At 41.0% G+C, this 288,358-nt stretch overlaps 7 protein-coding genes across 12 annotated transcripts; 4 read left to right on the top strand and 3 right to left on the bottom strand.

Annotated features, from left to right (window-relative positions):
* Positions 1 to 46,417: 46,417 nt before the first annotated feature.
* On the bottom strand, positions 46,418 to 57,214 carry frk (fyn-related Src family tyrosine kinase). Its single transcript, XM_056363485.1, has 8 exons — positions 56,548 to 57,214; positions 53,331 to 53,452; positions 51,687 to 51,850; positions 51,374 to 51,542; positions 50,829 to 50,987; positions 49,040 to 49,221; positions 48,590 to 48,755; positions 46,418 to 48,502 (listed from the first exon to the last, which is right to left on the bottom strand). The coding sequence occupies exons 1-8, from the start codon at positions 56,940 to 56,942 to the stop codon at positions 48,294 to 48,296; spliced, it is 1,566 nt and encodes a 521-aa protein (XP_056219460.1). The 5' UTR covers positions 56,943 to 57,214; the 3' UTR covers positions 46,418 to 48,293.
* A 2,231-nt stretch (positions 57,215 to 59,445) lies between these two features.
* nt5dc1 (5'-nucleotidase domain containing 1) lies at positions 59,446 to 116,819 on the top strand. The gene is made up of 12 exons (XM_056405511.1): positions 59,446 to 59,837; positions 61,636 to 61,727; positions 62,085 to 62,156; positions 62,324 to 62,433; positions 62,526 to 62,605; positions 62,699 to 62,780; positions 91,278 to 91,452; positions 95,280 to 95,377; positions 103,016 to 103,137; positions 109,262 to 109,435; positions 112,370 to 112,538; positions 114,516 to 116,819. Exons 1-12 carry the CDS (start codon positions 59,745 to 59,747, stop codon positions 114,626 to 114,628), a joined length of 1,380 nt encoding a protein of 459 aa, XP_056261486.1. The 5' UTR covers positions 59,446 to 59,744; the 3' UTR covers positions 114,629 to 116,819.
* On the bottom strand, positions 62,861 to 68,801 carry col10a1b (collagen, type X, alpha 1b). Its single transcript, XM_056405510.1, has 3 exons — positions 68,676 to 68,801; positions 68,093 to 68,225; positions 62,861 to 65,335 (listed from the first exon to the last, which is right to left on the bottom strand). Exons 2-3 carry the CDS (start codon positions 68,208 to 68,210, stop codon positions 63,480 to 63,482), a joined length of 1,974 nt encoding a protein of 657 aa, XP_056261485.1. The 5' UTR covers positions 68,211 to 68,225; positions 68,676 to 68,801; the 3' UTR covers positions 62,861 to 63,479.
* A 3,431-nt stretch (positions 116,820 to 120,250) lies between the features above and the next one.
* dse (dermatan sulfate epimerase) lies at positions 120,251 to 145,699 on the top strand. 3 transcript variants are annotated; one of them, XM_056363224.1, is made up of 6 exons: positions 120,251 to 120,676; positions 123,017 to 123,506; positions 130,569 to 130,822; positions 138,342 to 138,581; positions 141,061 to 141,268; positions 142,200 to 145,699. In XM_056363224.1, the coding sequence occupies exons 2-6, from the start codon at positions 123,061 to 123,063 to the stop codon at positions 143,944 to 143,946; spliced, it is 2,895 nt and encodes a 964-aa protein (XP_056219199.1). In that variant the 5' UTR covers positions 120,251 to 120,676; positions 123,017 to 123,060; the 3' UTR covers positions 143,947 to 145,699. The 3 variants fall into 3 exon arrangements, with proteins under 3 accessions (XP_056219199.1, XP_056219200.1, XP_056219201.1); XM_056363225.1 differs by lacking the exon at positions 120,251 to 120,676 and having other exon boundaries at positions 123,082 to 123,506; positions 130,517 to 130,822; XM_056363226.1 differs by lacking the exons at positions 120,251 to 120,676; positions 123,017 to 123,506; positions 130,569 to 130,822 and adding an exon at positions 132,794 to 133,110.
* Positions 145,700 to 147,678: 1,979 nt separating this feature from the next.
* On the top strand, positions 147,679 to 151,332 carry ndufaf4 (NADH:ubiquinone oxidoreductase complex assembly factor 4). 4 transcript variants are annotated; one of them, XM_056404533.1, is made up of 3 exons: positions 147,679 to 147,870; positions 148,054 to 148,155; positions 149,415 to 151,332. In XM_056404533.1, the coding sequence occupies exons 1-3, from the start codon at positions 147,735 to 147,737 to the stop codon at positions 149,720 to 149,722; spliced, it is 546 nt and encodes a 181-aa protein (XP_056260508.1). In that variant the 5' UTR covers positions 147,679 to 147,734; the 3' UTR covers positions 149,723 to 151,332. The 4 variants fall into 4 exon arrangements, with proteins under 4 accessions (XP_056260508.1, XP_056260506.1, XP_056260509.1 ...); XM_056404531.1 differs by having other exon boundaries at positions 147,680 to 147,870; positions 148,054 to 148,166; positions 149,417 to 151,332; XM_056404534.1 differs by having other exon boundaries at positions 147,682 to 147,870; positions 148,057 to 148,155.
* A 1,265-nt stretch (positions 151,333 to 152,597) lies between these two features.
* Positions 152,598 to 161,625, top strand: gpr63 (G protein-coupled receptor 63). Its single transcript, XM_056363530.1, has 2 exons — positions 152,598 to 153,131; positions 157,456 to 161,625. The coding sequence occupies exon 2, from the start codon at positions 157,568 to 157,570 to the stop codon at positions 158,798 to 158,800; it is 1,233 nt and encodes a 410-aa protein (XP_056219505.1). The 5' UTR covers positions 152,598 to 153,131; positions 157,456 to 157,567; the 3' UTR covers positions 158,801 to 161,625.
* Positions 161,626 to 180,751: 19,126 nt separating this feature from the next.
* ufl1 (UFM1-specific ligase 1) lies at positions 180,752 to 189,376 on the bottom strand. Its single transcript, XM_056363486.1, has 19 exons — positions 189,182 to 189,376; positions 188,806 to 188,951; positions 188,614 to 188,642; positions 188,374 to 188,471; positions 187,285 to 187,399; positions 187,070 to 187,200; positions 186,399 to 186,457; positions 186,153 to 186,299; positions 185,403 to 185,578; positions 185,138 to 185,317; positions 184,899 to 185,025; positions 184,600 to 184,722; positions 184,246 to 184,366; positions 183,987 to 184,153; positions 183,287 to 183,417; positions 183,011 to 183,091; positions 182,836 to 182,921; positions 182,550 to 182,730; positions 180,752 to 181,220 (listed from the first exon to the last, which is right to left on the bottom strand). The coding sequence occupies exons 1-19, from the start codon at positions 189,256 to 189,258 to the stop codon at positions 181,002 to 181,004; spliced, it is 2,394 nt and encodes a 797-aa protein (XP_056219461.1). The 5' UTR covers positions 189,259 to 189,376; the 3' UTR covers positions 180,752 to 181,001.
* Between the last annotated feature and the right edge of the window lie 98,982 nt (positions 189,377 to 288,358).

The raw sequence follows: 288,358 nt of genomic DNA, 5'->3' as shown, positions 1-288,358 counted from the left end.
GACCTTTGAACTTTTGACATTCACTTGAGTCCAACTGAACGTTTGTACAAAATTTGAAGAAACTCCCTCAAGGCGCTACGGAATTACCACATTCACAACACCAAAACCAGGTTTTGTGAGGTCACCGTGACCTTGACCTTTGACCTTTTAGCCACCAAAATTGAATCAGTTCATCCTTGAGTCCTACTGAACATTTTTACCAAAATTTAAAGAGTTTCCATCAAGGCGTCACTGAGATATTGGCTCGGGCTGTCGACGGCACGGAGACATAAAAATATCCAAAAGACGACGTTAAAAATATTCACAAATAATTCAGAAATAGTTGAAGTCTCATTTACTAAATTCTTGTAGGAGTTATTGTCGTTTACCTTATTGTCATCTTCTTTAATAACTTTTAAAGGACAGTTAAAAACTCTTTTATCTATCAAGATTATTTACCAAGAATCTTGTCTTTTTTACTTTCTACTCTATATCTCATTTGTCTATTTGATGTTTTATTGCTTTTACCGTGTAATATTTTACTGTAATGTGCTCGTATTTTAAAGCAAGTGTTGTTTCAGGATGCAGCGCTACCTGTGCACCGTCAGTGTGAAGCAACAGCAGTGAGCTCTGTTCGACAGCCAACTGATCTCAGGAGCTGCAGACAGAGCAAGTGCTTCAGAAGAGGAGGAAACTGAGGAATCACAACATTGTTTCCCGTTGCTCTTCACAGTCGGTGTGCGATTAGTGACATTCAGGGGTGATGTGAGGATGAAATATTGCTTAGCTCGTGAAAATGTGGGCGTTAAACAAAGAGGTGGCTCTGAAGGCAGGAAAGGAAATAAACCTCGGGGACCGGTGGCTCGCCGCAGAGCCAGCCTCTCTGTCTGTCCTGCTGCTGTGCAAACTCCAGCGGCTGCAGGAAGAGATGGATCCGCACGGCCGCGGTCTCCGAGGAAGCCCTCATTGCCATGGAGCTCAGCCTCTCTGAGACACCTGATCTGAATCCAATCACGACAGCCGTCTGTGTGTGCTCTCTGCGAACACCAGCCGCCCAGGAGACCGGCTGCTGCTGGCCTCTCTGTCGACATGAATCTAATGCAGATCCATCTCGGCCCTCCGCCGCCAGCCCCCTCCCACGGCTGAACGACACACGAGATGCTATTTTTCAGCAGCAGCTGGATTAAGGTGACCATCAACAACGCTGCAGGGATAGCTAACCCAGCTCTCACCAACAGTAACCCAATCCAAGCTAAGAGCACTTCTACACTTCAGTAATTAACACATGATTATCTCATTTGTTTAAAGTTTCCTGTGTTTTTATTCAAAGTGTTGATCCATGAGAAGATATAATTGTTATTTTAAGAACCAAAAACCATCTCAGTGTCGTTTTACAGCTCCTCTTTCGAGCTGGAGCTCTAGCAACAACAGGTCGGCCAATCAGAAGCCGCGGAGCCTTACAAGAGCCCCCACAGAACATACCCTGTGAATGATACACTGGATGAAGCAGCTGATGCCAATCTGCTAATGCTAATGCTAATGCTAATGCAAGCATAACACTGGTCGGTGCATAAAATGCTAGCAAGCTAACGCCTAAAAACCTGTGCATTTATTGACCGTTTCTAATGAAGAAACACAAACTGCAGCTAGCTTTGCCACGCTAGCTCCAAGACGACAAGGGGTTAGCATTTCAGTCCTTTAACCAAAAAGTAAACACATTAAAGCAACATAGCAAGTTGATAATAATCATGCTTTTCATATTGATGTTAAATGGAGCAGAGTAATTAAACATATGATTATTACTTTATTATCAATAAACTAAAACTTTTTTTTGTGATTGGTAAAGACCTGATATTTTTATGTTTTATTTGCATCATTATTTAAAAAAGAAGCTTGTCCTTTACGGTGATCTTCGATTCACGTTGAGATCTTTGTCCTTTTAGAACAAACTGTAACTGAAAAGCACAAACTTCAGTAGATGCTCCAAACTGTGCTCTTCCTGTCGGTGATGTAGACGATAACTCTAAATACAACAGGACTCATTTTTTCCCTGCAGCTGTTTATTTATCCGTACACCGTCTGCAGGTCTGTGCATGGCATGTTAAACCTTTGTGCACGGGGGGACGGCGGGGCTTTTTGTAATCTCTCTGTGCGATGTGTCGTCACCGTGAATGCGCCGTTATTGCCTCTATTAAGGAGATGAATGAAGAAAGGAAATGGGCCTGAGGGAAACTTATTGGGCCTCAGTTGTTCATATCTCTGTCAGAGGCCAGATGAGATGCACCGAATGAAAAACCCAGCTCCAATATTTCTCTTTGATCTGCGAAAGCCTGGGGTGCGATCACATTCCTGCAATTGAGAGATTAATATGTCCGTCGTCATTATCATTAACCGTGTGAGAGGGATTGAGCGAGCTGGCTGTGGGCTTTGGTTCATCTTCTCCTGCACGTTATGTTGAGATTATTTTTTCTTTCTTTCTTCAAGATGATAAAACAAACAGAGCGTGAGTCCGACTTCATGTGAACAGCAGGGGAATTATAAACACTGATGACAAAGTTTGCAAAGATGACAGTAAATACCATTTGTCTTGGTAGCTGCAGGTAAAAAATGGAGTGCAGCTGAGAGGCGATGAGGCTCAGCCGAACACACAAACACACAAACATCTCCTCCCGGATCATAAGGACTTTGTGCCGAACCATTTTTCAAGCTGAAGATCATAAAGCTTTATTTTAAACCGCGAATATGAAGAAACCTGATCATTATAAAGCACTGTGTCTGTTTCTCTGCGCACTATAATATTTAAGTGGCTCAGGATGATTAATGCAGCCCTCAGCTTCCTGCCTTCTCATACACTGTAAAAAAAATCTAAATTTTACGGAAAATAACTCCCAAGTTTTCTAACAGTCATTTTCAGTTTTTTTAAATTGTGTAAAAAAGTTTGTAAAATTACAGAAATCATCTGTGAATTAACAGCCAAACTTTTATATTACGCGTTATGCCAATAATAATGAATTACATTTATTTCCCATTTCTGGATTATTTATACAGTATTTTTTCTGCTTTCTTAAATTACATACAAATCTATGTAAAATGATTTGTAAAATGAGTAATTATCTGTAATTCAAAATGGAGCTTGTTATTATAAAGGTTAACGTCCACACTAAGACTTTAAAGATCTTCTCTGTAATTTCAGGGTAAATCTTATTAGTTTTACATTTATGTGACTTCGACATTCAAACTTTGTAATTCTGGATGCAAATGTCAAAAACTTTCTTTCATCACATCAAACATTCAAACTTCAAACAAAAAAAGTTTGAAGTACTGGAATGTATCCCAGCATGCACTGGGAGGAAAGCAGGAAAATGGTTTATCACACAACAAGCTCAAGCTCAGGGAACCTTGTTCAATAAAGTAGATCTTCGGTCCGCAAACACTAATACTGCACCGTGTGTGTGTGTGTGTGTGTGTGTGTGTGTGTGTGTGTGTGTGTCTCAAGTGGCAAACTGCCGTGACGTCACCCACTGGTTCGTCTTAATGGACGTCGCCATCTTGGTTTTTTTGATGTTAACACAAATACTGCAAGTTGAAGTTTTACACAGTATTTTTTACTTTGTCTTCCAAAACAAAAGGTTTACTTTACAATATTAAGCATGTGTAAATATTTAATTGATTGACACTTAATTTTATTATTAGGAAAAAGTTCTCTGAAGAAACTTTAATGGCGTCACAACTTGAGTGGATTCACTTTATTAAAGGAGTTTGATCATAATAAATTAGGAGAAATCTGTAAAATAACAGTTTTTATCTGTAGAAATATTAATGAAACTTTCCCTCAATTTATTGTTTTTACACTTTATTTGAATTAGGATATTTATAGATATTTTACTTTAATTTTATGGGGGTTTTTTACGATTCTTTTTTACAGTGTACCAGATTGGAGGGGGAAAAGAAAAAAATCATCTTTCTGAATCCAGACGCTGCAGTGATGGATTACTCCTCTGTGTGAATGCAAGTTGGCGCGCATTAACATTTGTTCTACATTTCCATAAATGCAATCACACCGCAAAACCACAGACGCTCGCGCCGGTGTCCAGGTTTTGCCGGAGTCAGCGTGTCTGCCCGTCTCGCACCACGTCACGTTCTGGTGCCTTTCACACTCCGTCTCCAGGAAAGTCTGTGATAATCTGATGGTGGTTTTACAGTAGCAAAGCACGGCGGCCGCCACCGTCTTCTCAGTGGACAAAACCATCAGTCACAACGTGAATTTTCTACCTGGGGCTAAAGTAGTAGTACAGAGAGGAGAGTTGGGAAGTTCAGTTGTTACTCCAGCAAACAAGACGCAACATAAGAGTCAAAACTACACTTTGAATATAAGTTTAGGTCAAATATGTGAGTTCTTCTAAACATCAGAGTGAAGGACCAAGAAGCAAAACACACGTTGGACTGGAGGACGACTTTAATGTTGCACAGGGGCAGATTAGGGCTTAAATTGCTCGTAGTAGATATCTTCCGCTACGTGGCCTTGTTGGACGAAGGGGAAAAACATTGATTCGTATTAATGCTCGGAGGAAATGCAGCCAGGAGAGCTCCTCGTCGAGGTCGGCAGTTTGCCTCGCAGCTGCGCCGCAGACTCGAGTGTCATTCAAGTGATGCCGAGGGAAACGCCCAGACAGGCAGAGGCTCGAGGCGATTCCTACAAAGAGCGTTTCACTATAATAAGAACACATCACTGTCACACGTTGACTCAGGAGATACGGCTCTTATTAAAACAGTGTCAGTCCTATGACACCGTTTTTACCATCAGGGTAAAGTGATATCTTTCTAGTATCAGTAAACTACTGTGAACTGATATAAATGAGATTTCTTGAATGTAACAATTATCTTCCCTGCACGGGCCTAGACATATATCATGATGGTGTTTAGAGGTAACTGTCCTGCTTTGGATTATTAAAACCTCTATTACCTGCTTCGCTGTGGGCTACAGGGGGGCTGAGCAGCCATCTGTGGCCTGCCCGGTCTGCTCCCCGTTTTCTGCTGCTAATCTGGACCGAGGCAGCGACGGAGAGGGGGATTAGTAAACAGGAGACGGAGGAGCGAGCCGCTAATATTCAACAGTGCGAGCGGCCGCCTGTAGTGCAGAGTCTGCTTTTTGAGGCCTACTGACATTATCAAATGGATTGACATTTCAAATATTTGCAGAGCTCAGCGGGTCCAAATGTGGTATAAGTGAACCATGGACCTCCTCCAGCAAGCCATGCATGGCCATTTCATTACAAGTGCAGAAATGAGATCCAACAGCCTCTGCTTCCCAGACCTTTCCAGTGCACACAATGCAATCTGAAGAGCAGGTGCTTTCCTTCAAACAGGCCATTGCCTCGCACCGACTGTAATAGCTTAAGTGCAAGAGATGCATTTTGAAACATTGGGTGTGTGAGTGATTCATTTAGATGAGAGTGCTGGAGCAGTGTGTGCGCTGCCCTAACACCTGTTGGAGGTAATCAACACAACCTTCGACAGTAAAGCCTGTGGTGTGTTTCCACCTGGAAACTAAAATAAAAAAAAGCTGCTGTCAGAACCACCTTAGAAAACACTCTGCTGTGAAACTAATCTTGCCAAAACAGATTAAGCACCATGAGCGAATATGCCCCAGTTCACCCGCATGAAAAGACGTCATGTCACGGCAGAAATATTAAAAGAAAAGCTCGAAATCCTGATAAGAGCGAGACAACTGTCTCGACTAAGAGGAGAAGAGCGCCGCTGATTGAGGCATCGAGAATCAAACTGGTTTTGTTCTAAAGTTAGCTCAATGCTGCGTCTGTTGTCAGACAGTGTGAGAGTAAAGTGATGCTTGCGGCTGCAGCTGCTGTCACTTCCACGAGTCTTACCCGCTGTTTTCACTCTGTGATTTCACGTTTTAATTTGTCTCCGAGGCTCCAGGATGAGATCATTGAACAGACCGTGCGGTAACACGTTTTTATGTTTTTATCTTCGCTCAGTTTCTTACTTTTTACAGGTTGAAAAAGATTCGTTTACAGGAAGAAGAGTGAACTGCTGCTACGTCACCTGACAACCAGCTACTGTGATGAAAAGGTAATGAGAAAGAAAACTCACCTGTGGGTAACCCACAAAAAATATGTGTCTGCTTAAGACTCAGGCTACCTGCAGCTATTAGAACTGATTTAAAGTTCTTTTATCTGTTTGTAAAGCTTTGAATGAGCTCGCTCCTCCCTGCATCACCGTTTCTCTTTCATTTTATTTTCCACCCAGATCCCTCAAGCCCCTCTGAACGGGACAGACAGCCTCAGACCAGCCGTCATCTAAACGCTGCATGAAGACAATCTGACAATCTGACTTTCATGGTTGGACCCGTGCAGGACTCCGTTGGTGGCTGTCGTCGTTTGTCCTCTTCAGATGAGCCACACGGGGGAAAAAATGCAACCAAAGCTCCCAAGAGTTGGGAGATAGAAGACTCATGTTTGACGTCCATGAGAACCAAGCCGCAGGTCAAAACCAACCTAAAGCCGCCCCTCATCATTTAACAAATCTGCAGACTAATTAGTCGTCCCTGGACATACAATATGTAATAATGTCCTCTGTCTGCAGCTCTGCCATTTCACCTTCCAGGGCAGCGCCATGAGAAGGTCAAAGCTGTGTGGTAATTGGAGTGGGAGACTATACATCCACTCAGAGGAGGGTTTCAGTACAGATGAAACTGTCCTCGGGCTCATTAACATCACTTAATTTCACATTCTCCTCTCAGTTTCTCCAAAACCTTTAACAAATCCTCTGAGGCTGAAGTGACGCTGCAGCGGCGGGACGGCTCAGAGTTCTGGTGACGTTAATGACATCTCTGTCAGGGAAGTTATTTTGTCTCTCGCTTGAAGCTGCGAGTTCAGGGCGTTCGGTTGACTGGTCAGAAGCGGGTCATGTGTTTCCTCTTCCTGTCCAGGAGAGTTGAAATCTCTGGGAGGAGGCTCACAAACTGTCCCGGCGATTTTCCACAGGACAACCATCTCACCTCGCCATGCATCACTAAATCACCACTCGCTGTCTCTTCAGTGAAGTCACCACGTGCACAGCCCTTCGTCATGTTTTGCATTGCATTATTTAGATGCAAGTGAATCCTGATGTATGATGCAGTGAAAACTGACAGAGTCTTTCTCTTCACAAGAGACCAGTAAACCTCTTCTCTTTGCCTCGCATGCTCGGAGTGCCATACATGCACACACCTGCAAGGCTTTTTCCATCAGCAAAGGCCAGAAGCTCATTCAGAATGTCCTCAGCTCACAGGTGACGGATCAGAGAGTATCGAGATGGTTAGAGGAAGAAACATCAGAGAGACTCAGCATGACGTCATCAGAACGGTTAGCATCTTTTATTTGTTTGTGTTGTTTGTTAGCTTGTAACTGGCAGTGGCTGACCCAGTGTTAGCGGTTGTGCTAATGCTAACTCTCTGTCTCTGTCCCCACCAGTTGACAGGATTGGTTCCTGAGGTTTGTGACGTATGAAACCCTGAATCTGTGTTTATGAGACTGTGATTGGTTCACTTCAATTCAAGGTGGAAACACTCCGTCATGATGTTGATGATTATTTCACTCATCATATGTCTGGTATTATATAAAAACATGTTCAATTCTTGATTTTCATCAGAGGGGGTCTTAAAAAAGTTGATTAGTGCAGCTTTAAATAAAGGTGCTAATTCCATAACTTATTAAACATTAGTTTAGCAGTGTTTGAAGATGTGTGGGAACAGTGTAGGGCTTTTCCCTTTTTTAAATTCTGTACAGTAATCAAGGCGCTGATGACAAAGCAGTTTGTCTCTGCACACGGATCAGACACATTGCAGCGCTGCGTGCTGATTTAATTTCCCATTGATTTGAGTTAAGAGAGGCTCTTTTGCACAGACGTGAGAGGTTTTCATCTTTTGCGGTTGTGGCCTTGCAGTTGATTTAATGCCCCCCCCCCCCCCCCCCCCCCCCCCCCATGGACTACAAGACTGGAGAGGAGAGAAACAGAGAGAAAGTGTGTGTGAGTGAAATAGCACTCTAGTCATCAGGACAGTGACTCACACTCACATTATTACACCATGTTCCAATGAATAAATCAAGACGTAGCCAGGTCCAAAAACAATGGAGTGCAGAGAAATCCCCCTGTATTAGTCCTTCACATCAGCCTTTATGTTCTGCTGCTGCTCGCCGAGAAGGAGTTTTACACAATTAATGTGATAATGTGAAATTAAACACCTTTACTCCGGGTGCTCGTCTTTGACTAATGCATGAATTGGCATTTTGGTGCTGAATGAGACCCGGAGGTGTAATGGCTCAGACGGGGTTGATGACAGAGATTAGTCTTAACAGCGGGCAGGCATGGTCAGATCAGTCCCGTTCAAGGAGAAGCTCGCCGTTAAACGCCGCCTCTGGTTTTCAAATGTCCTGCATTGTACATTTAAATGCTCCTAATGAGAATCCTTAAAGAGTGAGAGACGGTGTTATCTCCTCCCTCAGAGGCGCTGCCGTCTCATTGTTCTCGACGCCCAGCGCGTGAGAGAGAAATCCATCACATCTGTTGCCCCCCGGGCTACGGTATACAATTAAAATACTTCAAGACTCCGCATGTGATGTATTCAGGGAGTAAATGAGCCATGTACATTAACACCTGAAAACAATTACAGCCAATATTCAGAGAGTTGTGATTTCTGCGCAATGGCAAGGTGGGGCCCCTGAAATTCACCCTGGAGCCCTTTTCCTTTTATTAATTCTGTCTTTTTATTTTGCTACTTTTGGGTTTTATGAAACGTGATTAATATATCACAGAAGGCTGCAATCTGGAAGGAAGCCAGTCTGCTACTCATGCTGCTGTTCATCATCATGTGTGTTCATTTTTCTCTCAAGTGGAGCACACAGGGAGAAGATGACATTAACAACATAAGACAGAAACAGATTTTCATCCGTCTTACTTTGGTACATTGTCTGACAAGTATTTATTATTGTTTTTACGTATCAGTACTTTTACTCGTTTACAATTTTCCAGTACTCTTTCAATCTGTGATGGTCATACTGCTAAAGCTGTGCTGTAATTTCATACTACATGTTAACTGTATGCAGCATTGACACAATGACTCACTTAACTACTTGTGTCCTTCTCGCGCTGTATTGCCGCCTGGGTTCTGGGAGTCGAACCCGTAACTTTTCTGGCCACAAAAATAGATAAAGTTGACGGGACAAACTGCAGGAAAAAGCCAGGACCATTAAATGAAATTGTTTTGTCAAACTAAAGTAAGATCATTTCCTTTGCTCCTCATAGACAAAGCCCTTCAACAACTACCAGAAACAGACAGAATTCAGCCCTTGAACCTTACACTGATCTCTGTCACCTGTGGATACCTCATGAGCGCGGTGGCAACAGTCCTTGCGGCGGTAATCGCAAAGGTCCAGCAGGCAGCCTTTCATTAGCTGACTTAGCAGCCAGTCGGACAGGAAGCTGGCAGATTAGTCGGTTGATCCAGGGGTAAGCGATGAGGCGACCGGAGAAAAAGTAGGAGAGTGTCTCCTCCTGTGATTAAAGACCAGAGCCCCTGACATGCATGATAGCCCCGCGACTCCTGAGACCCCGGCCAAGGGGAGATAAAGTGATGGCTCTCCTTCTTCCTCTCTGCCACATCCTCGGCTGCAGCTGTAATTCACCGGCCTCTGGTGAAACCTTTTTAACAACTTCCCTGTAGCCTCTGCACCGCTCACAGGGCTGGAGAGGTGGGCAGGAGGCAATATGAAGAGCGAAAAAGAGAAACAAAAGAAGAGGAGGTTTTGCATTAATTCCAGCGGATAGACCTGCAGAGGAGAAAATGTAGATGCAAAGATCTCCACAGACAATAATCAGCTCTGCTTAGAGGATGATTTAGTATCAGATACACTTAACACATAGAAGTGCAAAAGGTTTACGTTCACAGATCTGTTACACCAGGGGGCTTACTGTGCATGTAGTAACACCTCAGTCATACCTGTCAAGGCATGTCATTAACTCAGATGCAGTCCAGGAAATTAATTGCACTGTAAATGTTGATCAACACAAACGGCCATTGTCTCCGGGAGGTCGTAACTAAGCCATTCATCATCCGTTCCCTTATCACCGAGTCCAGTAATCATCGGTTATGCAGCTGGTCTGCAGCTGCATCCCTTCAGCTCGCTATATATCATACAGGATGTATATAATGGTTAAAAGTGTGTGATATGTAAGTACTGTGGTAGGATATATATACTACTAATTTCAATTGCTAGATAAATTTTGGAGGAGACACAATTGCTGGCCTAGTTGTCTTCACTGCACACCCTCCTCTGCTTCCTGAGCACAAATGTGCAAACGTGTATAATTTGCACAAGGTTAGAAAGTAGGATTATGAGCATTGCATAAGGAATGATATTTCTCTAAATGAGAATATAAATACATTTTCCAACCTGATCTACTCTGATATTTTCTACCATGCTTGACAATTTTTTTACTCAGGTCCCTGTAGAATCCAGAGCTGGGGAAGTCAGACGCACAAAATTAACTCCTCTTCCATTCTTCTGTACAGTGTCATTTTCCCTGTCATTACTTTTATCTTGTGCCAGAATGCCAGGTCAGCGAATCTTGAGGGTCTAAGTTTAATTTAGTTTAACTTTGGCTGCAAAAAGCTGGTGGAAAATCAGGGCACACTGTGTGGAGCTCTGACACTGGCAGCTACTTAGGAGAGCACAGCCCCATTCTCCATCGAAAGTAATGGCCTTGCCGTGCGCAGTGTGGCACTTGCACACTTGCTGTGAAAGCAAGGGGGAGGCCAAAAGCTTAGATATTAAAGTGCATCCTCTTTCCTGCTGCTTTTGCATCAGAGCTGGATTGTCTGTCAAAGTAATCATTTTAAAATATGACTTGATCAGAAGTATTGTCCTGTGAACTGCTGTGTCAACCAAATACTGTCAGCTTCATTTCAGTGGGATTTCACACAGAAACACTGTAATGTAATGATGCCTTTGCTCAGAGTGTGAATTATACAGACGATGACTTATTATACAATTATTTATGCTCCTGAATTCAATTATTTATACTCCTGAGTGGAAACAAATGGGGTTTCTATTATAGAAGCTAATATCAGATAAAAACTAAACCACGACAGCCCCAAAAAGACTATTAAAATGACATAATAATTTCTATGATGTCACACACATCTGTACAACGACTAATTCTCCATCACTGCTCATGACTGAGCACCAGTAACCAACAGTAGATCATGTATGATATTTTATAATGGTAATGAAATGACGAGCTAACACTAGAAATGAAAGGGTGCCTCGTCAGCTAGCTAACATTAGTTAGCTAAACTGTAACTTAAGGTAAGGTCAGAGAGCTAGTTTCTAACTTTAGCCTTAAGTTACAGTTTAGCTAACTGAGTGCGGCAGGCAGACGAGACATCAATGAATTAAGAAATGGTACGGTCCACTTTATATAAAGGTTTCAACCACCCAAACTTTTGTTTCTTTCCTCTTCTTGGGGGGGTCCAAGTTTTAATCAGGGGGGTCAGACCCCTCCAATCCCCCCATAATTCTAACCCTGCCTGTGCTTTGTAGCTATCGGCCCAAAGTATTTGTGTGTGTTTGTGACACTTGAAGCTGTCAGGAAGACAGAGTTTAGTGCACAGGAGAACAAAGTATACAGACATTTAAATGCATAAAAAAGAACTTAGCTCTTGTAAAAAAAATAAATTAAAAAAAAGGCATTTGAAAGCTCCCTGCAGTCGATGCATGAGCCAGCTGCGCCTTGGCGGAATACTTATGGTGGTAATCTCGCTGGCATCCAAGCTGAGATGATGGAATAATGCATTATACTTTGGAGGGGAAGAGAGAGGAATAGACAGGTCTGCATACGCTGACAAGTAGAATGTATGAAGAGGCACATTAAAGGAGAGTGAGAGTGGAATACAGAGGAAGCCCAAGCTTAAGTATCAGTTCACACTCTTCCCATGGTGCACCAAGGCCCATAATTCCCCAGGAAATCAAGGCCAGAGGAAGCCTGAAAATGGATCACATCCCTGTTGTTTGCTCATTAGACAAGAGGGAAATTCAGCACAATGTTAACAACCGCATCACCTTGCTCCTGTGTTTTTTTTAAGACTTGTTTATGCAGCAGACATTTATTTTGGGGAGGATGATCCATCACGGGCTGCAGTTAATAAAATTACAGCTCACACTGGCTCGTACATCCCCTTGATTCATCACCTGCTGCCGGCAGCTTCCTGCCACACCCTATCAGTCTTGGCTGCTGAAAACCTCCCGTCTGAGAGACTTTGGGGAAATCAAAGGCAAAAGAAAATAAAAAATAAAACAGCAATGGGATTTTGATTAGCAAAACACTTTGTGGTGGCAACGCTTGCCTCTGATGTGTGACAGTTGTAAATGAGCGCCCACCTCCTGGCGATGGGGCGGATGCATGGAGTGACTGACTGGTAGGCAGTTCGCTGCCACCGTGGGACTTGGGTGAAAGTGGGTGAGGAGCAGTGAGCAGAGAGAGGCAGCTGCTGCAGCCTGGGGGTGACCTACAGGAGGGAATAGCACATCTGTAACAGCTGACAGGCCAATAAGGGCCTGACGTCCCATTATTATCAGCAGCAGGAGGATGCATCGCAGTAGGACGTCTGCACAGAATCACACCCAGGCTGCTCTGAGTTTCGTCTGCCTTGACTAGCGGGGCGACTGCCATACATCTGGCAATAATTTCACCTACTGCCTCTCTCCAAGCCTCCTTTTATCCCCCTAATAAATATACTACGAACATTATCATATATGGGCTGTTTTATTTGTCTGTGAAATCAGGAGTAAAGACCAGTAATTAGCAACAAAATACAGCAGAATAAAACTGCTATTAATTTCTGACCCCAGCCGTGATTTATAGAATGCTTTGATAATAATGGGCAGGGACATGGGAGGTTTTAAGTACTATAATGACAACAAGCGGCAATTGTTATGAGCAATAATGGCGGTAATTGTCTCATATGAAAATGAGACGTGTAAATCAAGAACACACAACAAAATGATGGAGAGGAGGGAGATCATTCAGCTTCACTCAACCTAACACATCAGCACACCAGTGATCAGTGACTGTTTTTCTGTGTAAAGTTGGAAAACTGAACCTGATACACATTTTACATACGCCCCCTAAATGTCTCACATGCAAATTGTCAGCAAGCTCCAAAAAGAATCATTTTATATAATTCATACATTTCAACATTTCAATGCAGAAACAAAGTTTTTGGGAAGTTTTGTAGTCATAATACAAAATATGTGACTCACTCAAATCTGAGGTATTTAGCATTTTTGCTGTAAAGGAACATTTCATATTTCCTCCTCTGTTCAAACGCTAACAGCATGGGCTCTCCACAAGACCTGTGGAGGCTGTGAGAAAGAAAATACAGTGGATTATCACAAAAGTCACAATGCAATTTACAGGAAAACAGTATATCAAAAAAAGAACAAAGACAACAAAACTCAGACTAACTTTGTCAGGGTTTGAGAGGTAAGTTGGACCCAAATGCAGCCAACACAAGGGAGACGGTGCAGGCAGGTTTATTTAACCAAAAATCCAGACATGAACAGACGTGAACAAACCCTGAACTAAACAGACGAACCAACACAGACAAAGGGGAGCACAAGGACTATATAGACAAGGGAGGCAATGGTGATTGAACACAGGTGAAACACATTAGGGCGGGGCAGACAATCACCACAGACAAAGGACAAAGACAGGAAGCAAAAACACTGACACACATGGAAACCAATTACAAAATAAAACAGGAAGTGCAAAAGTCCAAAACAAAACTAACAAAAAGTGTCTGCCATAGCAAACCATGACAAACTTCAGTTTTTAAACTGAATTCTGGATTCTCACATTTGAACAAGTTAAAGAAATTTGTAGTTTTTCATATTCTCTTTTTCTCAGCCTGCATGAACCAAATTATTCAGCAGATCAAAAACATTAAATAAACTCCAGACTCCACCAGTGGCTTCATTACAGTCGCTAGCTGCGCGATGTGCTATGATTTCAGTTTGCATGCCGGGTGCCGTAAATCCACCATAAAGTGCAGTTCCTCTTCTTCTTCTTCTTCTTCTTCTTCTTCTCATTTTCTTTTTTGACGGTTGGCAAACAGCTTTACCTCCACCTTCAGGAGCATGAGCGCCGTTAACTCGCGTTCACGTTCATTATTCTACTTGAGGAAATACTTTAACACTTGGTTTTTAACTGTGAAAAAGTAAATAAAAACTGTTTAAATGTTTTTGTATAATGAAACTAAAGTTTATACTTTTTGTTATTTAGCTGCTAGCAAAAAAACTAAACAAAAAACATAAGATTACCTACTTGCTGTCAAATTTAGCATTTAGCATAGCACACAATTTACTGTTCTGTAATGTACAGACTTACAGAACATATTTGTAGGCTATGGTTCACATATTAGCAGTAGAAGTAGTAACCTGTATTGTTGTGATTGCACCAGATCTAAACAAGTAAAAACAACAGGTCAAACGTCTGCGGTGTTTCTACTGCAGCGTTCTCCGATGCAGAGAGCGCCACTATCATCATCCTGAGTTATTAGAGAAGTGTGTTTAAGAGGAGGTGAATGAAGAAGGGATGAGAAGCCCGGCAGCTCTATTTACAGTCTCATTACTGGGAGCGGGTCTCTGTTACGCTCTGGAAATGGCTCCCAGCGTCCCCACACTCACTGTGCACTGAGGCGCGGCGGAGCAGCCGACTGCCAGCGCCGGGACGTGTTGACGCAGACGAATGGAAAACGCTTTGTTCACTCGGTGTGTGAAGTTCTGTTGCCACACAACCGGAGAAAGAGAGGGAGTTTATGTGAGGGAAAAGGGGGTGGGGGGGCTTACAAAGCAAAGCCAAGGCTTGCCAGGTTGTTTCCTGTACTGTTAATGATCAGTAACAGTATTATGCTGCTGAAAGAAAAGAAAAGAAAAGAAGAGAGGAGGAGGAGGAGGAGAGGAGTGAGACAGCCACCACAAATCAATATGAGAAAAGCAGATGAATAGATTTCCAGTTCAAACACTCCCACATTAGCTCTGCTAATGACCTGGAGGGCTGCAAGCCGAGGTGTCGGACATGGGAACGCACTCACAGGGAAGGTGCTATGATCAAATCATAGCCCAGATGTCCTCCTCTCTCACTCCGCTCACATTCTTCAGAAACATTTTAAACGGCCATTAATCTCCATCTCCATGCCTGACACTCCAGCTCTTCTTCACCCTCAACACCCCCCCACCCCCACCCCCACCCCCCGCTTACAGCAATAACTGCCTTTGTTTTACAGGGAGGACGATTTGGTTTAATTCTCTGCATAAAGATTAAAGAAAACAAACATTCCTCTGAGGGAGCTACGCCTCACCATCCACCCCTACGTCCCGCTGTGGTGTAGGAATGTCACACTTCTTGCTTTGGAATAAAACATTGCCAGTCGGCTATTTAATCAAGGCAGCAACTAATTAAATGCATCAGGTAATGCAAATGACCTTTTTGTGTGCACAGAAGAGCCATTGTTAACTGATATGACTTAAACCAGACTAGTATTTAATCCCAATGGTCCAGTCCCTGTAATAAAATCTTGTTATAAATGCACAGCACTAAGATCCAGCAGTAGAGAGATCGGTCCATTGTCTGAGGCCATGTGGTAGTTATAATACGTAACTTCTCCTCATTAAAATCTCTAACAATGACTAGACCTACGTTCTATATTCTGTTGAGTTATGTTCTCACACTTTCCCACGATTCCATCTCCAGTCATCTGGATCTTAAATTATAAGAGAAAAAGAAATCCCTGGGAAGTGCATCCCAGCTGGGTTCATGGCTTTGGAAACACTTCAGTTGTCGTCTGCGCCGCTTGCGGCACGTTTTCTGTATTTGGTGTTTGCCTGTTTGCGTGTGTGTTGTGCGTTAATACCACTGTAGTTGTAGACTGCTCCCTGCGCACTGTAGCTTTCATAAAAACAGAATGGAGTCGGAGAAAAGATGAAGAAGAAGAAAACTACAGCGGACAGCCTCTCACCTGAGATTCTTCACTGTAACTTTCTTCTTCCACCTTTTTTTTGTTCCCTGGTCTCCCTCCTCTGATCCTCTCCTGTCAGTGGCTGTGCTCCTGGCCAGCTCCTCTCAGCTCCACTCCCCTGCCTGGTTATCAGCTCTCTGCTCTCCAGACCTGCCAATTGTTCACAACAAGCAGAGAGCAAGGAGCTCAGGAAGTGTGTGAACTAGGAAACTAAATTATCTAGAGTCTGTACTCTCAGCACAAAGCATATTATTAATGATGAGGAAAGCACACAAGCTCAAGAGAAGAAGGGTTTTTTTTTCTTAATAATTACTTTTTATCACACCTTTCATAATTCATCTGAGCAGTTTGAGTTTTTAGTTCGACTTGTAAAAGACTTTATATTTTCAGTCTCCAGATGTGCTCGTCATCATCAAAAGAGCGGATATGATTAATTGTACAAACAGACAAGGAAACTGTTGACTTCATACTTTTATACATTTGAAATGATTAATGTGTGAAGAAGTGTCTGTTGTAATAAAATCAAATATATTTATTGTGTGGAGGATATTATGTAAATGTTCTTAGCCTCAAACTTTCAAACTTCAGCCAACTTAAAACATTTATCCGGTCGTCAACTCGCTATTATGAATTCCTGCTTCATCGAATCAATTGCATACTGCCATAGTATTATTGTTTATTACCATTTAGATTTTACTGTCATAATTTCATCCATCGTTTCTAGTGGTCATGGTGACGGTGACATTATACCCTTCAAAGTTACTGTGGAGATTTTGGGATCACTGTGACATCCAGCAGCAGCGAAGCCAGAGATATTGTGATACTCATAACTGTGTGGCACAAAGATAACGGAAATCTATAATTCTGAGATAAGCCAGAAAGAGGGGAGTCCTCGGTTCTGTCCTCTCTTGAGTAATATAAAAACAACGCTTAGACCTCTGAGGTCCGTTCAGTTTAGACTTCAGGAAACCTGCAGTGGCAGAGGAGTGAATATTTAATTTCATTCATACATTCAATCAGTTCATGCATCTTTCAAATGGCCTGTCTGTCCAAGTCCAAGAGAAACAGGAGCAGCCAGATGCTCCATAACAATCACCACACTGCCCAGTTATTGCAGCTGCTGCTCCATATATATTCATCACATTAAAAATCAGCTCTGGTCCTATAGTTTGAATGTTTTAAGATCAAACCTGGGAGCAGAGAAGTATAGAAACACAGTACATGCTTTAATTCATTACAGTGATTTTCTGCTAAAGTTTGCCACAGGAATGAATCAGTTAGCATTTTATCACTTCTGGTTCCCTCGATCGTCCCAAAGTCTCTGGGTTTTTTAAATGTGTTTTTGGTTAGATGACTGAAATAAGGTCTGTACGCAAGCTCAAGACATTTTCATGTTTTATTCTACGATATAAAATACATCATTAAATACCCAAGTCCTGATTTCTTTAAGCTTTTACGTCTCTTAAAAAAGACCGGGTAACATTAGCTTTATTTTATTTAAGCTTCAAAAAGATGATAATCCTGCTGAACAAAACCTGTCAGTATCACAAACTTTTGTTGGTAACAGTTTATTTTCTGCAGAAATCCAAACATGAGAAAAGCAGACATGTTCACTGTGAGATACAGTGGAGCGCTTCAATAGATTCACTCACCTTTCACCATCTCACTATTGTTGTTAAAAACTTAATATCCACCTGAAATGCTTTTATTTATAAACCTTTTATTAATTTAGTTCCTGTTTTACTTTGAAATGATTTACCTTGTGAGTCCGTGTTCATCTTACTTCCTGTCTTTGTTCCATTCCCCTCCTTACTGATTGTATAATGTGTTTCACCTGTGTTCTCTAACCTTTGCCTCCCTTGTGGATTTTCTTGAGTTAGGATTTCTGTTCACGGACTTTGTTTTGCTTCAGCTGCTTGGATTTCTTTCACCTGTTCAGTAAGTCTTTTGTGTTGAGTTTAAATGAACCAGTTTATTGTTACTCTGTTCTAGTTGTCTGCGTTTGGGTCCAGTGAACCTCATAACTTTGTGTGTGTGTGTGTGTGTGTGTGTGTGTGTGTGTGTGTTGACATCAAGAGAAAAATTAATTGAAAAACTTTAATACCTTAAAACTTATTGCAGTAAATACGCCACGGTTCTAAACGAGAACAAGCTGATGGTAATTATGGTGAATGATGAAGATCAGCAGCAAATTAACCTTGGTTCTTTTATAGTAAGGTGTTGTGATAGATGCTCATCTCTATCATTATATTTACCTCTGATGGCAGTGGCTGGACTTCACTCAAACTCCTTATGCAGAGGGGGAAAAAAGCAGTTAAATTACAAGCCATGAAAGAGTCTCTAAAATCCCATGAGACCTTGTACGTGGTTGGGATGATCATTCCACAACATTAACGTCTTGTTTGTTATTGTAACTTCATTGGAATTTCATTTACTTATTTTGGCAGATGCATTCATCCAAGGTGACTTACAAGTGAGGCAACTTGGAGTTTTGTCACTCAAGGGTTACTTCCTGTATCCAGTAGGTGGCGCTATGGCTATGACATCATATTAGCATGGAAATGCCTCCAGTGTTGGACTGACATAAAATGTGTGAAGTTTCGGGCAGCACCACCACAGCCGTGCCATTCAAGGAAAAATCACAATTTTCACAATGAAGCATCATCAAGGTCTTAAGTGTTTTGTGACCCAGTTTGAAGTGAGTGTGGCCAACCTGCTAGTTCAAAATCAAATACCTCCTGTTGCCATAAGGTGGCGCTATGATTATAACTGAATTGTGGCATTGGAACATTGGTGCTAGAGATCATGAACCAAAACAGCATTTTTCCTTTATATCAAATGGAGATTAGAACATGGAGATGTCTAGTTAAGTCTGGTTTAAATAAATATTTCAAACCTTAATTTCCCACCTTTTTACTTTTAAAAATAGTAATCATGTTTGACATTATGCAAAACTAACTTGATAATACACAAGTAACTCTAATCATGGAGCTAAAACTTTTAATATTCAAAGGTTAGCATGTCACATTTCTGGCAAGCAAAGGTTTACTATTGATTTAGCACACCTGTACACAGTGTGACATTTACTATTTATGCAGAACACAATCATTGCTTGCCAAGAAGCAATCCCTCGAGCATTATTAAATTGGCCCTGGGTAGCATGGCATATTTATTCCCTCACAGGTTGTGAAGGCTGTCACAGGTAGGGTTATTTAGGTTATGATTTAAAGGCGTTCCAGGCTCCTTGCCACTGACGGCACCGAACGTGTGAAAAGCCCCCACCGCTGAAGCAAAAGCACATGGAAACAAAGGATCAAAAACAGGTGAACATCCTGCTCTATTTGGCGAGGATGAACACCGGTGCTCTAGCACCCTTGACCTTTTTGTTGACACCTTCTAATTTGGCCTGAAAGGTAATTGGGTGGATGATGGATGCCTTGCTCTTTTATTATGTTGATTCCGCCACTGGATCTCAAACTGTCAAGATTTCTTTTTACAACGCTCTATCATGGGCACTTTGAGTAGCAAGAGTCTTTTATTAATGGCTTTAATTGATGCCTGGGAGAAGCTGCCGAAGTCATATTGTTGTAGACATTTCTCTGCACGGCATGTGATAGTTATCTCTGAAATGTGCCCGCACAGAGCCGTTAAAAGGTAGATATTCATCACTCCCAGAAGCTTTCATTGTTTTACAACGTAGAGTAGAAGTAGATTTAATGTGTCTTTTTCCTGTCTGATCAGCAGTGGGATTGAAGGGACAGAGCGAAAATCTGAAGGAAAAGCACAAGTGAGGGGATGGACAGTGTAGGTTCACAGTTCACACGAGCGAGCTCAAAGTTCAGTTCACACAGATTAAAATGAACTAGCTCACATTCATTAGGAGTTCTTCCTACCCATCCATCCCCAGCCCCCCAATCACTGCCACAGGAACTTCGTTGATAAAACAAAGTTCATCTTCTGATGTTTTTGGAGGTTGGCAAACAGCTTTTTGGTGCATTACCGCCACCCTCTGGTGCAGGATTGTCGTCACTGCTACGTAGTCTCGTATACTACTACAGACCCACAGACAGATTACTTTTAAAAGCCAAGAAAAGCCAATGTTTCATATGTATATGCTGCGAATTTAGTCTTAAAAGTCCTTCAAATGTTCATACGAACTGGCTTTAGCAGTACCAGCAGCTGCGTTGTTTGGATTGCCAGCACTGGCCACCTGACCATAGATTTGCCGGGTGCAATAGATCCTCAGGTGCTGCTGTAAAACACAGTTTTTCTCCTGATGTTTTTTGGCAGTTTTTTGGCAAACAGCTTTTATATTACTATCATTGCATGCTGGACTTTTTCCTCTGCTCTTGGTGGGAATTGATCTGTAAATAATACTATAATGAAAAGGTCTAGACCTGCTGTATTTGACATCACTTCTGTTGTGAATTGGCGCTTATACAAATAAAAAATCAACTTGACTTGACTTTTTGGTACAATGATGCGTTCATGCGATGCGGAACGGCGCTCATTTAGCGCTCAACTGAGTGAGGGAAGAGGAAGTGAAGGACTAGTGATGAAGGCCACCAAGACCCATGACGGCTCTGAAGGAGTTCCAGGCTTCGGAGGCTCAGACTTTGCGTACAATAACATTTGGTTGTCAGTTTTATGGGAGAGTGACAAACAAAAACCAAACTAAAACTGAGCTTCTTGAGCTTCTTGACAATCGGACCAAACCCAGTATTTTTGGTGAAAAGCCAAACATTGCACATCACCACAGACAATGAGCATAAGCATTAAGCCTGAAGTTACACAGGAATAGCTTCAAAACAATAATATTAATGTCCTGGAGTAGTCAAATCCAGATCTCAATACAACTGAGAATTTGTGGCTGGACTTGAACAGTTCACTCACTACCCTCAAGCAGCCTGACAGAGGAAACGTGCAATAAAGCTGTTAGAGACCTTTTAGTATCACTTTGTAGAGATCTGTTTTCATTTGAAATGTTCTTTTTCTGTTGATCAGTGTCATAAAGCGATATTGAATCAACTTTGATTCACTGGTGTATGACAGTAACACACATGAAAACCTTCAGGGTGGGTTGAATTAGTTTTCATAGGCACTGAAGACGTCTGTTTTTAAGCCACTTTCCTTCGATGCAAGAAATAGAATAAAAAACGGATCAATGAGAGATTTCATTTGCTAACAGCACATCTTCAGTCCACTATAATCCTGCTCATAACAGAAAAGCTGCATTCAATTTCCCATACTGAGAATGGGCTGGCTGTGCAGCCCTGAGACTCAGTAACAGATGACAGTGTCCAGTTTCCAGTAGTGTGGAAAATGAAGGCTGCCTGGTGGAAGTGAGAGAAATCTGCTGGCTGTCCCCAGAGCACGCTGAACCCGGCCGGGAGGGCGGTGCCACTGTGGCGTCGGATAGCCACCGCCGCATTAGCATAGCAACAGGTTCCTCTCCGGGTCTGGCTTTTCTGTCTGTCTCCTCTGTGTCTGTCAGTCTGCGTCCGTCCTCTGGGACAGCAGGTCAAGGCCTACCGCCAAGGTCGGACATGAGAAGATGGAGTTGACAGACATGACTCCACCGGTGGGGTGGAAGATTTTTTTGTTTTTTTTTCTCCCGCATGTTTCTGAAATGTCACCAAGACGCATGGTCCTGCCAGCTTCTGTGATTGAGAGCAGAACCCATCTCTGCCTTTCTGTGTAAATAAGCTGAATTCATTTATTACCCAGTCTGACTTATGTATCATTTCAAAGATGGACAGCCCAGTGACCCCCTGCATAAACTCTCCAAAGAGGAGGGAGGGCAGTGTCACTGCAGGGGAGGGGGGAGCACTGTCCAAGGTCAAACACTGTCTTCCATCTTGTCTGGCAGAGTTCAGGCGCATTATTTCTTTCTACCCTAATAGGTCTGGAATGGCTCAAGTGTCCTTCTTGCATGGTGGGCTCAAAGACTCACATATGAGTGGGGGTGGGGGTGGGGTGGGGGGGGGGTGTAATAGGTGGCTGTTTAGTGTAAGTACTTCTCCCACTCTGACATTTAATTCATCACGACATATGGATTAAATGGAGCAGGCAGATAGAAGGGATTGATCATAGATTGATTATTTTGCCCAGAAGCCCAATAGAAATGTTTGTATATCCTTCTTCCCAGTTGTAATTGTAAATATTACAATATATTTCCTGTTTTAAAGCTTGGAAAAATCTTCTGAAATACAATTTCAGACACTCCTAAAAGTGGAACATACCATTTCTTTATTTTAACCTTAATGTTAGCATTGTAGGTAAATGTAAGTAGCAGTAGCTAACCATCTAGCATGTTTAATACACTTTACTTTCTTAGCTTCAGAGTTCCTGAATCAGACTGGGTCAAGTATCTACAGATGAAAATCTAATGTTAGCTGGTTTCTAACTTTAGCCTTAAGTTACAGTTTAGCTAACTGATGTTAGCTTGTTTCTAACTTTAGCCTTAAGTTACAGTTTAGCTAACTGATGTTAGCTAGTTTCTAACTTTAGCCTTAAGTTATAGTTTAGCTAACTAATATTAGCTAGCTTCTAACTTTAGCCTTAAGTTACAGTTTAGCTAACTGATGTTAGCTTGTTTCTAACTTTAGCCTTAAGTTATAGTTTAGCTAACTGATGTTAGCTTGTTTCTAACTTTAGCCTTAAGTTACAGTTTAGCTAACTGATGTTAGCTTGTTTCTAACTTTAGCCTTAAGTTATAGTTTAGCTAATTAATGTTAGCTAGCTGATGGTGTGCCCTTTCATTTCCATTATTAGCTTGTCATTTCATTATGAATATAAAAGTCATGTATTATGTGAGCATGAGCAGTGAGACATTAGAGGATTAGTTTTTGTAGAGATGCTTTATTATTTCACTTTTATACTCTTTTGTGTATCTGTGGTGGTTAAGTTAGTCTTTAACCTTTTTGACATGATCTTCTATAATACACACACCTTTTGTTTTCACTCAGGCATTCAGGAGTTTTATGCTACTTTGTACTTCCACTCCACATTTCAGTGGGAGATATTGTATTTTCTACTCTACACTACATTTATTTGACAGCTTTCGTTAATCAATCAAGATACTGTAAGGACTGTGACACTTAAGTTCACTGACGCACTATACTGGGGTCGCCCATGAGAGAAAGATGACCCCCTCTGATTGTAAGTGTATAATTCGCACTCTGTCCTGATCCACCACAACCAGATGCAAAACAACCAGGAAGAGCCACGATATCACTGCAAAGAGACAAAACGACCACAAAGAGATGAAGAATCACTAGAGGCTCTTAAAGTCGCAGGGGTCTTCCTCTTATGTCCAGGGCACCATTGTCTCGTGATGTGTCCACGAGATGAATTGTGCATGAAGAATACTCATTGTTGCATACAATGAGGCTGCTTAGTCATGTCTGGACTGTTCCATAATTAGGCGACAATGAACCGGATGGGAACATACCAGTGAATATATCCTCCACGCATCTGCCGCCACCACTTGCCTGGCCCCGGCAGCTCCTCCCCACTGGTCCCAGCGTGTCAATCAAAGCCAGATATGAAGTCTGAGAACCCTGCTTTCCGTAGACTTACAAACCGGCCCTGTCCCCCAGATGCCTAATTACAGCGGTTTCCGTTAACATATGGCTCTGTCAGGATGGATTTTTCCCCACGTCTGTTCTCCACATGTGTGAGTGGAGAACAGTGTTTCTCTGCCAGGTCAGAGACCCACGTTGCATCTGTATGCAAGTTTAAACCAGACTTTTCCCCACACTGAGGAGAAACTCTCTCTCCCAGACGAGTCTCCGCACTGGAAGGTGAAAGCAAGGTCAGCTGACATGTAAAAGCAACACTTTCTCCTCCAAATTATGTTCATCTGCCATTTTGCAGTTCTGCATACATTTAGCAGCAAACACATAAAAATGGGACAAGGTATCAGTGTATACTGACCAAGGTTGGCTAGAGAGTGATTTCATTCACAATCTTAAAGTCGACAGCAACATCACTAAATGCTAAATGCTAACATCAGCATGCTAACATGTTCAGAGTAGCAATGTTCAAGGTACCATGTCGGGTTTGTGTGAGTTACAGTTATGTTTTCAAAAGTGGATTGGGATACATAGTCAATTCACATTCAGCCACTAGTTTCTCGCTCTTCTGCTGTTTGATAGTTGGTGATGGTAACACGGCAATGAACGTAGCAGCTAGGCAGTAAAGACGAACACTGCAAGCTAGTCAACATGGATGTAAACAATGCACAATATACTGTGTTTTGGTGTGTGATTCAGATATATTTTGTTCAACATGATTTTCCCACATAAAAAGTAAAATAAACTTTGGAATCAAATCTACACTTGCTTCCTGATTGAGAAATCTGGATCAGGCCTTGAGCCCCGCCCACCACCTGTTTGCTCCAGGTGGACAGGTGAAAGAGCAGAGAGTATCAAGATGGTTAGAGGAGGGAAACATCAGAGAGACTCAGCCACATTTTGAGCCTCAGTCAGACCCAGACTCAGAGGAAGAGTCTGTTGAGACCAGAACCAGAGACTAGCAGATGGTTAGCGTAGTTAGCATCTTTTATTGTATATGTTGTTTTTTAGCTTGTAGCTGGCAGTGGCTGACACAGTGTTAGCGGTTGTGCTAATGCTAACTCTCTGTCTCCTTGTACTGACAAAGGTTTCAGGTATATTTAGCCCCGCCCCCCTGCGTCCCCACAAGGTGACAGGATTGGTTCCTTAGGTTTGTGACTGTCATTGGTTCATTACAGTTCAAGATTGGAAATACGTGGAGTCGACTTCGCTCATGTCTTGTATTATATAAAAACCATCATTTGGATTTTTATAAGGTTAAATACTTGATTTTCATTAGAGGGGAGTCTTTAAATGCAAAGTGTTGGATCTTTGGAAAATAGCTCCGCCCACCTCCAGTTGTCCTGCTCGTGCCCTCTGCAGCTTCTTTGTTTTAATTGTGCTGCACTGACTTTTTCTCACTTGTTACACTACCTTGCATCAGGTTCGCAACTGTGATTAGAAATAGATCCAGGCTCATCACATGTGCACTACATGTTGGCGAGCATGTGACCCCCGCATTAGCTGAACTAACGATGTTCAGTTCGGTGAGAGCACCACCTGAAACTGGAGAGTGACAGCTTGACAAAATCTGTAGAAGATACATGTGAAAAGTAAAAAAGGAGACCATGTCCTCAGTTTGGGAAGGAATAAATTTAATATTTCTTATACTTGACCCCCCCCCCCCCCCCAAAAAAAATAAAGTAGAAGTGGAAGGCAGGATTAAGGACAAAAAACAAAGAATTAGCACATACACAAATAAAATTCAGGGACAGAAGGCTGCATGTGATTTAATTTTTAATTTTCCAGACAGCATCGTGACAGACGTACTAGTTTTTTTTCACGTCTCAGTTTAAGATTCAATGGCACACTTCACTTTCCGCACTGTCAATTCAGCCCGATAATATCTTTAAAAAAAAAAAAAAAAAAAACTGAGTTAACACCTCAATGTGCTTTCACTCTGCCAGCAGTTTTTGAATGGCTAAAATATTCCGCTGGCATTTACATCAGAATATGAAGAAGTGAAGTCAGCACGCCTTATCGACTCCTCAGGCCTGTGCCAAATGGACCATCAGTTGTAGTGGCAGCAGCCCAGTGCTCTCGGACACTCCAGCCTGTTCTCTGTCCACACACACACACACACACACACACACACACACTTCCTGCTAAAGATATTGCACACTTCAGCTGGCTGACTAATGAGAGAGCACTTTGACTAGCTTGGCCAGAAGAGACGTGCAGAGCTTGAGACGGGAGGAGATCTGATGTTTGAGGGTTTCTGCAGAGGCGGACCAGGCAAAAAGAAGCAGCCTGTGAATATGTGGCCCCGACCTGATACACCACCAAAAACACACAATCTGTTGATTTTTATATTTTGTTTTCGGCTAATATGTAAAACGATGAAACTAATTTTCCAAGGTTTTTCTACGGTGGCCCTGAGAGCTCAACGCACTGCAACTTATAGAAAACACAAACAACTTCAGAAAACATCTTCAAGTGCTGCAAATACTCGCACCTCGATGGAAGTGTTTCCAGAGGGTCGGGACAAACGACTTATTTGGTCATCCAGGTTGGAGGAGAAAAACTGTTAAATTTGGCCTTCTCTTAATAAACTATAACTATACTAACTATAAAATTATAACAATATCAAATTGATCAAATTCACTTTAAAAGTTCAGTGTGATCTGCATGGCTCTCCGATTTGCTGAGCTTTATCACGTTTATATAGGTTTATATCTCTCTCTCTCTCCTCTCTCACTCTCTCTCTCTCTCTCTCTCTCTCTCTCTCTCTCTCTCTCTCAGATGAGCACACTTCTACAGCACCGAAATCTTTTTAACGTTTAGGTCCCTTTACCTCCGTCTCTCCTTAGACGACTGAGACGCCGTCTCCTCCCCCCCGCTCCCCTCTGCTGGTGGCGTTAATGGCAGCTTGTCTGCTGCCACTTGGACACTCTCATCCCTCAGACAATCAACACTTGACCAGATGGACATTAGGAGTGGCCGCCGCGTCGCTACCACAGATTGGATAAAATAATAGACCACGGCAAAGGGTTGTTGTCACCTTGGTTTCATTTGTATTCAGATGCCGTCGCTGTTTTTAAACAAAAATAAATAAATATATATATATATACACATTTGTGATTTAGCTTCCTGTGAGGAACGCAGCTCGGTGACATCTTGTGCGGCTTGTGATCATCAGTCTCACTGATGTGTAAAGAAAAGACAAAGGTGGAAGGAATCCACTTCCACTTGAAGTAAATAAGACTACCTTGTGGGCAATTTGCATTCCACTCCTCCAGTAATGAATCATACCCCGAAAGATCCTTTATTTATTTATTTTTTATTGTCAATAGCCTTTGAGGTATTACTATAGGGTGTGAGAATGTTATTTATTCCTGTGGTATTGTCAGTGTCTCTCCCCTCCACCGATCTCAGGCTGAATGGCTCTTGTAAGAAAAGCTTTTTCAGGCAGAACAAAGCAGGGCATTAATCATTCAGAAACAGCTTGCCGCCGTCCTCGGGGGATCCGACGGGGCTCAATGCAAAATCTGTTAAAAGAAATAGTTTTGGAGACCCCCCCCACCCCCACCCCCACCCCCACCCCCACAAAGGTCAAGTAGATGGATTAAGTGATAAAAGTCTGATGAGATAGAAGTCAACTACACAAAAGCAATATACCTGAGGTGGAGGCCTCGTCTCCTCGCGACCTTTTCCGGAGTCCCTCAAGGAGGACAGACAGGCGCCCAAACGAGCACAATCCAGTGTGACCTTAACCAAAGTGTTCTGCTGCTCTGAGCTTATCAGTGGCAAACTAGATCATCTCATAGGTTGGCTGATAAGACTTTTGATGCTGCGAGAGCGGGTTGAAAGTATCTTCGAATAACAATCTCCTTCAGTGAAGGGAGGCGAGAGGCTGCAGGTGAGGAGGAGGAGAGGAGGAGGAGGAGGAGGAGGAACAGGAACACTGTGGCCTCTCACCGCTCAGATCAAGAGTTTCTTAAAGAAGCTTCCTCCGTCATGAGTGCTGCTTCAAGTGCGTCAGGTTCACAATTAGCTGTTCTTTCATTGGTCGAACCAGTTTTTTTGGCTCAATTCAACAAGTCGAGGCAGATTCTCCGTGAAAATGCATTCATCACGGCAGCTCACGAGATGACCTGCCCTGCACGGTTCCCTGCCTTTCATCCAGTGCATGCTGGGAAATGGCTCTGTAAAGATGCTACATAATCTATACCGCCGATATCACCTGTGAATTTCTCAGTTTGTGTCTCCTTCTGTAGCGGAAGACTGATTTGAATTCTGCACAACTCTCTCTCATTTTCTTTTTTGTGTGTGCGTGTATGACCGTGCACGAGTGTGTGTGCGTGGACGAGTGTGTGTGCGTGGACGAGTGTGTGTTCTCTCCCTCAGCGTTTCCCGCGTCCCACTCTTGTCTGCTAATGAATACCGGTGGAACGAGGAGCTCTAATGGAATTACACTTTAATGATGTTTGCTGTTTTTTACGACAGTAATTAATTAGATCAGTGTAATCTCCTTCTCCCCAAAAAATCTTCCTACACGAAAACCATAAGCAGTGAACGGCATCCCGCCGCCCTCCAGCACATCGTAAACAGCAGTAATGGCGCTCTCCCTGGACGCAGCTCTCTCCCTAAATGAGGAGCAGAGCAGACAGGGAGGCAGAGCATCTCAACCGCTGATGATGTTCACACACCAATTACTCGATGTCTACACGTGCATTTTAATTCCAGCTCTCCACCCTGAGCTCCACACTCAGCCTGCCGAATGCATCCCAAAGCATCGCCTGAGCTCCAGCACCGCACGCTAATCCGCATTCAGACGATTCCTCGTCAAGCTTTAACTGTAGCTACATGTTGTGTATCGTTGACTTCCATAACCCTTTTTATTAACGACAGTCTGATTTATGAAAGAATGCACGGAGCGTAAAGGGAAAGGAAGAAGTGTCTCAGGGTGTGAAATCAGTTTTAGTTTTAAGTGGCCAAAAATTCTCAATGACACGGAGTTGATCATATTTTAAGGCAAAGGAGTGAAAATCATTTCATCAACTATGAATTAAATGAAGATGTTGGAGGATGTTTGTGGCTCCAGATGTGTGGGAAGAGAGAGATATTCTGGGAATTACATTTTGAAAATGAAGCTTTCTGACAATGATGATTTTTCCACAACCGTTATTTTGTGAGTAATAAATCATTTTTTAAATTGTTTTTATACAATTTCTTTAATGTATTAATTTCCTCTTCACTCAGGGTGAATTAAAAAAATTAATTGCTCACTAAAAGACTCGTTTTAAAGCTCTGTGGACTGAATGCTGTCAAACAACTAACAACAACATTTCCCTCAGAAATGTAGATGTACATAAATTAAAAATACATTAAAATAAAGCATACATTTGTGTTTTAGTGAGTGTACTTGAGTTGAATTGTCCCTGTGGGTTAACACCAGGTAGGAGGATTGTGAGGCCTCTGGATATTTACTGTAAACATGGTGCTAATATAGAAAAGCACTTGTACTGTTTGGATGAAGATGACAATGACATACTTTGGCTTCTCACAGGGAACCTCCTTTCACATCTTATTTTTTTTTATCTGCTTGCATAGTTTGTTTGTTTTTAAAAAAAAATCTCTTCCAAGATAAATCAGACTTGCCGTGAACAGTCAGCTCATCAGATAGCACAGAATAAACCTGATAAAGCGATCGACGTAGCATCTTCCTGGCACTGAGACAGATAGCGACTGCAGCCGTTCGTACGCCGCGAATATATATGCATACTGATTCACGGTCTCCTGTTTTCAATTTGCATTTACAATGCAGCCGTCGAGTAGATGGTCACCCAGGAAAGTGAAATATCTGCCCCCGCGCTCACGCAATTGACATTGCGAGCACGGCGCCAAGGCAAGTGGAAACAAACACTGCAAAACGAGTCGGTCACATGGTACGAACGACCTTGCTTTATGACTTAAGTGCTTCCCACCTTCTCCTGTCTGATCTGCCACTTCCATCTATCAATCTAATGAAGTGGCAAAGGGCCAGGTTAATCAAGCGCAATTACTTTTGCTCTCATTTATGAGTGACAGTGATGCAGCACTGTCCCAGCTGCAGCAGGTTTACTGGGCGAGCTTCAGTTTCAAGATGTTGGACGTTACAGCAGACGGAGACATTTGACGGGATTTATCTGATTAGCAGAGGCTTTTCTCTGACTGTACTGCACCAAAATATATTTGAAGGGATTGTTTTTCCTATTATCTAGCTCCCTAAAGTCATTCATCTGCCATCCGTCATCTGCTGCAAACAGCTGTCACGCACTGAAACCACAAGACGAAGACTCAAAGGTTCGACTCCAGACACAGGCGAGGGGTTTCCGCTAATAATAAAGGTCTTCACTGGGAAAGTTTGGGATACAGGAGGTCAATACAACCGAGGCAAACAAATCCAAAGGAGTGAAAAACTAAACTCAGATCATACACAAAAAAAACCAAACATCTAAACTAGGAAAATAAAGCGAGTGCGCTCGACCCCGAGGCGAAGACGAACTGGCAACAGGGAGAGGGAGAACACCAGCAGAGGGGGAACGATCATCTTTTCAAATGTCGTACAAAACATCTTACAGAAAAGCAGAAAAAGCGAATGATGTAACAGCAGCATTATTCCAGAGGTAGGTCATTTGCAGGTCATAACGGTGCTCAAGTCTAGTCCCAAGTCAAGGGTCACATCTTAAATTTAGTTTATCAAATTGTGTTTTCAAATAAGTTTTATAAATGTGAATATCTTCATATCCAAACGTCTGTTCTGTTTGTTCGTCTGCACCTGAACGCACCTCATGCAACACAAGGCTGATGTTGGACTGATTCGTAGATCATCTGTTGCCAGACAAAGACAGTTGATCCACTTCACACTTTCTTTTAATAGGATACGTTTTGTTCTGTTTTTTTTTTAAATGTTTTTTTCTTGGTTAAAGTTAAAAAGCTAAAGTTTCTCAGTCATCCAGGTCCAAGTCACGACACTCATCTCATGGTGAGTCGCCTGACTTCAGGGGAAAACAGAATGCAAAGCTGATTTTTGAAGTATTTTAAATCCAGAATTGTTTATATCCATGAATAACCAGCTTGTTGTCCTGAGCACACCGCGGTACATCTCGGCTTGTTACCGCCGCCGTGTAGATCAGTGGAATAGTTTGTAGTCGACTCATGCAAGCGCTCAAGATAAACAAAGTAAGGAGCCATTAGAGCTCTGAAACTCCACTGGGAACCTATAATTTAACGACAGTAAACATTTTGAAACTCAACAACTTGTGATTCTCTTTTAAATCACATAATCTTTTTTTTCACACTTCAGAGTGTGACGTTATTAAGGCCGGTATCACCGAAGCATCTGCTAGTAGAGACTCAGTCCCACGGCTTTATTCCATCTTTGACAGCTGGACTTTAAAATTCCTCCCTCGGTTTTCTGTTCCTCTAACTCCCTTTGAATCGGCTGACACCCAACACTTCCGCTGATGTCTTTATCCTACTTCCACCTCTTCACCCGTCCTCTCTCTTTTGTTCTCCTCCCATTGTCCCCCGGACGATACGGCCTCATTAGTTACCTGGTGACCCTCCTAATTTGCAACTGGCTGCTACAGTCTGCAAGCAGGAGAGCACCCTGAGGGCCCCCCCCCCCCCATCAGCTGGCCAGATCATTAGTGAGAGACTCCTGCCTTCCCGCCTGTACACATCAAAACATCTGTCCTTGAGCAAGGCGAGACAAGGGGAACATAAGGCTGGATAAATATTGCATTGCACTATAAGGGGCTACCTTGAAACAGAAACACACTGTAAGCGCCGGTGGCAGTAACCAGATGTTACTACATCTTAAAAGCTGCACTTCAAACACAAGGAAGTGATGATTATTTGATTTGTTTGTGTTACTATCCACTACAGTGTGATGTCAAGTGATCTGGGAGGTTTTTTTTTCTTTTCAGGTTATTTCTTCAGTGTCTGTTGCCGTGGTGGTTTTCACCCCCCCCCCCCCCCCCCAGAAATCACCTGTCAATCAAACTGAACCTTCAGGACTGTTTATGTGCTTTTATTGCCGTAGTTCGAGCTTTTGTAAGTGTCACCTATCCGCCTCCTCCACACTGTTCCGGCCGGAAACGTAAAAACCATCAGTCCAGTTTTTTGACTTTAACTTTTTCCCCGAAAGAGCAGACGGGAGATTTATACTGGACGTTTTCCACACAGGGGCCTCTACCTGGGTCTCACAGATGCAGGTGTATTCACCCAAAGAGGGAGGCCGGCAGGAGTCAAAGGACCAACGTGCCACAAAACCACATGTTTTAATCCAAGTGACAAAACCATCTGACGGCTGAAGCAATTATGATGCGGATTTTAACTCAGAATCAGGTTTATTGCAATAGGTTTTCACACACAAGGAATAAAAAATATGTACAGTATATATAAAGAAAGATAAAGCAAAGCAGTGCTGCAGTCAGTTGGCTTGAATATAAATAGAAAAAGTAATTTAGTCCTATTTTATCTGAGTCTCTTAAGCAGAGTGACAGACGGCACTTCTACTCAAAAAAAACTATCAAATTTTTCATTTATTATACATTTAACTACTATTTCATTCATATATTTCACTGTGTTTGTGAAACCTGAGAACTTTGGTGAACTCATATGAAGAATTGAAACTTAAAAACAAAAATTAGAAGAATTTAATGAATCAGACTTTTAAGCTTCAGGGGCCAAATTATCTCTTTACGCAGTTCTCAGACGAATAAGTCCCTCATTAAAGATGCAGCTGAGGTTTTTCTGGCAAATTTCGGTACAAAACGCTCGAGCATCGAGTTATATTCAAGTACCCTTTTTAAAAAAAGGTGAATCTATGAAGACGTGTAAAAGAAATAGAGAGGATGCCCTCAGACCTCAGAGAGTGAAAATAAACTTGTAAAGGGTTTTAACTGCAGCCAATTAGTCATTCAGGAAGTGTCAGCGAGGTCTCCGAGTGGCAGATTCATCAGGCTGCAGAGGTTAGAAAACTATTTCTTCCAAAGCCATTAGCATCAACCTATGGACTCAGGGTTCCTCCCACGCGCTACATATTTCTGATAATTAGTATTAATGAACTGACCCACGGACCCACCACCAACATTTCACTTATACACCACTTTATATCTGAGTTTTTTTTTTTTGTTGTTGTTGAAGAAAAAATCGAGTTAAAGGTCCGTCGCTGTTGATTCCAATTAAGTCGAGTTTGTGGCTCCATCTTTCATTCCCACCTTCCCAGTTGTTGTTGGGGTTGCATTACGACACTCGGCTCATTAAGCAGTAACTGTGATGTGGGTGATTTTATGCCCCTGCATGGTTAGTTGTCATTGAAAAGTGTGAGTCCGACCACAGAGACAGAAGTTGGTGGCGATGTCTTCATTACAGCGTCTCTGGTTCCCTCTGCGCCTCATTTCTGGATGAGGTCAGAAATTATTTCATGCTTATTTTGGCTAAGCCCGCCCCGTTCCCACAATTATTTGAAATACATCAAGTTAAGCCTCTTCCAATAGGCGACAACAACAACAGCAGCAACAGCAACAACAACAACAACAAAAAAAAGCCCCTGTTGAAATGTTTAAGCGGTTGTAACAAAAATAAATGAAGTTCATTAAAAATGGAAAGTGTGCAGAGGATTAGCGAGGTAAAGCCGCTCGGCGTCTCTATGAAAAACCCCCGCTGCTCAGGATCAACACACAAAATGGTGTTAATGCTGTTAATTGCCCCCAAGTCTCTGTCCCACAGTGTGGCTCTCAGCTGCCTCTCAGCTCTCTGACTAATCTGCACATGGTGTTAATCAATGCCACTACGATTTCCATAACAAGGCAAAGTGCTCTGCAACTATGTTTGCAAAGAGGATTTCACATTCCCTCCATTTCTTCTTTCACTGGCTGGAGGCTGCTGCCGCTGCTGATGCGTATTTGCTGTGGCTTTAGAGAAAGCAGTTGTTCAATCTTGTCAGTAGGAAAGTAAATTAAATCCAGTGAATGTTGTTTTGGGGACCACAGTTGGTGGAAATAAACTTTTCCAAGTGAGAAATGGGCCTGTAATTCACTTTGGTTGTTGGACGATCTTTGTCTTTTATTTATTTAAAAAACAAAAAGCTACTTTATATTATGGGAAATGTTCTTGTTTCTGTCTTAGTTAAAGTCAGATGATCTGTGCATCTGATACAGGGAAGTTAGCCTAAGTTTGCACCTATAGTTTAACACATCCCAGGGAAACAGCGGTTCTCGAAGTCGCCCTTTGGGGGGGTCGAACTAATTAGACGCATAATATTGTACAAAATTAACACACACTCGTATTACAACAAACTACAGAAACATAAATGTAAACATACGTGACGATGATGGACAAAACTAACTTTTATTCCCCTTCACGTGTTCTTTCTGAAGCAAACTGTACAGATGTTAGCTACAGCTAACTAGCGATGTACGCACCAGGAGCTAATGTTCAGTTATTTCCTCCAGTTTTCATTTGTCATCACAAGATGAACACAAGCTTTCTTTAAAGGCTGAAACATTTTTAAATCACATGACAAGTTTTTTGCCTGAGTTTGTTCTGCCCGGGCTGAACTACACGATTCCCATCTTTGAGAACACGTTAGCTAACAGGTTAGCCGTCATTGCACTCGGGTGTTGCTGGTAAAGAAATAGCACCGAAGCTAATTGCTCCCTAAAAACCACGACATCTCATTTACACAGTTTCTAAAACCAGCTGTTCATCCCTTCCTTTCAGTCATCCAACGTGAGACACACTTCTTCACAGGGTGATGTCTTGTTTTCACATGAACAGCAGTCTTCACGGGCGGGAAATTTACTCGCGCATCTTTAATGAAAATAGTGCTTTCACAAACCGCCGAGCGAACGGCTTCGGCGGTTTGTGCTCGACTGCTTTAAGTAACGTCGCTCCTCTAAAACATCGATTCAAATCTGATTCTTCTGCTGGGGAGATTGGAGGAAGATGAAGAGACTGTGGAAGAAATCAAAGCTCTCGGTACACTATGAGCATATGAAATTTTTTATCTCAATCTTGTAATAGTGAAATTAAAGATGCAAGAGCAAAATACTTCCAAGAGCTCATCGACTTCCACCAACACAGTCCTAGATTCTGATTTAATACCATTGACCGATTAGTCGATCCTGGTTCTCCTGGTGACTCTGCTCCCTTTTTATCATCCGCCCACTTCTGTGCCTGACTTCTCTTCAACCGGAGACGCCACGTGTTTTTAAAGGTTCAGTAAACAAGATTTTAAACAATAATCGAGCAGCAAAAAGCTATTTTCTATGTAAAGATGTGCAGGAGTAATGGTGTCCTGAGGCTACTAACAGTGGGCTTCTTCAGCGTATTACAAGAGCACATTCATTTCTAACAGCACAATCAATATCAGAAGAGAAACTCATAGTTTTACTTCCTCATTTTGGTATTGAAATGATAAACCAACCATTTCACCTTCTATTACGTTGACAAGAGCATGTGGAGCGCCCGCTGTGAAGCACGATTTAAGGTTGGAAGTCTGTTTCCTGAGAGAAGATGAATGTGAATGTCACGACAAATCCAATAGAAACGAGGGCCGGAGGTTTTTCTGTGATTCAGCCTTACGGAGGAGAAAAAGTTCACTCGAAAGCAAACAAAACATCTGGATGGATGTGAAGAGATCGGTCATGAAGGCTCTCACCTGTCCGCCTGAAAGAAGCCCAGGGGGAGGCGGGTGTGAAGCTGCGAATATTCACCGTCAAACTGGCTGCAGTCTGGTTATAAATCTTAATAACAAGGTTTGGTATTTACATGGAGCAAGCTGTCGTCAGCAGAGTCTCAATAAAGTTAAAGTGGATTACAATGGCGCCTCGGAGGCGCCTTCTTCCTCACAGCTTCAAGGATCCCTCAGAAAACAGAGCTCTCTGCGATCTATCGCAGGAACGATTGTGGGTCGGCACTGGAGTAGATTCACCGGGACCTCGGTGAAACCTCGTCCTGCAGGTCCCTCTGTCTAAGGCCGTTACATACGCTGACTACCGTTAGTCAACCATAGGCTACTGTACGTTCACAAGTTTCATTGTAGATGCCAGATCTTTTTCCACTTCCTGAAAAAGGTTGATATGAGGATGAAAGTCATGTGAACTAATACCCCCCCCCCCCCCCCCCCAGCATAATTAGTAGAATAGCACACGGCATTGTATTTGATTTCTAATGACTAGGATCTTGTAAAATGGTGTCTAATAGTGTTTTAAGATCTTCTAATTGGTTTCTAATTAGAACATAATTTGGTGTAATAGTGTCTAAGGAGTTTATTTTGCATCTAATTCGGAATTATATGTGTTTTCTAATTACAGCGTCATTTAGGTGTGTGGTGTCTAATTAGGGTTTAACTGTGTTTTTGTTTTATTTCTAGTTTTGATACAGAAATGTACTGAAGGAGCTCGAACGTTGTTTTACAGCTGTGTAGTTATTGGAGGACATGTTGTTTCACTGCTGGCAGTTCAGTCTACGAGGATAAAAACGACACTGGAGAAATCTGTTTTTAAAACTTGTTGAGTTTTGTTTTGGCATTTACATTTCCATGCATGTTAAATGAGAAACCAGGCGTGAAGGACCGTTTCTCTTCTGGCGAAAACAACACGAAAACGGCGACTTCTGTCTGTGCTGGAGACGAAGTTCTGAGACGTACTGTATGTAGATCTGTGTCCGGGTGTAAGAGAGAAATCCTCAGTAAGCTTAAAGTCTGTTGGTTTGCCGCGGCTCGGTGCCGTGAGCCAGAGGAGGACAGATGTGCTCGTCACCGTATTATCAAGCCGAAGAAAAAGGCACGACGAGGCCGCTCGTCTTGAAAGGAAGCCGCCGCAATATCCCAAAAGTCAAATGATTCATCCGATGCGGCCCGAACCATTTGTCTGTGTCAGAGTTTATGCGATGCTTCCAAACACTTTGCCCCTACACCCCCCCCCACCCCACCCCACAACTTCCCTGTCTCCCCTCCTTGAAAGCCAGATCAATCAAGCTTCCCCATGCAGGAAAGTGCTGAAATAAAGAGACAATGAAGTGGAATGAGCGAAAGCAGGATTGATAGCATTAAGAGGATTTGGGACAGCTGGGGAGGAATGTTCTGGGCTGCAGTTTTTTGGAGTTGGGAGTAGCACACTCCAGTCCACACTGCTGAATAGGAGGTATGCAGATAAATGGAGTCAAAGCAATGTAATCATATATTCAGGCCCTGGGAAGCAGTCGCTGGCGCTGGTCTGATGGATGATTGCCTATCTTCATTTCTAGGAGCTAGAAAGACAAAAGGTCTGCTGCATAACATAATCGATCTTTTTTTTTTTTCTTCTTCTTCTCTCTCTACTTTCAGGGCGAGACGGCGGCGCTGAATACAGATTGAATGAATGTTTCTTTTTTTAAATCACGCTCGGGGTGAAGATTACTCGAACTGAGTTGTTCAATCTGTCCGTATGCAGACAGAGAAACATTAGACGGGACGTTGCCATAAACAAGCTTTCATCTCGCCGACGCCGCGTTATATCTCACTCCGGATCCCAACAAGTAATAAAGCTACAGGATTTGATTTGATTTTAATCTTTGATCGGGTCAGCCTGCGTCCCTGCAGCACATGCATGATGCAAAAACAAATCCCTGCTACTCATGATAAACAGGTTGCTGCTGCCAGTTTATTAATGTTACATCAAAGCAGGAACGGATGATGTGAAGCAGCGGCGGGTTCTATCTGACCTTTTACACCTCGTGGCCCTCGTCCGACCCCAAAACAAAATGGAGGCCAAGTAATACCTTCTCACAGCACTTCCTGCCGATAACCAGCTTCCATTTTTGATACTCCAGTGTTTTCAATCAGACTGAGGGAGCAAACACGGATAAGAAATGGTCCAACCAGCATAAAACTTCCTGTTATTGTCTTATCGCAGTCACAGGCCTTAATATGAGAAGAAGAAATAAAAACAATGAAAGGAATTTTTCAACATTTTTTTTTAAATTTTATTTCTTCTTCTTTTTTTTTTTTGACCTTGACCTTTGACCTTTGACCACCAACTAATCAGTTCATCCTGGAGTCCTAGTGAGTTCCATCCAGGCGTTACTGAGAGATCGGATGGACAACCTGAAAACATAATAAGAAAACTAGAGGGGGAAAAAAAAGAAAAGAGATCATATACATTCACTGAAAGTTTATATTATATCATTAAACTACTTACATATTATTATTTATCTCTATCTCTTTGTGTAATACTATATATGTGTATATTAGTAAAGAATAGCAACAACAAAAAGCTGTCAGTTGCTTTGTCCTGCTTTAGTAGTGTTTGCCGTTATGTAAAAAATAAACTGTATATTCTTGTTTTTATTTTTTATGGTCTTTTATAGTTTATAGTTTTTATAGTTTTTTGATATGTTTGCCGGATGCTGGCCCGCTTGCGACACCTCTTGCACCCACAGGTTGGGAGCCGCTGCCGGTGACAGGTTCTGCTCGTTCAGGCAGAAGAAGAGAGAGGAGAGGACGTCCAGGCTGGAGGGCGAGCCCCCTCTTTTTATTCTAAGTCACAAAGAGCTGCGGCACATTAGAAAATCCGAGTGCTTTCTTGGCCCGCTTCGTCAACGGTCATGGCAGTCCTTGAACGCCGTTTGATAGACTTGGGCATCTGGACCAATGTCAAAGAGTACTTGGCAAAGCAGATCGTTTATTGTCCAGAGGTGAAAAGGGACATTTCTGGCTGTTGTTCAGGCATTTAATTTCTAGGAGAAACACAAGCATCTGTTGTCAAGTTCATTTTTCAAAGTGGTGGAAGCTGATTAGCACTTTATAGAGAGCGAGAGCAGTCAGAGCTCCACGGGGATGCAGGGGATGCTCTGTCAGGCTTTGAGATTTAGGCCAAGATTTGTTTCAGTAATGTTAATAATTACTTTGAAGCTGATCAGAAAGCTGAGAGAAATCCGCCTTTGAAGTAGAAGGTGGGTAAGAAACAGAAGCGTTCGCACCGATTTCTCCACTTAGTGCACGATCTGGGTTTTCTGACTAAACAAAGCTCAGCCAACGTCTGCCTCCTTCCCCGGCGCTCATCGACTTTTATCTGCGGGACTTTTGCCTTTGATCTCAGACAGTCAGCAGCAGACTGCTCCTCAACGTGAGCCTCTGACAAAATGGGCGAAAGCATATGGTAACGCAGTGGGATTCTGGGTAATTTAGCCCCCTTTTTCCGCAGCGATCGCTCTGCATGAGAATGAAGCGCTGACAGAAGAGGTGAGGAGACCGGGATGAACTCAAACTGTTACTCAAACATGGCCGCCGCTGACGAACGCCGCGGCCCCCTTCCGACAAGACCCAGACCCGAGCCCTGCATCACTGTGGACATCTGTGAACACGAGGCAGGCCTGGCATCGGCCCGTGCTAATCAAGTCAATATGTAGCTACCACTTTCTATCTGAGAAAGTTATGTATCCTGAAGATACGAGGCTGGACGGCTTACAGCCCGGCATGGCGGACGGGCAGGTGTAAGGCACATCGACAAACCGTGGATTGCACACGGTGATCCGGGACTGACGGCTGCTGGTTCATGCAGGCAGGTGTCATGGAGGAGGAGGATGGGTCCTGACGGCAAGGCCCTGAATTTTAAATGTGTGCAGCTGATGAAACAGATGAAACTTCCCACGTCCAAACGGTTAAAGCAGCAGTTTGAATTTCAGATAAAAAAGAAAAAGTGACGGCCCTATTAGAAATTACAATCCTCTACTGCTCATTAGTGTTTTAACAGCGATAACACTAAGCAGAGACAAGAATTACGACCTCCCCGGAGACGCGGAGACTCTCCACACACCCTGCCTGTGGATGTTCGGTGGCCTGTAAATGGAGCAGGTGGTCACTGTCACACACTGAGGCAACAGCTTGACTCGGCTCTCAGTGCTGGGCAAGTGTCACCAGGTCTGGACAACAAAACAAAAACAAACCAAAATCACTTCCCCAATGTCACTGGCCTCGTTTAACCGGAGTGTCATCAGGAGACATTCCCACCGAGATGAATCCTATTTTCAAATTATGGATAAAACTTTAATGACACTGGGCATTAAACGGGCTAATATAATTCCAATTAAAATGCATAGATTCTGATCTTTAATTGAGGACGTGAGTGAAAAGAACGGATGCTCTAAATGTTTAAATAGAGAGGGATTGTGGGGGGGGTTAGGAAATCTGAAAAAAATAAAATGAGACGTTAGGCTTATTACTTCTGTACCTACATTCATCAATCAGAGCATGAATCTTTAAAGCTTTGCTTTATATTCCAGCGCACAGAGGAAGTGGGTGCTACGGAGCTCAGAAGTTAAACTCAAGTTCTCTTTTTCTTTGCGACTCTATATGTTTTAACATTTTAGAAATAATTATGGTGCTTTTTTAAAATTTTTTATTTCAACCTTATGCCCAACCTATCCCAGGATGCATTGCGCATCAAAGAGTCCGAGGATTCCAGTGGTAAATGCGAGTTTTGGGTTTCAACTCAGTTCATGTTGACGTGTTGTCGAGGTTGCTAGGCAACGGGAGCAGCGCTTTGAGACGCAACGGTAAGGGCGCGCACAGCTGATGACGCGAATGTAAGCCCAGACCCTGAACTGGGGGGGACGCGGTGGAAGCGGAAGTGTTGGCAGATAAATAGACTTGAGAGGCCGATGATGAAAGGCAATGATGGGCAGGTGCATGTATCTGAGGCTCAGGTGACTGTGGCGGGAATCCACAGAGCTTTTAACAGCTGCCTGGCGAGTTCACAGGAACAAAACAATGAAGTAAAAAAGGCTGAGGAGATGTTGGAGGTAAAATCTCATTTGATCCGTTGTTAATATAAAACAGCTTTAAGTTGGATTTTAAATGCAGGACTTTTGAGTTTATTAAAGGATCAGAGTAGTTGAAACACTGACTGTGCCATTAGCCTGACATGAAATACCGTGTGTCCTCTGTTTGAAGCCCAGACGTCAGAACAGATACTGAGCAGTCTTCATTTCTGCCGTTTGATCCCACCAGGCCCCATGTGTTTCCTGGTTTAACAGAATCATGCTTCAGCCAGTTATCCACCCCTACAGAGAGCAGATAATTAAATACGGGGCTACTAATGTCAGGTCGGGGCTACTGTGGCTTTGCTTCTGTCAGAGAGGAGCCCACTCCCCCTTTTTTCCTCACCCTCATCTCGCAGCGACCGCAGAGAGGCATTTATCGCCGCTGCCAGTCGATGCGGGATGAAGACGTGACGGACCAGGCCCGGAACGAAGGGGGCTCAGGACTCCAGGTACGGAGGGTCATCCATCTCGGAGAAGATGCTCCCACACTGCCCCTCTTCCCTGGGCCATTAGAGTTTGAGAGATCAATGCGAGGCAGCCGGGGGGGGGGAGGGGGTCCATCCATCATGTCACCCACACAGCGGCGAGCTCCAACCCCAACGGAGCTGGCTTCCTGAACCTCACCCCAACCCCACACCACAAATATAATTACACTCAGTGTTTCACTGTTTCAGCCTCCTTACTCTAAACCGACCCCGAGGACATCCTCATCTCTCAGCCGGCGGGTTCCGCTCGCGTTCACAGGTTGTTTCCACGAGGACACACAAAGGAGAAGAGCCGAGTGCCTGAAATGTTTTGGATGTAACAAGCTGTTGACCTTAAAAAGCTCTTTGTCTGATGTGCCCTTCATATCAAAACCAACCGTCATGTTCCAAATCTTTTTTATTTTGAATTGATTTTAAGTGGATGTCATTGTACTTTTTATTTCACTTACTTTTTCCTGTTACTTTTAGTTAATAATTTCAACATCTGTATCAGTTCTGGACTAATTTAACTAGTAGTGTTTATTATTTATCATTAACTCTTATAAATAAAATATCCTTCTAATCTATCTATGAGGCTGTGGCTGTAATTGTTCCTGTATGTGGCCAAATGTGTGCACACCTGGCCAGATGTTAAAAATGTTTCTAAAGACTCATATTAACCAAAAAAAAAACAAAAAAACATGGGAAAGCTGAACAGTCCGATCAGTCTGATTAGTGATCCAGTTAATTAGTTTTGAACATTTCCAGGCTTCAACCAGAACTGCTGTGGCAGCGAGAGAGAGAGAGAGAGAGAGAGAGAGGGAGGGAGGGTGAGAGAGGGAGGGAGGGAGGGAGAGCTGCAGCTAATGAAGAGAGAGATGGAGGAGGTGGAGGAGGACAGCAGCCAACATGATGCTGTGAGTCAGAGCAGAAGTAACAGGTGATGAGACTGACGGCACATAGATAGAGCTGTGTATATATTTCATTGTCATTAAACACCATTCAACCCTTTTAATCGCGGCTTTCAACCAAATGTTTACACTTTGTTCGGTTGCTACAAGTTTCACACGTTCAGACGCTGGAGTGAGTTGTTGGAAAATCACTGCTTCAACAGCTTCGTCACCTTTTGATTGACTGTTGTTTCCAAGGAAACACTGCATCTGCACATCTGTCAGCTATAGGTCTACACCGTCAGCAGGAGGGCAGGAAGGACTGTGAAGCATTGGCAGGTTATTTTCATTATTATTATATTTATTACGTTTATTAATCTCCACTATATTTTCTTTTCTTTTTCTTATGATTTTAACTTCTTTATAACTTTTCTTGTTTTTGGTCTCATCTACTCGTCTGTCCATTATATCCTGTCTACCTGTTTTTGTCACGTTACGTCACCAATAAAACAAATGAAATAAATAAAAAAAGAAGTGGATCTTAACTCCAGTACACTTCCATTGTCTCTCTCAGAGCTTCTCGGTTACGCACGGCTCCATAATGCTGACGCACAAAATGTAAATCGCAGTTTTGATTTAGACAATATATTCAACACTGCCCCCGAACACACTCTGCATTCTCCCTGTATTCTGGGATTTAGTCGCAGTCAATCATACATCACTGCCTGCAGACGCCAGGAGGAGAAGCACATCCAGAGTCCTGACATGTCTCTGTGAACAAGGGCATTAACTCTGTGCTCATAAATATGTTGGCTGCAAAAAAGGAATTACCCATCCCATTCTAGGCAGCGTCGAAATCCCCTTTTCTCTATGCAAACAAGAGCAATTCATTTGAATAATTCTCACTAAACCTGTCTCATCCACTTGTTTTCCCTTTGAGAGGCAATCACCCGTTGTCTGCTTGTAATTTATGACCACGGGCAAATCTGCTGTGGTTTTTACGGGGTTGCATTAGAACACACTGTTGTTATTGTGAAGTATTACTGTAAATGGGGAAAAATACACTTTTTAATGGAAAAAGACAGGTGCTTTCCAAGGTGGGATCCTCGGCTCTTTGTGCATCTGAGACACTTAGAAGGAAGATGGATTTTTTTTTTTTTGCTGCACCGCTACTTATTCATTATCCAAATTATGCAAATAGTTTATCTGTGTGAAATGTTTTTAAAAGGCCTGTGAGCAGTTTAGTGCGGCCTCTCCGCTGAATTAAGATGCATCAGGACTCGTGTTTGTTGGACTGCGGCTTTCTGAACAACTTGATTATCAACTTGCGAGCTAACATTGCTGCTACAGCGGTTAGCTCTGCAACGCAATAAGGCCGACAGCGACGACGACGTCTTGTGACATGTTTGTGTAAGAGCCAGAGCAAACTGAATTATTATTGAGCAGTTTTATTTTGAAAGGAACTTTTTCCATGCAGGTTCTTGGACACAGTCAGAGAGGAATTCAACATTTATAGCAATTGGTTGCAGCTGCAAGGATTCTGCTGGGAGAAGTATTCGGCTTCATCTTCTCAGACAAACTAGCAGCAGCAAATATTATTTTTCATCTTTGAGACCTAATTTCATCATCCAAAGGGATATATATATATAATAAAATATATATGCTTCAGACAACAGAGCCAGCAGTGAATTGCCAAAGGGCTCACAGAGATAAGATTGTTCTCCCAGGATGACGGCACATATTGACCGGCCAGTCATCTCAGGGGAGCTGGAGCCCACGTCTCCAAAAACACTGCAGGAAATTTCCCAACAGGCTTTATTTGGATAAACTGACAAGACTAAGTCTAAGTGGAGTGTTTGTTGTTGTTCACTTTCTTTGCACATACAACACCTCCACAGAACATGTATCCATGCACCGCTGTCATGGCGGACATTGCTGATCTCCACATTCCATTGTTCATTTGTTGTGATTATAGCCTTTAAATGGACTCCCTCCTTGTCACATTGTTTTTATGCCTCGCTATTTCCTCCCACAGTCCAAACATGCATACAACATGCCTTACTATAGGATGATGTCATGTTTTGGAGGGGTGGCGGGGTTGTTGCTGGGTTGTTGCACCCTACAGTCCCTACTTGTTGAGACCAAACCTACGCCCCCTGGTAATACTTTAAAGAAGTGCTGCATTAAATGTAGACATTGTGTAATGTAATAGTAAAGCTGAAGGTGCTAAGATATAAAATATTTTTGCTGACACAAAATATTAATGGGTTTCCTCCTCAGGGTGTCTGGGCTCAGCCTCAGAGAGTGGGTGAGGAGCTCTAGAGTCTCTGTTGCTATGCGTTGAGAGGCGCCGGTTCGGGGCATCTGGGTAGGATCCCTCCTGGGCGCCTTCCTTTGGAGGTTTTCCAGCCATGTCTGACTGGTAGGAGACCCTGTGGCCGACCCAGCTCTCATTGGAGGGATTACACATCCCTTCTGGCCTGGGAGCGTCTCGGGATCCTCCAGGAGGAGCTGGAAAACGTCGCTGGGGAGAGGAACATCTGGAATACCCTGCTTATAAAAATGGATGGATTGAAAATATCAATGTATCTTATTGGTGTAGGTTAGCTCCAGTGTCACTATGAGCTCATTTCAGTTTTCAGGCCACTTCTTTAAATTGTGGCTTTTATTTTTTCGACACAAGCTCTGACTCGACGTATTTAAACATTTCACTTGACAAGAGCTTTGGAGCTTCATTATCATCTATTTCTATCAAAAGGTCAAACCAGAGAACCTTCAAACACTTGCACTAACTCCAACTCCGCTGCCGGAGCACATGTTAAAGTTTGTGAATGCACAAGTGGGAGCTAATACCAAGACTATGTTCTATCTCTTTAACTGGACAAAGCTGTCAACCTTTCACATTTAATACTGACTCGAAAAAGCCTAATTTGGCTTAAATAATGAAACTTCTTACTTCCTTTAACAGGAGCTATGTACAGTAAGTATTTCCTATTGCCACATTGCTGATGTTAGCATTAATGCTAACCAGCTAGCCCCTGTCCAGTCGGTTTGTGTGTGTGTTGTTTTTTATTTCTAAATTCTTATAGTTTAATGATTTTAAATGGAGTTATTTAGAGAATGTTTTATTATTATCCTACACTGTGATTTTGATATAGTTGTCAGTCACACCTGAAAATCAGTGAAGAAACTGAAGACCAGCCAACAAGTTTGTTGTTTCTTTTATTCCTTCAGAATAAAACCACCCCTCTTTCTTTAAATATGTTCATCCTGAGTCTGGCGCTCTGTGGGCGCTTCCTAGTGGAATTCAACTCATGTGCCTGAAGGGAATTCTCTACATTTTCTGTGCAGTAAAGGTAATTTAATACCTCAATAATAATAATAACTCATAGCACCTGTTTAAAAATGTCTAAATGAAGGTTATCAACCAAAATATTCATGAGAAATATCCCCTGGGCCAGAGTTTCCTGCCACCAACAGTCAGACAGACACAGAGGAAAAAACACATCAGAGGAATTTTAATTCTAAAATACTAAAAATAACCATTTACCATTTACAGTGGTATAAAAGGTTGAAGGATAAACTGTCAATGACTCCTGGTTTTAGTTCCCTGAGAGACTCGAGGCTTCAGTGTCAGTGGGAGAGTGTCGGCGCCACCGTGTGGCCAAACTGGGAAATGACATCTAGACTGACAAACGTGACGGTGACACTGATGCAGATACTGTTTATCATGTTTTAAAAGACGTTTTAATAAACTGGATAGAAGCTTATGTGAATTTTCAAATTGTGACAACTGTTAAATGTTGTACATTTTATGTTGTTGATTCGAAATGTAAAAATGCTCTAAGCTGCATTGAAATTTGGTGTATTTCCTTTAAAAGATACTTAATGAAAATTGCTCATTAAAACCTTTTAATTATTCTTTTTTGAGGAAAAAGAAACACAGTCTGAGGAAGAGCAACAGATTAGGAATCCCTCCTCCAGGAAGGACAAACATAGACGTCATATATACACAGAAAAGACATATGTGAAAAGAAGAGAAGAAGAGGAAACCTCCAAAAAAAACAAAACTCAGGGACATAATTTGTACAGACGGGAGGTGGCGAGACAGTTGCAGACAACACGTGATGTGAAAACAGGAATAAACAAGAGACGGAAACAAACACTGGAGAAGCTCTCGAGCACCAACAGGACTCGAGTCAATACTGAAGGGTCGGAGCGAGAGGTTGTTTTTCCAAGTTATCAACATAACTGTCAGCAGGACAACCTGGATGTGAATTACTGAGGCCTTGAGCTTCATAAAACAGAGTGACATCAGTGCACTGGAGGGAAAACAGAAGGTGTGGGGTCACCAGGGCAACGCATCGAAAGCTAAGGTATAAATTTTAGATGTCTCACCATCATAGGACCAAGTCCTGCAGCCTACTGACTTTTATTAAACATATTTAAATGGATTTACTTGCTTTTATATATTACCATTCTTAATCACATCTAATATACTCTCCATAATTCCCTTGTTGCCGTCTGATTGGTGTTTACATTGACGTACCGAATTCATAGAACCGCAGTTCAAATGAAACAACACAACCAAGATCGTACTAAATATAATTCATTTAATTATCTTACGAATAAAAGGATAATTACAATAAAATACAGTATGATTACCTATAAACACTGGCATGGTTATAATGTACAATTAACAGGAGCTTGTTCAAGATACTAAAAACATCAGAGGAAGAGAGATAATCCAGCTGATTTGACATCTTCGGTAAACGTGTCCGAGCGTCTGATTAAATGTGCCGTGTGGTAGTTACTGAGGAAAGTCACATTGTTCAGGGCTGCAAGCAACTCTTGGTAAGCCAATAAAACCATGTGGCCCTGTCAGTATCAAGAAGAAATACACTCAAAATAACTTGTGCGACAATTTAACAGAGCACAGTGTTAAACAACCATCAACATACAGGATGTCAAACATAATACAACAACGTTTAACGGGTAAAATCTGAAGCACATCCTCGTATCTCCATCCAAAATCAGAACTAGATTAGATTGTGCAACTTTCCCTGTTTATTTTTGCAGTACATTAGCATTAGGCTACACAGTGGTAAACGTGCAGCTAACCGACAGCAAGACTTCGAGTGCTGCTCCCCAACCCTGACCGGAGAAAACACGACAACCTACAACTTCAGCTCCGGCTGCTACACTTTATATTTGAGTCTTCTTGTGAAAGTTAAAGTTCTCAAACCATAAAAAAAAAAAATTGGGGGGATTTTTTGGATGGAATTAAATGGGTGTATTTTGGATTTTTAAAGTCATCTTTGATATTCCTCAAATCAATATTTCATATTAAAAATGGAAAAAACAAACAAAAAAACCAACAACTTTTAGCAAATTTTCTTGATTTTATGGCCTGAAACTTTTTGATTTACTCATTGGTCTCTTCCTTTCCAGCCACAATGTGCAGGTTTTTCTAAAACAAGAATACACCACCTGTCCAGCACCAAACGGCACAAACAGCTAATGACTCGCTGGCGAATAAAGTGGAACGTTTAGCAGCTAAAGAGTCAGATCGTTTTCCTCAGGGGAGAGTAGAGACCAAAACAAAAGCTAAAAGGACACAAACTCTACTCAAGATGAATGCCAATGTTGCTCAGACAAAAAAAACAAAAAACAAAAACAAACAATATATTCAGCTTCAAATAATTGGCAAAATGTTAATATCATTTAATGTAAATTTGACACCTGTGGGACTCCGTACAAACCTGACCATGTTCTTTTGTTTTCATCTCTGTTGTAGCACCTGCTACGGTGGCCTGAAGAGAAAAGCTCGAATGGCGTGGACCCGACTCTCGAGTGATGTCATGTTTTATGTAAGAAAAAGAGTAGCAGTTTGTAAATGAGGAGATAATCTGTTGGGGCTAAAGACGGTAAGATCTCCTCAGATAGTTACAGTACGTATGCGATCAGGAATGAGCTCAGTCTTTCCACTCACTCTGCAGACTGAGCCAGTGGGCGAACATTACTCAGATCCTCCGGTGAAAGCTCGGCAGTGGAAACAATGTGCCCTACGCTCGAGTGCGAGAAGAACCGGTTCCTCAGGATGGACACAGCAGCTTTTCATCTGCGCTGAAAAGACGCCTCTTCCAGTCGAGTGAGTTTTTTTTTTTTCTTTTGAAGCGTTAGGCTGAACACATGTACAGCCTGTCTGGAAAGTGCATTCAGTTGTCAAGCGAAGAGACACCAGGAGTGTCGCAAACAGCTGTGTGTCAGTCACAGTCACAGTTTTCTACCATGTGCATGTCAAAACATTTTAGATCCTTCATTTGGCTGAGTGGATTTTTTTAAAATTACATTTGAATCTCCTGCTTCATTAAAAAAATATCAGCTTAGTTCGTGTTTGTATTGAAGTGAGTTTGATTTTGATTCAGAGTGTGTTTTTTTTTTTGTTTGTTTTTGTTTTTTTGGAGTGTTGCTAATAACGGCTGGCGTCGTCATACGAGGTCACGTCCAGGTCGAAGAAGTCCTCCAGCTTCCACTGCAGGGTCTCGAACGTGGGCCGGTCCTGTTCGTTCCCCTTCCAGCAGTCCATCATGATGTCATACATGACTTTGGGGCAGTTGGGGGGGCACTGCATCCTGTAGCCCTGGGGGACCCTCTGGACCACCTGGTAGTTGGTCATGGCTGCAACAATCAGAGAGGGACATGATCACAGACCTGCCAGGACTCATTTTCTAAATGATGTACGACAAAGCTGATAAAAGGTGATACCTGGGTAAGGCATCTGACCATATGTCATGATCTCATACAGCAAAATCCCAAAGGACCAAACATCAGATTTTATAGTGAACTTGTTGTCGTGGATGGCCTCTGGAGCGGTCCACTTCACGGGAAACTTTGATCCTTCTTTGGCTTCGTACACATTCTCATTCTCTTTCTAGGAACAAAACAAGACACAAAAATAAATAAGATACTGATTTTTACCGTAAAGCTGAGAGTAAAGATGTGCACCGTCACAGCATGGCAGGACAAAGTTTCATTTACCAAAATATTTCTTTAGTCTACTCTCTAGATTTGGGCGATATCCAAAATGTAATATCTAAATACTACATACTCGGAGATTAGAGACATTGGAACCAGGGTGACGCCAACATCCGGGTCGGTCAACAAACATACGTCATCCCCGCAATGCGCTTTAGCACTTTAGAAGTCAGAACCCACCATGAAGACTCTGGCGAGGCCAAAGTCAGCAACCTTGCAGATGTTGTTCTCGCCCACCAGGACGTTCCTGGCTGCCAGGTCTCTGTGGATGTAGTTCTGCAGCTCCAGGAAGGCCATGCCTGACGCCACCTGGGCGGCCATTTCAATCTGGTCAGAGAAACGCAGCGTGGCCCCCTTGTCCTCTGTAACCAAGGCAGAGATCCACATGATGAGTCACAGCCACAGGATTCAAGTACGATGTTTAGCAAAGAAGGAAGAAGGAAGTGGCACAAAGACGTTTTCTTTTGACATATACGACTTGTACTGCAAAGATTTATTTAAAAAGGTCCCATATTTTCCTCTTGTCCTCTGTTTAATTTGAAGAAGAAGAAGAAGAGAAGAAGAAGAAGAAGAAGAAGAAGATATATTTGTGGTTTTAAGAACCAAAAACCAGCGCAATTTACATCTCCTCTCTCAGGCTCCTCCTCAGCGACTGTTGATTTCTGTGGACTAATATGTAGCTGGAGCTGATCAATGTCAATGGCATGAGTTAGTGAAACTGTAAAATTGAACTCCGAGCTGTTGCATGCTGGGTTTTATATCATTTCCACGCAGGAGAAGATGGTTTCTCTGTGTCATTTTGAGGTTTATAAAGATTTAAACAAAGCAGACATTATGATCTCATGTCATAGCAGGAATACCACGAATGGAATCAACACCATCAATAATGGCCGCATTATTCCAGTGACACAGAACCTGTACCCTGAAACTGACGCAGCTAAAGAGGAATGCAGCCGTCATTATAGTAAATTAATTACAGCTGTGACAGTGACAAGTCTAATGTCAGCTGTGAAGAAAGCCTATGGAAAAGGACTTTGTCTGGAAAAAACAATTAAGCGATAAAGTAACACGAGCTTGTGGACGGTGAAACAGTGGTCAGAGTCTTCCACCCAAGTTCTTTAGTATCATCATTTTGAACTTATTCTTCAGCCCAGTTTGATTTGTCAAATTCCCATGTCTGAGTCTGAGAAAAAAGCTCATCCTGTTTGTCTGCAAAGCTAAAATTAGCTGAAGCTGCCTAACACACCTTCACTTACCAGTTAAAGTCCATCCAAAAATGTCCATCCTTCCCTGTCATTCTATACCGCTGCAACTATTTATTACTTTCATTGGTGGCTGATCTGCTGATTATTTTCTCAATGAATTGAGAAACACAAACATAAGATGACTCAGTGCTAACTGGCTGTTAATAAAACCAAGTGAAATCATTCTCTTCCTCAGAATAATCTCAACATGTCACACGACGCCGGCTCGATGCCAAGAGATAAAACTAAGGGAACATTAGTGCATGTCCTTATCTTTTTACATCAGAGCAGAACGAGCCAATCCTGGACTCCTTGCAGCCACCAGGAAGCTCTCAGTCGGGCTAATTACCAGAAGTCTGGAAAACAAGACTGTGGAGCCTCACCTTTTTAATGATTCGGCGTTATTTAAAATGTATCCCTCGAGCACTCTGTCCAGTATTAACATCTTTTTAAAGATAAAAATCAGTTTTCTAAAGACAGCTGGATGAGACTACATAAAAAAATAAAGGTTTATAATGTGAAATATGTGTGGATGTGGATGAAGTTTAGGTTTAGGATCTGCTTCTCTTTCCCTGGTATAAATGTCTGAGCCGCAGCCGGACCCTTTGCTACAGGTGGGCAGACTTTCAAAGAGCCGCAGCAGCTGTAGCACTGGACTCTGGTCCCGTCATAGAGTATCCGTCGCTCGCAATCAACACGTATAGATGAAAACAAGGCCGTCTTACTCTGGAGGTACTCCAGTAGGCTGCCGTTCTTCATCAGCTCTGTGATGATGTAGATGGGGTCCTCCATGGTGCAGACGGCGTACAGCTGGATGAGCTTGGCGTGCCGCAGCCTCTTCATCATCTGAGCCTCTCTCAGGAAGTCCTCAGGATCCATGGTACCTGGGAAAGGTGTTGAGATCAGCGTCACCTTTGCCAATACACAGCATTCGCTCACCCACCTGTCACTCAAAGAGGCCACGCCCTCAATTATACACAACTTTAGTCCCAAATAAAATGTAAACAGGTGAGTTATATAAACAGGTGTCATGAAGGAGGAAATTAGCTCTAGAGACCAAAACAGTTTTTGGTACCAGGCTGTAAACATGTTTATTTATTATTTAACATGGGAGTCTGTGGGGACTGACTCACTGTTGGAGCCAGACTCTAGTGGCCGGTCTGCAGGTTCGTCAGGCAACAGTGCTAACCACTGCACCACCGTGCCGTCACTTTTCGTTTGCAGCTTTTCAGAATGCTACTATGCAAATAAAAATGATAATTTGCTGTACCGGGTTTGAGGGTCTTCACTGCGACTGCTGTGGTTTCGTTCCACAGGCCCTCGAACACTTCGCCAAACTGACCGGCTCCCAGCTTCCTCAGCAGTTTGATGGAGTTGCGGTCAATCTCCCATTGGTCCACAGTGTTGTAGGACAGACCGTGAGTCTGTGGGGCCTCGCTCTACAAGGGCAGGAAGAGTCACTGTTTACGCAGATGACAATTTGCCATTATACTCTATAAATAATAGCAACAACGCAATAATAGAATTTAGAAAAATAAACAGCATGTGCTCCAGTTCGTGTTGTAGCTTATCGTGCGTTTTACCTTTTTGCATGGTTCACCCAGACGCACACACAGGCCGTCAGCCTGTTTGGAGTAATGCTCCACTAACTCCCTCAGTGTCAGAAAGGATCTCGACCTGGACACAAAGTAGTGACCGTTGTCCAGTTTTTTCAGCTTGTAATGCTTCACCCTCCCACTGTCCAGCACTGAAAGACAAGTCAGCATCCAGTCATTTACTCAAGACTCAACAACTACACAAGTAAGGTGAGACTGAACCGACACATCTCACTTCTTAAAGACACATTTTTATAAAAACAGCTTTTATTGTGTGATATCTGCTTGGTTTTCATTTATATTTCACTTTTATCTGTTTGGATGTTTTATATTTGACTCATGTGAAGCACTGTCCTTTCACCTGTTTGATTGGTTGATGTAATATTCATATAAATTATGTTTTTGTCTCTCAAAATTTTACAGTTTAAATTCTTGTAATATTATGACTTTATTCTCAAAATTTCAGATTAATTTTTTTCCCCTCATTGTGGCCCTAATAGTCCATATAAATTAGTATTAAGAAGTATTGTTTTCCAATTTTGTGTTGTGATAGAACAACTGTTTAACTGATTAAAATCAGTGAAATAATCTGAGTCTACTGGCTGTGAAATTAAGTAGATTATCAACTAGCTTTAATGAATGGGCATGGAAAGAATTCAGTTGTAATGGAAAGAGCAAGGCCAGTGAAAAGACAGATTAGAGCAGCGAGAGATAAAGTTATCGCACAGGTTTTATTTGAGCAGAGACTATTTATTTAACTTGATGACCTTCAAACCATCAATCATCTGGACTGAGGAACAAATGAGTCACTGAACACGGCTTGTGGATGAAGTGTGAGTTTTGTGGCGGCAGAATGCCGACCAGCACGTCTTCACATGAGAAACATATATAAGATGTTAGTCAGCTAATGTGCTATTAAAAGGTTGTGTACGAGGATTTCGTATCAAAGATATTGATGGTGTGGAATAATACAATTGTACAACTCACATTTGCGTGTGATGTGATTGTTTTTAGGAAAGTTTTTCTCAGACCTTTTCTGGGTAAATATTTAACTACAAGAAAAAAAAAAAAAGTTCTGTTTTTGTTTAGCTCTGTTTTTAGCTGTAGGGCTATCGGTAAAAATTAGCTAACAAGCTAACACTAAAGCATTTGTGGTGACTTTTCCCAAACTGTGGACAATAGTCACAGTGAATGTAGCAGAACAGTATCACACTCAACGACTTGGTTGTTTATGATGTAAAGAAAACACTGCATTTTCTGAAGCATTCTTTTACATTATATCCTGCACGCTCTCCTGAGGTGAGGCACCCCCCCGAAACTATTATGAAATATCTCATCTGTAGCATGCATTATAGGAGGAATACCCCCCCCACCTCACCCCACCTCACCCAGTCCCACTTAGTTATGTAGCTTACAAAGCTTGCTAACGTTAGCCACCGTAAGCTACTACACCCAAGTTTTTCAGCTAAATTAAACAAGTGTGTGTTTTATTGCTTACTTACTTTGAAGATTTTGTCATTTCATACTTCAACAGTGACATAATCCTTCTTTAATGTTTTTAATAAAAAGTGGTGAATATTTGGTTTCAGTGGGGACTTTGTGTTGCTAATGTAGCTTCTTGTCTTGGCTCACCCGAGAGGGAGAGCTCTCCTTTCTGACTTTCACAGTTTCTGACGAGGAAGGCTCCATGTTCGTTCCCTTCAGCCAGCAACATCTTCTCCGCATCCTGCCTTTTGGTCTCCGGAAAATACCATCTACCAATCAGAGCAAGCAAAGAAGCGAAAGGTGGTCAAACACATTTCAGCCATTTCTGAAAACCAATAATAATATTATAAGTCCAGCCCAAATATGACGACATACAATATTATGCATTTTATAATACATAATTATATTATTGTGTTTTATATTTCAGGTGTTTTTTAATTTTTTTTAATAATATAATTATATTATTGGATTTTATGTTTCAGGAAAAGCAATGCTGCCACTAAACAGCAGTTCAAAGTGTAATGTACAGTCAGCAAAGCAGTGAACTGATGGTCAGACTCAGCAGCAGGGCAGACTGTAAAACTGCAAAAAATAAAGATTTTTATTTATTTATTTTTTAAATCTTGTGAAAAATTTGGTGGAAAACATGGCGATATTCAATATTATACAATATTGGGCAATAAGATTCACTGTGTTCATTGGTGATTTGACTAATTTCAAATAGTCTTACTAACACCAACTACACCGTATGATTTTTACTCAATGAAAAGTTTTTAAAATCTAGTGCTAAAGGAAGATTCAGGTGATATAAATCCACTGAAAACCTCAAACTGACTATGAATATGTCTTACTAACAGATATTGTGTTCCTCTGTGCCACTGAGCTCGACTGTTGTCCACAAACTATTAAAAAGACAACATGAAGGAATTCAGGATGTATTCACAACATAAAATGAGTCCGTATAGATCATCAGTACAGAACTCTTACTTACGTGTCACTAAGGGAAACGTAACAATGACAACACAAAATATCTAGGCGTTAATATTTCTCCCAGACTGTCAGAGCTGTTCGACCTCAATTACTCCCCTTTGCTAAAAAAAGAAAAAGAAAAAGAAGACGACTTCAAACGCTTGACTGCGCTCCTACTCACCCTCAGTGAGCTAATCTCTACAGCTGAAATGAAAACTACCTCAGATTAATTATTTGTTTTCACTGCTTCCCACCACGACGATCGACAAACAGCTCAAAGCGCCCGACTCATTAACAACTCGACTTTACTGCAAAAACTAAATCTAACTTTAAAACATTACAAAAATGGAAAATCACAAGGAGGCCTCGAAGCGACAAACATTCTCCACTACTTCTTGGAAAATCAACAACATTTATTTAATCCACAATAACCCATAGCTCAAATAAGAACAAATTCATTGTTGCAGACCTTCCCTTCCTACTGTAATCAATCAAGACACTGAATTACTGTAAGAACAAGACAATCTCCTCAACTCTGAGACGCACAAATTACTGCTTGTGTTGGTTTCTCATGAAGTCTGTTGACAATAAGAAATAAGGCCAGCATTATCCTTTAGGGCCTTTATTATTTACTTCTATTAAGGATGAACGAGTAATCAAAATATTATCAAAAATCGCAATATGACTGTTTGGTACATACTGCAGCAAAAAAAAGAAAAAAAGAAATCACATTATCATCACTTGAAAATTAAATTCAAAAATGACCATTGCCGCTATAATCATGACTCGTATTGCAATATCTGTCAAAATCAGATTTTTTTTATTGCATATTGTTCACCCTAACTTGGTCTTACATGATGCATTACACTAAACTATGTCATGCCCGGGCAGGTAAATCACTCAGAGAAACCAAACCCTGCAAGGCTGGATGGTGGGTCCAGGTGGGCGGGGCTTAGGGCTTGGCTGAGAGCAGTGACTGATTTGTTGTGACATCACAACATTCCAGAAGTCCTGACGGCTTGTTTTGAGGCTCAGTTTCTGAATACAGGTCTTTGTGGACTGATACTTTCACAGTATTAATAAAGAACCTAGACCTGATCTATAATCACACTACACATGGACAGAGACCTTTAGACTATATGGGACCTTTCACACAAAAATGGAAATATGATGCACTGATGTATGCTATTGGGAAACCCTTATTACAGCGCTGAAAGGTGTAAGGCTTTAATGTAACATGAGTCTGATCCTCAGATATGTTTCTGATAAACAGCATGATTCTACAAAAAAAAGTCAGTGTGTTACAGAAAGAATTCCTCTCGACGTCATCTCATATCATATCCATCAAGTCTGTGACTCAGTGAAACTATGACCGCAAATGACACCTGGACGGATCAAGGGAATAAAAACTATTCACACTTGTAAACAAAACAGGAATAACTGGAGTAAAGCCGAGCAGAAACAGGTTTCACTGGAGATGTTAAGTAGGCCGAGAGTGCACCATCACTTTTCTGTGATGCTAACGTTTTACAACAGATCAGCTGAACACACACTTTTTATTTGTTGAAAACATTGTCTACAAAGGTAATATTATGCTTTCCAGTTATACTGGGTCATCTGAACATGTCAAGGCCTTTCACAGAATACTCAATTGGCTTCCTGCTGCTAAATTGAGCTTTGTTGCAAAACCAGTTTCAGTCTCTGCTCACAAACATGAAGCCACGCTAAATAGTAGTTAAAAGAAATGCCAGGAAACCGAGGCCTTTAGTGCACTATGTATGATCTTGTGTTTTCTGAGCCCTGCCTTCCTGGGAATTATTAACCTGTGAGGACAGACTTCCTGGTCGCAGAATAATTAACTTGTTTACTCAAGACTGGAAACATTTTTCAGCCCTAAAAGACACAAAAACAAGCTACAACCTGCTATCAGATTTTATATTCATGTCATGTCAACTGATTTATCCTTTTATTGGTTTTTAAAGCTCTTGATGGTTTTCCTCCAACTTATTTATCAAATTTAGTATTCTATTATTTGAATCAGTCTGTCAGTATTGTCTCCAGTGTTTCCTCAGTGCAAATATGTGCGATTGATGATAGTTTCTTCATTTCCTGTTATTACTGTCTTATTTTTCTTTTTTATTGTTTTTAATTATTACATGGTCATTTATTGTTCTCTGTGTGTGTGTGTGTGTGTGTGTGTGTGAGTGAGGTTTTTATTGCTTATTCTGCAAAGCACTTTGTATGACATTGTTTGTATGAAAAGTGCTATACAAATAAAGTCTGATTGATTGATTGATTGATTGATTGATTGATTGAAACAATGACTTTAGTTGGAAAACAAACTCACAGGATTCTGTATTATCAAGTTAATATGATCATAAGCAGCAATACTTACGGTTCTGCATCAATACTCTCCACAGGTGCAACATAGTTGGCGGGGATGTATCCTTGTTTGGAGGCTGAGACCCCGCTGAGGGCTTTGGCGAACCACCAATCCCCAGCACTCTTGTCCAGAGCCTCCAAAGTGTCCCCGGCGTTGAAGCTCAGGTCCTCCTCGGTGCGGGCGGAGTAATCATACAGGGCGATGTAATAGTCCACGGGTTGCACCGGCGTCCGCGGTAAAGGTCTCTTAATAGCAGAGTCCACTTCTGTGTTTTCAGCGATCGGGTTTTCAATCACCGTGTCGGTTTTCTTCCCTCTGAAGCTGGTCTCACCTGCAGGTTGACCCGGCTTTTTAAAACACGCCAGAAACCTCTGCCAACACGCAGAAAAACTATTCTGGATCTCCATGGCGCGGTTCGTCAATCACAGCAGCTCATTCCGAGTCAGGGAATAAAAGTCAGGAAACAGTGTAGGAATATCCCTTCTCCTCACTCATGGTCCACGCTCCATGAAATAAAAACTCATTTTAATAATCCCAGAGTCAGACTGGCAGCGGTCATTGGCCTCAGACGTGCACACACACACAAACACACACAGACACACACACCCGGCAAATAAGACACACAGTGCGGGAAGTGACTGCAGATAAAATGTCAAGTTTCCTGGTCAGAGAACCGGGTCTGGAGTTCACGGTTCAAGAGCCACTGTGCCAATCACCTGCACCTGCGGAGGAATGGGGAGCGGCTCACGTCACCTTCATCCAGGTGACGCCGTGTGCCCTCTGGCGGCCATATTGGAGGACAGCACCAAAACTACCTCACTGTAGATACAGACCACAGACTGTATAATAAAATGATGAGTAACGGCTCCTGGACTTTACGCACCTCACCTCCAGCACTTATGGGCGGCTGCAACAGTTTACAGTCATCCTGTGTGATAAAGCATTTTTTCACCTCAGCCAAAGGAAGTGGACTAATCTAATTATTATTGTTTATTTATTATTATTATTAATAAATAATTGAAATTTAACACAACCGATTCTAAAAGACCCAAGCTCTCCCCCAGTGTCTGCTCCTCCCGGCTTGCCTCGTCAGCTGATCAGTCATTGCTGACCAGGCGTGCCAATCAAACGCCCCCCAAAATACCTGTTTTTAAGGCCTATTATCTAATTAATTCGATGATTATTTTCAGATGGACCAACCGGGACACTGAACGAAAGGTGTGGATTTAGCCAAAGACACCATAATGAGTTCTGAGAAAAAAAATAATTGACTGAGTATTTCAATAGAGAAGTTGGCGTTTTTTGAGTGGGTGTGTATCGGAGCCAGCGGTTTTTGGAGTCCCTCGGTGGTATTGCACTCAAAGTCACTTCCGCATTTTCTTCACTTCTCAGCCCAACAGGTTACGTCCATTTTTATATACAATCTATGGTTTTGACACCGGACTGTTCTCAGAGTCTGGCATGGGCCAACTGCGACCTTCCTGTTTTTTGTCTTCCGTATTTAAAGCAAAGTTGGCGCCTTTTGGCCAAATTGCCCGTATGTGCGCAGACCATTAAAGCAGACAGATGTGCGCACCTCTGGTTTTTCCCCCCACGCCTCGTTCCCTGTTCGTCCGATTTCCGAAACTGTCACAGGTACAGAAAGTTTCTGCGTTTGTTTGTTCCCTAGTTTACTTTTGTTCTGCTGTTATTCAGATTATTCTGGCAAAGACTCGGCCGGGTCTGGGCCCAGAGATCCGGCTGAGGTGCAGTCCGCCTGGTATCGGAGTCCAACAACCCACAACAAGGCCGGAAGCACGCCGCACGTGCCGGACGGCCATTACACCTACTGTTCTGGCGGTGGGCCTGAACGGCGTTTGTTAATTTCCTGCTATTTTCCCCACGCCAGCTCTTCACTTAGATACAGGATGGAATCAGATTAGATAACATGCTGGTTTATTAAAAGACACGTTTACACACAGAGTGAACCAGCATGAAGTCCTCAAGCAGCAGCAGCAAAAATCAATAAACTGCAGCTGTAACTAAAGGTAAACTGCAAGTATAAGTCCAACAGCAGCTCTGCACTATGTTCAAGTTACTAATAAATGATAATCACAATGTTCATAAACATACAGTTCATTAATTTGAAAGCAATAAATGAAAGGCTTAAATGTCACATATGTTACTCCTGGGGCCAAGTTAAGTCTGAATTATTTGTCCTAAAGATAGAAATCAGAGAAAATCCATACAACTATATTACTTTGAGCCATAAATTACCTGACACATTTCTTTGGCCTTGTTGTGGATCCATGTCTGCTCAGTTAGCACATATTATTACGGTCTGGATTTAAATGTAGATTTGCCATCTAAACATTAAATCCGTAAATCTTTTTATGTGGCAGTAGTGGAAATTAGTCATTGCCAACATCTGTTGTGTTCAGAATGATGGAGACAGAAAACAATTACATTCAAAATATGATGCATGATTTTTTTTTTTTGGGCAACTTTCATGTTTTTCCCCAAATGATGTACAAATGTCTTGATACAGTAAACAGTATATGATATAAAATAATAATATCAACTTAAATTGGGATTAAGCTTAGAATGTTTACAGTGTCTTCCTCCACCCCTGGTACAGACCAAGTAACATTGACGTTTTACGATCTATTTCACATGATTTTAATATAAACCACTGTAAAAGTGTGAAATGTGGGATCTTTAATATTCCATTAGTATGTCATGTAAAAACATTGAGCAGAGGTACATTTTTTATAATGACTTTCCACTTTTTACACAACAGGTGAGGAACAGGGGGTTAATAGGGGCCAGCCCTGCGAATCTGAATGCGCTTTCCTGAATTCATTCTGCGCGTCTTCACCGTGCGTTACGGTTTTTCGTTTCACACCCGGAAGCACTGCACGCTCTCCCGCACTTTGGCTGCCGCCTCTCTACCGCCTTCTTCTGGCACACGGGAGTTTAGCTTGTGGCTCCGCTGCTTTAACTTATTGACGTTAACTGTTCACTGATAATCGATTGCGGGTTTAGGAAAAACGAACTCGGAGGTTGTTTGTTTTTTTTCTCTTTTCGCGGCACTGTATGTGAGCGGAGGACTGAGTGACGCGTCCACAGAGCGCAGTCCCCATCTGCGGCGTCAATTCAGTGACATTGACTCATCGCTGGTGTTGTGCACAAGTTCATGTGTGTGCACCAACGCGGTGGCCTCAGCGACAATGAGCGAATACTTCAGCCTGTCAGACTGCGATGTTATCGGCTTCGACTTGGACCACACGCTCTGCCGCTACCATCTGAAGGAGACCTCCAGGGTGAGTGTGTGCGTGTGTGTGTGTGTGTGTGCGCAGCGCGGGGCAGGCAGCTAGCTCCAATACATAACCGTACGGTGGCCGTGACGCTTCGATCAGCAAAACATCTGGATTAAAAATAGCTCGGAGCTGTCAATAACCCCTCCACGGTCACTTGTCAGTTCAGCCCCGCCGTTATGAAACATATTGTGGCTGATGATGCTCATGAGTTTTGGTTGAAGGTACATGTGTGTGTGTGTGTGTGTGTGTGTGTGTGTGTGTGTGTGTGTGTGTGCAGGATGATGCTCCTGATGCTGCAGTCACTCTGCGTGACTCACAGGTTGAACGTCGGCGGTGATGCTCATACATGTCTTTAAATCCTCTGAGGCCTGTTGGCAGCCAGCAGCTCCTCGTATCATCTTGCGTTTTCTATAATTAGGACAGTCGCAGCGCGCGCACAGGGATGGACTGTGACACTGGGTGACAAATAAATAAATCACTGCTAATCATTACGGTCTGTTTTGATCAGACATGCTCTCTCTTGTCCCATCATGTCACATGTATGTCCACTCATCCTGTCAGTGCAGTAGCATAGGATAGTGAACCCCAAATGCATGACCCAGTAAGGGAATTCTTAGTTTACTAATACTGATATCGTTTTTGATTAATTGATTGTTTTTTAGATGCAGTCACCTAAAGATTTCTCTTAAAATTCAATGTATGTTAAGGGCCAACACATATTCCGAAATCTTGGCATATGGTTTGATAGTAATCTCAGTTTGAGCTTCTACAATCATGTTTTTACCATCTTAGAGATATTTCTAAAATATGATCTTTTTTTTAAGCTTTTATAGACACAGAGACTATTTTACATGCCTTCATTTCATCACATTACTGCAACAGTCTCTTTTACTTGTGTCAATCAGAAATCTATTGATTGTCTCCAGACTGTACAGAACTCTGCTGCCACATCTTCCCTGATTTATCCTCCTTACACTGGCTCCCAGTATGTTTCAGAATAGATTTTAAGATATTATTGATTACTTTTACAGCTCTCCGTTGGCCTTTCTCCTGGTTACATCTCTGACCTATCAGTTCAATATGCACCAGTGCGCACCCTGAGATCCTCAGGTGAAGGTCTTCTCTGGAACGATCTGCCTGAGGAAATCAGGTCGGCTGAGTCTGTGACCTCTTTAAAGATTCCTCTTAAAACTTTATCGGAGAGCTTTTCCTAGTTTTAATTCTACATTAATTATTTTTATTTCTCTTAAAATTAGCTCGTTATTGGTTTTTATATTCCCAATTGTTTTAATTGTTCTATCTGTTTCTTCTCTTTGAAATCTATCAGATTTGATTTTTTGCTGTCCTTGACAAGCACTTTGTAATGTAGTTTTTGAAAAGTGCTCTATAGATAAAGATTATTATTATTATTATCATCATTCCTAAATGAATATTATTTGTGATTAATAATAACTAGATAAAGAAACAGATAAAGTTATCAACTAGCTGGTGAACATAGTGGAGTTTTTAGCAGCTAAGCTAACAAAAACAGAGCTATTATTGGAGTAAATTTTGGACATTTTCCTAAATTAATTCTAATTGCTCCATGTGTAAAAAAAAAAAGAAAGAAGGAAACTGTTTACTAATACATTTGCCATAACAATTGTTGTTGTGTTTTAACCTAAAGGGGTAAAAAGTAAGGCAACTTTAAAGATACACTCCAAGTATAATAGTATAACAACCAAATTCCCACATTTCCTTGCTGATGCGTTGAAACTCAACCAGTCTGGTGAGTGATGTTATTTCCTCTTTGTGTTTGCAGCTCATCTATGAGAGCTTTGCCAGGTACCTGGTGGAGCATAAAGGCTATGACAAGGACCTCCTGAACCTGACCCCGGCTACCTGGGATTTCTGGTGAGTCAGCAGCAGCAGTTTCCCACAGTATAAAGGGGAACAATGACACACAGGTGTAATGAATACCGGTTTCTCTTACAGGGATGTTAGGGATATATTAATGTAATACCTGTGGCTATGTTTCTTAAAGAGAGGTGAAACGTTATCCCTTGAGGTTTGGGTTTTAATCAGATTTAATGTTTTAAATTTAAAGATGTAAAAACTTTTTTTTATGGTGACCATGATACATACTAAAGCAGGACATTATACAGTGTTAAAACAAACCAACTACGTAACGAGTACACGGTTTCTAACCCACCTAAAATCTTTCAGTTCTGTTGTTTCTTATCACATATACACTCTGGATTTTGTGTCTAGTTTTAAAGGACTAGTGGTGGATCTGGAGGATGGAAACCTCGTGAAGCTTGCTGAAGACGGAACTGTCTTGCGGTACGCTCTGCTCTTCCTGCATGAAATCCATTTTGATCTGCCTCCCAGGACACACATCTTCACTCTCTTTGTACAGCTTGTCATTGCTTTCACAGACCTTTTTAATGTGGGATGATAATCAATAAGTATTATTCTATTCTATTTCTTGCTTTTTTTTTTTTTTATAGAGCGACACATGGAACCAATGACCTCAGCGCAGAAGAGATCATCAAACATTATGGTCCCAAAAGGGAGTGGAAGCACTTCAGCAGCCTCAATACCTCCTTCACAAGATCTGGTGTGATGTCTATACCCATCTTTAATAACTGTAGCTGTATGCTTTCACTAGATTCCTAACTGATACTGATACTTTTATTTTGGTCTTTGCAGCAAATTACTATTACTATGACAACTACTTTGATCTACCCGGGGCTCTTCTCTGTGGACGAGTTGTGGATATGTTGCATAAGGTAATATTTGAGTGTGGCTTCATATTAATGGTTGATATTTTCATGTGGAAAAACATATTAAAAATTGTAACTTTTTAACGTTTGTGTGAACAGCGAGGAAATGAGGTGAATTCGGACTTTTGGAAAGACATGGTTGCGGCCATTGATCACAATTACAACACATCTGCATTCAAAGGTAAGCTTTTGCTCATTTCTGATGACTTCTTGTCGAGGACCGGTTCTGTAAGGAATGACAATACACACAAGACACAGAGATTATTTTTCTTTTTCAGTCTAGAACTTTTATTCTGTGTTTTGGTCAGCAAGTGGTACATAACTTAACACATCCAATGGGACATAGTTGTTTGGAAAAAAAAATGCAGTTTGAATTTCTCATTCTGTGTTTTTTTTTTTTTTTTGCTGGTCACAGTGCTTGTGAGAATGTGCTGATCTCTGATAACATATAGTACAACAGTTTTGTGTGTCTTTTGTATGTATATTACAGGAAAATTCTTAAACAACAGACATTAATAAAAACGAACACAAGTACAAGACGTGCTGTAAATGTTACAGGCAGTTGTAGAGCACCACTTAAAACATTTCCGATATGGTTTCATGTTTCTTAAAATTGCCAATGCACACACAAGATGAACTGGGGAGCGGGATCAATTTGAACCATGTGTTTTTACATTTTAGTCAGCATTAATACCTCTGTTTGTCAAATCATTTGTTAGCAAAACCTTTTCAAGATTTGAATGAGGCAGTTAAACTTGCAAAATTTACAACCATACTTTTTCCTTAATTTACCATCTCAATTTGGAATTTTGTAAACTGATCTATTTCTCTGAGTAGTTCAATGATTGTAAGGTTTTGAGGTTTATTTGGATTTGTGAAATCACGTTGAGGCAATCAAGAACCCAGAGAAAGCGCAGTGAACATTATCTGCGGCAAATATACCATTACTCTCCTCATCAGGGACCTGGATATAGACTCTGTCACCGGGATGCAGCATAAGAACAGTACTGCCTGACATCTGATCCAGGAAGCCCTTGTTGTACTCATCATAGGTGAAAACAACTGGCTCTTCGTTTTTGTAGAGGGCCACCAATGCATTAGCACCATTGACATGGATATGATAGCTGAAATAGTAGAGGCCTGGGATCTGGCAGGTGAACACACCACTGTGGGGGTCATAATGGTTCTCCCCATTGTACAGAACCTGAGCGAACTGAATAGGAGTAGCAGATGGGGGGTAGGCGGTGGTCAGCACAGCACTGAAGGCAGACATGGGGGCCTTCATCATCTCATGAGACATCACAACCTCGTGGGACTTGATTGGCATGCTCTTCTCATGGTGGTAGACCACCTCTCCTGGTGGGCCAGGTGGACCGGGAGGACCGGCAGGGCCTGGAAGACCATCGTGACCTCTGGCACCTGGAATTCCAGGTGCACCCTGAGGACCACTAACGCCCTTAGCTGTTAAGCCAGCTGGACCAGGTGCGCCTGGCATACCTGGGTGGCCCTTAGGTCCAGGGGCACCGGATTGACCGGGTGCTCCAGCTGGTCCCATGGGTCCTGGTCTTCCATTCTCACCACTTTTTCCTGGTGCTCCTGGGCCACCTGTGTGTCCTTTTAGTCCTGGGGCGCCATTTGAACCTGGGATTCCTGGGGCACCGGTGTGGCCTTGAGAACCCTTTGGACCCTGAGGACCATTGTGACCTGGAATTCCTGAAGGACCTACTGCCCCAGGGACACCTGGTTTTCCAGTGAAACCCTGAGCTCCCTGGTCACCCTTGGTTCCCCTTGGGCCTGGTGCACCAACCATACCAATGTCGCCTTTGGGTCCTGTTGGGCCTCCCTCACCCTGGAATCCTCTTGCACCCTGTGGACCAGCTGGGCCAATAGGACCAGGAGCGCCTGGCTGACCAGTATAACCAGTTGGACCTGGCTCTCCCTTTTGACCAGTGGTTCCTGGAGTACCAGGGGATCCTCTGCTGCCTGGTATTCCAGGCTCTCCTGTTTTGCCAACACCTGGCATGCCAGGGGAGCCTGGCTGACCAGATGGACCCTGTGGACCTTTAGCCCCCATAGGTCCAGGCATACCTGGTGTACCATTCTGGCCTGGTTTTCCTGTTGCTCCTACGCCTGGAGCCCCAGTGTGACCCTTTGGCCCTGTCATACCCATTGGCCCAGAAGCACCATCCCTTCCTGGCATGCCAGACTTGCCAGGTTCTCCAGGATAGCCAGTGGCACCAGGTTTACCAACTCCAGGTTTACCTGGCATACCAGATGGACCCATTGGTCCGACTGCGCCTGGTGCTCCTTGAACCCCAGGAACCCCAATACCTCTCTCTCCTTTGGAGCCAGGAAGACCAGGAATACCAGGATGTCCCTTCAGGCCAGGCTCTCCTCTTGGTCCCATTGCTCCAGGAATGCCAGATGGTCCAGGTTTTCCAACAGAAGAGAATCCTGCAGGTCCAGGTGTTCCAGGTGTGCCAGGTGCACCTCTGGGACCCATTGGTCCAGTTGAGCCAGGTGCACCTCTATCACCAGGGATGCCAGGGGTACCTGGTTTTCCAGGGCCACCTGGGCCACCAGGTTTACCTGCTTGAGAGTAGCCAGCAGGTCCAGGAGGTCCTGGTGGTCCTTGTGGTCCAGTATGTCCTACGCCACTCTTTCCAGGAGGTCCAGGTGGTCCCATTGGTCCTGGTTCACCTGGAGGCCCTTGAGCACCTTGCTCACCTGCAACAACTAAGGGAATACAGAAATACAGATACATGTGATACAATTATTTCGGTAATATGATGCACAGGTTGTAATGTGACAGGTATCTTTGTTAGATCAATAACTGTCTGTTTTACTGAATCATGAGCTTTGATGTAAAAAGGGTACTGCACAGCATCCCACATGATGTTGTAGGATATTAACGATACACATACAAGCATACAACAATTGATGCAGACATTAAGATATGCTTAGTTCTCCCCAAGGAAATGAGGAAGGAAATGATCAAGAAATGGCTTCATCTTGAAGCATTTCTCTGCACATTCTCTGACTCTCGTGCCTTTGAAATGCACTTCATAGGATGCCTCCATGGTCCTTGAATAACCCAGAGTCTGGTACTCTACTCTGTAAGACAACAAACTGCCTCAAAGCACCCCTCCCTATGATTGTGGGGATGGGTTGTGAGGACAGCACTCCCTTTTTTCCCCAGTTTAGTCTTAACAGCACCACTGGTCTGAGGTGATGCTCTCACCAAGCTTACGTCTACTGACATGGGACCTAGTACACCAGCTTCTGTACATTTCAGTTCAATTTGCCCGCACTATGCTGCACCCTTTAATTTCCTGCACTGCCCATGGCCATGAATGTATAGCTAGTGGTCTGAGAGTTTTCAACAACACCTTGATGCATTTCCTGCCACATAGCATAGAGTTTATGGGCAAGGTCAAATGAATGTATGGGTTTGCACTAAACTGGCATATAAACTCAAGGTATTGCTCACTAGTCTATATTTATCACTAAAGTGATACATAGGATAAACAAACATTTTTAAGACTTACAGGAACTTTTTATTTAATTTTATTTGATTTATTTGTTAATATAAATTAGCATACATTTTGCAAGTTAGCCTAAGGCTAATTACTATAGCACAAATTATATTAAACTTGTCTTTAATTTCTGTTCAGTCTTTGAGAATATATTTTAAAGCCGATTCATGTATAAATTGGTCGCTATAATAAGAATGTAGGCAGGACTTTGGTATTGCAATAAAAAAATGTAATAAAAAAAACTCAAAATTAATCTACCAGGGCTTTAACATTAAAAAGACATATAGAATAGAGTTTAGGAACTATTCTTATCTTTGAACAGTGCACAAACAGCATCTGTGTCAAAGTTGCTATCACATTCCTTCATGCGCCATAATTCTGGATGCGTCATTGATCCGTCAAAGCAACAAATCCGGTAGTGTTGGCCTCTCTTTTGAAATGGTGTTTAGAGATGAAAATTCTTTGTCAAAGGCTGTCATTTTCAAACCACATAAGGCAGTGCCCGAAACCCCACAGGGGAATTTTGTGCCAGAACTGGACCTAGTGGCAGCCAGGAACACCACAAACTGGAGGTGAGGATGGTGGCCACAGGAACTGACCCAGGAGCTGAACCATATGTGACCTTCAAAGTACTATTGCACTCATATTTAGTATATTACATAATATCCATTCAGTTTGGTTGTTTGTGAGTCTTTTTTTTTTCGTAATCCTTCTGTTGTTTGTATTTTGGAAAAATTAGCTTCATTATCTCGCCGGCAGAGTGATTTACTGCTTGAACTTGACAGAGTGTTTCTCTCCAGTCTGTGTTGTTTTTTTAAATGCTTATTGTGTGGTGTGATTTTAATACCACAAGGCAGTTTGTTAGGGCGTGCCTGCAACGTGGTAACAACATCTGTTTTGGAGATCTGACAGATTTTAGCTCTCATTGTCAACTTTCTCCTCTATTTTTATATTTTTATGCGGAGGCTCACAGTCGAACCACATCAGAACCCCTTCAAAAACAAAACTGGAGAAATAAATTCTCAACTGTTGAATCAAAATTGGAATCATCGTTAAATTATGGTTTTAGTTCTGAAACGGTCTCATACATCACCCTGGCAGTTACACCGTCACCACTGCTTTGGGTTTTTCTTTTATTACACATGCAAAAGTAGTATTTATTTAGAGCACAAGTGCTCTTTTACTGCTATACCCCACCTCACAGTTATATACAGATCTACGCATTCACAGCAGTTCACAACACCTCAACCCACAGCCCTGTGCTCTCAGCCAATGAGACGCAGCACTGGACCTGGTGGGGTGAGCACCTTGATGACAGTTAATGAAGGAGGGTGTTGCCAGGCTGCGGAGTGTTGATGATAATGATGATGAGGATGATGACTTGAATTTGCAGTTAATTAAGAAATTTGCTGTTGATGAAAAAGGCTGCTGTATTTATGAGATTCACATTTTCAGATTAGTAATTTCAAATTATGGGAGTAATTTGATTTGACCGAATTACAGTTTAGAGTCATGCAATTGTAGGTTCTAACTCTATATTTCATGCATAGACTTGATTTAAACATCTTTGAGTGGGAGCCTGCACGAGTTATAGTTAAGTCTGTAAACATATATCCAATAAATTCCCGCAGACGTGTAATTTTGAAGTGTTTTCTGATGCAGTTTCACTTGTTTAGGTTTGTTTTAACTTTTAAGCAGAAACTGATGGATTATGGAGCCGAGGAGCTCTGAATGCAGCCTGCAGTGATATGAACTGAACAATGGGCTTCACAGGTGTTTAAATATTATACTAAAAATATATAGATGCAGGAATTTTGTTGTGAGCCTGCTTATTTAACCCAGTTGAATCGGAACCATCTTTATTTATAATAATTGCAGCATTGCTCTTTTTAGGATTAAGAATTGTCACTAGTTTTTACACAAACAGCTCTTGTGTGAAAAGTCATATGCGACTCACCATGACTCTTGACGGGGTAGTGTGCCTTGGCTACTTTTGGCACGTGGTAGTACCTATCAGGGGTCGCCTCAGCCAAAGCTAGGAGGACGAGGAGAACGCTGGTTACCCTCAGGTCCATCTTGTGAAGCCAAACCTGCAAAGACAAAAATTTGTTTATGAGAAGAAGAAGAAGAAGAAGAAAAAGAAGTAGTGTTGCTCTTTGTCTCTAATGACATTCAACAAGCAAAGGACCATGCATGATGCATCTGAGTGGCACAGTGCACATGTTGCTGCACTTGTCTCACACTCATCATGCATCAAGTTAATTGAGGAGTTTAGCTGCAAGATAAATGTCAAAATCTTTCATTTCTAATTTAAAAAATGATCCCTAACATCTCTGTCAACAGATTATTTTTTCATGCTCCAAAGTTCTCACAAAAGTGAAAGATTCTGTCCCAGTGTGAATGCAGCACTAGCACATGGCTCATTACACTTGTTACAGCAGCAACCGGCAGCCGACCCACCTCTCAGTGAGAGCCAGGCTGCAGCTGGGATTTCCCCACTACACTAACCTGAAATCAGGAAGAAAAAAAAGGCAACTTACCGTGATGGTTTACGCTCCAAAGAAACAGTCAGGGGGGGTCGGGAGGCTGCTGTCCCAATACCTTGCTGTTATATCCTTTAGTTTGTGGAGCCTGTCTGTCTGAGTGGCAGCTGCTGCTTCCCAGGGCACTGGGCTCAAGGTATTTATACTGAGCCACTCTTCCAGCATCGTGTAGGATCTACCTCGCGTGGAAGGCCCCTCCCTGCTCTGATGTCATCTTTAATGATGGGTGCCATGTCCTCAGGAGGCATGTCACTTCAGGGTGATGCCCCCCCCTTTCTTCATGTGGTTCTCTCTGTCTGCAGCAGTGAGGGGGATTCCTGTCAGATCCCTATTTTCATAAGTTCATTTCTCGATTCATCTCATTTGTTTGACCTGTAGTTCATTCTGTGGCAGATCTTAAAACTGACATTTATTCCATTTTACATCTGACACCTTAAACACTGTTTGCACTTTTTCGACAAACAGCCTGGTGTTTCTTTTTTTGAACATTTTTAGCTGCTCAAACATAGGTGTTTTTTCTTTTTTTTTTCAGTCTAAAGACATGAAGTAATTGACTAAGAGAGTGTTTTTCTGGAAAAGTAAAGACTGTGTGAGACTGACAATATTTTTCTCCGGTCTGAAGACAGTGAGGTTGTGGTAGAGGTCATGCACCAAATGGCTGTTTTCACTAAGTTTTGGTTAAATCTGAAACGACACACAGCTTTTAATAGATGCTGGAAAGTTGTAGCGTCTTTTTTAAAATCTCCAAATTCTGGGTTTGAAAGATGTTGTTCACAAATATAAATCCATTTCTAAACCTGCAACCGGCTTGATTATTTGTCTAGAGATTTAAATTCCACCTCATGATGATGTCTGCATGTTGTCTTTGATGAACTGGCATGTGGTTACCTGCACTGACCCACAGTTGCAGCTTTAAGCCAGCAGGAGGCAGAAGTGAGGTTTCAAGCCGCTTCACACTGCGAGGAGCCTCTGGTCTGCAGCTCACACTCACACAGTGGCAGCAGTAGAGGAGCTCGGAGCACAGATATAGATGTATTGATATAGGTCAGAGCTGAACAGTTAATCGAAATTGCAATACGGCCAAGTTCAATTTTCAGGAGGAGCTTAAATGAGACATTGTGGTGCTACAGAGATAACCCCCCATCTATTTGTTTCTGTGACAGCGAATTGCAAAAATTGCCATTCCCACTGTAATCGTGCCTCATATTGCAATCGTTCTGCTGTAATATAGTTCTACTTGAGGAGTGAGTGAATAAATACCATCCTCTGATCCAGCGTTTTACGAATCTCCAGCAGGTGTTTTTTTTTTATACATTAAAATAGTTAATAAAGGTGTTAAAAAAAAGCCTGAAACAATAGAATCTAATAGGGAAATGATTCTGTGCTCCGAATTCTGATGCCCAAATTAGAGTAGGTCTTTGAGACTCATATATTAATATCTGCTGTGTGGAAAAAAATATTTTTCTTTTTCTACATAAACCTATGTAATGGTACAACACTGTTAAACTAAACTGTGTTACAAAATGCCTAATAATGATGCATACAGTTATCTACTATTGGCTTCTACGATGACCTTACCAATTCATTACTGGTCTGTAATTCATGGTGAAGAAAACAAACGTATCAAAAACGGTTAAAAATTAAACCTGAAAGACAAAGTAAAATGAAAAATGCATTTTTCAAAGTTTTCTTTTTTTTTTTTTTTTGTATCTTTTATATCAAAATTTTTCTCTTCTCTATAAAACATAAAAATATTTTTGATGGCTCATGTTGAACTCATAAACTCAGCCACATGTGATTTTGGGTGCTAGCTAACCGCACATATCACATAAAACTGAACTTGTTGGCTAGTGAGGGCAGCTAGCAAAACAGCACCATAGTAGGAAGTGAATGTTTCACTGAGACTTTAAATAAACTATGTTTTAAAATGTTTTAAAACAAAATTATGAAATAATTACAAACAGATAAAAAATGTGTAAACACTCCTTCCATTGTTTTTCTTCTCGAATTAAGGTGGAAAAGATTGGGAACCACTGAGTTAGACATTTTGGGTAACATCTTTATTTGCTTTCTTGAAAACAGTTAAATGAGAATATTGACACCACTCTCATGTCTGGACACTAAATATGAACCTACAAGCAGCCAGTTAGCTTAGCTTAGCTTAGCTTAGCTTAGCTTAGCAGAAGGTCGGGGGAAACGGCCGGTCTGACTTGTCACAAAATCCACCTTACAGGATCTTTAAAGTTGATTGATTAATTGACATGTTACATATTGTTTGTTTAATTCAAAACACAAGTGTTAAAAATGACATGTTGTAGTTCTGTGGGAGTTTATGCGTCAGACTGTTTCTTGGCCGTCCCGAATCTCAAGTTATTGTATGAAGTTTGATATTCAATTCACAGTGAATGTCTTTATATGTTGCTGTATATTTACTGTTTTCAGATGCTCAGACCGAACAGCAACGCAAGCAAAAATACATGAAATATGGAACAATCACAGCTACTTCCAGGATAGCTCATAGATTTAAAAAAAAAAAAGCTAAATTAACATGATATTCTTGCTGTAATACCCACAAATCTCAGTGTTTTATTTTATTTTGAGTCTCTTTAAACAAGAGAAAAAAATTCTACCAATTCAATGAGGATACCTTACATTTGTTTCAAAATAAGATGAGACTTCATTGATCTCCAGAAAGGAAATTCACAAAGAAAATACAAGAAGAGAAGAAAATAAAAAGTTATTTTGATGGTTGAACGTGATATAAATTTTGTTTGCATAGCAACAAGGATTAAACATTGTGATCTTCATCAACCTTAAATCTACAGTCTTGATTGGTGCAGCCACTGTGTAATAGATCTGTGGTTTTTGGGAAAGCCTTCCCTTCCCTCTGCCCATATCATTTAAACTGCCAACGTCGCAGCAGCCGCAGATGAGCCGTGGGCATCTTTTGGTAAACTCTTTGAATTAAATGACAGAGTAGTGTGGGGGGTGGAGTCGACATTTAACAACTTTCTAAGCTGCAGATATGCCATTGCATCTCACCATGAAAGTGGCTGTGACCGCAGTGAGGCATGGCTGCCTTCATTTCATTTAGATCGTTTTTCTTTTTTTTTACTTTTTCCTTTTTTTTTTTATCCGGTGTGTCAGAATTAATGCCTCCTGAACTAAATCTGGCCATTGTGAGGTTTAATGTAAACGGCTACTTAGATTCAATCGCTGCTTCTCGGTAGGTTTGTGCTGTGTACGGCAAAAAGGCAATCACAGTGCATAAACATGTAATTAGGAGGGGAGATGAACTATATGGAATGCAACACTGACAAGAGTATGATATGGACTCGTCCTCGTTCCCTCTTCGTCCCGAGGGGCAGGGTGGGTGGTATTTCTGGGAAGGGTCTGCTGTAACCATTGTTTTGCCCCTCCCAACATCTTAACGTGCTACTGCTGCACTTTCAGACGTGACTTAATGCTCCTTCAGTGGCTTTAATTACCTCTGGTGATGACGGCTTGTCCCCCAAAATGCTCAGCCTCTGTTTTCCACATTATCTTGATAAACCTATAAAACACAAAGTCACATCTGATTTTTGCAGCTTTGCATATTGTATTTGTGATTTGTAGTCATATGGTGTTTATCTAAACTTAACTGCTTTTCTACATTTTCAACTTGTTAATTAATGATTCAGTTTATTTTTCAGACCCAGGCTGGTTATAGATTGATGTTAATTGTAAACTACTGCCTTTTTGAATTGTTCTGAAGATTTCCAATTAAATGATTGTGTTATTAGACAATACAAGAACTTTGCCTAAATACAAATCAGTTTAAAAATTCTGTTTAAAAAGTATTTAAATTGGTAAATATATATTTAAAAAAAATAAACAAAGCTATGGATATGAACAGACACTCCATGTCAGTTTTTACCATTTGGCAGTTTTCAATGCATTTCAGTCAAAAAAGTGTTGTGGTTTGGTAAATAGCCCTGTCTCTGTTTTACATAGTATTGTATTGGTAACATACAGGCCAGTAGACCCACATATGCTAAAAAAAAGGGGCAACTTTTAACTGTCATCTAACATATAATTAAAAAACACATAATTCTTCACCACTGCTTTGTTTCTAGAAGGGATGTACAATATAGATGTTTTATCCGTATTTATTTGTATATTTCCGTTGTTGGACAGTCCTGTCTCCGTTTGGCTCCAGAGATTTGAGGATGCCATGGTGTCTGAGAGAGAGAGAGAGGAGAAAATAATTGCAGGTTGATGTACCTAAGCAAGCAGGGAAGAGTGGAAAGCAGCAGCTAAAGATAGAGTGTTTGAGATGGGAAGTGACGGTGGCTCAGATTTAACGTTTTAATAAACCAAATGTGCCACTAAGAGGCACTTAGAGCTTTATGAATGGAAGGACTGAAGCTTGACCTCCTGGCTGTGTGTTGGCTGCAATTACAGGGACCCAAACACAAAAATCATGGTTGGAAGTTTGACCAACCTGAGGCCGACTGTAATTCAGAATAGCAACCAAAAGCCCTCACTGCATCCATCTGGATTTTCTTTTTCTTTTTTCAGCTCGACAAGATCTCGCCCAAGTCATTATAAAATTATGGAAAGGCTGGTCTCATGAGAAAAAGAATTAAAGCCAGAGACGCTGAATTTTTCGGGTTACCAAATCAGATTTTGCCCTCATTTTAGGATTTATTTTAGGAGCAGGTAATGGGTTACTTTAAAGCCAATTATCTAAATCAAAGCTGAGTAAGTGCTATAATGACCAGTACTTTTCATTTTTACTGCACCTCCCACACCAGCTCATAATCATCCGCTTTTACAGGTGTGGTATCGCAATCTGTCAATTCCAGCATCTCAAGAAAATCCTTAATGCTTCTACAGAATCACACATCTTAGTCTTTGATACGTTACGATATGTTGCACATATTACCAGCCTGCCTGGGGTTGAATCTACGGAGGCTCAAAACGTACAAATGGCAGTAAGAGATTATTAGACGAGTCAAAAATATAACTGATAACATCAATAAATAAGACTTAAATAATTAAAATGGAGAATAAAAACAAACACAAAACTTTGCTTTTCTGTTGAACTCCAATAATTTGGATAAAAAAGAAAAGTTTAGCTTCACTAGTTGATTTTACCTGATAAGCAAGTGAAACCTTTGCAACAGTAGCTTAAAAATTTTAGCCTGAAAGCTAATGATACCAAAGTTAGCAAGCTAACACTACTTAAAGTTTAGTATATTTGTCATTACAAGAAAGGAGACATTAACAAACACACCTACAAAAGGTCAATGATATGGATACAAACACACATTTCCATTGTGGTCTTTGATGAAGACAGTATTTAAAGAGACATGCGTTCAAAGGACCAGTGTGTAGGATTTAGCGGCATCTAGCTGTGAGCTTGCAGAATGCAACCAACTAATACCCCCCCCACCCCTCCTTTTCCAAGTGTGTAGGAGAACGTACGTGGCCTTCAGGTAACATAAAACACCCGCTGTAGATATGAAAATGGTTCTTAGATTCAGGTGATGATACACTAATGAAAGCATCATATTCCACTTCCACAAAAGACTTTGTATATAGTCTCTGTTTAGATGTGTATTGCCTTGTAGGTGTGATTTCAACTTGAAGTAAATAGGACTTGCATGTGTGGCAGGGGCAGCCTTTTAAACGTTTCACATTTTTGACTGTTAATTATAGTGCCACCATTGGGCCGATTGGGATCATATTTTTTGTGAAGCATTTGCACATCATTTCTAATTATGGTGCCAACTTTCGCGTCTCTGGCTCGTTCCAGCTCACTTCAAATTGACAAAACACTTGTATACCAAATTTAGTGTATTTAAAGTCAAAATTCTAAAAGTTCTATTCATTTTACTCTTTTCACGTTAAGCTAATTAGCAAAAAAAAAATCCATTATAGCGAACTTGTTCAGTCCAGGAGGCTTTTTTGTAGAGCACATTGAGCTGGACTTGTGTGTCAAATTCCAAGCCAATCAGACCAACGTTGTGAGGGGTGTGGCCTCTCCGAAATTGGCCTTAACTACACCGCCATCATGTGGCGGATTGAGCTCATATTTCTTGGGAAGCTGATTTTCAGTCATTGTGTCAAGTTTAAATGTTTATAGCTCCTTCCAGCTCAATCTGGCAGAAAAATAATAAACCTGAGCAAAAACAACAGGGTTCTACTCCTACGGGGTAAAGATAAGGCTTTTTGTCGACTCTGCAAGAAGCAGCTCCCTTACTCTACAACTCCAACAAGATATATTTCTTCTGTGATACTCGTGAAGTGACATGTTTGCCAACTGAAGGGTCACTGAGCGCTACATGGTGTTGGTCCACCCAGGCGTCGGAAACAAGTCTGTGTTACAATGTGTGTCTACAAGCTTTATGTATAAGATTCCGCATCATCTGTAAACCCCATCAAGCTTTTACCATCTGCTCCTTTGGTTTCGGCACCGGGAACTTATCCAATGTACAGGATTTCACTATCCCTTCATTGTGCATGTCCCTGCTCACATTCGTTCCCCTGGTCCTCCAGTGTCACTGGGACGCAGACTCGGGCCTGTTGCTGACTGACTGAGGAGCTGGTGTTAGTGGTGAGAAAAAAGGGTGTTGGAGGCCAAACCCAACATCTTAAACAGCTACAACACTATTATGTTGATGTTTTTCTGGAAGGAGCGCCGGTGTTTACAAAATTACGCAGAGCTCAAAATAATTATGGTGGACAAAGACAAAAATGGAACGAACGACACTGACAGCTCCTGCAGACATCCGAGGCAAACATGTTTAAACGTCATCTGTACACTTTTTATTCGTTTTGAGAGACTATGGAAACTTTAAAATGAGGGACACTGAAGATGAAAACTGTGATGGATTGAATCTCTGGTTGAGGAGCGGAGCCACGCCCACCCCCACCACAGGGTCCTTGATTCTGTCAACTGAATGCAAGGTCATTTGCCGTGTTCAGGGTTAAGTCGTGACCTTTTACAGTTTTCTAAAAAACCTGTTAGCCAGAAAGGTTGATCTTCTTTTCTTTTTTCTTTTTCCTCAGAGAGGGTTTAAGTGTTGGTTCTGCTGTGTGGTTTTTTGGTTTTTTGTTTTTTTTATGACAGACTGATGAAACACCAGTGAAATCACTACATTCAGAAGCAGGTAGACACTTTGATTGATTGACAGTGTGGGGAACCAATGAGAGCAGTCTCGATTCTTTGAACAGTGAAATAGACGAATGTGTGACGAACTGTCAAACAGACGCACCTACTCGTGTTCTGCCGGTTTCATTGACATTAATGGTCTTTGGTCTTTGTTCCATTCCTGGGGGTTTACCAGCTCAGACGTCAGATCAGACTCTATTCAGGCTCAGCTGCTTCCCTTGTTGTAGTTTTATATCTTGAAATTTAGTGTTTGGATTTGACCAGGCCTGTGTAGGCAACCAGGTTTTTTTTTTTTTTGACTTGACCTGAATTTTTAGATCTGAATTGAGCTTATTGAAATGGAGCAACTTTTTGATATAAGGCACAGAACAAAAAAAAAGTTATTGAAATTGAGTTTTGAGAATTTAATTAAAATTCAAACTATAAATAAATTCAGGAAGATGGTTTTCATCAGTTATTAAACAGCATCATTTCTTTCTTGTTCGAATGCAAGGTCTGAGGCAGTGGTTCTCAAAATGTGGTCTGTGGTCTAATTTGTGTCTGTTTAGCGTCCTTGATGTTAAAAAGTCTTGGTCAGATTTTTGGCGATATAAATAAAATTGACTTTATCTGACGTTTATTATTGTGGCAGCAAGAAATCCCTTTGATACAGGACTGAACCTTCTCATGCTCTTCACCTGTTGGCTGTTTATATTTTATTAACATACTATGAATGAACTCCTGGCACATGGACACGTCCTTTTAAGAGGTCTTTATGGTATTTTGAACCTGGTGCTTATCAGCCCCGGTGGCCTGTGTCCTAAATATACTGGAGAATGTGTGGATTTCCCTCGCCAGGCTGCTCTCCTGGCTCAGGTCTGTTGTTGTTTTTGTCGGTTTCCATTTTATTTTAGGTGTTGGGCTGGGAAAGGATCCCTGAGAACCATTCTTAGTGCGGCAGTGGGAGGAATGCGTAAGGAAGTTAAGAGGCCCTTAGCTCTTTTTTTTTTTTTTTCCCCCTCCAAAGAAACCCAGCATCACTCAGTCGAAATGAATAAGGAGCAAGTCACGAATAGCATTTATCTCACAAGCAGTATAAATATCTTTGTTTTGATTCCTACCACAGTTGATGAATAGATAGCACAAATGGATATGAATTTGGACGTAGTAAAAGCTATTATACCCATTAGTTGAGGCTTAAATAAGACTTAATATGCACTCCATGAGTAAATCTGAATAGAGCAAATTTGGCTAAATAGTGTTTTTCAATTTTATTTAGGATTCTGCGTCACAGCAAAGCCAACATCTGGATTTAGTGGCTAAGTGTAAGATTTTTATCTTTTTCTTTTATCTGCATTGTTGTGAAATATTTCAAATAGCTCCGCACGCCGTCTGCTGCAAAAAAAACAAACATCAAAGTATGAGTTGTTTACGGGGGTGCATGAGAAAGAACACAGTGAGGGTGTGGAAGAAGGATACAAAGCTCAGGCGCCGCAATCTTTCAGCTGTGCTAAGACATGTAAACACCGTCTGAAGGTTCCTGCTCTTCCCAAAATGGGGGCTTCATGTTCCCAAAAGTTACTGCCGGACAGTTTTATGGCCTTGAATGTTGGTGTAATTTACGGGGTATTGTGTTTAAATCCACCACTTCTTAACAAATATCAATCAGACAAGAATAGATGGATAAAGAAAAAAAAAGACTTGGTGAAATACACAAAGACACTTTTTAAAATGTAGAGTACAGACAAAAGCTAAAGACTAAAAGGTTCAATATGCTTCCAGTGAACTAGGTCGTATGAGGTGTTTTCTTTTGCGACCGTGTCTGATTATACTTCTTTTGAATGGTCACATTTCAAGGCGGAGCAAAGAGGAGTCTGCCTTCATTTCCTCCTCCTCTCTCCATCGCACTTCCTGTGTGATCTCTCTCCCAGAACTCTACGTCTTTAGCGTGTCTTTGTAGTCTTAATGAATTTTACAGATGGCGATAAGGTCAAACACTTTGAGGCTCTTTTCGGAAGCGTTCACGGTTTTGCACTCGTGTTGTTGGTTAGTTGAAAAGTGAAGGGAATAGTTGGTTAAAGGAAGTAAAAAAAAAAAAAAAAGAGAGCCAGAGAGAGGAGGCATACATGCTCACTCACGCCGACACCTGGCGTGCAAGGGGATGCACTCACAACGTGGACGGGCTTTCTGAGGTGAATGAAATCGTCTCCAAAACCTTCAGTAGAGTCACATTTTGGTGAACTTTGACATGTGGATTCATGTTGCTGAGTAATTGTAAGCTGTCCTGACAGCGCCGAGCTTGGACGAAAAGTAGGGTGGGAAACTCCACAATGCAGGAAGTCCTATTTGCTCTGGCGAAGACCCCGAAAACAGAGCGGGAAAACTCTTATCACATGATGTCAGAGTCAAGTCCATTTTTATTACGCCTCCGCACCGGTGACAGCCAGAGTCGGATATTGTTTCCCGTCTGTCCGTCCCATTCTCGTGGACACGATATCTCATAACTTCTTCAAATTGGGCACAAACATTCACTTGGACTCAAGGATGAACCGATTAGAATTTGGTGGTCAAAGGTCAAAGGTCAAGGTCACGGTGACCTCACAAAATGCGGTGTTGGCCTTGTGAACGCAATATCTCCGTAACTCCTTTAGGCAATTTCTCCAAATTTCACACAGCAATTCTCACAAAATCTCACACAAATTGTTCATGTTTTATATGTCTGGAAAAAGAGGGATGTAACCTGAAACTAATCTGAGTGGCGGAAGTATACAACCACTGGGGGTAATTCTAGCTTTTATTGTGCCAAACCACAACAGGGGTCACCTCAAGACGCTTTTCAAATAGAGCAGGTCGAGACCGTACTCTTTAAAATATCATTTACGGAGACTCAACAATTCCCACTGTTAGCAAACACTTGGCGACAGTGGCAAGAAAAAAACGTCCTTTTTAAGAGGCAAAAACCTGGAGCTGAACCAGACTGAGGGTGAGCGGCCATGTGCCTCGACCGGTTGGGCTGAGAGAGGCAGAGAGTGAGAGAGAGAGAGAGAGAGCGGCGGGAAGGACCACCATGCAATGATAATGATAATAGTGACAGTAGCAGCAACCATTATAATGATGACTATAATACTACTACTACTCCTAATAATTATTATCATAATACATTTAGCAGCAGGTGTTGAGCAGGATCATGGGGTGATGGAGGGTTTGCAGTTGCAGATCCAGACTCTACAGCTCCGGAGGCAGGAAACTCTTTTCCCCATACACAATCATTGGAGAAGGAGTGGCTGTAAAAAAACGTGTCACAATCCACATGATTTATCATAACGATTTTTATCATCACATTTTGCTCCATTGCCTTCAATAACATGCAGAGAGTTTTCGTTTGATCCCATTCGTATGTGCAGGGAGGCAACAGGAAGTCAGCTGGCTCGGCCGTAGGAAGTCTCATTGTCATAGCTGGTTTGACTGGAGAAGGACTCTACTGCCAAAGCAGTTACACCTCTCTGCAATTAAACTGCAACAGCAAATAAGTTTAGCAAGGAAACTTAATTACAACCTGATTACATTTTCTATAAACGTAATGAGGATAAGTCTTAATGAAGTCTTTAAAACTTTCATCAGTCGCCGTGAAGGTCATTCATCTGCCTCTGATTATAATTATTCCTGCATCAGTTGGTGAATAGCTGGTCAATGCCATGGAGGATTTAAATCAGTCCTATGCATCATACAGGGGGGGCTGCACGCAAAACCATAATAACCACTGGTTAAGTGACCTTGGCCACCGCTCCTCTACGATATCATTACTGGGAGGACATTAAAGACACTCTCTCTGAGACACTCTTTTAAGACAGCAGAGTAAAAAGACATTTATTGGGCCACTGGCTTTGCGTAAGTGGACACACATTTGCTGTGAAACATGCTTGAAGGAAAAAGACTAAGTAGCTGCTGCTGAGAGTGACGGGGAGTCGTAAACAAAATCTATGAGGCCATTTTATTAGCAATACACACGTGTGACTCAGCTGTCACCGTTGGAAGTCGGTGAAGGAAAGGTGGAGCTACTGAAGAAAAGTAATGCCTAATTTGCTCAGTAAAGTAGGGGGCAGTCGTGGCGAAGGGACATGTGCGCTGGTTTTATGGTAATCCAGCAAATCCAAAATAAGACAGCTTTAAAAGTCAGTAGTTTCATTTCAAACATGGTATTAAGCTGCAAAAAATACCAAAATGCTCTCATCAAATCCACCACGTCTCCAACCGCTCGTTCACCTCAGCATCCATGGCTAAATTGAATGCTGAATTTGTTTAGCTCCCCTCAGAGTAATTGTTCTGAGCTTCATACGTCTGATAGGCTCGGCATGGCTTTCTTTCTGGATGCAGCCAAGCACCACTTTGACCAAAAAGAAGTGGTTGTAGTTTGATTCTTCTCCTACATAGTAAAAATCCCTTTGCAACATTTTCCCCCAAAATCCCTTGTCTTATAGGTTACTAGCTTTTCTAAAGACAACTTAGGACCCAGCTGTCTGCTCCGTTTTACACCCTGACAGTCTATTATTGTAATCAGTTGCAGTATTTTTAACTGGAAATCTCCATGGTGATACTAGGTTTGTCACGGTGGATGTTTTTTTCTATACATCAAACACACCGTTTGGTTAAATGACCTTGTCAAAAAGTGAGCATGTACATGTGCCAACTGTGTGTTGACATAGCAATTGTATCCATGTTTTTACAGCTTCATAAAGATTTAAGTTAGATGATGAAGTCATCCATGCCACAAGTCTTGAGCCTAAATTAGTCTGGAAAGTGGCAACTTGAGTTAATTTGATGTCTTTGTTTGCATTTAAAACGGGTCCCCACTACTGCTTTTGGAAATGATGAACTTTTTCTTTATGAGCAACATCTATAGAGGGTTGAGGCCAGATGTATTTAAGGACAATTAAAGGGTCAGTTCACTCAAACTACACAAATGGGCACGAAAATAGTACCTCTTTAAAGGTTCCTCTTTTTTTACACTTTTCTAGTGTTTTATTTGAAGTGTTGATCCATAAGAAGATATAAAAACCATCTCAGTGTAGTTTTACATCTCCTCTCTCAGGCTTCTCTCTGGAGCTATAGTAACAACAGGTCGGTAAGCCAATCAGAAGAGAGGAGGCTCTGAGCCTCTCTTCTGATAGCTGACTGTTTTCTGAGTGATCCAATAAAAATATAGCAGATTTCAGGTAAAAACACTCAGAGAAACAAAATCCTGCAAGGTTTGGATGGAGGGTCCAGGTGGACGGGGCTTAGTGACTGCTTTGTTATGACATCACAAAGTTCCAGAAGTCCTGACGGCTGGTTTTAAGGCTCAGTTTCTGAATACAGGCTGTGTGCATTTCTCTGTGGACTGAGGCTTTGATACTTTCACAGTATTAATATAGAAGCTAGACCTGCTTTATAATCAAAGGACACGTGGCATCTACCTTCATTCTATATGGGACCTTTAAGCATAGGCTCCGGTTAGCATTGTTAGCACAGCTGGCGTCTCGCTCGAAGACTAATCTGAGGCTAATTCATTTGCTGGCTAATTAACTAGCTAACAAGCCAGGTATGGTACTTGGAGATAGTAGAGAAAATGATTTAGAATATCTGCCCTAAGTGTTAACTGAATATGAGGCTATGCAGTCGCCATATTAACATTTGCAGGCTGCATTCAGGGCTAAAGTCGGTATTATTTTCTTTCAAAAGAAATTCAATTTACCTTGTATTAAGGCAGGGACATGAATCATAGCTATATGTTAGCAGACTAAACTAAAGCTGTCTGAAAGGCTAGATATCACCAGAGGTAGGTGTAAATATATATTTCTATTTTGGATGAAGGATCAGTCCTTTAAGCCTTTACACGAAAGAGAGAGAGCGAGAGAGAGAGATGTCAAACAACAGCAGTGAAGTTAACATCAGGTCAGCTTTGCACGCCATTCGTCTTTGTTATGAATGGTGCGACACGATAGAGTTAGATGTTTGTCTGTTTACATTTTGCTGCTCCCAGTGTGTTCAGGAAAGGCAACATTTACCTTCACCCCTCCTGTCTCTGTCTCCGTCTCTGAGGACACAACTACATGTAAACACCACACAATCCACAACTGAGATTTAAATGGCAGTTCTCCTCCTGTTGGAATCAGCCTCGGCCTATTTTCATGTCTAAAACGATCATCACTCTCTCACAGCATTGTAACAAATGTGTACATACAGATTGTTCCACAGCAAGACGTCACACATCAGGGTGGGGATGCACACTGTTATGTCTGACTTGCTAAATGATGTTATAGCGATGCCCGTGCTTTGATCTGGCCCGTTCGCTTTCAGATAAGCTAAATTTGTGTTTTGCGTGCAACAATAACAGTCGAGGCATTTTCTGTACAGTGTCAAACAAACAACTCACTAATGAACTGGTAGGTGGGCTCCGATCGGGAACCGTGCAGTAACACTTGGAGTCTGACAGAAGCTGCTAACACCAAAGACCTGTGCTTGTGTTCTGAGAAGACAAAGGTTTCAGTCGGTTTAATAAGCCCGTAACAGCTCGCCTCACTGTTATTGTGGCTGTGGACAACACAGCAAATTTGTGAGGTGGTTGCCATGTTGAGCTACAACGATGTTTTTTTTTATGTTGCCATGTTGAGCTACAACATGGCAACATAAAAAAAAACATCGTATTGTACTGTAAAGATGCACTTCAGGCCAACACTGCTGTGTATATAAAGACCTCATCTTCTGGCTGGGCCTACTAAAGACTCAGTCACAACAGCATTTATAGGAGTGAAATTTCAGACCAAAATCAGTTGATTTCAGCTAGAACTGCCACAATTAGCATCTGGGCCCTTTCGTTCACCCAGCGCAAAGCGGCACAAAGTGCAACGCTCGTGTCTTGGCTAGTTGTCTCGTCTGGTCTAAGTTAACGAGGCAGTGTTTCGCTGTTATTTTAAGTGCGCATTCTGACATAAATGTACTGCATTCCACAATGTGCTGCTGTTCCAGAGCGTAGTGCCGTTACACATGACCGTTCCACTGGGTTTACTTTCATTAAATCGCCTGAAAACGACACCGCGCCAGACTATTACCACACACACCTCTTGATACGTCAGACTGGTCAGTTATAACTGAGGGTACAAAGGCATGCGTCAGTATTTCGCACCCGGGCCAGTTCGCTCGTGTGCTTTCACTTCGCTCACAATTCGATCAGTTTTCCTCTGCAGTTGTGAGATGGCAGTCTGATTGGTTTATTGCGTGTTATGCCAAAAACTCACCCATAATTAATGAAGCAATGAAGCAAGTGTTGCTTCATCAAGTGTAACCCCTTTTGACCCTTTGACTCGTCTGGAGGTGCGACAGTTTTTTCCGCCATAAACTTGCAATCCATGCACTTAGATCGTTGCACTGAGAGTTCAACTTTGACTTTGACAACTGGTGCCATTGATCAATTGTATTTAGTTTTGACGTAGTTTGATCCTGTAGAATCCGAAACAGTGGAAGCTAAAATGTCCGCCGTGTCCTACCATCCCATTTGATATACCCGTGCTGTGCCGCAGAAAGAGATGGTTTGTAATCAGTCTTGAGATGACTAAAATCTAGCAAAAACCTTGTTTGAAATTTTCCTCACGAACAAATACAGTTACAAAAGTAAAACTCCAAGTGCAGCACGTGAGAGCGCTCCCTCTTCTTCGTCACACGTCCTACAGTGACCTCAGTCTGCAGCAATAAGCTACGTCACACTGACAGACGTGGTCACGGTGGCTATGAGATGTCTGTATACTGCACATCTGGACTGGATATGGACGTGTCTGTTGGGTTGTGTTGCACAGAGAATCAGAAAGCAGCTCTGAAAGCTAAATGAGACAGAGAAGAAAAAGATGAGAAGGGCAAAATGAAAAAGTAAGATTATATACTTATGAGTTAAGGCAACAAAACTGAGTGTCGGGAAACAGATTTAAAATTCCTTCCCACATTAATTGTCTCCTAAGAGTCCTGTGTGAAGATGACTCCCAGCATGCTCCTGGTGGCCCGATGCTAAGCTGTTGTTTATGGAGATTGCACCTTGAGATGGGAGGATCATTCAACTCTGCGAGTGCCATAAAACCCCTATGATTAAAACAAACCTGGCTGGACTTGCTCAGGGTTTTACACGTTTTGCTTTCTGTGCTTTTCTTTATTGCTCCTCTGAGAGTCAGCAGGATTCAGCCAAGAATGAAAAGCTTAAATATATTTAATTTGAAGGGCAATTTTACCTGTGTGTTTAAATTTAACTTTTGTTTAAAATGCACCGAAATATTTGTCTGTGTGTTTTGGAAACTTCTGCACCTATTAAAGCAGCTATTAAGCTCCAGACGTGAGTATAAAACGTGATGTGAGTTATTTCACCCCGTGGGGGGAATTCAAGATAAGATCGTCCCGAGATTAAACCTTGAAGTTTGAATCTTCACAGTTTTCTTAAGATAGCTCTGGCTAAATATAGCTCTGGTTTGGTATAATGACAGATTGCAGTGTTCTTCACTTTTGCTCTGAGGGGAGAATGACTGTGCAACTGGCGTCACTGTCCCCCACAGTGATCTGCACACTGGTGTCCAAAAGCCACCACATCTTTTCTTTTTCTTTTTTTTCAGCTGCCATTGTTCCTTGTGTCGCCTTTTCTCTCTGCTTCAGCAACATCTCTTCACAAAGAAGGGGAATCTGTGAGATAGGAATCCTTTAGAGAAAATTTCCCTGCACTTCTAAGTATCATGGTTGTCAAGATGAGACCACCCACCCAACCCCCTTGCAGCACAGCAGCTCAAAGTGAGACCACAAGGGGATATTTCAGTGCATTGGTTGAAGGTATATTGAACTGCAGCCTGGTTCCAGACCTCTGACACATTGATTCTTATAGATTCAAACAGGCTTGGTGCTGTGCTCAATGACAGCTGTTTCCTACTGTTGCAGAGACAACTGAGCCAATTAGAGCGCTGGGATTTAAAAAATCGATTTGTTTTTATTTTACTTTTTTTATTCACTAAATGTAGGTGCACTTGTTTCTTTTCAGCTCATTATGTTAAGTGCAATAAAAACTAAAGACGTCAACCCCAAAAGTCAGAGAGTCAGGATAAAACAGTAGGTTTTCTTGGGAAGCAAGTCCTGAAAGCACTAGCAGCTTCTCCTGCTGGTACAACCACAAAAAGCAACAGACAGCTTGTTAACCCACACTGGCTTTATTTGTCTCTTTTATTTGTGTTAAATCCAGAGGATTTGACGGAAAGACGATGTGGGCATTGAGGTTTTGGAGTTCCTGCAAGGTTCTGCTGGGAAAGCTAAACCGTAGTGATGGGAGAAACAAACCTTCATGAGGAACTGGAACACTGTGAAACAGTTTGAAGGGTTTGATACGATCAATATCTGCTGGTCAAATCCTTAGTATATCATCTGCATGTTTGGATTTCATGAGGCAATGATCAAACAGTCTTACTGCTTTTACTTTTAATATGTTCAACAAAGCTTTTAATGGATCAGTCTAAAGCCCCTCTTTCATTCAAAACCAGCACATCACCTCTCCGAGAAGAGGTGTGACTTTGTCCTATATGTTTATGAACTTACCACCAGTTTCAGTTATTTGAACCTTGTTTCCGAGAAATCATCTTTTATCTGTCATGATATTACAATACCCACAAGCCTCAGTTGCCATTGCCATTGTAGAAGAAGCCAGTCGCAGACACAAATCAGAATGGTGGCGAATTCAAAACGTTTCGTCATCGCAGATGTTAACAAAACAAAACTGGACTTGCACTTTTGGTGTGTGTTTAACACAGTTGTTCAAATTTTGAACTGATGATTTTCCCGGTAGAGTTTCATGCCAGTATCTTTTGATGAATGAATGGGACTTAACTCCTCCCCCCGACTCCATAACAAATGAATGGACAAAATGGGAATTCAGTTTTATTTCCAGCTAGACATTCGTTACTTCCTTGCTGCAAATCTTACATATTACATATTATACATAGCTGCATATGACAGATATGATACATATACGTCTGTAGATGTCAGACCCCTTTTTTAAAAGGGTTTTATTGAGTTGTTTTGCATTTTTGTTGTCATGGGTAACATTTCAAGATTCTCCTCCTCTGTCACTGACCAAAGACAAAAAAAAAAAAAAAAAAATGTGTGTGCACCATGAGGGACATGATGCAGCAATTTGCGGCCGCGCTGCTAAAAATGGAAAGTCCACAGACAAAATGGCCCGGCCAGTGTCTTCCACGTGGTTCCATCAGGTGCTGGGAAACATCATTTGTCTGGATGCCTTTTTTTTAAGAGAAAACACTTGAGATTATAGCTCTCCTTTAGAGATCCACTCCGTGTGTCTCATATATGAAGAGCTTGATGCTCGTTAAGTATAATGAGAAAATGGATATAAGCATCTTTTTTTCATATTTGTTATGATAGCCTTTATCTTCACTGCTGCTTAACTGGGCAATAAAGAAAACGAATGTGCCTCTGGATTCTGCCCTCTCATCATTTTTGGTGTGGCTGTTTGTGAAACACTCCCGTGCTCAGCCCTAATTTGCACTGCAACTGTTGATTTGTGTATCCTGTCAGGACGCTTTGATGTGTGAGAGAGATTGAGCTGCTGCTGGTCGCGGTTCCCTCTCTGATGCTGGGCAACTCTCCAGCCGTCCAGGCCCGGCGCCCAGAACTGTGCGGCATGGTGCCCAGCCACAGGCCTGCGGGGCCTCGGGGCACTTGAGTCCTACATTCACAGCCAGATCCTGCAGAGGCACGTTTCACTCCACCGCGCGCACACACGCTGTAGTAAACTGGCACTGGTGACGGCCCAGGCAGCGTTTTAAATATGCTTTTCTCTTTGGTACTTGTGGATTGATCACATGTTGCTCTGTCCCAAATTGCACCGCAGTATCAATCTGGACTCTCTACTTGCAGCCCAATGCCACACAGGGGGCTAAAGAGATAACAGATGATGGGGCAGCATTTATACAAATAGGAAGTCGCCTTTGGGAGGTGTCACTGAGGCCTTGTCAGGGCTGGACTCACCCAAACCTAACAAACTGAAGCTGTTTATAAGAAGTCAAACACGGTTAACGTCTGGTCGATGGCACAAGCAAGCATTTTCTCATAGATGTTGGGCAATTATGCAGGAAAAAATAAATCATAGAGGAGGCACAGCTACTGATATCTATCAATATCAGATCAGGGTTCACTACATGTTGCCATGCAAGTAGTAATTGGTTCAAGAGAATCTGAATTCAGGCACATAGAAAACCAAAGACAGACCCTGACATTACTTTATGTCTAGCTGCTGTCTCACTAGATCCTGTTACTCTAGTTCAATCTCACATCAAATCTTTGTGAAAAAGTGACACCTGTTACTGTGGTTTTCTTCCCATATTCCAAAATAACTGCTATTACTAATTTGAGCAATTTTAATTTTTAATGAAATATAAAGGAGCTATTTGTAAGTTTTGCTACATAACTACATGCGAGTTCAACATCAAACTTCATTCATTTCCTCACCAGCAGCTGTCTCCAGAGGTGGAAACAAACAGCAATGTTAACTCTTGTCTCTATCACGTCAATTCTTCTGCTGAGGTTAGCATGCTAACCAGCTAGCCCTGGTCTGTCTTAGTGACTTTCCATATAGTGGCTTACTTTCACCTCCAGTCTGCCCTGAAGAAGTAGCGCTGCTCAGAGGACGTGTTATAACCTCTCGTCTTTTAAACCCAACGATCGCCAAAGCTCTTGGCGATCGACACTTGCGCCAAGCAAGAGAACATGTTGTATGGCAGAGAAAACTTACAAAATAGCCCCTTTAACAATGGTAAATTTGTTAGCTCTGACAACACTACAGTTCTGTTGAAGTTTTTCCAGCCTGGCAGCAGCAAATTACATGTTATTGTAGCTGTTTGCCCTTTTACAGTCAAGCTTCAAAAGAACTAAAGTGTGCAGTTTGTTCAATCACCCTGCCAGACCTGATTTTTATTTAAGCTGGAGTATTCATGAAATACCCTGCAATTGCAATACTCACCTACTCTTGTACCAATGAGGGTAACAGCACAAAGTCTTACCTCAAAGGTACTCATGGTGCACCTCACATGAAGAGTGATGTTAGCAAGAAAAGAAAAAAAAGAGCTTGTCTGAGATTGTCGGTTTTGGAAAGTTGCCAAAATTTTTCAGACCAAGTATGTGTCATGCCAAAATATGTTCCCACTACTGTATCTCATCTAGCTGCAACCTTCACTACAAGCCAGGCCAAAGACTTTTGTTGTTTCCTGATGTGTCATCTCAGTTTTGGCTGTCAACTACTCAAAATAAATGCATGTGCTCCCCAAAATAAATAAAAGAAAATGGACTTTTATTTAAACAGTAACTTGAAAAAACTTTGTATTTAGTTTGATGATCATCAAGACACAAAAGTAGTATTATAAAGTAGAAATCCAGATGAAGGGAGATTGATTTTTGAAGATGTTTTTTCGTCACTTATCACAAACAGGAAACGGCAACACCTGCATTGAAATGTCACAGCCTTTGTAGTTTGGTGGGACCACTGATTCCTTCATTCTTCATGCTTTCCTTGACAGTGTTTTTAATGCATTACAACATGAATAGAGCCATTCCCTGGCCCTGGTGTCAGGTGTGTTTGGGTGGTAAATTTCAGATCCTGGTGGAATAGAACAGCTCCTGTTGTTTTGGACAGGAGACGGTATTTGATCGTTAGAACACAAGGGATGACGGCGAGGTCAGTTGTTTTTCCTCTCGCACACAGAACTGCGACATGGGATTTTGCTGGCGGGGGGGAGCTCTCTTAACCTCCCTCAGATGACCTCCCTGGCTGTGGGTAATGAGGCAGGATAGGCTTTATGCTGCCCGGGTCCCAGAGGAGGAACTACCCCTCAAACTGAGGGCCAAACATTGGTCAACATGACCCGATCCTTCTGTTTAACTGAAGGTGAAATGGTCTGTGGACACAATTAAAACTTCAGAAGAAATTAGTTTCAAGTCAGGCCCCGATGTTTACATCTGGGACAATTTCAAATGTATGAATTTTGGTCTCTTGGTTGGGATCAAAGTCTCAGTTGTTTGTGTTTGTCGTCATCTTCTGGTTAGAACCCTCCACTGCCTCCTGAGAACCTACAAGAGCTTTCTCCTTCCTCAAGCTAGTCCCGTGTTCCCCCACCAGGGGGCAGCATGTCCTCACTTTTCAAACTCATGCTGCAGGATTTTCATGAGCTGCTTGAATCTGCCATCCACACTTCAGGCTCATGCACAAGCTCTTATGTGGCTGTTTAGAAGAAGACAAGAGTCTTTTTTTGTCAAAGGAGGTAAGAGCATTGTGTTCAAAAACACAATCCCCAACCCCTCTGATCACAGACACTGTGCCTCTCTGGCTGTGGTAACACTCCAGGCCTGCTCCTTTGCATCAGGATCAAGAGCCCACTAAGAAAGACCGAGAGCTTAAAACAGACGTGCCATAAGATCCAATCCCACTAATGGACCGTTGGTACAGACATTTTGTTCCAAATGACGTTGGGTTCCAGTCGTTTAATTTCATTTCTACAAATGTTTATCAAGGTGGCAACTTGGAGAAACACTGTTTGTTTAAGATGATTTAAAAGATTAAAGAGAAATATGTTTTGAACCGTCTCGACAGGCTTTGAAAGGCGAAGAAGTCCTCGGCTGATTTTGAATACATTTTCAGATCAGCTTTCCCTTCACATTGTGACTCACTTGAAGCTTGACGAACCCTCTGCCGAGCTGCAGTCATGATGACTGCGGTGAAAGAAATAAGATTTAATTATGATATTAAGTATTATATGATTTTATTATATATTTATTATATAATTTTAATGTTGTGGATTCATGCCATGTCAACTGAATGGTGAGACTTCCCATTCCTATGACTTGGGCATGTTGCTTAGACTAGAATACTGACCGATATCTTCAACATGGAATGACATATATACTGTTTGTTTATATATATACTTACATATATATATATATATACACACACACACGTACATTGTATTAGTTCACGGACAGCAGGCTCTGATGTTTTGCCTTATTGCAGTGGGGCGTAAGGCCACGTCAAACAGACCATAGACCCAGTCCATCGCTGCAGAGACGGTGCCGAAACAAAGTGCCTCGGCAAAAAAACATTGGAGTTTTGGACAAGACAAAGATGACCGGTGCAAAGTGATGGGATGCAATGTGACGTTATCTGGCATGATGTGTTCAAGAGCATGTTCCTGGTAAATTGCTTTGTGACATCAGAGTTGTGTTTCTACTGTTTGCCTCTGCTTCGGTCGCGACAAAAGATGGAAGATATTCGACCGCGAGAACTTCCCAGAGCTCGGGGCTTTGGTACTGATTCACGGATCGGTAGCAACAGTACAAGTGTGTTGTAATTTTTGGTTTAAACTTTCCTAATGTGGGATAATATGAACACCGCAGCTTCGATGGGTCCGGAAAATCAGAACTGTGTCGTGTATGAGGCAAAGAAAAGGGAGGGGACAGTTTGGGCCACGGTCCGAGGAAAGTCAAGGGCCCAGTGATGCTCCTGTGAGGCCGGCGCTCTCCGCCAGAATAAACACCTAAGCTCATGAATACACACCACTCATCCGCACCCTGACCTGTTTTTCTAAGCCCTCTTTTCTCTCGCCACTTCTCACTTGATTGGTTGCCTCATTCAGCTCGAGAGCAAATACCATGTGTCAGGTCGCCTCGTTTTTTTTCTGTTTTGATAAGGTTGCACATGTCTCAGGGTTGAATCCACATTTTTTTTTTATCTTGCGGTTTACATCATTAGATCGTAACATTTAGGTGTAAGCAAGTGCTTTTCTGTGTAAGGGGTAGAAAAAGACTTCAAGATATTATTTTTGTCACATTTCCTCTCAGTACCGAGAGAATTTCCACCTTTCTGTGACCTAGGATTCACATATGGATGAACCATTATACACTGCCAATCAGCATGAACCGCCTATGTTTCTATTCCCTTATAGGTTATGTTTTATTCAAGAGTTATTTACATTCAGCTGAGAACAAAAGTTCAATAGTTGCATTCTGTTAATGGACTGGGATTGCGTAACAGCGTCGAGCCATCAGAGCGCTGCCATATTTAGCTCTGCGCGGTGCGTTGACAGGATGCAGTGAAGGGCAGCTGGAGGGCTTCAAAGTCAGGAGAGCCCATTGATGGTCCCCTCAGAAGTGGGGAACACGACCCCGGAGGGGTCCCCTCTGCTGCTGTGAATACAAATGTGGAGAATTAAGCAGAACACAACAAAAACATAAAACGTGTTTTGTTAAGGGGACAGTTCATGAACACATGCGTTGGGGAAGCTCGTTTAGCTGGTTTGTGGGTTTGTTACTGTGAAGGCCAAAGCATATGATCGTATGTATATGTACATGTCGGAGGATAATAGTTCCTGGTTGTGTGACTGTGTTCACGTGTCTCTGTGCAGAGGATGCGGGGACCTACTTTCCCAGCGTGAAGAGGGACCCGGGCCGGTACCTGCAGCCCTGCTCCGACTCCGTCAAGACCTGGCTGCACAGCATGAAGAACGCCGGGAAGGTCCTGCTCCTCATCACCAGCTCTCACAGCGACTACTGCAGGCTCATCTGTGAACACATCCTGGGGTAAGACTGCCCACACTGGGACCACAGACTGCCCCCCCCCTCCCTTTATAAGACCAGGCCCCAGTCTGCAGTGCTTACCTTGCCTTAACGGCCCCCCACAGGATTTATTACCTGAAGGTCCGCTCAGCCCGAGCTGCCACTTTCTGCTTCTCCCTCCACTCACAACATTCCTCACAGCTCTCGCATGCCATCAGTCATTCCTCCAGTCCTCGGTGGCTCACACACCCGCCTGGATTCACCATCATCATCACACATATGCTATACACATATACACATACAACCAAGAGACAGATGTAGAGACTAGCTAGTAAATATAATGGAGCACTTAGCAGTTACAGAGACAAATATTCTTGAAGCGGGAGAGTGAATGTTGAACTTGAATTAGTCAGGTGGCAGCAGAAAACTAAACTCATGGGTTTGCTAACAACAAGCTAACCATAACAACTTAATGAGGTGAGAATATGTCATGTTGTATATGTTTGCAGAGTGTTCTGCTGCCAACATGTTTCTCGAAAAGCAACGGATGCAGGTTTAAATGTCCGGAGGGAAGAGAAGCAACAACCGGCAGGTCTGCCGATTAAATACACGAGTCCACCTGCTCACAGTCAGCTGTTTGTTATCACTCAGCACTTCATTTTATAGCGGTAGGTGTGCAGCACGAGGGATTATTCTCTTAATGGGCTTTTTTTGGTTTAAGGCAGGCTTTGTGTGTTCATGGCCTCCCTCTGTTCACAGTGAACTCTGTGGTGGAGGCTTATTTTTGTTGCCTAAGTCTCGTTACACACTCGATCGAGCAGCAAGAAGGCCTTGAAAAAACACGATGTCCGTGCGGCTGCTGGGACTGAACAAACAAAAGCCTCCGTGGTTCTTGTGTGAGGTGTTGTGATCTTACTCTGCAGTCGCACGGCGAGGTGGTCTGCCTTTTGAGCTCTTCGACTGTTCTCCAAAATGCAGGTCGAGTTAAGGCCGTCTCACTCTGGTTGCCAGCTTCACGTGGCCTCTGCATCCACCCCACCCCTCTCGGTTTCCTGTTAAGCAGAGAGCAGCCTGATCATTCCTGTTGTTCCTCAACATTTTCCCTTGCTCTCCTGCTGTTTAACTGGCTGCCCCCCTCCCTTCTCGTGTCCATGACCTCCAACGCCGCAGCGTGCATCATCTCCCAAGGAGAGCAGCTAGAGCCCCAGCTGTGTATGAATGATCGTGTGTGTGCTCAAAATCATATCCAAATCAGCGCTTCACAAGGTCAGAGGATGCAGATTGTGATAACTAGAGGAAATTCGCTTCAGCTTTATCTTGCCAGACGTGGTTTGCGGAGATGTCCTTCCTGTTTTATCTCCACTCAGAGTGTACCCACCTCTCTCTCTCTCTCTCTATCTCTCTCTCTCTCTCTCTCTGTCTCTCTCTCTCTCTCTCTCTCTCTCTCTCTCTCTCTCTGTCTGTGTCGTGTCACTGTTGAGAAAGCACTTTTATTGTGAAAGACAGCCACTCTTGTTTCCCCACACTCTTCCAGAGAAAAACCCTCGCTCGCCCACAGCCTGGCTGCGGGCCAGTGACGGTCATCTGTGAGAAGTAGCACAACAAGGCCAGAGCTGTCTGACAGGAGAGCGCTGACCTCCACCCAACACACTGGCCTCCGACCAGATCAAGGCATTCACAGCTGGAGTGCCGCGCGGTTTCCCGGTTTGTTCGTTGTCGACCAGACAGAGCCGGAGGAGCTTCGACTGCGTGATTCAAGATATCTCCAAACACAGTTTTACATGTGAAAATCAGGAATGGGAGTCGAGAACCAGTTCCGAACGGTCCGAAAGCTGTAATCAGTTTCCGATTCACAGGTTCTGCTTGCTTCCACTGAGCGCCTAGGTAGATATCATCACTCACGCAACACCTTCAAACTAAATCCTTATTTCACAAGTTTTTGGCCAAACAACAAGCTGCAAATACAAACATCTAATACCATTTATCACCATTTACCAACATTTATCACATTATTAAGTTGTTATGGCTGGCTTGTTGCTCGCAAAGAGTTGCCTGTTTACACAATATTCACTCTCCTCCGCTCTCTCTCTCTCCAATGTGTGACTCTTTAGCTGATGCTCCACTTATTTCTAAATCTGTCAGCCTGTGTCTCGGCTCTGGACAGCTACGGAGCTTCTTGGTGGATAATCTTAACTCCTGGTCCACTTAGTCACTTTTTCTGTAACGAGCTATCTTAAAATTAGAAAACTACTTAGCTTTTAGCTGTAGTTAGTAGCTGGTAAAGCGGTGGTACGGTAAGTTATTACTAAGTGAGACACCCATTGCCTGATTTTTAAATATTTTAAAACTGCATTAATTGTTTGGTTTTTTTTTTTGCATCTTATGGGACACAGAACAACCTGTAGATACAGCATCCAGCATATGAGTTTTTGAAGTTGTAAACAATTGCCTGTTTACATATCATAGCAGACACCTGACAAACGCACGTCGTGTTGTCTGTGTGGTCTCTCCTGAGAAACAGCATCCAGCTGCTCTTCAGCTGCTAAATGTTCCACAAAGGTTCATCAGCTAGTCTCTGACTTTGTCTGACTGTCGCTTGGTCCCGGGACAGCTACTGGATTCGTGAGCGCCTGATCAGAAGAAAACCAAAACACCGAGATAAACGAGGCTAAAAAATGCTCCACAGTCAAATGCAGGGTTGGTGATAATAAGTGATCTGATATATTGTTAATACAAAAAAGATTTGCCCAGAATAATTGAAGCATTGCATTGTGGGACCTTATATACGCAGATGTCTGCCTTTCTAAATATCCAGTCTAGAAGGCAACCAGGATGCACCTGACCTGAGTGTAGATTGATGGGGAAGAATAGTACTTTAATCAATTTGAAATAAGATCTACAACACAATAAAACGTGCAAAAAGTAGAGGTGGTCTGAATATGAAGCCTTTTACATAAACACAGTGCGGTTTACGTCCTCCGTCGAGGCGAAACGTCTCTTGTCTACTGAGGTTGTCAGTTGTCAGCTGCTGCTGGAGGTCAGTGCCGCCCTGACGCCTCTTCCTGTGGATCCCCGGAGACTCTCCTGATGCTGCTGGACACTGTGTCTTCAGGCTTTCAGTCATTTGACAGAAGCACAGCACCCACGCAGCGAGTTGTTCTGCTTCCTGTTGTGATGCAGTGAAGGGTGAATGGAGGTCCCTGGTTGTTTAGGGGGTTTTAAGGCACTGGTCGTATAAAAGCATCGACCCTGAGGTTGGAGGCCGGTGGGAAAGTTGTTGCATCGCGTCCCCTCTCTCTCCCTCTCCTTGTTTCCTGTTGTTTACTTAGTGTCAGATCTCTTACATGAGCTTTTAAACAGTCGTAAATAAACCGTTGCATCAGTCTTTATCATAACTGCTGAGAGTGCACGCACGTGTTCATACATCAAACTGAGTAGTTTACATGCTTCCCAGTAAGACGTCCTTCCTGTTTGGTCAGGCTTCTGTTCGCCTCTCACTTTATATGGAAGATTGTGCAGAGGTGCCTCTTATATATGTACTGTACTTAAACATATTCTATACCGTAGGGCTTCTTGGATACTTCCTGCTCTCGTCTCACTTGTTCTCATAACTGCAGCCCAGTGGGAGTGTACACAGTATATTACCCTCTCAGAGTGTTTACTTTTTTCAGACTAAGTACTCCCTGCGCAGCGCTGTATGTGTACACTGTTTATTGCACCATGCTTTCCATCATCTGTACACACTGTTTAGCTTCTCTGAGCTATTTGTGCTTGTGTTAGTCAGTGTACTTGGATGCTGTCCAGGCATTGTCCTGTCGCAGAGGTTAACGTTGTTTCTCTGGCTGTTGCAGGAAGGATTTCGAGGAGCTGTTTGACGTCATCATCACAAACGCCCTGAAGCCCGGTTTCTTCTCGTTGGTGCCCCAACAGAGGCCCTTCAGGACCCTGGGTGAGTATTTTAAAACAACAACAAATAATAACAAATGGCCATCACTATTTCCCATGCAGACATCTTTATTGTGTTCATAGTGAGGAAAACATTTGAGGAGCAGGAACCATAGACTTAAACTATTAATATATGATCAAAGTTGTTCCTGATTTATTTTCTGTCAATTATAAATCAGATATCTGCAAGTGTCAGCAAACAGGAATGAAAAAAAAAGTATTTTTATAAGCCTGAGGTTTTGACTTGAACAGTTAGGACTCTATTTTATTTAAGCATCAACACAAATCACAACATCAGACATCTTTTACGTTCTACTACGAGAAGCGTAAATACATTTTCGGTTCATTATGAAACCGTGGTGGATGAATTTAGTCCTGACGATGTGGTGGATTTACCAGGTGGTAAGAAAGAAGGTGTGTTTATGTTCCTCCACGACGCATGGCAATGTTACGCAACACACAATATGCCACAAAGGATGCTCTGACCTTCTGAGCGTTTCCATGTCCCACCTGACTTTTCCAAACATTTAAAGCACATTTTTGTTTGTGTTTGCACACGGTGAACCTGCTTATATAGGCGCATATTGCTGTCTTGATAATTTGCCCTTAAAATAACTGAAATGATGATCTGATGATCTTATATTGTGGACGATCTCGCTTTGGAATATGATGCGCACTATACTCACATACATCACCTCAATAATAAATAACAGCACTGTTCAAACTGTCCACTGCAAAAAAGTGTGACGCCATGTATATGAATCGCAACTTCCAGTCCGGACTTTCACAATAAAACCGGAGCGGAAACAGGATGCAAGTTGTCTTCGAGATTGGACGTTGGACCAGTGTGACACGTGGATGATTCACTCATGAGTCGTTTTTATGTAACTGTGAGAGATACCAGCCAGTTTGGAGTCTTCACACTTATTATCTAACTTTGTTAAAAATCCCAACCCAATCTGCTTCACTGAACATTCTTTTTGTTTGTCCATTTTTTGGTTTGTTTGTGTTTGTTGTTGTTATTTTTGCGTGCACAGCAACAGCAGGGCCAGCCCTATAAACACAAATGACTGTGACTGACTGACTGACTGACTGATAGAGTTGAGGGAGATCAGGTTACACTGTTGGGTCAGCCGAATGTTACACTTCTCACTCCCAGAGAAAATCAAATATACAATCTGTATGTCCATGTGCAGCATCATATCCTAAAATTTGGGCAAATAAAATCTGTAAAACTATGTGCATGACTAGATAGCACTTAAGGTAAGTAATATAATGTGTTTGTTTTTTTTGGGGGGGGGTGAACTGACCCTTTGATGGAGTAGTGCTTTTTTATCTTTAATATCCTTTGTATTATTTCCAGATGTCGTAGGGAATCAGAGCTCAGATCAGATGTTAAATCAAAATCTGTATCATCTGTCAGCGTTTCATTGGCTCAGATCCTGGCCAATCAACAGTCCAGTTACCTTCGTGGGCCCCCCTCTCCCCTCCCCCCTCCCCCTCCCTCTCCCTCATTAGCCCAGGCATCTGATCCTGCAGGCTCATGTTAAAGGTGTGCACTGACAGAAAGGGGCAGCCCCGCTGGAGCGCTCCCCTCATCTGGATTGTCTTCCTGCCAGCAGTAACACAGGGGATGCATTATGTGTGAAGACAGGATGATCTACTCTCTAAAATATTCTCCCCTCTCTCTCTCTCTCTCTCTCTCTCACTCTCACTCTTCTCTTCTCCCTTGCTCTTCCTGAGTTTTGCCACGTTGGCAGAAAAAAAAAAAAAAAAAAGCATCAGGGATCTGCTCTTCCCCTGGCCTCCACACAGACTGGCCACTCCTTTTCTTACTTGGACACATCACTTGATATTCTGCATGCTTAAAATTCTCTCTTTTTTATTTATTAGCCAGTAAAGTTTTTGTAGGAGAATTTGACACAGGAAGTTTATGACTTTAGGACTGATGGTTAAACGCTTTCCAAGCACGAACAGCTCAGTGTCGGGATGAATTTGTAGGGAGTTTATACAGCTGATTATCAGCTCTTAAATTACTTAGAAGAACTTCCACTTCTTGTATTGACTGAATCGTTTTCAGTGAGTACTTCACGTGATCTGTCCATGTTCACGTGGGCTTCCTCCCACAGTCCACAGACACGCAGGTAACTCTAAATTATCTGTAGGTGTGCATTGTGCCAGCCTCATGCTCAATGCTGGGATGGACTCCAGCTCCCAATAAACGCTTCTTCTTTGTTTTATTTGAAGTGTTGATCCATAAGAAGATATATTTGTGGTTTTAAGAACCAAAAACCATCTCAGTGTAGTTTCACATCTCCTCTCTCAGGCTTCTCTCTGGAGCTCTAGTAACAACAGGTCGGTGAGCCAATCAGAAGAGAGGAGGCTCTGAGCCTCTCTTCTGATTGGCTGACTGTTTTCAGAGTGATCCAATAAAAAATATGGCAGAGTTCAGGTAAAAACACTCAGAGAAACCAAATCCTGCAAGGTTTGAACGGTGGGTCCAGGTGGGCGGGGCTTGGTGACTGTTTTGTTGTGACATCACAAAGTTCCAGAAGTTTTTATTTACAGAAACAACTTGTTTATGTTCGTCACACTGCAGCCAAATATTTAGAATACGCATCTGGCAGGTCATCAGCAGTGCATCTGTAGCGAGCCCCCTCCATATCGAACATGTTAACACCGAGTACATGCAGGGCTCGTCAGTGTGAGTGTGAGTCGTAGTGAAGCTCCTGTGGTGCGTTATTAAGACATATGTCATATCTGAATCACTGTGGGTTCAGATTCCGTGTTGCTTAACAATGCTTTCTTGGCTAATGTCAACAGTCACACTTCAGCTACCGTCGCCATCTCCATAGTGCTATTCATTCAACCACAAATAAAGCCACAGTCCAAGCGAATAGCCATATCCACAGCCACAGCTTCGACCAGCGCGCAGCAGCTGTGCTCACAGCCAGAAGCTGCGCAAACTGTCAGAGCTCAGCTGAGGAATGAGCAAAAGAAAAAAAAAATCATCTTCTCTCCTTTCTTTGAAGTGCATTATGGCAGTGTTATAAGTGCAGAAGCAAAGTAAGGGGTTCTGGCACAACTTCACCGACTTCCAAGGAGCACTGAGAAAGGAAAAAGTCTGAAGACATTAAAACTCCAGCGACAGTTGCAGTAAACTTTATTAGACCGAAACGTTTCAGCTTGTGGCCTTCAAACAATCACATCACAAGTAACATTTAAATAAGTAGAAATACACATACATATCAGCCTGTGGGGCTTCTTCAAAGATGGTCATGTGGTTTCAGGCCAATCGCCGACATGGTTGCCACCATGTTTAGTTCGTAGCCTGGAGAAGTGAAAGTTGAATTTATTATGAGGCAATATCCAAAATTTAACATCTCGATACAGTCCAGCACAAATAGGAATAAACACCCCCACTGTATTTTAAGTCTCAGGAATAAGCGATGCTGCCATGAAACTGCAGTTTAGCAGCAGTTTTATTTGTCACATGCCAAAGTACAATGTAGAGTAAGCAACAAACTTCTGATATTCTTCTGATATGAAAAATATCGCATACGACGGGAAATTCCACAATACTTGGTATTATTGAATATCGGCTCAAGCTGAGAGAACGTATATATGTGAGGAAGATGAAAAGAGAGCAGTAGTATTTCAACAAACTGTCGAATGTCGTCATCATCTTCATCATCATCTTCATCATCTTCATCATCACCACCTTCTTTTATTTCTGTGAAAATGCCACAGGACATCTTCAAAGCTGCCGCTGGTCTCCGCTGCACATTTCCAGACCACATACCTCTCATTCCTCTCTCTCTCTCAAAGTCCACTGTCCTCACAGCTGTTACCGCCACTGTGTGTGTGTGTGTGTGTGTGTGTGTGTGTGTGTGTGTGTGTGTGCGTGCGTGCGTGCGTGTGTGTGTGTGTGTGTGCGTGTGTGTGTGCACGTGTGCGTGCGTACACTCCTACATGTGCAGGTGCTCATCACTTGTTCTTTCACTCTCTCCTGTCACAATATTTGTAGCATATTTAACCTCAGTTTGAACCTGCGGCGCCCCGTGCTCTGCAGAACGCCGTGGTTCTGTCTGTGAGGGTGAGGCTCTTCTTTCATGCTGCTGCTGCTGCTCTTAAATACCAGTCAGTCAACTTAAAGACCACCGCCTGTCCAGAGGACCAATTACCTACTTCCAGGAAAGTGGTCTGTTGATTCCTATATAACGGCAAAAGACAGCATCAGACCACATGTTAGTCATTTCTTTAGTGTAATTGTTTTTAAATGCGTGCATAAATTTGACTTTATTCCTATTTCTCTGGTGTTTTTTCAAGTTTGACTCATTTAAGAATGTGGTTTGTCAATATTGGTCAGATTTTCAATCATTATTTAAAATAAAAGTCTCTGCTTGGAGGGAGTCCTGGCAAGTTTATACAGCACCATTCAGACACAAGGCAAGTGCTTCACAGAGGAGTGGAAATACATTGAAAGTAGAACATTAAGATGACAGTAAAATGGCATTTAAAAACAATAAAAAAAATTTGAATGAATAAAAATAAATGTTTAATAATTTATCTTTACATTTAAGAATTGTACTGATTTTTTTTTAACCCCTAAGTCACAATCCAACTCCAAAAATGCTGGATACTACATTACCCACAATGCAACTGAATAGCATCTCTTCATTAGACTCTCCATGCTTAGTGAACCTCCACGCCACCAGTTCGTCACATACGTAGGCTTTCTGTTCAAAAATCTGTACTCTCGCAACCCTGATGACATCACTCTGACATCACTATGACATCACCGCGGTTCTTTTCTCCACCACATGCCACAGAAGAGAAGATGTAGATAGATACCTTATTTATCCCCTAGGGGAAAATTCATGTGTCCATTAGCTCATTGTTGATCATAATAAAAACAGTTCATAATAAATAAACAATAATAATTAAATTAGTCCAATGTAGCTGCTTTCTCAGTGAGTATTTACCATAACAAGTAAACTAATCTTCTAGTGTGAAATCAACGTAATGGCCCTTTAAAATGCAGCATTTCTTCAACAACAAAAAGAGAAAGGAAAAAAAAGGAAGGATTTAAATCATTTTAAATGTAATGAAACACACTTTGGAAAATGAAAAACATCAGGACTACTGTTTCGGAAGTGACGCATCAGCACTCCCCATTGCAATTATTGTAATTAGAGACAGTGAAATCTCTACAGCAATTACACATGTCTACGTGTTCTCTGACAGGCCCTTTGAAATACGCTGTAGTTCCTGCTGAAAGAAGCGCCGCACCACAAACCAGACCCGCTCCAGTCCACATAATAAAGACCACCTGCAGCATGTTTGTGTCAGTCTCATATATAACTCAGTCACGTTCCTGTGTGTCAGCACTTCACGCTAGAAAAAAAAAATGCAGCCAATAAATAACCACAAACCGTTAGGACAGAGTGTTTCAGCGTTTGGGGAAATTACCGAAAAATACAAACGCAGCCCACTAATTATCTGATTAGAGTTAAATGTCTGTTTCAAACGTTTCCTCGAAAACTTTAAACTGCACCACTCAGCTCTGACTGAATTCAGTCCTGCGTGGGAAAGCAGCTTCTCCGTGTGATTGATGAATGAACTCCACTCCAAATCTCTCTCCGCAGCTCCTCATGTGCAGTACACCATCTTTAGAAAGCACGCCGCGCTCCTGATTGATTCTGCACGTTGTGATCAAGCCACGAAATCACTATGCACGAATATATTATTGTTATTTTATGTGCAGAAGTTAGAGTTGGAAGCTGCACTGATCAGTGTTTTTACATGAAGAATTGGTGAAACTATGTTGTTGATCTCATGCACTGGTTTGTCAGGTCATTGTTTTGGTTTTACGCCCCATAACTTTACTATTTGCTTCTTGTGTCAACCTCGTTCCTGGTCATAGAAAGAAGCTGTTTCTCAGTGAAAAAAGTTGTGATGAACCCACTGCGCATTACCTCCCCAGCACCAAACAGCTGACAGGCACAGTTAAAGAGCAGCTGGGAAACATAGTGGAGCATTTAGCAGCTAAAGAGCCGGATATTTGGTGAAGACCAAAACAGAGCTTAAAGGAAAGTGGATATTTGACTTTCATTCATCAGATACAGAGACAACACTACTTACTTAATGGTGGTAATATGTCAGTGCTGTGTTTACAGTTTATCATGTCCACTTTCGCCATGTTAGCATGCTAACATGCTAACTTACGATAGCAACCATGGTAAAAAAAATTACTTGCTCAAATCAGCATTTTACATTATTTACATTTTGCTTGTGAGCATGTTAGCATACTGATGTTAGCATTTAGCTTTAGAGCACAGCTGCTCATTCACCACACACCATATATAATGAACAAGTACTCTAAATTGCAATTTTTTGGACACCTACTTTTATTATAACTTACTATGATAAGTTTGTGTCATCACCGTCGACTGTTGGCCATTTTTTAACAAACTGGCGCATTGCATTGTGGGTTTATTAGCAGAAAGTAGTGTGCATTTACACTCTGAGAATAGAGATACTCAAAACATATTAAACAGAGAGTGATTTCAGACACACTTGCTCTTGTTTAATCATCTTTTCACTTTGTAATTTTGCATCTTTGAGTAGTTTAAATCATTTTGAACCAGGCTTTTTTATACAACACCACTGTTGTACTACTGTATATTCCCCAAAGTCAGCAACATTAGTGTTTGTACAGTAACAGTGAAACCAGAGGTTGGACTCTTCTGAACTCATTTCACTGAATCACATTTTCTTCTACACAATCATAAAACATGTAGCTAACAAGTGGAAAATCCTGAGTCATTATTCATGAGCCGGGTGAGCTCACTGTGACTTGGGTGTTTTGCATGGCTGAACGCACGGCTCCGACATTCTTGGAGGGTAAATGTGAGGTTTTGGAAGCACTCCTGAACTTCCACGTGGTGTTGTAGAGCGCTTGGACTGAGACAAAGGGGGACATGGCTGGGTCTGAAGGGGGCGAGTCACCACTGCTCTGCTTTCACTCACAGCCTGGTTTTCCCCTCCACTGCTGAGCTGAGGTAATGGCTGCTGGAAGAGGGTTAGTGCCCCAAATCAGAAAGCTTATCTTTCCCTTTTTAATTATATAGATATGTTGAATATATACATTTATTTGAACTGTAAACAACAGGTTTAGTTTCTTGGAAAAATAAAATAGAGTTTAGTTTAGTGTGCTTTTCTACTCTTCAAGTCTATTTCCTTCCCTTTTACGTCCAAAACCAACGCGATGTTGTGTGAATGCAGCCAAAATGAAGGTGACCTACACTCAATACTGTACCTGAACGCATCCTGTGTGGACACAAATGGATCAAAATGGAGCAAAATCAGAGAAAAATAATGTTTTGTGTCAGTATTTTTCTGTATTGTGTTGCTCATCTCACAACCCTCCCTGCAGGAGAGTCCTAACCTGTAGCTACTGAAGCAGTCTCTCTGTCCATATGATCCACACTCTGCCTCTGCTGCTCTGCTTCCCTGTGAGCCTGCGGCTGAGAGCTGTGCTGAGGTTCGTTGCTGGCTGACTGGTCATGTAGCAGCTGGCTGTTTGGCCAAACTGTGCAGACTGATTTTTTTAAAAAAATATTTTTTTTCTCTCCTCCAGTGAACGACGTGGAGGAGAGAGAGGGGCTCCCTTCGCTGGACAAACCCGGCTGGTATTCCCAGGGCAACTGGCCGCACCTCCACGAGCTGCTCAAGACCATGACGGGAAAACCAGAGCCCAAGGTAAGGCCGGCCAGATCGTATATTACAGGAGCGGGCAGTCTGAACTCTCTGGCTGAAGGACATCTCCGGCTCGCTTTGAGGTTTAACCTCAACTCCGGCTTTGGCAGAGGCTGAAAGAGATGAGGGCTTCATAATAAATCAGCTCAGGGAGATTCACACTGGTGTGATGGAGAGGAGGAACGTGGCCCTTGGCATGACTGTGGACAAGGCTCCTGTGTGCCAGCATGCTGTTTGTACTGCAGCCAACTCCTCATACCAGCTTCTTATGCACAATGCAGCCTATTCTTTTTATTGTGATGTCTCGGGGCAGACAAAAAAAAAAAAGCAAAGGCCCAACAACTCAAAGCAAAGTTGGCTTTTTGTTTCAGGTAATGTCGACAGAAATGCAATATTCTGATTTGAAGATTTAATACTTGATCACTAGAACTCCTTTGACAATCGCTGCTTTCAGCTGAAGCAGAAAAAAAAAAATGTCACAGTGAGCGGAGCTGAAGAAAACGCTGATTCATCTGAGCCTTCAACGGTCGAAACATTAGCCAGCAACAAGAAAACCTACATCAGACAGTCCAGTGAAAGCTCCTTGGCCTGTGGCTCTTTGTTGAGGAGCGGAAGCTGCAGTAGCTGTCCCGCACTGTTGGGAGCCTCATCTGAAGGGATTTTATTAAATGGGGCAGTGGTCCTGAGCACGCTCATAAGGGCTGTGTGAAAAATTCACTATGAGGTTCAGGAACCCCTGATATAAACCACCTGTCAGACAAATACAAGAATATTATAATTTCATTCGACAGCCTTCAATATAAAAGCAGCTTCTGATTTGTAACACATTTTTTACTCCCGACCACAGCCATCTCCTTAACCCCAAACGATGACATCATGTCTGACTTACAAGCTTAAGGTTAGGGCACGGTTTAACCACAATTAATTACAGCGGTTTTTTTTTTCCACAGTTAGTGATAGTAGTGAGATGACAGGAAACCAGGGAAAGACACAGGCAATAACGGTCGCCAGAAACCTGCAGTGAGGTATCCACAGGTCAGCTACATTTAATAATATTAATAATACTAATAATACATTTTATTTTATGCGTAGGCAATCGTACACAGCTGATAAAACTGTGTCAAGCTTGTGTGTATTGTGGTGTCTCACAGTGCCATATAATAAAATGACAAATCAGATCAGGCACATGCAGAGTCCACCCAACGATACTCGTCATCACCCACACCCACAGCTCCCTCCCCCTCCCTCCCTCCCTCCCTCCCTCCCTCCCTCCCCCCCTCCCCTCTCCTCAATGCCCCCTCTGTTCCATGTCCACGTGGAGAAAGCTCTCGAGGAATTCAGTGTCAACCTGCACTTATAGCTGCTTTAAACACGCCTCCGGGGTGACCCGAGGCGCTCTGTGTTTTCACTTCTCTCCACTTTCAGCCGATAAGACTTAATGCAAGCGGACTGAATGGAGGCATTCAGGGAAGATTACAATTCCTGGTGAACACACAGCGCTGAAACTGTTGGCGTTGCGGCCGGGCTGACGGGACACCATCATACAGACTCAGTATGGCTAGCTGTGATCATTAACGCTGCCTGTGCTGGTTTTTATCAGCAACAGAGGAGATTGGATTCAGTTGATGACCGGAGCCATCACAAAACAAATGAAGCTTCGTTTAGAAATTTCTTAATAGTTTCCAACCGATGTTGAGCTTTCACAGTGAGTCACAGCCATTTTGAAAAACAGCTTGATTTGCTGACGTGAAGTAGATTGGACAATGTATAACAGAGTTACAACAACTTCCTGTTGTGACATTCATCGCGCTGCCAAGAACACGCCGTTGACACAACCCTGATAAAGCTTTGCAATTTAGCATTGCAAAGGTCTTAAGATTGTACTGACCTTTTGGAGTCGATCCGGGGAATCTTTAGGAGGAGTTCGTCAAGATAAACTAGTCTGGATCTTTCCAGTCCAAGCGTTATCTCATGTCTTCTCTTTTTAAATTCTGATTCCTTCCTTCCTTACGTCCTGATTTTCATAAAACTAGTATGGAGATGTGTCATATTCGCCGTGGCCTCAACTGAACTGCTCTGAAGATGCGTATTGAATTCATTTTCACAACTTCAGAGGAATATGACATTTTAAAACTGAGAGAACTGCTGTGTTGTTGCCCCCCCCTTCCTGGCCTCCCAGTCCCACACAGTGTGCTGTACAATGGGCTCATTAAGGCGCCTTTGCATGCCTGCAGCACCGTGTACCTGGGCTTAGCTTGGCTTCGACTGCTCCTCTGAGTGATGAGTCGATAAGAGATGGGTGTCCACGGGCCCACCAGCACATGTCGCCATAAAGCTGCAGCAATAAGTGTTGTATCAGCACTGACACCTGAACGCTCTATATATTGTTCCCCTCTTTGGCTCGGAAGACGTTGGACTGTCTTCGCCATCCACCGTCATTTCACTAAGGCTCTGTTCACACCAACATTAGCAAAAAACGCTCGCCACTCATTTATTTTTCTGAGACATCTGTGTTGTCACAGTGTAGGTTCTGATACAAAGGGCTCCTGTGAAGAAACTCAGGGTTAGTTGGCAAAAGTGAAGTTTAACCTGGCTCAACTTTTGCCGCGATGGAGTTGACATCATCTGGCAACACGCTAAACTGGCCAATAAAATATGCGCGGGTGTACATTTCTGCTAGATTACTTGGTAACATGAACACCCTGTTTCTACTGTTTACTGTGCGATCGTTGTCGTCAAGGATAAAATGATTTCCCGCCATGATATGTGTAACTTTCTGAAGTTGTAAAACCTTTGATTAGTATAATAGAGCTGAGGATGGGCTGTTGATTCTGAGCGGGATCGGTAGTAGTACAACGCGTTTAAAGTCGTCAAGTTAAAACGAAAAGAAATCGCTTAATGCAACTTGATGCGAAGTCAGGTCACAAGTCTTCCCAAGTCATTCAGGTCTCAGGATACAGACCATTAAAATGTCCTTTCAGTGCATACACAGACCAATCAACCTGCGATGCTTTCGTCCTACAGCAGTCGGGTGCAAGTCAAATCTCAAGTCCTCATTTTTGGGACGACCAAAACGTTTCATTTCTGCAGCTCTGATCCTGACTCACAGAAAACTATCATCACTTGACTTAATATTAATGCACATCAAAACTGGAAACTTGGAAAGAACTAGAGTGATCTTTACCCAAGATATTCTACTGTGTTTCAAGAACAATCTTGGGAGCAGTAAAACTATACTACCGGTCAAAGGTTTTAGAGCTCCTTCATTTTTCCAGTTGTTACTGAAATTTCAGCAGCTCCAGTTCAGTGAGTAACCTTGAATGGTGCAAAGGTAAGAGGTGACTTTTATAGGAAACAATTCCAGCTTTCCTGCAGCAGTGGAGGTTAAACGAAGCCTTGAAAGTCAACGCAAACAAATTGCTACAGGTGAGAAAAAGACAAGTAACACAGGAAGACAGACTGTTTGGTCAGAGCTTCATCACACAGAAACATAATGAGCTAAAAGCATCAGACCAATGTGATTATAGAAAGAATGCCACAGGTGTGTTCAGCTGCTGTAGGTTCAAATTAGTTAAACAAAAAGATTCCATGATTCCTTTTTTTAAATTGCTTATTTATTCTATGCTTTAATTCCAGATTACAAAACTTTTGACTTTTAGTGAACGTTTGTAGATTAAATACAGAGACCACTTCTACATGCATTATTTATGGGTTGGTTTCGAGCATTAAACGTATTTACTTTTGGATTTACAGTGAACAAAAATACAAATGCATCCCATTTTTCATGAGTTGAAATTAAAGATCTAATCGAATTTTTCTAACCACAAAAAAAAGTCATCTTTGTCTCATGGATCGTGGTGGTGTGACCACCATTCGCCTCATGCAGCGCAACATATCAGGCTGTTGATTGTTGGACGGCTCCTCTTCAGTGGCTGTGTGAAGTGGCTGGATATTAGCAGCAAGTGGAACATGTTCACGCAGATCCCAAATTACGCTCAATGGGTGACGTGCCGGGCGAGACGGCCTGTGGACAAACTCTAGTCCAGGTCAATGGGCCTCGGGATCTCATCAAGGTGTATCTGTGTTAACGAGTGTGTGCATCTTTTGTGTTTGTAGAAAAAAGTCTTAGATCTTTTATTCCAACTTGTGAAAAATGGGAGTTAAGACATTGTTCAGTATATTTGAATCCATTCAGTAAATGACCGTGAATCTTTACTCTTTGTCTGCGTTGCCCGGTCCCGTCCTGGAGCTTCGGGGCTGCTCGGGAAAGTTCTTGGCCGATACCAGTATGAGCTGCGCTGTGGCACGGTACATGTTGCTCAGGTTTAAGGATGAAATACAACAACTTAAAAGGAGCATTTAAAACCACTGAAGAGTGTCACGTCGTGCTCCGAGGTAGCAGACAGGGGAGGGGTCCTCTCAGCTGATTTAACCGTAGCCTGCAGCCTAGTTCACTTCAAGGTGCGTTTGACTCACGCAGCGCTCCGTCTGGTTCAGGCTAATGTAACTGTATCCATCCACAATGAGTCTCTTTTATGATACGTTGCCTCTGTGCTGGAATCTGCGGCCTCTGTAAATATTTATCACAGTGATCCCGGGACTCTGGCAGCAGCAGCTCGAGAGGTGCGCAGGGTTTTTTTTTGGGGGGGGGGTACGAGGGCCAGATGTGGCCAGTTCCGGGAAACTCCTGGTGGAAATGTGATCCCCCCCCAGCCCCCGCCCACCCACCCACCCTCGCTCCCCCTCATCCCCCCCATAACCCCCCACCCCTCCTCCCCTCCGCCCGGCCCGCTGCGGCCCCGATTAGCTCGACTGTTTGTTTACATGTGGTACAGTCGGCCTGAGAGGCTCAGCTCTGTGAGGGGGAGGGACTTACAGGCAGCTACTGGAATGTCTTACATCCTCTTTATGGCGTTGTAACTCCTGTAGAGAGATTTGATTTAGTTAACACACACACACACACACACACACACACATCCAAACAGAAATATTCGTCTTCCCTGTGTGTGATGTCTTTGCAGGATTTACATGATGCAGCTGCCATAAAACTTGATCTGAAAGATTTCAGACGATGATAAAGAGCAGGATTTTCATTTGGATGATTCTCACACACACAAATTATTTAGCCGAAAAGGAAAAGTTCTTCAGGTCTTCATATTTCATTCGGAGTGAATGTTTTTTTTGTTTCGTGGGAAAAGAAAAGTCAGAATAATTGGAAGTTTTCAGCCTCGAGCTACAACCTGATCTCCTTTTACCAACTTCATAAACTTTTACTCCAGTGGAGTGTGAGGCATCAAAACAAAAAAAAAAATAATATAGTTTTTAATAGTTGAGTTGTGCAAAAATGTTAAAACTTAAAGCACTCAGTTCATGTTATTGAACTCTGAGTCTGTGTTACCATGTCGTGATAATGCAAAAAAAACAAAAACTAAAATCAATTTAAACTTGGTGTCATTCTCTGTGATGGATGATGTAACAAGACGAGATGAGAATCTGCTTCTGTACTTGCTGAGCCAACGTGGACGCACACCACCCGGGAAGTCACATACTAAATATATATATATACAGTATGTATGTTTGTATTTCATGTATGTCCATCAGTTGTAGAAACAGGTCTGAAAATCAAATAAAAAATTGGCCTCTGGAGATGTTTTCCTCTGAACCGGCCTCTGCTCTTTCACTTCTGTATCCTGTTGTGACTGTGAAAGGTTTTTTTCCTGTGTTCAGGGTGTCAGCAGACTTCTGTCTTTTCGTTTTTAATCTCCAGCCATCTCCACCCCTCCTCCTCCTCCTCCTCCTCTTCCTCCTCACTCCATTTCCTCTCCCATCTGAAGGGAGCTGGATCTGAAGCTGTGAGCTGGTGTGTTCCTGCACTTCAGTGTTGGAATGCGTCTCAGTGAAGCCTGCCTCGACTTGCTTTTCTTTCCAGAGGCGGAGGACACAAAAGAGATGTGATGGTCAAAGGGGATGTAATGTGTTTTGCAGACTCATCGTGTCTGGTCTGGCTCACCCAGGGGGAGGGGGGAGGGGGATATGCGTTGAAACATTTACGTTGCGGTTGGCAATAAAAAAAGTTTTTTTTAAAAAGCTTTTCTTTTTCTGTCCTCTTGTCGTCTTCGCCCTGCAGGTGGTGTATTTTGGAGACAGCATGAGGTCGGACATGTTCCCCGCCAGCAGCTTCGGGAAGTGGGAAACGGTGATGATAGTGGAGGAGATGGAGGGGGAGGGGATCCCGAAGAGCGACGCGGCAATGTCTAATGAGGCCCAAGTGGAGCCTCTGGAGAAAAAGGGAAAGTTTGAGGTAAGTTCACTGAAGCAGCTGTTTCCGTTTAGCGGCCGGTTCCCCCACCCAGCACAATCCTCGCTCCCCAGCCCCCAACCCCACCCCCACCTCTGTGAGCCTCTTCCTTCTGAGCCACTGCCACCATTTCCGTACACACCTACAAGCTTCTTTTGCATCATCAAGTGTGTGTTTGTATGTGTATATTAGCTCCCAGAGAGGATTGTGGGTAAGTTTTTTAAAGTCACTGGTGATGTAGACCTTAAAGCGCATGTCCGTTCATTTTACACATCAAAGTCTGTTCCACATAATTCAGATTGAAAACAGCTGTAAAAAGTCTTTGATGTGAAATGTGATAAATGTCTAAAAGGAGTTTTCCAAGCTATATTAGCTGCTACTAACATAACACACCTCAATCTCTGACTGAGTTGCATTGTGGGTAATGGAGGTGAAGGAACAAGAATGCGTGGAATAAAAAAAGATGATAAGATCACTTTTGATCATTGCTCTTAATCTGTCCGCTGTGAGCGATCGGCTGTGATTGGTGACCGGCTAAATCTGGCTCAGATATCCGATGAGATTCTGTGCCGCACTGTGGTTCACGTCACGCACACACAACATACCGTCGACGTAGCTCGCAATTTGTAATACCTGTAAAGGCCAAAGGAAGTCGTGGAGGAACAACCACGAAAACACTGGGAGCAATAAACTTAATCAGACACTTAAAACACCATCAATCAACTCCAATAACAAGAAGCCAGCAAAGGCAAAGCAGCTAAAACTCAAGCCACACCTCCGACCTCATCTGTGTGTCTGCAGCTCACACACGTGTGCCTGGAGTTGTAACGAAAAAAAATAGTTTTGTTTACACTCCTTTAGAGCAAGAGAGACATTCATCTAGTTATGTAATGGTTAATAATCAGTGTTTTATTGTGAACACATGAAACGTTTGTGTCACGGTCAGTTAGAGATCTGAGAGAGAAAATCTGAATCGGCTAAAAGCGAAATCAACCCAGAAAATTGGAATCGGTGCATCTCTAACATTAACCAGCAGGACGCTGAAATCCTGACAGTCAGAAAGCCATGAGTCGTCTTTTGGCAAGAAACACGAAACCAAAAGCTGCCGTTTAGATTGTGTAACAGATAGAAAAAACGGCCTCATACACCCCGAGCCCTCTGATCCCACTCACTGAATACTGTGCAGGTACCAGAGCTGAGTCCAAACAGTAATGACCTGCAGAAGTCCAACTGATCCAGATCCAGAACTAATGAAAAACTCTGCATCGAAGGATCATTATGATTCCAGTTTATCACAAAGTGGTTTTCATTGTCGTCGCCCCAGGGCACAAATTTACTAATGGGCCTCCCCGCCCCAAAAACTACTGTCGTCTGTGCAACGTGTGTGTCTACACTTTCACCCCAGAGTTCCCATTAGGTCCAGAGCACAAATATTCCTGTTGGTTTGTGGTGTTTCCAGCGCTCGACTGCTGTTTTAACACTGTTTTGATCAAGCTTAAAATATCTGTTGTCAGGCAAAGAGAGTTCAAATGTGCTTATTATTTTTCTAATTGCGATCTTGCAGCGCACTGTGTATAGACTTTATGTAAATTAGTAGATAAACAGTATTACTGACACAGATGAAATCTCGATGGTGATGAGAAAGATTAAAGCCTTTAAAGACTTCCTCTGTGGTTTATCTATTTGTCAGTATTATCTTTGATACTCAATCTGGTGGTGCATGGCAGTAACACTGCAGCTGTCTGATTCTCATGCAGGCGCTCCACACTGCAGACAGTGTTCTGTTTAGTTACACAGAAAAAAGTAATGTGCTTTGCCTGAAGGGATGTTTTGTGTTGTACTCATAGTCCAACCTTTTCCCAATGAAAATCTCAGAAATAGTGGCGACCCCATAACAATACAGAGGCCAAAGCGATTGGTTAACGATGCGAGATTCAGGACTGAACTGAAAGCAGGGGAAGCTCAATTTCCTTCTTTTTGATTTCACCATCTGTCTCTTGACTCTCTCCTTTTAACTCTTCCTGTTGCTCACCAGTTATCCATTTTGATTCTCCAGTTTTTGCCGTGGATGTCATCTATTAGGGCGCAATCCGACTGAGAGAGTAAACAAGTATAAAAACAGGTCAAAGGAGTTTTTCAGACGAATTTCCACTGAGGTGGAAAATAAAGTCAATCAATCAATCAATCAATCAATCAATCAATCAATCAATCAATCAATCAATCAATCAAATCTTTTTTAAGTGGGCATTTTTTAAAGTGGGTAAAACACATCACTCAGCTTCTTGTCAAATAACCCCAACTATCACTTTCAGGGTTGTCGAGTATCTTCTGTGATGAGTTGCGTCGCTGTTTCTCTGCTAATTCAGGTCAGAGGTTTGTGTTTCACCCTGTTGCCTTTTCCCCATCTTCAAAAAATACCTCAGGCAACTTTCTGGGTTCTGGTTCTTTTTCACGTTTATTTAGATATTGATATATTTATATATTTGGTGCATATCTCCACAACGACAAGATAACATGATTTTTTTTTTTTTTTTTACCTCGTCTCTATATTGTGCAACAGTTTGTGAAGACATTAGCTGATACTGTGCAAAGCACGAGTATTTTTGAGGCTTGTGAGGTTTGTATCTTATCACATCCTCCCTTCACATCCTGTTGTCACAGCCATTGCTGCTATCAGCTCTTTCTGCCTTTTAGATGTATTCATGTTGTATGAGGGATTATGAATATGCCGGCAGGGGATTTCTAAGAAATAATGATTCATTCCGTTTCTGAAAATAACCCTCAAAGCTGCTTGGGTCGAAGCCAGTTTGAAGTCTCCCAATATTCCCCGTGCTCATGGTGGAATTCCCACTTCCTTTAATCATGTCTGCACTTGCAGTTGAGTGAATCTCTGAATCTTGACGCACAGTTTGGTTTGTGTGTCGATTGTCCCAACAGGAGCAGGGCATGAAGTCACCCTCCGCCGTGTCCAACCAGTGGGGCTCTTACTTTGTCGACGTACATAGAAGCGGAGGAGGGGACGAGGAGAGCCAGAAACTGACCTGGTGCTCCCACTGCATTCACAAATACAGCACCATGGCCATCCCTAGTGTTGAGCACATAGCAGGTATGTAGTAGCAGGGGGAAAAAAACAGGACAAAAATGCTGATGATGTATGGAGATGAAGATTAGAAAGCAAAAAAGAAGATCAAAAAACAAGGCAGTTAGAAATGACAAGGTGGGGTAATTAGCTAAAATGAGAGGGAGGTTAACAAGAGGTAACATATTGGGAAAATAAAAATGGGCACAACATAGACCCTTGAGGTACTCCAAAACCAATTTTGGCCAATTTAGAGACATGTTAACGGAATTACAGAACTTTCTGTTTTCCAGATAGACAGAGAGAGAGAACCAGTTTATACTTCACGGTTTCCCAGTGAAATCATTTCATTATTGTGTTTCTTCTACATTCATTTAATTAGCAGCGGAGGGCTATACGAAATGAGCTGCTGTACGGTTTCATTGACGGTACTTTAAAATCGAATGAACGAATGGCAGAGCAGGTGAAAACAGTTTTATCGCCAAGAGGAGAAACTAGAGCAGAGTGATAAGTGTGACATGATTCTGCTTGTCATAGAAATGAACATTATATTGAATTTATCAAGACAACAGGTAAACAGTTTAGCATGTTTTGAGTTTGTACTAACCGCAAACAGCTAAAAAACAAAACGTTACATCTGATTTTCTTCAACAAGACACTGATCAAATGTTTGGCTGTGTATTCCTTTAAATACACCCATATGGTACACAGAACATGCATGAGAATCAAATTCATGGTGTAAAAACTGGAAAAAAAACAATCTGATGTTCAACTTTTAGTGGTTCGCAATCTGCCACATCAAACGATTTCTTCATCTCTCGACACAGAAACACTCACAAGAGTCAAAACAGGGACTGAACCAGACACAGATGTGAAGCCAAAGTTAGAATTAGCTCCAACTGCCACTGCTGCAGAGCAGTTCCTGGAGAAAATGATGCCAGTCTCGCATATAACGATGAGCTCAGGGCTGTTTTCACACTGGCCGAGTCTGAATCCGAGTGAAATTGCTCCAGTTCCATCGAACCATGTTGGTCTGCCGTCACTTTTGTCTACAGCTGTTGCCGAATGTTTCCCTCATCAAAGAACAAGTCTTGATTCTCATTTCCTGGATTTCCTTGATGGAAGTGGTAGGGCTGGACGATATGAATTCAAATCAATATCACTGTTATTTCAAACTTTTACTTCGATTCCGATTAATGAACGATTAATTTGGCGCTTATCATTCTCTCTCTTTTGTTGAGCCGTTGGCGTCACCGGCAGTAGAGGGAGGCTTCAGTAGTACCCAGTATTGTCTGGGTGGAGTAAGTGATGCATTTTAAAAAGTAAAAACGCATTAGTTAGGATGTAAAGAGATGACGTGACAATTAATATGGTAGCATGTAGGGAAAATAAAAATGGGCTAAAAATAGACCCTTGAGGTTCTCCAAACTGATTTTGGAAAATCTAAAGACATGAGTAATGAACAAAGACGTTTCTGTTTACCAGATAAAAAGAGAGAATAGGTCCAGCAGTGTTTCCAAAAGTCCAAAAAATTAAAATATATTAGTTCTCTTTGAGTGAACGCAGGGGAGCAGTGTTATTTTTTCAAGGGGACAGTTTATGAAGGCCGACACTGGGGAAAGTATTAACCGAATTAACCGACATGATGAGCAAAGTTAAATCGTTAGAGGTGCTAAATGTTGTTTTTCAGATTTTTGTCAGTTATTTGCCCAGCCCAGGGTCTGTGTTGCATCTGTTTCAACCCACTTGTGTTTCCAGGCCTGTAATTTATAATTTTTTGTATGCCAGAGTTGTCTCTTTTGGAGGCAAAAGATAAAACACTGTTGAGTCAAAAATTCTCTGGACCGAGTGATTACTACTTTGCTGTGAGGAACAAAGTGTGCTCCTTTCCTCTGAACAGCGAATCATTCCTCATGATCATTTACCGGTCAGCATCAATAGTTCAGTACATGTACTTCATATCTTCCAGCTGACTCTTCTCCTGTTTGATCTTGAACTTTCTAGATCTCCCTCTGGATTACAAGTTCCCCAGGTTTTCTCCAGACAAGCCCTGCACCACCGGCTACTACCCCAGGCCCCCGGATTCTTTGCTGAAGAGGTGCGAGAGTCTGTCATAAAAAAATTAAAAAAAAAAAAAAAAAGAACGAAAGAAAAAAGGAAAAAGTTTGAAAAAAAAGAAAAAGAAAAAGTTCTCCCATACCCCTCTGCCTCAGGAGAGGAATGTGCCTCCATTTTTTTGCCTGTAGTTTCCCACCTGACCCCCACCGCCATCTGTGGAGCACAGGAAGCATACACTCCTCATCCGTTCAGAGAAACCATGTGAATGTAAGCTGCAGTATCTCTCTGTAATAACGCCTACATTTGAACGTCGTTTCGTGGTTTAGTGTACCGTATACGTGGAAGTACGTATGTATGTATGTATCTGCATACAGTAATAATAAGAGATGTAGTGTTATTGTTTAATGTGTGAAGCCCCCCTCCGTTATTTTCAGTAGTTTAACTTTTACAGAATAAAGTGTACATTTGACCACCTCTTTTTCCCTAAAGTGATTACCTCAAGAGTGTTATCTACTGTAAGCAAAACCCAGATGGTCACAGTGTGTTTGTCCCTTAAAAATCCTTTGGAATCATTGTGGCAGTATTTCTGTATAACACTGTTATTGTGAAGTCTTACTTTTTTTTTTTTTTTTAAATATAGTTTCACTGTATGCATTTTAGTAACCTTAAAATGAGGTTTAAGGTCTGATGTTTCCACTGTGTCAGTTTCGTGGAAGGTGTTAACCTTCGGGTCATTGTTGCTAAAGAACTGGCACAACGCCGTCCTTTGTGCTGGCTGTTTCAAAAGACACAACTCTTGGGAAACAATAATAATAATAATAATAATAATGGATTATAAAGACTATGCTAGATGTTCTCTGTATTATTTTAATTTTTTTTGGTGCAACAGTGACATGTGCTCTTTGAGTGATTGTGTAAAAAACAAAACAAAACAAAAAAACTTGTGCTTCATTTATATGCAGTACCAGATTGAGATATGCTTTAACCGACTTCTGAATGGTTATTTTGTCGGTGTGCATAGACTAAGTTGTGCCATAATATTTAAGGAACACTCAGTTTGGGGCAAATCTGTGGAAGTTTGCTTGTTTCTGTCGCGGAAGACTGATATCAGGTTCATCTCAGCGCATGCTAGAAGTCGTTAGCGTAACTTAGCACCAAGACTGGACAAAACATACGAAAACTTGTCACTAATTCAAGAGTCACTTCCATGAGTTCCCGGGTTCGTTTGGCAACAGAGTTGGGACTGTGTGCAAAGTAAAAGTCTTCATTCATCTACTTTGTTGTTAGTAACTGAAAACCAACCAGGTGTGGTCCCATTCCACTCTGTCTTGGGTCTGCAGGTCCATATTTCCTGAGGCCTGAGTGGATCCAAGCAAACTTGCTATGTGCGATAATTCTTCGGTCGGTTCTTGGTTTAGTTCAGATCAAATTTACCCACATCGAGTTTGGATTTGAAGGTTAGATATTCAACGCTTCTGTTTCAAAGGACATTTTCATTAAGATTCTGGTATAAACCTGACACAGCCACAATGATAACCAACAAATACTTATTTTGAATAATTTGAACAAAGCCAGCAAACGGCTTTATCGTGGTCCATGACTTTTCGAACTAGTGGCAAAATCTGTAAATCTTCAATGTTACTTCTCAGGTGGTTTGGTGTCAACTGTTCAGCACGGTTAGCAAGTTTTACTTTAACAAGCTTCAACGTGCAAATAAAACCCGATGGAGTTTTTTGAAAGTACTTAGTAACAGAGCCAGACCAGCTTTTTTTGGCTAGCTGCTAGCTAGCCAATCTTTGTGCTAAGCTAGGCTAGGCGTCCCAGACCTGTCTCTATGCCAAGCGCACAGAGATGACACTGGTTTCAGTCTTCTCATTTGGTTTTAGGTAAATCGTTAAACAAGAGGATTTCCCAAATGTCGAAGTGTTCCTTTAAGATGACCATCATCTCACAATTGAAGAGGGAATATTTTGACAATAAGCAGCGCACAGCTGTCAGCGTGTATGTGAGATTGGTCATCCAAAGTGAATTATTACTTGTGCTGTGTGTGCAAGTGTTTTATGCATACAGCTGTGGTGATTGTACTTTTCTTTTCTCATCTGACCTGGAAAATTTGACATGCACATTTGCCTTATGTTGGATTAATTTGTGGTCTTATGTCCTTGAAAACACAGGGAAAGTTAAATTCTGTGTTCAAGTGTTGAAGTACTGTCAATTAAATAAAATGTTCTACAATTTTCTTACATAAAGCTTCCTGTTTCTGAGTGTTCTTTGTGAAATTCAGCAAAAAAAAAAGGCCTTGTACCTTGTGACAAATTAAAGCAAACATCATGAAACCAATCTGGAGGAATCTCGCCATATAGGAAGGCTGCCTGAGATGCCAGAGCAGCCTAATACTCCTCATTAATAGAGCCAAATAAAAAGAACCCCATGTTTCTTTGCAGCCATGTATTCCTGTAGCTTCATGAGCTTCTTTAATGATAAAATTTTAACTCTTACAGACAAAATTCACCACCTCCTGCTCTCAACTGTGACTGATTGATCCTCAAACACAAAAACAAATTTATAACTTTGCTAAAAAGGTCTGGAAGGCAGACCCTCGTCTCCACGTTTAAGATTAGACTTAAACTTTACATTTTGGTAAAGGTTATAGTTGAGGCAGGCTCAGGTGAGCCTTGGTTATAAAGCTATAGGCCTCGGCTGCTGGGGGACTTCCCCTGATACACTGAGCTCCTCTTTCTTCCTCTCCCTCTCCCTCTGTACTCCTTCATATCCCATTAATTGATGTTATTAACATGGCTTCTTCTCTCCCCCGTAGTTTTCTGCTTTCTCCTCTCTCCTCTCTCCTCCTGTTGCTTTCTGTTTTATATTTCCGCCTCCGGATTTGTGATCCTGCTCAACGCCCACTGCTACAATTATTATTATATCTCTATATGTGGTACTTGCATTGTATAATGTTCACTTTCCTTCTGCTTTCTTTCCGTTTCTCTCTCTCTCCCCCTGTCTGCCCAGAGCCCAGTTCTGCTCCAGGTTTCTTCCTGTTAAAAGAAAGTATTTTCTTGCCACTGTCGCCAAGTGCTTGGGGACATGGCGGAATCTTGGGTCTCTGTAAATAATATTGTAAACAGTACGTTCTAAACCTGCTCTATATCAAAAGAGCCCTCAGATATATTATGTAATGATCTGGTACTATATAAATAAAATTGACCCGACTTTTACTGTGGCTGTGTGGACTTGAGTTGAACAGGTTTAAAGCGGCAATCAGACCATCACAGGTCGTTGAACTACTCTGCAGTATTTCTTTAGGGGATGATTGTGCAGAGTCAAAGCCCCGTCTCACACCAGTCCCTCATTAGGGTTCAGTTGTACTGCCCTACAAAGACAGAAAGCAGTAGCTATACAAAAAGTCAAGATGAGAAAAAGAGTTTTTAGGTTGGCCAAAAAATTGTTTAAAAGATAGAAAGGTTGTGATGCTTTCATTTGTTTCATTTTAGAGCAACTTAATCATGATGAATTCCACTAGAGTCAAAAGCGGCAGTTACAGCTTATAAGCTAGGCTAGTTAGCTTTTAGCCACAACAAAGTTTAGCTGTTTTTTTTTTCTTCTTCATCATAAGATTTAGCTACTGCCACATTAGTTACGCTGTGTGTTAACAAATTGAATTGCCAAAATGTGAATGTGATGTTTTTCAACTGCAAACTGAGCTCAGGAAAAAGTAAATTTAGCATTAGTTAGGGTTAGCTTAGTAGCTTCTCTACAGCTAGCTTTCACTTGATGTAGCTTTAGTAGTTGGCTGTCTCTCTGAAGAGCTAGCTCTGGCTGTTTTGACTGAAATTTATAATTTTCAAGAGCACAATACTTGCTGATACTGAAACAGATGTCAAAATGTCATATTCTGGTCTCAATATTTTTGGCTTGTAGGGCACTGTAGTTCCCAGCTGTTGTGATTTGATAGCTAAAATCTCTCCAATCTGAATATGAATAGTCATGAATGTTTTCCGATTGACCTTTCAAACAGGTATCAGACTTCTTTTAAAAACTAAACTTATATCAATTTTTAGACTAATGACAAAGAGCCCCTGTGTATCCTCCCCAGATACCTTGTTGCTCCTTATCACTGTCGACATTTATCCATTTACTCTTCTACCACAATGTTTTACTGGTCTACTGGTCTCTGTGTTTGAGGATTCAGATAAGCACACTGAAGTTGAGCATACTGATTCATTACTATTTAATGTTTTATGACTGAGAGCCTTCTTAATGACTACAGGGTTGACAAAATTACTGACACCGGAGCTGCCTTGTTAATTTTCCCAGAGGTTCATTCAAGAAGCTTATTTTTTTTCCTGTAGTACAATGAGTTCAAAAAGGAAAAATGTGTTTAAAAGCTACACTTTCTCCCCAGCAGGCGGCGGACATCAAAAATATGTTGGACTAATGAATATCAGGTTGATGTCAAAATCCAACCTTGGCTAATTGTCATTGTGACTTTTAGCAGACGTCAGTATTGCATTGGCATGAGACGTTTCCAAGATAGCTAAAGGAAACTTCTGGCACAACATATGCCTGCGTCCCCGGCCAAAGTCTGGCCTATATACACTTCCACATCTGGGCAGATTCTGGCTGTGATCCTCCGATATTGTCTGACAGCCGCAAGATTTTCTATGTGTGTCCCAGAATAGGTCCAGATGTGGAAGTGGCATCTGACGGTCATGCTGTATAAGGGCCAAATTCAGGCCGTGGAACCGTGTATATACTGGGCCAGAAGAAAATAAGCATGTGGCCCAAGTATTGGCCGGATTTACCCATGAAGAAATGTAATATATGACATACTAGTCCCTATAACAGGGGTGATGTTGCCTTATACATCACCTATAAGGGGATATATTATTATATGAAGATATAATATATGATAACATAAAGAAATACCCATTGTAAAATTTTTATATGTACATATATTTAAATATCTAAGTTTCATATAGTTCATTTTTTTTGTATTTGAACATATGTTTCATATATAGAAATTCAATATATGGACATATATTACATTTGTGTATGGGTATTTTGCTACTTGGGTTGGAAGACGTTGGGTCGACATCAGTATTCCAGATCAAACTGACGTTGGCATTAGACGATGTCCTGATATCAAATTTTAATAATAACTCCACAACCTACATTCAGTCAACAAAGCTGGTGGCCAGCTGTGTGGCTGCAGGGCCAGTTTGAGGGTTTCTAGAAATGTGTGCAGAACAGAAGTGGCTAACAAGTGACCTGCTACCTGTCCACATTACACCTCATATATGTCACATGCCAGATGTAGATATGTCACGTAGTTTATTTCTATTGCAGTCATACATCCATTTTTTAAATCATATTTAGTACAGTCAATTATTTATTTATGTGTACTCTATTTATTGCACTAATGATGGTATTTTCCCATGTTGTCTTGTTTCTGTCCTTCTTATTATATTTATATTTATTCTTATATCTATATTTAGTATTTTGTCTACTCCATGTGCCTTTTAAATTGACAAATAAAGTTATTGAATTTAATTTCTATGTATTTATTTATTTTAAATCATCATCAAATACAAAACTACACTGGATGTACAAACTGGAGCTAGCAAGGAGGCAAGACTCAACCATCATGGCAAAATGGTCTAATAGTTATGTTTGGGGATTTATTTTTTAACAGTCTGAACCAAGTCAAACATGTCAGAAGTAGACTCTTACCACTGTGTATCTCCTGTGTGCATTAGTTTTGAACTTTTCTAGTGCAGTACCTAGTTGATGTAGCTGTAGATGAGTGGGAGGAGGGCATCCACTTAATTCATTAGGTCTCCTTTAAGCCTCTCTCCCCTGCTGCCCCTCCTCATTCGCCAGCATGACGCTCCCTCCGCACTCACACATTCTTTCCCTCCGCTCTCTAGCTCTGCTTCGCCCCTCAAGAAACAACCAAACTTTTCAAACATATTGATAACCTTTGTTAGAAAAAAAAAGAAAAAAGGAAAAAAAGAGAAGAAACCTTCACCACCGCTGTGACAAGAGAAGAAGAAATGACAGTTGTGAGGACGGCAACACGGATTTGTGAGCAGCGCTTCTGACAGGTAACGTTCAGACCTCTTTTCCCTTCACTGCTCCCGAGGCTTTTTCGCGGTCGCGGCAGGAACAAGGCGACTGTTGTGCGCAGATTTTTTTTTTTTTTTTTTAGCATTATCAATACCATCGATAAACTGATATTACTGTTTAAAAAAAAAAAAAACACTTCGCCGATTGGTGGAGAGCGATTCATAAAACTGAAAACTGGCGCAGTCGGGAGACATGTGGCCTGTTAATGAAACTGAAAGACGGACACGAAGGAAAAGTTAAAAAGTTGTAACTGTAGGATCTTATTCCCATGAAGAAGATGGAGGAGTTTCCTCTGTGGGTAAAGACCTTGACACTTTCTGGTGGTTGAGAGTGAAACATCTGCTGTTGTACCGTCGTAAAACTGTGAAACGATGTTTACTGACATGTTTAAATTCATTTGAGAAGCATTAGACTCTTTTTTAAGCACGGGAAACAGAGGAAGGTACAAAACTGGTTTTAAATGGTCATTTCTTTTAGCTTATTATTTTTACAATGACTTTTCTTGTTTTTCTTCTTTTTTTTTTGCTATTTCACTACAATAATCCCTTAATCAATACAAGAAGAATAGCTTTTATGGAAAATTAGAAGGACAGAATAACAGTAATATTACAACTATGACACAATAGAAAGACTCTAGTACCTGACAAGTACAGAGACACTTTAAACAGGACTATAACTAACTTTAAGGAACTCTGGGGGCTTTTACAACAACAATGGAGGATTGATTCTTCAGTTAAAAGCTTATTCCACAAGCTGGTGTAAGTTTATGTGTTCACTATACTTAAATGTGACTTTATTTGTCCAACAAATAGATCAGCAAAGAAGAACCTCTTGGTTTTGATCGCAGTGCAAACACATGCGAAGTGTCTTTTGATGCATGACACTTTTCAATATTCTGTGCAACTCACAGATTTCAGTTAGTGTTCACAATATACTGATGTGTGATTCCCACGCTATCAATGACCCAGTCTTTCTCTTTTGTCACGTATTATTTTAGGCATGCAACTTGCAGAATCTCTTTATTGTTTTTCTGATTAACTATCTAGTTGCAAAAATAGTTAGAAAAATGCCATCGCAACTTCCCAGAGCTCAAGGCAAGGCACATTTATTTGTGTAGGACATTATCATACACAGAGGTCATGCATTGTGCCGAACAGAAATAAAAGATAAAAGCATAATAAGAAAACAGTATAAAAACACAGATTATAAAATAGATAATGTCTCATTAAAGTGCAGGATTAAAAGATTAAAGTCAGTTATATTTTACATATTACAATGATGTCAAACAGAGAAATCAGCACATCCTCTCATGTAAGAGCTTGTAACCTGCATATTCCTTTTTTGCTTGATAAATTATTTGACTGTTAATCTCTAATTGCCTCAATCGATCATTCATCAGCTCAGACCTGCTGTGAGTCGCTTCCTAAATATTATCCATTGAATTCAGAGAAACAACTTAAAGCGAGTCAGTTTAAGATTAGTCTGATTCAGTCTTAGCTCATCTTGGCTCATGACACAGCTGGTTCGTCGACCGTCCTCGTGTTCGCCTCACAAGGTCGAATCTCAGAACTAACCCTCAGGAGGAGAAGCATGTGTATGTACCTCGACTTGTTTATCAGGCACAACATAAAACTCCACACACACAGCCCTGACAGCTCACACCTATTAGACCGGACTCCAGTCTAGACGTCGTTTAAATCACTACCAAATGGTTTTCCACCAGGCCTTTGCCAGAAGCTCCACTAAGGTCATGGAATTTACCCTCATGTTCAGAGCGGAGACGCTGGGCCAACTCTTGTCTTTCTGTTAAGCGCAGCACTTTGGTTTTTAGAGCTTGTTTCAGTCGAGCAGAGTCGTGTTACTGCAGTACTGGGCCTTTTATGACCTCCGGCTCTGCTCGTCTGGACATCTGGGTGTGCATGGCTAGACTTGTCTCACAAAAGCGGCTCAAAAACAAATCTGGGGGGGGGGGGTGAATATGAAGTAACGCAACATGCAAAGGTGCAACACAACCTCCATTTGTAACATGCATGTGGTTAATTGCACGCAAGTTCTTGGGAATGATAAAGAAATTAGAATTAGAGACAGGAAATTGAAACCTGTTGATGTTTTGACTTTAACAACAGTGACTCCTGCTTCATGTGACAGTGCTGTGGCCACTTTTTAACCGTGCTGCTCATTCACGGCCTACATCAGTATGGAAAGCCTGCATCATCAGAACTACAGCTGTATCTAATTATTCAAGGAATGCAGGGCTTTTGTGCAGAATATGGGCTGGCTTTCTCAAATCCTTCTCTTCCCCCACTGTTCCCTCTCAGCTGAGCTCCTTCGGCAATGCCACGGTCTCCTCTCTGATGAGACGATGAGAACCCACACCCGTGGGGCCCCCACAGTCTTCTTCATAAGTCTGCTGTGGCCCCTGCTTGCCCCGGTGGTGGCGGTGGCGGCGGCGGCGGCGGCGGCAACGGAAGTGGACCCCAGCGGAGGAATCCCCTTCATGGGAGGCAACTATGACGGGCATCCCATGTTGTACTTCAGTCGGGGGGATGTGGAGGAGCTGCAGTACGCAGCCACAGGGACTCATCGAGACATGGCGAGGAGGATCCGTGAGGCTGGGGAAACCATGCTGGAGAACCCGGAGGGGTACCTGCCCCCCTGGAGCCCCGCGGAGTTCAGCGCCCGCTGGAACGAGGTGTACGGAAACAACCTGGGTGTGCTGTCCATGTTCTGCCTGCTGTACCCTCACAGGGCCGGGGCCCTCGACCTGGCCAAGGACTACATGGAGAGGATGGCGGCTCAGCCTAGTTGGTAGATTTTCTGTCTTTTTATTATTTCATCTATTTAATTGGAATCAATTAGATTTGAGGCCTGTTGTTCTTCTTAGAAATCAAGTCAGTGGAGTTCACAGATGGTACCTGATATCTCTTTCCACCCCCGTGTGTGCATCAACTTGGTATTAATGCTAACCCCCCCCCCCCGAGGCTTTTCTATCCAGTCCCATTCCCAGAGTCCTCTCATTTTTCTCTGTGGGCAGAGCTCTGGTAAAGATGCATTGTGGTCCGATAAGTCTGTGGTCCAGGAAATATGTTTAGCAGCTGTCTCCTGAACATGCACCCCCGATGAAAGGAAATGAAATGTTCAGATGTGAGCTGAATACCAGACAGGGACTGAATCCACTTTGCCCTAATTGTTAGCATTATCTAAGGGCTCCTGCATTTCACTTAACATTCTTATATTTTCCTAATTAACCTTCTACAAATGTCTTCACAAGTCTGTAATTTTAGATTTGATCAGGGAGAGATTAAATGTGTATATTTGTGTTTAGGATTGCAGCTAACAATTATTTTCAATATTGATTAATTGCTAATTGTTAGTTTTGAATATTGCTAAGTCTTTTCACATTTATTTTAAATAGTTTTAGAGGCACATGGAGCTGAAATATTCACAAATTTAAAGGTCCCACATAGTGTAAAGGCAGATGTCCATGTGTAGTGTGATTATAGATCAGGTCTAGGTTCTATATTAATACTGTGAAAGTATCAAAGCCTCAGTCCACAGAGAAATGCACACAGCCTGTATTCAGAAACTGAGCCTTAAAACCAGCCGTCAGAACTTTTGTAACTTTGTGATGTCACAACAAAGCAGTCACCGCCTTCAGCCATGCCCCAAGCTCCGCCCACCTGGACCCTCCATCCAAACCTTGCAGGATCTGGTTTCTCTGAGTGTTTTTACCTGAAATCTGCTATATATTTATTGGATCACTCAGAAAACAGTCAGCCAATCAAAAGAGAGAAACTCAGAGCCTCCTCTCTTCTGATTGGCTGATTGACCTGTTGTTACTAGAGCTCCAGAGAGAAGCCTGAGAGAGGAGATGTAAAACTACACTGAGATGGTTTTTTGTTCTTAATCCACAAATATATCTTCTTATGGATCAACACTTCAAATAAAACACAGGATAAGAGGAATATATGGGACCTTTAAAAGTCAGAAAGTTTTGCAGAAATATTTTTTTCTGGTTTTCTATCCTAAAAATCATCTCACCATCCTTGAGATTGACCTTTTCCCCAGTGTGGGAACCACTGGTGTACAGTGCACTGTATGTATAAAGAGCCCCAGGACTGCAGTGTCGTAATCTGTCTAAAGAAGATTTAATGTAGAAATATGCACCGAGTAAACACGACATAATCTAAAATATGAAATTTTAGATTAAATTAGATTTGGACATGTTGAGTTAATAAAGCAGGATCTGCCCTCAGGCGCTTATCATATCCGTTAATACTGTACTTTAGTTGTACATATTTCCACAAACCAACTGCCTCTTTGGGGGGACCTCTGAGGGCCCGGGGGTTTTGGCAAAATATGTCCTCATTTCAACATACAGGACTGAATCAGTCAGTGTTAGCACGTGTGGACGTAAGCTGCCTTCATATGGAACTCGTCAGTTTTGTGTTTTTGACATGGTGAAGCACATGTCAGGCCTGAGGTTCCAGCGGTTGAACACAGCTGCAAAACGGCCGACGAGAAAATGTGTTCTGCTGCGTTTGAGCGTCACAGCAAATAAGAGCAGATGAAGGTAGTTTTCATTAGCGGGTCTCTGATGTTTTTAAAGACATCAACATGCAGCAACATTTGTGAACTCGCCCGAATGAAACCACAACAAGGAGTTGTCAACATCGACTCTCAGGAACAGACAGTGAGCTTAAACCCCTTTGAGTACAGCTCACAAAATATGTTAAGAACTTCTGTAAAACTTTATATTATATATATATATATATATATTATATAGTAACATAGATCTAATTTTGGATTAGGTGCCTCTGAGATTTCTGCTGCCACCTGAATAAAGTGTGGGACCTTGCTGTCAACAGACTCATTTCTTGAGTAGAGTAGTAGTTAAAACGGCTCGGTGCGCCGTGAGAACATCTTCAATCCTCCTTGGCATTGATGCCACGATGATGGTGCTGGAGAGCGCTGACATGTCGCTCCAAAATCTCCCATCATGAAGGTCACAGCATATGATTCGTATCACTTTCATCCCCACAGTATCAAACCATTCAGTGACCCCTCATGTCCTGTAGACGGGAGCTTTGTTATCCTGTTTCTTTTTCAGTTTTTTTTCCTTTTAATTTCTCACCTGTCTGTCTATAACTAATGGATTAATATTAAACCCAGGATTTTGGCGGCTAATTTTGGGTCTGGGGGGGGTAGGTGCTCCCTGGGTTTTCTCTCAGTGTAGCTCACAATTAAAGGTCCCATCTATCCCACTGCAGTACTACAACTGCAGCTTTTTATTCACATATATTTAAAGAAAAATATGTAGGAACCATTAGTAAAAAAAGAAGTGTTGATCCATAAGTAGATATATTTGTGTTTTTAAGAACTAAAAACCATCTCAGTGTAGTTTTCCGTCTCTCAGGCTTCTCTCCGGAGCTCTAGTAACAACAGGTCGGTGAATGTGAGTGACTGTGATTGATTAAAATTATAGCAGATTTCAACAAAAACCTCTTTCACACTTTCACAGTATTAATATAGAACCTAGACCTGCTTTATAATCTACCTTTATACTATGTGGGACTTTTAATAATACTTGACACCGCGTGAAGTGCAATCAACAAGTCAGCCGACTCCATCCTTTCAGCCCGTGTCTCGACAAGCCTTCTGCTTTTCAGTCGGCCACGGACCTGAACCTCATGCTAGCATCGGCCGTCAACAGCGCTTCCGTATTTCCCTAACAATTTGATTAAGTTCAATGAACATTAGTTCTGGCTGGCAAGTGCAAAATGGCTGAGAAGTGGATTACAGCCATTCACTGCTTCCAAGTTCTGCACAGCTTTTATTGAAAGGACTAAAGGAGTGAAGGTCTCAGAAATGATGCTGGGAGAACGGTTGCATACAGCGTTGGGATCCATGGTAACCTACTGTTCATTTACATACATTCACAGAATCGGCTCTCAGCTGCTACAGTGCACTGACTTCTCCTCAGTAATACTCTGATTTGATTTTCAAAATATGTACAAACATCATTTACTGTGCAGTGATGCAAAAAAAAAATGTATTCGGCAGAACTTTCACAAACTACTTGATCCAAATACTGAAGGTCCTGAGTCACAAATATTAAGTTTATAAGCTTAAATTATAGTTGTTCAGTCAAATTTCTTAGTTGAGTTAAAGTAAAGTTGAGTTTGAAACTACCTACTGACTGTAGAACCTATAGAATAAAAAAAAGTACGATACACAGGTGTAGACATGGTCATAAAAACACAATTGAATCAACATAAAGGAGCGATTGTTTTCATATTTCTTTGGTCGTAGTAAACACAGCAAACATTTAAAATGAAAGGAATTTTTCTTTATTTCTAAACTTTTGAACATGGACTTCAGATAAGGCCATTTAATGAACGGTGTTCTGAAAGAGAATCTTTTTCTTCTGTGATGAACATGCTTACATTTTCAAAATAAAAAAAAATCTTTCCACGGACTTAAAGTACTTCATAGAAATGTGGGTCAAAGTCCAATATTTGCCTTTTAAGTGTAATGAACTAAAAGTCACAATAAAGATAATACTTAAGTAAAGTGAAGATACTCCAAAAATACACTTTTACTTTTTTTTCTCCATAAATCCTGGTTACAAGATTTTTTTGTCGATTCTATAGAAGTGTCAGTGATAGTAGAGGAAGCATCACCAGACCACTACACAGAAGCGCTCGTTCCCAGTGGTCTGAATAGACTAACCTGTTGTGTTGCTCAAAGTATTAACACCTTTCCCCGATCACCTGGTAACTCATGCTCCGTGTTAGCCTGTAACAGCGGCAGACGGACGGATAAACGTGTTAAATATTACAATATCAGGTACTAAGTTAACTCTGTTTTTTGGCTGAAATGTGGGACAATCCCCTCTCTTACAGGTACCCCCCCCCCCCCCCCTCCCTCCTCCTTCATGCAGAGAGGGAGGGGAGTCTAGCAGCTTAATCCTTCTCATTTTGCTGCATGGCTGCTGCGTTCCCTTCGGCCATTGAACAGAAAGAAGGGGATTTTCCAGTGGCTTATTTCTTGGGGTTGGGTTTGGGGGTGGTGGTGGTGGGGGTTTAGATGGTGCCGTGTTATACATTTTTCACAATATCATTATGTGTGCCACAGTGCAGAAACGAGAAGCCACTGAGCATGTGTTTTCACGTCTTAACAACACACTGAGTTTTCTCCTTGGCCGCACTTTTATTATGGTCACTGAACCTCTGAGGGCTTCTGCAGAGTGGCTCCAGGAATCAGTCAGCTGTGGTATTCATGACCTTCAATTATGTCTGAAGCAGCTCCACGAACCATGTTCCGATGGGGAACTTCTACTTTGTGGCATACTGGTGCCTGCTTCGTTTTCCCCCCCATTTCTTTTTTTTTTTTTTTACAGTCTGCAAACACACTGAAGTGAGACTTTGTGTGCTTTGGAATAATGCGATATACAGTCAAGCAGTGACTTGGCAGTAATTTTATTACAGTTTTCCTTTTTGCCATATGAGCAAACTGCAGCATAAAGAAGTTTAATCCCTTGGCGTGACTATGCAGGAAGCGATTTTCAAATAAACGTCAGCTGCCACTTAACAAGGGGAAACTGTATTACCAACATCAAATGGAGGAACCTGCCCAAATATCACTGACATAGTCTATCATGTGTTTAATTACTTGTAAATTAATGGAGCAGATGGAAGTTTCAGGGAGTTGCTCAGGAGTCAGGGTCTATAGAGAGCTGAACTAAAGGGGTCCGCTCCAGAAGAAACCTCATTCAAAATCACGACATAACAACGCTCACATTTTCAGAGCTCTGTTATTTTTTTACAGAATATTTTTAGTTAAATAAAAATCTTGTTAGTGGAATCAAGGCACACAACTTACAGATGGCAAGCATACTTGATGGAAGCAGTAGCATGGATCGTACAACATCAACAATATATCCATCTATAATGTTAAAGGGCCGGGGCTAGCTGGTTAGCATGCTAACTTCACTAGAAGAAAAGAAGTGATAGAAATAGAAGTCTCCTGTGGAGACAGCCTCTTGGTGAGTAAAGGAATGAAGTTTGATGCTGAACTCACAATGTTTCTTCTAGACTGATAAGTAAACAGCTGTTAATGCTAACGTTATTTATAGCAAAACTTACAAACAACTCTTTTAATGTCACTAATACAACAAAAGCAAAAATTACTGTAAACTAAATAGTAAGGAAACTAAATTGAACCAAATCCCAATCAGGTCAGTCCAATTGGTACAGTCCAATTAAGCTGATTGAAAGCAGAAGTTTGGTGGCGCATTTAGAAGTATGCACTTTATGAAAACACTGCCACTTGTACAAGCAGAACTAGACCTCACAGAGAGAGGGATTAATAGAAGCACCAAAACAGATGCTCTAAAATTATAAAAAGGTAAACTATTTTCAATCAATTATCACCAGCTAAGTCAGATATTTATCTGTTTAATATCACTTTTCTTCTACTTATCTAAACAGATAAGTTGATTAAATAATACCTATTAAACAATGTTGTGTTGTCACTTGTATTTCTTTTAATATACAGGAAACATATGTTAAATATTGTTACGTTTATTAATTTGTGTGAACAAATTAAATTTTCCTTTAGAAATCCGACCATAATGGGTTTTAAGTCACCAGCTGAAGAAACTGACAAGCTGTTTTTTTGTTTTTCTAGGCAGCAGAGATTTCAGCTAAACAGTTGGAAAGATGACATTACAAAAGTGTGTTATTAGTTTTCTGAGAGGACAGTGTAACCAAAGTCAGCCTCATACATGGAAACAAACTGGCATGCGCTGATGAAAATGGCAGGATGGTGAAGTCAGCTGGCACATTAGCCCTAATGGCGGTTCCAGGATGCTACTCTCTGTGTTTACTTATAGTCAGACTCAGTGACAAGCATTAGAAATGATTCATGTAAAAAAAAAAAAAAAAAAAAAAAAAAAGATTATTTGGAAAGCTGTAGGAGTGTCCCACAGCTTGCTCTGATATATGTTGTGTAGGTTTGGGTGATATCCAAAATGTATCTCGATTCAGTCCCAGCCCAAATATCACAATTTACAATATTATTGCGGGGTGTGGGGTAGTGGCTGTGAACATGTTAATTTTGGCACCTTCTCCTGTTTTAACATTTCTCAGAGCTTAAACACTGTAAACACACCTGTCACCTGTTAAGCCAGAGACTCCGCGGCTACACTGCGATCTGGGATGAAAGAGTGAAGCTGCAGCTCCGCAATAAGTTTCAAAAACACACATTCACCGATCGAAGTGTCTCACACTGAGGCTCGGACACTTACCGGAGCACCAACCCGGGGATAAGACATTACAGATCCGTTTTACCAGTTTGCTTGATAGTGAGAGTAACACACAATATAGCAATATAACAATACAATTTTTTTTCATAAGCTAATTTGAAAGAAAGCCTCAGTAAATCACCACATCTGAAGTTAATTTCTCTTTAATTAAAGCAGCCAGAAAGGTTGGAGAATACCGCTCACCTTTTTACGACACGAGCTCTTTACAGAAGTCAGCGTTCTTAAAGCCCAGCGCCTGTTCACCGGGAGAGAATTTGCAACATGCTTCACTTTCTACGTCTCTTTATTGGTGCAGCTGTATTTGTGGTGTAAAATGCTACTTAGCGACTTTATTTTTTGCTTTCACAGTGAATAGACGTTTTACAGCTGTGTTTAGGCTTATTAAAAGGCTTTGCACAGGAAAGCTTTTTTGTTCATGACGCAGCATTTAGGTCTCATTTAAAGAGTGAAAATTTCACACCTGCTTACCGTTGCATGTTTTGTTTTTAAGCTCCACACGTTTCTGCCTCGCCTTCAGTCTCGTGTTGTCGTCTGTGTCGCAGGCTGGTCAAAGACGCCCCCTGGGATGAGGTTCCTTTGGCGCACTCTTTGGTTGGGTTTGCCACCGCTTACGACTTCCTGTACGAGTACTTGAGCAAGGGCCAGCAGGAGCGTTTCCTCCAGGTGATCGGCAACGCGTCGCGCCTGATGTACGAGAAGTCCTACGTCCGAGGCTGGGGGTTCCAGTACCTGCACAACCACCAGCCCACCAACTGCGTGGCGCTGCTCACGGGAAGCCTGGTTTACATGACCCAAGGTTGGTGATTCAGGTCTTTGTTATGTGGTGTTACCCTTGCTGCAGGGTTCAAAGAAATGTGGTTCAGATGATCATGCTCCTCAGAGGATGATCTCCAGTGTTTTCAGTGACCAACCATGAGCAGAAATTTCCACAATTTCCACTCTGATATGAGGTTTTTTTTTAATTTACTTTAGCCAGAGAACTCATTCCAGCTTTGAGTGGGAATATATTTCTCCTCAAACAGTTACAGGTAAATTTAAAACCTGTAAAGAAACTGAAAATGCAGCTCAACTACAGCTATTTCATTAGAGTGGGTTTCACTGGAGGGGTTTAATATCGTGGTCTGAAGGCCGACATATCATATACCTACACATATATACATAATGTTAAATTTAAGATATCAAAGTTGGCTCAGGACATTAGCTTACAGTAAAATGTGTAGCTTCGTTTTACATTCACTCGTTCACAATTGTCCCAGATTTCTCCAGCAGGCTCCTTTAGCAGCCTTTTAAAGGGGTTTTATGACAGATGTAGCAACTTTATGGACCATGTTTTGCCACTTTCCCTTTTAGAGAGTTGCCAGAACTGCTCACTTCTTAACCGTTTAATTTGACTGTTTAACTTGATTTTTATTTTGCTCACTTGGAAGAAAGGAGTTTACTTATTACATGGTTTATTGCAGCGTCAGGGTCCTTGGTATTAAGGATAATTTTGATAATTAAGATAATGGACAATTAAGGCCCACAGTTGAAACAACAGTGTACATAAGATAAATGTGAAATTACAGGTGGTTTTAAATGGAATTTCAGTTTGAATCAAAATGCTAGTTGGAGAGTTAGTGTCAGTTCTGCCAAGTTTGACTTCATTATTTAAATAAAATACAAATTTCAACCCTTGAAGCATGTTTGTTTCACATTTGGAGTGAGTATAGAAATATTTGTAAAACATCTGTTTCTGTCCCAACAACAGAGTGATACCTCCTCTCTTTCACTCATCATGGTCACGTCAGTTTCAAGAGCCAAATTCTCCCTGTCCTCCCTGTTCATTCGGTTTTATTTATATTACGTCAATAATTTAAGCATGTGATTTTAATATTTCTGACTCAGGATCTTCAGTAGTTCCATGTTAGGGTTTGTCCAGTATTTGCTGTGTGTGTCATCCAGTGATATAAAAGGATTTTCACTTTAGAAGATAGGGATCAGAAAGGGATTGGAAATCATGTTTACCCTGTCAGACTTTAGCACCAATCAGTTCAGTTCAGTTTTTTAATCCCACTAAAATTTTATGAGTTTTTTTTTTTTTTTTTAAAGGTCCCATCTAGTCTAAAGGTCTGACCATGTGTAGTTTGATTATAGATCAGGTCTATGTTCTATATTAATACAGTGAAAGTATCAAAGCTTCAGTCCACAGAGAAATGCACACAGCCTGTATTCAGAAACTGAGCCTTAAAACCAGCCGTCAGGACTTCTGGAACTTTATGATGTCACAACAAAGCAGTCACTTCCCTTAGCCCCGCCCACCTGGACCAACCATCCAGCCTTGCAGGATTTGGTTTCTCTGAGTGTTTTACCTACCTACCTACTCAGAAAACAGCCAGCCAATCTGAGGAGAGACTCAGAGCCTCCTCTCTTCTGATTGGCTCACCGACCTGTTGATACTAGAGCTCCAGAGAGAAGCCTGAGAGAGGAGATGTGAAACTACACTGAGATGGTTTTTGGTTCTTAAAACCACAAATATATCTTCTTATGGATCAACACTTCAGATAAAACACAGGAGAAGAAGAAAATATGGAGCTTTAAATAATTATTGTCAGGGTGAGACTTGCCAGTCTTCAGTTTACTTATGAGAGAAACTGCCTGAGGTTATATCTGATATCGCTGCTCTTAATCCTTTGTAATTGTACTCCAGATGAGGTTTTCCACAACTGTCACATTCTCCTTTAAGATTTGTTTTCTTTTTTCTCTCCAGCATTTCCTCTGTGGGATCTGATTCCCTGCTCCTTTTTTCTTCTTCTCCTTCTTCTTCTTTTGCCTCAATATCCTGCACTAAATACTGTGTGCAGCAGCAGAGATGGGCCATCAAAAGGTGAAGTCCTGCAGTGCAGCTTGTTTTGCTTACAGGGATTTGATTTCTGGTACAAAAGATCCAGTCCTGATGTGAACCAAACGACAGCTGTCTTACTGAGAACCGCCGTGGTCACAGTGGTTTTATTCAAGGATTTTTTTTTGAAGAGGGCAGCAACAGGCTGAAAGCTCTGTGAACACTCAGGAGAGTTACAGCCTGACCTCTTTTTGCTTCAGGAAAAAGTGAGTTCGCTCCAGTTCGGCCTGTCTTTGTTACAGGGTGTGGGGGGGTATGTGGGGGGGGGGGGGGGGGGGGGGGGGGGGGGGGGAATCTGTTTAGCTGCAGCTTTAGTGGTTTGTTTACGACAGATTTTATTTGTTTGTGTGCTTTACCGGAGGCCTCATGCAGAGATGATGGTTTCATACCTGGCAGGGGTGAGAAAACTGCTTCTTGTTAGATCGCTAACACATGATGCATTTGCAATGATCATCTTATTTCAGCCGCTTGATTTAGCAGCTTCATTCAGGCGTCACTTCTTCACCTCTTTGTGTGACTATCATTCATTTCCTGTGCAGAGGGATGGCATCACGCCCAAATATTATTCTGTCAGAATAAATGGAAATTTTCCAGAAAGAACTGCCAGAAATGAAGAAACTCTGGTTTCTTTTTCCTCTTTATTAGTCATCTATCACAAGACTTCAGCCCACTGCTGACATGTTGGACAAAGTTATTATTTTTTAATTGTTTTGTGCCTTAAAATCACAAGTTCACAGAAATGAAAAATGTTTGTGCTGTCATGTGGTTTTGGTTCTTGTAAAGCTCCGACAGACTCGTGTTGTTTAGATAACCAGATAAGGAGGCAGCGGCAGCTTAGAGGAGACATGCATTCCAGATGTAGGTGTTTGCTTGTTGGTGCCTTCAAGCGCCAGAGCGGCGCACAGTTTAAATACAGTTCATCTGTAGTGAACCCCCAGCTGGCCGCTGTGTCACATCCTTCGCCCTGACCACCCACACTGTAGAGTCTATCAGAGCAATTCATCAGTTACTATCAGTGCACACGTGGGCTTAGGTGTTTGTGATGAAACTGCTTTGGCTTCCTGGAAAGAAATTTGTAAAGTTTAGTTTTGCAAAGTATTGTGCTGATATTCAATAATCCGATATCTGATATTTTTAATAATATAACTTTGAACTGCTGTTCAGTGGCAGCTTCAGTACATACATATGATATAACTATATATTATTAAAAGAAAACACCTTAAATACAATAACATAATTATATATCATTAAAAAAACAAAACAGAAATGTGATCTGGACTGTATTGAGATATTAAATTTTGGATTTCGCCCAAGCCAAATTAAATTGAAGAGTAATAACATCAAAATATTAAAATTCAACAAAGTAGAGGCTCTTACTTGTGAAATATTCAGATTAAGCCTAGACATTGAAACTAATTTGAAATGTGTGAGTTATGTAATCTTGCTGGTATAATGTCAGTATGACTATCTACAGATCTTTTTCATGTCTATTCTTGCACCTCACACATGAAAAATAGGTTCCACGCCAAAACTGCGTATGACGCGCCGCTGCAGAGAGGCTGGAGCCACGCCTCAGACGTGTGTCTCACACAGGCTGCTGCAACCTGTTAACATGGGTGGAAGAGCAGTGTGTCACGGGCCTTACAGTAAATGTGGAGTCACTGATGCGATAAAACGTTACTAATCCCTGTTGTGAAACTGAAATGTTGCTCCAGAAAATGTAATAGCCAAAAAATGACTTGTAATGCAATGTACTACTGTTGCGTCATCCGGTTCTTTCTTCAGCTGTTTCTGATGAGTTTTATATCTGTAGTAAAAGGAAACTTTTTTCCTATGATTGTATTCATTTGGTCTGGTGTGACCAGTAGCTCATGGTGGCTAATGTTAGCAAGCTTTAGCTCTAGTCAGTTCTTTTACCATTAACATTATCCCATAACCGTCACACGTGGCAAGAGTGGCTGAGGTTAAACGATCTGCTGGAAAGTCACAAAGTATTAAGACAGTGTGAACAGGTTCGTGTGACTTTGGTGGATTCTTGCGATGAAGAGGCCAAAACTATAGCAAAGCACATGGATGTAAAAACTGTCAGCATGTGGGAAACATATTTCAGTGCTTACTCTGTCCCACCCCTAATTTTAAACTAGATTAGAAAATAATTGCCAGCCCCCCCCCCCCCCCCTCCGGTTCAGATGTTCACAAGATCCCTGCAGTTTCCCTCCAGCAACACTCGTGTGACAAAGTGAAGGTCGAGTTAAAGAGCGTTATCAGAAAATAAATCCTCTCACCTTTAACAAAACTGAACTGAACCGGCACCAGGCAACAGCATGGGAGCCAGTCAGACCAAAAAAAAACAAAACAAAACCTACTGTAGAGGAATTCGCCGAGTTATTAGACTCTAGGAAACAGGAAATTATAGGTGAAACCAGAGTTACTGTTCTGTCCTGGATACAGCACCACCACTCAGTCCTGCTGCCACTTTGTCCCAGTGGCCACTCGGAGTAAAAAAATAAATAAAATAAAATCTCCAGCAGCCCCAAAAAGCATTTCTCCATAGACCATAGTTATAAAAGAAATAAAAGAGACTCAAACTGCAACTTTCTATTATGAATTTTTAATCCATGAAGGTTTTATATTCGTAAAATCTTCCCAGTTTTTCGCAATGTAAATTTACCATTGCATCTACAGTATACCTTCACTGTCACTCTTATTTTCACATTCATGCTCATTAGTTTTCGAATGGATAATTTCAACAAAAACATGCACATCCTTAACGTTCATGCACAACACTGTCCAGTTCCTCCGATACATCTGTGACTGTGCTGTACATGCCCGACAGGATGTAGTTGGTCTGGTATGTGTTTTCCTTTTAATGTGGGTTTATGTGATGGTTTCTCTTTTCTCTCGTGTGTGCCCTTCAGCTCTGTGCCATTTTCTGTTAATGACATTTGAGATTCATTACGCGATGCCTACCTTCTTTGTTCTGTTATAGTTTCTATCATCGCTCATGCTGACTGCTCAGTTTCTTTCCTGTTTTCTGTTACCTCTGAAACTGTTCTTTTCTTCCTCTTCTGGAAAAATCTTAGACTAATGTGGTTAATAGTTGCTATTGCTGAAAGATTCTCAGATGATAAACTCACAATACACTTCCTGCCCAGCTCCAAACAGCAGTTAGACACAGTTAGACATTAGCTAGCTTAAAAGAGCTAGCTAAGAAGGAAGGTGTTTTTCTTAAGGCACGGTGCAGCAGAGCTGGGTATAATGGAGTAACAGTCATCGTGTGACTGAAGGTCAGAAGGTGAAAATGTATTTTTACAACAATATGACAAATGTTGTGTCTTCAACTTGCCAAAAATATTCAGTTGTAAATTAGTGAAATGTTTACGTTAGTCGAGCAACAGGAAGCCATGGTACTCCACTGACACATTCTGCAACTGTCATGAAAATTGGACTTGTTCATATTATGTTTTTACTTTTTGAGGAAAGTGTCTGAAGCCTCTGGAAGCCTACGCTGCTCGGAGAGTGTGGCCCTGGACTGTGCCAGTGCCGGTGAAGCTCTGTTTGTGTAAATGTGGTCTTTGTGCGTGCCAGGAGTTTCTGTTTGATGGTAAATACCTGCTCTGTGTGGTTCCAGCGGTCCCCAAGCTCAAACCAAACACTGTTGGGGACGGCTCCGGTGGGCGGACCCCGGGCCTGCACCCACCCAACCGGTTACTGCCGATGGCCCCCGGGATTCCTCAAAGAGCTGTGGCTGGAGTGTTTATGTGGTCGCTTGTTCTCATAGTAAACTCTATGTGTGTGATCCTGTGTGTGTGTGTGTGATCCGGTGTGTGTGTGTGTGTGTGTGTGTGTGTGTGTGTGTGTGAGAGAGAGAGAGAGTATACATGGTGTAGTGTGCCATAGTGGTGTCATGCTTTCCATAGCGATGCTGTGTGTGGAAGGTTTCTTTAGGTAACAGACTGAGAGGACGTTTGTTTGCTGTAATGCTGGTGTTCATTAATTCCATTAGTGACATAACACACTCGCACTCATATACTCATAACACGAGGCCCCCGCTCGCCCCTCTCACTTCACATCCTGCTGAGAACATACCGTATTCTCTACAATCTAAGCATTTTCAAGGCCCCAGCGTCAAAGGGGATTACTGCTCTTTCTTTGTTTGTGCAAAGCTGCAGAAATCTATTCCTGGCCATATATACTGTATAATTCTTGTCAGCAGCTTTTCAACGGGGATTAGTATAAAATGCATAAAAATCTAACAGTATCTCAGTGATTGTACATACCACAGGAGTTATATTTGGGAAATGTGTTCCCACTGATTTTCTGCTCCTCTGACTCAAATGAGAGATAACTAGCACCACTATGTGGCTAGTAGCTAACCTCACCTTTACACTCTTGAATCATAACTCGTACAGGCAAGATTGTTTTTCTCTTAGATATTGCCTTTTCTATTGCTGCAGGTCATGTCCACTACATCATCGATAATCATAATTCCTTCTCTGATTTGTCTTATCACCTTGTTGTTCGGAGCTGGACTGATTTAACTTCCATACTCACTCACGTCACTCTTGAAGACGCAGTTTCCACCAAATCTGATGCTCTGACACGTTTGAAATATTTGACATTTCATCCTCGCACATTACCTGAATGCACCCTGAAAAGATTTAAACTCCTTCTGTCATCCAATCAGATTCCAGCATTAATATGACAAGGTTACTAAAGGTCTGTCTGGAACAATGTATGTGCGAAGATTTGTCTCTGTAGCAGAGCAATGTTTATTTATGGTCTGTTGTGTCACATTTTAACTTTAACAAAATAATTGTTGTTGCTGTGATTTGTATAATGCACCTGCAGTTAACTGTATAGCAATTTCTATAGTATTTTGATTAATTGTGCAGCCCTTTGAACATGTTTATCTGTTCACACTTTGCCAATACGTACTGTATCTTGAGGTCGACATCAGCGCTTCGAGCAGAAGCTACTGGCAGAAATCACACTGCACTTCCTCCAAGAAAAGCCAGGTTGTTTTTCACCTTCCAGGCAGCATGTGTAAATCAACTTGCCAAGACCTGACTTTTGAGTTGTTTTAATGCAGCTGTAAGTGAGACTGAATCTGCACTGCAGCACCATGCGACAGTAGCCTAACTTAATGCTGACACAGGGTTTCCCTCAGTGTATTTCAAGAGAAATTTACCCCCCTGCCGGGTCTAAGCACCAGGGCATTTGTGGCGGCTCAGTTGGAAACAGACAGTACCAGGTAAATGTTTGGACACGCTCCCATTTACTTGAATGGGAGCGTGTGCAAACTTGTGTAGCCAGTGAGCACTGGTCATAGTCGGACTGGACATCGGTTGCATCGCTACTTACAGTCGAAAATGTAAAACACAAAACCTCTAACTCTATTTAACCTGTGACTCCATCTCTGATTCCTGTGTTCCAGGTTACCTTCAGGAGGCTTACCTGTGGACCAAGCAGGCGCTGTCCATCATGGAGAAGTCCATGGTCCTCCTGCGGGACGTGACGGACGGCTCCCTGTACGAAGGCGTGGCCTACGGGACTTACACCACCCGCTCTCTGTTCCAGTACATGTTCCTGGTGCAGCGCCACTTTGCCATCAGCCACTTCGACCACCCCTGGCTCCTGAAACACTTTGCCTTCCTCTACAGGACCATCCTGCCCGGTAACTGCCACATCACCATTTGTTTCCTCTTTAAAAAAGGCTGAGAGACGTACGAATGTGATACACTATAAAGTGTCCGGTCCGACACACGTGCTGCAAATACACAAGAGTGTGGGGTGAGATTGTTATTGATACCAATGCCATTATGGATTCTGCTTGTCGGTCAGATTCTTTATCAGTTCCCTTAATGATTCTGAGGCCTACACAGGTTCTGGCCACACAGTCACACCCGCCTTCGCTTTGGCTATATATATATATATATATATATAGCCAATATATATATATATATATATTGGCCAATGTTAACTGAAGTCTACCGGCGATGACTGCAGCTTTATTATTGATTCAATCGGCCTCATCGGGCCCCATTCAAACAGGCTGCCCCAGATTTACTTTTAGAAATATAAAATATAAAATACTGTTTATACTGTGGCTTTGCTAAATAAATGATTCATCCCTCATACTTCATCCTCTTATCAAAGCTGTAAACACTGACGCCCCCGTGTACATTCTCACCTCGCTCTGACCTGGTTCTCAGCTGGATCCTCACACACAACGCAAACAAACACACACACGGCTTATTTCTTTTTAAGTATTGACAAAGCGTTGAGTGCGTCCCGGACGGGTTTGTCACTTTTTTTTATGTCCCCTGGAAAAAACTTCCGTTGCCATCCATGCCGCTTGTGGTGCATTTCTGTGTTTGGTAGTGTTGTGTGTATTTGCAGCACATTTGTTGCGAGCATGTAGTTGCAGTGCGCTGAGCTCTCAGGGGCGCCGTACTTCTCTCCTGAACAGATATATTCAGGCTGCCAAAGTCAACAATCCGTGAATAAATGGTTACTTAGCTAGCCAGCTAATGCTAGCACTGGCGTGGATACATGTTCTATGCCAAGAGCTGGATGTTTTAGATTAGGCATGAAAATGACCTGAGGCTGCCACATTGGAGAGTAGCTTCTCCTCTCAGCTGATATGGGTTATGCATGCGTGTAGTCATTACCTTCCTGGATCCTTTTCAAAGCTGAGCTGAGGCCTGCGGGGATCAGTGGCGTCCTGGAAGTTTCATCCGAAGGTCAGGAGGAGGGCAGCGGCGAAGGAGGGGGCCCCTTAGGTCAGGCTCAGACATTTCACAGCCCCCCGCCAACAGTTTCTGTATTGTGTCTGAACGGCACTGCTGCACTCAGACAGCACCTCTAATTGCACCAGCCAGGAGAGCCCTCAGACCCAGAGCCACAATAGCAGCTTTCTCCCTCCACCAGACTGGAAGACAAGGCCAGATTATCCTCAACTGGCCCCTTAGCAGCCCGGATGATTGCTGTCCCCTCACTGACTGACTCTGTGTGTGTGTGTGTGTGTGTAGAGCTGACGGATGGTAATCAGAATGTAACACTAGAAAATAATGTGTGCTCACTTCTGACAAAAAATTGCATTTAAAATAACTGAAACAATCCTAACGTATTGAAATCCACCGTATATGCACACGGAGGTAATGGTTTAAATCGAAGCCAAGCACGAGGTGTAAACACTAAAAGAAAGTGTTAGTTGATGTGCAAGTGATAGAAACAGCTGGAAGTGTTGAGTTAAGAAGAGGTTCAAGTGCTTGAAGAAGTGTCTGTCAATTCGTGTGCCAGCTGAAGGAGTTTGAAATGTGAGCTCAGTGAAAGGAGCTGAAGAGTCAGTTGGGTGATTGCTGTCCTCTCACTGCCTCTTTGCGTGTTTATGGCTGGACGTAAACGCTATAACGTGCAGCTAACATCGTAGCTCCGAGTCAGTGTTGAATGTCAGCAACACTGTTCCTTTCCACTTGGTCATTGGAAATAAATCCGTATTTAGCATTTCGTCAAATCCTGTAATAAATTGCACCACAGCTTGTACGAATCATAGTTTAAACAACGCAACGACATTAACAACAACAACAGCATTAGGAGACATCCAGCCTCAGCAACTCTTTGGATAATGTTAAAAAACTAAACTAAACTCATTGAGCCAATGTTTGTTTACATTTTGGGAAATTATGAATCCCAAATTCTCTATTTGTTGACAGCTATCAGTGGATTACTTTGATACTGAAGAAAACGTGACGAGTTCTGGAGTTACGAAGAGCCTGTTTTCCCTCTGATTTATAAACTATATTATTAGAAATGGACAGTGGAAATAATTGTGTATCATGTTTGTTCAGGTTTGACTGATTTATGACGATTAGTTTTCGGTACAAACTGACTGCTGCTACACAAAGACATATTTTATTCAGCTGGTTTGCTTCGGAGATCAGTTTGAGCGTTTCCATACAATATGTGAATAAGTGTCACCAGTAATATCAGACATGAGGAGCTCTCAGCCGCTTTAGTTTTTGTAGCTCTGAGAGGAAAAAAGAAAAGGTTGCAGACCCCCTGTACTAGACTTTCTTTTGTCTTTTTATTTCATGATATAATATAATTTCTGCAGCCACCACTCAAGTTGTCCACTCTTGTGCCTCCACCAGGTTTTCAGCGGACCGTAGCCATCGCAGATTCCAACTACAACTGGTTCTATGGGCCGGAAAGCCAGCTGGTCTTCTTGGACCGCTATGTGTTGCGTAATGGCAGTGGAAACTGGCTGGCGGATCTGATTCATCAAAACAGGGTGATAGAAGGGCCAGGGCAGGCTGGGAAGGGCCAGCGATGGTGTACTCTCCACACAGAGTTCATCTGGTAAGCTCCTGAATTCAGTTTAATAATGGGAAACATCTTCCTGCAGTTTGTCTACGTGGAGCTATTATTAAAGTGGAAATCCACCCAAGGAACATTATTATCTCTTGGTACCGTGCACGTCTGTATTTGTTGCCTTGTACATTTCTTAAATACAAGGACTTTCCAAGGTTTTGATCTTTTAATCAAGGCATTTTTGATTTGTCCATTATTTTTTTAATTACTCATTTGGCTCCTTTCCCACCTGCAGTTTCAGTTCCAGACCAACAAAAAAATATTGATGCATCTTGCCTTTTAGTTCTGGTGCATTAAGTGTTCCCGTTGACTTATTACAAACTTAACAAGTAATATGGCAAGTAATATTTTGGTGTCTGTCATCCTGGATCATCAGCACTACATGGACCCACATGGGTAAATTAAACAAAAAAACCACTTAACTGCACCTTATTTCATCTTGAATAATTACAGAGCTTGCTTTCTTCATGCTAGTATTATTTACAATCACATCTTTGCTATAATCAGTTGTTTGATTGAGTTTACTGACACAAGGTGATGTCGTCATATGTTGTTTTCTCTGACCAACTTCAAAACTTAGTCATTATTCAATCTACAATGATATAAAACATCGTAAAGCTCATATTTGAAATGTTGGAACCATAAAGAAACCTTAGAAAAAAATTAATGGATTACTCATTAAAATTCTTGTCTCATCCCAAATAGTCTGTTAATCAACTTCTCGTTTTAATCTGTATAAACGCTTAAAAAAGGTCACGTGTGCTTTTGTATGTTCTTCATTTAAAAAAACAATAAACAGAGATTAAAAAAATAGATTTAAAAAAGTTCACTTGACTTTCAGGGCTTCCGTACTCATGAATCTAATGCACGTATAAGTATTTCATTGATCTGAAGCAGGTGTTCTGATTGTATTCTGCAGGTTTGACCCGAGCCTGATGCCCAAGCCTCCGTCAGACTTTGGAACATCGCAGCTCCACTACTTTGAGGACTGGGGCGTGGTCACGTACGGCAGCGCTTTACCTGCAGACACCAACCACACCTTCGTGTCCTTCAAGTCAGGGAAGCTGGGCGGACGCGCCATCTTCGACATCGTTCACCGGAACAAGTACAAAGAGTGGATCAAAGGGTGGAGGAACTTTAACGCCGGCCACGAGCACCCGGATCAGAACACCTTCACCTTTGCGCCCAACGGCGTCCCGTTCATCACGGAGGCGCTGTACGGACCCAAGTACACCCTGTTGAACAATGCGGTGTTGTTTGGCTCGGCTGTCTCAGGGAGTTGCTTCAAGCCGTGGGCCGGACAGGTCACAGAGGCCTGCGACTCGAAGTGGTTGAAATACAAAGTGGGGCTGGCGGCTGACACCCAGGGCAGAGTAGAAGCTGCTATGGAGAGACAGGGAATGGTCTTCATCCGTGGCGAGGGACGTTCCGCTTATAATCCGGAGCTGAAGATCAGGAACTTTCAGAGGAACCTGCTCCTCCTTCACCCACAGCTCCTGCTCCTCGTCGACCACATCCACCTGGATCCCGACAGCCCAACCAGGGCCATGAGCGCCTTCTTTCACAACACGGAGCTGCCGTTCCAGGGCACAAAAGTAGATGGCGTTCACGGAGCGTTCGTATCACACGGAGAGGACAAGTACAAGATGTTTTGGATGGATGACACTGGCTACAGTAACAGAGGAGTGATAGGATACTGGAATTACCCTCGAGGGTACCCGTACAACGGCTCTAACTACGTCAACGTCACAATGCCATTGAGGTATCCTCACACGAGGGTGGCTTACATTTTCTTTGGACCAGGGGTGGATGTCCAGAGCTTCAGCCTGCGCGGCGACGACCAGCGCGTGGATATTTACCTGGCCACCAAGGATCACACTTACACCATCTACCTGCTAACCGGAGAGGTCACCAGCAAGCCTCTGTACTCCATGGTGCTGCTGGACCACAAGAAGATCGTATTCGAGAAGGCTGCAGTTGCGGCGGACAGCTCGCCGGAGGAAGTGGAAGAGTACGTCAACGTGATGGAGGACAACCTCCAGCACGTCAAGCCCGTCTTCCAGCAGATGGAGAGACACATCCTCGGACGGGTCCTCAACACCGCCAGCTTCCGTAAGACCGCGGAGCGCCTCCTCCAGTTCTCTGACAAAAAGAAGACGGAGGAGGCCATCGAGAAGATGTTTGCTATGTCCAAGAAGCAGGGCAAGGGCAAAGGGGGGAAGAAGGTGAACCTTGGGGACAAGCTTTCTGAGAGTCTACCTGACATTTTTGCACAGATTGAAGTGAGTGAAAAGAAGGAGAGGCAGAAAACTTCAAAGCGAACGTACGAGGACAGTCCGGAAGAGGGCGACGCCGACTCGCGGGCCTTCATGGATTATACAGACAGTCGCAAGAACAGAAAGGGCGGCTTCGTCAAGGGCCGCAAATTCAAAGAGGTCCACATGGTGGCCACAGCGGGGAGCGAGGGTCTCCCCAGCACAGCCTCCTACATACGACTCTTCCTCCTCCTGAACACCTTCACCTTCTTTCTGCTGCTGGCCGTGTTACTGACTCGCTTTCAGAGGGGTCGAAGCTTGCACACGCAGAGGTGTTTCTACACCATCCTTCTGATCGACTGCTTCATCTTACTGTACCTCTACTCCTCCTGCTCTCACACGCAGTGTTAACATCGTGAGCGGGTGAGGGGTCTTCCAGCTACAGATCAAATGACCTGTTGTCCATGGTGAGCTAAATGCACCCCACACCTCAGTCTGAGCCAGATCTTAGCACCAGAATATTAGGACCAGTAGTAGAAGAAGAATCTGAGATTTCAAGAAAAGAAATTGTGCTATAGAGCTCCGCGGGAATGAGTCCTAAAACCCAGAAGTTAGTTGTATTTTAGCACTTCCTGTTCCCTCATCCTGAAATCTGTGGGTTTTTTGAATGTCCATGGTTAACACAAGCTCAAAACACTTTCACGTTTTATTCGACATAAAATACGTCATGAAAAACCCCAGACCTAAATCAAACTACAAGTTGAAGTTTAGTGTTGGTGACGTTGAAGTCATGTGACCGACGTGTAGTTAGTTTATAGCCTAACATTAGCTTTTTACTCCCTGCGATTGTATTTAGGCTTCAATCGTAATAAAAGTCCGTCACAGCGTCTATTTTCCAAACACGTCGGCTTTTTCTCGAGGGAACCAGAGAGACGCCGACATCCGGGTTTGCCCTCAAAAACACGTCCTCCCTGCAGCTCTCGTATTGTAACAAAAGATGTGTAATGTTATAAGAATGAAGTCGTGTTATGTTTCAGGACTTAAGTTCTAAACGAACACGAAAAAATATGTATGTTGACAAAAATCATGATTACACAAGAAAAAAAGTCAATATTTAAACGATAAAGTCGTAATGTTATAAGATGCTTCTTTAAGTACTACTCATATTTTAGTCTTAATGCCGTCCGTCAACATTTACATGTCAAATGAGGGATTCAAATGACCTGAAGTCACAGGGTTCATCTATAAACACTTCATTATCTCAGAGTCTAGGATCGTGAAATTAAATGAACCCAGTTGTGACAGAATTACCTTGTTCTCCTGATATGACTTTTTTGCTTATAATATTTTGAGTATTTCCCCCAAAATTATGATTTTATACTCCTAATATTGTAAATTTAATTTTCATTATATCAATTTAACTTTTATTCTCTGAATTTTATGACTTTTTTTATTGTTATTTTCTGACGTTTTTATGTTTTTGTGTAACATTATGACTTTCTTGAAATTTACGACTTATACGCTCATAAAAATGTGACTTTTACTCTCTTTATTTTTTTTATTCTTGTAATATTATAGTTTTTTCTAGGCAAGTCAAGTCAGTTTTATTTATACAGCCCTAAATCACAAATTTGCCTCAGGGGGCTTAAGGATAGTAAATTAAAAAGTTACAACTTTCTTCTCATAATATTATTTTTTTACTTGAAATTACAACTTTATTCCCATAATATCATGAGTTTTTCTCAATGATATTATGATTTAATTCTTGAAATCTCAGACTTTCTTCCTCTAACACTGGCCCTGACACCTTCGATAAGATCTACCTAACGGGTGTTCAGGAAAAACAACTGATTCCAAATAGGAATTGATGAATTTGCCGAGATGAAACCAGATCACCTCTGATGTAATAAGCTTCTGTGGAGCTTTAGAACCGAGTCTGTGTGAAGTTTGTCGTTTGTAGTGTTCAGAGGTTCCTGCCTTGTATCAAAGATCTCAAGGTTAGCCACTATAATGCAGTCGCCACAGCTGTACTTGAGATTTGTCCTGTCTACATAGTTCATAGAAATACATTTAAATGTATATATGTGAAAGCAAGATATATTTTTATGGTCTCTCTCTCTCTTTTTTTTTTACCATTTGTGAATAAAATTTCCACCCACACATGCGAAGGTGTGTATTCCTTGTGTTGTTGTGTTGTGTTAAGTGAATGTGTGAACTGGAAAATGTGACAGTGGAGCTCTAGGGCACAGCGGAATAAGACCCACACACATTACTTGTTAGTAGGGGAACTGCACATGGGAATAGTTGACAATGAGACAAAAATATCATCAGCCATATCCTTTTCATTTCTCTGTTGGCCAACATAGTATAACTACAGAAAACCAAATGGTTACTAAGCACAGCTCAGCAGTCATTCAGTAGTCACACGGCTTTGAAGCATTTGTTTTATTAGATATAAACAAGCCCCTTTGTTTTTGATAAACACTTGAAACAGTTTCCTGGAGGAATCAGTGCCCCATTGTTGAAAAAGATCTGTTGTCTATTATGTATAAAATCTGCAGCAGAGAAACAGATTTTCTCAAGTGATGAATTTCTGAAGTGGAAAGTTTTATTTACCAACTGACAATGCTGAGACACATCTGTTGTAAGTCTCCAGATCAACACAGTCTAGACGCTGGACTCTTCACCCTCAACGCCCCACATGCATCAACGTGCCTCCGAGCTGTGGGTGGAGTGTTGCTTCATCCACGCTGAATAAAATCATTATATAAACACTAATCAAAAATATTCCCTGGAAAAAAAACCAATCAGAGATCAGGACTGTTTTTTCCATCATCAACAGAATAGATTCATTTTCACAGCCCTTTAATGTTTATTATAATAACAATAATAATAATAATAATAATAATAATTTTGATTTGAAACAAACACTGATTTCTTGTTCTCCATCCAACTGTTGGAGTGAGGGGGGGTCCAGCTGTGCTGCGTGCAGAGCTGTGATGTAACAAAACCTTTGGCCTTCTGTTGACTTTGTGACTTTCATCACTGGCTTAACTCAGCTCGCCTCAAGCTCGTCCAAGTGAGTGAAATGAGAAGAATATCTTTCCATTCCTCTCCTCACAAAAATGCTGTGGGTTGTTTTGTTATGATTGAGCAGATAATCACTTCCAGATGTGCTCCATACGACTTCCTTTATAATGAAAAGTGACCTCTGTTGTCCGGCCTGGCCCAAACACTTGAGGGTGGAAGGGAAAGCTGATTTATTTAGTTTGTCTCCAGAAGAAACGAGACCTTATTGAGACAAACAGGCAGAGGCCCTGTTTGTATTTGAAACCTGCACTGATAAAACCTTAACCCCAGAAAGAAAGTGAAGTCTTTTTTTTTTTTAGCCTCTTTGAATGTGTTCAAATATGAAATACTGCCATCTGCTGGCCTTATAACTGCTTGGCTTATACACACAAACACACACACACTGTATATATACATACAAATGATTTTTGATCATTGGTAAAGTGTTTCATACTCAAACTTCTTGTTTTGTGCCCATTAAATCCCTCACATATCGACCTTTATATATTTGTGAAAAAGTAGTATGAATATTTACTCAAGTACAGTTTTAAGATACTTTTACTTCACTCAGGTGTCTTCATTTTCTGCTGCTTTCTGTCTCTACTTCACCACATTGCGGAGGGAAAGTGTACTTCCTACTGCCCCACATTTATCTGATTTTCAAATTAAGATTTTATATTAAAATACATTGTAAGCTTATAAATATATAGTGCATTAATAAAGATTAAACCAGTGTTTCACAACACTTTTGACCTGCCATGTTAATTTCTACCAGTTGTTAGCAGCTCCAAAAAAATAAAATAATCCAAATGACATTTACTATGTCAAAATTATGGGATTTAAGTTTTGACTTGCTATCTTTATTTGGTAGGTCGAAATTTTGAGTAGTATTTCTAACATTTTCTCTTTTCCCACTATGAACGTAAAATGGATAAATAGTCAAATACAGCAAAAAGCCTTTTCTGTAATTATATATTTTCGATTATCATATGATACATCCGCGGATCCAACCACATGGTGTCGCTGCTAATTTCCGTGTTCGCCTTTTCACTGTGAAATGACCCTCCTCACTCACCGTTGTGCGGTTTGAATAATCTTTATTGGTAGCGGTGTTCGGTAACTCGTCGAACATGGGGGCACGGGTCGTGCGTATGTTCAGAAATTTCAACCTAGAGAACCGGGTGTTCCGAGAAATCTCCAAGGAGAAGCCGCGGGCAGCGCCTCGACACGCGGTCAGCGATCCGCCCTCTGCCGCCGGCTCCGAAGGTGAGCGTCCCGAACCTCCGCGAACTTGTGTAACTGTCTCCTCTCAGGGGTCATGCCGGGTTCGCCGGTAAGACTCAGACGTGCAAATTAAGCTTTACAATGAAACCTCAGTTTCCCTGTTGATGAGCGCGTGTATGTATGTGTGTGTTTGTGTGTGTGTGTGTGTGTGTGTGTGTGTTTCAGCAGCGGAGACAGCGGTGGATCCAGTGAACCGGAGGAACGACCCTCTGCTGACCCTCCTCAAGTCGGTGTATGTGGAGTCTAAAGACCCGGCAGCAGCAGCAGCAGCAGCAGAGGTCGGACTGGGACTGTCTGTATTAATGTTTTGTAAATATGTTTTATTGATTGTGTTTTTGCATCAAAGCAACACACACATTCACAACAGCAGAAGAAAAAAACAAAAACAAAAATAAAATAAGAACAAATCAGACACATTCACAATCACAACCAGGTGAGAGACTCTGGACTTACACAAAAGTAAGAGAGAGCCCATAGTCAGGTGTTGCTTCCCATTCTCTGCGAAATACTTTCTCTTTGCAATGTAACATGTCAAATAATCCCAAGATACATATTCATGTATGATTTTTATGCCAGTGTGTTTTGGATGGAGCTTTATCTGTTATCCTCTTCTTGCACAGTACGTAAGCATCTTGCAGAGTTTCCTTTATTAGTTATCAGTAATTGAGGAATTTGATATCCCAAGCAACATGCATAGTGGGTCACACTCTGTAGTAATTGATAGGGTTTTATTAATTTAACTCCCTATAATCTGCCAAAACTGCTGAATCTTTCTGCAAGACCTCAGGCAATGTCTCTATTCTGCATTTGGGACATTGTGTGTATTGATGTCTTGGATAATGGATGATGCTTCATTCAGAATTATATGGATATCTAATTATGAGGCTGTAGAGATAATGTTAGTGTCTGTAGTCATTTCTAGTCCCTTTACTCAGACCTTTCCCTTAACAGTGTGTAACAGGAGCTGGTAGCTAACCCTCGTCGAGTCTGTAGGTGCAGCTGTCTGAAGCTGAGTCACGGCTTTTACATTGTGTGAATCTGACTATTTCAAATAAAGAAGAGACAAGTTTCCCCTGGGGAGAGATGCTCTGTACGTCCCAAATCCACAAACTGATTTCCTTATTCACTTGTATGCAAAACTCCAGATGGTTAGTTGAAAACCTGTTTCAAATAATGACGACACATAGGAACTAAAAGCAGTGATTTGAAGTGTGTGTAACGATGATGCAACAGTTTTCTGCTCTTTAAGCATCAGGATCCTCAATCTTGGCAGCCAGTGGTGAACAGTGTTATTTACAGTGTTGAGGAGGTGACTTTTGAAATGTAATAGGCTACAGATTACTAATTAAACCATCAAACCAACATGAGTGAATGTTCGACTTTACGTTTAGGAAATTTTGTGGATATCCAGCCATTAGTTTGTATTTTAGTATAAAAGAAATTCAGTCTTCACAGTCGAGTGTGTGTTGAACAAAAAGGGGTTTTTAAGTATTCTACACTCATTTCCTCATCCTTCATTTTCCAACAGGCATCCAAGGAAGTGACGGGGGCCAAAGAAGCAGAGCGCCGGCCGCTCAGGTTCAGTTTACCAGGGGACCCGTACGGCCTGGTGGAGCTCACGGACGTTCCCAAAGGCAAACTGACCATCGCTGAGGCTCTGAAGGCGCTCAGCAGCCACCAGCGGCAGCCAGGCGCCTGGACGCCGGAGAAGATCGCTCAGGAATATTCTCTTGACTTGAAAGACACCAAGGCTCTTGTGGAGTTCTTCATCCCCTTCCAGGTTCAGATCATACCGCCCAAGACTGACAGCACCAAGCAGATAAAGGCTTCGTAGGACTAGACTATCGGCGAATGGTAATAAGTGACAAAGTATCACCAGATCTATATCTATGTACGTCAATATATTGGCATTGGGAGAGATGATAAGGCAAGCATGGGGTTGGGAGCCAATGATGTTTTGAAGTCATGGGAGATTCATAAAGTTGATTTATTGATAATTGTTAAAAAAAAAAAAAAAAACTTGAAAATAATAAAATGAATAAATAATTATATTAAATTAAGCATCTGTATTCGAGAGGTCCAGAAAAAGTTGAGAAATCGTAGTTTTTTTTAAAGGGATTCGATAATATTTTGCGATATACACTAATAGGCTTCTCCTATAATAGTGACATGAAAACGGATGATGATGGATATTAATCTCGTGTTTGTGCGTTGAGTGTGGAGCTGGAGTGAGGATGTATGAAGCTTAATCTGTACACGTCACTATGACGCGTGGTGTTGGAGTGAGGTTGCCAGGTTTGGTACCAAGATGCCTGAACAGAAACCAAAACCTGCAAAACCTGAGGCCGGTACTACAAAGCTGGATCTTGCAGTTAGCGAGGTAACTTCAGATTTAACCCTGGGTACATCGCCATGGCAAGTAATTTGGAAGATCTCGTGGAGTGAACTCCTGTGAGGAATAAGGTCAAACTTGTCATATACGCCATAAAAAAGGACAAGCAACACATCAATTTAATGAAATACACACATGTAATTACAGTTGAACCTGATGGTGCCCTAATGGCGGAGCAGTGGTATTACAAGCCGAGCTTAGTGTAATGTTGAACGCAGGACTTTTATCACAGGGTAACAGTGTTTTCACATAGTGGTAGTACTACTCTTTATTTATAATGCCAGTAATTCTGCAAAATTTAACACACAGACTTAAGATTAATTGACCTCATCTCACTCTTGGAATGAAAGCAAAAAAACCCTTAAACTATTCCTTTACTGTGCAGAAGACTTTGGGTTATTATATGTGTATCAGCCTGCTCTTATGTTTCTCTGGGGGAAAAAAACCTCTTACAGATGAAATAAAATTTAAAAAAGCAAAACAACAATATCAACCAGTATCACAACTGAGATGTTAACCACTGAGATTTATGTTGAACAAATGTGAAATGTTTTCAGGCTCATGTGAAACAAACCTTAGACCTTATTGTAAATGAGCACACAGCTCATACAGTATACCTCCACCTTCACAAAGCAAGGATACAAGAACCAATGATTTTATTTTATTTTTTCAATCACCTGACAGAAAGAAAAGCAGCTCATATCAGAGGAGGTCTGTTCTTTCTGTTTTAATGCCGTTAACGTGAAAGGTGGGAAATGTATTTATTTATTTATATGGATCAGGAAGCAGCCTGTGAATAATGTGTTTAAACAACATGTACACTTATGAATAATACGACCGACCTTGTGACACTTGAACCAATTTGCTGCATATACGCACACTTTTTGAAAATAAAAGTATTTTGTCTTCTTATTTCATGTGTTATTGAGTCAGCCAAGAGTCTGACATGTGAGTATTTATGCTCTGTAACAAGTGTTATCAGTGTTGTGTTCAAATCGTATTAAAATAATTGTCATATCCCTGCCACACATTAAAAACCTCAGTAAACAATATGACAACAATGAGCTTACTTTTGCAATAACAAACCCCATTTGTCATCTTTACCACCTACAACAGAAACACGTGCCCATAAAAGTACTTCCTCCAGCCAAGCCACGCCTACTTTACCCACTTCGCCCTGTCTGTCAATTGGACGACGCTGAAAACGGGGCGTTCCCGAAGAAAAGTCCACTTTTGCCCGTGTAACTGGCTTCTCTGGGTGTCAGTTATCACTGAATACAAACCTGTGTTAAGATAGCCGGAGAGAGCGCGAGTGCTGCCGGAAGCTGCGCTGTTCTGCTTTCAGAATAAAGTTTCTGTTTTCTATACCTAAACAGAAACTGTGCAGAAATATCAAAATACTTTAGAGTATTAAATTTAAAAAAAAATAAGCTAGGCTACATAAAAATATTTTAATAATATGTTGGTGAATGTGGGCACAGGGTTTTTAATTTTTAATTATATCACTTTCTAGTAATTGTACACTCTAAAACCTAAATTCAATTATCCTTTAACTTTCCTAAATGTGATGCACGGTCTTCTTTGGTAAGGCAAATAGCAATAACGATTGCAGTCTTAGTTCAATAGCCATTCATGGTGATCATATTCTCAGAGTATTCATAAAAGTATCGATATATTTTATATATTTATTGAGTAGCTTAGTTTTAACCACATGTAGATTCCTGCTTTCATCGAATTAAGTAATTAATTGATTCATCTAGAGTCTACCCTTGACAGAAAGCCCACGGGTGGCCATTGATTTTATATTTTCCCATTCATAAATGTATGACATATGTAAGGGTGTTGTTGCCATATATATAAAAACCCATGGTAAAATTTGTATATGTACATATGTTAAGATATCTATAAGTAATTTTTCTATATATGTTAACATATTTAATGTATACATGTGAATATATTGAAACAACACACATGTAAAAATTATATATGCTTATACATATTTTCTTATTAATTTCACATTAATGTTAAACACATCTATCTATTTTATGACCATATATAATATCAACATATTGACAGGCTTTGGGATGGATGTATATGTAGGTTTGAGCTAAACATATAGCTACAGTATGTCAGTGTAAGTTTGTTTTATTTTATATGTATATATATATATATTTCATATATGGAAATTCAGTTCACATATATTACTTTTGAGTGTGGGTTAATATGTCTTATCTTTTTTCTGAAAGAACCGCATGAAAACATTTTTTAAGACAATTATTTTGAAAGTCCAGATAGGAAGTGGTATGTGTAAGCGTTGCGTCCTTGCCGCTGGTAGCCGACAGTGAGAGCAGTTTGCAACAGTGTAGGTATAATTTGGGCTACTTGCAGTAGAAAGCCCGATACATTTTGGTGCCGGAGGCTGCGTCGCTCACATCTGAATGAATCGGAGGGAAAAGAAACGCAGGAAAACTGGGGCTTCATGTTTACTCACTCCATAAATAACGTGGACAATCAGAGCCGCCTCTCTCCCGTGCTGCTCTCCGGGAAACAAAGCGAGACTAACCAAATGCGGATTTCACTTTTTTCTATGGCTTCGTTTGTGTAGGTGGCGGCGGCATCACCGGGTGTCGCACTGTTGATAAAACACACAGCCACAGGACTACATTTTGAAGAAAAAAAAAAAGCATCAGTGGCCTTCCTCCTCTTCTTCTTCTTCGGTAGAACAACTGTTTTTATGTTTTGACTACAGCGAGGAGGAGGAAGCATTTTTGAGTGGCGAGATGCAGCGTTTGGAGGACTGAGCCTCAACACTTCGCCCGCCCCTGAGCTCCAACATGGGAGAATGAAGCAGGTAATATCAATGGAGACCGTTTGAACCCGCTGACAACACAATTAAAACATCATTTATCGTGAATGCTTTTAGCTAAATTCCGACATTAAACCATGAAATATGTGCTCCTGGTTATTAACACCGACTGCCCCCGTCGCCCACAGAGATTTAAACTCTCCATGGACCCTCAGTTTGTCGTCTCAACCATTTTGGTCGAGGATGTTCAAATTACTGAATCCTCAACAAGCTAATTACACTGTCATATTTATAATGGCGAGCAGCGAAACTGCTGGGGGTTGCCCCCGAATTGCTCCTAGTTGGAGGTCGATGAAGTGAGGGCCTGGTCTGATTGAGGTGTAATTCTGTTTTGGCATTGATTTTGATTTTCACAACACTCTGGGTCAATTTTCACAACACCTCGGAGCTGGTCTCACAGATCTACCAGTCTTGCTGTTGAAGGGACGCGGGGATGGGATTTACCTTCTGAACAGAACCACCATCATGTGTCAAACATATGGCCACCAGCTTCTTAGGAAATATTTATAGTCAGAAGACTGCACTGATTTACACGTTTCTATGTATAACAACACATTACAAACTTAATACAAAAAATCTAAGCAACACAAATTAAAAACATACATAGACATTGAAGTGATGTTATTTAAACAAAGACATGATTTACCCCTTTATAAACAGCTGGATACCTTCCACCTAATGTTGATGTTTAAATCCCCCTGGAGCATTAATATGTTTTACTTTGAAAACCATCTGTCTGTGTGGTGTGAACTCCCTCCCACTTTTAAAATGTCCACAAGGTAATTTTTACAATTTCAAAAACATGATCTTTAAGTTGTTTTTAGTTTTTGTTGTTGTTTTTTCAAAGAGTTCACAAATAAGTCTTGACAATTTGACAAATTTATTTTCTATCAATTAAGTGGTACCGAGAATTAGGCTGCCTCTTTAAAAAAAAAAAAGAAAATTACTTTGAAAAAAGAAAGAAAAGTTAACGTGTAAACGCACATAGCCCATCTTAATGTATGAAATATAATGTTCTGTTCATTCGTGGCACTGCTGCTGATTTCACTTGAGTGAAAAGCTAACATCACTTTAGCGCATTTGCATTTTAAATAGTCCGCAAACAACCTTGCCTTTATCCACTTTTTTAAAATCCAAATTCGGCCTTCTCGTTGCTTCTCTAATGGTTTGGGGTTATGATTATCTACTCACCACGGCTTGCTAGTCAAGTCCATTTTGTGTTAAAAAGGGAACAACAATGGCCTCGTTTACTGACAAGGAAACAGGGCAGACAGACAGATGTGTATTCTACAAACACATTTCACTGGAGAAACAACCATGTCATGTTGCACTTTGCATCGAAACTAATAGAATATTAAAAAAGGAGTTTCACGATTAGTTATTGTTAGAGACAGTTGTTCAATATCTCTGCTTCCATGCGACTGTAGTCTCAGACTTAACACATTGTTATGGCAGATTTAATTGTCACTGTGTAACATTTTACAAATGCATTCCTTTTCACAGATACCACGTTACAGAATTTGATGCAATTATTCATCTCCATCAAATCTTACATTGTTTAACACGTAGAAATCATGTTATTTACAGACAGACGTGGGTAATTCTCTCACAGACACATTAAACAAACAAGGCACACTCTGACAGGTTGTTTTTGACATAAGCTAGTAAAATGTTTCCATGTGCACCATCAATGACACGATAGGCAGGAACCCTTTTTGTCCCCTGAGCATTCCTCCTAGCAATTCAAGGTTACAAGATGTGGCTGAAAAGCTCTCAGCCCATTCTCTCCACAATTCTCCGCTGCATAATCGCGTTGTCACACAGAGTATTTGAACAATTCCCAGTCTTTCAATCACCAAGTGCCCGATCATCCATTTTACTGCAGGTTTAGTTGATTGCTCTGAGGCCTAAGTGGCTATTTTAATTAATTTTTTTTTTTTTTAGGTCATGTTGCCCCTGAAGCAAGGGAAAGAGATGTGTATTGCCATCCCTGTTATGGCAGACTGCTGCAGAGAATGCTTAGAATTGTGATCCACAAATCCCCATGTGTGTGTGTATGTGAGGTGAATGAAGCAGGAAGTGGGCTAAAATTAAATCCCCCATTTCTTATTCGCTCTCATTCACTGTAGTCTTCATTGTGATGAAGCAATGGGTAATTGCAGCAGACAATACAATTGTCATCAGCATATGAATAAAAGCAAAGTCTTCGCAGCTTTGTTGCTGCCAGCCTGTTTATCTCATTACTACAGCTTTTTCTCTCTTGACTGTCTTGCTGACATGTGATAACACTATCTGCTGAATAGCTGCATATCCAGGTATCAAAGCAGATGCCAACCTGTGTTTTTCACGAATTAATAAATCGACTTCATTTGTGTGGAAATGAATTTTTTTTAAGTACTTTTCCACGACACGTTTATTATTTGACATTTCTGGCTTAGTCATCGTCAGTGATACCAGGCAGTCTGAAATAAACAGCGTCCTGTGTTTATATAAGTGATAAGGGTTTTTATTGCACTATTTGACTTGTCCCCAGAACACTGGCTGTTGCGTACTGGTGGAGGGTAAGAGAAACACTTAAACGTGATTTCATTTCACCATTCAGGCAAAAAGATTGTTTTTATTTTCTACTTTTGTTCGTATTCTACTTCAACATTTTGGGAAATACACATATTCCCTTGTTTCTGAGCTAAAATGAAAAGATTAATAGCAGTCTCATGTCTGTGTCACATAGAAATAACTGTGTGGTTTTCACCTTTCAGTTTGTGTGTGGATTAAAGACATGAATAATGAAGTGTTTATAAGTCGGCTTTATAGGAGAAGGTAGGTGTACGTTTGAACTGTGGCGAGAGTCAGGCTTGTTATTTCTGTCTTTTACCAGTCTTTATGCAAAGCTAGGCTAACCATGTCCACAGACACGGACGTGCTTCTATTCATACTACAGTCCACGGACACATAGATGCACACACATGAAGGCAACCTCCTGACAGCGAGCAGTGCTCCTTTGTTTATTGTACTTGGCTTAGCAACATGAAAAAGTAACAAAAGAAAGGACAAGTGTGTGAGTGAGCGCTTAAAAAGGATAGGACCGTGGATGGGATATAAACAGTACGAGCATCTGGTTTACTTGTCTGGTGCATGCGCAGTCGGCGTGCTTGCAGTGTGGACAGTCGACACAGACTCAGGTTTTAGGCTGCACACGGAAACCAGGAATCGGCCTTCAGTGCACAAGACACAAGATTGGTAATGATATTTTCATCTGACTCTCAGAAAGAAGGTGACATGTTTCCCAAAATGCTGAACTATTCCTTCAGCTTAATTGTCTTTGAATGTGTGTAGCATTCAAGTTTACTTCGAATTTTTGACTAACTTGGTGAGGTCATCAGGTTCACGTCTTCTTATATAGGGTTGTGGAGAAGTCTGCAAAAAATGAAGGGAAGACTTTAGTGTGCAGGTTCCAAGCTTCATTTGATCTTTAATCATAACACTGAAATTGAATTTGTTAATGCTTTGATACATACCAAATTGTTGAACAAATTGTAATTAGCTTCTGTTAAATGATGGGCAGTAGTTTGCATGTAAATCAGTTGGACATTGCAACAATGCATATTAAAAGACTGAAAACACTTCTGGCATCTAAACAACTGTTTAGGGTCGCTCGTCCGTCCGTCCTTCCCATTCTTGTGAACGCGATATCTCAGGAACACCTTGAGGGAATTTCTTGAAATTTGGCAAAAACTTTCACTTGGACTCAAGGATAAACTCTTGAGAATTTGGTGGTCAAAGGTAATGGTCACTGCGACATCACATGTTTTTGATCGTAACTCAAGAATTCATACGCCAAGTATGACAATATTTTACGCAAATGTCTAAAATGGATGTAGTGATGACGTTTTATATATCCAAAAGGTGAAAGGTCAACATCACTGTGACATCATAATGTTCTGCAAATACAGTATTAAATTCCTTCAATGTCTTGACAGACATGAATTTAAACTGTACCTTGAGTGGTTGGCAGAAGCATACGACTGTGAGGCGCTGATTCTAGTTTTGTGTCAGGACCAATAATTTGTCTCATCGTGGCAGACAGCGCAGGTTTGAGAGCGATCATGGTAGAGTGATATAATCAGGGAGGTGCAGGCATATAACTCTTGTGTGGGTTACATCTGACTGTCATTACATCTCCACGGGGAATTCTGATGGAAGTAATGCTCGTTTGATCTGCTGTGATAATGCCGCTTCACATACCTTACTCTTTTTTTCTTTTTGTTAAATTTCCTCAGCATTCACTATGTTTTTGTGTATGTCTTAGGTTCTCGCAGCCATGAAGACACCGTGTTGCGTTGAGCTGGGAATACCTGCATCCACGGCATCATGTTCAGAGTGAGCTCACCAACAACAATGCCTGCTCACCCAGGGGAAGAATGGTTCACTCCAATACGGTTCCCCTTCCAGAGGCAAGGGACATTGACGCCAGTCTCTGCTGCCTCTTTACGGGGCTGCTGAACCTTTCCAAGAGGCCGGCAATGGAGAACATCTCCATGGCGAACGTTTCCCTGGGCTCCCGTTCACCCCCGGAGCCAGTCACAGCGACAGCGGAGGCCCCGGAGAGCCTGCAGGGTGTCAGCCTACCTCTGCAGGTCTTCTTCTGCTTCGTCATGGTTGCCATCCTGCTGGTGGCCCTGTTGGGAAATGTGGTAGTGTGTCTGATGGTTTACCAGAGATCTGCCATGCGCTCAGCCATCAACATCCTCCTGGCAAGCCTGGCGTTTGCAGACATGATGCTGGCCATCCTGAACATGCCCTTCGCTCTGGTTACTGTCGTGACCACCAACTGGATTTTTGGAGACCTTTTCTGTCGAGTGTCAGCCATGCTCTTTTGGTTCTTTGTGATGGAAGGCGTGGCTGTACTGCTTATAATAAGCATAGATCGCTTTCTCATTATTGTCCAGAAGCAAGATAAGCTGAGCCCACAGAGAGCTAAAGTGCTTATAGTGGTCACATGGGGACTGTCTTTCATTTTCTCGTTCCCCCTGGCTGTAGGTTCCCCTGCCCTTCAGATCCCTCCTAGGGCCCCTCAGTGTGTGTTTGGATACAGCATTGAGCCCGGCTACCATGCCTATGTATTGATCCTAATGCTAGTCTTCTTCTTCATGCCTTTCATGGTCATGCTGTACACGTTCATGGGGATCCTGAACACCATCCGCCACAACGCCATCCGCATCCACAGCCACCCGGACAGCATCTGTCTGAGCCAGGCCAGCAAACTGGGCCTGCTGAGCCTCCAGAGGCCCTTCCAAATGAACATAGACATGAGCTTTAAGACCCGTGCCTTCACCACCATCCTCATCCTCTTCTCCGTGTTTACAGTGTGCTGGGCACCTTTCACTGCGTACAGTCTGGTCACTACCTTTAGCGATGGGTTCTACCATAAAGACAGCTTTTTTCAAATCAGCACATGGGTCCTGTGGTTGTGCTACCTCAAGTCAGCCCTCAACCCTCTCATTTACTACTGGCGGATCAAGAAGTTCCGCGACGCCTGCCTTGACCTGATGCCCAAGTACTTCAAGTTTCTTCCTCAGCTGCCGGGAAACACGAAGAGGCGCATACAGCCGAGCGCAGTGTATGTGTGCGGAGAGCATCGCTCTGTGGTTTAAAGGAAAAATCCACCCTCAAACATTTAAACACTGTTTTACAAAAAAAAAAAAAGAAGATCTTTACATAACGTACTGTTTTGCTGTATGGTGGTATACTTCTCTTAGCAGGTGTTCAGACTGAAAGTAGCACTGCAAAAAAAAGAAAAGAAAAAAGCCAAGGGGCAGTGTTGATGTGGGCGTGTTGCTGCAGGGTCCACTTTAAAGATGAAATACAACCCAGAAAGTCCAGTTTGAGTCAATCATCCCTCAGTTTTAAAGCTGATCAGTTGCCAAAACACTGCACAGTGGTTTCTAATACAAGATACTACCAGGATTTTACAGCTTTGTTTCAGGGCTGGGTTTTGGTCGATGCTAGTTCTGTTACAATAATACTACTACTACCAGACACGGTAACTTTTTGATACCTTTGAGGAGTGTACACGTTATTTATAACAAAAGAAGCCAAAATGTTGGTAAATGTTAAATCTGAACCAGTAACTATCCGACTGGGATCAAATATTGAAAAACTCAGTCTACTTCCTAACCTTTTCTAGAACTTTTAGTGTATCCCTCGGCCATCTTCAGTGAACGGAATTTGCTCAGGTGTAATCACGTGACCTATGAATTGAGCTTCTGTCGTGTGATAACAAGTGGTTGTATATGGCGGGGAGACTGTGACCCCTGTCTCTGTTCAGGCTTTGGGATATGGTCGAAAGTAAACATTAAGGTTAGAGTATGTAATTACTGATGTTTTCTCTCCATACTCAAGGTACAATTTGATCAAAGAACAAGAAAACAACATTACGAGTCTGACCAGACTTGATGGTTTTTTCATATAGTCGGCACTGAAAGGTATTGAGGTTCATTACCTGGTCCTACACTGGAAAGTTAACACAACAACAATCATCCTCTCCATCGTCTTGACAGGGTTAGGGAATCTACAATGTGTGGTACATATTTCGATTGGAGGATATTGAATTGCGGCAAAAGTTGAGCCATGGTCAACCTTTTTGCATTTATTTTTTGTTTTTGATGAAACTCTCAGCATAGGAAGCCCCACAGCATTTATGCAGTGCTAATGTCTGACTTAACCACTTTGCACTGAGGTTCAGAAACCGTCAGGATGCCTGTTAAGATTCTCAGTAGGTAATGGAAAAATATCTTAACGGGTCAAAGGCGACTGGACTCACCGTGTAGGAGACGTTTCCAATCAAAGCTGCTTCACTACCATCATCAGCTGTGATGATGACCCGGTGAAACCCAAAGTTTTCTTTTCTCTCATTGTGGTCCAGTGAGGTTTAGCTGTACTAAAATGCTCCATTTTATATAATATGCAGTTATGTAGAATCACTTCTCCTAGATATCTGATTGGGCTGGTAAGTATCTGCTTTTTACTAGACTACACTTGAAGTCCAGTTGCCTTCGAGTCTGTGAAGAGTCTCGGTCGCTTAGGTCATCGTTTATCAAGACGTACCAACTCAAAAGCAACGGTGCTGACTGTTTTGCCTCAGTCTAAAATAGCAGACCAAACAACAAGCGCATTTGTGTTTGCTTTAGTTGGTTTACTGGTTGGTAAACAACCATACAGGGTAAAATATATTGCAGAAGAGTCAGAAGCCCCTTTTACACAGAGATCCTGTTGTATTGCTGTTAAGAAGACCCCTCATTATGTCGGCTTTGCTTGTTTATACCGACCCAAACAAGTCTGACATGATGCCACCCGTGTGTGTGATTATTATTTTTATTTTTTTTTAGATAGCAGGTGTGACATGTAATGCAACAGCTTCAGCATCCTGTCCCGCCATACTGACTCTGAACCTTTTTACATAGACGTCGATCCGGCTGTTTGACTACCTCCGCTGCCGGCTTAAAGGCAGAACAACAACAGAACGACGAGGGGGGAATAAAGGCACAGCGTTCCCGCCTTGAACAGGCCGTGTAAAAGGGGTTAGAGATGCTCATCTCCACCAACAGCATAATTAATCTGCAATTAATCTTCAATTAAAGGGCTGGGTAGCGCCAATACAATACCTTCTTGCTACCAATACCACAATAATTACTTTTTCAAATGTAAGTTCTCAAATCTGTAAACACAATACAGTCTGAAATTATTATTATTATTGACATCAGGAACTATCTTTTTATAGAGTGAGTCAAAGAGATAATTATAGTATTAAATATTTATTTATTTTGGAATGAAAAGTATTTAAATTGGATACTCAGCCCTACTCAGTAGACCAGAGAATACAACCATGGATACACTTGCTCTCTTTCTGTTATGCTATCACTCTAGCTATGGCTCTTTTCCCGCCTACACAACCCACAGTACACACTTCTTTTGTGATGGTGATACAATGGCATTCTGGGTAATGAAAGGAGCCTTTTAAGTGAAGTTGTCGACTGAAGGAAATCACAAAAGTAAATTAAAACACTTTATAACTGCTGAAATGCACTGAACGGCACATACCGTGTGAGGGTATGCACAGATTGATTTTTCCTTTTTAATATTGTGCTAAGAAACCAGGCGCTGCTGGGTTTGACTTGACCATATGTCTTTTTCTTGCCACTGGAGTCATGAGTTGTCGGGGGGGGGGCAATTTGTTTTAGCTGCGTGGAAGTTGTTTTACAAGGCATGTAAATTAACGGCTTCAATGGAATTTGAATGTGGTCCGAAAAGTGGCCGTGACACATTTTTGAACGTGTGTTTCAATTTAAATGTTTTGGATATGCCTATTAATTAGTCCATTTGCCAGTCAGAATGCTGCTATATCTGGTGAAAATGTGCAATTTCAGTGTACTGTACTGTTGAATGTAATAAAGAAAATAGACATTTCTTACCTTGGTAACCTGTCTTCAGTGGGGTTTTTGTTTGTCTGTGTTGTAGATCAATCAGACGATGTAGACTATACCAGGAGACACCCTCCCAATGTCCAGTTGGGGCTACCTGCTGTTACTTTCATCTGACTTTCATCTTCTACAGCTGTTGCTCTTTGGTTTAACTTTATTCAAGTACCGGAGTTAATTTGTTACCATACAAAAAAAATAAAAATCCACCTCCCATTGTTACTATTTTCCATAATATGCCACTGCAACACTCTTGTTAAAGTCATCTTTCAAACATTTTAGTTGTATCTCTGCTGTCTAAAACAAAGTGTTCATGTATGGAAGGTAAAAACAGAAATATTCGCATTCGCAATATATCGATTAATTTCAGCTCAACAGAGAGTTCCTCCTGCCATACTTATAAAGTTTTAGATTTTTTTTTGTCCAGTCTTTGAATATCAAATTCCATTCACCTCTATTTAATCAAGATGGAGACTGAAGTCTTAAGACACTGATATCTGCAAACCTGGACAAATAAAAACATGTACTGGAATAGATACCACTAGCTTTATGAGTTGTAAGCTTCATGGCCTCACCAATATTTAATGATTGAATGGACGAATGTCCTTCTGAGGTGTGACCGCTGCAACATAGAAGGAAAAGCCCAGGTTATTTAATAAAATGAATAATGGCTCTATTCTATTTAAGTGTCCCAGTAAGCCATGGCAGTGTGGTAACGAACCAGCATGAAAGATAAATTCATGTTGTTAAAGAGATGTTTTGTGCTTCCTTTCAAAGCTTACTACAATGAAGTGTTGAGGTAAGTAATACAGCTGAAACAGCTTCTCAAAGTCTGGACAAAGAAAGTTGTTTTGCAGATGCTATTACAACCTGTTGGATTCATAGACTCTTATATTTTTATTTATTATATAACCAAGCAATGATTACAATGATTAAATACACATGTACCTGATGCAAATCGTCAACTGTGAATCTAATTTTTGATTCATTTTGCTGTGGGGTGTAATAACATATGAAATACCCTGTGCATTTAAAAACATCATTATATATGTATGGCATCACATTTGGGACCCCGGTGTTTATGTGATACCTCCGTGCAAGCTCTGCGTTAATTATCCTCCTCCCAATGCATCACCTGTGTCTCCTCTTTTCCCCTCAGGGACTCCACTTCCTGTCACTGTCTCTGCTGAATGCTTTTGTGAGGGCGACAAACGCCTGTTGTGTGTTTATGCATTACTCCTCCATACGATGATTTTCCCCCCAAAGCCTTCTCTCACTTTGACCATACCTGTCAGTCATACTCTGCAGTGCAGTCAACAGCATGTTGTGCAATGCACTGATAATAGAGAGCTGTATTAGCTGCTGCGTGTTACAACCAGCCTCTAGTCTGTTTATAGTCTCACTGTTTTGTTTTGTTTTTTGTGCAGGATGCTCAGGTAGCTCAGAACTTTGCCAACGATGTCTTGCAAAAGAGGTGTTGAAAAAGTATTCTGTATTTTCGAGCCCGTATTACCAGCTGGGCAAAGTGGGCAACTGCCCATGGGCCCCAGACCATCAAGTCCCCAAGCTCAGTTGGTTTGTGGTGCATAGTCATAAATAAAGACTTAGTGCAAGAAACTTGGCACCAATTTGGCAGTAATTTTCTAAGATTCTAAGATATTAAAGGTCCCATATAGCATAGGGGTAGATGTCCATGTGTAGTTTGATTACAAAGCAGGTCTAGATTCTAAATTAATACTGTGAAAGTATCAAAGCGCTCAGTCCACAGAGAAATGCACACAGTCTGTATTCAGAAACTGAGACTTAAAACCAGCTGTCAGGACTTTTGTAACTTTGTGATGTCACAACAAAGCAGTCACCGCCTTCAGCCAAGCCCCACCCACCTGGACCCACCATTCAAACCTTGCAGGATTTGGTTTCTCTTGAGTGTTTACCTGAAATCTCCTATATTTTTTATTGGATCACTCAGAAAAGAGCCAGCCAATAGGAAATTAAAGGAAAATTAAAATCACTGTTATTATGAGAAATATTTCATATTTGCCCCTAATGGTACCTGGTCATGCTTTGTGTCCAGTTCAGCATCCAGTGCTGAATCTCTGAGTCTCTGAGATTTCTGCCTCCACCTTAGTACAATAGAAGTGCATGGGAGGATTCTTTATGTGGTGCTGCATTGAAAATATGAAATATTCATTAAACACAAATTTTTAAAATCCACGTTACTCTGTGGATCAGCTCTGTGTTTAACTTACAGACTCACAAACCTTTGTGTCTGAACTCTGTGCTCTGCATTGGTGACTGTTCAGTACATTGATTCTGACTCTGGAACATGTTGTTAACCTTGGACATTCACACAAAAAGCCTCTCGAGTAACTACCACCTCCAGAAGCTCTTTGTAGAAATTAAACCGTAGCATTGATGACACAAAGCCACTGCGATAGCTGCACAGTGACATTAGAAATCAACAAACAGCACTTTTTCATCATCGCTGTCAACTTCAATCATGCAAATTTAAAGAGTGATTTACCGAAATTCCACCAGAAAGTCAAGTTTGTTACAAGAGGAGAAACTACAGTGGGCCTCGTTTTTCGTCCAAGTTGTTGTTGTGATGCGAGTGCTCACTCTTACCTGAGTGAGCACAAGCCTATGCATGTCTTTACAATTATTTTCTGCATTTTTTTTGCACTCATCTTTAATATCTGCTCTGTGTTGCACTGGGGTCTGTCCTTGCCATTGCAGTGTAATAAAAGGAGATCGATCCTCGATCCATTGGCTTGTGTTGGTTAATACTCTCGATGGTTGAGTGAATACTGATCCTTTCAAAATCGTGGAGGTGTCAATTCGTGGAATCCCTGACTCTCAGATACGAGAAGAAAACCGAGGAAGATATAGGTCATGATCCAAAAAAGGTGTCAACATATATACCCCTTCTGGTTCGGTAAATTTACATTTACCAAATTTAAATTTACGTTTAGATTTACATTTACGGAACTAAAAATGACACCTGCTGGCACAACTACCTCCCCATGTTATGTAGTGTGTCATGAGTATGATTGTAAGTCAGTATTTAATTTGAAATGGTATGCCTTTCAAAGCTGCCCACCTTTATGTCAGCCCAAAAGACACATCAAAGAGAAGTTAATCTGTGTGGACCATGAGACATGAAAGCAGAGCAAATGAGGTGGCTGGCAGCTTGTAGCATCATGTGGAAAACACAGCCTGTACCGAAAAGGTCAGTAGATTGTTTCTATTACAGATATCAGACTAGCAACACATCCAGTAACCTCAGTGACTTGTTGCAGCCAGGTCAGGAACAGATACTTCAAGTGAGCACTGAGACGAGTTGAGTTTGATTTGCTCCAGACATGTGAATATAAAAGACGGTGGTCTTAATCAGCTTCCTCCCTGGGATTCATTATGCAGCCAGCAGTGAATAATGAGCGTGCCCAGAGCTTTGAAGCTCACTTTAATCATAGCACTGAAGACTATTACTAAGCAACAGGAACTTGCAGATGTCTCAGGAGGACGCATGGTGATGGTAGATGAAGTGATGTTCACCTAAGGAGATAAGATAAAGTCAAAGAGGCACTTGTGGTTAAAGTACTGTGTGTACCAGACTAGCATTGTTTCTGTGTCATTTTTGTATCACTCAGTTTCATGGCCCATTATCATTGTTCACTGGTTTGTAGGGTGAACAAATCCCCCGAAAGCCAGGAACCAGAGAATGAAAAAATCAAACAGACGATCGTCAGTCATGTGCTTAAAGTGGAAAAAAAGTGCTGGTACTCACCAGCAAATATAAATAATCCAAAAAAATGATAGTATACAAAGTCATAAAAAACTTCATAGTATAGGAAGACATAAAAAGTAAAAAGTAAACTTCAAGACTATGACTTTTTTTGACATTTTTATGCCTTACTATACTATGACTTTTTTATGCCTTTGTATACTGTCATTTGTATAGTAAGGTATAAAAATGTTTTTTTTTAAAAAGTCATAGTATAGTAAGGCATAAAAATGTCAAAAGATTTCACAGTATAGTAAGGCATGAAAATGTCAAAAGATTTCATAGTATAGTAAGGCATAAAAACATCACAGTATAGTGAGGCATAGATATGTCAAAAAACGTCATATAGTAAGGCATAAAAACATCACAGTATAGTAAGGCATAAAAACATCACAGTATAATAAGGCATAAAAACATCATAGTATAGTAAGACATAAAAACGTCATAAAATAGTAATGCATGAAAATGTCAAGAAACGTCATAGTATAATAAGGCATAAAACATCATAGTAAAGTAAGGCATAAAAATGTCAAAAAAACATCATAGTATAGCAAGGCATAAAAACATCATAGTATAGTAAGGCATAAAGACGTCATAAAAATGGCAGAATAGTAAGGAATAAAAATGTCAAAAAACGTCATAGTAGAGTAAGGCATAAAACGTCATAGTATAGTAAGGCATAAAAATGTCAAAAAAATTTAATAGTATAGTAAGGCATAAAAACATTATAGTATAGTAAGGCATAAAGACGTCATAAAAACGTCAGCATAGTAAGGAATAAAAATGTCAAAAAACGTCATAGTATAGTACGGCATAAAGCGTCATAGTATAGTAAGGCATAAAAATGTCCAAAAAATTTAATAGTATAATAAGGCATAAAACGTCATAGTATAGTAAGGCATAAAAACATCATAGTATAATAAGGCATAAAAACATCATAGTATAGTAAGGCATAAAAACGTCATAAAAATGTCATAAAAATAGTAAGGCATAAAAATGTCAAAAAACGTAATACTATAGTAAGGCATAAAACGTCATAGTATAGTAAGGCATAAAAAGATCATAGTATAGTAAGGCATAAAAACGTCATAAAAATGTCATAAAATAGTAAGGCATAAAAATGTCAAAAAACGTCATAGTATAGTAAGGCATAAAACGTCATAATATAGTTAGACATAAAACGTCATAGTATAGTAAGGCATAAAAACATCATAGTATAGTAAGGCATAAAAACGTCATAAAAATGTCATAAAATAGCAAGGCATAAAAATGTCAAAAAACGTCATAGTATAGTAAGGCATAAAACGTCATAGTATAGTAAGACATAAAAATGTGAAAAAAATTTTATAGTATAATAAGGCATAAAACGTCATAGTATAGTTAGGCATAAAACGTCGTAGTATAGTAAGGCATAAAAACATCATAGTATAGTAAGGCATAAAAATGTCAAAAAACGTCATAGTATAGTAAGGCATAAAACGTCATAATATAGTTAGACATAAAACGTCATAGTATGATAAGGCATAAAACATCATAGTAAAGTAAGGCATAAAAATGTCAAAAAATGTCATAAAATAGCAAGGCATAAAAATGTCAAAAAACGTCATAGTATAGTAAGGCATAAAACGTCATAGTATAGTAAGACATAAAAATGTGAAAAAAATTTTATAGTATAATAAGGAATAAAACGTCATAGTATAGTTAGGCATAAAACGTCGTAGTATAGTAAGGCATAAAAACATCATAGTATAGTAAGGCATAAAAACGTCATAAAAATGTCATAAAATAGTAAGGCATAAAAATGTCAAAAAACGTCATAGTATAGTAAGGCATAAAACGTCATAGTATAGTTAGGCATAAAACATCATAGTATAGTAAGGCATAAAAACATCATAGTATAGTAAGGCATAAAAACGTCATAAAAATGTCATAAAATAGCAAGGCATAAAAATGTCAAAAAACGTCATAGTATAATAAGGCATAAAACATCATAGTATAGTAAGGCATAAAAACGTCATAAAAATGTCATAAAATAGCAAGGCATAAAAATGTCAAAAAACGTCATAGTATAATAAGGCATAAAACATCATAGTATAGTAAGGCATAAAAATGTCAAAAAAATTTAATAGTATAATAAGGCATAAAACGTCATAGTATAGTAAAGCATAAAGATGCCAAAAAACGTCACAGTATAGTAAGGCATAAAAATGTCAAAAAACGTCATAGTATAGTAAGGCATAAAAACATCATAGTATAGTAAGGCATAAAAATATCATAGTATAGTAAGGCATAAAAATGTCAAAAAAATTTAATAGTATATTAAGGCATAAAACGTCATAGTATAGTAAGGCATAAAAACATCATAGTATAATAAGGCATAAAAACATCATAGTATAGTAAGGCATAAAAATGTCAAAAAACGTCATAGTATAGTAAGGCATAAAACGTCATAGTATAGTTAGGCATAAAACGTCATAGTATAGTAAGGCATAAAAACATCATAGTATAATAAGGCATAAAAACATCATAGTATAGTAAGGCATAAAAATGTCAAAAAACGTCATAGTATAGTAAGGCATAAAACGTCATAGTATAGTTAGGCATAAAACGTCATAGTATAGTAAGGCATAAAAACATCATAGTATAGTAAGGCATAAAAACGTCATAAAAATGTCATAAAATAGCAAGGCATAAACATGTCAAAAAACGTCATAGTATAGTAAGGCATAAAAATGTCAAAAAAATTTAATAGTATAATAAGGCATAAAACGTCATAGTATAGTAACGCACAAAAACATCATAGTATATTAAGTCATAAAAATGCCAAAAAACGTCAGAATAGTAAGGCATAAAAACGTCATAAAAATGTCATAAAAAAGCAAGGCATAAAAATGTCAAAAAACGTCATAGTATAGTAAGGCATAAAAATGTCAAAAAAATGTAATAGTATAATAAGGCATAAAACGTCATAGTATAGTAAGGCATAAAAACATCATAGTATATTAAGTCATAAAAATGCCAAAAAACGTCACAGTATAGTAAGGCATAAAAACATCATAGTATAACAAGGCATAAAACATCATAGTATAGTAAGGCATAAAAATGTCAAAAAACATCATAGTATAGCAAGGCATAAAAACATCATAGTATAGTAAGGCATAAAGACGTCATAAAAACGTCAGAATAGTAAAGCATAAAAATGTCAAAAAACGTCATAGTATAGTAAGGCATAAAACGTCATAGTATAGTAAGGCATAAAAATGTCCAAAAAATGTAATAGTATAATAAGGCATAAAACGTCATAGTATAGTAAGGCATAAAAACATCATAGTATAATAAGGCATAAAAACATCATAGTATTGTAAGGCATAAAAACGTCATAAAAATGTCATAAAATAGTAAGGCATAAAAATGTCAAAAAACGTCATAGTATAGTAAGGCATAAAACGTCATAGTATAGTTAGGCATAAAACGTCATAGTATAGTAAGGCATAAAAACATCATAGTATAGTAAGGCATAAAAACGTCATAAAAATGTCATAAAATAGCAAGGCATAAAAATGTCAAAAAACGTCATAGTATAATAAAGCATAAAACATCATAGTATAGTAAGGCATAAAAACGTCATAAAAAATGTCATAAAATAGCAAGGCATAAAAATGTCAAAAAACGTCATAGTATAGTAAGGCATAAAACGTCATAGTATAGTAAGGCATAAAAACATCATAGTATATTAAGTCATGAAAATGCCAAAAAACGTCACAGTGTAGTAAGGCATAAAAATGTCATTAAACGTCACAGTATAGTAAGGCATAAAAACATCATAGTATAATAAGGCATAAAACATCATAGTATAGTAAGGCATAAAAATGTCAAAAAACATCATAGTATAGCAAGGCATAAAAACATCATAGTATAGTAAGGCATAAAGACGTCATAAAAACGTCAGAATAGTAAGGCATAAAAATGTCAAAAAACATCATAGTATAGTAAGGCATAAAACATCATAGTATAATAAGGCATAAAAACATCATAGTATAGTAAGGCATAAAAATGTCAAAAAACGTCATAGTATAGTAAGGCATAAAAACATCATAGTATAGTAAGGCATAAAGACGTCATAAAAACGTCAGCATAGTAAGGAATAAAAATGTCAAAAAACGTCATAGTATAGTACGGCATAAAACGTTATGTATAGTAAGGCATAAAAACATCATAGTATAATAAGGCATAAAAACATCATAGTATAGTAAGGCATAAAAACGTCATAAAAATGTCATAAAAATAGTAAGGCATAAAAATGTCAAAAAACGTAATACTATAGTAAGGCATAAAACGTCATAGTATAGTAAGGCATAAAAACATCATAGTATAGTAAGGCATAAAAACGTCATAAAAATGTCATAAAATAGCAAGGCATAAAAATGTCAAAAAACGTCATAGTATAATAAAGCATAAAACATCATAGTATAGTAAGGCATAAAAACGTCATAAAAAATGTCATAAAATAGCAAGGCATAAAAATGTCAAAAAACGTCATAGTATAGTAAGGCATAAAACGTCATAGTATAGTAAGGCATAAAAACGTCATAAAAATGTCATAAAATAGCAAGGCATAAAAATGTCAAAAAACGTCATAGTATAATAAAGCATAAAACATCATAGTATAGTAAGGCATAAAAACGTCATAAAAAATGTCATAAAATAGCAAGGCATAAAAATGTCAAAAAACGTCATAGTATAGTAAGGCATAAAACGTCATAGTATAGTAAGGCATAAAAATGTCAAAAAAATTTAATAGTATAATAAGGCATAAAACGTCATAGTATAGTAAGGCATAAAAATGTCATTAAACGTCACAGTATAGTAAGGCATAAAAACATCATAGTATAATAAGGCATAAAACATCATAGTATAGTAAGGCATAAAAATGTCAAAAAACATCATAGTATAGCAAGGCATAAAAACATCATAGTATAGTAAGGCATAAAGACGTCATAAAAACGTCAGAATAGTAAGGCATAAAAATGTCAAAAAACGTCATAGTATAGTAAGGCATAAAACGTCATAGTATAGGAAGGCATAAAAATGTCAAAAAAATGTAATAGTATAATAAGGCATAAAACGTCATAGTATAGTAAGGCATAAAAACATCATAGTATAATAAGGCATAAAAACATCATAGTATAGTAAGGCATAAAAACATCATAAAAATGTCATAAAATAGTAAGGCATAAAAATGTCAAAAAACGTCATAGTATAGTAAGGCATAAAACGTCATAGTATAGTAAGGCATAAAAACATCATAGTATAATAAGGCATAAAAACATCACAGTATAGTAAGGCATAAAAATGTCAAAAAAATTTAATAGTATATTAAGGCATAAAACGTCATAGTATAGTAAGGCATAAAAACATCATAGTATAATAAGGCATAAAAACATCATAGTATAGTAAGGCATAAAAACGTCATAAGAATGTCATAAAATAGTAAGGCATAAAAATGTCAAAAAACGTCATAGTATAGTAAGGCATAAAACGTCATAGTATAGTTAGGCATAAAACGTCATAGTATAGTAAGGCATAAAAACATCATAGTATAGTAAGGCATAAAAACGTCATAAAAATGTCATAAAATAGCAAGGCATAAAAATGTCAAAAAAATTAATAGTATAATAAGGCATAAAACGTCATAGTATAGTAACGCATAAAAACATCATAGTATATTAAGTCATAAAAATGTCATAAAATATTAAGTCATAAAAATGCCAAAAAACGTCACAGTATAGTAAGGCATAAAAACATCATAGTATAACAAGGCATAAAACATCATAGTATAGTAAGGCATAAAAATGTAAAAAAACATCATAGTATAGCAAGGCATAAAAACATCATAGTATAGTAAGGCATAAAGACGTCAGAAAAACATCAGAATAGTAAAGCATAAAAATGTCAAAAAACGTCATAGTATAGTAAGGCATAAAACGTCATAGTATAGTAAGGCATAAAAATGTCCAAAAAATGTAATAGTATAATAAGGCATAAAACGTCATAGTATAGTAAGGCATAAAAACATCATAGTATAATAAGGCATAAAAACATCATAGTATTGTAAGGCATAAAAACGTCATAAAAATGTCATAAAATAGTAAGGCATAAAAATGTCAAAAAACGTCATAGTATAGTAAGGCATAAAACGTCATAGTATAGTTAGGCATAAAACGTCATAGTATAGTAAGGCATAAAAACATCATAGTATAGTAAGGCATAAAAACGTCATAAAAATGTCATAAAATAGCAAGGCATAAAAATGTCAAAAAACGTAATACTATAGTAAGGCATAAAACGTTATGTATAGTAAGGCATAAAAACGTCATAGTATAGTAAGGCATAAAAACATCATAGTATAATAAGGCATAAAAACATCATAGTATAGTAAGGCATAAAAATGTCAAAAAAATTTAATAGTATATTAAGGCATAAAACGTCATAGTATAGTAAGGCATAAAAACATCATAGTATAATAAGGCATAAAAACATCATAGTATAGTAAGGCATAAAAACGTCATAAAAATGTCATAAAATAGTAAGGCATAAAAATGTCAAAAAACGTCATAGTATAGTAAGGCATAAAACGTCATAGTATAGTTAGGCATAAAACGTCATAGTATAGTAAGGCATAAAAACATCATAGTATAGTAAGGCATAAAAACGTCATAAAAATGTCATAAAATAGCAAGGCATAAAAATGTCAAAAAAATTTAATAGTATAATAAGGCATAAAACGTCATAGTATAGTAACGCATAAAAACATCATAGTATATTAAGTCATAAAAATGCCAAAAAACGTCAGAATAGTAAGGCATAAAAACGTCATAAAAATGTCATAAAATATTAAGTCATAAAAATGCCAAAAAACGTCATAAATAAATATGAGTATATACTATACTAATATAAATAAAAACATCATAGTATAACAAGGCATAAAACATCATAGTATAGTAAGGCATAAAAATGTAAAAAAACATCATAGTATATTAAGGCATAAAAACATCATAGTATAGTAAGGCATAAAGACGTCAGAAAAACGTCAGAATAGTAAAGCATAAAAATGTCAAAAAACGTCATAGTATAGTAAGGCATAAAACGTCATAGTATAGTAAGGCATAAAAATGTCCAAAAAATGTAATAGTATAATAAGGCATAAAACGTCATAGTATAGTAAGGCATAAAAACATCATAGTATAATAAGGCATAAAAACATCATAGTATTGTAAGGCATAAAAACATCATAAAAATGTCATAAAATAGTAAGGCATAAAAATGTCAAAAAACGTCATAGTATAGTAAGGCATAAAACGTCATAGTATAGTAAGGCATAAAAACATCATAGTATAATAAGGCATAAAAACATCATAGTATTGTAAGGCATAAAAACGTCATAAAAATGTCATAAAATAGTAAGGCATAAAAATGTCAAAAATCGTCATAGTATAGTAAGGCATAAAACATCATAGTATAGTTAGGCATTAAAAGTCATAAAAATGTCATAAAATAGCAAGGCATAAAAATGTCAAAAAACGTCATAGTATAGTAAGGCATAAAACGTCATAGTATAGTAAGGCATAAAACGTCATAGTATAGTTAGGCATAAAACGTCATAGTATAGTAAGGCATAAAAACATCATAGTATAGTAAGGCATAAAAACGTCATAAAAATGTCATAAAATAGCAACACATAAAAATGTCAAAAAACGTCATAGTATAATAAGGCATAAAAACATCATAGTATAGTAAGGCATAAAAATGTCATAAAAATGTCATAAAATAGTAAGGCATAAAAATGTCAAAAAACGTCATAGTATAGTTAGGCATAAAACATCATAGTATAGTAAGGCATAAAAACATCATAGTATAGTAAGGCATAAAAACGTCATAAAAATGTCATAAAATAGCAAGGCATAAAAATGTCAAAAAACGTCATAGTATAATAAGGCATAAAACATCATAGTAAAGTAAGGCATAAAAACATCATAGTATAGTAAGGCATAAAACGTCATAGTATAGTTAGGCATAAAACGTCATAGTATAGTAAGGCATAAAAACATCATAGTATAGTAAGGCATAAAAACGTCATAAAAATGTCATAAAATAGCAAGGCATAAAAATGTCAAAAAAATTTAATAGTATAATAAGGCATAAAACGTCATAGTATAGTAACGCATAAAAACATCATAGTATATTAAGTCATAAAAATGCCAAAAAACGTCAGAATAGTAAGGCATAAAAGCGTCATAAAAATGTCATAAATATTAAGTCATAAAAATGCCAAAAAACGTCACAGTATAGTAAGGCATAAAAACATCATAGTATAACAAGGCATAAAACATCATAGTATAGTAAGGCATAAAAACGTCAGAATAGTAAAGCATAAAAAACATCATAGTATATTAAGGCATAAAAACATCATAGTATAGTAAGGCATAAAGACGTCAGAAAAACGTCAGAATAGTAAAGCATAAAAATGTCAAAAAACGTCATAGTATAGTAAGGCATAAAACGTCATAGTATAGTAAGGCATAAAAATGTCCAAAAAATGTAATAGTATAATAAGGCATAAAACATCATAGTATAGTAAGGCATAAAAATATCAAAAAACGTCATAGTATAGTTAGGCATAAAACGTCATAGTATAGTAAGGCATAATAACATCATAGTATAGTAAGGCATAAAAACATCATAAAAATGTCATAAAATAGCAAGGCATAAAAATGTCAAAAAACGTCATAGTATAATAAGGCATAAAACATCATAGTAAAGTAAGGCATTAAAAATGTCAAAAAACGTCATAGTATAGTAAAGCATAAAAACGTCAAGAAAACATCATAGTATACTAAGGCATAAAAATGTCAAAAAACGTCAAAGTATAATAAGGCATAAAAACGTCAAAAAATTTCATAGTATAGTAAGGCATAAAAACATCACAGTATAGTAAGGCATAAAAACGTCAAAAAACGTCATAGTATAGTTAGGCATAAAACGTCATAGTATAGTAAGGCATAAAAACATCATAGTATAGTAAGGCATAAAAACGTCATAAAAATGTCATAAAATAGCAAGGCATAAAAATGTCAAAAAACGTCATAGTATAGTAAGGCATAAAACGTCATAGTATAGTAAGGCATAAAACGTCATAGTATAGTTAGGCATAAAACGTCATAGTATAGTAAGGCATAAAAATGTAAAAAAACATCATAGTATAGTAAGGCATAAAAACGTCATAAAAATGTCATAAAATAGCAAGGCATAAAAATGTCAAAAAACGTCATAGTATAATAAGGCATAAAACATCATAGTAAAGTAAGGCATAAAAATGTCAAAAAACGTCATAGTATAGCAAGGCATAAAAACATCATAGTATAGTAAGGCATAAAAATGTCATAAAAATGTCATAAAATAGTAAGGCATAAAAATATCAAAAAACGTCATAGTATAGTTAGGCATAAAACGTCATAGTATAGTAAGGCATAAAAACATCATAGTATAGTAAGGCATAAAAACATCATAAAAATGTCATAAAATAGCAAGGCATAAAAATGTCAAAAAACGTCATAGTATAATAAGGCATAAAACATCATAGTAAAGTAAGGCATAAAAAATGTCAAAAAACGTCATAGTATAGTAAAGCATAAAAACGTCAAGAAAACATCATAGTATACTAAGGCATAAAAATGTCAAAAAACGTCAAAGTACAGTAAGGCATAAAAACGTCAAAAAATTTCATAGTATAGTAAGGCATAAAAAAATCACAGTATAGTAAGGCATAAAAACGTCATAGTATAGTATGACATAAAAACCTCAAAAAAACATCATAGTATAGTAAGGCATAAAAACATCATAGTATAATAAGGCATAAAACATCATAGTGAAGTAACGCATAAAAATGTCAAAAAAACATCATCGTATAGTAAGGCATAAAAACATCATAGTATAGTAAGGCATAAAAACGTCATAAAAATGTCATAAAATAGTAAGGCATAAAAATGTCAAAAAACGTCATAGTATAGTAAGGCATAAAACCTCATAGTATAGTAAGGCATAAAAACATCATAGTATATTAAGTCATAAAAATGCCAAAAAACGTCACAGTATAGTAAGGCATAAAAATGTCATTAAACGTCACAGTATAGTAAGGCATAAAAACATCATAGTATAATAAGGCCTAAAACATCATAGTATAGTAAGGCATAAAAACGTCATAAAAATGTCATAAAATAGCAAGGCACAAAAATTTCAAAAAACGTCATAGTATAATAAAGCATAAAACATCATAGTATAGTAAGGCATAAAAACGTCATAAAAAATGTCATAAAATAGCAAGGCATAAAAATGTCAAAAAACGTCATAGTATAGCAAGGCATAAAAACATCATAGTATAGTAAGGCATAAAACCTCATAGTATAGTAAGGCATAAAAACATCATAGTATATTAAGTCATAAAAATGCCAAAAAACGTCACAGTATAGTAAGGCATAAAAATGTCATTAAACGTCACAGTATAGTAAGGCATAAAAACATCATAGTATAATAAGGCATAAAACATCATATTATAGTAAGGCATAAAAATGTCAAAAAACATCATAGTATAGCAAGGCATAAAAACATCATAGTATAGTAAGGCATAAAGACGTCATAAAAACGTCAGAATAGTAAGGCATAAAAATGTCAAAAAACGTCATAGTATAGTAAGGCATAAAACGTCATAGTATAGTAAGGCATAAAAATGTCAAAAAAATGTAATAGTATAATAAGGCATAAAACGTCATAGTATAGTAAGGCATAAAAACATCATAGTATAGTAAGGCATAAAAACGTCATAAAAATGTCATAAAATAGCAAGGCACAAAAATGTCAAAAAACGTCATAGTATAATAAAGCATAAAACATCATAGTATAGTAAGGCATAAAAACGTCATAAAAAATGTCATAAAATAGCAAGGCATAAAAATGTCAAAAAACGTCATAGTATAGCAAGGCATAAAAACATCATAGTATAGTAAGGCATAAAAATGTCATAAAAATGTCATAAAATAGTAAGGCATAAAAATGTCAAAAAACGTCATAGTATAGTTAGGCATAAAACGTCATAGTATAGTAAGGCATAAAAACATCATAGTATAGTAAGGCATAAAAACATCATAAAAATGTCATAAAATAGCAAGGCATAAAAATGTCAAAAAACGTCATAGTATAATAAGGCATAAAACATCATAGTAAAGTAAGGCATAAAAAATGTCAAAAAACGTCATAGTATAGTAAAGCATAAAAACGTCAAGAAAACATCATAGTATACTAAGGCATAAAAATGTCAAAAAATGTCAAAGTATAGTAAGGCATAAAAACGTCAAAAAATTTCATAGTATAGTAAGGCATAAAAACATCACAGTATAGTAAGGCATAAAAACGTCATAGTATAGTATGACATAAAAACGTCATAAAAATGTCATAAAATAGTAAGGCATAAAAATGTCAAAAAAACATCATAGTATAGTAAGGCATAAAAACATCATAGTATAGTAAGGCATAAAAACGTCATAAAAATGTCATAAAATAGTAAGGCATAAAAATGATAAAAACGTCATAGTATAGTAAGGCATAAAACGTCAGAAAACGTCATAGTATAGTAAGGCATAAAATGTCAGAAAACGTCATAGTATAGTTAGGCATAAAAATGTCAAAAAACATCATAGTATAATAAGGCATAAAACATCATAGTATAGTAAGGCATAAAAATGTCAATAAACATCATAGTATAGTAAGGCATAAAACGTCATAGTATAGTAAGGCATAAAGACGTCATAGAAACGTCAGCATAGTAAGGCATAAAAATGTCAAAAAACGTCATAGTATAGTAAGGCATAAAACGTCATAGTATAGTAAGGCATAAAACGTCATAGTATAGTAAGGCATAAAAACGTCATAGTATAGTAAGGCATAAAAACGTCATAAAAATGTCATAAAATAGTAAGGCATAAAAATGTCAAAAAACGTCATAGTATAGTAAGGCATAAAAATGTTAAAAAACGTCATAGTGTAGTATGGGATAAAAAGTCACAGTATATATCTATTTAATGTTTCCCTAAACATAATAACTTTGAAAATGGAATAAAATGCTACCAATATTTTTGGCATACTAACATTATATGTTGATCACATCCAGAACAGGAAGATTTATGCAAATTATGAAAAATGTTGATTCTGTTTCTGGCATAAGTGACTGTGAATACATGACATTTAAATTAAACTGAGTGGGTAACTGATGCTGGCACAGCACACTGCAACACTGAGAATCTGAAATTTACAGCCCTGTTTATTTTTTTCCTTCATCTCACATTCAGTTGAACCACTTTAAACAGGCCGTGATGCTTCACAAAAAGGAGCAGTTATTTGTATTTCACACCTGTAGAGTTGTCAAATTGATGTTGTTAGGGAACAAGCGCTCTGATTTCTGGGTAACCTTGAGCGTAGCTTCTGAGAATCCTAAATCCTCTGTGCAAGTTTGTGTCCTCGCTTCCTGAAATGTAAATGCCTCAGAATATATTTTTGAGTTTAGAGAGGTACAAGGCATCTTCTTGCTGCCAATAGTGACCGTCATGCTATAGTCAAATTCTCTCGCAAGGGCAGAACTAAAAGATCAAGAAAACGTTAGATTGCTCCACTTGAACAATGGTCTATTAGTTCCTGAATCAATATAAGCAATGTGATTGCTCAGGTTAATGCAGGACTTTAGAAATGCTTTTATACATAATGTTGTTGCTATGCACCGCCAAGGGAGCCGGAGCCACCCTGTGTCTCTTTAATCATTAGTACATGGTGTACAAAGGTGAATTTACAAGGGGCTTTTAGGGGTTTTACATAAACAACATCAGTCATTGGCTGGATAAACATGGATTATATCGACTGTATAAACCACTTCCATGGGTCAGTATTATTTAATTGGGAGAGTGTGTATCATTAATGGTGGATTCTCACTGGGGTCAAATGTGATTAATGTATTCTAACATGTTTTCATTAAGAACAAACATAAAGTACAGTTTTGAGTGACAGGTACTTTATGTTTATATGACAAGCAGAGGCAGTATAACTGCAACGATTAGTCAATTAATTGATTAGCTGATTAGTGGATCAACAGAACAATTCAGAGTTTTTTGACTGATTATTCATTTTGATTTTTTTTTTTTTTTTTTTTTTTCTTTTAAGTGAATCTGGTTCCAGCTATTAAAAGGTGAAGATTTGATGCTTTTCTGTATTTTCTGTCACTGTAAACTGAAATATCTTTAGGATGTGGATTGTTGGTTGGAAAAAAAAGACGTGAAGAAGTTATGTCTGATTCTGAGAAACTGTGATGGAAATTTTTCACTATTTTCTGATTTTTAATACGGTAGACCAAACAATTAATTAACCAATTCAGGAAATAATAATAATAATAATAGCAGCTACAGTTGATGCTGTGAATCACAGTAATGAAGACACACTCTGAAAAAAGTCATTTCTTTCAGTGTTATTATTTATTGTTTATTATTATAACATATATGACATTTTACTTACATAAAGTAATTACATTTTATTTACAAGACAGATGATGATTTTGGTATTCCCTTAAAACCATCATCAGGAGCAGGTAGTGGTGTCAGGAAACAAGAACACCACCGGGTCACAGGCCTAAACTCTCAGTTGTCACTTTATTAGGAACACCTTGCTAAGATTTATGGTGCAGTCGAACTGCATTGCTTTATGTTGAGTGCCCCCCCCCCCCATTCAAATCAATAACTGACACATCTCTCTGTGTAATGCAGTATAGTTCAAGCTGCAACCTTCATGAAGGAGGATTGACTGCAGGACTGTTTGTGTCAGATTCTATTAATATCAGCTACAGTAAGGGTTCCTAATAAACTGCCAACTGGATCTATGTAAGATTAAACATCAGTGCGTGTCAGTACAAACTTGATCTTTGTCCAATTCATCCAAGTTCCCCTTGTAGAGCCAGTGCAAGCAAACACTAATGCCTATTTTGGAATACCACTATTGTCATTTATTGATATTATCTGAAGTGTTTTTTTTAAATCTAAATATCAGCTTAAGTGAGAACTATAATACTTTATCACCACTGAATGCATTATATGTGTTATTTTGGAGACAAAAAAGCGAGGTGTGTGTTATCCATGAGTCTATATTGAGGGGATTAGTGTGGTCAATTTTGCATCAGTATTTTCTATAGGTATGAATCATATTCAGAGAGTAGGAGGCTTCAATCTCTCATTTTAGAATGAAATTCCTCTTTTGACATCTCTCACTTGCCAAACCTGGAGGCCTCGGCGGAAAACAGAAAGCAAAAAAGAAAATCTGGCCTCCGTGAGGAGATGCCTGTTTCCATGGCGATGTGGAGCATGTGCTTGTGTGTATGATGACCTCACGCGTGCACATCCTCCTCAGCCAGCCTCTCTCTCCTCTCCCAGGATGCAGACAGTGTGTCTGCCTCCACACGGCACATGCTGCAGTCACATGTCACAGGATGTGCTCCCTGAAGGAGAACTTTGTGTTCAAAACGTGAGAAAAGTCAGCAGCTCAAATTTTATATTTAGTGAGGGTATTGATCGTCCTGACGACCAATACCTCAGGAGTCCTTTGGTCTTTAAACGGGGCTCCTGCTCCTGGTTGTAGGAGTCCATTTTTAGAAGCTTTACTGCAGAAAGGTCCGGAAGAAAGTCTGAATCCACCAGAGTCGGAGATTGAGAAAGATTGAGTAGAGGCTGTTATATGAGTGTAATGTCAGGGTGTCCACGTAGTGTATGTATCTTTAATGTTGTTACTATTATTGTGGCAGAATCTAAATTTGGAGTTGATATGTAGACAAATGTCAGGCAGAGCATCCCTCTCTGGTCTCCTCACACTGGATCAGCATTAGTCAGGGGGCTGCCGTGATATTTTAGTTGGCTGCTGTCGCCCCCCAGTGTTACAACAGAGAAACTGCACATAGAAGTTCAAGGCAAACTTTCAGTCAAACCTTCAAGTGTTACAGTGCATGAAGCTCTGTGAGTTTCAGCAGGGAGACGAACAGTGACCACAAACTGTGACCACGGTTCCCAAATCATGGCACAATCCCAACATCAAATACATATTAGCTTCTCCTTGAGAAGTAGAAATGATCAAATTCATTCACTTCTTTTCCAAGCCTTCGATAAAACAAACTCAAGGTCCTGTTGGTCACTTATCTGCAGAAGCTGCTACAGAGACATGAGTCGACACTGTCAGACAACAGGCAATAAATAACGCGAGGAACCACATGCGGGAAAGAAATTAGTTTTAATGCATTAAATCAGAGCCTCATTGAGGATGTTCATGTTATCTGGGTTTACAGTGAGACATCCCACAAAGGAATTTACTTTTATAATTTAGAATTATGTTTACATGGATAAATCACAAAAATACAGTATTAACAGCTGATGTAGCAGTCTTTAAAGTATTTATCCAAACATGAAAAGAAGGTTCATCATAGATGAGTTCCCATTTTCACTTCTCTAATCTTCGAAATGTTCAGTCCTCATTGACAGATGTCTTCTTCTGAGACAGCACCAGCTCCTTCACCTGAGGAGTCAGGGCCATCAGCTGTGAGCGGACGCTCCTGGCCTCCTCGTCCTGCTCCTCCGCCTTGTCTGCCTCGCCCTCAGCCTCCTCCTGCTTCCTGCTCTGACTCTGGCTCACCAGCTGCTTCACCACCAGGCTCTGGTAGGCAGACAGCTGCTGCTGCTGCTCCTGCAACAACACACATGGACGCAGGCAAACATTTCAGCAGTTTAACTCGCCAAACAAACGCTCTGTTACACCGACACTGCAGCAGATGGAGATTACCGACAGCTGCTGTGTCTGAAAACTGCATGTAAACAATCAGAAAATGACGTGGTGACGCTGACGCATTTAGACCACACTGAAGCACAAATAAACGTGTCTGTTATCCAGCGGTTCTCAAACTGGGGGGTCCGCCCTCCTGAGGGGATGACCAGAGGAAAAATATGGAGGGAAAATAAGCTGAACGATTATGATGATGATTCATGTGGGGAAAACAAACAAAGCTTTGCTGATGCTGATCGTTCCGACCTTCATTACATGAAAATTAAACACGGATCCTTTTTTATCAGTTGCTTCCCGTCACTGTTAAAAACCGTCGGGTGGAGGGTGAGAACTTTTCTCGGCTTCTGAAGGGGGGCCAGAAAAAATAGAAACCACTGTTATTATGACTGATGTTACAATTAAACATCAGCCGAAACCAACATGAAGCTTCATCTGTTCTTTTTCTCCCTCATGTTTCCATGCTGAGCTGCAGCAGAGGGATATGTCCTGGTCAGTGGATGTAAGTTTGTTGGTGGGAAAAACCTCAGGTAGTCAATCGACGTCTGACGCCCAGGCTAAAGATTTGGCCCCATATGAGCTCCAGCTGAACTTGGACCAATAACCCAGACCACAAGTATTTGGGGACAGTTGTTGTTCTTCAGGCTCTCAGCTTCAGCACATTCAATTTTAAATAAAAACAATGTAAAATAAAAAATATCATTAAAGTGCCAGGTGTCAGCTTTAATTTGAAAATTGAGGATTTTGGTGGGTGTTTATACGTTTGTTTGTCTGTGGACAGATTATTTTTGTCAGCACTTTAGCATCACAACTACTGCAAGATACAGTCCTGAAACTTTACAGGTGTGTAGCTGAGATCAAAATGAAGCACGAGTTTGAAAGTGGGTGTGGAGCAACAGCGCTGGAAGTAGCGGGGTGGGAAGTAAGGGAAGGGGCCACTGGACCTTCACTTCACATCCCTGAGGCGACTCAGCATCAACATCAACATCACATAGTTTTTTAAAGAAACAAGACATATCAATTATGTTATTATAGATTATATGTAGATTATATAGAGATTATCTTATTATTGTAACATTGAGTTTGTCTGTTATTTAAAAATAAATGTCTTTTAAGTGCACTGATTATTTTCATAATGTTAATTTTGAATGTGCAACATTAAATCCAGCATCCTACAACATCATAGTGATATTACAGGTTACACACAGAGTCTTAGTCAGTGAGTGTCAGACGTACTGTTGGTATTTTGCCTGTGAGCGTGCCGATGATCTGAGGCACGCAGCGGCCCGGGGCGTGCAGCATGCAGTGGGTGCTGGCCTGGAACAGCAGCACGCTGGTCAGGTGGAGAACCAGAGCCGGGTCCTCCGTGTCCTTGAGCTGCTCAGCGAGAGCCTGACGGTGCAGGAACAGGGCCTGCCTGCGCACAACACAACACACAAACACAAACACTCACAACTCCGTCGCTGCAAACTGAAAGTCAAAAAAGTCAAAAACCATAACGACGAATAAAAGTTCCCTCTACCTCTCCTTCTTCTTGTCTCCTTTCTTCAGCATGAACCCACACACCTCAGCGCAGGTCTCTATGTTGGTCAGAAAGTCTTCAATGGTCTGTGATGAACACAAGGTGAAGAAGTTACTCTCTATCCCTCGCACTAACGCCGCCGTCTGATGATGCAACCCACAGGAAACACACTCACTTTGCCGTTGAGGCAGTTGTGCAGCTTCATGAGCGGCCCTCTGGTCTCCTCTGAGAGTTTCCCCAAAATCTTCACTCTGACCTGAGGCAACACATCAGAGACATTCACGTTTCCAAACTAACGAGTCCCGCGGTGCATTTCAAACAATGACACACAGTCTTAATTAACTCTAACTCCATCTGAGGCTGATCTCAGGCGCTTTGGGTGATTATCTCTCCCTTCGTTTCTAAACACAGAGGACGTGGGAAAAAGGAAGCACCAGGAGCGTCGCCTGACCTCGTTGGTGATGGAGCTGGCGTTCTCCACAGACATCATCAGGTCCGCAGCCAGGAAGTTCACCAGGATGTTAGTGACGTCGGTGCACAAAGTCTTCAGGATGTGCTTGGCAATGTGGACCTGGGTTTCATCTGCGTGAACACAATATGTCTTGTTAGGTTAACAATCTGTGTGGCGCTCCGGTGGCTGACCTTTTGGCTTAACCGCTACCACAGTGACCCGGGTTTGAGTCCAGCTCGTGGCTCTTTGCTGCACGTCATCCCCTCTCTCTCGCTCCGTCTTTCTCTGTCTCTTTCCCCAACTTTCCTGTCTCTCTCTGTGTCTCTCTCTCACTGGCAGACTGACAGTCGAGACAGACAGGAAATGCAGGGAGAGAGGAAGGGAATGGCAACGCAACAAACACTTAATTTGGGTGCGAAAACAATCCACCTGTTGGAACCTTGCCCAGCCTATCCCAAGATTCATTGCGTGCCGGTAATGAAAATAATATGGTAGCAACCAACGCGGACAGAGAGCCTGAGGATTACACTAAATGTAAGTATTAGGTTTCATTTACTAATGGGACAAATGTTAAAACCAAAGGCCTCAAAGCAGCAGGATCCTTCGCAGACCAGACTCTATCATTTCGGTTCTGACTTCACTCTCTACTTTGTTCTCTTTACATTCTTTACGTTAGAAAGGTGCTGATGGTGGGATTTACCAGAGAAGAACTTGGTGCCTTTCTCAAAGAGTCGGATGTTGTTGTAGAGGTTGGTGATCTCCTCCTGCAGATCCTTCATGCTCTTCTTCCTGTTGGCCCCCGACGGAGAGCTGCTGGAGGACATGAACACCGTCCGCAGCACCTCCTGGTAGGCTTTGGTCAGAGGCCTGCAGAGACATTCAGAGAGTGGACTTACTGTTCTCAGTTTTCACGTCTAACGGAGGAGAAAACGAGCTTCAGACAGAAACCTGCGTGTTACCTGACTAAATGCTCTGCCAGCTCAGAGAGGATTTCTTCGGGGCAGTCACTCACTCTCTCCTCCAAAACAGCTACGATCTCCTCCTGGGCCATGAAGGGGGCTTCAGTCTGTTTGCTACGATCTTGGCAAAGGTGATATACAAGCTAATTAGTCTCACAGGGATACTGCATTTAACTTTGTCTTCCATGATAACAGAAAAAAAAAAAAGCTTAACAACCCAGGGGAGAGATTTCTGGCCAAGCAGCCATTACGCTCTTGTTACAGTAAAACGCCTCAGTGAACAGGCTTAATGTGCACATAGAGACATCATGTCCCCGTGAAGGTAAAACAAGCTTTGTGGGCCCCTCGGCGTACTTTGCTGTGAAGGTCCGGTTTCCTCGTCGCTGTCCTCGTCTCTCCGGCCTTTCTTCTTGGTTTTACGAATCCGGATCTCTCTGGCGTTTCCTCCTCCACCCGCCTTCACGCTCCCGCTGCCCTCTGAGAGAGAGAGAGAGAGAGAGAGAGAGAGAGAGAGAGAGAGAGAGAGAGAGAGAGAGAGAGACTCGATATGTAATCCCAGATTAATGTCATGCAGGTTCTGTCTCTTCAGGATGAGAGAGAGAGTGTGTGTGTGTGTGTGTGTGTGTGTGTGTGTGTGTGGCGTTTTAACTAACCTGTGGCTTTCTTCCTGCGCTCAGCTTCTCTCTTTTCCTTTTTGGAAAGTGCCGAGCTCTCCGTCAGCATGGACGCTTGCTTCAGATCGTCCTCAGTTATCAGAAACACTGGATTGTTCTTCACTTCCTAAGAAAAAAAAACATCACAGAAAAGCTTAGATGCTGTGTTTTTTCAATTATGTACGTTCAAAGATTTTATTTATTTATTTTTTTTATGGAAATGTGCGACAGCTGAAGACCTTCTGAGCTTTCTGCTGCATGGCCTCATCGAATAACGACAGGCAGTTGCTGATGAATTTCTCACTGACGACGACCGTGCCTCCCAGCACTCTGGCAGACGACTGGACGTCAGTGTTCCTCATGGCCTGGTTGATCAACATCCCGACGTCCTCCATCGACAGGCAGCTGGGCAGAATCGGCTACGAATCCGAACGAGAAAGTAGGTGAGAAACTGAAATAATCATTAAAGTAAAAAACAGTTAACTCCAGTGCTGCGCTGAGCACCTGTATGTCGGTCCACGTGGCGGACTTGACGGCTTCCTCCACAGAAGCCTCCACCTGGTCGACCAGAGCCTGACCCACACAGGCCGCTCTCAGGAACAGCAGCTTGTTGGACTTGAAGCGTTTTTTGATGTAGCTGGAAGGGTCGGGGATCCCCAGTCGGACCAACGCATCGAACTCTGCAGGAGGAAGACGGCGTCAATCACACACACACACACACCACTGCAGACACTTGTGCTGCTACTGTGAAGCCTGGTTTACATGTGATGCAAGGGGTTAACAGGACTCACGCCACAGATACTCGTAGCGAAAGGCTGTGATTTATAGTTGAGTGTGTGATCTCGCTAGGTGAAAGAAACACTGCGATGTGTGTATTACACTCATCTGATACCTCAGGAGTAAAATAACAGCAATGTGAGATGCAGCTGTCCCAGGACGTGTGCAATATGCATGTATGGTTGTGTGGCACTAAATGTCTTCTGTATTGCTTTATGTCTCTGTATTGTATATTGTGATTATTGTTTGTTTCCCCAAAGACACATTAAAGTCCATTTTATTCAAAGGAAAATAAATCAGAGCTTTAAATACGCTCCTGGAGAAACCTCCTCCTGCTCTCCGCTGACATTATTTTCTGTTTGTTATTGTATTGTTTGTTATTTAAATTGTATCTGTTCATGAATTGTTTTTATTATCTTTTTTTTATGAACATTAATATAATAATATAAAATAATAATATAATAAAATAAAACCTACCTAAATATCCGTTCTGCTGGAGGAAAGAGTCCACCCAGGTGTTCTGTGTTTTGGAGTAGATATCGGGGATGTACACAGCTTTGTCCTGTCGCCCTCCGACCACGCTTCCTTTCAGCCGTCCGGTATTCACCAACTCCTCCAGCACAGCTGGCGACGACAAAACCAAATCTGATTATAAAAAAACCACACTGTGGAACAGCCAGTCAAATGAAACAACGATCAAACATCAGGGAAGTCTCTCCTCACAGTACAGGAGATGTTCTTGAAATCCAAACGCTCCAATCATGCTGCTGACGGGTGTCGGTCTGCAGAGCAAAAATAAACAAACAAAACAAAAACAGGATCTTATTTAATATAAAACACAAAACTAAACAATTAGGAAAGACAGTGGATCTCGTGCACAAACATATTTATATGTTCAGATGCACAAACCTGCTGCAAATCACTTGTTTCAACTTGATGGATACGACTTACTCACGAGTAACTGCACATTTGAAAGATTCGGTCATGAACAGAATTGACATCCCAACATTTTTATTTAAGGCGGCTTCACTTTCATCCTGTGTTTTTATTTCAAACTGTTCCATGTCTGTCTTAGACCATGAGATAGCGTTTTCCGTTGCATATTATTATACAGCACTTTGGTCAACTCTGGTTGTTTTAAATGTGCTTTATAAATAAACTTAATTAATTAAATTAATTCAGATTAAGACATTTTGAGCGTTCTTCCCTCGTGAAGAAAGGCAGACTCTCTGTATGGAGCTCGTATGACGGGCTTCGACCACTTGTTAACTTTGTTTATATTAAAAATTGGCGACTGAGACAAGTTGACTTATATCACTTAAACATTCCACTAATTTGTTTATATGTGGTTCTTGAATGAGTGCAGTTGTATGAAATATAATGACAACATTTACCTTGTGATGGCGCTGAAAAGCCCTCGTATTCTGGCTTTGTGTCGAGCAACGAAAGCTGGGGTGAATATGACTCCCCTGTTGTACTGGTCCATCTCTCCTTGGATAAGCTTCCCGAGACGCTTCGACAGCTCCTGAGTTACATTAGAAAGCACATGTCAGATATAGAAAATGTTAATAAACACATGCAGGTAAGGACTGGCTGCAGTGTGTCTCACCTCAGTTAAGAAATCTCCTGGGAGGTCGTAGCTCTTGCACAGTTCTGCAATACTGATCAGACCAGCCTCCTGCAGTTTGTCATTCACCTCCTCAGCTAAACGGTCCAGGTACGTGCTGCAGACACACAAGGTATTCCCACCTCAGTTTATATTCAGCTGGACAGTTTCCTAGCAAAGGGCTAACCCTTTCAGACAAGACGTTTCCCTCCTCATTAGAAGTTTTGAGTGTCTTTCTGCTCTTCTATCATGCAGGAAATAAGGCTGTAATTATTTCTTTCTACGTCAACTCGTGTCTTCAGTCGACTGTCGTGCTTGTCCATGACAGTGGACGTCTTTGTAAAATGTCAAAAAATTGACTTTTCATCCTCTTGGAAGACAGCATAAGAGTTCTGTTCAATTTAAGTTGATTTATGGTTCTGATATTCTCCAAGCAGTCTATGATGAAACCCACAGAGAACATGTATTGATCATGTTGTCATGTCAAACATCTCAGCCGACACATAATGTAACACACACGTGGGCTCAGAGGTTCATCTGGAGGCATCTCCGGTGTAGTATGTTAATAGCTGATGACAATTACTGATCACCTCTTCAGCTGTATACAGATGAATTACTTAAATATTAACTTTAAAATATATTGGCGCCTCAACTATGAACTACAATGACTATTTGTTGTTATAAAATATGTATATTTTCTGACTGAAATTACTGCATTAAAGTCTCAAACCATGAGTTTATTATGTTTATGCCTTTTCATGTCACAAGAGATCTGACAGCCACTAAGCTGGACATTAAATTTTCCTAATGAATTCAGTTTATTGTGTGAGGTGAGGTTTGCATGTGTATAAACTAAATATGAATATCTAAAGGGTGAAACAACTTCGGTGCATCTACACATCTGTGTATCTGTGCATTTTAAGTCTTTGGTTAACTTTATTCTTTAATAGATACTTCTAGTGATTTTTTGTTAATTAATTGAACAAACAGACCTTATGTCTCTTAATAGCAAGATCATTATCAGTGTCATTACACAGATTATATTGGGGCAGCCCGAACCCAACATTTGCATGGTAAAAGTGTCATACTCACTCATCAATAAGTTGTCCCAGTACAAGTTGAACCCCCTTATCAGACTTCGCAATGTCACCTGCTCTATTTTCAACATGGACCCAGTCCACATTGATAATCTGTAAAGAAAAGGATCATAACAACATTTATAAAAAGGTGTTTAATTGATAATGGACTATTGATAACATGAAGTCTGGGTCACAGTTTGCTATTGACATATGGTGCGGGACAAAGCAGTGTTTTAAACTTGATAATACACACCTGCTGGAGGTCCACGATGTTGATTCGCCCTGTGAAATAAAATGACAGGATTGATTCACTGCTTCATAGCTGTCCATCCTCCAGGTGACACTATTCATCATCGTTCATGGTGAGTATGACCCAGACTGACAACAGTGACTAGTTTTTAAAACAGCAGGTATATTGCAGGTCGTGTTTGACTGTGACACTGACCTCCATGGACGTAGAGTTCATCTCGGATCTCCCTGCTGATCTGTGCCGGGGTGATATACTCCTTCCCATCGAGTGTGTGCACCACATCCAGCTTCTTCTCCTGAACCAGTTTTGCAATGATTTCAATACAGTTCCTCTCCGACAGCCTGTGGAGAGGTTCACAGTTTTAAGTTTCATGTGGGGATGTTGACCTGCCAGTTACAGACATATGTTGTGTTTTTTTTTTTTTTTTCTTGTTGTCATTAACCACAGCTGTTGACAGAAAGGAGACAATTCACAACTGAAGGAGTAGGTGTTACTTTTAAAAGAACTGTTTAATGTTAGCCAACATTAGCTTCGCTGCTAGCAGCTGCATGTAGCGTCGGGTTGCACCCACCGTTGCACTGTGTCAGCAAACTGTGCTCTCTGGAAGTCCGCGGCAAGCCGACGAATTTCCTCCCAGTCAGCTGCCATTATCAAAAGTTTAGTAAAAACAAGTCAGCTGTCAACGCTTTCGATAACTATTCACTGTGGAGAAGTGTTAGCTAGCGCTAGCTGACTGGCAAGACCGCAGCTCTCTACTTAGCCACACGTCAACATACAGTGACGTAGGACGGTGAGTCACAAGTATCAAATCTCCTCCTCCCACCGTTTTCGCGCACTGACTTAATCAGACCGGAAACTGCACTATCTATAAATAAAGAAATACATATATCAGTGAGGACAAAGGACTGCACACTGAAGAATAAGAGAATAAATAGTAGGTAGGGGCAATTAATAAAACCTAGCCTATAAGTGTGATGAAAGATTTTTTTTTAAACCTGACTGAAGAAGGCAGGAAGTGTAAGTGTTGAACCAATCAGAGCTAAGAACCAAAATAAATAAATAAATACATATGAAAAAAATGTTTAGCTATGATTCTTAAATTGATATTATTATTTTGCAGCTGGAAATGTTTCCCATACAGAAATGTAATATATAACATAGCCTATTTGTCCCTATATCAAGGGTGATATCACCTATAAGGGGAAATATTATTATCACATATTACATCCTCTGGATAGAATTTATAACATATATGAAATACCCATAGTAAAATTTGTACATGTACATATATTGAAATTAAATATATTTTCTTATAAATCTCCTAGTAATTTTAAACGTGTCTATTTTCCCATGCCTGGAAAGTGATCTCAGACTTTAGGATGGATATATGTTTACGTAACATATGTCTACAATATAAGCATACATACATAAACATACATATTTGTACTGGCTCGACATTTATGTCAATATATTAACATGTTTCATTTCTTATAGTGTATATATGTATTTCATATATGAAAATCAATATATCTACATATATTTCGTTTGTTATTGGTAAATTGTCATAAACTGTCCATCCTGCTGTTGCTCTTTAGTGAAACACCATATCAAAGGTAAATGGAACAAACACAAGCTGCAGTGCAAATCTGTAAACTCTAGGGAGCAGTAGACTACAAGACATTAAATTCCTTCCAGGGATGTTAACAGATGGTGCCGTGTTGTATGAAGCACTCCATCATGCCAGCAGAGTCCTGGTAGGAGTGAAATACTGTAATTATATGTCATATGCATATTCACTGCAGGCCTATATGTAATTAATTGCAAGTTAATTTTTAAAAAAGCACAATCTCAATGAGAAAACTGTCTCTCTGTGTCGGGCGACTATGTCTCACAGCCATGTATGCTCTCTTAGCCGGCTGTGATGAAGAACTTCTTGAAATAACCTCTCCGTAACCAGCTTCCATATCAGTATACAGTGACGCTATAGCCTGGTCTGCCAGTTTGATGAAATACACACTTTGCTCTGAGAGTAAAGAAGAAACTAATCAGTAGCCTCGAGCTAAGTTTTAGAATCAGGAGAAAAGTTCTAAGTAAATTTGTTCAAACTTTAGGATATATTATATGATTCTCCTTCCATATAATATCTGCCTTCAAGCTCTGATTTAAATGACCACTCAAGGTAAAGGAAAATTATGAGATTAAAGTATATTATGGATGGGGTTTCAGCCGGTTTCAAAGAAGTGTGTGGGTGGGATACATCTTCCCTGGGAATGGAGAACATGGATCAGAGAAATGTCCTGGTCTGACCCATTTGAATATTATATCATTTGTAAAAAAAAAAAAAAGCAAAAATGAGAGCTGCTGTAAAATTCCCCTCTGTAAGGGCCTTGGACCCAGTGTGGACAGGACTAATTAAGCGTCTGCTTCCAGCACATCAATGCAACATTTATAAAGCTGCTCTTTTCTTCAGCTAACTGAAGAAAAATGAATGTATTCAGGTAATAATCATAATAGTTTTGGTGTGTATAGAGGTTTGTGCTGGTGTGTGACATCATGTGTTTGTGCTGGAGTGGGAGTATGAATCCCTCGGTCATGTCAGTGCAGGTTTATTGTAATATTAAAGTAAAAATCCAAACTACTACCTAAAATGGGTCAAACATTTTTGAGATTCCATTAAAATTTGAGAAAAAACTTTAAATTAACATCCCTGCTGTTATTATGCATCAACACATAAAGGCTTGAATGTGAGCGAGAGAACCATGAACACAAATACACTTTATACACCACTGAAGTGCTCGGGCTTCCCTGAAGTGACTGAGACCGTACTCTGCAAATGATTTGTCGGCCCACTTTATATTATGTAATTTAGCTATTATTAATGATGTATAATGTATAAGCGATTTACTATAACAATATATCATATACAAGCTGATATACATGCTTTGTAAATAGATCTAGGCCGACTAGAGTTAAAGTAACAATAATTAGTATAACATGGAAATAGCTACGTAAAGCACAAGTACTTCAAATGGTGCTTAAGTACAGTACTGAGTTAATTTACTAAAGTTCATATTTTCCAGCTTGTATTTATAGACTTATAGACTTTTGACATTTCATTAGCATTTGTTTAGCTTTACTTTATAATCTGTTTTTATACTGTTTTCCTATTATGCCTTTTACTGCTATTTTTCATATTTCTTTAATTTCCCTCAAGCACATTGAATCTGTGTTTGACAATGTGCTATATAAATATCCTTTACCTCGCCTTCTTTGTTTTTATCCTCAACAGTTTGAACTGTATCTTGATGATTTTGTGAATGAGCCGGTTATTTGTTTTAAACATTGTGCAAAACACATGAAATTAAATCAACCTGGTCACATGTTCAGTTCAGTTTATTCAACATTCATGACTAAAACATGAGATAATCTACTGAAAGAAAACAGAAAATGTAGTTCTGTTGTTCAGCACATAAACCCTGGATCTCTCTGTGATGCTGGTTTGCAGCAGGTTAACCAGAGCGCTCTCCTTCACAGACCGAAAGTCAGATCGGCCTCATGCACTCACCCAACGCCCAGATGCTCCACGGTTTACGCTGCCACGGTGTGATGGCTCAGGAATCTGGAATGATGTCATTCTCAAGAGCCGTATTTCTTTACAACATGCTCTCTTTCTGAAATATGCTGCTGTGTTCACTCTGAATGACCTTCTATTAAGTCTGCGTCTAAAAGTTGCTTCATGACAAGGCCAGATATGTGGCTGATTGAGTCTTTAAAGGCTTTAATATTAAAAAATCAAATAAAGAAAAAAAATGTTTGATAAGCTGCCTTCTTCTAAAAGGAAGAATAAAAGTTCCCCCAGTCTAATTTATAAACTTCAAAGCACAGCTTCCCTGACAAAAATTTGGGTCATATTTCCACAGTGAATAAGCATTGTGGGACTGCCTCTTTGAATTGTAATCAAGTCGAGGTCCGTTAGTAAACACATTGTCTCAGCAGCAGCGAACGCTTCTCTCCTGCGACTTCAAACAGCTGAACTTATGACGCCGTGCTGTTTGACTGTGTGGAAAATTTGCTTTGAAGACGTCGCCGAACAAAACGCGAGACGCTTGTTAATATTAATCCTTTTTGTTTTCTTAAATGCATCTGAAAAGAGTAACATTCAGCAGGGTTTGCAAGCACACACGAGAAACCAGGCTGCTCAGGGTATGCAGGAAGTGCATGTTAATATGCACTGTAATAACCGGGTTACTATACAATCCATGTGCACATGCAACAGCTCAGTAATCAGATTACTCCCCTTACCCTGGACTTTATTTTGAAACCTTCATCCTGTGACTTAAAGCTGGTTCATGCTTGAAACAGGCTAATTGACAGCGCCACAGGCCTGCTGTTATAGAGAGAGGAGGCGAGACATGATGTTATGTATAAATGGTCATGTGGCCAAACACTCGACCCTCTGCTCCTCCTGGATGTGCCAACAGGAAACGGTCGCCGTGCTTTACAAGGTGATAAATGACCAGTGATGTGTTTACAGTTTGTTGTGCTGCCCTCAAGTGGCCAAAGAATCAATTAATGCAGCTTTTAAAAAAAATCCCATTGGCAGTTGCACATTAACTGTGATTTATAAGCACTGCAGTTTTATTTTAGAGGCTCCTGCCATCGGTTTTATTGGTACTACAAGTACAGTCAGTCAAAATTGAACCGGGGGGTCGGGACGCAAGCTGTGGTGCATGTTTGGATAATTATTTTGCCAGTAGCCTTTTTTTTTTTTTTTCTTCTTCTCTTTGAAATAAATTTGACTAAACTGAGATTCAGCCAACTCACTGTACAACTTAATTTGACTGCTCATGTTTCGAAAACTGAAAATAAAACCCAAGTTGTAATGAATGTAGTTACCTTTGAGTGTTTCAAGTTATGAAAGTACAGCCGATCCAAACCCGACTTCAGGCTATAAAAATACAACACGTGCAGAAGCGGATCTCAGCGAGGCCCTTGATACTGACACCAGGAGTCTCCGGCTTCCAGTGGCGGCAACACCTCACTTCTCCTCTCTCTCTCTTGATTCCTCAAGGTGGAGGTGGGTGGTGGTTCGCTCTCAGACGGTGATTACAGTGGTTGGTGCTGGTGGGCACATGTAGGTGGAACTTGTGTTTTTCAGGTCAGACTGAAAAAAACAAAAAACAAGTTTTCCGTCCAAAGATTGAGCAGAAACAAATAAGTGGAAAACACATTTAGGAGAGTTTGAGTATGTTTTCATGAAAGACTGAGCTTTTATCCAAGTTAAATTTAGGTCCTTTCATACCCACTTCAAAAGACAGCAGTGTAAAATGTTTGTTACCCGACGGCTACGAGCCCCAGTAGGTCACGGTTTTTAAAGAAAAGCTTCAGAGTGCTTTTAGCTCTAGGCTAATTCCGCTGATTGCAATATAAAAAGGTGTGCCGAGGTCACGGGATATACAAACACAAGTCTTCCAGAGGAGACATTTCACTGTATACTTAGCTAATTTAACAGTATTTCAGTGTGCGCCGTGAATCCGACAGCGTGGCGGCGGGAGCTGGCAGAGAGAGAACGAGGCAGAGAGACAATCTGAGAAAGAGGAAGAGGGAGAAAATACATCAGCTGTCCAAGTCCTGCTTATAGATGCAGAGGTTACGACTGTACACACTGCTGCCAAGTGTAATGAGGGTGCAGCAGAGTGACCACCAATCACACACACACACACACACACACACACACACACACACACACACACACACACACACACACACACACACACACACACACAGTTCCCATAATTTCACTAAACTTTCTCCTGTTCGGAAACACTCCGTGACCTCATAACACGAAACACGAACGCTTCTTTACAAGGTCGTTTCATACAATCAGCTAAAAATACCAGCTCATCTGAAGAAACTAGCGAGTGACTGATGTCATTCGGCTGAACAGATCGGCGCATGAACATTTGGGGGCGAGGAAAACATTTCTGTGGGAGAGTTTGGAGCTTTGTGCCGCATTTTTTGCGGTTCTCCACCTCGGCGTACAACAACTGAAGACATATTATAGGCTGGAAATGTTTGCCTTTAATTGCAGAGATATGTTGTGTTATTACTGTCCTGTATTCATATTCTTCCTTTCCTCTCATCACTCTTCTACAGTACAGTTATCAAATGAGAGGGAACAAATGGAAGGGAGTGAAAGCAAGGAAGAGGAGGGAGAGGAAAGGAAAGGAAAGGAAAGGAAAAGGAAGGAAAGGGGAGGAAAGGAAAAAGAAGGCATGACATGGAACGGGCATTGAAGAGATGAAAAAGGAAACACAAAGGAAAGTGAAGGAAAGGAAAGGAAAGGAAAGGAAAGGAAATTAAAGGATAGTAAAGGAATGAAAAGAAAAAGAAAGCAAAAGGCACCGAGGGAAAGAATTGTGATTTGCTGGTTCAGTCGTAGTTCATGAGCGGATGAGTCTATCATCTTCCTTTGGCAAGGTCTATGTCCCGTGTCCTTGGGCTCCAGATTGCTTGGATCTGTCATACTGGGCAAGAGACAAATTCCATCAGCAGATGTCATGGTACTGTTGTGGGTAAGGGACCTTGGATGATGGGTACATATTATTCTGTCGCACATACGCTGGAGAGAAAGCCCGAATCCCAGTGAAACATGTAGTGGAAGAAAGCTCTTGAATATCAACGAAGTGAATATGTAAACGAGCTGCTTAAAATCAGTGACCACCCAAAAAAAAAAACAAACTGAAGATGCACGCCCTCTGCTGGCCGCCGACAGCAGGCAGCCGTCCGTCAGGGCTGATGATGGGCTGCACCTGAAGGGTCGACAGTCTCTTAATTTGAATGGGAGCTGATCAACAATGTTTTATTATTATATTTACTGACCCGTCTTGATCATTTTAGACATAAAGTATGTTTCATAAATACACATCCATCTCAAAGTCTGAGACCACTTTCCCAAAATCTGAAAAACATATATAAACATATAGAATTTTAATATAAATGTGTATATATAAACTGATTATAACATAAATATCATACAAAAATTCAGCGTATAGATATTTTTGATTTTTGATGTACATATTTTACTATGGGTATTTCATATATGTTATAAACTTATATCTCTTTAAATATCCAGAGGATGTACATATAGGGTCATATATATTACGTCATATTGAGGGGTAAATTAAAGTAATATTGAATGGTATCGCTTTAAATTACCTTAATTTCTTCAGTTGAGATGTAAATTTAGGCGCCCGCCCCCCCACATTCATGTTTTTTTTTTTTTTATGGATAAATTAATGGATACTAATATATTAAGTGGGGTTTAATGGATTATCTCCACTGTTTAATAAGTTTTTACGAGGTAATAGCACCATAATATGTAACAAATAGCATGACAACCACCCGTGAATTTTTGTGTAATTGAAAAATTAGGACATGAATGAAGGGATGGGATTTTCCTTTTTTTTTTTTATCCCTCAAAAGATGAAAGCCTAAATATATTACAATCCATTGATTTGACTATTAATTATCCTCTTAAATCCCATTACTATGCTTTATGCAGTTTTAAGACAAAGAAAAAAAAGAATAAAAGAGAGACTGGATCCACCTGGCAAGCGTTTTATTAAAAGGCTTGCCCTGGTGCACCGACAGGCTTCCCAGTATTACCGTGGCTCTCTAAGAGCATGCCAAGTTTTACCTTACAATAAAAATGCATGATTTTTCACCAACCCTCCAGACTAATTAATTTGTTCTCACCTCTAGAGCGAGCTGTCATTCTGTTTTTGGGGGAGTAGCGGAGAACTAACTTACACTAGGGTTGTTTTAACCACACAGCGGTTTCATCCCACACAAACTCCCGAGTCTCCAGAGGACAGCTGGGCTGGTGTTTGGCTATAGGCAGCGTTATAGGTGCACAATTAACTGTGTGACTGGGAATGAGTTTCATCAATCGCCTGCCTGAGCCGGCCGCTCGTAACCTTGTCTGAAGCCCCCCCCCCCCAAAAAACAAACTGTTTATATTTTCAGTTTGTTTAACCTTTACAGAACCAGGTGGAGCCCGAGAGGCCGCTGCCTTGAAAGCTCCATCAGATTCAGAATTCCAAGAGCAGCACGACCTAATCAAGACCAGAGTGTGTTTTCTTACAAGATGCAACATATCGACTGCTGGTTTCAGACCCTAAAGGTTTTTAGGATTGCACAGCTTTCTGTGTGTAGCATACCGTCTGGACGGATATGCGCCATAAACCACAGCCACAGGAATCCACTTTTTCTGGCAATTTACTGAGAACAAGACCTCTCAGATTTTCCACTGGCATCACCGGTGACGGGACTATTGCCTCCGTCCCAGCGTGTCACTGCTGTTCCTTAGCTAAACCTGCTGAAGGATTTTCTTGACTGACCATGTGGACAGCTGGAAAGACTCTGTCCACATCCACTTCCCTAACAGACATCCCTATTTTTTTTTCTCACCTGTTAAGGTGGCAGCGGACACCCTCAGGCTAAGCCATGATGAGTTTCTTATGTGCAAGTCACATGGCTCCCTGGCTCGAGAGCAGAGATGGATTACTGAATCAGCCCACGGAGCCATAAAGAGGAAGAAATCGACCACAATGAGATGCAAAACAACTACACAGAAATGTAACGTGACACGAAAAGACAGAAAGCAACTACAGAGATGGAAACCTACCAACGAGACACAAAACAGCCACAAAGAGACACAGAGGAACGATACAAAGGAGAGAAAAATCATAAAGCGAAGAAAGGTGACGACAGAAAGAGACAAAATGACCACAATGAAAACACACAAACAAACTACACAGATGGAAAACTACCACAGAGACTCTTGAAAATGGCCACAATGAGATGCAAAACAACTACAAACAGATAGTGAGACGACCACAAAGAGACAAAACATCTAAAGAGACGTAAAATTACCAGAAAGGGACAGAAACAAAAAACAATAAAGAGGGACAGAAAAAACACAAAGAGAAAGTAAAAGAGGACAAAAAGTGAGCAGTTGCTTTGTGTCTCTTTCAGTCTGAGTGTCTCGCTCCTGTGTAGGAGGAGTTTTTTTTGGGGGGGGGGGGCTTTTACATGTCTGTGCCCAGGGGCCCGTTGCCTCTCCATCCATCCACACTTGAGACTTCTCCTCCGGCCGCGCGGTGAGAAGCAGAATCTGAATCTCCTCTCGCAGCCAGAATAAAGAGAGACAATAAAAACAAGGTGCCTGCTCACGCTACGTGATTACTTCATGAATAATTTGCATTCTGGAAAAAGAAAACACTGAGCGGGAACAGAAAACCAGCACCAGGTCAATTTTTTTTTCCCACATATAATTGGAGCCGTGAATCAATACCTGTAATTACTCCGCACTGTGCTGCTTTTGACTCTGAGCCCTGCAGTTAGAAGAAACCCCCCCCCCCCCCCCCCGTTTTTTTGACTCCTTTCACACTTTTGTTTTCGCGCCGTGTGCGATTGGTAATGAAATACATACAGGAATGTGTAAGTATTTCATAACCCCCTCGATAAACTGGGGTCAAATCCCTAATTTCTGTATTGTTTTTAAAAGCCTGTAATATATATTTTCATTGTGAAGCTCTGACATCTGAACTTCTACTCACTTATGTAAATGCGAATATATAAAGTCACAAAGTTCAGAATGAGTGGGTTATACTTGACATGCAGCTCTCTCTCTCTCTCTCCCCTTGCTGACTTAAAATATATTTGACGTGTGGAGCTGCGGGCTAACTATCAGAAATGGAGGGGTCAGCTCTCAGAAGCACTTTGTTTCTCCTCAACCCTTGTATCAATACATAAAAATGTGGCAATACTTTCAGCCTTCATGTTTATGCATGACTGGGCCTTATAGCGAAGATATTTTTTGCATGGCGAGAAAAGCTTGCAGTTCAAGCGTCTGTAAATAGACTCCTGGTTGTCCGTTGTGTGTGTGTGTGTGTTTGTGTGTGTGGGAGTATAGTACTGGTGGAAATCAGTGAACCCAAAAAAGAAACGCTGGGCTGAGATGTCTTGCCAAGTACACCTGATTCACATTAAACCCATTGTCTTTGGCCCGTCCACTCAGCCTGTATCTATTTTTCATAGCTGTTCCATCAGGCGCCTGGCAACGCATCTGCCGTTTACTGTGAAACACAACACCGGCGCGTTCACAGTCAGCGTCTTTAATGTCGGGATTACGTGAGGTGGGTGATTATGGAAATCAATTTTTATTGTATCGGGAGAATTATGCGTTTATTTTCAGAGCAGCAGAATGTAACCAGCTGCTCAGTTTATTTTCTTGTGCCCAGTTTTTCTGTCTCTATTTTGATGCCCGTCTCCGACTTTTCTGATGCTTTATTGTACAAGAAGTGGCAGCTGTTTGATTTATATAGTTTAATATTGCTACATAAAGTCTATGGGCACCTGCTGAGGTTTTGTAATTATCAGTTTCACAGTTGCAAAGTGCCTCACTGCAATTTATAGGTTGCTTTTAGTGCATTTCTCACCTGGGAACAGTGTGTATGTATTGAAACACCAATGTATATATGCCTGTATATATATATCTGGTAGCCTAAAGATGCTCTTTAATTTAATAGTTTTATCATATAATCATCATCTTTATTACCACATAACATTTTTACTCCTCCCTTTCCCCCCTTTTAAAAACATAACTCAGTAACGTTTACTCAGAGTTTTAACTTTTAAGCAACAGTATTTCCACTTGATTACAACCTTCCTGCACTTTTTCCATCTCTGCCTGTACACACTGAGCCACAGCAGGTTCACCAGAGAGAGAGAAATCCACAATCCCACGCAGAGGGATTTAAAGCACATACACGTCGGCAAACACAACGTGACTATGCAACCTCGGTCGTCACGACACTCAGGAGGTTGATGGATGCGAAGCAGAGCTCTCGTTTGGTCTGGTGGACAGAAACATGCCTGAAAATGCAAACAGGGAAAACGAATGCTAAATCTGTGTCTGCTAGATGGGTAAAACAGTTAACTGTTTGCGAACACATCCACCATGAAAGAATATCTCTTCATGCAGGATTAAAGAAGCTTACCTTCACCTTTAACAGCTGTACTAATCAATATTTCTTATGTTGACTATGTATCAAATGATGTGTAATCTGAATGGATCCTAGAGAGAATTATCACCCGGCTTCTCTCCAGCTATACTGAGCCATTCAGCCTCTTTAATATTTGCCATCATTAACTTGCTAATGCCATCGACAACGCATTTGCTTCTGCATGAAAAATGTGCGAGTAACAGTGTTAGCTGCGATATTCCTTTTTGACTTTAACCTAACAGCTGAGATTAATTCAGCTCCGTTTCCAAAGACATGTTTTTCGAACTAGAAGTCACGCTGCTCTTCACTCACCTTTTAACTATGATCATTTTACTTGCTACCAGAGCCTGAAATCACCTGTAACCTGAGACTAATTCTACTGCTTTTCATTGTTAACCCTCAGACAACATGCACAATTAGCTCAGTGATTCCTTCTCTTGTGGGTATAAGACCACACATGCACACACGGCTAAATCATGGCGTACACATGCCCGGGCTCATATGTGGGAGGTAGAGGAGTTTGACTCCACACTCTGCAGTTCAGGGTGGAGGGGGAGGTGGGGCGGGGTGAGGTGGTGGTGGGGGGTCTCAAAGGGAGTGTGAAGAGTTCATTTCGATTTATTAAAAAGAAAAAAAAATCCAGTGTGAAGAATAAAGGGATACAGTCCCTGCTGGGATCTGTATCTTCTACTTCATTTGCATTAAGGTCTGTACATCAAAAGTCACGGATGCCCTCTTTAAAATATTCAAATGCAGCTTGTTACAGGCTCCATCTCGGCCTCTATCAAAGGCAGATGGAGAGAACCAGAAAGCTCTCTCTCTCTCTCTCTTCTTCACTGGTCAGCTCGACTGTTCTCCTGCCTGCGGGCCTGACACACTGTCATTCTATAGGGCATCCCTCCCTTATCTCCCAGGAGGATATCATGCTGACAAGCAATAGCTGAAGTGAGGGCTGACAGTGGACGTGTTGAGGAAGATGTTTCCCCATAAAGGAGGAGCTGCTCGGTCCACACTGTGGAGGAAAAACTGCTGTCGTGGCACTCCTGCCTGTGTGAGGAGGCAGCGGGAACAGACCGACTGGCTCGCAGGTTTCCCATACTGTACGCAACGCGGCGTTTCTCTGCTGCAGCAAGCGGGTCAAAATATTCACAACAGATTCAGGAAAATGATTGACGTTGTTTGACTACCACATGGGGCCCGAAACGTAATCCTGCTAGTTCTGTTTACCCGCTTATTTGTACATCTTTGCTGTGTGTGTGTGTGTGTGTGTGTGTGTGTGTGTGCAATTGTGAGTGAAAATGTGGCGTGTGCGCCAGGTGTTCCTCTGTGTGGGTGTGGATTCTTTTAGCCCTCACATATGCTCAGAGTAAAGCGCAATAAATCAAATTAAAAAGTAATACTTCTGCTGTGTTTCTAGGCAAAGCAATCTCAAGCATGTATCATTACCACAGATTGCCCATTCATCATGCACAGTTGTAGGTTGAACAGTATTGTCAAATCGACAAAAATCAGGTAAGGAGTGAAGTTAGACTGAAGCCATTACTAATGAACATATATTTAGAAAAATAGATGGGGTTTGGATGAATATTATTACAGTCTGAATGGCTATTTGCTCATTAATCACTCTGAATAATCAGCTGCGATTAACTTTAAAAGAGCTGATTGTAAGTTCTGCTAATGCTACACAGCTAGCATTGGCATTAACAGCTGTTTACTTACCAGTGTTGCCAAAAGCATCAGCCTGTTGGTGGGTTTACAAGACAAGGAGTTATTACACGTCCTCCGAACAGCGCTACTTCTTTAGGGCAGGCCGGACGCTGCAGTGACTCGGTATTGGAAAGTGACGAGACAAGTTGTGTTTTATGCATCAACCTTTAAGCGTGGTGCATGGTACATGTGGGCCTCGTATAGAAAACGCTGCTCTGTGTCTTTAGAGGACGTGGACAAACAACGTACTTTCTTGTTAAATGCGGAGGACTTATTAGTTATGTGATGTTTGAACATTATCATTAGTCCAGGAGCAAAGTTGATCAAAGTTTGCAAAGAAAAGAGCCCTTAAAAAGGAGAGCGGAAATTCAAAGAGGAATGGAGTCCAGAATAAAACCTGTGTTTAAACCTCTGCAGCTGCTTGACCAAAGAGCGCCCGGATTAGTGCCTCTGATCTGGCAGTCGTACCTTTTGTGCCCTGCAAGGCCTCTCGTTACAAGCAAACAGTGGCATTTCCCCCACTAAGTCCAGCCGCCATGCTTATCTTAATGTTAATGTTAATCTTATTTTATGCTCTTTAATGAATGAAGCTTGTGTTATGTTATGGACAATTTTACTGACTTGTATTAATGTCGGTGTATTTTGCGAGTGTATTGTTGCTCTTGTTGTTGGTTGGGTCGTGAACTCTCAACCTTTAACAGGTAACGTTAGATTGGGGACATCATTATTATATATTATTACACTATTATTGTATTATATTTTTATTATTACTATTATTATGCTGTCTGTGTATATACGTGCACAAGTAAATATGTGATTCTATAATATTCTGCTATTAAAACAACATTTATCACATTATTACCGCTATTACCTATATAATGACTGATATCACTATTAATACACCCCTAAAATCTCACTTTATATACACTTTGTCTATTATACTGTGTGTGTCTTCTACGTCCCTTTCTGTTAAAATAATAAAAAAATTAAAAAAAGGTTGGTTACGTGAGAGGAATTACTTCAGCTCTGAAAAATTCCCTGAGTTTTTAATTGACCTTTTTGAATTGATAGTTTATAAATTTAGATATTAGTGCTTAATGACTCATTCAAGAGTTTTGGTCCCCAGAGCACAATTCATTTTCATATGAAGAATGAAAAAATAAAAACATTAACCCTGGAACACAGCAGACTGCAAGGTAGGACAATGTTTCTTCAGAGCCGTGTTCACCTTGGGCCCAGTGTGCTGCACTTCAGGATATGCACCTTTAGCAGGAGGGCAGTGGTTATGCAAGTTTAATTGAGGTAATATAGTATTGATTTCTGCTCCCTTGTCCTTTTTTTCCCTCCACAGCTGCTTGGCTTCAGGTGTTCGAGTGCCCGACGAGCCAGTAACAGAGGCTGTGATGCACCATGAGCTGCGTATCATTGCTAACGACTGAGCTAATTATCTGCATGATAAACATTATCTGGTCATTTTTCACCTTGTACAAACTTAATGGACACTGGCTTAGCCTGCTATCGATATCTCAAGGTGTTAAGAAGGCAGCTTAAAACGCTTGGCTGAGAAACTAAAGGGCTATCCCCTCCAAAATAAAAGCTTCCCTCTTATCACATTTATTGCACAAAACAACATGGATTGAGATCAACCTCTTCTAAATCGAGGTTTAATATCCAGAGAATGGCTGCTCTCTGTCTTTGATGTGTGTGTGAACAAAATGAACAAGGCTTTAATTTATGCCTATAATATCATAGAAAATAATTGACCTTCAGTGTGAAATGAGAAAGTGCTGGGAGCAGCCATTCATCACATCCAAGTGAAGGACATTTCCCCCCAAGTCTCTTTAGTATGGGGGGGTCTGTGGTTTAATTGACCTCTTCCTGTGGTGTTTAATAGAGTACTAATACCCTGTGAAAATTATGGACAACATAATGAGTTTAAAAGCAAATAAAAGACCAGAGTAAGAATATATATTTATATAGGGTGTTTTATTAGATGTAAACATCTTTGTGAAAACATAAAGTTTAGTATGGACAGTTTTCTTCATAGTTTCCAAACAGTGCAACATCTTTGGAAAGATTCTGGGTGAATTGATGGAGAGATGAACTTTCAGCTCTTCTAAATATAGTCTCGAGGTAGAATCCAAACAAATTTTTTATTTTTTTACAATCTCAAATCTTTTAAGTCCATGTGAGGTCCAAGCACGGCGATCTCCATTATATTTTTAAAAAATGTTTTATTTGTAAAACGAAGCCAAGGGTCAAACAGTGCAGCATGGAGTCGCAGCATTTTTTTTTTTTAATACTGCTTTATTCACATTCTCATTTTCATCGTGTCCACATTTTGTGTGGTGTGTGTCTGCTGGGTTTGATTCTCCCACAACAGAGCTTGTCAATAGGACTCTGTTCTGCAGCCAACTCTCAAGATTCTCAGATTTCAGAGCCTCTTAGCAGCACATGAATGCAGCATAGAGGTCAGGGGTACCTTTCACTTGCGAATCCTACCACTATCCAACTACAATAAGTTCATTTTGACATTGACATAAAATTACACATTTATTGTAATTGATTATATAGGTTAAGAAAGTGTCAAGGCTGATTAACATATGGCAAAGAAACCAACAGAAAAACACATTCAACAATCTAAAACATCGGAAGAAGTATTAATATTGTATAGTGAAGTAAAAGTTGTACACCACAGTGTAAAAATACAAACACAATACAAATAGTTTAGTTAAGTTTTAAGTACTGAAGTACTAAATATGTAGAGCTGCTCCCCTCAGAGCACTGTATTTTATTTTATTGTTGATACATTAGCAGTATTTTAGCTAGTTGAGATAATTCTAACTACCTAATAGACAGTTAATTTATCATATATTCAACGTTAACACATATTTTGTATTTAAAATCTTAGTCTGCAGCAAGTGTGGAATATAGTGAATGTAGGTTTAACAATTACGCCCCTTTTAGCTGTGGATTCATCTTCACAAACTCCTGAGAAACATCATTGGGTCTTCGTTAGGTAGAGATTGTCCATTATGTTCACTACAGCTAGCTGCTAACTTTACTATTTGGTGCTAGGCAGATAGTGGGCTCAGTATCTCACACATTTTACATATCGCATTTTAGCCTTGTAAGGCTGATATGGCTAAAATGTTGGCAAACTAGCTTATTACAAATCCAGCAGACACAGAGAAACATTAGCATTCATCTGGGGTTGTGTTTCTGAACACCTCCAATATCAGCTCTATTTAGGTCTCTACTAAAAAACACCTGGCTCTTTAGCTGCTAAATGCTATGTTCGCCAGCTAGCTGCTAACTTTGCCTCTAAGGTATCTGGTGCTGGGCAGGTATTGTACAGTGGCTTTATCTGAGCTTTTTTTTTTTTTTTTTTTGCTAAAAAAACCAGTTGCCTCCTGTTTTGAGTTTGATGACAGTTGTAAGACTTAACTGCACAGTAAAGTTTCAGGCCATAAAACCAAAACAACGAGCTAACAAACATGCTAAAGCGCTCTGTAGAGGTTAACTGCACAGGTGGTGATAGTTTTCTGTTGGTTCGTCACAATGACCATTACATGCAATCATTCAATCCATTGTTAAAATAAGAGGCTGTAAGAGGGTCATGTGTGCAGCAGGTTATTATGACCCATAGTTACGTTTTGTTGCTAGACTTTTGTTGAGGAAGTACTTAGTTCAACCCAAACCATTATCTTTTCCTAAACCTACAAGAAGGCAGGTACGCCACTATGGGTTGTATCAGAGGGTTGAAAAGAAAGACCTCTACGGTTGTTCAGGTTGGAGGACTTGTTTAAAAAATTAAAATAGATTAGTGCAGCCTTAAGTGTTTAAATTGAATGAATGTATTCTCCAAAGCCTCTACAATACTTATCTAATGGGTGCTCCAAAGGTTTTTCACACATGAAAACTTTTAATTAGAGTAAACTTCGTTCCAGCTACTGCAAAGCTGTGTGTGGTGAGGTCACTGTTAAGTGTGGAGAAAAGGTGATAGTAATGTGTGCTACTGCATTTCAAGGTTATGTTTTTTGAATTACAGAAACTGGTAAGTCTGGCAGTCACCGTTTGCAGTCACATAGTTATTATTTTTTAATCAGTCAGGTCCGTTAGAGCTTCGGGTAGCTCCGCTGATTCTCTGCCTGCGTGCTCGTGGCATGGGCAGGCCTTTGAGCAGCTACAATTAGAAGCAGATTGAGATTTCTATTTCTACATCCAAAGGAGATCGGCTGGCTCCGAGGAGAACTGAAAACCAGAGAGCCTTGTTGGCCAACTGCAGCATGTCTGCATCTGAGGCTATTCCACTGGGAATCCTAATCATAGCTGCAAACTCAGAAATCAGGGTCAGGAAATGTCAACAATTCAGAGGGGGGCTCACAGAGAAGCCACAGAAGTATAAATTTTGGAGATCTCTCAATCCGAGGTGCCTTTCAAAGGCGTTTCTCTGAGGAATGACACAGAGCTAGTTAACAGTGAAGCTACCGCAAAGTAAAAACATGATGTTTCTGCATGAAAACGTGTTTGCATAAAACAAATCCCATGTCGTTCTGTTTTTGGAGCCAATTGCGTTAAGTGAGAAAGTCCATTTCATACACGATAGCTTGTATTTACACTTCATATGTCGGCAGTGTACACTTTGAATTCCACTGGTTTCTGATTTTGCAAATTAAACAGTAACCCTTCTGATCATTTTAATGTTTGAAGCTGAGCAAAGCAAAGAATGGATATCGTGTAGTGGACAGTAGTTCTTTATACTACGCCACAAAATGTAACGATGGGTCATAACAACCTGCTGCACAGACGACCTATGGGCTCGTTTTGTTCAGGAGGACAGTCTCGTTTATTCCAACACTGCTCCTGTCTGGGAGGATGAACGTTATCTATCTTGGGCATATGCAGTTTGATGGTCCTGGATCAGGGCCACTGTAATCCTAAAAATGTGTAGCCTTAGCGGAATATATATAATACACATTTTGACAAACGTAAAATTAGAGAAACACAATGCTGCGTGAATGTATGATAAAAATAAACGTGTAAAGAGTCTAAGTTCGGCCACACATGATATTTAGTGTATGCATAATATCAAACAGGACACACGTTGTAACGTAATCCTGTTACATTACTGTTATCTGCCAAGTCCAGCTACTTTACATTAAGTCCTGCAGAACATTTCTCCAATTCTGATCAGTGGTGCATGAGGTTGCACCAGACCATGAAAAATAACCCAAAAAAATAAATCTCACACCAACTGGAAGAGAAATGAGCAGCTTGTCACTTTTCACTCAATTGCATCTCACAACATACAAGCCTGTATCTGTATCTGTGTCTGCAGCCTAGTTTACCCCTTCGGCTCCGTCACTGTCTGTCGACATATTTAAAGCAGAGACGTATATTTGTGTTGTAGTGCGAGCGGTGAAACTGTAGCTTAACAGACGTAAAGCAGAGCCACAGGAAGAACTATTATGTTTGTGCAAGCCCATAATCAGCGTGCATTTATGTTCTCTGTTTCAATATTCATTTCTTTGCTCTTACTTCTGCTTCTGTTGGGATGTCAGGAGTTTTTCCTCACATCAATCAACATGCAGACGGCAATAACTACCATTACACGCCTTGGAACCAGTACTTCCCTTCCAGCTGTCATGATGAAATAATAAAAAAAAAAAAACATTTGAAAACCTTGGAAATGTTCTACAATATGTCACATATCCTGTTGGAATGAGTTTCTCACCTTGTAAGCAATAAATCAAATGTGAAATTATACTGAAACTAGCATTATCAAATGGGGAAGGACGAGGGGAAGGATTACAGGAAAGACCAAATAAGCTGCTTTCACACTGCAGTGTCACAAGATACAGCCGGGTAAATGCGTAAGAATCAAAGAGTTTCACGGTCACATTTCAGAGCAAACGGAATAAACTGCCAAACGCTGAGGCAAGCCTGCGTACCTGCGATTATCTGAGGGAAGTCTTTTAACAGTGACTGACACGACACTTCATTACGAATCGCACAATAACACTCTTAATGTGCAACATTTGCAGGTGAGAGGTTGGCACCGGGTAACGGCTTTTTCATCCAAATGTGACACCCTCACAATGAAGAACCCGCAGTGAGAAACAGGAGGAGCTCAGCCCTGTTTACTTTCTCTTGTCACATCAAGTAAACACAGTAAATTACAATGCAATAGATCAGAGGTTTTTTTATGCTGTTCAGTTCATGAATTTGTTGTTTTCATGAGAAGCTCAAGTGGTTAAAGAGTAGGAGAGACTGGGGACGGTTGCAACTCACTTACTCAAGAGACTATTTGGACGAAACCAACCAAACTTTTATATATTAAACTTCTGTCTGCTAATTCCCCATAACATTCAAGGATGATTACATATGACACATTTTCACAATGTTTATTTGAATCGAAGATTTCAGATGTCGCAACTGACCTCAACCTTGGGAACAGTTGCTACGCAGATCATCACAACATATTACAATCAGAATCAGGTAAGTAGGTTTTCACATACGAGGAAGTTGGTTTTTTTTGGTGCATGAACGATGCAATAAACAACAGCATGAAGAAGAAATACAAAGATGAAAAAAAAATATGCATATTTTTACAAAGATCCGCCAACCAAGAAATACCACTTTTTTTAACTTGATAAAAAAAATGTGCATCTTGTGCCTTTCAAGAGTGAGACATAACATCCAATTAAAAACATCAGTATATGTCACAATATATGATGAAATCAATCCAGCTGTCAAGACAGGCATGCTCATATTTTGCTCGAGCCGTACGCCAGTAAACGCAAAACCTTTTCATGCTTGTAACTACAGTGACTGTGATGTCGAGCTCTGAGCGTTGCTGAAACCTGCACGCAGCTCTGACTTCTGAACGCATCCTGTGAATACGCAGGTGAAGCGCCGAAGCTGCTGCTCTGCTAACATGCTGCTCATGCTTCATCTCCCGTGTAGACACTGTTACATGGTGCAGATTCTCAAGTAGATTTCACACTGCTGATATCAAATTCTTTGGGCAGCAAATACTCAAATGAATCTTTCAGAAGGACTGTTGATGTTTCTTCACTTCAGATCAGACTAGCCTCAAAGAAGTCTTACCGTAGCTGACAGACTTTTTGATCAACTTGCGGCATCTTGCTCTTCTAGAAGATTTTTACATTTTAAGCTTACTGTATATTTTGGAGTTCATAGAGAAGATGTAACAGAGCGGAGGTGGGCTCAGAGCAATTGCAGTCAGAATATGGTGGGTGGGCACGGAGAATATCATGTTGGGAGGTACGAAAACAAGCACCTATTACCGTGACGTTAGTGGTTCAATCACTGGTGTTTAAAGACGTTACTGTACATTTCAGAGAAAAAAAAAAAATCATAACCTGTTGGAGAACATGCTAATACAGCCTGGCAACAAAACACAGGCAGTAAAGAAAATCAACAAGCCCACCGGACTCGACATTACAACAGCCTGACAAGTGACCGGATACAGTCACACAGCCATTCATACAGTCTACACAAACACACACAACACACTAAAACAACACAAAGATTTCATTTACTATCACACTATCACCATATTGTTCTTCACTATTCTATATTCTATTCTATTACATTTTATAATATCTTATCAGCATTTTTTGTTGTTGTAAGATGTATTTATTTATTTTGAATTACATTGACAGGAAACATTAATATTATTAATAATGTCGCTGAAGAGGTCTGAGAGTGTAACTGCTGTCACTCCACCTTATGACGTAATAGAAAATGTTCGCACCAAATCATTTTTGAAAGAGCAGAACATCCAACAGTAGCTGTGAGCGCCCTCCCCTGACTTCAGTCTTCTCTGATTGGTTATCAGGGCGAGGGTCGTTCATGAACTTTAGGCGGGAAAATCTCTGCATTGCTGCGAGGCTGTTCACCTCTCCAGAGTCAGACATGTTTTGGAGCATATAGTAAAAAGTTATACACTGTAGCTTTAATTATTGGAGTTTTTATTGTTGTTTACATTATTTTGTACTTCTGTAATTAAAATATTTGTAATTACCCAACACATACACATTGTATAGACAGTGGGAAAATTTGGGGATGACTCAGTGGACAAATCTCATTCTTGACTCATGGACCCAGAATAAATTCAGCCCCGCCCTCGCTGATATAAAGTTCAGACCATGATGAACTCTTCCTCCATTTTTCAAGCTCTGTGTTAACAGAACATTAATTTCCTTGATCAGTCAACCTGTCTTGCTCTAAATGGTTAATAGTATAGTTAATCTCCATGTCACAGTGTCATAAAGTTCAGGATGAGTCAACGGCAGGCCGGCCGTCAGGGACTCAGCCTACTTGCTGCTTCATCTGCCAGATTGCCAGCTCCTGCGCGCTGCGCCTCCCTTCCCGCCTCTCATTGAAAATGATTACCAGGCGGCTGTCGTGTCTTGTCTAAAAAGCCCTTAAAGCTGCAATCTGCTTGATTCTGGAGTCTGCTGGGTGTAAATCTGTTTTGTCTGCTGGATGGGTGCTTCTCTGAGGGGGCTCGCCCATCAACAAAGCTCATCCCCCGCCGAGCTGCTACGCCGGGGAAAAAACCTACACCACAAGTTAGTCATATCCCTCTCTGACAGGATAAATGGCAGCTCCAACGTGCAACAAGCAAAAACCACAACTTCAGTGTGACCATGGCAACCAAGTTAGAGACAGAGAGAGAGAGAGAGAGCACTGCAGGGTTTGCTGTCAAAACTTGGACTGGAAAAGGACAGGCAGAGAGAGAGAGAGAGAGAGAGTGAGAGAGTGAGTGAGAGTGGGAAAAAGTCTCCGAATAATGCAGCTGAGGACTCCTTTCATGCCACAGCCAGAGTGTGTGGGGGGATGACGAACAAAGTCACACACACTTACACACACAAAAACACACCACTGGTGACCTGAAGTTCACCCCTCGTCGAAAATATTCCCACTGCAGAATGATTCCCTCAGTGACAAATCCATGCATGCCGACTGATGTGACACATATCAGCGGTTTTTAAAAAAAAAAAAAAGTTACGAAGCAACTTTTTCCCTCATCTGCAAAAAAAAAAATAAAAAATTGTAATCATTGTTTTTATTTTACTGTAAATTCATGTCTAATCTGAAGCTTTCTCGTTCCTACTTAAACACTCCAGCTCCGCAGTCTCTGGGTTGGCACACGTTCGAGGTCGGAAGGGCAAGAGGGTAAAAGTTCACCGAATCAACATGGTGGAAAGTTTATAAAAGCAGCCTTATCTAAGAAGTCTTTTGATGTCTGGAAGTGTATTCAGAATGCGACTGTATTCTTGGCACACATTTAAGGAGAGCGTCGCCCCGGGACCAGCACTATGAAATTGACATTAATGAGAATTGAGGTAGGGGAGGAAGAGGGTGCTTCTCAATTTTCCTCCTCCTTCCAGGATGCAGCTCGACTGCGCTGGTTCATGAAAATCAACTTTTTCAAGCACAATACTGTCGACCTGATGCAACTGCTTATGTAACGAGGCCAAAAGATGGCCTATATTTTTAAGTCTGTCCGACGGTTTGCTTCCAAACTAGATATTTCAACAGGTACCAGACAGATGACCTTGATATGTGGTGTAAATGTTCATCGTCTGATGATTTTGATGACTCATCTTTTGTCTCGCTTTTCCAATTCATGCTCCACTTGAAAAATATCAAAAACTTCGGCGGCCCACATTCGACCTCAAACGGTACGGACGCCAAATAATCCCTCTTCAGAGCAGTTTTAGAGACAATGATAGAAAAAGCTATATTTTTCTTTTTGTTTGACAGAGTGGAGATCACTTGTTGATTCACCATCTGTCTCTTGACTCTCTTTCCTTTTAATTCCTCCTGTTGCTAACCAGCTATCCATTTTCATACTCCAGTTGTTGCCATGGATTTAATCTTTTAGTGCACAATCAGACTGAGATAGCAAACAGGTATATGATGTGGTCCCGTGGCAACAACATAAAAAGTTTGTTTCGAACATTATAAATGTTTCGAAAGACCATTTCATTAATCATGTCTTTTCACCAAAATTGTGCTGTTTTGCAAATAATTTTTTCGACCCACTTGCAATACCTTCACGGACCACCAGTGAAGGTATCCCTCACAGGTTTGGGAACCACTGATCTAGCGCCATCGTTGGCTCAAAATTTCCCTTTGACCAACACTTTGGTGACTGACAGGGTGTCTAAGAATAAATAACAGACAGATTTTCTTCAACTTTGCTGTGACAGTCATGGTCTTCAAGTGTTTTTTTTTTTTTCATGTAGTTATCTAATCAGCCAATCATGTGGCAGCAGTGCAAATCATAAAATCCAGCAGATACAGGTCAGGAGCTTTAGTTAAGTTCATATCAAACATCAGAATGGGGAAAATGTGATCTCGGTGATTTTGACCATGGCAGGAGTGTTGGTTTGAGTGTTTCTGAAACTGCTCAGAATGATGTGAAAAACAAAGACATAAGCAGCAGTTCTGCAAACAGAAACACCTTGTTGATGAGAGAGGTCAGAAAGTCTACGGTCACTCAGATAACCACTCAGCAGAAGTGCCTCCCAGTTGGGTTCATCAGTTTTTAGTGTCCCCTGGAAAACACTTCCGTTGAGTATTTGCAGCACATGTGTTGTCAAATTGATGAAGCTGTTTTCTGAATTTGTTTGTGTTTTGTCTATTTGCATGTGTTTTCTTAAGTGGCAGTGCTTTGGGCTCTCAGGGCCACCGTACTAATGTCATTTAGATGCATCGCAGAAAACGTTATGGTGTTACAACACTGCTGAACTGCAGTTAGGTGACGTTATATCTCCGAAAATCAAAACAGTGAAACTTGCTAAACCATTTGTGACAGCTGTTAACAGTAATGAGGTACGTACCGGGCTCTGGATTTTGTGTACCTTGTATACAACTACTGTAGTGTGTAGTATAGACCTGGCATACACATTTCCTCAGCTGTCTCCCTAAGTGCAGACAAAGTACTAACAATGACAAGTTTGGGGGTTTTCAGTCCCACAGAGGCTGGACATAATTTAAAATATATGCACTCAAAAAACCCTTAGGAGAAAAAAACCAACCACCAACATATAAGTGAACTTGCCAGGCGTATCCTGAAGATCATCTCAACACTTTTGCTCTGGTCTCCATGGCTATCACATTAGCATGCATAGCTGTAGAATAATCTCTACCTTGATGAAGCTATACCTGCTGTGACACCACGCAGCTAATACTCCCTGTCAGTTTCACATCCCTGCAAGTAACACACACCCACCCACACTGAACTATCTTTGGTTTCAATTTCTGCACTAATCTCTCTCAGCATTATGCAAGCCCTGCTGCTCACTTACCCAAGACTATCCCAGGGAGCTTTGCTTTAACGAGATAATCATACTGACGATCAGATTGACATTTCAGACACTCACTCCACTTATTCCATCAATAGGGAACCCTACTTCTATCACTAGATCCATATTAGACTTGGCAGATTATCATTTAGTGCAATTCACACTTCATTGTGAAGTACTCACAGATGGTTTTGGCATTCAAGGTTACAGCCTTTCTCGGAGTAAGATTAACACACACATATAATTTGAATTCAATTAATTTCCCCTCTTTTAATCCCACTGAGGCCAGAGATACAGAGATCCTCCATTACTCTCCGTTATTGTCCGTTCCTCGGTGGCGACGGCTTAGGAGGCAAATCCAATTATTTGACTTAATATTCACTTTAGTGTGCTGGGGATCCTGCATGGGTGTCTTTGCTTGTGGTCACTTTGAGAAAAGCTGGTGGAAAGAATCAATTCTTTTGTTTTCGTAGCCGGGCTTTACTTCAAAGCAAAATGGCAGCAGGAGGAGAGTTAGTCTCTGCACTGTGATAAAGTAAATGACAATGTGACAATGTGTTTTTTTTTTTTTTTTTGCTGATGGATACAGAGGCCCCACAGGGTCAGCTGAGAGAAAAGAACCATGTGTAAATATGTACCACTTACAGACCCATGTGCATGGTTTGCAAATAACTTGGAATGGAGCATTTTGACAATGACGACAGCAAGTCCAATTTATCTAGATTTAAAGGAGACATTTGTACTCTTTGCTATTGCTACATCACAGACGTTAGCATTGATAGCTGTTTACTTACCGGTCTTACCAAGAGCGTCAGCCATGGTTGCATTTACAATACAAGAGGTTATAATACGTCCTCCGAGCACTGCTACGTCTTCAGAGCAGACTAAACTTTACACTGACTTGGTATCGGAAAGTGACGAGATGCTAGACGCTAACTTCAATAGAAGCAAAGAGGTGATAGAAATAGAAGCAAAACAAGAGTCAATGTTGGCGTTGCTTTCCACCACTGGAGACAGCTCTTGGTGAGTAAAGGAATGAATAAATCAATGAATGTTAGCTATATAGCAATAGCAATACTTACAAATATCTCCTTTAAGGAAAGATTTAATGCCATATTATGTTTTGCATTGAATTCTGTGAGCATGGTTTACAAATATATTGGCATGGGTACTCATTATAAACCTGAGAGCACGGTTTTTAATCCATGCATGAGGATTTGTAAATTGAAAGTACAGATTTACACATGGCACTTTTCTTTTTCTTAGCTAAACCTCGGGGGGGCTTCTTTCAGATTTCCCTAATTTGACAACTGCAGACAAGACACAGCAGGAACAGCAAGCAGCCAGTGTGGATAAACAAAGGGGTATTCTGTTTACACTTTTGTTTTGAGACTCATAAAGTCTGAATCAATGCATAATGTACATAAAGATGACTGTATCAAAAGAAATTAGCAATAGAAGAATATAGATAGCTCTCAGAACTAATAATGCTTTACTGGGGTTAAGTTGCAAATGTTACAAAGTCCATGGTTTTACATTTACCAGCATGTGAGGGACATCACTAAAGCTTCAGCGCAGTAGGAGTATTAGTAGAGTAGTACATCTGTGCAAGAAGTGCAAGAAGATCAGGTATAGTGCAGCAAAAGTGCACAGTAAGTGGTAGTTGAGCATGTTAGGGTGTTGGAGTTGTTAGGAGAGGAGCTGCTCTCTGAAGAGATGAGTCTTCACGAGATTTTGGAGATAGTGAGGGACGCCCCTGTTCTGATAGACTTTGGTAGCTTGGCCGACCATCGGGGAAACCACAGACCAGACCAGTTTGGGCCAAGATTGCCTCATGTGCAGGGACGGCTATACCAGACGACATTCCTTGGAGGAATGCAGTGGCTGAGAAGGGGATTTTGATACTGATATCATGACATCAAGAGTTAGAGAGGTTTAGTTGAAGGTGAGTTTCCTTCATTTATGTGGATATGTTAGAAAGACAGATCCGTGCAAAGACTGTGGGGTCGTCTGGTAGGAACGAGAGGTATAGTCGGGTGTCGTCTGCATAGCAGTGATATGAGAAGCCATGCAAGCAGATAATTGGACCCAAGAAGGTGGTGCATATTACAAAGAAGGGGTCCTAGAACCAATCCTTGGGGCACCCCTGTGGGGAAGGGAAGGTGATAGGTCAGTTTTCCACTGGAAAACGTGAGATTGCTCCATCTGGGAGCGAGTTTCTGCCTAAGTATGTCAGGATTTTGGTTATTAGTGAGGGTAAAATGGACTGTGAGATTAACAGGCGGATTGGTACAACATCAGCAATAATGCAGGTGTTTTACTCGGCTGTTGTGGTGAAGAAGGAGCTGAGCTAGAAGGCAAAGCTTTAGATTCAACAGTCGAGCTACCTTCCAACCCTCTGCTATAATATTTATCCTATAAATATTAAGCTATCCCGTCTATTTCAAGGCCTAACGCACATGTTGCATCTCTTTCTCTCTTCATAAATGATTTAAAAAGCCACATTTTTGAATATTTAGAATCCTGAATTCATAACATTGAGGTGTACCTAGGCTAAATGTTCATCTCTTTTGCCTTTTCTATTTCTACATCTTCTGCATACTTCGTAACTTGTTAGCTTAACTTTTCAATGGACCATAAGTTCAGAATTTATTCAGAAGAGAGCAGTACAAATATCATTCATATCATAACAAGTATCATTTAAACTCCATCTTGCCACTGTTATCGCGGTCACACACATAAACCTTTAGCTACAATTTCCAAACACTACGTTTTTGTGGTGGGTTTATAATCACATTCGCAGTAAAGCTAAAGGCGCCATCACATTAATCCAGCTGATGAACGTGCAAGGCATCTACCAGTCTCCATGGTGACAAGAGGATCTTTGCTCAATGTGTAAAATGTCAAGTGTACCCCAGAGTTTACATGTTTATTTATACGCTCGAGTGTCCTGCACAGCTGTGAGTTTGACTTCACATGGAGTGACACTACACAGTGAAGGACCAGAGCATAGAGATGCTGCATCTTAATGTACTCATACTTTGGCTGTCGACCATGATGGTGACCACTTGGTTAAAACCCGTGAAGAAGCACCGCACCTACAGCCAGTAGCTGAACCCGAGTGGTGCCGCTCCACAGTGTGGCAGCATGTCACTTTGGGATCGTTATCAAGCCACACAGCCACCTGCAGCCCTATAATGTGAGCAGAGTCTGAGACGCGTGTGACAGCGTATTGACAGTAACAGCTACTCACTTCCATTAGCTGATATCAGCCACTCGAGCGGCTGTTTGGCTGCTAAAGTTGGAGCAATCAGATTGTGGCGACACAGCCATTTCCTGAAGCTGATTTGTCGCAGCATAAATCTGTTTGCTGTGTCAAGAGATTACAGACATTCCCAGACTGATGTGGGGCAGCCAGCCTATTAATAACTCACAAGGCCATTAATCTATTTACATGGATAAAATGCTCAGACTTGCACATGAAATCATAAACACACACACATTACAAATATTGAGTATAAAAAGGTGAACAATTTAGCAATATAATCCTTTTTGTGACTTTTCTCCCTGTTGGACAAAGTTCTAAAAACTATATCTTACAGATAAATCAGGGGCCAGCTGCACAAAACATCCTTGAGTTTCATCCTTAAGGTTTCCTTAAAATGTTCGATTAAGTATTTCAGGTTCTCCTTATCTTGGTCTGATACTTAAAGAATCACTTTAAAGTCAGTTAAACCGATCTTAACAACCAAAGTAAGGAAAAACAAAACTTTTGAGGAGATTCTGTTCAACACCTTTAAGTAACTCCCACAGCTAAAGGAGAAATTAAACATTTAACGCCACACTGTGCAATCTGCCCCAGGTTTTACTAGGCCCGGGTGATAAAACCATAGCAACATAAACCGGCGATAGACACTTCATCAATACCAATAAGAAAACTGTCATATATAAATAATAAACACAGCACATCATGTCCTTTGATAAAACGGCAAACAGCCAATCATTTAACAGGTGTGTTGTTAGCAAAAGAAAAGGACAGGTCCTCTCACCAGTATGACAGTTTTATTGTTTTCTTTCTGTCTAACTGATGTCAGAACATTGTGGATAAGCTGCGCAGGAAAAGAAAAACCAAGAAATGCTACGTGTAAAGAAACAACCTCGCAGGTGGTGCATGGTGGACAGGTACAAGGACGCCAAGCAGATTGTGTTTTCACCTGTGTCTGTGATTTGTTTATTTGTCAGCAGGATTATACAAAAAGCACTTACACTGATTTGCACCGAACTTGTTGGAGCGGTGGGGCACAGGTCATCAGAGAACCCATTGAATAATGGTGTGGATCCAGTCAGAGGGACAGATACAGGAATTGTTTTCAGTCACTTTCATTAACATTGCGAGAATGGGCATTTGTCAACATTTTGATCAGGATTGTTTGGCCTTGGCGGAGGTGTGAGTGTAAATGTAGTGGAAGAAAAAGTAGAATAATTACCTCCTGAAATGTTGTGGAATAAAAGTTGAAACTAATATAAGTTTCATAATCAACCGATCTAAGTCCACAACTAGAGTAAATGTACTTTCCACCATCGGTAAGAGGTTTTTAAGTGAATTTAACTCAGTTACATTTCACCACTGAAGTAGACGCACAGCACATATTTCTGCTGGAGGTCATAGTGTGTGTGTGAGTGTGTGTGACACAGATTCTGATTCAGCTGGAAGTGTGTGCTGTAGCGAATCTCTCTCCGGGGGGTCATAGAGACACATCCGGTCGGCTGCTTGTGCCCCTGGTAGCTGTTACAAATGGAAACCAGTCAATATCAGCCGAGATGGAAAAATCCATCAGTATCATGGAAATGGCGTCCGCAGCTCAAAAGGATCTCGCTCTGTCCTTGAGCAGGCAGCTTTAAAAAAAAAAAAAAAAAAAAACCCGCTGAACACCCCGCGCCTTTGAATCCGACCATTAAAATTCAGTGCGTTTCCTCGACAGAAACGCTGAGTCGTTACATAACGCAGCCCTCCTCTGACTCATTGAAAAGCAATGGGTTCAAAATGAGGATAAATCCCCAACGTGAGCTACAACAAGATGGAACCTATTTTCATCTGGTGCAAACTGACAGACGGACAGAATGAGAAGCTGTTGGACGCTCGATCCAAACACCACACACTATAAAACCTCTCTGACATCTGGAGTGGGAGCTGCCTTATCAGATTATTCTCAGTGCGTTCTGCTCAGCTGAACTTTATTTGCCTCTTCGGGGCACTAATCCAAAATGAGATATCCAAAAACACTCATTGTGGGATGTTATTTTAATTCTTTTTGCGAGAAAGCTAATTACTTACAAATTATTTCATTTATGATTATGCAATCATAAGTGTAATTTGAGTAATGAATATCAGGGAAAGCGTAGTCTCAGGAGCATTGTGGATATTAAAACTTTCAGTTGGGATCAGTTAAGAAAACACCAGATCAAAAAAAAAATGAATGGATGTGGAAAGTGCCAAAATACGCAAGAAAAACCAGGATACTGCCCGAGGTAAGAAGATGTGAAAACATATTTCTGGCATCTCTATAAACTGCTTCGGTGGAGCTATTTTCTTCAGTGGAAGCAGCATCTCAGAGTGGAAGTGATTCCAACTGTGAGCAAAGTAGTGGCAGAGTCATCCACAGCAGCACTGACCCTCCACAACACCTGCTGCTGCTATGTCACATGTCAAAAATACAGCGAGCGACCTTCAGTAATGACAGCCAGCCTGAGGCATGATGGGAGTGAACCGTCTTTCTTGGAGCCCTGCAGCGCTGAAATTTGTTCCTTTGGAAAAAAAAATTTTTTTAATTCATATTTAATCAAGGAAATTCAAATGCTGTCATTAACAGTTTTCAGACTTGAATGACAAATCTCACTTTAGTGGAACTCAGCCTCAGGGACGTGTGACTTGATTTAACAAGACCTGAGATTTTAACTTGTATTAACTTAAAAACTCCTCTGGCATAAGGAAACCTTTCTAAAGGAAACTTTCACATTACTGTACCGGTTAACTTTTTTTTTTTTTTCCTCAGTGATTGACTGAAACAATAATCCAGGCCAGTTATTTGAGTCCATTTGATTCCCCCACAAACCATCAGACCGCTAGGCTAATGTTGTAGGCTAACCTTACTGGTAACAGGTAGCAGACTGTTTACAGTGCATGCATGTTGATGAATGAATGAGTGAATGAATGAAACAATTATTGTAGCTACACATTGTAGCTGAACGAGCCCACAGGTCGTCTCTGCAGCAGGTCGTCATGACATCATCGTTATGTTTTGTTGCTAGGTGACATCTAGCGGTCGTAGCAATGATGACGGGAGCGAAGGGAAAAGTGGCGGTGACGAAGTATGAAGAGAGACACAGTCGCGTCAGGAGGAGGAGGGAGGCGTTCGATTCCCAAGTGAAAGCAGCTGTTTATGTTGTTTCCACATTATTATTGTAACCATGACAACAAAGATCAGCTCACTGTGAGGAAGAACTTACCTTAACCCAAATCATTTTTTTTTCTCTTTTTCCTAAACCTAACCAAGCCATGACTGTTATTACAGTAACCATGGCGATGAAGGTAGGTACGCCGCTGTCAGTGCAGCCTGTGTGTTTACTACCGTAACCATGACAACCAATGTCTGGTACACCTGCCGCTGTAAGGAAGAGCCATAGCAGGAGACTCTCCTATAGAGTGTCACATCCTGAGAGGACTGGCGGTGGCTGCCGCTCTGCTCTGGCTCTCGGAGACATGCACCAGATTTCGTTGTCAAACCTGCCGTTTAACAAATGTTGATTTGTTCTTGTCAAAGTTGAATCAAACAGCCCGACTTTCTCTCGAGGGCCCGTGTGTGTCTGAGCTGACCGGTCTGGATGTGTGGAGATCCGGACAGTCAGTCTGCTCCACAGTCCTCTCTCATTATCGACCAGCAGCAGGGTGCCTTTATCTCCTTGCCATGCGCCTAGCGCTTCGCCCTGGCTGGCTGTCCGTGAGCCCAGTTGCTCTGGCACAGCATCACAGCCTCCATTTTGGAAAGAGCTCCACCTCCCCGACACTCCTGGGTTGCACTGAACTTCTGACCCCTCCTGTCTCGGAGACAAGAGTCACTGCTCTATAATCCCCTAATCCTTTTTCCAACAAGAATTTATCACAATAAAAAATGCGGGCTGCTGAAAAACAGGTACAGCCTCGTTCCAGCTCCTGCTGCAGAGACAGCCAAGCTCGTCTCCATTTCAGAAAGACATAAATTCTGTGAATTTCGGTTCACGGCGGAGGGACGATGAGTGGGTTCGATTTGAGCCATCTCTACTTACCATCTGTTGTATCTGCCTCATATTGCCTGTGTGTAAAATAAGCCTGTTTCAGCATGTAAAGCTGCGAGAACAGGCGGCGCTGAATGTAGCTGAGCGAGTGACCGACTAATCCCCTTAACACATGGGACAGTGCCGGTACCAGCTCTAATTGATTCCTGAAAATGACTGGGGGTGAATCTGCGAGTGAAATGAAAGGTTTGAGATTCCTGTGTGGGTTGAGGCTTCCAGCAGCAGCAGCCAGAATCTCCAGGTGCTCCACGTTTCAATCCGTAATCAGAAGATAAGAAATGCAGATTGCTGCTGTTGCAATGAACATAAATTTACTGACATGCATTACATTCCTCCTCGCTCCCTCATGGCTGCAGACATTTCAACTTGTGACTTTTCAGACTGAGGAGATGTTGGATTTCTCCCTCCTTCACCCCCCCTCCTGTCACTCCCATCATATATTTATAGAATCTCTTTCAGGGGTTGGGGGAGGCAGAAAAAGAGATTATGATGGTTCCTGTGAGAACTGTCCTTTGTGCCAAACCTTTATACCCCCCGCCCCCCCCCCCCCTTCCTTTTGCATCCAGACATCCCTCCTGATTGGGCTGTCAGAATTTCTCTCCCAGACATCTCAATTTGTAAACATCTGAAAACATTTCCATCTCACGCTGTGTCATTCTCACAACAGATGCAGCCAGACGCTGCGAATAAAAGCAGCACAACGTTGGTGCTATCAAACGTGAACACGCTCGGCCTTGGATCTTTTGTGCTTACAACTGTTAGCAGTTCGTGCTGCATGACACTAAACGAGCTAAGTGTTTAAAAGCCTCACAGCATTAATGTGTACCGTGTGCTGCAGTTATTTTAATTCTCTTCCAAGTTTTCAAACATGTTTTCATGATGAGATCTATCCGCTGCAAATTCTGCGTTTTAGTAATCAATTTAATCAATGGTGAACCGTCGCTGGAAACGTGTAACGTGACATACAGCCTCTGGATACGCTGCTCTAATTAACTGCAGATAGTCATGGATCCAACAGTTTATGTTGCTGCCCTATATACTTGTACAGCATCGATGACAGTGTGCAGTGACAGTGAGCCAATGACTGCATGTGTGTGTGTGTGTGTTCTGTAATCTCTAGAGGAAAACACACCACCATCACCAACTCTTCTGAGTCATGACAACCTGTGCTGTCAATAATGTGTGCGTTAACGAAATGAAAAGTCTTTGGAGGTTTATAGAAATGTTATTTCAGAGATATTTTGATATTGAAAACAACACATGTACAACACCCGCTCCCAGGCTTTGTGACACTTTCAGACAGTCTGAGAAACACTAAACAACTCTTTGAGAAAGGCTGATGTAAGATACACGTCTTCCAAAATGGCCGATATGAGCATTTTCCGATATGGTGTCTTTATTGGAAGGAAAACATTAATGATGGGCACAAAAGTTTCATTTGTGATCTCTTTTCTCATCTGCCACTGTGCAAAGCTGCACTCAAGAAAGAATTTTCAGGATTAAAAATAGATCAAAGGAAAAAGAAGTTCCTTATCGTGACAAACTCACATCCATTTCCAGGAGCAGGTGGCAGCTTTTCAGCAACAACCATTTGATAAAGCCACTGTCCACTACATCACAACAGCAGACAGGTACAGCCAGAGAGCAGCTGGTGAAAACACTGGAACGTTTAGCAGCTAAAAAGCCAGATATTCTTGTTGTGTGATGTTTTATAAGTTTTATAATGGTTTTGTTACAACATCTCCTGCTGGACGTGAAGGTATGAATGAGTTTCTCTAAATCTCATCTGGACGTGAGACCTCAACAGCATTCAAACTGGCGGACGCACAAACAGGAAGCACCGACATCAAACCAAAAATGTTATGTGTAGATCTGAATTCTGCAGCAGCACAAAACATCTCTGGCAAGTATTGAAATCTGTCTGTGTTTCTGCAAATGAAGCACATCCATTTAACATGTCACTTAATGCATGACAACAATCTGGCTGCGAGGCGTGTGGAGCGTCTTGGTTTTCGTTTCGCCGCACATGTTAACGGGTTAGAGCCTCGCGGCTGCGTCGCGTGATCTAGAGATTCGGCGTCTCGCCTACATTTGATGCGTGACGTGCGGCTCTCGGCAAAAACAGACTTGAGAAAAGGCCTGCTGATGTCATAGTGACATCATACCAGCAGCATTACATAAAACTGACACCTTCCACTATAGTTTTCTATATCTAGGCTGAATCTGAAAATGACACCGACATGAGAAACAACAACATTAAAACACGTTTTCTGTCAAAAATAATTCAGAAATGAATTTGTAATGAACAGAAATCCAACACTCACATCAGTTAAACATTTCAGCCCTGATCTTCCACTTGCTGATAGTTTTTGGAGACTGCAGAGAAAAGCCCCAGATCTGATGCAAGTCGGCGTTGGTTTGCAATTTGTTTTACTGTTCAAAGACGTGATCTGAGAGACCCGCCAATGCGTCGCAGACGTGCGACACGGTTGTGACAACACAGCGGTAAACCCTTGAAGATGAGTTGTAGAATCCCGGCTGCCTGCCTTCCCTTTCTTTTGCTTCCTTTTTTTAATTTTTATTTTATTACTGCAAATCAGAGTTTGAAGGCCAGACAGGCTCGATGAGAATTTACTCCCAGTGAAAGAGCTTAGAGTAATTTGAGACTCCCTGTCGTTTATCACTCCTGCAGTGTTCAAACCACAACAAATTCCTTATTACAAGACGACAATTAGTGCAGTGTTAACCATCCTGTGATACCCTGATAACGTGTAGCTCTTCACAGTCACAGACAGCAGCAGTTCAATGTTTCCTTCAGTCATCCCTAAATGCGATTTGAGTTGTTTGGTTCCTGAAATAAAGATCAATGTTAGAAAGCAGAATTTCATCCAATCTTACCTTTTTGTATAAAGTGACTAATGTTTTTTTAATCCTCCAGTTGCATCAGCCTTTAAACAGAGTGACAAACACACAAGGTGGATTAAGAGGGAGAGAGGGCAGGTTGCTCTCCACACAAATACAGTTGAGCAGAGCTCAGAGCACCAACGCAGAAGCACCGTGATAAAACAGGCTGTCCTTGACATGAACTCACTTCACTGTGAGGTGTTTGGGCGGATGTTTATGAAGAGTCTGGCTTCAAAATAGAGAGGTTGTACATGAACGGCATATTTCAGAAGCCGGATAATGAACATAAATCAACACTTTGTTCCTTAATCGAAAAGAATGTCACAGCAGCAGCAAATCCTTGAATAAAATCTTGCCTTTCTAATAATGTCTCAAATTATATCTGTTGGTTTGTTCAGAAGTCTTAAAGTGTGGGCTGGTACATGTCAAGGTGCAGACAGCAGACACCTGAAAAAGTCAACATCATCGATATTTTTCTTTATATTTATAAGCCATTTCCCCTCAGTAATAACTTACTGTCAATAACACTTTCCTGCAAAGACATACTAACGGACAAACTGTAAATCCACCTGTTCCTTGTAGGCTTTTAATGTGAAACATCTGCAGGAAGTGTTGAGTTTTATTGAGAGTATCTTAACAGCGAACAAAAGAACTTGTCAGTGAATGAAAACGGTTCCTGTTTAAAAAGGTAAAAGACATTGTTGACAGCTGGTAAGACGTGACACTGTTGGAGTAGTGATAGAATCAGCAGCATGGAAATGACCACGGCCGCAAACCCGCTGAGGCGTGGACTCTGCAGAAACCTCCGAAGCTGCCCTGTGGTACCAAGACATCAGCAGCAGTTTGGATAATCTCAATTAAGTCATGGCGATGAAGCAAATAAGTTGAACTGTTCCTTTAAGCAAAATCCACAGCAACAAGACCGAACGCATAAACTTTCCGGCTCGACTTTAAATAGAGAGCGACGATGACTGTGATTTCTGTGAATATATGCTTGTTATGTTTTGCTGGAGCAGAGACCCAAACAGCGCTGATGATGTTTGGCTGAAATGAGACACATCAGACCTCTTCACGACCTGTGAGCCGCGGCTCAATGAGAACTGATTGGGCCTTTATTTTAAAATGCGGAGCTTGTCAGGAGACGATGCCAGTGATGTCAGCTGCACATCCCGCCAGTGCCACCAAGTCCCCCGTCAGAAACCCGACGGGGAGGCTGCTGCCAACACCGTGCCTTCTGCACACTTCAACACTTTAGAGATGAGTTTCTCTCTTTTAAACTCAAGGGAGAGAAATAAACAAATAGAATGCAAATGTAAAAAAAAAAAAAAATAATAATAAAATAAATAAAAGTGAAATGGTGAGAAGAGGAGGGAATGATATGGGAATTGGTTTTATGGAACTTTTTCTCAAAGGCGAGTTTACGTCTGTCAAACAGTGTTTTAACGTTTCATGGCTTTAAATGAAATGGTTCGGGCAAAGTAGCTGAAATCAATTATGCAATGCTAAATCTTCTATTATCCAGAGGCCCTGTGAGAGGCCCAGTGATGTGCACATAACAGGTGCAGCGATAAGATCCAAAGATCCGCGGGACTGATTTCTCCCTCCCCTCACCGAGTTTAACAATATCCACTGCTGTATTCATACGACGTCCCCAGAGACTCGGCCACTGAAATATTATTAAAAGCCAATACACGACTGATAAATGCAGTCCTCAGCCACCTTAATACCTATAATTTATGGCAATAAAGTGAATTCCATCCAGCCTTCATCAATCTCGGCCTTTTATCAGTTTTTCAAATTGAATTAAAGTCAGCACCCGGCTCAAAAGGGATTTAAAGCAACCTGCTCAGAATATTCTGGGCTTGTGAGTCTTTAGTCTTCTGCCTGGAATGCCAAGCACAATTAATCCCCATGAAATGGAGCTCCGTGGCGTTGACTGGAATTAGGGTCCTAACATGAAGTCAATCAAGAGGATCAGCGGCTGGCGGGTGGAGTGCCAGCGGCCCTGCCATCTAGACATGCTAACTGATGGAAGATGAATAGTCAGCTTAAGTTCCAGTGGATCAAAGAGACGTCGGCTGACAAATATCTACAAAATCATGTTGTTACATTTTTTTTTTCTTACTCTGTTCAGTTGTTTTTGCTTTGCGAGTGTCTGCATCAAGCTCTGACAACAGCTTTTCTTATACAGCAACTCAACAACCATTAAACAGATGGATGACATTTTGTATAGACATTCATGGTCTGCAGAGGATTTTTCTTACATGACTTTATTGAAATATTCAAGGTGCCCAGAGGATACCTTCTCTTGACTTTGGGGATCCTCTGGCTTTTCTTCTAGCGTCGATATAAAGGTTGATATTTTTGGTTGATATTGAAATATCTCAGTAACTATATGGATTGTCATGAAATTGGGGTCAGACTCTCACGATCCCCCGTTTAACTTTGATTCTTTTTCATCTAGCGCCATCATCAGGTCAAATTCTTAATCTATGATATAAATCTGATGTATCACAAGTCAAAGCTTCAATTATGAAATAAATGAACATCCATTATATGGATTGGCAAAAAAAAAAATCTTCATATAAACATTCTTGGTCTCCAGAGGATGAATCCTACTTTGTTGATCAAATGACTTTTCCTCCTGCTACAGCACCAGAGTAACGTCTGTGGTTCTGAGATCTGAGATTCATGTTCCCCTCTGGATGAATCGCTATAACTTCGGTTTGATCATCTAGTGCCACCAAGGTCAAGATCTGAATTCATCTAACACCTTGGTGAGCTGTACTTTGTGTTCGGTGCTAATTTAGTGCTGATGATGTTTTATTTTATTTCCTGTTTCTTTATTAGTCTCTGATCTATTAGTCGCATGTTAGCATGCTAAACTAAGATGGTGAAAACAGTATGCTAACATCAACATGCTAGCATTGTCATTGTGAGCATGCTAGCACGTTGACATTAGCATTTAGCTCAAAACAAAGTGAACGTCTTGGTTCTTTAGTTGTTCAGCACAGTGGAGCATTTCAGCTGTGTCCTCTGCAGTTTTCAGCATTTAGCATCAACATCATTTAGCTTGAGGACTGAGTGGGACACGTCAGTGTCTGTCAATTCGTTATGCATATCAAGCACGGTTGTATTTAGGAGAATTGGATACCCTGTTGATATGTAGCTGCATTCATTTCCAAAGCTGCTCACCATGTGCTGAGAGACTTTCCGCGGGATTCATCACGCTTCTGTGTTTCTGGGCCCATGCACACCAGAGTCCTTCTCCAGCCAGACTAGTGGAGAGCATGCACATCCAGGAAGTCTGGCGGTCGATTCCACTGACTTCCTGTCTTCCCACAGACGTAAATGAGATTCCAAATGTTAGTGGACCGAATGGATCGAACTGTGATCATAAAAAAAGAGTCAACAGTGGGTTTGTGATGCACAAAAATATATTCACTGTTTTACCGCTGCTCCTTCGCCAAACATTGCCTCACAGCCTAATATCAAGTAGCAGCCTCTGGCAGGACGTGTATCTCCAGAGCTGCCTCACTGAAAATCACATCAAACCACCTCCTGTCTAATTATAATATTTATATTATGTAACCTTAGACCAACATTGCTGTCCATAGAGCCCTGCCGCTAGCGTGGCCGAACACCGTGTGGAGTTTGTGGCCGACAGCAGATACACTGTACAGCTGATGCCGCAATTACTTCCAGATGGGAGGGAGTGTCTTCCCACAGGGCTACACTGCTTTACTGCTTCAAAAACAATCACTCCAACCATTAAGATCAATAAGTACAGATAAATCCGACTCACATCACTACATCCAAATCCCTGAATAAACTACAAATTGTACAGTTCCAGCTCCAACAGGCAGGACGACATCATTTATCAGCAACTTCTAAAAGATTTGACTTGATTTTCTTAATACATCCGTGGTCTGTGACAGTGAAATGGGTTATTGTTCTCATTAAAGCTACAAAGAAAAAAAAAAAAAATCACCAGCAATTTCTATTCATGTGATCAAATACAAGGAGCACTGAGCCGCTGCGGCATCTGATCCCTGATCAGTTCAACCACTGAATGATCTGAGTGCGATGGAGGGGCGTGAAAATGAAAAAAACATTTGTTTCACTCATCGTTAGCTTATGAATAGTAGCTCATGCTAGTTAAAGAATTAAAGAACCACCATCACATGCAGAATATGAGCAGATGCTACAATTTACAGATGTCCCCTAAACGCCCCACATGCAGGCAATCGGTAGACACTAGACGGACTGTGATCGGTCAACGTGTGATTAAGTGTAAACAAAACTGTCCCAAATCTCATCTGGATGTGAGACATGACAACTGGAGACAGGGCAGCCGTTACTAGACGACCACAACACGTCACTTCAGGTGTTTGAAATAACAAGGCTGATAATTTGCTGGAGGTTTTCAATCTCTCCGACACCCAATTTTTCAATTACAGGTGACACACTGTTAAGGAATGCTGAAATTAATGATGAACTCAAAAGGAGCACACAGTAATTTTTTTTTTCTTTCACTATAAAAGCACCCTCAAGTATCCGTGGTCAGGAGAAAAAAATGACAGATTGATCGACCGTCCAGGTTTGTTATTTCCTATTTTCCGTGCTCGTTTGAAGATATTTCACATTCTCTTTTTATACTTGGTGAGAAAATACCACCCACATTTACAGTGTGCTGAACCAATGCTCGATGCCCAGAAGCGTCACATTCCTGTTTGCCAGGAGACCTGCTGAGAGCTAAGCCATGTTAAATCTGCATCGTATGGTGTGTGAGAATGCCAATTTGAAGGACCCCATTATTCACTCAGAGGTCATGTTAAAATGGAACACCTTGTGATTTCTTTTTTCTTTTTTTTCCCCTCCCCTTTCCTCTTGCCAGAAGCAGTCGTGAAATTAAAGGGCGAACCATTTCAAACCTGGCAACTAATTGCAGGTAGGAATAAAGCTGGGAGCCTGGCGAAGATAAACACCTTGTATAAATAGAAACGGGCAGTTCCATATGCAGAAAATGTCGGCCCCGCACATCAGAGGTGCAAGATGGAGTTGGCAGCTGGATGAAGATAGACCTGAGTGCACGGTGAGAGAGGGCCACCCGCAAGATAATGAAGTGAGTGGGCACTAAGTGTGGAAGTGACTGCGCTGAAAATATTTCAAGAGCCGCACACACTCTGTCCCCGTATTGTTCCCCCAGAGTTACACCTGAATCCTGAGCGAGGATGGAAAATGAGACTGACGGAGAGAGGAAGGGAGTGTCGCAAAATTAAAGGGTTGGTTTCCTGTACCTCTATATATTACCAGCCAGGTACATAGTCGTTCATATTTTTGGTTACCAACTAACACAGATATCAGATTCAACAGAGGATTTTTGTGGGTGCAAACTTAAGGTGGGAACTAGCTTAGTTTGCTTTGAAAAATGTTAGCTCTGATGCTAACTTACCAGTACAATGATTCTGTTTTAAGCGAGCATTAAGCAAATTTCGTTTGGCGCAGTAATACTGATGCGATGAGGTCAAAGGTGCGTTGTTCTTCAGCTAGTTGCTAACCCTACCTGTCGACAGTTGACAGGTGACACTCAACCTTAAACAGTGAAGTTGCTGAAACATAAAGCTGAAAGATGTTAATATGAGTTGGGAGACGCCTTTCTCATTACACTTAATTATTTGACCCACTTTTGAGATCGAAAATATTAAGAAGTGCAGCTTTAATTTTTGTTACTTTAATCTAATACGTTTGTATCTCTAAGTCTTAAAAGCTTTTAATTTGCAGGGACAATGAGTTGGTATTTTTACAGCGCTGTTGCTAAGCTGCCAGTCGGTCTGTCTGGAATCTTAAGGCTGTCAGACTAATTAGCTGCTGCTGCATTTGAGATAGTGGCTGGCCGAAGAAGCCCCTGCTCCGCTTTACTGAACAGAGCAGCTGTACATTCAGACCTCAAACAAGAGAGGCTGCCACGGGCCGAGTCATCGGGGCGTCTGCAGCTGCATCAACTACAACCGTGAAGAGCGTGCTCACTGCGAACTTCTGAACCAACAGGCAACGAAGTGAAGTGCTTCACAAAGGATTCAGGTGTTATCTGTGTATGAATTGTAGAGTGGCTGAGCAGTGAATTGCTTTTTCTCAGTTTTCATGTTATGAGATGGAAAAGCATTTTCCCACTTGGCATTTTTTAAAATCCAAATATCACCATAAAATCACTAAGAAATTCAGTCCAGCTTCATTTACTATCCCCCGTGTGTGTGTGTGTGTGTGTGTGTGTGTGTGTGTGTGTGTGTGTGTGTGTGTGTGTGTGTGTGTGAGTTCTGGCACTCGTCTAATCATATCTTAGTGCTGTGGTGCAGGTCAAAATCAGATGGTTAATACAAGAAGTAGACAGCAGTGGGAACAGCTCATGAGCATGTCTGGATTGCTTTTCAGTCTTATTCACCTTTACTCATTAAATTCAGACTGACTTTAAGACTGAAAAACTATCCCTGGTGATGTCATCAGGGTTGTTTGAACGTGGGCTCGAAGGCAAATAATTTATAACTAGAATTACGGCCTTGCGGTCGTATGCCTCCGCCACTCAGACTAGTTCCAGGTTACATCCCTGTTTATCCTATAAAATATGAACCATATGTGTGACATTTAGTCATATTTGCAGTGTGAAGTCTTGAGTTATGGCTAAAAAGTGCAGGCATTTGTGCCAAAGGTGAAGGGATTCCCTTGAAATTCACACAGTAGTGTTTATACTGTGTACACAGAGTACTACATGTGAGTACTGACTGAAGTGTCCGATTTAAGACACAGCAATGGAGTTTGAAAGTATCTGGCTTTTAGCAGACATCGTTTTATCTTTGACCTGCCGTATCGAGTTGCCGTACTACGGACTACATTCTGTGCCTTTGCTCCATCCATCCTCCAACTTCATTCCAGTCTGCTACTAAACCACTGGAGTAGCTCTTTTATACAGTCAGTGTGTGATGAGATCGGACACCGACTGCCTGTTAAATGCTTTCAATTCATTTTGCAATCATAGTAATAAAGCTAAATGTAGTGTGGTGTAATGTTATCGTTGGGCATGGTAATAAATTGCTGGCCATTCATCATGTGTAAGAAAATAGTGTATATTGCATGCATATGATTATGACTTCTAAGTGACTCTGACTGGGTGTCATAATGGTTTTTAAAAAAAAATTTTTTATTGGTGATGAGTACATGAAGATGTCTATGCAAACATCCCCGTGAAATAACCGTAAACAAACAGCTTCATTTACTATCCCATATATGTTAATCCTGCTCTAATCACGTCTTGATCGTGTAGTGCAGGTTGTCATGCAGTAATAAGCAGCGGCTTCTTCTGTAATTGCAGTAATAATATTAGGAAGACCAATGAAAACAGCCGAGCTGAATTTCATTTGAATAACATTATCGAGACGGTGCACCGCGTGTTTCTTTTCATGCATGTTTTTCATTCATTTCTGTTGTGCAAAGCGCAAAAGTGAAAGTTCATCTCTGCCCAAACTAAATAAAAATACACAAGCCTCTCCTGAAATATTGAGGTAAGACAGGGGTTCTTCATATTTTGTATTTAAATGATGTGTTTGGGATGAATAAATGTTTTTTCTCTGTCAGAAATCCCTCCATGTTTTGCTCCAGCTGTTGTTTTTTTTACTGTCTGAATAAATCCTGTGAACCTGAATTTGAATAACCTTGCATTCTCAAATTAGATTTATAGGCATTTATTTTACAGCACATATTGTCACTTATCATAAGAAAAGCATAGGTGAAGCTAATTAACAGGTAGAACATTATCGATCGCTCTGATACGGCAATTAACACTGTCCTGTTTTACACGTTTGACAAGTCAACATGTCTACAATGAAGGTTTATTCTAATCACTGATTTACAATATAGTACATTTTTACTTTAAGCTTTTGTTGCTTGACAGTTTAATATTGAAAAATGCAAGATGCCATCGGCTGCACCAAGCAGTGTGTCCATTAAGAGTCATTTGTCTTAAGTGTCATTTAGCAAGAACCTAAACCTGCTTAACCAGATTAAGGTAACAGATTAAAGCATTTACATGGTTCACATTAATCTGATTTTACCATCAACAACAGTTTACGTGAGTTGTTTGATAATTATGTTTAAGCCTGGAAGGAAATTCTCTCTCTGTTAGTAATTTATTATCACGATCATGGATATATACACAGTGCATATAGTAACTATGATCAGGGCTGGACCAAACCTCTTTGAGGCTTTATAGTGAACATGTAAATTCACTATAAATCTCAAATTTAGAACAAACTACAAACTTTATTTAGTCTCTTTTCAAAAGAGAAAAACTTTTCATGGATCACATTGATATAGTAAGCTACATATATGAAATGCAAAGGTTTCTCATTTCTATCTTTTTTTATTTTAAGTCACATGTAACACTTTTAAAGATAGAATCAGCATTTTACTTTGTTTCTGTATATCCAGATATGACTGCATATTAAAAATGTGCTTGTAATTAATAATGTTTCTCCTCCAGATTGTATTATTAGCCTTGACCTTATGTTTTCTACATCTTTGGAAAACCTAATCCGTCACTTTAATTGACATAAAAAGTGAACATGACTTTTAGTTTAGTGACCAATAGACAAATAAGAAATAAAATAAAATCACCATGCACTAGGATGTTAGCATGCTAACATTTGCTAATTAGCGCTAAAAACAAAGCGCGGCTGAAGCTTGTGGGAATTTTCGTTTACTTTTGCAGATAATTCATCCAGAGGGGAATATGAACGGCTGAAAAAAAAAAAAAAAAAAAAAAAATCACGATACTCAATCCATTTCAATCAAAACCCCAAACGTTACTCTCACGCTGCAGCTGGAGGAAAATTCAAGGGATCACCAAAGTAGGATTCATCCCCTGGAGACCATGAATGTTTATATGAAATGTTTTGCCAATCCATCTAGTGGATGTTCAAATATCTCATAGGATAAGCAAAAACTAGGACCTGCTGGTGGCACCATAGAAAAGTTCAGAGGATCACCAAAGTCAGTTGGATTCATCCTCTGGGACCACGAATATGTGATATATCAGATTTCATTGCAATCCACTCGATAGCTGTGGAGAGATATCACCCCCAAAATCTTGAGGAGGCATTAAATGAAAGGTCAGGGGATCAGTGGAGACCATGAATATCTACTTGAAATTTGTTGCCAATCCATCTAATGGAAATATTTCATCATTTATATAGGCTATAGTTCAAATTTTGACCTGCTGGTGGCACGAAAGGAAAGTTCAGGGTGACACCAAAGTCAATAGGATTCATCCTCTGGGAACATGAATATGTGATGAATCAGATTTCGTCGCAATTCACCTGATAGCTGTGTAGAAATTAAACCTAAACCACCATCATAACGATACCTTGTCTGGCAACCAGGAATATCTGAACCAAAGTTTTGCACAATCAAGTAGTAGTGGCAAACAAACAAAAACCTTAGCGCCTCATGAAGTACTGTCTGTTTTTGATGTCGATCAACAATCATACACCCCCCTGTAGATATCGTTATCATTTTATGCTTTGTGACCCCGTGTGTGACCGCTCCCGATTTGTCACTTGTCTCTGATTTGCTCTGACATCGCAGCACACTGTCTCTTGCCGGCCAGTGGCTCATGAACCTGCCCTGCGGTAAGTGTTTTTTCTGTCTACATCCTAACGCTGTCAATCAACCCCCCCAAACCTCCAGGCCTGCAATCTGTCCACCACTGTGCCACCGTGACACCTCGCTGACAATCCCATGAGTCACGCAGGGTCCAGCATTTCAACCTCATGGCTTTCACTGCACCCACACCTCCGATGATCCCGCAGACCCCACAATGTCATATTACATACTGTGGAAACCATTCCAAGAATCATTTATAAATGTCTTTTCTTTCCCTGTAACCTTGTTCATTGAGTTGCGACCTGTGTCCTGTCCTTTGTTGCTTTAATGCCCAATTTCTGCTTGGAAATCAATTACGTTAATCTTGCATCATCTTAACTTGAAAATGATTAAGGGCTCGCAGGGTCACTTGACACCAGCAGCAGCATATCCCTCTCTCCAATAACATATAAACAAGCCTTTCAAACCCCTGCTTGTACACTTTCTATACATCGGAGTTATTCCTTTCATGGCTTAAAAGAACGATTAACCTCTGGAGGATGGTTGACAAGCAAAAGTGTGCCATCTTGTATCCGAGCGACCTGACAGATCATTTGTGTTATATCGTAGAGGTGGAGTGCAGGGAGGGGAGCTGCGTTATTAGATTTAATGGAGGGCTCTTTAACCTGAGAGGAGAACTTGTTAAGCACTTCAATATAAGAAAGCCAAAGAATAAATTGGTAGTGGGTTGTTCAAGCTAATGTGTGTATTTTGAGATAATATAATGTAGCTATTGTGTCGTCTTAGTTATATATTTTCTATATACCCGCAATTCATTCAGCATTTTGCCAGCCATGTGTTTGACTGTTGTAAACCTGTTGTATAAGGTATACTGTCTAGGATCAGTAAGAGCAAAGCAAGGCCGTGTAACATTTAATTGAAGAAATAAAAATATTTTCCTCTTCTAAAAGTGAAAATTTGAATTAATAAGCAATTAAACATACTCCTTGTTCAATTCTATACACTCAGGGGTTTTGGTGCAACAGCCTTTTTCGGTTTGGTATGACCAGTATGGCTAATGTTAGCTTGTGTTAGCTAATTTGAGATGACTTTATGACTATTTTAGCTGATAAAACACTGCTTGCCCTGAAGGCACACCACTGGTGTGAGGCAGGACTTTCTTCTAATGTCATGTTTAAAACATGCCCGCCAGTTCATCTCAAACCGGCTCCATGGGGTTTAAGTCTGGAGTCTGTGCTGCTCTCCACCATGTGAAGTGGTGGGTATAGGTATAGTGGTAGGTCCTAACAACGCAACAGACGGTGTAGTAACGGTTTCCCCCCCGACACTATTGAGGGTGTGAGTTATCAACCTGTATGAACTCTTTGCATTAACTTTGGCTTCATTTACTTCCACTGCTGCAGGAGAGCTGTAAGTTAACCAATATCTTCATCCCTGAAAAATCCGTTTTCTATTAAATTTCCATGATTTTTTTTTTTAGCAGTTTACTGCTGCACCATGTAAGATTATTCACTGGATTTCAGCTGCTGAAATTTCAATAAAAACTTGTAAAAATGGGGGAGAGTTCCAAAAACTTTTGACCAGAAGTCTGCTACGTATGACGCACACAAGTACGTACTTTCAAAAGCAATATTACAAAGCGGACATCGAAGCGAAAGACAGAGAAGGCAGAAACACCACAGGATCGCCTGGTGTGATGTTTTAATGTTTTATTTTTCTACACTCTGGCCCTCTTCTGTCTGTCTGGCTTTCACTCCCACAAAGGCTGAAAACCCAGACTGATAAACACACAAACCTGTTTTTTTTCTTTCTTCTTTTTTAGCCAGTTCACAGGGATTACGCTGGGATTTCTCAGTAATAAGATGTTGTTTACTCTCAAGTGAGATGGCTGATCATTTGACATATACCGTTTTTCTGATCCCTGGTCGCAGTGTCTTCATCTCCTGCTTCTACGTTATCTTTTGTGAAGCTCTTCAGAATTGTTCAAAATGTGCAGGAACCGAGTCTTTAGCGTTGAATCGTTAGAATAACTGAACAAATCTGAAGCTTTCTTGATGAAGATGTACTGTGGTAGTTCCTGTTTAAAACTTTAGCTGAAAGACAGTGAAAGCAACAGGATCGCCGACATAATGGTTGCTAAGCAACAGTATTAACCTTTTTACTAGTGCTCAGACAGACTCAATTTTATACTGAAATGAAAGAAAAAGTTTGAACCAACAGCAGACTAAACTTTGAATCCAAGACCGAACTGAACAGTCAGACGCAGTAACATCACGGCATTACGAAAGGTGATCAGCTAAACTACAAATCTCTGATCCGAACAGAAAACGGATTTAATTTAGCTTCGCTCTCCTGGAACATTGAAGAGAAAATTGATGCAGCGGAACAGATATAGTCTGATTTATTCCACACATTCTTCTTGCTTGATGCTGACGTTAGTCATGAGGCAACTGGACTGCTAACAGTTCAGCTGACTCAAGTGACATCACTCTTCACGCCACATCTATCAGACTTAGCACAGCTCCCTCTGACGACACAAAAGGCTTTATACTTTTCCCACATGTGCAGAAGTATTCCCTAACCCCTGGAAACACACTCTGTTTGAATTGTTAACATTGTTAATGTTAAAAAATAAATAATAAATATTTTTGTTGTCACCCGTTTATTTACTTATTTTTTTAATCAGTATAAATAATTTTGTCCACTTGGGGGCAGAACTCCACCACTAGCTGAAAGGTTTGAGACATCATGACCAAGTTATCTGGCTACACCTGTTAGCAAAGTATTTCCTGCACAAACCTATAAATCCATCAGACTGTTTCTGTCCGCCTGATGAATTAAAGTCTTTCAAGCTTCTTTTTATATTTCGACCAACTTGGGAGAATTATTTAAGCTTGATTTCTTTTTAAGATACCAGATGCTTAATATTAATATAATTACTATGTTTACTAGTTAGCTGCTTTGTCTATCGACATATGGTGCAGGTCAAGCAGTGTAAAGTGGGCTTCAGACCTTTCTCACTAACAACAGTTGCCTCCTGTGGCTGGACATGAGGCTGATGAGAGCGCTAAACCAAAAAAGTCTAAGTTGTTGACCATAAAATCAAAACAATGAGCTGAAAGATGCTAAAAAAAAAAAAACCCTCCACAGAGCTGAAGGAACCTGCAGAGTTTAGTGATAATTCACCTTTTTTTTTTTTACATCACACAGTCTTTTGACCCAGTTTTCATATAAAAATATTGAGTATTGCTGCTGGTAATAACTATGCAGCTGCATTAATGGAGTGAGGGAGTTTTGGGGAAAGCTAATGGTGTAGTTTGACCGAGTTCAACTGCATGTGTGGGGAATAGAAAAAGCCTGTTTCCCATGCAATGTAGCCGAACTCTGCTTTGTTAGAGTATGTAAATTATTCATTAACAGCTGAAGTTTTCCAGTCGGGATGACTCTGTATGAAGTTATACAACATTCAGAGGACAGCAGCATTAGCTAGGACATATACACTATGTGATTTTAAGGCCGTTAACGTGTACAGACAGCACAGCAGACAAGCAGTGAAACCAAAGTGGCTACAGAGTTAAAATGTTGCCGTCTCGGAATTAACATGTTGTTTAATGAGTTTGTTTAACGGTACACCTCAGTGAGGCTTTGAGCCACACTGTTTGCTTTCCATTTGCATCACTTTCCTCAGCTGTAATTAACACAATGATTCAATGTCTCCCATTTCTCAGAACACCAAAACAAAAGTACGAGGGGAAAAAACGAAACTGTGCAAAGCCACAAACAGTGCTGAGGCTCGCGTTAGATGATGTACGCAATAAATCAGCTTTGTACCTCTGTAATAGCACTTTAAGTCCGATGTAATGAATGTCACTTGAAGGACTCGGTGCAGTCAGAAAAAAAAGAAAAAGAAAATGAGTGTTCAATTATTGTGGAGTTACAGCAATTTGAACCCCCCCCCCCCCCTCCTGCCTGGAGCGTAGGAGGCTGGTGTTATTTTTCCATCTGCATATGTCACCTGTAACATTAATTTGAATAATAACTGAATCTGAGTCTCTCTGCAGCATTAAGTTCCCCCTCCGCTGCCCTTGTAGCGTCTGCAGGGTGTGAAAGGTCTTCTCATTTGCTTCCCCCCCGTTGCACCCGAACATGTCTGTGGGTGTCACCAAACCTTTCAGTCCGGACAGATGCTGAATGTCAACACTCAGAGAAAGTCAACAGGATTTTCTACAGGCTTTCCAGAGCACGAGGAACTTTAACTTCACCTCTTTGATTAAAAAAAAAAAAAAAAAATTGTTTGATGGTGTGAAATATGAAGTTTTTTTTTTTTTTTATTATAAAGGTGCTATTAGTACGTTTTCTCTGCTGCTGAATGTGGTCTCTCGTCGGGAGCAGGTGGTGGTGATCACTTGAAAAGAGTTTTCATCATTGTTGTCTTTATGATACAAGAGGTTATAATACGCCCTCTGAGCGCGGAGGCTATCTCTATCTTTATTTACAGTCTCTGATAACAGCCTGTGAACTGATTTCTATGTAAAAGGACTTTTTTTTTTCCAGGAAAATCCAAAGGATGTGACGTTTATGCTCCTGAGTGTCTGGCCTGAATGCCTCTCTTCCACTCCCCCCGCAGCACCGACTAGGCGTGGGCGGATCGAAGCCAAAATGTGGATACTTTCGATACTACGTCTTGTTTTTTGAAGATCGATTCTGTGCGTCAATAGGATCATTACCAGTGTCAGTTTCTTTCTTTCCATGTTGGGCTCATTTCACAGTCGAACTGTCTGTGCAAACAACGGTCCGTTGTAATGAACACGAAGAAGTGCACCCACTGCCGTCCCAACACATGAAAGCAACAGTGGCCATTTAAGTTCAGTCCTTACCAAGCATCTCTCTCTCTCTCTGCTTTCCTGTCCATATAACATTGAAATAACCGCCAAAAAATACCTTTAAAAAAAACGAATGAAGTGATAGCTGAATGAAAGAGGAGCATTGTCATTCATATACCTCATAAATCATGACACCGCTCTCTCCCCTACATGAAAATACATAAGTTGCTTTTAATAATATAAAAAGCTGTTCTGACCCTGTGTTCCTTGGTATCAGATCGAAAAGGAAAGTTTGCGGTATCGCCGACCCCAAGCATCAACTGTGTACAACAAGAGCTAATGTTAGCTTAGAAATGGAGTCCGCTAACATCAACAAACAACCGGCTCCCAGCTCAACACAGACTCCAACACAAACTCCACGTAAACACAAGAAACTAAATATTTAACAGACAAACCTCAGAGTGGTATCAATCATCGTATCATATCCCATCCCGCTGACTCGCAGGTCATCTGAAATGATGAAGAAAACGGTAAGTAGGGTGCTGTCTGTATCCTCCTACTGGTTAAAGTGATTCACTTCCCCCTCCGCTGCCTGACGACTGTGCACTTTGCCGGGGCTGAAACACCCGTCTGAAAACCTACAGATGCAAACTGAAACAACAGCCTTGTCGGAGGCACAATAATTCTGCTGTGACAGATCAACGGGGACGTTTCAACCGTTCCTCTTCCTCCAGCTTCAGCGCCTGCTCCTCATTAGGCCAATAAATAAAGCTCCCGCTGAAAACTTTTTGCAGGAAACAGCATCATGTTCTTATGTAGAATACAGACATCAACTTTTTCTCTCTCCCTGGATCCCTAGACCGTACCCCCCCCCCAACCCCACCCCACCCCACCGCCACTTTTTGTTTGGGATTTCGTGTGAAGTTGGCACACTTCAAAGCTATCAGATTGACAGGCTGCAGACTGAAAGATCCTATTCATCTGCTCGGTGGAATTATGCAGACATCTCTCTTGAGCACCACTTCAGAACCTCGCTTTCTTTACTTTAAATATCTGGCCTCTGCATGACACCCTGCAACAAGCGAAAAAAGCAAAAGAAAAAAAAAAAAAATGTGAAGGAAAGGAGGAGGAAGAAAAAAAGAAAACTCTTGAAGGGAGAAAAAATAAGATGGTTTAACACAATACAATCGCACATCAGTTAAACATCCTACAAGCTGTTAAACGGAATGACACCAGTGAGCGTTGTGAGTGCGAGATGTTGGAGGGAAAAATACGACTTTCCTCTGCCATCCCTGGGTAACACAGGAAATCTGCTGGAGTACAGCAGCGGTCGAAAACTTTAGAAAACCTCAATTTTTGTTCCTATTGTTACTGATATTTACATAGTGAACAAATAAAAAAAAAACCACAAAAAAACAAAATGAATCATGGGATTTTAAAGGACGTGTAACCCTCTCTACCTGTCCTTTAAGGATAGTATAGACCAGCCAAGTAGAACACGGGTTCAACCTATAATCTAGATTCAATGAGGAAATTGGCTTTAAATTACTTATCTAAACTATAAAGTAGAAGAAACATCAATCCACACACACGACAACTGACTGGCTTTGGTTGAAGTAAGTGTATTATATTCAATTGGTCACTTTAGAGTCACAAAAATACACTCTCTTATTTAAGATAAAAAATACATTGGAAGGAAATTAAATGTATTACCAGCAACCAGATTACCCGGCAACAAGCATAAAAAAATAATGACTTCTTCTGCAATCACACTAAGTGTATATATCAACACCCTTATACACATTAAATGCTTCTCTTTTAACCTTGTGATGCAAATCAGACAAAAACAGGTGAGTTGTAACTCAAAAAATAAATATTGAGATCTCAGAAACCCTTCAAAGTTCAACGAATCAGGAAAAAATGAAATGAAATGAAAATAAAATGAAAATAAATGGGTACACTCAAGATGTCCTACCACCATCTTCCACAAGACGGTCCAGGTGAGGTGATGACTGACGGTTGAGTGGAGATGGAGACTTCCTGGTAGGACGGCTGAGATGGCAGTTGAGTTACCAGGCAACCAGAGGAGATGGTGGACAGACGGAGGACAGACGATGGCTCGACTTCCAACAGAAGATCGCTTCAAAAGCTGCAGGAAAATTATTCACAAGTCCTCGTAAAAATTATCATAAATGTCCATTGAGAACTGCTTCAATAAAGTCACTCCTGCAGTATGTTTTTTTAACTCAACATAAACATATGACATTTACTTTACTCAAACAAGCTTTTAGCAGACTTAATACTTAACATACATTACATAAAGCTTGACAGCATGAAAGGTTATGCTAGCCTCAATGCTTAGCTCCACACCTGCACTCCACATGGTAATTAAGCACAAAAACACACCACGATTTACCTGCATAATGTCTGAACAGGAGTCATAAAACACACAAAACCATTATCACACACTCACATCACAAAGTTTTATCCCCTTCATAATTATCCCGGCCGGTTCTGATAGAAGCACAGAGCTTTTATCTACTCTTTTATATCTGCACGCATCATTTCCTAATGCAGTTAGCATGCTAAAGTAGCAGACAATGAGCTACAAATGCTAACTCACCTGGATAATCAATTGTTCGCAGGTGTAAGCATCCATTATTGGGAAGTCACAGCTCTTTCATCAACTCTCGTTGCGCTCAGCATCAAGAAAAAAAAAAAAACTTATTGTCATCAAGCTCTAACTTTGGTTAAATCCAGCAGGTAGCTCCTTATCTCCTGCAGCACTGCGTCACATCGAGGGACGAATGAATTAGAGTAAGAGTGCCACTCTGCGCATTTTTTGCGCACTGAGCAGAGCGCTACAAAATATCAATCCCATTTAAAGGGACAGTAACATAGCAGTAATCTGGAGCTACACTACCCTGGTTACAGACTATTTTTGTACATAAAGGCAGAATGAAGATATCCTGCACTTCCACTTGTCCAGTTCATCCCAAACCAGATCCATGAGGTTTAAGGGGTTTTAAGTCTGGAGACTGGTGCTGGTCTTCATCATGTGTCTTTTCCTTCTACTGTTTTTGGGTCATTATTTTACTAGTGGATGAACTTCTGACCAATCACTCTGTCTTCCCTTGATACTGGTCTTTTTCCTCACCATTCACACAGCAATACACAGTCCTTCTTCCTGCAGTACAGTGTTGTCCTAATAATGCAGCAGGCGGGGATGTAGTAACTATTTGTTCCAACACTGCCTTTACAGAGGATTTCTGTAAATCATCAATCAACTGCTGCAGGAAAGTTGTAAATTAACCTGTTTCTTAATCCCTGAAAAAGTTCTGTTTTCTATTAAATTTAATTAAATTTAATTAAAATTTGAAATTTATCACTTGCCTTTGTACCATTTAAGGTTATTCACTGGACTCCAGCTACTTCAATTTCAATAAAAACTGGAGAAATGGAGGTGTCCTAAAACTTTTGACCGGTAGTATATATGATGATAACACACCAGACGTCTGGAAAATGACAAATAAGACCCTGCACACATAAAGACGTCTCATGAATTTTCTGCTTCATTTTGTCCCTTTCAGTCTCACACTCTCGAATAAGCTCTTGTGCTCTCAGATGAGTTGTCCCGCGCCGGCTGAGCATTTGCAGAGTGGCGATTCAGCCCTGACCTCCCTCACCGCCACCAGGCGGAGACCGCTGCACTGTTCCTGTTATATCATCCATCACGGCTGTCATAATCCTATCTGTGCTAATATTACCAACAGAGCCGGGGTGCCAGGGTAGTTTATCTATTACAAAGCCACAGTGTGGTTTCATGAGGCAGAATGCAGTGTCTCACTGGTGGACCCTGGGTAATAGGCAACATCAGCAGGTTTAATATAAGATCTTTAAAGATGTCATAAATGTTATCACAGCATACTCTCCTGGAAAATTAACTCCACATATGGCCCTGTTTTTGTTGCAACATGTTTCTATTGCCTCAAAAACTGGCACCTCAGTTATATTTGTTTAGTTAAAGTCTTTTCACCCAAATTACACAGAGACATATCACATTTTGTTTGTGGTGCTTAAAAATTACATTTAAAAGATGTCAACAGCAGCTTGTTTTATAAGAATAAAAAATGTGTGTGTGTGTGTGTGTGTGTGTGTGTGTGTGTGTGTGTGTATAAGGCTGTGATGGCAAATGTGTAAGCAAGTGACTATTTAAAGGTCCATATATTATAAAGGTAGATGTCCATGTGTAGTGTGATTATAGATCAGGTCTAGGTTCTTTATTAATACTGTGAAAGTATCAAAGCCTCAGTCCACAGAGAAATGCACACAGCCTGTATTCAGAAACTGAACCTTAAAACCAGCCGTCAGGACTTCTGGAACTTTGTGATGTCACAACAAAGCGGTCACCACCCTCAGCAAAGCCCCGAGCCATGCTGTAAAGTTTGACATTTTACCATGGGGGTCTATGGGGATTGATTCACTGGCTGACATAAAATGCCATTTATTATGAATAATAATTACAAACTGTCTCTTTCTGCAAAGCAAAGTTTTTGTTTTTCATCTTACAATGTGAAAATAACCAGGCTGAATAAATTGTTACTCAGCTAGCGAGGAGACTTTCAATATGTGACTGATTTAAAAAATAACTTACAACCTCCTCTCACATTTCCTCTTCCAGCTTGAGTCGGGATCAGTCCCACTGGCTTGGCTTTGTCTGGCTTGCCTGGTAAACAATGAGCATTCATCACAATGTGCTCTCAATTATTCCCATGCAGATCTTGTTAGACTTTTTTTATGTAAAAAGCCCCACCCCCCACCCCCCCTAACAATTGACTAATGACGAGCATACCGGTTTGAAGACAATTACATTCAGTGGAGTTGAAAAAAGAACTTTGGTGCAATGAGACCTAAGATTAAGACCATCCAGCGTAGATGCAATCAATATGTTGTGACGAACATTGCTTTGTAGTTTAAGCTGCGATGGCTGCAGCAATTACAACAACGTGATTACAAGACTAATTGGACATAACAGAGTAATTGTGAGTTAAACCGCCACAGCCGTAGTGGTATTAGAAACATCCGCTGGGCGCACACAGAGGATGAGTGTACTGGTGTTGCTGCTGGGCTGCTGAGCTGGCTCTTCCCTAAACAGCTTGTAATAACGTTGGTGCAAGGCAGCGTTCACATCGCATCCCCTCAGTGGCCCTACACGGCCACACCCCTCCGGCAAGACGCACGGCAGCTGTTGTGGAGACAGATGAACGGTGAGGCGAGGAACCCGTCTGACCATTTACCTCCAACATCATCCATCATCGCTGACAGCTCTCGATCATTGCTCATATTAATAAAACCTTCCCATCAATATTGTGGCCCAGGGTATTCCCCAGGGAGCTGCTCTCTGTCTTGGTGTCTTTGTATAGATGTATATCATAAATCTAACCTCTCAATGGCCAATGAATTAGGCCTCATACACAGGAGATATGGATATTTGCTATGCAGCGCAAAAGTGCACACAGTGAAAGAATGCTGAGTGTGTCTGTATGTGCATACAGCTGTCCTGAAAGAACAAAAGAAAAAAAAACCCCTAAAATACCTCTTAAAATGTGGGATCAAAATCTTCGTATGGTTTTTATTGTCTTGTAAAAAAAATTCACATGTGAATGTGATCATCTTGATCCGACTTTGATGATTTACAGGAAGCTGTCAGTGGCCTATTCTCTCCAGAGCAAGAGTTTTATTATCGTTTCCGACCTGAAACAGTAGAAAATGTTGACACCATGCTGCCATTAGTGGAAACTGATGCAGACAAACATAAAACTGCAGCACCCACCAGGGCTGTACCAAAGACTCTGCATATATTAAGAAAACTGTGTCCAGACAGGAAAGTCTCTTAAGTATCTAGAATGTTTTAATTATTTGTATCTGATATTTTGTTTATTTGTAAAATTTTTAATCATAGTTTTTATAATTTGTTTGGTTACATTTAGAACTTATATGTAGAAAGTGGTTCAAATTCTTGTCAACACTGCCTGTAATAAAAATCAACTTTTTTTTATTAATATTTTGATTACAAAAGACAAAAAGTAGAGACCAATGCAACACAAATACAAAATATAAGGACGGCCCGCCAAATGACAAAGAATGAAAAAAATATATAAAAATACTTTTTTTACATTGGAGGCTACAGTGACTCGCTATCGGAAAGTGACAAGACAGGATGTGGCTAGCTGAATTCACCCTCTGCGGACAATAAATACTCCTCAGTTTAATTAAGATTTAGCCATAGTTCAGGGATAATTAAATATTTACAATAACTATCAAGGTTATGTAGCTATTAATTTTTAGGGATATCTTGCTGTGGATCAATGTGTTGACATGATTGTTGCAGTTACATGAAAGGTCAGAAGGTTAGAAAAATCTTTAGGAACAATTGTTCAGGGACTATGAATATTTATCTCAAACTCTATTGTGGCATGTAGCTGTCAACATATTGTGCTTTGAAACCAAATCTTGGATGGATGGATGGATAGATGGATGGACTAAGTGACATTGTGATCAGACCTTGTCACTAGCAGTGCCAAAAGGTGGAGCAGCTGAAGCATTAACGATGAAGTCATTGTGAAATTAAAGGAGAAAACATCACTGACTTCCTTTGTCCTTTTTGTTATTTTGTGTATATACAGTATTTGCCAATATGCAAATAAAAGATATGCTTACATAGAGAATGAAAAGAAGACAAAATTATTCATACCTTGTCCCTCAGACAAGTCCTTGTATATTTCATTCAAGACATCTGCTATTTCTTTACGAACAAAATGAAATACAATCTATGTACATCTTCCACTTTGTGAAGAAACACTCACTAACTAAGGTGTAAGACGCTAACGTAACTTGAATTGAGTTCAAATTGAGCGCACCGTCCTCCTGTGTAGCCCTCAGGAAAGATGGTATCACAAAAGTCCTCAGACTTTTTGAGCTCGGGTGCAAACTTGTCACCAACAGATTCAGCAGTGCACTTCAGTTCTGTGGAAATACGGGGCTGAAGAAGATTATATAAGTGTTGGTTTTGAAGGCCTGTGATGCGTCTCCTTGATGCGGATGTGACTAGAATAATTCGTTGTGTGTTGGAGCTCTCTGTGCAGAACTTCTGAAAAGTGGAGCATTCCTCAGATGTAATCTCCTTTGCCTGGATGAAAGGACTAGTCATAACGGACCATCTCCTGTTTATGGGGCCTCTATGGAGCAGGTCTGTAGCTTAGAAGGAGATTACAATGGATTTACCACTGATCTCACACTCTCCTTTGCAAACCCCCCACCCCCACCCCCCCTGCTACCTTTGCCTCCCCAAAGTACCGCTCTGTGTGTGCAGCAGCCAATTGTCACCAGCTTTGTTAAAAGGTATGTGAAGCAGCGACGAGATTGAAAGCTTTAAGCTAAAACTCGCTCTGCGGTCAATCGGGAGGAGCTCCGTCTATGACCCACACTGCAACACACAACAGCCCGAAGAGTGATTCTTTGTCTCACTGAGCTCAGGAGTTCATCGAAATCTGGGTCGCTTCATGATAATGGGGTGAGGATGCAGTCATAAGGAGGTCACACTGGGGAATTGTTCAAATGCCGCTGATGAAAAACCCCACCGTTTCTCTCCTTCCGAAATGCAATATAGGTCAGATCCTGCAAGGAACCGCTATGCGGCACGTACAGACGAGGGCGGGTTTGCTGATAAATAATTAATGCAGTCGGATAGCAGGGTGAAACAACCCGGTGTTTGCGTACCAAATCAACCGGATGAGCGACAACTAGTTGTTCTTGCAGCGCAGCCTCAAAAGGGCACGTACCAAGAGACGAGGCTGAGTTGGAAGTGATTAGTCATGTTTATTACTACAGACATCAGCAATCACCCATGAGAGAGAAGTAAGAATTTCATCACTGTGTTCAGGTGAATTCAACATGGCAACTCATTTGCTCATTTCATATTCCATTGTACTGTGCTACAAACCATGTCTTTAAAAAAACTGCTTTCATATCAGGCCTGTTTGCAGTAACAATTTTTTATTGCAAATACAAAGCAGACTGGATTACGCCTTTTATCCACATAACAAGAAAACATTTTTATTGAACATGTCTGCAAGACCGTAAAAGCTTCCCTACAATAATGCTCATGTTGAGGCCAACTAAAACAACTTGGTTAAAGGCCCTAAAACACATTTTCTTTTGTATCTCTACAGCAATTTCACACTGCTTCCTCTGATCATTGTAGTAAGTTGTTTTGGACACAAGCTTTGGAAGCGCCAGATGAGTAAAGGTAAATGTCTATGATGATCTGTATGTCTTATTTGTGCATTTTACTGTTCACATGTGCTGTTATGATATTTGATCCTGCACTTGATTAGATTTGTAAATAAAATTTCATTTTTCTTGAATCTCTCATCTTGTGAATAAATTTCTTAAAGGAGCTATTTGTAAGTTTTGCTATTGCTAATGCTATTGCTATGGCCAGCATTAGCATTAACAGCTGATTACTTAACAGTCTTGCCAAAACGTTCAGCCACTGTTTTGTGTTTACAAGAGGTTATAATACGTCCTCTGAGCAGCGCTACTTCTTCTCTGTGACTCGGTATCGGAAAGTGACGAGACGGGCAAACCGGGCTGAGGCTAGCTGGTTAGCATGCTAACTTCAGAAGCAAAGAAAAAATAGAAATAGAGGCAAAACAAAAGGTTTGTTTTCCACTGCTGAAGACAACACTTGGCGACTAAAGAAAAGAAGTTTGTTGCTGAAATCACAGAGTTTGTTCTAGACTGTAAACAGCTGTTAAGCTATGTAGCGATAGCAAAACATATAGATCCTTTAACATTACAGATAAACACACAGATGGTTTTACTTTGTCTTTAGACTTTGTACTGTTGCTACTCCAACTGTTGGAGAGTAAATGACTAATATAAATCAACCAGTAAAACTCCAGATGGCCCTTCAGTGCAGTTAGCGTGAGTCTTATTTTGAAATACTTATTTCTTTAATTCTTTGTATTCCTCATTTATGGGTGAAGAATTGAGACTAACTTAAGTCTGCCTGTTCACTGTGGCACATCCCTGCTGTTTCCTTCTCTGGAGTCTCTGTTTCTCTTTGTTTCTATGAGACCATTTCACCCTTAAGTTGTTTGATCTATTGTAGTTTAATTAGCTTGTTTCATTTGTTAAGACAAGGGAATTTGCAGTCTCACTTCTCTATTACATGAATATCTGATGTGTCAGTGTATTAACAACTCTTCCAAGCTTATAAAGACCTCATTTAAAATTTTGTACAGATGATAAATCAAGGACAGATTTTGACACATTCACACTCTTTGTTCATGCTCATTTATTTTTTCACATTTCACAAATAGCCCCTTATGTTGAATATAAGCTTTTGGAGATCTTGTCTTCAATAAAACAGGGACTGTTATGTGCCTTAGTATATGTCAGTACAATGTTAACAGAGTATGAAAGCATCAAATGGGAATCAAGATAAGAATGAACCACAGCACCATGAAGAGCCCTTCCTATCACAGAATAAATGAAGCAGAGGAAATATTGGATTTCCTAAAAATGTGACTTGAGAAAAGTCATTACTTCCATCTTTCATATGGAGCCCGAACCCAGATCATGCCCTTGTATCATTGTAACTGACCCATTTGTTTTGGGTTTTTTTTAAAATAACACAATAGTACACTTTTATTCTGACATGATATTTATCCGTGGTGGTGATAATGCGTAACACAGAGATTCATTTCCCTGTTATTTTTGTAACCTTTGCCTATGTGTGTTCGCAGCATACAAATATCCACAAAACTGTTTCTGATGCGCCCACTCAGCTGTTCGATACAGCTGTCCTTTGAAACGTGGCCTCCTCCCTCTGATAACCCACAGACCCCCAAAGAGGTTGTCAGCAGTTTCCTGTTAATTATTATGCTTGCCGTCTAAGAAGGAAGGAAGGTTTTTTGGAGGAGTATTTATTGATAAAAACTACCATAATTTAACATAATACTACACTGATTTTCATTTCAGTCAAGTGGAGGGGGGTAATGGAAAGCACCTCAATGTGCAAAGCCGTATAATCAAAGCATGTAAAAACACAACTTGAATATGTTGTCTAAAACTTGCAAACAGCATTGGTGGTCTGGCAGAAAGATGTTACAGTAATGAGATTTTTTGGGGGGGATTATAATTTGTAATATAATATTTATATAATAAGTATTGCTTAATTTTTTTTTTATCACCTTTGGTTCAGTGGGGGAGATTCTGCTGAAACAACCTGGAAGACACTGACTTCCTGTTATTATAATGTTATCTTATATTGATCGCCATTGTCTGTTCATCTGATGATGCTGTTGTTTGGGTTTTCATAAAATATGTTAATGTAGTTTTTGTGAAAATGATAATGGAAATGATGTTGTTGCCTACTTATTAAAATAACATCGCACAGCACACTTTAAATAATCTGGAGGAATATTCTAAAGTAATCTATGTAGGCTTTTGAAATGATCAGCTTCTCTTGAGCAGTCCATCAAGCACCTCCTTGTACAATGGAGGATTAGCCTGACACATAGGCTGTACAGAGTTGGAGGTTTGTGTGAACCCTATAGCTTCACAAGACTTCTGGGGCTACTGTAAGCTAGCTGTTGATAGCCCATCAATACCTTTAAATGTGTAATGTAAGAGTGTCTGCTTGTTAAAGATCCATATTTTACAGTTTCCTTGTGTTTTATCTTTGAAGTGTTGTTTTCTGAGTGATCCAATAAAAATAGAGCAGATTTCAGGTAAAAACACTCAGAGAAACCAAATCCTGCAAGGTTCGGATGGTGGGTCCAGGTGGGCGGGGCTTGGTGACTGCTTCGTTGTGACATCACAAAGTTCCAGAAGTCCTGACGGCTGGTTTTAAGACTCAGTTTCTGAATACAGGCTGTGTGCATTTCTCTGTGGACTGAGGCTTTGATACTTTCACAGTATTAATATAGAACCTAGACCTGATCTATAATCAAACAACACATGGACAGAGACCTTTATACAATTAGTGGCCCTTTAAACCACAGAGTTGTGTACATGTGTTATATAGCCTACAGAAGATGTGACATGTGGATGCAGAGCTTTGGAGTTGATCAGGGTTGTAGCCAGAATATTAGATAATGTGGTTATGTATAATGATATGTATAATTCAAAAGGTGGTAACATTACTTAACACCTAAATTGTAAATATTCATTTATGTTACATTTCCTGTAAATTTTATCTTCCAATTTGATGGTCTATTCAGTGTTATTTTCACTTTGTTGAAGGCATCCTCGTTTCTTATGTCTGAGGAATTTTTACAGGCCTGAATAGTTGAACCGGTATTTCATAACATTTCACATGGACTGTCAACACAATATCTCTAGTGAAGAAGGCACAGCACAGGCTCTGCTTCCTGATGACACTGAGGAGGCGCTAACCTGTCCTTCCATCACTGCGCCGCGGGAAAGCAGACTCACTTACGGCATCTTAGTGTGGTCTGCAAGTTGCACTGTGACTGACAAAAAAAAAAAAAAAGCTCTGCAGAGAGTCATTAAATCAGCACAAGAACTCAGCAGCTCACCGCTACCTTCACTTGAGGACATATACAGATCCCGATGCCGACGTCGGGCGGCAAACATAATCAAAACCCAGGCAAGCGCCTTTTCACACTTTGCAGACTCGCACTTCCAGACTTGAAGACTGAACTCTGAAGCTGTAAAACATTATCCTGGGAATGTGCAATATGTGCAGTAATGTACAGACTTTTACTATTCATATGTTTATACTTAGCATTTACTTCTACACAAGTATATGTTCTACACAGCTTTTAGTTTTTAGGAAGTTGTGCAGAAGTTTCAGAGGGAGACTCATGTCTTAATGGGTTGAAAGAGCTGGACTGTGCAACGAGACGTGGTATAAAGAACTTGCTGTTTAGTAACTTGGTAACGGTAACAACTTTTAAATGAATATAATTAACGAGTAATTGACTCTCGCTTATTCTCTACATTGGTCTTGTTGCTAAATATAAGAGTCACACAGGAGCTGATTCTTTTACACCAATAAAGCAAATGAAATAAATGTATTAAGAAAACAATTATTTAGTCTTTTATTCTCGTTGTTTCAGTTCATTCTGCACGAGACGTGAAAGATTCATGAGATTCAAACCATCAGTGATGATTTAAACATCTGTATCAGGTAAAAACCAGGAAAAACACTCAGACTGTGTTTTCACACGGCAACAGCAACAGTCAGCAAGTTGCAGTTTTTTATCTTTTTATTTATGTTTAACCTGGACTTCACAGTATGAGTGCCATCAGCACGCTGAATTATTTATGTACAGTGCCACCAACTACTGGCCTAAATTTTGAGTTTTCTTCTCATGTGCTCGAGTCCGGGCAGCGTGTGAATATTAATGCAACATGAGTTCAGCAAGGACATGAAGTTCTGGCTTCACTTTTTGTTTTATCACCATAATGAGGCAACAAAATTCACTGTCATAGACGCCGGCTTGAAAAGCTAAGGGTCACCATAAACAACAAAGGCTAGGACTTTATGAGACCCAGGAGACAAATGGGAGCTGCAGAAAAAAGCATTCTTGTTAGGGAACATATGTTTCGCTTGCATCCCCTGTGTAAAGGTCACAGTGAGACAGAGTAATGGCTCCGGCACATTCATTGCTACGCGTCTTCATTTAGGCAACCATCCATTTTCCGCAGATGAGCAGGGGGGACCCCCACATCATTTATGATGGTGAAATTATGTACTCAGTTGCTGCGAGGGGAAAAGCAGAGTTATGAGTTACAGAGTTACGACTTTCCAGGGTCTAATGAAGGCATCACTTTGCCGCTGAACTGCATAATTGTTGCTACTTTGTGCCATATTTAAGAACATTACAGAACATTTGGACACCTTTTGAGAGCCCAGGCAGCTATACAACATGTTTTATGGTCATATTGTCACCATTAGTGCTGCTTTTATTCATTTCCCTTTTGAATCCATAAACTGTGAATCCTAAATGGTTATTAATTATTTTATGATTTTTTTTTCATTGGCGTCCAATGAGCTGTACGAGCTCTCTGACAGCTTTCTGGCAACGCTCCTTCAAGAATTTAATTTCATATTTTCATAATAGGACGAGTAAGCTAGCTAATTAGAGCAGTAATCCAACAGAAGGGAGGAGGTAATATATCAGTACTGTGCCGCTTTGTAATGTGCCGTTTTGGCTGGAGAACAATCTGTGACTCATCGGGAAGGGTGGGGTTTTTAAACACTAATAACAACCCCTGTGACTCCATGTTATGTTGATGTTATTTTATCGCTTTGAGATCAGTTACAAGAAAAAATACACTCAATTACTCATTACATCAGTGGTCGGGGGCCAAAGCTGACCAGATATCTGGCCCGCCAGATTCTTATGTGTGATCTTTTCAGACTGACAGTCCCACATTTATATTTAATGTCCCAATAGAGAATCTACCACCTGAAGAATGCTTATTATACTTTAATCCACACTGAGAGTGAAAGACAGACACAAATATTCAAGAATCAGGCAGCGGGCTGGACTGTAAGTTGGACAGTGCCTGGTGCTAAAATAGATCTCCGTCGTGGCAACAAGTTACCCACAGAATCACTTCCTCTTTAGCTATCTTGCTTACTTTGACCACCAAAGTCTAATCAATTCTTCCTTGAGTTCGAGTGAATGTTTGCGCCAAATTTGAACAAGTTCCGTCGAAACGTTACTGAGATATCGTGTCCACGAGAACGGGACGGACGGACGGAAAACACCAAGTTGACCTGCAAACTGTCAGAGTAGTGGAGCAACACATTACTCTCACGTGTCACTAATGTTTTACCGCCTAACACGTTGGGACATCCAGAGTCCTAAATAACGTCGTTCATTCCCTAAGATTATTTCTAACTTCGTACGTGTCCCTTTTGATCGGTTCATCTTTGCTTTATTTTGTATTTACTGACTAAACAGAGACAAATTCTTTTTCTGTTGCGTATGAAAGATTCTCCTCTCTGCCCCTCATTAATGTTGTGCACTGTGACTGACAGGCTCAGCGACAGGAAATTGAAGGTTTTTCACAAAACAGTGACTCATCCGAGAGCGAGAGCCACAAATGTGTTCCTTGGCGGCGGCGCGGCGGCTAAAGGTCAGAGGTTTGCGGCCTGCGCGACACAGCTCGGCTTCTTACAGCGCGTCACGCAGAACGAATCAGCGGCGGCCGGCCGACGCGCTGAGAGCTTCTCGTCACGTGAACTGGAAAAATGAGGTAAGGGAGATAAACAGCTTCACATGTCCTCGTGGTCTGAGGTGAGAGAGGCAGAATCAGCGCATCGAACACACCGGCACGCACTCACATACATGTGAAACTGTACATGGCACATACACCATGCTGCACTGAAGCGGAGGACACGACACCACAGTGTGAATGTATCCGTGTAGAAGATGTTCCTCATACTGAATATCAATAAATCATTGCTGTATTAAAGACGCCCTTCAGTGATGAAGTTATCTGCTGTGAATAATAATGTGTGTCCCATTATTACACAAAATCAACACAGCTGGTTAACACTGTTCTTTGGATGTCATTTATAACATGGTGGATTCAGATGCTCTAACTCCAAACTACAGATTTAGAAACACTGATCATGGCAGCGATGACGTGGAGTAACTTCCTGTTTCATAACTTTTTACATGATTTGTTTGTGTGTTGCTATAATGGCAAAAGGTTCAACTAGATACATTGGTTTTGTGTAATATAATTTTAGTATCAGTAGTATATGTAGTATTTAGCTTGTATTTAAAACACAGGTTGTCAGAACACAAACACATCAATAAAATAGGTTTTATTACACATTTTAATTTGTTTTATTTTCTTTATTCCATATCTTTACTCTCTCTTATCAACACATATTTCATAATGTATAAACGTGGCTCTTCATTATGCTTATTGAACTGAGATAATTACACAAACAGACCCTGATGATTTCTCAATACTCGATTTGTTCTCATGTGAAATTATAAATCTAAGAAAGGGAGCAATTTGCACCTGAGAAGTATTTTGTGTTCACCCCAAACATGGACAAAGTCTCGGTGATGATCAAGTTAACTGCCAATAAGTCGACACCTTTTCAGGTTTGGGCTTGAGGACGTGTTGCTCTGACAACAGTTCCTATGGTTCCAGATTTTAAACTAAATTTTCTCTCTGTCACTTGTGTTTGACTGTTGCTGAAATACACCCATCAACCAGTGCTGCAGCAGATTTACCTCTCAAACACTGCTGATGTATAAATACAGGGGAAACGAGGAGCTACATATTCATGACACATCAGTGTGCGTTGCTGTGGATACCGTTCGCTTCTACATTAAATAAACTCACATTCAGCTTGACTCAGAGCGGGGTGGCGACCCTGCGTGCCGTTTCTTAATGTTGGCTGCACAGGGAAAAGTGAAACGTAGGTAGATACTGTGCAATTAAATGTACTTTATTTAGCATTAGCTGATAATTAACAGTCATTATTTCCCCGAGCCTTTTCCTTTTGCACAACTGACAAACTGGAGCACTGCTGTGAATGATAACCTCCATCCTTTACTGTAGGCTATATTTAATGCAAACTATATATGACTACATCCACTTATTTGATATCTCTTAATTTGTTTAGTTTTATTTGTATGAGGAAACTTAACAGGTAAAAGAAGTATAGTCCATCGGTTCCAGTGTGTTTTATAAGGTAAGAAAATCAACTTAAACTTTACATTTTTTCTGACAATTTGTGGTCTTGACTCTTGTGTGTGAGAAGCAAAGGTGGGAGCGTGACTTTGTTTTAAGATGGTGAAACCTCTTCAGGAAGAGGTCGTGTGCAGGGTACGGATGGAACAGCTGGCTTTGACACCGGGGATCACAAAACACACCCCGTCTCCCATCAGCAATCACCACCGGTTACGAGATGCCAGATTAGCAACGCAGTGAGTCTTTCAGCGGACACGACAAAATGTCCTGCAGACATCTTATTTGGAAGTGAATGACAAATGAGCTGTAGCAGGCAGCACCAAGGTCAAACCTAATGAGTTATAATGATATGTGTTGACTAAGTGCGTGGTGTAGGTAGGTCTAACGTAATGCATCCAGATACAGATCGGACATACTGGTGGATTTAATCTGCACATACGTTATGTAAACGTATGTAAAATTATTTATATGAAACGCCGTCAGCTGTCAGGAAACACTGAAGCTAACGTTTGCCAGTGACATGTTACTCTGCTGTCGCCAAACGACTTTACAGTAACCCTGCACAATCAGGTATTTGTATGCGGGAATACATCAGACGCCTGTAATGCTCCTCCAGCTGACTGTTTCGAGTTAACGAGCGGATGAGCGTACGAAGATATCGTGACGTCAGCTCGTCACAAAAGTAGAAAAAAAACCACTGGAAACCTAGAGCTCAGAGCTTTGGCATAATTTTACCTCTTTGGCCACATTACATACACATCCAACTTTGTGGAGTAATATATTTGACAGAAAAAATGAAAAACATATTAGGTCTCCTTTAAGTTTAATATTCTAGATTGTTTTGTTACTGCTCTTGATACTTGAGTAACTTCCTGATTGCGTAATTGTTTGCTTTTTATTGGACATTTCTACAGATGTTTTCTGGCAACTCCGGCTCCTTAGTAGACATTTTTTTTAGATGATAAAATAATAAAACTCGAGGTTCACTTACTAGCTTTATTAAAGACCTGTTTTTCAGGTTGTTCATTTGAGAAGTCTGTGGCGGAGTCGTGATGCATTCATGTGCTGGTGAGACGCTCTGAAATCTGAGCAATGTGGGAGCTGGCTGCTCCACAGGACCACATTGATGAGATAGTTGAAAGAAAATCAAACCCAGACGACAGAGAATAAACAATGATGGTGGAGAAGGAAAACATGAATTTGACAGCTGCTTGCTTTGCAAATGGTGCGGTTTAGCAGCAAATTATTGTTGTAATAGTCACAGTTTTATTTACATCATGGGTCAATGTAGAACAATGAGTTAAATGCCTCAATATCCAAACAATAGGGCTTTTAATTACAAGAAAAAAATACACTTACCTCCGATTTTCGACAGTAAAATTAAGTAGTTTTATACAACTTGTAGTGTAAACATTGCAGCAGTCTAATCCTATGAACATGTCAGGCCTTGCCAGCTAGTTAAGGTGCAGAAGATGTGTGTGTGTGTGTGTGTGTGTGTGTCAGGGGGAGATCATAGCCAGCAGGGAGGCAGCTGGGGCCCTCCTGAGACGTGAGCCCATGACCCTGAAATCATGCGCTCCAAGGCTCCCAAGCAACAGGCCCGACCGGCTGAAATCAGACACCTCTCCCCTCCCCTCCGAGCGCCGCCGTCGCTGCTCTCACCGGTCTCAGGCACGAGGTCTGCTAGGGGTCAACCTGGGGAAGAAGTCGACGTCATTTATATCCCTCAACCCCCCCCCCCCCCCCCCCCCCCCACCACCAACCATCACCGTCCTTCCCTTCACGGCACCAAGCGAGCGCTTCACACCTGACATTGATCTGTACTTCAAAACCACAACAGAGTCTCACGTTCCGTCCCTCAGCTGACACAAACGATTTGTCGAGATCGGGCTCACCGCAGGCATGAGCGCTGACAACTGCCGAACCCCCCCCCCCCACAACTTTCCCACTTCGCATCTAAGCTGACAAGCAGTGTTTTTGTTTTGCAATGCAAAGCAGGGTTTTTTCTTTTTGCTCGGTGCTTTTCTGGTGTTTGAGCACATGACCAAACGCATGTGCCACACACAAGCGGCCAGTAATGTCTTTTTCCATCAGCATCCACCCACGGGGGAAAAAAAGAGGGATGCACTTGTGATTGAGGTGAGGGTCAATGCAATTCACTAACCTGATACTGCAGTTCATTTAATATTTATAGAACCCTTGTTTCCCATAAAATGACCTCTGTTGTAGAGCTTTTCCAGGGGCAAAGAGTTTTTATATCAGTTCTGTATATGATGTATATGTATAATAAAAGGTCCCATATAGTCTAAAGGAAGATTTCCATGTGTTGTTTGATTATAGATCAGGTCTAGCTTCTATATTAATACTGTGAAAGTATCAAAGCCTCAGTCCACAGAGAAACGCACACAGCCTGTATTCAGAAACTGAGCCTTAAAACCAGCCGTCAGGACTTCCTGTAACTTTGTGATGTCACAACAAAGCAGTCACCGCTCTCGGTCAAGCCCCAAGCTCCGCCCACCATTCAAACCTCGCAGGAGTGTTTTACCTGAAATCTGCTATATTTTTATTGGATCACTGCTAAGTGGCGGCCAAAAACAAAGAGGAGGAGCCTTCGTGCGGACGCGGACTCAGAAGTCACAGAGACGCATTGTAGTAAGGTGTAGTCATACGGCGGTGAGTGAAGACCGTCTGTATCTCAGGACTCTGAGGAATGGGATTTGGGCTAGCTTGTCTTTCCCTTGAGCTAAAAAGATGCCCCTGAGGATCGTGGGACCCCGTCTGCTGCTTAACCTTCAATCTTTATGTTGAGGGTGGGAGGGTGGGGGAGGGCGTACTGAGGGCCAGATCCCAGGAGTCCCTCCGACATGATTTACAGAGTGCGAGGAGATCTCAAATCAGACTTGGAGCTGTTGACGTTTAATACAGGCTTTCGTATCAACAAACCACAGATGTTTCTTTACTCCCCTCTCGATGACAATTTCTTTACACCTCTCCTGTGTTATCGCCCGTAGCCCTCTTTATATATGTAAACTGCTCCTAAATGGGACAGCTCAAGTGGCTCTTTAGATTTGTCTTTGCACCCCAACAATACACCCCCCCACCCCCTGAAAAACAGCAGCGAGGGCAGGGAACAATATTTCAGACATGCATAATTCATGTCGAGCTTGACTTTTAACGAGGTGCTAAAAATCCTGACATGTGGCGCACTCAATGCTCTGATACTGCGGCATAAATTCTTAATACTTTTTTATGAACTGCATCAGTCCGAGGTGTTTATCTATAATAAAAAATCTTGAATTGTAACTCTGATATAACACTGTTGCCCCTGCAGCTCATGTGGCAGGAACAAGCCGAGTCCTGGGGAGTTTTTTTTTTGTTGTTGTTGTTTTTCTTACATCCAGATCAACATTGCCTTGTTTCAGCAGCTTGCCTGTTAGCGATTAGCCTGCGCCGAGTGAGATACCAACCAAGGGCACCCACTTTATTCTCTCTTATTCAGGACCGTTTATCTGAATGCACGGGGCATTTGTGCCTCAATGTATTTTAATGCTCGTAGCACGCCTATACTGTCATTACAGCACTGATGTGGCTGCAAAATGTATTGTTTACCAGTCTGCTGTATGCTGCTGTCTTTAACCAGGAGGAGTGCGCACATGTGTGGGCGTACTATTTCAATACACTGTCGTATACACTGTCATAAAGATTCATATTTCTCGCCCTGCTATCTCTCAGCGTGACAGCCACTGAGTAACTAGACGATATTGTCGGAGCGCATGAAAAAAACTGTTTCTTAGAGTCTCAGTGTTTCTGGATCGTAAAAACAATTCCATGTGGTGCATGTCTTTGTCTTTGTCTCTACATCTGAAATATGAGTGGGCACGGATTTCACAAGGCAAGATGAATATTGTGACCGGTGTGTCATGGCTTTTGGAAATGACACGACCCACGAACAATGTGGCCTTGTTTTGTTTTTGCTGGTTCACACACGGAGCTGTTTTCCTGCTGGCAGCAGAACGAGCGTCCACCACTGCGCTGCCTGGAAACGAATATCTGCAAGGCAGGATTTGTCCAGAGCAGTGTGACAATATTTATACTGTATGCTCTTATTTATTAATACCTTTGTTGACAAGTGGGTGATTGGAGACATGATAAGACTCACATTTTCATGTTTGCATGTAACATTTACATCATTTTCTGTATGAATACTTGCAGAAAAAGCAGAAGAAGTAGGTATCATTAGCACAATAGGCTTCTGTCAGAAAGAAGTTAGCTTACCAGACCCTTTTATACTAGTCATAAATCCTGCTGTTAGGAAATATGAAAGGATACGATCAGCATTCATCCCCGGGTCAAATGACTCTGCAGTTAACGCTGGTAAACTCCAGGATGAAAAAGGTGAGCGCAGCCCCGAAGTAAGTTTTAAAAACACACCATCACCTTCCGTGACTTTAGGTTCTCTGAGTGTTTTTACCTGAAATCTGCTATTTTTATTTTTATTGGATCACTCAGAAAACAGTCAGCCAATCACAAGAGAGGCTCAGTGTCTTTGTAAAACGACATTGAGATGGTTTTTGGTTCCTTAAACCACAAATATATCTTCTTATGGATCAACACTTTAAAAAAAGAGAGGAAAATATGGGACCTTTAAACTTCTGGTCATACCAGACCAATTAGGTTTGTAGCAGTAAAACGTCTGCGTGTACTGAATTGAACAAGGGTGCGTTTTATTGCTTACGAGCTCAACTTTTCTTTTTTAAGATGAAGTTGGAACCTCCTGTTCATATCACAAAACAGATTTTGATGTAATCAGGGACCTTTAAGGTTTAAACTTTAGAACTGGTGCCACTACTTTGATCATTTTACGTGAGAGAAACTGTGATCCAGTTCCATGAAGGATACGCTGGACAGTTAACTCTCCAGTACTGAGGTACTTCACCCTCAGGTCACCGTGCTCAGCTACAGCACATTAAACCTCCTGCTTCATCACACGCTGCAGTTATGTAATTATTACAGCAGCCATCAGCGGCTCGAGCAGAAACATGTAACGAGCATCCTGTTATCGTGACCGTGCTGGTCACACATGCAGATGACCTAGACTAATTAGCGAATTGATTTGAACTTAGAATGAGATGTATTGACCAACCAGCGCTGACCTTGTGACGGAGCTCCACCATCTGTTGGCGTGGGTCATAGAGAAAGCGTTCTCTGCTGAATTCTATTGATCTAGCTGTGTAAATACTGCCATAGTTTGCAACCTAACACGCTGCAGATGTTTTCCAGGAAATCCCCCTCGTTATACAGTTAGGATGAGAAAAATTTAATTCAAAATCCGGCCGCTCCAAAGTCCAACTGAGGTCACGCCTAGGCATCGGCTCGTATAGTGAAAACCTCCCAACCAGCCTTTCTCCAACACTTTACCGTCTATTTGACTGACTTTCATTGTCTGTGTTACAGTGGCTTTTATGCAAACATCCACACACACACACACACACACACACACACACACGTCATCCTCAGTCAAAGCCTAAAACCCAAAACAAAACGTCCAGAGAAATGATGTACCTGCCGGCTGTAGTTGCCTGTGAAGTTGTGCTCCAGCTCCCACAGAGCTCCACCATCATCCTGTCCAGTGGCAGCAGCGTCAGTTGTTTCTGTTGGCTAACCCGCTGTCCGCTCTATTTTCCTTCAACATCTGGGGCCAGCTAACATGCAGCCTGCGCACATGCACACCCACACACACACACACACACACACACACAAACAGGCCTGTTTCAGCCACCTTTTCAGATGCTGTGTAAAAAACTGGCCTGTTGCATGTTTGGAGAAAGATTGAGAAGCATGACGACACATCTTCAATGCAGAATTGACATTTAAACACATATATATACAGAAAGCATATGCAGAGGTATTATATGTTCATACTGTATATTGAATTTATTTTATGAAATATAAAACACATGTCAGAATTATATATCAAACCTGTAAGAAATTGGAACAATTTCAAATATTAACATATATGTCCAGCCCATACAAATATGTATGTTTATGTATGTATGCTTATATTGACATGTTGTTATTATATAAGTATTTAAACATATAGAATTTTATATGTATGTTGTTTTAATAAACTTACATATATCAATGAAATATATATCTTGAACATGTATGTTCGCATATTTTGTCCTGTACAGTATAGGCCTATGTAGCCTCTGCTACATAAAGGACTCACTTTTTACTTAAATGGACATTGGATGTAAATAATCCTGGGCTTTTTAAAGCTGAAGTTATGACAAGAGAAAAACACTTTAACAACTTTAATTCTCCTTGTCCTCATTTGCTTATCAATACCTGATAAAGTCAGGGGCTATGCTTATTAATTAGAATTATATGTGTTGATGTTTTCACACTTAAGATGGGAAGATGGGATGTAAAATAGACAAAAAAATCTCTGTGGCTGTCTTATCAGATTTTATTAGCTTTTATAATTATCATTATTAACACAAACAGTAAAAGGTTAAGTTTATATCTCTGCACTTTCCTTACAGAGAGTGAAAGTAAATTACAGGTTAGGGACTGAGACAGGCTTCGAGGGATGAAAAATGCAAATCAAACTGAATATAAAGTTTGACAGGAAATAACAATGCAGAGCGTCTGTGAGTTTAGGCATGAATGAGGCGTCCTGACAGTTTGTCGAGGTACGTGACACGTCCTCTGATCGTGACCTTTGTTGCATGTCATCCCTTCGCTCTGTGCCATCTCTGCTGTCGCTGTCCAGCAGAGCAGAAATGTCACCAAAAACCATCTTAAAAAACAAATAAGAATTAACCATGACAAGTAAGTGAAGTGTTTCAAACACTCCACACACTACACTCTGTATTGAGCTATTACCATTCATGCTCGGGCGCCGGTCGATACATCTGTGACAACAACTGGAAGCGGCTGTCGTGTGCGAGCGTTGGCTCTGTATATCGTTCAAATTAGCAGCGGCCGATATCTGATTTCGAGTCGTGAGCAGTCATGTGAAGTCGTTGGCATATTAATTGGGTTGAGTGCACACATGTTAGCAAGATGACTTTGAGCGTGTGTATAGATAGTCATTAAATGGAGCGCTGTCTGATAAGTGTGTGTGGATAATGTGTCAGCCAGGCCCAGTAGTCACACAGCAGGATGTGAGCCGCATTGAGTGCAACTGCTACTCTACTTTAATGATCAATCAACAGCGTAGACGACGATTGCCACATGCGTGCAAAGGTTCGTAGCAATATTGCTGATGGAGGATTTTTAATTTGTGAACTTTTGTTAGCTTTAAAGCTGCACTGATCAATATTTTTATTTTATCTATGGATCAAATCGAACATGTAATGTGAAATAAGTCACGCAAACAAAGGTAGCCACTCCCTCGGGAGATCTCCGGAGCCGGTGGAGACCAAAAACAGAGCTAAAATGAGAGTGAATGTTGAGCTTAGATTCAACAGGTGGAGGGAAACAACACCAGATGCTATGCTAATGTTGTCCTGTGTCTGCTGGATGTGTAAATAGCGTAAACTGTAAATAAAGATGGACGTAGCCTCCGTGACGTCACCCAGTTTTCTTAAGAGCAGTTTTCAGAGTCCTTTGTCGCAGTGCCTGTCTCCGCCAAATCCAAAAATGGGAATGAGGCTGAGACTTCAGGTGCATGCAGGTATGTGACAAGCATACGCTTACCCACCTGTGGCCACGCCCTCAGTTATACATAACTTTAAGCCTTGATAAAATGTAAACAGGTGAGTTATATAAACAGGTGTCACAAAGGAAGGAAATTAGCTCTAGAGACCAAAACTGTTTTTTGTACCAGGCTGTAAACGTGTTTATTTCTGCTGTAAAGTTGGACATTTTAACATGGGAGTCTGTGGGGATTAACTCACTGTTGGAGCCAGACTCTAGTGGTCATTAGAGGAACTACGGTTTTTGGCACTTCAGTGTTGTCTTCATTTTTCAGTCCCATAGGTTGCCACTTGGTAAATAGGCAACTTTTTTTATTAACATGTTCAGCACATCAGCTTTATAAGGTGATAATATATATGTTAATGTCTCTTCAGCTCTTCAGCTTGATCTGCTGCCTCCAAGTGGCCAAAAATTAATACTGTTTTGTCAAAGTTAGACACAACACAGAGCAAAAAGAAAGCTGGTTGACTGATGAACAGTTTTTTTTTAAGTAGGTAGACCTTGAATGCTTGATTTGAAATCAACGGCATCTTCTTTCCAATGGCAGCAACTTCTCTGATGTCCATTAGGATTTCATAGAAACTGGCAAATTTCCTCTAAGACTCATGCTCCCTGTCGCTTTTGAATCATGTTAAACTTTCTATGAGCCTCATTATTTCTGGTTTCAAACACTTTCATCAGCATCAAAAGTAATCCATTGATTTACGTCTGTATATCCATGGTTACACTGCAATCAGGAACTGCTTTAGCTAATTAAACATGATTCTCCACGGTGCAGATTTGCTTAATTTAAACAAACACAGGCATAAAGCATCAGCCCTCAGGTGTAGCTCACAGCTACGTGACAAACACTACACTTCCTTTATATATCACCTAAAAATACCCTCGTATTGATATTGTATTCACGCAATCAGATGCCATTAGGGAGTTATGGCACAGGATCCCAAAGGTTACTGGGTTCACAGTAGTAGCAGTACACTACATGACTGCATCGGTACATCAACTCTAGATATGGTGTTTGATAATTAAAAGGAGGGACAAGTGCACAGTAGTTATTTTTCACTTTTCGAGGCGAGGTCGGAAAAATATTTCATTTAATTTGCAAAACCAGTGGGTCGTACCATCGCCGTGCCTCGACTTTCTTTTAATTTCCACCAGCACAGATTAATAAATTGTATTTGCTCTATCTCCTCCCGCTTAAATAGATGACAAATGCATGTGATGTGACAAAATGACACTTCAGGGCCAACTATGAATCTCACAAGATGGAAAATTGCTTAATGCAATCCTTTGCTGGATCGTTGCATGGGGCTTTTCCGAAAAAGGGCGACCAAGCAACCGCTCAATCTCCCCACCTGCTCCCATTCCTCGATGCGAGCTGTCACTTTTTGACGGCAGCCTTCGCATTTGGAACAAATTATGTGTGGAAGTCCAATAGAAAATATGCCGTCCGCTTCTTGACACACCTTAATGAAAATGGATGGCTGGGCAGCCGTGAGTGGGACCGGACACCTGACAGTCTATAGTCTCTCTCCATCAGCGCACAGGAGTCAGCTCAATCCAGTCGCACATCTCTCCCCGTGGAAATGAAGATGTCCTGTCTAATGGGAAGTATAATGGCTGTGGACAGATGGGAGACATCTCGCTTTAGCCCGCTTTCCCCTTGCTCGGTAACGAAGCCACGGCTTGTTGACAGATAAGGGTTGGAGGAAAAAAACCAGAGTGGAAAGTGGTGTGTCACCGTTTAGTATCCAGCCCTTCAAAGAAAGTACAGGAAATAGAATAAACCGCGCCAGAATACTGGAATGTGCAGATGTGTTGTGTGTGGGGGAAGTAAATGTGGGCTCTCCTGACTGCTCCCTGCCTCAGAGCATCAGGTCAATACAAGCTCACCAGGACGCGAGGCCCCAGGCAGGCAGGTCGTGTCACCGGCTGTAAAAATAGTAGCGAGCAATCCAATAGCTCTGATTTATGAAGCATGTCAATACCCAGACTGTAACAATGCATCGGCCGGGAGATGATTGGTGGGCTCTCAGTTGGACAATAAGCACAGCCCCGCTGCAAGATTGACACTTTACCCGGCAACATAAACCCATCATCTCGGCTTCATCTCACCTGTAAAAGGACTCAATTACTACAGGCAATAACTCTCAACTTTTCTTTTGTTATTTCGAGATTCTCTTTTTTAGCCTGTTTTCTCTGGGGAGAGATGACTTTTCATATCCGAGAGAGATTTCTGAACTCAGAAATTCTCTCATCAAGTATCTATATTCTGCAAAAAGATGAAAACTATCTCTTAGCTTAAAGGTTTGGGGTTAAAACAAATCATTATTAGCTTTGAAAAAAAAATTACCACATTTTATCCATAGATTAGTAATGCTTTAAGACCAATTAAAATTACATCTATACAATTTTAGGGCTACATTTATCATTTTCTAGGTCACTTGGGAGAAGCACTGAAGTATTAACACCCTTTAAAATTGTTACAACTAGTGTTAGCAAACAGTTGCTTATTTACACATCAGGTAGAGATAGAGTAACATTAGCATTAATTTGTATTTCAGTGTCCGGTCGCCGAGTGAATATTAGTCTGATATTCATTCTCCTATTAGCTCCATTTTGGCCTCATCACAACAACAACAAGTGAGGAAAATATCTGGTTTATCAATGTTTACCAGCTACTTGCTAACTTCGTCTGCCTGCTGTATGGTGTCCGGTAGGTAGAGCACAGTAACAATTACACTTAAAGGTCCCATATTGTATAAAGGTAGATGTCCATGTGTAGTGTGATTATAGATCAGGTAGCTTCTATATTAATACTGTGAAAGTATCAAAGCCTCAGTCCACAGAGAAATGCACACAGCCTGTATTCAGAAACTGAGCCTTAAAACTAGCCGTCAGGACTTCTGGAACATTGTGATGTCACAAGGAAACACTCACCACTCTCAGCCATGCCCCGAGCCTGGCCCACCTGGACCCACCATCCAAGCCTTCCAGGATTTGGTTTCTTTGAGATCTAAAATCTTACTGGTACTAAAAACCAAAAATATATTACAATATAATACAGGAAAACTCTAACATATGGGACCTTTAAACAAAACATTACAGTTGTGCATCGTAAAAAGCAAAACAAAGAGCTGAAAGACATTAAAATGCTCAGGGGAACTGCAGAGTTGAGTTGAGTTCATCACAACAACCAACCCCCTTCGGATTTACACATAGTTATTTGATCCATTGTTCATACTGAAATATTGATTTGTGCAGCTTTAATGTGATTTATTTCCTATTGGATCAGAGTGTTTGGGCAGGACATGACACACAGAGGGATTATATTACATTACAAAACAATGGAAGAGTCATCAGTCTAAGAGACAAACGTCTGATTCGGTTTGAAGAGCAGGATTATGTAAAGATTTGTGATGGATGAACAATAAAACATGAGGTCACCTTTAAAGATGCACTATTTTCCAGGAAGTGACAGTTTTCCAGGAGTGTATATCTATTTCCTGGAGTCTTTGAATCTTATTTGATGTGTTGCCAGTTATTTATAAATGACATCAAAGCTACCTAACTAACAGATCTTTTCTTTTGTTTTATCTTCTTTTCTTTTCCGTTCACAGTATTAAAAATCACATTCAGAAATACATACAAAACTAGTCTGTCATCTTAACCAACCTATCATAATATACTCAGATACACACACGTATATACACAGAGGTAATAAATAGTCTTCCACCACAAGTTTTGCTATTGCTACATGGCCATAGTGGCATTAACAGCTTAATGCTAATTGTAGTCCCTTTAAGAATAGTTGGTGGTCGGTTGAAGTTTGAGGTATAGAAAACAGTATTCCAGTTATCTACTATCAGACTAGAGTCTTCCACTTTCTTCCTGAGCTTCTTCATCTTTGGGTTGTTCAATAACATGTGCATTTGCACCAGTTTCTGAATCACATTTCATACTCTCAGTGTTCAGCTTGTCCCTCAGTAACGGTGAAACCGCAGCGTGTGCTACCCAAGAGACGATGCCCTACATCAAGCTGACATTGTCCTCTAATATAATCTGTAGAAAAATTTAAATTAAACTCTCAAACATGAGAAAGAAATCTGTTAGTTGTGGGTGATGTAAGAAAAACATGTTTTGTTGGGATAAAATAACGCACAGACTTTATGCCGCAGCTTGTTTGTGCCTGTGCGCAGCGGGAGACTTACACCATCACGTCTTGCTTTTGTTAGTGTCTCGTCAGTGTGTATATTTTTTCCTTATTTTTTTCATTGTTTATCATAGAAGTGCATCCCATTTGTCCTCTGTTGGGAGCTGCTACGTATAGGCGCTCATATAGGGATAAATAAAGATGCATTCAATCAATAAATGCACTAATCTTAAGGGAGCTTTAAGATGCTCTTTGAAAATAACTGGCCATCAAAGGTAATCTTCTTTAGGCACTTTTGGGAAGACAAAGTGTTCTTTAAAGGCCTCCGTTAATGGTTTAAAACACTGACCTATTTCTACCTCACAATCTTTATCAGGGCCGAGATAATAACAACTGATTGATTACACCTGCTATTTCATATAGTGAGGTCGGAACCGGTCAGTGTTTTAAACTATTAAAGTTCCTCTGCAGACTTGTTTTAAGCTGTAAAAATAGTCGGTAATACCTCCACGTTTACATCCTCAGGGTCTTTATTTCTATATTGAATTAAATTCACTGAACTGAGTCAGTATCATCACTTAACCTTCCCGCGGTGTGATGTTTTTTACGCTGCAATGAAAAAAATGGACAAAATCAATAACGTGAAATCAACACAGACGATGATGAAAGCGTAGGAAACCTCACAGCGAATTCAAACGCATCTCAAACTCAGTTTGTGTAACTGATTTATTTCACGTCTTATGAGTTTCTACCTACCGAGGACCCTTACCATGCGGCTGATGTTTTAGCCGAGCATCAGCTCTTTGTGATGTTCTACATTGTCTGGACACTGGGACGCATCCTGGCTGGATGCAGGAGCTGGGAAAGTGCTGAGCTGCACAATTGTCATATATGAAAAATGGACACGCAGTGTAGAGGGGGACCGAAATAGCAGGAGGGGCTCGCACACATTAAAAGGAGTGGCACATGTTGGCTTTCTGAGGTGTCCCTGAGTCTCTGGCTGGTCGAGCCACCATCAATCATCATCACGTCCCTTTCTTGTCAGGGTTTGTCTTCACACACTGACCCCACCCTCTGAGCCTGACACATCAAAGACAGGCGGGAGGTGCAGGGGAGTGGTGGCCGGAGGTACCACCCATCTCTGGCGATACTCCAGCAGTGCTGAGGATGCTTTTACTTTGTATTTATTATTTATTTTTTTTGGAAGGCAATATATAGAGTTCATACTGTAAGCAGAGATGCACCATCGGGGGGGGGGGGGGCAAACCAGGCAAATGTTTGGGGCCCCTCATTGTGCAATGACAACTATAATCCCCCTTTTACCCTCCCATGAATACACTCTACAGTGCACTGCTGCTACCCCCCCCCCCTCCCCCCCAATGATGTGTGTTATTGCTAGCATCTACCCATTGTCTGCATATGAGGCATTCAGGGAACATCTGCAAATTGTAGCATTCGGAGTCCGCAGCTGTCACCATATCTGGTAAGTAGAGGTGCTGTTCTCATCTATCACAAGCTTAGCAGAAAATCATATTATTTTCCCCACATATGCAACCTATGCTAACATTAGCTTAACTTTATTTATATGTGCAGGGGAAGGTAAGGTAATTGTCCTTGAGACGTGTGTAGAACTTGATTGGAGTCCACCTGTGGCAAATGGACATAGTTTAGAAAACACGCCTGTGTATATAAGCTCTCACAATTCACACTGCATGTCAGGACAGAAAACAAGCAATGAAGCCCAGTGAACTCTCTGTGGACCTCTGTGATGAAATTGCAGTGAGGTATAGATCACGGCGAGGGTATAAAACCATTTCTAAAGCTTTGAGTGTTCCCAGGAGCGCAGCGGCTTCAATAATTGTGTAATGGAAGAAGTTTGGAAGCAGCAGGACTCTTCTCAGCGATGGGACGGGTCAGAAGTGGTGGGAAAGAGGAATGCAGCCAAATACAGAGAGGTCCTTGAAGAACACCTGCTCCAGAGCGCACACGACCTGAGACCGGCGTGACGGTTCACCTTTCAGCACGACAATGACCCGTAGCCAAGACAACGCTGGAGTGGCTTCAGGACAAGTCTCTGACTGTCCTTGAGTGGCCCGGCCAAAGCCCAGAGTTAAACCCGATAGAACATCTGTGCAGACCCAACTGAAACGTTTATTTCTGGTGCAGCCGTCTCCGGTTCCAGTTTACTCTGGCGTCTGTGTGTCCGTCATCTATCATGACGGGCGTCAGGTGAGGATGTGTGAGCGTATGCAAATAGGAGTTTGCCAGGATGAGAAGGGGATTGGCGTACTGCATCTGATCCTGCAGGTAATTGGCTCCTGTCACACGACCTTGTCCAATGTAAAGAGCCAAGATGGCGCGGCAATGCTGCAGGGAAACACTCCCCTCCCTCCTGCCCCAACCGGCCACACTGTCGTTTCTATTTTGCCATGATGATGGCTTCTTGCTCCTCAGGAGTTGGTCGGGGTGGACTGCTATTTCTTTTGATCCTGTTTTCTGCTGCTTTTATAAGTTAGGGAGCTTTGGCGCTGTAATTTGGTTTTGTTGACTCTTCATGGTTACCTTTCTTTACTTTTTTCTAGATAGATTTTCTGTTTGTTATTTTGGCCTTTGTCCAACCTGAAGCTGAACTCCTATTCCCTGACATTTTGGAAAGAACACTGCAAATACAACAATAGTCATCAACCACCAGCAAACTGTTTCTGTGGCTACTTGGAACATGGGAAAGATGGGTTTCTTTTATGTTTTGTCTTAGCCACCCCTAGACGGACATAACACTGTGTACTGTTGTGAAATGTTTTGGTGTTGAGTCACTAAATGATGTGTTTCATGTGACTGTGGTTCCACGGCCCCAGTCTGACCCATATACAGCATGATTGTCAGATGCTGCTTCCACATATGAACCAATTCTGACACACACCTAGAAAATCATGCAGCTGTCATACAGCACCGGAGGAAAACAGCTGGAATCTGCCCAGATGTACATGGGCCAGACTTGGGCCGAGGACCCAGGCATTTGTCGTCATTCATTTTACTATAAAACATTACTGTACATTGGACCTGTCCAGTGATTTGAGTGAGTTGCACTAAAATATTTGTGAAATATTATTTTTAATTCCCTTAAATAATAATTAATTCTAGCACAGGGCCCCTGCAACCATATACATTATCTATAATCACAGAATTAATTGAGATTCTAGATTTTAAAAAAATCCAGTTTTAAAAAAAGGAGGAAGTGGAAAAGGAGCGGAAAAGATCCGCATGTTATTAATTCATTGTGTTTACCATTCTCGTCGGCTCAATAATAAATAGTGAAAGAGCATTTTGGTCGGCCCCGTCTGTCATCTCCTAAAAAAGCTCCCCCATCCTCCCCGTGTTGCATGTGAGAGGAGAAGGAAAACATCTTGATTCCTGCAGCACAGAAGCCTCACCCCATGGTGCGCTGCAGAATGGAGTGGTGGCATCCTTCCATGCATTATTCAGGAGTGTAAATTAACCCTGTGTAGGGATACTCCATCAATCAAAGGGGGGTGGGGGTGGGGGGTGCCATAACAGGGGGGACGCAAGAGTGAGTGGGGGGGGGGGGGGGGTTGGTTGGTATGTAGCTGGTGGTCTGGCAGATGCAGTGTAATGGAGAGGGAGTCCGAAGTCAACGCTAGAATTAGCCACCCACGATTTCAACAGGTGGCCCGTGACAGTCATGTGTGGCATGTGGAGCGGCTCAGGCAGAGGTGCTGCAGGCGGGAGCGGCCGAGCGCTGTCTCAGCCACAAAACCAAACAATGAGTGGACCGGGATTTAGGGTTTAACCGTGTTTACACTGAAGGAGAATAGTTTAAAAGCCGCGCGGCGTGTGACATGAGCACGTACACAATGTTGTTTCTCTACACTCTGTCTTTAATGGATGCAACATTTAACCATTCAAACCGATTCCACTTCATCAAAGCTTTAATTTCACTCTTTTTCTCTCTTTGTCAGACAACAATATGAATTGCACTGTTAGCATGTTAGCCTGACAACATTAGCATGCTTGCCTGAGTACAGCCTCTCAGAGCTGCTAGCATCGCACCACCTTACCTTACATTAACTTTTAACCTTAACTTTACAGTTTTATTTAAGAGCGTCTGACCTCAACTAAAATGACTGGTTACGGAAAGAGAGTGCCAACTACAACAAGATGTCTACCATTAATATCTAAATGCACTAAACACTATTCTTTACCTGGGTTTAGAATTAAAATCTGAATGAAAAAAAAATAATTCATGAGGCTTTAATCGTGAAGTGGTCGTTATTCTGCAAGTGGGATTCTTGAAGATATACGACATCGGCCTTTAACGCTTTCAAATGAGTGAATACCTTGGGTCTAATAAGGTTATTGGCTGCTTTAATATCCGCACATCCTTGTCATACTATATTTATGGGGACCTGTCATTGAGATAATGCATTAACTAGCCCCTTACCCCCAACCTGAACCATCACAAGTGAATGCCTAAGCATAAATATACACCTAATTTTAACGTTAACCGCTAAGACCAAGTCTTATGGGCTCCCGGTTTTCAGACCCAACAAATACAGTGAAACAAGACATGGGGACATGCAGAAGTAAACGACTTCAACTACAGACGTATATCAGCTAAATCCTCCACATGGTCACATGCAAACATGAGATCAGCATGGACCCGGTATTTATTCATGAGCGGAAGCAAGTCTGTTGATACTGAATATAATACACTGCACCAGTGGCCGATATTCCCTGTAAGTTTGGAAGAAACGAAACAGAAAAATGTTTCAGTTGAAGAAGCGTGAGTTCAGACATTAGAATCGGGCGTCGTACTAATGATGCTACAGTCGAAGATGAATTTCTCGCCCTGATAATCGAAAGCAAAGCGATGAGGTCATTCTGAGGTCGCAGCATCGGGAACAAGTCTCCAAGTCCTTCCTCTTCCTCTGGGACTTGTTTATTTGTTGAACTTAATTCTTTTAATGGGGTTTTTTTTCTGGTGAAACATTCCTGTCACTGTGAACTTTCCAGCTCATAAATCAGAGCTTCAGAAGAAGATCTCAATAGCTCAAAAGCCGAGGGAGGCAGGGCCAGAGCAGTAAATCAGGGAGTAAACTGACTTTGACACTGTTCCTGACTCAGTCGTGATGCCTCCGTCTCTGAGGCGTTTTTCTGTGCGAGTGTCGCCCCATGAAAAGGGCAGATGAGGGTGTCAGGGCGCCGGAAACCTTAAAAGCGGCGCTCCAAAGAAAGCATGTCAGCAGGTCGGAGTGAGCGCTCAAAAATGGGATTTTTTTATTAAGAAAAATATTAGCAAACAGAAGAAAAATAAACCCTGAGAATTTCAACAAAAAAATAACTTAAACCATAAAGATATAAAATCCGCAGCCTCACAGCGAGCTGCCACCTGCTCCGTCTCTCTGTACTGACACCTGACTGCCATCTTATCTTCTCCTTGTCACCTAACTGGAGCCTCCCACCAGCTCAGGTAAGTATGAGACTTACTCGCAGACTTGCAGTTGAGTCTTACAAAAAAATAAAAATAAAAAAAATCAGTTGATATCTAGAGTGAGTGTGGCCGACCTCGTCACGCTGCAGCCTTTCCAACAACAATATCTTCCACTTGAATCTCCACAGAACTTTTTGGGAAATTTGGTTGATGGATAAATAAAAACACATATTTCACAGCCACGACTCGGTCGTTTCTATGATCCCTCATTGGAAATCTATCGGCCATTGCTCGTTCCTTTCAGAACACAGAAACGCAGACATGAACAATACTCCATGTCTTATAAAAGCGCAGATGAGGTGGGAACAAACAAGGGCGTTTGGAGGGCAAGATAAAACAAGCTCGATCGAGATGCACGAATATCATCTAAACACGGAGCTCGAGTTGCAAATCGAACGTGAACCCGACTGGTCTGTGGCGACATGAAGAAACCCGTATCTACATTTCCATCCTTACCCACTGTAAATCACCCGCCCTTATATACTTGCATGTGATAAAGGCCGTCATCAGAAGCACTCGGCGTGTAATCGTGTTTGTTCTCTCACTATGAATTCTGGGACTTTGGTTGATTTATTTAGCTTATCCAGGTTTTGGCTGATTTATCTGGTTCACTCATTCCTTTAGTTCCCCTGTGAGATCCGGGGAAAATATTTTATTGATTGCACAACAGCCGTGTGTGGACACTTCTTCAGGCGTTTTTTGCACCTTCTCTGGGACCGCTGCAGATCCCCCCCCCCCCCCCCCCCCCTTAATGTAGAAGAACTGGGTTGGAAGTCAGAGAAGACACCGCTGAGGCGGTCGTGATGATGTGTGGAGATATATTACTGTCTGGAAACCGGACGCCGTTTCCAACTAGACCTTCCTTTAATTTGAAAAAGTAAGCTCACTTTTTTCTTTTTTAACTGTTCTGTAGCGGAGGAAATGAAGTTCCCTCAGAGGAACATTAAACTGCACTCCCGTGTATGCACCACATTACAGATTCAAAGCATTATTCAATAGAGAGAAAGGCTATTAACTCTGCTGCTTTCTGGGATGCCGTCCAAGTCAGATCAGAATTCTGGTATGGTTAAATCCCCATAAGAGTTCCTGAGATGAGGCTGGCGCTTTTTTTTCCCATCGGCGAGCAGAGGACACGGGCATAATGACGTTAGGCACGGTGGTCCTGTTTGGACGGCTGTTTGTTTAACAGCATATTCATTGGCTGTTTGCTGATAAAACTGGTGGGAAAAGCTGCCGCTGATGAATTGCAGCGGAGCTTTTCTTGGTGTATCTATTGTTTGGCGTCTCCCGGCTTTGGCACAACCACGCGTCAGGATGCTTCAATTGACTTTGAATAAAAAAAAAAACGGGACGAGGCTGATGTCAGAGGAACAGCCTGCGGATCCCGGCGACACCCCCCCCCGCGAGTGGCCGGGAATAAACAGGGGAAGATGTGATGTCCGCTCGTACAAACAGCAGTCATATAAATAATGATTATAGGAAGAACAGAATGTTCAAAAGTCTGTTTCTGTTTTTTATTCCCTGGCAAAAAGAAAAAAAAAATAAGAGTGACGGCAATTGAGATCAGCGCTATCTGCACTTCCACCAACTGACACCGGCAGTTTGATTAAGCATCTCCTCGGCTCACGGCCTACATCTGTCCTCGTTTCTCTTTATGATGTATTTTCCCTCCTTCTTTGTTTTTTTGTTTTTTTTTCTCAGAGGAAAGTAAAAAGAAGACACCACGACAAATTTCCTTCGGGGACCTCGAATCATCTTTCATGGATTGTGTGGGTGGCTATCTTCTCTATCTACGACAAAACCGTGATGGGCCCACGTCGATACCAATTCCTACCTGCCGAGATAAAATTAAATTCGTGGTGCGTCCGTCAATTGTTTCCTGTGTATTTTTGGATTGATTTCAAAGCATCGCAGCCCGTGTGGCTTGTAACCTTCTCAGGTGTGTCTCTGTAGGTTTAGGACACAATAGGCGGCCATGATAAACCCATCTGTACATTGCTCTGAGAGAACGACAGAACACATGAAATTCAGTCCGGTCATTGTGGTTTAGACAGATAGATACTACAAAACATAGATACGAATGAAACCACAAATATATCTTCTTATGGATCAACGCTTCAAATAAAACACAGAAGAGGAGAATACGGGACCTTTAATGTCTTCCTCACCCTTGACAAAGCTCCGCCAGAGACAAACAATACATTACATTTGCCGAGCAGCGGCCTGAACGACTAAATTGATTTTGACATATCAAATTAGCGGAGAGTCCCTTCTCCTGTCATTTTAGAAATAATAGTTTAAGAGTGAATTTTAGAGACGTGCATTAGAACGGCAGATAGCTGCGGGCAGAGCTTTTCTTTACAGACTTCCCCATATCAGTGCAAGGCATGTCCGGGAGGAAGGTGTTAGCTGTGTGGATGGATCCGATCCCAGGCCTCCATCTGGCCAAAAGAGGGAAAGGAGTTCAGCCTCTGGTCTGATTACACTGCGACCAGCTGGTGACGGCCTGTAGCCGTGATGTATAAATGCAAGAGCAAGTGTCCTGCTTTTGTAGTGCTAATAAGTAATTGTGGCATTTATATCTTTAGCATTAAGTCCATGCCTACAGGAAGTTACGCAGGTGGTGCAGAGAGTCTCCGAGTTTTCATCACGGTCTTTTCTTTCGCATTTGTCCCCAGATATTTTTTCATAACTCATGTTCAGGATGAAGTTTATTGCCCCTCCCACACGTACTGGACACGCTGTACACACAGGGAAGAGCGAGCACCAGCAAAACTGTGCACGTTGGTGCATTTCAGCACAACAGCTGCATGATGGGGAGTCGCCCGGCTGATGCTGAAAAGCCCATTGGGGCGTGCTGCTTTTTGATGCCTCTGTACATCTATCACAGATACGCCGCTGAAATAACAGCGGCGCTGAACTCCCTCGGCTGATCGTACAGCTGGAACTTCAAGAACCGTGACCTCCACCAGAGGAGTCTTCGGTCACAGCCGCCGCAGCCGTGCACCGTTCCTCGTGGGTACAAACGCACAGTCCGCTGCAGAATACAGGCTCCACCAGACGACCGCGACTCCCCGCCGTTTCAGGAGTTAGCCCGTCCCGCTCGGTGGCCATGTTGCTTTGTAGCCGCATGTCAGTGGAAATAAAGAAGCAGCAGTTCTTTATTTCACACTGGATGGTTCATCGTACTCACTCCTGGTGCATAAAAGACACTCGTTCTTTCTTCTTTTTTACTGTATCAACATGTAGTTGATAATACGATGATATATTTACATTTATTTACATACGCGATACAACATGTCACATACACATTTGGTCTGTCTTCACAATCTGGGAAAGTTGTCTCATACTTTTGTTGTATAATATCAACATCTATTGATTTTGTCTTTGGGATGGAAATATTGTATATTTATGTAACATTGTTTACAGTATAAGCATACAAACATAAAATTATTTTATAAATCTATTATTTAAATAAATATTATGTTCAGGAAAAAAAACATGAAAGTTAATGTGACGTATTTAAGAAAAAGAAAAATGTTTTAATGAAATTTTTTGACTGAAGGCCTCACTGTGCTAAAAACAAAGTGCTTATCAGATCTGTGTGAGACGACGAGGTGCAACCAAGAATTTTTATAAATTTCCAAACAAGATGATTCAGAAACTTTGATGATGTGACACTGCGATTCGCCCGGTGTATGTGAAAGTCTGCAGACTTTGAAACAAACTCTTCTGCCTTTTACATGTTTAGACAACATGTTGTTTACACTGAGGCCTTTAACGTCTCCTCTCCACCGGCAGGATCTGTATCACCTCAGCCCCCCCCCCACCTGTCTCTCTGCCCGACTGAAGAGGCCATCACAACTGTCACATCCATGGCCCGGTTCCACGCCATAACACAGCTTTAATGGCAGATCGCTGCAGCCCCTGACAGTCTGGATGAAAGAACTCGACATGGCAACATGAACGTGAACACAATGGTTCTGACAAGGAGGCAACCGCACCAACGGGTGGGCGGCATTATCATACAGCGGCCCCCGGAAAACAAATAATGCACATTCTTTAACCATTCGTCGGCTCGCTGACACAGACCACGATCTGATTTCCTTCAACAGTATTAGACTTGACAAAATCTGGTTGTTTGGTAAGAGTTCAAATGCAACAGCAGGCGTGGCCCTTGAAGTGTGCAGACAACTGCTCATTGATTCTGTTCCCCCCGAAGGCTCCGCTGCTGCTTGAATTCATCCACCAGAAAGTCCGTTTTCATCACTGGACACAGTTGCATCAATCTGCCGCCGACGCCAGCCCCGGCCTGTTGGATAGACCTCAACCCGAAAAAAAAAAAGTTTTTCAAGTCAGCCTCCAGGGTCGCAGCGGAGAAAACACACCGCTCACACTCACTGGGTTGTGCTGGCTGAAAGGGGTGAAGAGGTGGGGAGGCGGGGGGAGGAGGGGGGAGGAGGGGGGAGGCGGGCCTGGTGGTAGTGGAACATCAGGCCAATTGTCTGTCACATCAATCAGGGGAATGTTCATCCAGCAATCAGTCAGTGAGCCGGTGGTGGCATGGGCATCAATAAGGCGGGCTGACAGGCGTCTTTGAGAGACTGTAACGGTCCTCTTCCTCCTGGAGTGTGCCCCAGACACACAGAGCTTCAACACATAGAGCCGCCGCCCCATTCAAATCACTAACAGCTCTCAACTCAACCGTTCCCTGCTTCTTATTCAAGCTTTAAAAAATTCATTTGGCTGTAGGCCTGGCTCACCGGCTGAATACAGAGTTTTACTCACCTACAACTGCTCTCAGTCGTCGACCTACGTCCCACAGGAAAGTCTTAACTAACTAACCCTCTATTTTCAAACCAGGTTCTGATTTGTAAATTTGGTTGAAAACAACGAAATGATTTGACATTAGTCTTTATTTACAGGCTGAAGCAGAGTCTGAAGATTTAAAGCTACAGTCGCCAATATTTTTCATATTAACAATGGATCAAATCATAATGTGTATTGCAGTGACGAATCCACAGAGAACCGTCGTCCATAGTCGCGCTGCGTTTACGTCATTTTAGAATTTACAGTTGTTGCGTGATGGACCTGAAGTGACGCCTTTGATAAATGAAGAATCCAGTAGAAACGAACGGCTGTGTGTGTGTGTGTGTGTGTGTGTGTGTGTGTAGGTTCATTCTCTCCTGATGCAGCAATTTCTCTTTTATTTTTTTCCCCAAATTCCTCTTTGCTTACTCCTCCACATCCCTCACTAGCAAAAAAACGCCTGAACGGTACAGTTTGCCGTCGTGTGAGTGAGTGGGCACGCTGCTCAGAGTAACAACAAAAAAACTACATCTGTAGATGTTTAGTCTCTCTCATCTCGTCTTTGAAGCAATCACAGGCGGTGCGAGCTTTCTGATTGCCCCTATACCAATTTGAGTAGTTTGTGATTTTTTTCCGTGATTTCTGCAGATCAGAACGTCGCCTCTCTTTTCCCGTTTGAAGCAACTGTTGTGCAAAGCCGCCGGAATCTACTTGAATGAAGTGACTGTTTCACCGTGAGAGCAGCTGTTTTTGAAGTAGAAAACCTCGCCGTGACACGCACACACACACACACACACACACACACACACACACACACACACTGAAGGTCTCCTCCTTATCTAGCTGCTCTAGCTCTACCTTCACTGGGCTCCCTCTATAGCGAGGTGCCAACTCTGTGCCTCTCATTCAGATCAAGTCACAGCGTCTCAGTGGGAGTCGCTCCGAGGACAAAAGCAAGGAGGCCTGGACCATGAAAGGAGATTACCATTTCACAGATCTGAAGTCTGAGAGGAGCGGCCACCGCCGCTGTCTCCGGCTAAACGGATGAAGTGTTTGTTTACTTGCTTGTTTCAATAGCGATTAAAATAATAATAACCTTTAAGGGCCGGGGAAGGCGTCACAGTGGCTTCGCCGTGAGTTAAGAGTTTTCCTGGAAGATGAAGAGCTCTTGGCGGCTCTGAAAAGTTGCGTGCTCTTGGAAAGCGTCCAGATGCTGAAAGTTGCTCGTCTTCACGCTGCTTTTAAGTTTCCCTGGCGTTCGCACAAGATGTAGATTAACACAGACGTTACTTCTCTGTTGTCAGCAGATCCGTCTCAACTAATGGAACGTGGAAAAGTTATTAGCATCTATGGCGATCACTTGTCACACCCTGACGTATATATATTGTGGTTGTCATGTCAAGCTGCAGAAGAATCCATCCATCCTGCGGCACCGACTCGATGCTGTGTGCAAGATTTACTTCTTTTAGAGCCACTAGATATTTACTACTGGACTTATAACATCTGTAAACTTATCCTGCAGTGCTCCATGTGTTGAGAGCAGATGCAAAGTGACTATCAACTAACTCCTTCCCCACCTCCTCAGGGAACTCTTTAAAAACATTAAACTGTGCACAGCAAAGTTCATCACGAGGGGATTTTTGACCAAAGAAATAGTCCCTATGAAAACTGTTCTGACAGTAACACAGGATGTAACTTGTAACTTTCTCCTCAGTCTAAAGCTCCACATCGTCTCATCACCTTCAACTGTGCAGCAACAGAAATGTAAAATCAACTGTTTATAATGTGAGAGGGAGCTGATGGTTGAACTGTTTCTCCTTGAACAGCAGGTGGGCACGGTAACAGAGGGCAGCTTTCCAGAGTCCTTGTCGTCACAGCAACAAGTCCAGTGCAGCAGGCAGCACTAGACCTAAGTTGTCATGGTTACAATAATAAACTGTCCTGGCTTGGTTAGGTTTAGGAAAGGATCATGATACGGGTTAAAATAAGCTCTTCTTCATCATTAGACGATCTCTGTTTTCACCAGACGCCTCAGATCCTCGTTCTCCCTTCACCTTCACCTCTCCTCATCAGCCACACCCGCTCCGCTCTGATGAAGCAGGTCCTCTGACGGGTTTCACTTTTAAACAAAACCAATAAACAGGATGAAGGATGTTTTCTCCAATCTTAAACTTTGATTTTTTTTTTTTGCTCATTTAGTCATTAATATTTAATGTTACAGAGAAATCCTTAAGGTTTTAAACCACAAACCAAATTCCATTCGGCTCCATTCTGTTGAGATGGAAGCAGCGAGTTCAGGGAGAAATCCAGATGGAGAACATCTGGGGGTGACGCATCACTAGATTGATATACAGCAATAACTCTGGTTACATATTAAATCCAGCGGTTTATGTGCAGTGATGCGTTTTATCTCGCCTTAATCCTTGTTTCACCACAGTGGAATTTGGCGAATCACTTTCCAGAGAGTTTTTTTTTTATTTTTATTGAAACTTCAGTCATGCTAACATGCTAACTACCCAGACGGGAGTGAGTCCTCCATCAGTCTCTTTTACACCACAGATCCATGAGCAGCTACAGCACGACTCATACAGCAAGAGCAGGAAACAACAAACAAATAACTGTGTTGCACACATGCTAAACATGTATGATCCCCAAATTACAAAAAATAACAAACACCCAAAATTAAAGGAGGAGTGAGACCAATCACAAAAGCAAAAATAAAAATAAAATTAAATAAAATCGAAATTCAACAGTGTCCATGTAAATACCTTCTTCTCTTGTCTACCACGTAGTAAATTCATTTCCAGCAGCTGGAGCTAATGGCACCTTATATTAGGAGAAAGCGTAATGCAATGTAAAGTGCTATTCTGATGCTAAGCCACTTTTTGCACAGTTGCAGCTACATTTGATTGGGGCTGCGTAGGATTGTTTAACAGCGACCTGTTGTTACTGGAGCTCCAGAGAGAAGCCTGAGAGAGGAGATGTAAAACTACACTGAGGTGGTTTTTAGTTTTTAAAACCACAAATATATATTTTCACTTCAAATAAAACAGTGAGAAAAGAGGAAAATATGGAGCTTTAATGCTACAACTCCCTTTGCCGTTTCTTATTTGTTGTATTTTCTGCAACTAACCGACTTCCGAGTTGATCATCTGCTTCCTGTTTACAAGGCCACGCACTTACCAGTGTGCATTATGTGATATGCGTCACTAAGGGTGGAGATTATGAGACGGGGCTAAAACACTCGTTTGGACAGTGGAGATCATTGCCGCCTAAAACAAGCTGTTATTGTCACTTTTATTTCCACACACTATCACCAACTCAAGGCCCAGAGATTAAAATCATGTCGTGTCAGAGCAGGTTGGAAACAGAATCCTTTACGAGTCCCAGGGATCTTTTGTGTGTTGTATTTTCTCCTCAAACCACTTGGTTAACACCATTCATCTAATCTCTTCACTGAGAGTTACAAACTCACAGTGCTTCATCTTGCAACTCATTGGGGAGACATTTTGGATGATTACTTGTGTGGGATGCGGTAATGCAATTGTATCTGTGCGCGCTGTGGTTCTCCTGGCTGCTAGATTGGCTTTAGACTTGATGGATGCAGCCATCAGACACGTTCTCGTGATTGTCATGTGGCAGTCAGTAACAATGTCTGGAGCTTCCTCCCGCACACGTCCTCGTGTCCCGAAAGGAAAAACATTACATCGACTACTGAGTCATGAGTGAGGGATCGTTTGGACGGATAATGAGGTAAATGAAATTAAAACAGAAAACTACGGTCATAAATATCTGTAGGCCTTCTGCTGTGTTGTAATGAGCACTATTAATCAGATCCAACTAAATTATAATTTTTTTGCATCCAAATATACTTTACTGACACTAATTATCAAGTTTGATTTAAGGACTTCTCCTCTTTGACAACTTGTACAGTTTTTACTGCCACTGCAGCTCGGAGACTTTGACTCGCATGTATTCGCTTTGAGACCCCCTCCCCTTCAATTACTGATATTTTCATAGGCAGCTCCTGCAGATTCCAGCAAGAGTTAGATCACAATTTGTTCCAGATTGTCTGTTGAGGCAGCTATTTTGCAAACTTGCTGCTCTCCTCCAGCACGATGGGAGGTTTGCCACAGAGGCCGAGCTGTTTGTATGCACTCACGGGTGCTTTTGAAGTTCCCCTGCTCTCCCACACACACACACACACACACACACACACACACACACGGAAAACATACTTTCTTATGGTCATGTTAAAACAAATAGAAAGCCAACATGATGACGGTTTGTCTTTAGATATGGTGGTTTTTTACGAGTCTGGCTTTCTCCGTCTTTCCACACTCGGCCATGTTGGGTATCAGCGCTCACAATAACCTCCCTGTTCTTTGTCAATGTACGGTGATGCTGCACATGCGTCACAAAATACCCACTGTTAGAGGATATGACTCATGATATACACTGTGTTAATGTGGTCCAAAAACTATTAAGAACACTGTCTGTGAGCCACATTGCAGCGTGGGTGACATTTCCCTTCATTAACATCAACACACACTGATCTGCGACTGCTGCATATCCTCATGAACATCAGTGGATTAATCCTCCACTGAAAATAGTCCCAGAGGAATTACCACCTGTTTTAGATCTAGATTTATTTATTTATTTTTTAGAAATAAAACTACTGTATTTCTAATGTTTTTTTTTTTTTTTTTTTTAAATCTACGTCTTCACATGGCCATGGTAAATTATTTTACTTAATGAAATACTAATTAACCAGGACTTACTTAGGTCGGTTTGTTAAAAACTACAACGCCCAGCTGTTTTAAGAAATGACTGAGTCTTTTTGTTGTAAATGAAACTCTGACTTGGGAAGTCAGAAAGTATTAAGAGACACACTGATGCATTGGTGGTTTTGGCTTTTTCTCTGAATTTATTAACAATAGAAATGAATAAATCTAGTAAAGTACAGTCAAGAGCTATTACTCTGACTGTATAACAACAGTGAATCTACATTTTTTTGCACAAACTGTAAAAAGAAAAGGACAACTCGAGTATTGGAAACAGCTGAAATAATCAAACCTCAACCTGCAGATTTTTCAGTTGTTTTAAGAAAATAAGATTTTCACGGTTCAACAGATAAAAATGTAAGAACGGAGCTTTTTGGTAATATATCCCAAATACATGGCTTTTGCTGCTGCTGCTGCCAGAAACATAAAACACATGATATCCTGCGTGTAGGATGTTTTCCCACAGAAAGGATCTATATCACCTGACCCACAAATAAAGCTTTAATGAACTTATTAAATCATTTAATGTTCTACAGCATAATAATAATAATAATAATAATAATAATAATAAAAAAAGAAAGGTGTTTATTAGCAAATGTCCCACATTGTGGCTTCAAATCCCCTTAACAACCTGCAAATAAATTACAATTGGAAGTGAAGGCTATAAAGAGCAGCAGCTCCTCCACACTGTGCAGCTGCCAATAACCGGACTCCCAGCAGTCCTGCCAACTGCTGCTCGTCCGCTCTCTCTGGCAGACACGTCTTTTTAAGGCCCCTCACCGCCGCAGCCTTTGAACGCAGCGCAGGCTTCAGGACACACTGTACTGACGAGATAAACACATTCAAAATGTCACAAATTTAAAAAAATTCACTTCTTTTTTTTCTCCGTCTTTTCAAATGACTCAGTTAGTTTCATGCTTGTAACGTTATTTGTTTTGTTTTTTTTACACACTTCCTGGTTTTGAGTTTATTCATCCCAATTTTCTCTTTTGGCCACAAACACAAGGCTGCTTTTTATCTGTGACTTGTTGCCGACCGATCGAGCCATCTTTGTGTCTTTGGCTGCCGAGCCCGTACATGCATGAAGTCTGCATTTAAGCGATTTTTGGTACTGAACCGTAGACGCTGCCAGCGGGTGAGTCTGAACTCTGGGAGAACATATGGGGTCAATTAGGCAGAGTTTGCTCCTGGACGGCGTTCAACTGATCCACAATAGGGACCTGCAGAATAGGTGGTCGCAGGCCATTTGGCAAGGCAATTGTGGGCAGCCTGCGAGTTAGTGACATGAAAAGTATCAGGTGTTAGCCAGCAAATGATCCAGTAAAGGTGAGGCTGGAAGAGCAGATTGGCTGGCTCCAGCCCCATGTGACCACTGTTTGCTGACAGAGGAGGGAGGAAGACATGATACACAGCTCTTCAGAAACACAATAACACTCCAGTTAAATAAACTCATTATGTTGCGGCTGTGAAACTGAGGGGAAGCTACTTCAGATATGTAATCTATTACTTATTGACACTTATATACGAATATAATTTACATTCAACTATGAAATACATAAAACAATTAATGGAATATAACCAACAAACTTAAGTGAAGTTGGCGTTCTAATTTCTAACTTTATTCATTTATTCATTCATCATCAAATACATGTAGTCCAAGAATAAAGCAGCATAAATCCCATATTTCTGGAAGTGCTGCGAACAGATACGCTCTCCAAAGCCAAGCTATGCTTAGAGCTGTTACTAACATTCACATGTTGAATGCCTGTAGTCCTCTAATATAATATGATCCTCACTTTTCCCAAATGTAATTTCTTGAGAAAAGACACCGTGGACAGTTTGTTTACTGCACCAAGACTAAAAGCTCATTTTCACCTCTGACACAGTAAAAGCTTCAACAGGTTATTAAATCATGTGCCTTGAAACCGCAGGTGATAAAACACATTATTGCTTATCAATAGAGAATTAAATAGATTACTTTACTAATTAGTCTCCAGCAAAAGTAATTATATATATATATATATGTATAAATTTGTTGATATGTCTATGTCCGTACTGTCTGTCATGGTGAATATAAAAACATAAAAAGTATCAATCCTCCATCCAGCTCCTGGTCGGGCAGCTAACAAGGCGACTGCTCAAAATGCTGAAGTAACACAAGATAACTGGATTTAGTATCTAATGCAATTGCTGTAACTCAAAGTGTTGAGATGTAACGACATTAATGCATCACATCCCTGAATGATGTGCTGCTACGATGGACGCCGCTCGTTTCATCTGAAGCTCTAGGACGACCGACATCAGCAGCGCTGTTCAATAATCTAAAACACACACAGTAGCGACGCACGGTGCACTTTTCTCATATTGCGGTTAGATGTATTTTAAGTCAAAGCTGAGTTGAACCCACATAATATCGCACACATGCATATGGATCTAAAGTTGGCCGGCTGGTGCTGCGTCTGAGGTAAACCTAATTTTGAGTGAAACATGATAATACATTTCATGAGACTTCGGCTGAGGTTATAAGAGCGTGTTCTTGGATCTTGATGAACCCTGATGACATAAAGTCTGAGCAAAACACACAACTGCACCGTCCCTGATCTGTAAAGACAAAAACCAAAAAAGGCCTCAGAAGAAAGACGCTTGAAGACTCTCAGACTGAACGAGCCTTTTTAGGTTCATGAGTCATTTCAGACTTTGCTTTCAGCGCATAAAGGGATTCAGAAACCACAGTTTACAGTTCCAAGCAGAACTATCCATCAGGAAAATGAAACCATGGTTTTGAGCTTTTCAAATATTCACTTTGGGTCTGGGTGAAGTCACGAGTCGTCCGCATGTAGAGTCGCAGTGGAAAAAGGAATCAGAGGAATCAACGGCTGTCAAAACAGTCGGAGGAAAGAAGAAAGGCCCTTGTGCTTCCCCACCATGAAAAATTATATTGATGAGCCTGTCATTGATCTTTTTTCTTTTTCCCAAAGTGTATGTTTTCATTTTTGAACACAAATTGGTCTCGTGCTCGTCTTTGTGAGGGAAACTCTATAGGTGTAATATAGAACCCAGAGGTTCGTCATTCTGCCATGAATCCTGAAAATACCCAACTCTTAATTACACACAGACTCGTTTAAAAAGAAAAGAAAAGGGGCTTTATACAAGTTTACTCTGAGGCGGAGAGATGATGGTGGTGACTGTCACCTGCCAGTAGCTTCAGACATTGTCGCGTTTACAGTGCAAGAGGTTATAACACATACGGTGACAGTCAGCCACCCAGTAACCCTGTAGGAAGCTGCGTATGCTAGCGCTGCAACCTGATTATGATCTTCTCTTCTTTAGCTCAGATAATTGTTTCGATATGAGCTGCTTGTTTACAACCTGTATGATCATGTTTCATTTGCATATTAACAAAAATAAAGTTTTAAAGTGTTAATTCTGTTGTGATTAGACATCACTGTTCCCTTAGAAAAGTGTCCACATATCTGACTTTGTTTTTCTCATCATCTCCTAAATCCTACTCATGCGGGTTGAAGTGTCCAGGTTACCATGACTACGTTACAGTAAACTATGGTTAGCTATGCAGTCGACTTAACCGAGCTCATAGCTGTAATTTCCCCCCCATTAAAGGTTTTTCTGGGGCTTTTTCTCTCTCTGATTTGAGGGTCAGGACAGAGAAGCACAGAGGGTGTTTATGCTGTACTGGTTGTTATAAGTAAAGATTTGGTGAAAACAAAGTTATCATAACAGATAATGAGGCTCAAAACGTAATAATTCAATGCAAAGGTCGGCGCACGTTGAATGTTGCCACTAATGTCTGTAATACCTGTTGCACGCTGACATCCTGAATTAGCTGCAATTGCAAAGAATCAAATCATTTGACACAGAGACGTAACTCACTCGAGCTCCCACAGTATGACTTCTGATCATCACACAGCATCTGTGTGAATTAATGTCTCGCCTTCATCTCACACTTTGAAGCATTCAGTCCTTTGTGAGAGCTGGCATTTCACTACCAGACCTCCGACAGTAAAAAGCCCGAGACGCTGAGGAAAAAGTTGAAAATTACCATTTTCTGTGTGACAAAATTGCTTTCTCTTTATTTTGGGGGTGACATTTTCGTCCTCATGCATCATTTATATGCCCCCTAGAAAACAGGGGATAGGAAAGAGGAGACAGAGGAGATGAAATTATAAAATAGTCGCCCTGTTTGGATTAAAGCTCCAGTGTGTGTGTGTGTGTGTGCATCTCTTTTAGTATGTATGTATGTATGTATGTAGGCCTATGTGTGTGTGTGTGTGTGTGTGTGTGTGTGTGTGTGTGTGAGAGAGAGAGAAAGAGAGGTTCCTGTTACATCTGACAATGTCACAAACGTACATGGATAAAAACAGTGGGGCATTCCTCGCGGTGCTGCAGGTCCAGGGGATAATTCTGCCTTTCAACTGCTTCCCATTTATTCCATAACTGCAGCACTGTCGTCTCAGCCTGGTCAAGATGAAAAGCATCGTTGTGTAAAGAAATTGAAATGAAAATCTTTCTGGACTCAGCGGGATTGGTAGGTGGGGGGAGTTGGTGGGGGGGAGGTAGGGGTAGGGGTAGGGGTATTATCTATGACTCAATGGCACTTCACCAGGATCTAGATCTAATTCTGGGAGGAAAATTTCTTTATATGGCCACCTGCTGTCGTCAGCTTTGTCCCAGGATCACAAGTTGTTCTGGGTGACCGGTCTCGGGACACGGCGAGAGGAATGCACTCAGTTCCCTGCTGACATTTAGATCTCTTTATTTTCTCTTTCATTCAGCCCAGAGCTGGCAGGGAAGGATGTGGGGAGGGGGAGGCCGGAGAGGGGATCCTGGATGAGGGGTTTGAGGAACAGAAGGGGTGGGGCACAGGGGGCTTCAGCACAATAAAAGCACCACACACACTTCAACATGAACGCTACGACTACATTCACACTAATGCGGCGTTTTAGCTCCGTATCTCCGTCCATACCAACACACCTGAAAACAATACATCACACGGACGCTAGGCATTCATGTGCTGGTGTAAGCAGGAAGCAGATTGTCTACTCCGCAGGTGGTTGCTTAGTTGCAAAAAATACTACAAACGAGGAACAACTATGGTGAAGAGTAAGACCGAAGATTTCTTTGCTTGGACCGACAACAAGGTGGAACTGTTACTACTAGTGTAGAGGCAGAAAACATAGATATGGAGTCGTCGCAAAGCAGTCATGGGGACATATCAGAGCGGTGAGAGCATTATCCATCCGAACCACGAGTCAGGGAAGGACGCGTCATGACTGATAAGACCCAATCAAGACGTGGGTGTCTGAATAATTGTTTCCAAAAGTCTCCATTTCTTTCCCGTCAACACAAGCCCAGACTTCTCAAACTAAAACAGGGTCTCAATTTTAGGGGCAGGAAAACTCCAGAGTTGTTGGACACCAGGTGTAAACACATCAAAACTGATGCATTTTCAAACCAAGGTGTATCTGTGTGGAAAAAATTTGAAATAACTTTTAAAATTGTGTTTTGCCCTTGTCATTATGTGGTATTGACCGTACACTCGTTGTAGCATAAGGCTGCAACATAACAAGATGTGAAGAATTCATGGCGTCTGAACACTTTCTGAATGTGCTGTCGTGGAGCATTTAGCAGCTTAAAAAATAATCAGGTTGTTTTCTCACGAGTTGGTAGAGACCAAAACAGAGCAACCGAGATTTAAGATTCATCAGGACAACTGTAAATGAATGCTAATGTTGCTCAATGCTCACAGGATGTATAAAAAGTTAACTATTTGCTAAAGATGTTAGACGTAATTTTAAAAGATGAAGTAGCAAAAAACAACTGATCAACCAACCGACCGACCGACTGACCGACCGGACAACTAACCAACCAACCAGTCATACCATAAGGTAAAACCACTCTATTACAAGTAATCATGGACATATTATGGAACGATCAGCAGCAAAATATACACTCCAGTAGCAAAAGTAGATTGAAGAATGTTTATTATGATTTAATATGTAAACAGTATTTTTATGCTGTAGCTGGTGAAATCTATCACAGCTTTTTTTAATATATATTTTATTTGCTGATCATATGTTTTGTTGCAAAAACACCAGCTTACTAGTCATGGGAGGCCCCGTGTAGCCTGTGAAAACATCTGTATAACGTCTGTCTATAACGTCGCTCTGGAGGAGAAACTTTGTCAAGTTTGAGAAAATAACCTTGGTGATGTCAGTAGTGACATCACATGACATCATCTGGGTTATTTCTGCTTGGAGAAACTTTTTTGTTTTTTTTTCTTACAGAAAGTCAGTAGGCACTCTAACAAAAACTGGTGCCGAGTTGCATTATGGGAAATGTAGGCTGTAGTGTTTTTAGATCAGTTGACTCTCAGGCCCCTGCTGCTTTGATTTTGAACACTTTTTCTTAATCAGTCTCTAGACGTGATACTAAATCACTACAGTGGCCCTTTAATCTACGAAGTCACTGGTAGATAAATGTAGTGGAAAGTTAAAGTACAATAATGACTATTAACATGTGGTAGAGGAGAAGCATAAAGTACCACTCCTACATTCATTCCTTCATCCTAAACCAGCATCACCACTCTCTTTATTCCTCCTGCAAATAAGTAAAAGAAACACAATCACACAAACAATGCTTTGTATTGAATCAACTGGTTGTCGTGCAGCAGACCACTTACTTATCATTCAGCCCTTTGAAGGGGGGGGGGGGGGGGGGGGGTCTGTTGGTCTCAGTGAGCCTCTTGTGTCTCTGTAGCAGAACAATAGGTCCTTGCAAAGAAGTCAGCTCAGAGCCAAGACACAAATCTCCCCAAAAGACACCTTTTGTTTCCCTTCAAACCAAATCAGCTGCTGCGCACCACATAATTAATGGCCAGACGTATGTTTCTCTGCTCCTCTCGTGGCTGAATGGGAACTGTACTGCCGCTATTTGTCTTTCCCACGCATGTCATCACCAGACGGGCTCCGTATACAGCACGCCCTCATAACTCACTCTGCTGTTGTAACTGGTAGATATGATCTTGTTGAGTGTAAAAATGCAGACACACGTACGTAAACTGTAATGATGTTGGGTGGAAAAGTGCTACCAGCTGATTACAGCCAGAGAAAGATGGAGCTTTTTTTTGTTGTTGGTTTTTTTTTTGCGTCTCTGTCAGAAATAATACACCAACATCCATCTGCACAGGCTGCACAGACACATGAGGTCTGAAAACAAAAACACACATCTGAACAGTGTTAGCTGGTAGCTGTGGAGGTTTTCCCAGATCCTGAGAGGTTTCAGGGCTACACACACACACACACACACACACACACACACACACACACACACACACACACACACACACACATAAACTGCAACGTGTCCTGAAATATATAGGAAGAAGGATTAGTGTAATGTGATGAAACATTTGTTCTAATCTCAGCACACTGAGAATGCATTACCAATAAATAATATATCTAAGTTGTTTTTTTTTCCTTACACTTCTTAGTTTTACATCATTGCTCAATATTTTCTTGAGTTTAGTTTTGATATTTGAGGAGCAACATAAAAACTGAACAGTAATATTTCATATTTAGTGAGCCAAAATTTCAGAAAAGTTTTAAACTTATTTATCTGTATCTTTTTATTTTACTTGCGTTAAATTTCTATAAAATGTCTAATATTTAATTCATATAAACTTATAGAAATGCTATGAATATTACTATAAATGCAAATGTACCAGCACTGCACAAGAGTGCATGAGCACTTACATCACTATGGCAACTTTGAATTCATTACTTTATATTTACATGTAAAATCAATCAACTTGACATGTTTCATGTTTTTAATTTGTTTTTCAGTTCTTTTCCTATGTTACTGTGCATCGATTTATTTTGTATTTGTATTATATTTATATTGTATTTTGTATTTTAACCACTGTGCAGTTTAAAACAATAAGAATGAATAATAATAATAATAATAGGTTCATGCAAAAATACATTTTAATGCAAGTTTTTTAACACTGATGGAAAACAGTAATGAAGCCCTTCTCCCAGGCTCCTATATGAAGCCTATACAACTGTTGGATAAGCTGTAATGTGGAGATGTCAAGTGCACAGACTTGAAATCATCCCTCTGCTCGACTCTGCAGCTCTTAAAGAATGTCAACCATTCACAGATGCAGCT

This window comes from Seriola aureovittata, chromosome 19 (genome assembly GCF_021018895.1).
Source record: "Seriola aureovittata isolate HTS-2021-v1 ecotype China chromosome 19, ASM2101889v1, whole genome shotgun sequence".
Taxonomy (NCBI): Eukaryota; Metazoa; Chordata; class Actinopteri; order Carangiformes; family Carangidae; genus Seriola; species Seriola aureovittata.
The sequence above is the reverse complement of the archived record's forward strand: the minus strand, read 5'-3'. Positions and strand labels throughout refer to the sequence as shown.

Bases quoted from the DNA above. Each gene is read 5' to 3' on its own strand.
- gpr63 (XM_056363530.1), top strand. From the start codon at position 157,568: ATGGTTCACTCCAATACGGTTCCCCTTCCAGAGGCAAGGGACATTGAC.
- col10a1b (XM_056405510.1), bottom strand. From the start codon at position 68,210: ATGGACCTGAGGGTAACCAGCGTTCTCCTCGTCCTCCTAGCTTTGGCT. The intron at 65,336-68,092 runs GTGAGTCGCATA...GTATTCCCTTAG, and splicing joins CTACCCCGTCAAGAGTCATG to TTGTTGCAGGTGAGCAAGGT.
- dse (XM_056363224.1), top strand. From the start codon at position 123,061: ATGAGAACCCACACCCGTGGGGCCCCCACAGTCTTCTTCATAAGTCTG. The intron at 123,507-130,568 runs GTAGATTTTCTG...TCTGTGTCGCAG, and splicing joins ATGGCGGCTCAGCCTAGTTG to GCTGGTCAAAGACGCCCCCT. The intron at 138,582-141,060 runs GTAACTGCCACA...TGCCTCCACCAG, and splicing joins CTACAGGACCATCCTGCCCG to GTTTTCAGCGGACCGTAGCC.
- ufl1 (XM_056363486.1), bottom strand. From the start codon at position 189,258: ATGGCAGCTGACTGGGAGGAAATTCGTCGGCTTGCCGCGGACTTCCAG. The intron at 186,300-186,398 runs GTGAGGAGAGAC...TGTCGTCGCCAG, and splicing joins TCAAGAACATCTCCTGTACT to CTGTGCTGGAGGAGTTGGTG. The intron at 184,723-184,898 runs GTTAGTTAAAAC...TCTCTCTCTCAG, and splicing joins GCGCAGGAAGAAAGCCACAG to AGGGCAGCGGGAGCGTGAAG.
- nt5dc1 (XM_056405511.1), top strand. From the start codon at position 59,745: ATGAGCGAATACTTCAGCCTGTCAGACTGCGATGTTATCGGCTTCGAC. The intron at 59,838-61,635 runs GTGAGTGTGTGC...TTGTGTTTGCAG, and splicing joins ATCTGAAGGAGACCTCCAGG to CTCATCTATGAGAGCTTTGC. The intron at 91,453-95,279 runs GTAAGACTGCCC...TGGCTGTTGCAG, and splicing joins ATCTGTGAACACATCCTGGG to GAAGGATTTCGAGGAGCTGT.
- ndufaf4 (XM_056404531.1), top strand. From the start codon at position 147,735: ATGGGGGCACGGGTCGTGCGTATGTTCAGAAATTTCAACCTAGAGAAC. The intron at 147,871-148,053 runs GTGAGCGTCCCG...TGTGTGTTTCAG, and splicing joins CTCTGCCGCCGGCTCCGAAG to CAGCGGAGACAGCGGTGGAT. The intron at 148,167-149,416 runs GTCGGACTGGGA...ATTTTCCAACAG, and splicing joins CAGCAGCAGCAGCAGCAGAG to GCATCCAAGGAAGTGACGGG.
- frk (XM_056363485.1), bottom strand. From the start codon at position 56,942: ATGGAGATCCAGAATAGTTTTTCTGCGTGTTGGCAGAGGTTTCTGGCG. The intron at 53,453-56,547 runs GTAAGTATTGCT...TCTGATTGGTAG, and splicing joins GAGAGTATTGATGCAGAACC to ATGGTATTTTCCGGAGACCA. The intron at 50,988-51,373 runs GTACAGCAAATT...CACCTTTCCCAG, and splicing joins AGTGAAGACCCTCAAACCCG to GTACCATGGATCCTGAGGAC.